The sequence below is a fragment of the Hemitrygon akajei genome, chromosome 15 (genome assembly GCF_048418815.1).
Source record: "Hemitrygon akajei chromosome 15, sHemAka1.3, whole genome shotgun sequence".
Taxonomy (NCBI): domain Eukaryota; kingdom Metazoa; phylum Chordata; class Chondrichthyes; order Myliobatiformes; family Dasyatidae; genus Hemitrygon; species Hemitrygon akajei.
In genome coordinates, this window is record NC_133138.1 from 81,180,679 (window position 1) to 81,469,036 (window position 288,358).

The window sequence follows — 288,358 nt, forward strand, 5'->3', positions numbered from 1 at the left end:
AGGGCTGAATGGTCTACTTCTGCACCTATTGTCTATTGTCTATTGTCACTCTGTCAGAATATCTTCTCCAAAGCCCTCACGTATAATTTCCATACTGACTAGTCCCTTTGCTACCATGCACCTGTATCCTGGGAATTAAGCACCAAAACTGGGAATGCCATTGACCTCAGAAGCTCAAGAACCTGGCAAAGGCCACAGGATCAGGGCTATGAAAACAGCTTTATTTGAGTCACTTCTGGATCAGAAGGAATTCTTGAATAGAGAAACTGTACAGAATATCAAAATATCACATAGAGAATATCTTGAGATAGAGTATGACTAAAAGAGTTCTGTTTCATTTCTGAAGATGTATTCCCCCTATGATAAAACTATTTGTTGGAATCTTTCGGTGTTTGGGGCAAATTATTAGACATTAAGGAATGAAAGGATATGGAGTTAGTGGAGCAAAGTGGTACTGAGTTTATAGATCAGTCAATCTTATTGAATGTCAGACCTAGCTGAATGGCCAACACTGTTTCTCTTCTTTGTGTTCTAATGTTCATATTTTATTGCTAATTGTCTTGTAGGTTGTCAGTCTTAATGCAGGCATATACGGTGCTTTCTTCTCCAACAACTCCTGGCTTCTTTCTATTGGTCTTAAACATTGCCATATTTTCATACACGCCACAATCAGAAGATGGAGTCACCTGCTAAGAGAATGACGAAATTAATCAGAAAGCAATGTATTACATTTTAAGGTGAAAAGCTGACTAAAGATGCCCTTTCTTCAGTTCATCTGCTGTTGGAACATTGTACCACACCTTCAGATTCAACTATACCACTCTTCTCCTGACTGGCCTCCCCTGATTGATTTACTGTGAATTTAAGATATAGGAGCAGTATTCGGCCATTTGGCCAATCAAGTCTGCTCCACCAATTCATCATGGCTGATCTATTTTCCTCTCAGACCAAACCTCCTGAGTTACCCCCGTATGCCTTCATACCCTAACCAATCAACAATCTATCAAGCTCTGCCTTAAAAACACTTTAACACTTGGCCTCCACAGCTGTCTGTGGCAACGAATTCCACAGATTCACCACTCTCTGGTTAAAGAAATTCCTCCTCATCTCAGTTCTCAAAGGGTGCCTTCTCTACTTTGAGGCTGTGTCCTCTGGTCTTAAACATTCCCACCATAGGAAACATCTTTTCCACTCCCATCAATTACTCTGCTCTCTTCATCTGACTCACAATGCCTCCATCCGTACCCAGTGTCATCATTAGCTCCAATTGGTACTGAGCTTCAGCTTTTAAATTGCTACCTTTATGGTCAGGCTGAGTCATGACTTATTCCTTCCTATCTCTATAAAGGTTTACAGCCCTACAAACTTCCAACTCCCTTCCTGACTTGCTTCATTTGCCTTACCCCTTCCTTCACCTTGGCATTTAGGGTAGTGATAGAATTCTGGAATCCAGCCTCTCTGTCTCCCAGCTTTAACCTGCTTTGCTTCCTTCTTATTGCCCATATATCTGGTCTGATTTTGCTCACCTATTGAAGAGATTACATCAAATAAGATAAAGCCCAGCTTCATTTACCTCCTTTTTTTTCCTAGATCCTGACAATCAAGGTTGAATTTTGGTGTGTTGGTTTGTCTCTCAGGAAGACAATGAAGAACACCAACAACGACAGCTCTTGTGTCTGCAGTAAGGGACACTTATCCACAGGCTTGGAAGCTGAGGACCAGCCATGGGCTACTTTTGACAACATGGATAAGACATAATATGAAGCAAAATTACCAAACCCCATCTGGCTTCAAGTTCAGACACAAAGAGCTCATACCACAAAATGGGCAAGATTCTTACCTTCAGAAGTGACTTGATTTTTGAATATATGGTTAATTTCAACACTATACTTTTGTTGTATTTTTATTATATATACAAAAAGCGGATAAAATATATCTGAGCATTTGCACACCATTCCCTCCCCTGCAGGACAAGATGCCCACATTCCTGACATGGAAAATTCAAAATCCCAAAGAAAGAGATGCATTCAGTGACTTTGGCCAAAATGAATTAATACAACACACACAAAATGCTGGAGGAACTCAATAGGTCAGTAGCATCTATGGATATGAATATGGGTATAGTTGATGTTTTGGGCCAAGACTTTTCTTCAGGATTGGAAATGAAGGGGAGGGGGATGCCAAAATAAAAAGGTGGTGGGAGGGGAAGGATGATAACTGGAAGGTGAATCCAGGTGGGTAGGAAAGATAAAGGGCTGGAGAGGAAGGAATCTGATAGGAGAGGAGAGTGGATCATAGGAGAAAGGAAGGAGGCAAGGCACCGGGGGAAGTGATAGGCAGATGAGAAGAGGTAAGGGGTCAGAGAGGGGAAAATAAGAAAAGGGGAGATGAGGTGAAGGAGATTTTTTAACCAGAAGGAGAAACTGATATTTATGCTGTCAGGTTAAAAAGTACCCAGATGGAATATGAGGTGTTGCTCCATCACCCTGTGGGTGGCCTCAACATGTCAGAATAGGAATGGGAATTGGAATTAAAATGGTTGGCCACCAGGAAGTCCTGCTTGTGGCATATGGTGCAGAGGTGCTGAAGAAGTAGTCTCCAGTTTACAATGGGTCTCACCAATGTAGAGGAGGCCACATCAGGAGCATCAGATGCAGTATACGGTCCCAGCAAATTTGTAGGTGAAGTTTTGCCTCACCGGGAAGGACTGCCTGCAGCCCGGAATGGAGGTTAGTGAGGAGGTGAATGGAATGGGCAGATGTAGCATTTTATCCACCTGCAGGCATAAGTGCCGGGAGGGAGATTAATCGGGACAGATGAAGGGACAAGGGAATCATGGAGGGAATGATCCCTGTGGAAAGTGGAGAAGGTGGGGGGATGTTGCGGAACTACAGATAAGTTTGATGGTAGGATCACCTTGGAGATGGTGGAAGTTGTGGAGAATAATGTGTTGGATGCAGAGGCTTGTGGAGTGGTAGGTTAGGACAAGAGGAACTCTTATCACTGCTAAGGTGGCAGGAGTATGGGGTGAGTGCCAATGTATAGGAAGTGGAGGAGATGTGGGTGAGGGCAGCATCAATGGTGGAGGAAGAGAAACACTGTTCTTTGAAAAGGAGGACTTCGCTGATGTCCAGGAATGGAAAGCTGCATCCTGGGAACAGATGTGGCAGAGGTGAAGGAACTGAGAAAAGGGAATGGCATTTTTGAGGAGACAGGGTGAGAAAATGTACAGTGAAGATAACCGTGTGAATCGGTAGGTTTATAGAAGATGTTGATCAACGGTTTGTCTCCAGATACGGAGTCAGAGACATTGAGAAAGGGGAGGGATGTGTCAGAAATAGACCAAGTGAATTTAAGGGCAGGGTAGAAGTTAGAGGCAAAGTTGATGAAATTTACAAGCTCAGCATGGGTGCATGAAGCAGCACCAATGCAGTCATCAATAAGGAGGAAGTTTTGGGGAGCATTTGGGGAAGTCTTGGAACATAGCCTATCCACTTAGCCAATGAAGATGCAGGCATAGCTGGTGCCCATGGCTACCGCTTGAGTCTGGAGAACGAGGGAGGAGCCAAAGTAAAGATTGTTAAAGACAAGGACCAGTTCTGTCAGATGGAGGAGGGTGGTGGTAGAGTGGAGCTGGTTAGTTGTTTTATTGAGAAAGAAGGGTAGAGCTTTAAGGCTTTCTTGATGGGGGACAGAAGTGTATAAGGACTTGGCATGAATGGTGTGAAATGAGATGGAAAAGGCCAGGGAATTGAAAGTAATTGAAGAGTTCAGGAGCATGAGAAGTGTTGTGTTTGTTAGGTTGGAAGAGATGAACCAAGTGGGATAGAATGGAGTTGAAGTATGAGGACACGAGTTCAGTGGGTCAAAAGCAGACAGAGACAATAGGTCTACCCGGACAGTCAGGTTTGTAGACCTGGTGTAGGAGGCAGAAGCAAGCAGTGCGGGTTAAGGGGAGCGTATGTTTGGTGGCAGTGGATGGGAGTTCTCTAGAGTCAATGAAGTCAGTGTTGGTGTTGGGGCCAGTTTTCTGATAGCCTGGAGTGGAGTCCTCTTCAAGGGGTAGGTATGAGGAGGTGTCTGAGAGTTGCTGACTAGCCTCAGCAAGGTAGAGGTCTGTCCACCACACTACAACTGCACCTCCTTTGTCTGCGGGTTTGATGGCAAAGTTGGGATTTGCAGTGAGAGTGGAGGGAAATGCGTTGAGAGGGAATAAAGTTTGAGGAGAAAGGAGTGCTGAAATCAATATGGTTGTTGTCCAGTCAGCTATTTGAGATGAAAAGAACCAGAGCAGAGGAGGTTTGGAGATGGGAGAAGGGGTCTGAAGTGCATGATGGGGAAACCTTCCCAACGAAGAGGGCTAGGAGACAGAGGTGCCAGAAGAAGAGCTCAGGGGAAGATCGGAGGGAATAGTGAAGACATGGTGAGGAGTAGAGCTGGGGTCAGAAGGAGGAAGAGAGTTGGTGGTGCCAGATGGAAGAGGAGGGTTGGGGTGTTCAGTGAAGTGGGGTGAGATAGAGATGGAGGCTCCAAAGAGCAAAGGATGGTGGAATCTGAGAGACTTGGAGTTGGAGAGTGATGATGGGGGAAGGGGATCCTGGGGACCCAGCAGCAGCAAGTAACGTCTCATCCTGGAAGTGCTGACAGTTGAGGTCCAGGTTGGAACTGGAGATAGAGGCCACACAATTTGCAGTCTGGAGACATCCAGATCATCGGAACCATCACTGGTGGTGGTGGAACCTGGGGTCTCGGTATGTTCGCGTTGTTGAAACCAGGGTTGGTGATAATTGTATCACCAACCTGGAAGCGTCCAGAGCCATTGGAGCTGGGATTGCAAGAGGCAACAGGGACAGCGGTCTGGTGGCATCTAGGGCCATCAGAATTGGAGTTGGAGGTGGTGGGATCTGCGGTCTGGAGATGGGCGAACTTCCGAACCAGGGGTCCCCAACCTTTCTTATCCCACACCCCATCCTTACTAGACCCGAGAAGGCAAAGAACCAGCAGTTCAAGGTATGGATCTGGTGGAGGATGAAATGTTGGAGAGGTCCATAACATATGGAGGAGTGGGAGGCCAGGAACTGTGGCCAAATATAAGGCAGGGCTACCAGGTACCTCCACATAGAATTCGGAGAGAAGCCATGGAAGAAGTAATCAATTGAATGCAAAATGAATTAGCATTGCCTCTATAGTCAAAAGGTATATACTTAAAATGTGACCAATAGTTCTTAAGAAATTACTTCTGTTTAAAAAACCTAATAAATAATGAAATAACAGAAATAAAGAAAGAAGGAAAAGTAACAGAAATGTGATGTTGGGTTTCTTTTAAGAGCATTTAGGATAAGTCTCCAGGGCCTGATTGAATATACCACAGGTTATTGAGAGAGGCAAGAAATGAGATTACTGGGTCCTTTCTAGGCACAGGTGAGGTCCCAGAGGACTGGTAAGTAGCTATATATGTCAGTGGTAGGAAGGTTACTGGAGAGAATTGTTAGGGATAGGATTTATGAGCATTTGGAAAACTGGCCTAATTAGGCCATCGTGGCTTTGTGCGGGACAAGTTGCGATGATGATTGATGAAAGTAGAGCTGTAGATGTTGTCTACATGGATTTTAGTAAAGTGTTTGACAAGGTCCCTCATGGGAGGCTCATCCAGAAGGTTAAGATGCATGGGCTGTTTGGATTCAGAACTGGCTTGACCGTAGAAGACAGAGGTGGCACATTAAATTAGTAATCAAATAGCCAACTAAGCTAATCACTTCTGCCTACACAATGTCCATATCCTTCTATTCTCCTCACATTCATGTACTTAGCTAAATTTCTCTTAAAAATCCCTAATATATTGGCCTCTATCACAATCCCAGGCAGCATATTCCAGACTGCCACCATTCTCTGTAAAAAATCTTGCCCCTCACATCTCTTTTGAATTTATCTCCTCTCACCTTAAATGCATGTGCTCTGGCTTTAGACATTTTAACCCTGGGGAAAAGATACCATCTGTCCACTTTATCTATGCCTCTCATAGTACCTCTGTCAGATCTCCCCTCAGACTCTGCCACATCAGAGAAAATGACCCAAGTTTGACCAATGCCTTATTATAGCATATGCCTTCTAATCTAGACAGTATCCTGGTAAGCCTCTTCTGTACCTCCACAGCCTCAACGTCAGAAACCAGAACTTCATGCAATATTCCAGATGGGGCCTAACTAGAGCTATATAAAGCTGCAAAATAAATTCCTGACTTTTGAACTCAGTGCCTTGACTAATAAAGGCAAGCATGCCATATGCTTTTTTAACCACCTTATCAACCTAGACAGCCACTTTCAGGGAGTTATTGTAGCTATTGAGCTAATATAAGTTGTTCAGCAGAACACTGTAGCCAACGTTCCTGTTCCTGTGCTGTAGTGTTCTATGCGAAGGACTATGTCATAATTTCACACGCTAACAGCACTCAGGAATTGAAATACACTAAAATTTTGCACATGACATCAGATTGAAACTGTGAAGAACTAGAAAGGAATGGAAGATGGTGCAAACAAATGCAGATATCAAATAACACACACAAAATGCTGGTGGAACGCAGCAGGCCAAGCAGCATCTATAGGAAGAAGTACAGTCGATGTTTCGGGCCGAGATCCTTCGTCAGGACTAACTGAAAGAAGAGATAGTAAGAGATTTGAAAGTGGGTGAGGGAGGGGAAATTTTGACATAAGTGAGTTATTCATCTGAAAAGTATGAATCTGAATGTGATAGATATGTCCAGAATTGTGGATACAATTAATTAAATGTAACAAAGTTGACAAACGAAACCATAAAATGCGATAAAAAGTGCCACCACATTTCAAATGTAATGCAATACAGTCTAATCCAGAACTTTGAAGGGAAAATATATAGGGCACTAAGCACTATTACTATTCATGTGATACAAAAGTAGATGCACAAAAAATTATTTTAAAGATGAAACCGGTTTTCAATGATAAGAAAATTAAAAAAAAATCCATATGGATGACCTCAAGGAAAGATTTAATAAAGAAGCTGCCCAGAAGAAGTTCTCAGCTACGCTGAAGTCCATATTTTGCAATGATATATTTGAGGCGGCCATTACAAAAATCAATGAGGAATTCAGGAGAATCTATTTTTCCTTGATTGGTCAAGATATTTTATCCACCATCACATCAAGCATTTGAAGCAAGTGTCATGGATACTTATAAGATAACAACATAAATCAGAGAGTCTGGAATAAAAGGAGGTGATGATGGCTTGAGGTGGAGAGAACCCATAGCCTTATGTCCTATAGTAGACTTGACAGCCTCAATGGTATGATTCTAGTGAGGTATTCCTTGAGATACATAGAAAGGAAGTTACCTGTGCATCACCAACTTCGGCTTGTTCTGTGTTGGGTCTTGCTGCTTTTCCGCCCTTATGTTTATAGACAAATTGTAGGGAAGCATAGTGCAAGGAATTTCCTGAGCTTCTCCTAGAAAATTTCCATTTCCTTTCCCCTCTTTTCGACGTAAACAAGTTGTCGTACACACTGCTGATGACAGAATTACTTGTTGGTGTGATCTGCAAATGAGACAAGGTCAAAATTTTAAAGCACTCATGCAGTTTTCAAAGCAAGGTCCTGTACTTTTCTGAGAGGGTCTTGCCACATCCAGCTACCATCTGTTTTCCCTATTCTCCTCAAACTTTCCATCTCTATGCCCCTGTTGGTTCTGAAGACAGCAGGAAACTAATGGCAGCAACATGACCTCAATCAATGTAATGATGTGACACAGTGAGTTAAGAGACAAACCCTTTCCATGAAACTCTGGAAATCTTTGACAACCAAACAAACCCTTCTCCATTTTTCTCAACTGTCAAAGGCTTGTATAGTCTTCATTGTCATTAAAATGGACAATTACCAGAGCTTTTAAGCTATTAAGCAATTGAAAAAAATAGGAAATAAAATTAGCATAAAACATGCCAACTTAACTAAAACATTAAAAACACAAGTAATTAAAAAGTTTATTTTATCAATTTTTTCCATATAACCCTACACTTACTATTCAATATGAATAGGTTCAGGAAAGCCTGATGAACGGTCCAACAAAAGATTTCCCCATTGTAAATTATGGGAGACATAACTGGCATTGTGGGATATAAATTCAGGACTCCGGACTGCTGGTGGAGTCCTCTAGATTACCAACCTGGTTATTTGATTAACCACCACACCCACCTTTGACAAGGTACCTTGGCTACTCTGGAAGGTTAGATTGCATAGGACCCAGGGTGATATAGCAGATCGAATTCATATTTGGCTCAGAGGTAGGAAGCAGAGAGTGATGGCTGAGGGTTGTTTCTCAGACTGGAGGCCTGTATCTAGTAGTGTGCTACAAAGGACGGTGGTCTAATTTTTATATGTATATGTGGTGTGTTGTTTCTAATTTTTATACATGGCTTGGATGTGAGTGTATAAAGCATAATAATTTTGTGGTTGGTACTAAAATAGGTGGTGTTGTAGAAAGTGTGGAAGGTTATGGAGAAATAAATGAGGATCTTGATTAACTAGTTAAGTGGTCTGAGGACTAGCAAATCACTTTCAATCCAGGTAAATGGACATTGGGATATAAAACCAGGGTAGAATGGGAGGACCCAGGGGAGTATTATGGAAGAGAGGAACATAAAAGTTAAACTCATAGTTTGCCAAAAGTTGTATCATAATTAGATAGGGTGGTGAAGAAGTTATTTGATATGCTGGCCTTCATCTTTCAGAACAATGAATATAGAAATTGGGGAGTAATGTTGCAGCTATATAAGACATTGGTATTGGAGTACACAGTACAGATTTTGTCATCATGTTATATGAAAGAAGTTATTAAACTAGAAAGGGTGCAAAAGAGATTTACCAGGATGTTGCCTGGACTTGGGGCTCTGAGTCAGAAGGAGAGATTGTGTAGCTTTATTCCCTGGATTGTAGAAGATTGAGGGGTGATTTGATAGAGGTATATAAGACGATGAGGGACAAAGACAGGGTGAAAGCACATAGTATTTTTTACCCCAGAGAGGGAATGCTAAAAACTGGAGGGCATAGCTTAAGATCAGAGATGAGATATTTAAGAAGGCCATCAGGTACAGCTTCTTCACATAAAGTGCCGAGTGTCAGACGCCCTGAGCCAATAGGCTGGTCCTGGACTTATTTCCACTTGGCATGATTAACTTATTATTATTTAATTATTTATGGTTTTATATTGTTATATTTCTTCACTATTCTTGGTTGGTGCGGCTGTAATGAAACCCAATTTCCCTCGGGATCAATAAAGTATGTCTTGATTGTCTGTCTGTCTGTATTTGGAATAATCTGCCAGAAATATTGTAGTGGGTGAGGTGTGCACATTAGTAACAGTTAAAAGCCAATTAGATCAGTACATGGATAGGAGAGATGTAGAGGGCTATGGGCCAAATGGAGGCAGATGGACAAGCTCACTAGACAACACAGTCAGCATAAATGAGTAGAGCCAAAGAGCCTGTTTTCATGATGTATGACTATGACTTTATGATACTTGTTCAGCACAGTGTAGCAATCCCACTTGTCTTACTCTCGCTCTGCTAATTCCCTGGATCCCTTCATCTTACTCTCTTGCTCACATACGCATCAACTCCCTTTAGATTCTTTTTACTATTAACCTACACAGAAGCCATCGTTGGGATGTGGTTGAAGATCCGCACAATCACACAAAGAATGCACAGATGACACATGAGGCCAGGACTGAACACAGGGCCCTAGACCTGCGAGGAGGCAACTCTATCTGCTGTCTTTATTTGATGGAAAGGATTAAAATTCCAGCTTTTGAATCAGGTGACAGTACTGTTTAAACAGGAACAAAGGCTGTTGGGAAGACCAAGTACAAGTGGGCTCCTCATGATTCATTCTACAGAGAATTAAATGCGACATAACTTCCATTACTGGATTCATTGTTCCGAATGATGAAGGTCAACATGTCAAATACCTTCTTCACCGCCCTAACTCTGAGGTTCCTCTCTTCCATAATACTCCCCAGGGCCCTACTATTCTATAAACCCTCCCCTGGTTTTATATCCCAATGTGCATTTACCTGGACTGAAAGCCATTTGCTAGTCAGTTTAGCCCATCTCCCGCAAGAACGCATTTTGTCAGAGCAACAACAACTTCACTAACCTCTGTCAGATCCTGCATCTCTGTTTGGATGACGGGTTGAGAATCAGATTCCATGTTTTTACCTGGGGATGAAAACAGAGGAAGATCTGTAAGCCGTAGCAAACTGCAGTACTTTAATTTTTTGACTGAAAGTCAGGGGGTCAAGTCTCGTGCCAGGGACTTGAGCACAAGTTTGAGGTGGTAACTCCAATGCTTAGTAAGAAGGCTCTGAGGTCACTGGGTGTAGTTATCAGATACAGCTTAAATCAAAACTCTGTATGATGTCTCAGTGAAGCAAATGGTTCCATGGAAGTGAATTTCTCCCTAGTCTCTTGCACACTTATTCCACAGCCAACATTGAAATGATCTGACCTTGAATAATTAATTAAATCTTGCTTTGCATAATTGTTTGTCTTACATTGTAATGGCAACATTTTAAAATTAGAGTAAAACTCTGATAATTCATTTTGGAATTTCCAGTTGTTTGGCATCTGGCTCACTAGGTGATGTTGGACTCTATCCCCTCCCACTCACTGGTATACTGTTCTCTCTTTTTATTTATCCAGTTTGTTGGTACAATTATTACCCTACCCTTGCAGATAATACAACACATTTTGCCACATAATATAACTCTATATAATCTTAATGTTCCTGGGGAGTTAACAGATTACATAGAGGGAGAGAGAGTTTAAAAGAAGCGAGTGGGGACAGTCACATATTTTGCAATCAACAATTCCGAAGGAGACTTTGGATTGTTTATAATTAGATGGTTGGCAAGAAGCAATGTAAAGAAGTTAGGTTTACATAGAGTGGCCATTGTGTGCATGGGCCTGTGTTGGAGTGGGAAGTTGACGCTTTGGCTCATTGAGGCTGGAGTGAGAAGAGGCAGAGGCAGTAGGTAGATTTTTTTTTGTTATTTAGTCTTTCATTCTTTCTTGTTACACATTTAGGGCAGTGGGAATGCCGGACAGGATGCTGCAATGCTTCTCCTGAGGAATGTGGGAAGGCAGTGAGACGTCCAGTGTCCCTGACTACACCTGCAAGAAGTGCGTCCGGCTTCAGTTTCTAACAGACCTGCATGAGTCACAGCTGGAACTGAATGAACTCTGCATCATTCAGGGGGCAGAGGGGTTGATAGACAGGGCATACAGGGAGGTAATTACATCCAAGGTACAGGGCACAGGAAACTGAGTGACCCCTCAGGGGGCAGAAAGAGGATAGGCACACAGTGCAGAGTAGTCCTATGGCTATTCCCCTCAACCATAGGTATACTGTTTTGGAGGGGGAATGACCTAGCAGAGGAAAGCCACAGCAGTCAGATGTCTGACACTAAATCTGGCTCTGTGGCGCAGAAAGAAAGGGGGAAGATAGCCAAGCTAAAACGATAGGGGATTCATTAGGTAGAGGAAGGGAAAGGAGGTTCAGTGGACAAGAATGACATCTTCAGATAGTTTGTTACTTCCCCTGTGACAGGACCCCCAAGGTTGTGATCTCAGGATTGCTGCATGTGCCATATGCTAGTTAGGCCATAAATAGGAAGATCATACAATTTTACACATGCATGAGGGAGAACTTCATATCTTTCGATCATTGGACTCCCTTCCACAAAAGTTGGTACCTGTACAGAAAGGACTGTTTGCACTTATGCAGGAAGGGGACCAATACCTTGGCGGGAAGGTTTGCTAGTGCTGTTTAAACTAGAATTGCAGGGCATTGGGAACCAGAGCGCTAGAGTAGATTGTGGAGTGGTTGTAGAGAAAGATATTCTTAAACCTACATACAAGGTTAGGAATCAAAAGGTTGAGCATGGTGGGAATAATGTTCTGAGCTGCATACATTTCAGTGCAAAGAGTACTGCAGGAAAGATGGATGATTTAGGGCATGGATCACAATGTGGAGTTATGACGTTGTAGCCATTAGTGAGACTTGGTTGCAGGAGGAATGTACTAGGGTTCTGTTGTTTTAGGCATGATAGAGCAGAAGGGCTTAAAGTGGGACAGGTGGAATTACTAGTCAGGGAAAATATCCTGGCAGTGCTCAGTCAGGGCAGAATGGAGAGCTCATCTAGTGAGGCTTGATGGGTAGAACTGAGGAATAAGAAAGGTATGACCATAATGATAGGACTATACTAAAGATCACACAACAGCCTGCAGAATTTAGAAAAGCAAATTTGTAGAGGGGTCATAGACTGTTGCAAGAAACTTTGAACTTTGAAATATAAGGTTGTGAGAGTAGGTGATGTTAACTTTCCACATATTGACAGAGACTCCTATACTATAAAAGAGCTCAATGGGAAAGAGTTTGACAAATGTGTTTTCAGGAAAGTTTCCTTCATCATTACATAGAAGTCCCAACTAGACAGGGTGCAATTCTAGAACTCCCATTAAGGAAAAAGACAGGGCAGGTGACAGAAGTTTGTGTAGGAGAATGCTTTGCAACTAATGATCGCAATGATATTAGTTTCAAGAAAATCTTGGAAAAGGATAGATCTGGTCCTTGGATCTAAATTGGAGAAAGGCCAATTTTCATGGTACCAGAAGGAACCTAACAAGTGTAGTTTGGGACAGGTTGTTTTCTGGCAAAGGTGTACTGGATAAGTGGGGGGCCTTCAACAGTGCAACTTTGAGAGTACAAATATTGTGTTCCTGTAAGAATAAAAGGCAAGGGTAACAGGTTTAGGGAACCTTTGTTTGCAAGAGATATTGATACCCTGGTCAAGAAAAAGAAGGAGGTACAGAGCAGGCAGGTATAGGCAGGCAGGAACAAATGAGGTACTCAGGGTGCATAAGAAATGCAAGAGAACACTTAAGAAAGAAATGAGGAGGGGTAAAAGAAGACATGAGGTTGCTCAAGCACATAGGTGAAGGAGAATCCTAAGGGCTTCTACAGAGATATTAACAGCAAAAGGATAGCAAGGGACAAAATTGTCCTCTGGAAACCAGAGAATACTTGTAGACAATTGCTTCTCTGACTGGAGGCCTGTGACTAGTCGTGTGCCTCAGGGATTGATGCTGAGTCCATTGTTATTTGTCATCTATTTCAATGATCAGGATGATAATATGGAAAACTGGATCAGCAAATCTGCAGATGACACCAAGACTGAGGATATAGTGGATAGTGATGAAGACTTTCAAAACTTGCAGCGAGATCTGGACTAGCTGATCTAGAATTAGTCCCATCAAGGTGTGAGAAAGAAATACCTGGAGAAAAAGATAAATTGTAGTGGAATAAATTAACTAAAATTGAATTAGATTGATTAGGGCACCAAGATCTGAGTTGATAAGAAAGAAGGAGGTGAATGGACAACAACAGAGAAAGGTGAAAGGATAACTCTTTCATGGGGCAAGTATAGACCTAATAGACTCATTGGCTTCCTCCTGTGGTGAATTGTTCCAATAATTAGCAAATGGTAGCAGGGAACTTACCTCTGAACAAATCTTTCTTTTGTGTCCAGAGCCAAATGGCAAAGAGGAGAAGTGTAGCGATAATGGCTCCTGCAATGACTGTTGCTAAGATGACACCTGCATCAGCCGATGAAACAGACTTCAATATTTGTTACCATAATAGTGCAGAAAATCTGCTGTTGCATTTGCTTCTCTTCCTTACTGAATGTTAAGTGATTCAGTAACTTTGTGTTCACATTGAATTCATAAACATGACTGTGCAGTAATAGGACTTTAGGTTCAAACTATGCATGTTGCTACTTCTCCTCCATATAAGCAACTGTCTTTAACTCTACTGAAGCTGCCTTCTCCCTCTCACTAATCGCATATCCTTTCTGCTCCCCATTCCTACCTTGCTGAATGTAGACTGCTCTTAATTCTATCCCCTACATTATTGCATATATTGAATGAGTATTCCAAAGGGAGGATAAAGCAACCATGGCTGATAAGGGAAGTCCAAGGGAGTATAAAAGGAAAGAGACAGCATATACATGCTGGAGGAACTCAGCAGGTTGGGGAGCATCAATGGAAACAAATAAACACTTGCTGTTTCGGTCTGAGACTGTCAAGGTCTGGTCCGTGAAGTTCACGTTCTGGTTCACGGTCCGGTCTGTGGACTCCGGACTCCGGACTCCGGGTCTTCCAGCTGTCCCTTGTTTCAGTTGGGGTTAATCATAAACACCTGATGCTTGTCTTAGGGCTGGGAATATAAGTGGCCCTGGAATTGAGTGCGGGTGCTGGGTCATCTTGTCAGTATCTTGTCCTTGCCTCTGTGGGGTAAGCCAGGCCGTCTTTGCTGTTACCCCCTGAGGCTGGACTGTTCCCTTCCCTTCCCCTTCTTTCTGTAGCCCACCTGCTACCCTCTCACCTGGGGCTCTCGCCTACCTTTTGCCTGGAGCCCCGCCTGTGTCCTCGCCTATTCTCGCTGTCAAGTTCTATCGCTGAAGCAAGACCGGAGCCTTGCTGTGTCCAGATAAGGAATTGTCTTTTGTTGTTTGGAACTATCTCTTTGTGTCCTCGCCTTCGTTAGATAGGTCCAGCCATTTGCCGCTACCTTGAGTTGGAATTGTGTCTCTGTCCATGCCTTCGCTAGATAGGTCCGGCTGTTTGCTGCTACTTAGTGTTGGGAACTGTCTCGTCGTATTCAGCTTTCTGTGTATGAGTCCCGGCCCTACGTCCTGTTCCCAAGGAGGGGTCCCCGCTCTGTGTTCTGCGTTCCTGTCTCCCAAGACCAAGGCTCTGTGTTCTCCGTTCCTGTCTCCCAAGGCCAAGGCTCTGTGTTCCTGTCTCCAAAAACAAGTCTGAGCTTCACGTCCTCATCCAGCCCAGGAGTCCAGCGTCCTGCCCCCACATCCAGTCCTGTTGTCTTGCCATGTCTTGTCCTTGCTTAGATCCGGAGTCCGAGCCCGTGTCAAGACCCAGGTTCCGGGTCCCTGTCCAGTCTCTGGCTCAGAGTCCTCGTCAAGGTTCCAAGTTCCAGGTTCCTCGTCCAGGTCCCTAGCCCTAGTCTAGGCCCTGTATCCTAGTCTCATCCAGGGCCTGTGTCTAGTCCAGTGTTGTTTCTCCCCCACTTCCCTTGCTTTCTTGACAAACCTAGTCCTCTCACTAATACTTCAGTGTCTGTGTCTGCATTTGGGTTCACTCTCAATGCCCACCGTATGACAGAGACCCTTCTTCAGGACTGGAAATGAAGGAGGAAGATGCCAGAGTAAGAAGATGGGAGTAGGGGAAGAAGGATAGCTGGAAGGTACTAGGTGAAGCAAGGTGGATAGGAAAGTTAAAGGGCTGGAAAAGAAGGAATCTGATAGGAGAGGAGAGTGGACCATGGGAGAAAGGGAAGGAGGTGGGGACCCAGGGATAGGTGATAGAAGGAGGGGACCTGGGAACAGGTGAGAAGAGGTAAGTGGCCAGAGTGGGGAATAGAAGAAGAAGATGATGGGAGAGCAAGGGAAATTTATTTGCTGGAAGGAGAAATTGATATGCATGCCATCAGGTTGGAAGCATACCCAGTCAGAATATAAGGTGTTTCTGTTCCACCCTGAGGGCAACCCTATAGTGGCAAAAGAGGAGGCCATGGACTGACATGTTGGAATGGGAATTAAATGTCTGGTGTTACGAATGTGCCACAACTCTGAGGGGCCGAAGGGTACAAAGTCGCCCCCTCCTTCTTGAGAATCGCAAGATCGCTATTAATTTGGGTCTGGGACCCAGGAAATGAGAGAGAATCCTCAAGGTTTTGGAATGTGTCCTGGCCTCAGCAAGACAAAGCCACGGATAACGGCCATTGTCTCTTGGAGACGGAATTGTGTATTGAGTACTGTACTATTCATTGAAGCCCTCAGGGGGTGACCAGAGTGGGCTGGTTGAGGGATTGCATTATCCCAACCTGATTGACATCTGAGACCCCGTGAGTAAGGATAAAAGAGGGTCTGGGGAACAACCCCTTTAGACGCACCAGGAGAAACGTATGAGACTGGTGGAGGCTTGTGTGTGTGTCCATCCTTGCCTGGATGACAAATCCTCCACGGAACGGCCTCGCTAAAGGACGAATACGGATCAAGAGCGGATAAAGGAAAGCCGGCAAGTTTCTGTTCTCAAAATCTCTCTCTCTCTCCAACAATTGAAAACCCAGCGGTCTCCAAAGGCTGAAGCCTGTATGAACTGAACAAACTTTATATTTCCATCGGACAATTCATTATCCCCTAGACAACGATAGAGCTTATTTCTTATTGATTATTACTATACCCACACTTTTAGATTTAGTATTGATGACGTGTATTATCTGTATGTTTGCATTGATATTATTTTTGTGCCTTTTTACTAATAAATACTGTTAAAAACAGTATCATCAGACTTCAACGGACCTCTCTATCTTTGCTGGTAAGTGACCCAGTTACGGGGTTCATAACACTGGCCACTGGGAAGTTCCACTTATGGCTGATAGAGTGGAGGTGCTCGATGATGTGTCCCCCAATTTATAACAGGTTGCAGTAATGTCCCAATGTCCTGCATTGGGAGCACAGGACACAATAAGCGACCCCAGCAGATTCACAGGTGAAATGCTGCTTCACCTGGAAGGACTGTTTGGGGCCCTGAATGGAGGTGAGGAAGGAAGTGAATGGCCAGGAGTAGCTGCTTGCAGAGATATGTACTAGGAGGGAGATAAGTGGGGAGGGATGAATGGACAAGGGAATGGTGGAGAGAGAGATCCCTGCAGAAAGCAGGGTTGTGTGTGTGTTCAGGTAAAGATGTATTTGGGGGTGGCAGAAATTATGGAGAATGATATGTTGGATTTGGAAGCTCATGGGGTGGTAGGTAAGGACAAGACGAACTCTATCACTGTTAAGGCTGCAGGATTATGGGGTGAGCTTGGATATCCAGGATATGCAGGAGGGCAGCATCAATTTTGGAGGAATGGAAAGCCCAAACTTTAAAGAAGGAGGACATCTCTGACATCCTGGAAAGGAAAACCTCATCCTGGGAACAGATGCAGTGGAGAAGGAACAGAGAAAAGGCATTTTTACAGGAGACACGTTGGGAAGAGGTATAGTCGAAATAACCATGGGAATCTATAGGCTTATAAAAGATGTTGGTTGACTCCAGAGATAGAGACAGGGAGATTGAGAAAATGGAGGGTATGGTCAGAAATGAACCAAGTGAATTTAAGGGCAGGGTGGAAGTTGGAGGCAAAGTTGATGAAATTGATGAGCTCAGTGTGGGTGCATGAAGCGGCTCCAATACAATCATCAATGTAGCAGAGGAAGGTTGGAGAGCATTACCAGGGAAAGCTTGGAACATGGACTATTCTATGTAGCCAACAAAATAAAGCGTAGCTGGGGCCCATGCGAGTGCCCATTGGCACTCTTTGCGTTGGGAGAACGTGGAAGATGCCAAAGGAAAAAATGTTGAGTGTGAGGACTTCTGCCAGACAGTGGTGGTGGAGGGGAACTGTTTGGGTCTTTTATTGAGAAAGAAGTGGAGAGTGTTAAGGCCTTCTTGATGGGGGTGTTACGTACCCCGTAACTGGGTATCTGACCAGCAGAGAAAGAAGAATCCGTTGGACTCTGGTGGTACCAAACTAAAGGTGTTTATTAGTAAACTACACAATACAATATCAAAAATGCAAATATACATATAAAACAAGTTAGCAGTAATAAACCTAAAAGTGTAGGAATAATAATAATCAATAATAAACAAGCTCTATCGATGTCTAGGGTAAATGAATTGTCATAGGAAAGTATAGAGTTCAGTTCATAAATGCTGAAGTAGTTATGGTTGTTGTATTGAAATCATTGGAGAGAGAGAGAGTGAGCGAGATGTAACAGCAACAGTTGCGGCAGGCAAACCTTTTAATGGCTTTCTTAATCCGTCGTGTCATTGTGGTCATTCAGTTATGACCCCTCCGGTCTTCAGCTAGACCGTTCTTCTGTGGTGGACTCGTCACTCTGGCATGAGTGGACACACACACAAGTCCCCACCGGCCCTGCTGTAACACTGTGAGCTTTACTGACCGATCTCCTGGTTCGGTCTCCGAAGCCCCCACCTTTCTGTGGGTTCCCAACACTCAGTCAGTGTCCACTGGTGTGTCTGAAGGGTGTCTCCCCAGACCTGTCTTTTATCCCCACTCACGGGGTCTCAGCTATCCATCAACTCTGAATGACTGTGTCCATCAAATCAGGCCACTCCTGCTATCTCCTGAGGAATGTTAATGAGCAAAGTAAAGTCCTTGTAGTGGAAGCTAAATAATTCAGGAAGAGTCATAATACAGTAAATCAACAGTCTCTCTCCCCCTCTTATCTGTAGCAGATGTTCTTGCCTGGGTTTTATCTCTCTCTCTCATGAGCAGCATAGCAACAGCAATAGTTCGTAGTTCTCAGGAGAGGGGTTTGGAATGGTTAACTCTTCACCCCATTGTCCATCAGGTCTGTCCATCACTCATAACAGGGGATAGAAGTGTATATGGACTGGACATCCATGGTGAAAATGAGGTGGTCAGGATCAGGAAATTGAAAGTTAGTGAGAAGACTGAGAGCATGAGAAACGTTGTGGATGTAGATGGGATCAGACTGAACCATGGGGGATAGAATGAAGTTGAGGTATGAGGACATGGGTTCAGTGGGGCAGGAGCAGGCAGAGACAATAGGATGGAATAGAAGATTGGATAGAAGCATGGACAGAAGATTGGCTGACTGGCACAAAGCAAAGTGGGAATTAAGGGGTATTCTCTGGTTGGGTGCCAGTTCCACAGGGGTTGGTGTTTGGACCACTCTTTTATGTCAGTGATTTGGTTGACAGAATTGATGGCTTTGTGGCTAAATTTGTAGACAATATGAAGATAGGTAGAAGGACAGGTAGTGTTGAGGAAGCAGGGAGTCTGCAGGTGGACCTAGACAGATTGTGAGAATGGGCAAAAAAGTGGCAGATGAAATATAATATACGGAAGTGTATAGTCAAGCACTTTGGTAGAAGGAATGAAGGCATAGACTTTTTTCTAAATGGAGAGAAAGCTCAAAATTCAGGGTTGCCAAAGGACTTGGGTGTCCTTGTTCAGGATCCCTTAGAGGTTAACTTGCAGGTTGAGTTGGTGGTGAGGAAGGCAAATGCAATGTCAGCATTCATTTTGAGAGGACTAAACTATAAAAGCAAGGATGTAATGCTGAGGCCTTATAAGGTGTTGGTCATACCACACTTGGACTGTTGTGAACAGTTTTGGGCTGCATATCTAAGGAAAGAACTCCTGGCTTTGGAGAAGGTCCAGAGGAGGTTCACCAGAATGATTCTGGGAATGAAAGGGTTAATGTACGAGGAGTGTTTGATGGCCCTGGACCTGTACTCACTGGAACTTAGAAAACTGGGGGAATGGGGGGGGGGGGGGGATCTCATTGAAACCCATCGAATATTGAAAGGCCTAGACAGAGTGGATGTGGAGAGGATGTTTCCCATAGTGGGTGAATCTTGGTTCAGAATAGAGGGAGGTCCATCTGGAACAGAAATGAGGAGGAATTTCTTGAGTATATCTATAAATGGAGGTTAATAGGTTGTTGATTAGTCAGGCCATCTAAGGTTACTGGGAGAAGGCAGGAAAATAGGGTTGAGAGGGTTAATAAATCAGTCAAGATGGAGTTGTGGAGCAGACTCAATGAGCCAGATTCTGCTCCTATGATTTATGGTCTTATGGCATATGTAAAAACATATCACCCTGTTTATAAAAATGTAGTTCCTGCTCTCTCACCTAAAATTCACACTTTTAACCTTTCATCATTGCAGAAGTGTAAGAGACAGGCCCAAAAGTCTTCTGACAATATCAGTGTAAATGACACCCTGTAGTTCCACTCTGATCCTTCACCTCTAAATACTTCAGTGCACAGTTTCATAAATTAATATCAAACCACTGAAGGAAACTTAACAGGTTGAGCACCAGCTGTGAGAGGATGAAATTATAAATTTCATCCCTTAAAAAGGTGGCATCCATCATTACGGACCACCCCCACCACCCCCCCCCCCACCATTACCCAGGGCATGCCTTGTTCTCATTGTTACCATCAGAAAGGAAGTGCAGAAGCCTAAAGTAAAACGCTCAACAATTCAGGAACAACTTCTTCCCCTCTGCTATCTGATTTCTGAATATGCATTGCACCCAGGAACAATACCTCACTACTTTTTATTTCTATTTTTGCACTACTTATATAATTTAATAATTTTATATGTTTACTGTAATTCAACATTTTTTCTATTATTATATGTTGCATTGTACTGCTGCTGAAAAGACAACAAATTTCATGCCCCATGCCAGTGATATTAAACCTGATTCTGATTCTGATATTTCACATCAATGTCCACAATTCCCTTTCACCCACAGATGTTGCTCACCTTTCTGAATGCTTCCAGCAGATTTTTTTCTCTAGATTCCAGTGTCTGTAATGTTTTGTGTCTACATAAATTAATATCACTACAAACTGAAGGACCTCTGTGAAATATTACTGTGATACAACTCAAATTGCTCAAAGCTGATGCTGAAGAATGTGATATCTGACAAATTTCATGATTTGTTCCATCATTAAAATGTTAATTATTGATATATGAAAATAATTTAGAAGCATGGAATAATCACGAACTTTAAGAAATCAAGAACTAAGTAGACAAAATGCAACAGAAGGAAGTATTAGCATTCTGTGACAAAATCGTTGCTCTCTTGACCATCTCCTATTGAAAACAATCTGAAGAACTCTGTTCAATGGAAGCCATCAGATGGACTTCCTATTCACAGGAAAATCTAAAATACATTCCCTTAAAATACCTTCCAAGTTGCAAAAATGTTTTTTTTTTTGTTAGACAGGGGTACTAATAGTTATGGAAATAAAGTTAATTAATTGCATTCTTCCATGGTCTAGTTGTCTTTAGAATTTTGTTGGTAGACTTTTGTCCCTCCCATTGACTTAGCCTTATCTATAATTTCACTTATAGCTACATACCCAGTGATGACTTGAAACAGTGTTCCTCTGAGCGTATAAAGCCAAGCTTATTCTGAGCTTGGCAGGAAACACAACCACTTGTCATTGTTTGCAGAGTCAGAATGCTGATGGTCCAAGTGCCATTCTGCACTTCCACAGCAGTGTCTGTGTTGTTCCAGGAAATTCTTGCTGGAGGATTGGCTTCAGTTTTACAGTGAAAACTCATCCCAACTTGGGTCAAGTTTATTTGAGTAGGTTTGTCTGCAAGAAGAATATAGGTGGCCGGTTCATTTTCGTACAGCCTGTTAAACTCAAAGTCACAAGATTTTAGTTCATTATATCCTCATATAGCTGATCCGACTGATATATATGTGTCTCTGTCACATATATAGAGACATATATATGAGAATGTCATATATTCAGATATGTCAAATAATGCAGATTATTTGATAAAATTAGATGAGTTCATTATCATGCACACTAGTGTTCAATTCCTTGTTTGCATAAAGCTATAAGAGTGAATAGTATACTTGATATTCATAAACCCAACAATAAATGTCATGATATGTACAAAATAGCAGGATGGTACAATGAATGTAGTGCATTCTGAGGTAGTGTAAAAACAAACAAGAGAAAATCTGCAGATGCTGGAAATCAAAGTAATACACAAAAAAATGGAGGAACTCCGCAGGCCAGACAGTGTCCATAGAAATGAGTAAACAGTTGAAGTTTCAGAGTGAGACCCTTCATCAGGAAGGGTATGTCAGGAGCAATGCCTTTTATTGAAAAAACTGAGCGGCAAAGTTGGTGCAACTTCAACAGGATGTCATGTGTGCTAAACAGCGGGAAAAAGCCTGCAATGTATTGTGCAGATAATTTCAGACTCCAAACTACATCATCAAATTTGATTCTAACATCATTTTACGAAGTGAGGGGGCCCACTTTCTGCACAGTCCTATGAAGATATGCCTGATCTCCTGTCCCTTTGGTTGAAGGCTGCAACATTAGGTTAGATCGAATGGCTTCTCAGGCACCATTTTTGAGCAAACTGTCAGCTGGTGGCAGTGCATGGTTTAGCCAGTTTGGATTTCCACATCTGTGCTTTACAATGCATCAGGTAGGTGTGATGCCACTGCTGATTTCAGAGGGGCTGGGGCATAGCCTGTGTACGAAGCACAAAAGCACTCATTTTAATTGGACACTGAACTTGAGTGTAAATGTGAGCACAGAAAAGTATTTATTTTACTTAATGTTTTAAGTTCATTTCTAGTGATTAAAAGAAGCAACTTTACCTATTAAATACCTTCAACAATTTTTATTTTAATTACTTTATCATATTGGACATTTATAAGGAGCTTGAAGACCAGCAACAGCTGTCATGGCCCTGATGGCTATTGGGGCTCTGGGACCTCTGGTCCCACAGCCTTGGTGGAGTCATGGCAAGGGCTCTGTGGAGGAAAGGGTTCTTCCACTACTCGACTGCGAGGAGCAGGGTTGGATGTGAAGCCCCTCAATTATTGTAGTAGAGTACTACCCAGGGGGACACATGAATGGCAACAGTGCTACCAGTTTTAAGAAATGTAATAGAGCACTACTTAGTGCATTATCTTTGAGTGTAAGAATGAAAGGGCTTTGCACTGTTTATTTTTGTAAATATTTTTACTATGAAGTTTATCTTGATATATAAAAAGATCTGATGCTGAGCTGCCACTCACAGAGGCCCAGTTCACGCAGCCATGACAATGAGTTTGATTCATGCAGTCATAAACTAACACTAGCTCTGTAATGTATTGTTAATGCACAGATATTTACAATTAAAAGCACTTATCTGTGTTGGCTGGAAAAACATTCAGAACATTTTTTGCATGCCTATAGCTAATGCCAAGGTATTTCTGATAGGATTAAGTGATTGAGTCAAAACTTCTGCCCTCGTGCTAACTCTACCTAGAATAGCTGTATACCACTGCTACTTATACATATTTCCTCACTTCTTCCTATTTTCATCGAATGGTTCTAGTATTAGAGCAGTTAACAGTAGGAAATGTTTTGCCAATAACTGACATCCTATATAGAACATTATGAATGGTTTAGCAAGTATTATGTGCATGGCTCCTTTTGTTTCCTCACAGAATTTCTGATAAATGATGACCTGTCATATGGGGGTTGGAGCAAGTGGGGGGAAGGGGAGAGGAGAAAGATTAATATTTTAGCAGCTGCTTGTGCGTGGGAGGGTGAGACAGGTTCTGGGTGTTCTAACGTTTTCTGTTGTTCATTCTTTGTTTTTTTTTCTGTTTTGTGGATGTCTGTGACGAATAAGAATTTCAGGTTGTATGCTGTATACAGTCTCTGATATTAAATTGAACAATTCAAACATTGAAACGTGTGAGGGAAGTTAGTAAAAGAATACATGGATAAGGATGTATATTGAACAGATGTTAGAAAATAAGAGTATCTTTATCTTATACAGTGACGTGCAACAGGTTAAGGGAAAAAAATTAACATAAAATCCAAAGGATTACCTACATTGAACAGAAATCTTCCAGTCCTCTGAAGTCTGCTTTCCCAAATAATTTGAGGCGGTGCAGGAATACAATCCAGAATTGCTTCTTGAAATACTGTGAAAGACCAGGGTCCCTCTTGTGCTATTAAGATTTATTGTTTGCCTATTATTTTCAGTTCTCCTGTACCAGGTGTAAGTAGCTTCAGGATAGCTGCGACTGGAGCATAGCAAAGAGATGTTGTCACCCTCTTTAATATCCATTTCTGATCTGTCTTTTACATAGATGGTTGTGTTTCTGGGTGCATCTGTAAGTAAACAGTATATTATGAGTTATAACTATGATACAGAGAACCCGAGTCTCTAGTTCATCTGTTATATAGGGCAATTAACAATGATCACATGCCTAACTCCCAAGTTAAAGCACTTTATACTGAGTCCTATCACGGAATAGTTTTCCGAAAGCATAAGAGAAAAGTATATTCTCAAAATCTCTTGAAAAATAAATGCAACTTTCCCACTGACTCCCGGAATTTCTGACAATTCAAAGTGGAGAAGGACTACTTGGGATGGTATTGAGGTTAGTGAGGCCATTGATCAGGTGCACACCGAAGTCCTGTGTAATTGATGGAAGGAGTGCGCCAACAATGTTGGAAACCTGAAATAAAATTCAAAATTGAGAAAAATACACTCAGCAAGTCAGGAAACACCTGCGGTAGGGAAACAGCACAATTAGAGACTCACTTCGCTAGCATGTGCTTTTGTGTTTGGTGATGTTGATCTGGGGAGATGCTGAAGTCATTCTGCTGCACGTTCTGAAGGTTGGACAAATGCTCAACATCAGTATTATCCAACAATCACTCTCTAAGATACTCAAGGATACCTGCCTACTTAAGCTAACAAACAAAGGTGCTTAATTAAACAAGCAAACTAACAGATATTCTTTATCTGTTCTTGACTCTGTCCTGACTCCGTCCTGACTCCATGGTGACAGACGGATTCTAGCAAGTGAATGCAAAGGTGGGTTGCAACCTGTTAAGGGTGCATCCATCAGCCCAGTAGTAGAATGATCCTGAAGGAAAGGAAATCAGTGCTTCTGTAATCTCACCTCTACAGTCAGCAAGGACTCCATGGCTGGAGCAGATCTCAGGGATAACTTCCAGTTGAAATATGTCAGCCTTGAACATTTCAAGCAAGGAGATTTAATTGTGAAATGGACTTTGCCCTTGGACACTCTGCTGTCAGTTGTGGTTATAGTGGAGGTCTGATGGGAATAAACCACCTTTGTTTTATGATATAGAATTCACCTCCATGAGAGTAAGTCACAGTTGTAATTGTAGCTACACCATTAAGTCCTTCTCAGTTCCATAAGACCTTCCATAACACTGATCCCAACAAACTGAAAGTAACTATGAATTCCACTAATGTGCGTTTGTGCAAAGTCTCAACGTGTGACAGCAACTTGAATTTCTCTCTGTTATGTTGATATCACTAACACTGTTGATGTGAGAGTAAATTATACTAGAAATCTGAAATAAAGACATAGAGAAACTGTGTGAAATATACACAAAATGCTGAAGGAACTCTGCAGGCCTGGCAGCACATATGAAAAAACAGTACAGTTGCCGTTTCAGACAGAGACTGTTCATTAGAACTGGAGGAAAAAAAGATGAGGAGTCAGAGTAAGAAGGGGAGGGGGGGAGGAAGAACCACAAGAACCAGGAGTGGAGGGGGGTGGTGATGGTGAAGTAAAGAGCTGGAAAGTTGATTGGTGAAAGAGATACAGGGCTGGAGAAGGGGGAGTCTGATAGGACAGGACAGAAGACCATGGAAGAAAGAAAAGGGGGAGGAGCACCAGAGGGAGGTGGATAGACAGGCAAGGAGATAAGGTGAGAGAGGGAAATGAGAATGGAGAATGGTGAAGGAGAAGGGGGGCTTTACTGGAAGTTTGAGAAATTATTGTTCATGCCATCAGTTTGGAGGCTACCCAGACAGAATATAAGGTGTTGCTCCTCAAATCCTGAGTGTAGCCTCATTGCGACAGTAGAAGAGGCCACAGGTTGACATGCCAGAATGAGAATGGGGAGTGGAATTAAAATGGGTGGCCACGGGAGATCCTGCTTTTTACTTCAGGTGAAGTGTAGATGTTTGATGAAGCGGTCTTCCAATCTATGTCGGGTCTCAAGGGTGAAGTGTCGCCTCACCTGGAAGGATTGTTTGAGGTCCTGAATGGTAGTGAGGGAGGAAGAGTGGGGGCAGGTGTAGCACTTGTAGGGGCAGAAGTAACAGGACCATCCACTTTACACTTTACTTCAGCCCCCTCCCACCCACCAGTTTCACTAATCACCTTGTATTTCTTCCTCTCCTCCCACCACCTTCTTACTCTGACTCCCCATCTATTTTTCTCCAGTCCGGATGAAGGGCTCGGCCCAACTGTACTCTTTTCCATAAATGCTGCTTGGTCCATTGAGTTCCTCCAGCATTTTGTGTGTGTTCCTTGGACATCCAGCGTCTGCAGATTTTCTCTTGTTTGTTATCTGAGTACACAGACCAAAATGTCAGCTGTTTCTATTTCCACTGACACTGCTGATCTGCTGAGTGTTTCCAGCATTTCCTATTCTGTTGCCGATTTAATCGATATGTTGTGATCACTTTGGCCACTCTCCTATCTGTACACTGTACAGTTCTAGGATTTTGGATATTCCGTTTGTCTATCTCTGTCATTCACTCTGTCTCACTCTTTCTCTCTCTGTTTCTCTGTATTTCTCTCACCATTATCATTCCCCTGTTTCCTTTGTCTTTCTCTCTCTCTCTTTCTCACTTTCTTTCTCCTGCAGTGATCTGTGGAATATAGAATGGAAAGTAAGGAGAATAGGTAGTTGAGATCAAAGCCTTCCGGAATGTTTTAGTCAGCTTATACTATGAAGTAGGATGAACTTAGATGCAGAAAATGCTCAAAAGCAATAATTTCTTACATTGAACAGAGATCTCCACAGCCTCTGAGCTCTGGCTTCCAAGGTGGTTTGTTGCTACGCAAGTGTACAATCCAGAATCAATTTGAGAAATACTTTGGAAGAGTAGAGTGGCATCTTTGGAATTATAATCCTGAACTTGACCTTTGTCCCTCTTGAACCAGCTGTAAATGGCTTCAGGGTTACTGTTACTGGCACACGACAAAGAGACCTCATCACCCTCTTTGATCTCTGTTCTGTTCTCCACTTTAATGTTTACATTTTTGGGTGCATCTGAAAGTGAATAAATTTCATGTTTGAGGATGTGATACAGACAGAGTACATCCTTTGAGAGCCTAACCTAACTTCATTCAATCAGATATAATGGACAGACCGTGTTGACCACATGCCAAACATGTCTGAGCCCAGCCATGAGAGGAGTTTATGAAATGGATAGAAAATCAAGAATTTTTATAGACTTTCTCAGACTCTAGCTGAAACAAATCACCATTGACATCTGAAGGCTCTGGTCCATGAGCATTCAAAGTAGAAAAAGAACTTTAGTGATGATACTGAGAACATTAGGAGCACATGGGTTAGAAGATGTGCACCACGTCACAAACTGAAATGAAGCCCCAGGTACTAGAACCTTTCGGCAAGTTGGGTGACATCAATGGAGAGAGAAAACCACAATTAACAATTTGGCTCGGTGATGAGAACTTCTGAGTACATGGACAAGGATGACAAGTAGCTTTGCAGATAATAATTGGGAACTCCTGGACTTGGAACTCCCTCGCAGGATCTGAGTCACATAGGTTAGCTGTGTCACACAGGAAGTTTCAATCACAGATCTGACATCAGAGACCTGACACTCTTCCTCAGGTTCTGCCACTGGAAGTGATCACTAGGCTGACAACAAAAAGATTCAAGGGCATTCTCCCCACTGACTGCCAGGAATGACAAGTCTATGAACAGAAAGGATGGAATGCAGCGGGGATGATATTGAAAATATTTGGCCCTGCATCATTGCAGAAAGCGTGGGAGGAGTGCAGCATCTCATAAACTACTGATGGTACACTCTACAAGCTCAAAAGGCCCGGACCTTTCTTCAGAGAATTGAAGCAAGGTTTCTTGCGTCCAAAATATACAAAGAGATATCAGAGTTAACCAATGTGCATTACCCTACACCGATTGTGTATTACCCTACACCGATTGTGCATTACCCTACACCGATTGTGTATTACCCTACACCGACTGTGTATTACCCTATACCGATTGTGTATTACCCTACACCGATTGTGTATTACCCTACACCAATTGTGTATTACCCTACACCAATTGTGTATTGCCCTACACTGATTGTGTATTACCCTACACTGATTGTTCATTACACTATACCGATTGTGTATTACCCTACACCAATTGTATATTGCCCTACACCGATTGTGCATTACCCTATACCGATTGTGTATTACCCTACACTGACTGTGTATTACCCTATACTGATTGTGTGAAGATCCATTTGCCATTGTTATAGGTATCTTTCTCTCTCTCTCTCTTTGTCTTTCTGTCTCCTCCTCTGGCTGCCTGTCTCTCTCTCCCTTTCTGTCTCTCTGTCTCTCACTCACTCTTCCTCTTTCTTCTGAAATAGTCTAACTGTCTCAGTTGTAGAATAGCAATGTGGGTAGAATGGATTTAGGACAAGAAAATTCTGAAGAATAACCTTGCTAACTTATACAGTAACAACACAACTGAGCGTGTCGTCAGATGAAAATAATAACAAAATTTTCTCACATTGCACAGAGATCTCCACAGCCTCTGAGCTCTGGTTTCCAAGGTAGTTTGTTGCTACACAAGTGTACAATCCAGAATCACTTTGTGAAATACTTTGGAAGTGTAGAGTGGCATCTTTGGAATTATAATCCTGAACTTGACCTTTGTCCCTCTTGAACCAGCTGTAAATGGCTTCAGGGTTACTGTTACTGGCACACGACAAAGAGACCTCGTCACCCTCTTTGATCTCTGTTCTGTTCTCCACTTTAATGTTTACATTTTTGGGTGCATCTGAAAGTGAATAAATTTCATGTTTGAGGACTTGTGATACAGACAGAGTACATCCTTTGAGAGCCTAACCTAACTTCATTCAATCAGATATAATGGACAGACCGTGTTGACCACATGCCAAACATGTCTGAGCCCAGCCATGAGATGAGTTTATGAAATGGATAGAAAATCAAGAATTTTTATAGACTTTCTCAGACTCTAGCTGAAACAAATCACCATTGACATCTGAAGGCTCTGGTCCATGAGCATTCAAAGTAGAAAAAGAACTTTAGGGATGATACTGAGAACATTAGGAGCACATGGGTTAGAAGATGTGCACCACGTCACAAACTGAAATGAAGCCCCAGATACTAGAACCTTTCGGCAAGTTGAGTGACATCAGTGGAGAGAGAAAACCACAATTAACAATTTGGCTCGGTGATGAGAACTTCTGAGTACATGGACAAGGCTGACAAGTAGCTTTGCAGATAATAATTGGGAACTCCTGGACTTTGTAAAAAAAAATAATTTTCTAATGGTGTTTTAGCTTTAACAGTGCAACTCTCAATGCTGCTGAATAATGAATTTAAATGGATTTTAAAGTATTTTACTCATTATCTTCTTGATTTATTATATTGTTAGCCTCTATCTCTATCTATATCTCGATGTCTATCTCGATCTCTATCTCTCGGCCTATTCCCTCCTTGGAGCGACGGAGGATGAGAAGCGACCTGATAGAGGTGTACAAGATGATGAAAGGCATTGATCGTGTGGATAGTCAGAGGCGTTTCCCCATGGCTGAAATTGTTGCCACAAGAGGACACAGGTTTAAGGTGCTGGGGAGAAGGTACAGAGGAGATGTCAGGGGTAAGTTTTTTATTCAGAGTGGTGAGTGCGTGGAATGGGCTGCCGGTGGCGGTGGTGGAGGCGGATATGATAGGGTCTTTTAAGAGACGTTTGGATAAGTACATGGAGCTTAGAAAAATAGAGGGCTATAGGTAAGCTTAGTAATTTCTAAGGTAGGGACATGTTTGCAGGGACTTTGTGGGCCGAAGGGTCTGTATAGTGCTGAAGGTTTTCTATGTTTCTATTTAACCATTTGGGCTGTGATGGATCATTCTGCATGACAATCATTACATGAGAAGAAAGGTTACAAGAAGGTTCTAGTCAATTTCTGTAAAGCAACACAACTGAATTTGTCTAGCAATGAAATTGATAACAGAAACCCCTCCAGAGCAATAATTTCTTACATTGAACAGATATCTCCACTGCCTCCGAGCTTTGGTTTCCCAGATAGTTTGATGCCGTGCAGCTATAGAACCCGGAATCACTTTGTGAAATATTTTGGAAGAGCAGAATCCCATCCTTGGAATTATAATCCTGAACTTGAACTTTGTCTCTCTTGTACCATTTGTAGGAGGCTTCAGGGTTACTGCTACTGGCACATGACAATGAGACAGTGTCACCTTCTGTGATTTCCGATCTCCCTTCCACTTGAATGGTTACATTTTTGGGTGCATCTAAAAGTAAAAGATTTTATCTCTTATGACTAAGAAATGGGAGAGCACTACATCCCTAGCGGGACCTGAGTCACATACAGATGGCTGAGTCACATGGGAAATACAGATCGCACAACAGACATCAGACACTCGACACTCTTCTCCAAGTCCTGCCACTGGAAGATATCAAAAAGATTCAAGGACATTCTCAGAACTCCTTGTAGAAATGCAATATTCCCAATGACACACAGGAATCACAAGTCCATGGATATTCATAAAAGATAGGGTGCAGCTGGGATGATATTGAGAATATTGGGTCGTGCATCAGTGCAGAAAGTGTGGGAAGACAGCAGCATCTCACAAACGACCGTTAGTACACTTTTCAAGCTCAAAAGTCCTGGACGTTTCCTCAGTGAATTGAAGCCAGGTTTCCGGATCAAAGTAGTCCAGAAGACCCAGGAAGAGATTAGACTTAATTACTGCGGTTGGATATCTCAGATAAATCCCATCCTTGCTGGGAATACTCGGCAAGTCAGTGGAGAGAAAAAAAATCACGGTTATCAACTAAGCCCAGAGACTTGAGTTACTGAGCAGTTGCCTGGCTTTGTGATAAACAGAGTCGGAGGGAATCGTGTGCTGTTCTGTGGAGGTGTTTGGAATCTCTCTGTTGCATGTTGTGCAGGTTGGGTAAAGAGCTTACTGAGGGCCAGGCAGCAGCTCTCGTCATGTACTGGCTCCTTGCAGCCAGATCCCAGCAAGTGAACACCAGGCTGGGCTGCAACGTGTGACGGGTGGCATCCATTAACCAACAGTGACTGGAATGATCATGAAGGAATGGAAGTTAGTGGCTCTGTGACCTCTCCTCTGTAGCTAACACACCCGAGCAATGACTCCAAGCGTGAAGCGCGGACTGTATCAGTTATCGGATTTCAATGAGACTTCTTGATGGAAGTCAGCATTGGGAATGTATTGTAAACACAAAGTACACTGCAGATGCTGTGGTCAAATCAAGACGTATAAAAAAGCTGGATGAACTCAGCAGGTCGGGAAGCTTCCGAGATGCTGCCCGACCTGCTGAGTTCATCCAACTTTTTTGTACGTCTTGGGAATGTATTGTTCCTTGATCTGTTTGAGAGGAGAGGTTTGCTCTCAGAAATTATCCTTAAGGAGGATCTACTCTCAATTCTGTTCATACTGGACTGAAGTGACCACATTTTACAAATCAGGCAGCGTCCACCTTCACTTAGAGCAAGTGACAGCAGTAACGAGAACTGCACGTGCGGTCCCAGCTCTTTTACCCAGAGCCTAAAACCATGACAGTAAACACCCTGATTGCCTTCTTCACTGATCTGTCCGCCTGTAATACCATTTTCTGGGAGCTATGAAACTTCACCTTGAGGGTCTTTCTGTACATCAACACTGCTGCATGTATTTACTGTCTCTGTTAGAATTAAGGTTCCTTGCTTTGTTAAAGACGGGGAGCAGTAATGGGGACAAGGTATAGGAATAGAACGAGGTGGAGAATAAATGCATGGCTGAGGGATTGGAGCAGAGGGTTAGGGATTCAGACTGGGACCTCTTATTGGGCAGGTGTGACCTGTACAAAAAGGACGGGTTGCACTTGAATCCCAGGGGGACCCATACCCTGGTGTTGAGGTTTACAAAGTCTGTTGGGGAGAGTTTTAACTAGAATTGCTGAAGGGTGGGAACCAACCTGAAGTGACCGAGGAAAGGGAGGTTGGCTCACAAATAGAGAAAGCTTGGAGACAGTGCGAAAGGGAGGAGAGGCAGGTGATAGAGAAGGGGCGCACTCAGGCCAATCATTTGAGATGTGTCCTGGTCTTCCTGTGGGCTTAGCTACTGAGCTCAGCGGAACCATTTCTACTGACAGGAGAAGGGGCAAAGGTGGGTTACTGGGACGTTAAAACCAGTCGCTTTCGCCTGATGGGGCTCAGCAGCTGTGTTTGGTTGCTCATCTAGGAAGGGAAATATCTGAGATCAAACCTCTGCTGCCTTGAGGCTGTACCCAGTCATGGGGAAGGCTTTGGGAGTAAATCCCAGGGGGAAAATCCAGAGCTGGAGTCCCTAAGCCAGTCCTACAATGAGTTCAATGTTGACTGGCAAGTCTCGCCATGCTGCTGGTGTCAAACAAAATCTTTTGCTGCCGTTCTTTTGGGTTCATCAGATGCATAGAGAAGGGGAGCACGGGTAACAGCTTGCTCTCCATATCGTACTTCCCAGGCTTGCGTATCTGGACAGCTAGGATGCAATATCCAGAAGCAGTACCTTCAACCCATCTAACCTGTTTAGAACCCTTTAAACTACCTACTCCAACTGATTTGCATAAGGACCATAGCCCTCCATAACCCCACCATTCATGTACTTATCCAGATTACTTACAAACTTCCAAATCGAGCTTACGTGCACCACTTGTGCTGGCAGCTCATTCCGCACAAGGTTGTAGCAGATGCTGTGGAATAACAATGTGGGGCAGATAGGTTTAGGCAATAAAACTTCTGAGGAATAATCTTGCTAACTTACCATATAACAACACAACTGAGCTTGTCACTGGATGATATTAGTAGCAAAATACACTCAGAAACAACAATTTCTTACATTGAACAGATATCCCTACAGCCTCTGAGCTTTGGCTGCCCAGATAGTTTGTTGCCGTGTAGTTATAGAACCCAGGATCACTTAGTGAAATATTTTGGAAGAGCAGAATGCCATCCTTGGAAGTAAAATCCTGAACAACCATAGTCTCTCTTATACCAGTTGTAGGTGGCTTCAGGGTTACTGTTACTGTCACCCTCTTCGATTTTCAGCTGTGATCTCGCTTCCCGTTGAATGGTTACATTTTTGGGTGCTTCTAAAAGGAGAAGATTTTATGTCTCATGACTAAATACCGAGAGCAGTACATCCCTCGCAGGATCTGAATCACATAGGTTAGTTGTGTCACACAGGAAGTTTCAATCACAGATCTGACATCAGAGACCTGACACTCTTCCTCAGGTTCTGCCACTGGAAGTGATCACTAGGCTGACAACAAAAAGATTCAAGGGCATTCTCCCCACTGACTGCCAGGAATGACAAGTCTATGAACAGAAAGGATGGAATGCAGCGGGGATGATATTGAAAATATTTGGCCCTGCATCATTGCAGAAGGCGTGGGAGGAGTGCAGCATCTCATAAACTACTGATGGTACACTCTACAAGCTCAAAAGGCCCGGACCTTTCTTCAGAGAATTGAAGCAAAGTTTCTTGGGTCCAAAATATACAAAGAGATATCAGAGTTAACCAATGTGCATTACCCTACACCGATTGTGTATTACCCTACACTGATTGTGTATTACCCTACACCGACTGTGTATTACCCTATACCGATTGTGTATTACCCTACACTGATTGTGTATTACCCTATACCGATTGTGTATTACCCTATACCGATTGTGTATTACCCTACACTGATTGTGCATTACCCTATACTGATTGTGTATTACCCTACACTGATTGTGTATTACCCTACACTGATTGTGTGAAGATCCATTTGCCATTGTTATAAGTATCTTTCTCTCTCTCTCTTTGTCTTTCTGTCTCCTCCTCTGGCTGCCCATCTCTCTCTCCCTTACTGTCTCTCTGTCTCTCACTCACTCTTCCTCTTTCTTCTGAAATAGTCTAACTGTCTCAGTTGTAGAATAGCAATGTGGGTAGAATGGATTTAGGACAAGAAAATTCTGAAGAATAACCTTGCTAACTTATACAATAACAACACAACTGAGCGTGTCATCAGATGAAAATAATAACAAAATTTTCTCACATTGCACAGAGATCTCCACAGCCTCTGAGCTCTGGTTTCCAAGGTAGTTTGTTGCTACACAAGTGTACAATCCAGAATCACTTTGTGAAATACTTTGGAAGAGTAGAGTGGCATCTTTGGAATTATAATCCTGAACTTGACCTTTGTCCCTCTTGAACCAGCTGTAAATGGCTTCAGGGTTACTGTTACTGGCACACGACAAAGAGACCTCGTCACCCTCTTTGATCTCTGTTCTGTTCTCCACTTTAATGTTTACATTTTTGGGTGCATCTGAAAGTGAATAAATTTCATGTTTGAGGACTTGTGATACAGACAGAGTACATCCTTTGAGAGCCTAACCTAACTTCATTCAATCAGATATAATGGACAGACCGTGTTGACCACATGCCAAACATGTCTGAGCCCAGCCATGAGAGGAGTTTATGAAATGGATAGAAAATCAAGAATTTTTATAGACTTTCTCAGACTCTAGCTGAAACAAATCACCATTGACATCTGAAGGCTCTGGTCCATGAGCATTCAAAGTAGAAAAAGAACTTTAGGGATGATACTGAGAACATTAGGAGCACATGGGTTAGAAGATGTGCACCATGTCACAAACTGAAATGAAGCCCCAGATACTAGAACCTTTCGGCAAGTTGGGTGACATCAGTGGAGAGAGAAAACCACAATTAACAATTTGGCTCGGTGATGAGAACTTCTGAGTACATGGACAAGGATGACAAGTAGCTTTGCAGATAATAATTGGGAACTCCTGGACTTTGTAAAAAAAAAATAATTTTCTAATGGTGTTTTAGCTTTAACAGTGCAACTCTCAATGCTGCTGAATAATGAATTTAAATGGATTTTAAAGTATTTTACTCATTATCTTCTTGATTTATTATATTGTTAGCCTCTATCTCTATCTATATCTCGATGTCTATCTCGATCTCTATCTCTCGGCCTTTTCCCTCCTTGGAGCGATGGAGGATGAGAAGCGACCTGATAGAGGTGTACAAGATGATGAAAGGCATTGATCGTGTGGATAGTCAGAGGCTTTTCCCCATGGCTGAAATTGTTGCCACAAGAGGACACAGGTTTAAGGTGCTGGGGAGAAGGTACAGAGGAGATGTCAGGGGTAAGTTTTTTATTCAGAGTGGTGAGTGCGTGGAATGGGCTGCCGGTGGCGGTGGTGGAGGCGGATATGATAGGGTCTTTTAAGAGACGTTTGGATAAGTACATGGAGCTTAGAAAAATAGAGGGCTATAGGTAAGCTTAGTAATTTCTAAGGTAGGGACATGTTTGCAGGGACTTTGTGGGCCGAAGGGTCTGTATGGTGCTGTAGGTTTTCTATGTTTCTATTTAACCATTTGGGCTGTGATGGATCATGCTGCATGACAATCATTACATGAGAAGAAAGGTTACAAGAAGGTTCTAGTCAATTTCTGTAAAGCAACACAACTGAATTTGTCTAGCAATGAAATTGATAACAGAAACCCCTCCAGAGCAATAATTTCTTACATTGAACAGATATCTCCACTGCCTCCGAGCTTCGGTTTCCCAGATAGTTTGATGCCGTGCAGCTATAGAACCCGGAATCACTTTGTGAAATATTTTGGAAGAGCAGAATCCCATCCTTGGAATTATAATCCTGAACTTGAACTTTGTCTCTCTTGTACCATTTGTAGGTGGCTTCAGGGTTACTGCTACTGGCACATGACAATGAGACAGTGTCACCTTCTGTGATTTCCGATCTCCCTTCCACTTGAATGGTTACATTTTTGGGTGCATCTAAAAGTAAAAGATTTTATCTCTTATGACTAAGAAATGGGAGAGCACTACATCCCTAGCGGGACCTGAGTCACATACAGATGGCTGAGTCACATGGGAAATACAGATCGCACAACAGACATCAGACAATCGACACTCTTCTCCAAGTCCTGCCACTGGAAGATATCAAAAAGATTCAAGGACATTCTCAAAACTCCTTGTAGAAATGCAATATTCCCAATGACACACAGGAATCACAAGTCCATGGATATTCATAAAAGATAGGGTGCAGCTGGGATGATATTGAGAATATTGGGTCGTGCATCAGTGCAGAAAGTGTGGGAAGACAGCAGCATCTCACAAACGACCGTTAGTACACTTTTCAAGCTCAAAAGTCCTGGACGTTTCCTCAGTGAATTGAAGCCAGGTTTCCGGATCAAAGTAGTCCAGAAGACCCAGGAAGAGATTAGACTTAATTACTGAGGTTGGATATCTCAGATAAATCCCATCCTTGCTGGGAATACTCGGCAAGTCAGTGGAGAGAAAAAAAATCACGGTTATCAACTAAGCCCAGAGACTCGAGTTACTGAGCAGTTGCCTGGCTTTGTGATAAACAGAGTCGGAGGGAATAGTGTGCTGTTCTGTGGAGGTGTTTGGAATCTCTCTGTTGCATGTTGTGCAGGTTGGGTAAAGAGCTTACTGAGGGCCAGGCAGCAGCTCTCGTCATGTACTGGCTCCTTGCAGCCAGATCCCAGCAAGTGAACACCAGGCTGGGCTGCAACGTGAGACGGGTGGCATCCATTAACCAACAGTGACTGGAATGATCATGAAGGAATGGAAGTTAGTGGCTCTGTGACCTCTCCTCTGTAGCTAACACACCCGAGCAATGACTCCAAGCGTGAAGCGCGGACTGTATCAGTTATCGGATTTCAATGAGACTTCTTGATGGAAGTCAGCATTGGGAATGTATTGTAAACACAAAGTACACAGCAGATGCTGTGGTCAAATCAAGACGTACAAAAAAGCTGGATGAACTCAGCAGGTCGGGAAGCTTCCGAGATGCTGCCCGACCTGCTGAGTTCATCCAACTTTTTTGTACGTCTTGGGAATGTATTGTTCCTTGATCTGTTTGAGAGGAGAGGTTTGCTCTCAGAAATTATCCTTAAGGAGGATCTACTCTCAATTCTGTTCATACTGGACTGAAGTGACCACATTTTACAAATCAGGCAGCGTCCACCTTCACTTAGAGCAAGTGACAGCAGTAACGAGAACTGCACATGCGGCCCAGCTCTTTTACCCAGAGCCTAAAACCATGACAGTAAACACCCTGATTGCCTTCTTCACTGATCTGTCCGCCTGTAATACCATTTTCTGGGAGCTATGAAACTTCACCTGAGGGTCTTTCTGTACATCAACACTGCTGCATGTATTTACTGTCTCTGTTAGAATTAAGGTTCCTTGCTTTGTTAAAGACGGGGAGCAGTAATGGGGACAAGGTATAGGAATAGAACGAGGTGGAGGATAAATGCGTGGCTGAGGGATTGGAGCAGAGGGTAGGGATTCAGACTGGGACCTCTTATTGGGCAGGTGTGACCTGTACAAAAAGGACGGGTTGCACTTGAATCCCAGGGGGACCCATACCCTGGTGTTGAGGTTTACAAAGTCTGTTGGGGAGAGTTTTAACTAGAATTGCTGAGGGGTGGGAACCAACCTGAAGTGACCGAGGAAAGGGAGGTTGGCTCACAAATAGAGAAAGCTTGGAGACAGTGCGAAAGGGAGGAGAGACAGGTGATAGAGAAGGGGCGCACTCAGGCCAATCATTTGAGATGTGTCCTGGTCTTCCTGTGGGCTTAGCTACTGAGCTCAGCGGAACCATTTCTACTGACAGGAGAAGGGGCAAAGGTGGGTTACGAGGACGTTAAAACCAGTCGCTTTCGCCTGATGGGGCTCAGCAGCTGTGTTTGGTTGCTCATCTAGGAAAGGAAATATCTGAGATCAAACCTCTGCTGCCTTGAGGCTGTACCCAGTCATGGGGAAGGCTTTGGGAGTAAATCCCAGGGGGAAAATCCAGAGCTGGAGTCCCTAAGCCAGTCCTACAATGAGTTCAATGTTGACTGGCAAGTCTCGCCATGCTGCTGGTGTCAAACAAAATCTTTTGCTGCCGTTCCTTTGGGTTCATCAGATACATAGAGAAGGGGAGCACGGGTAACAGCTTGCTCTCCATATCGTACTTCCCAGGCTTGCGTATCTGGACAGCTAGGATGCAATATCCAGAAGCAGTACCTTCAACCCATCTAACCTGTTTAGAACCCTTTAAGCTACCTACTCCAACTGACCTGCATAAGGACCATAGCCCTCCATAACCCCACCATTCATGTACCTATCCAAATTACTTACAAACTTCCAAATCGAGCTTACGTGCACCACTTGTGCTGGCAGCTCATTCCGCACAAGGTTGTAGCAGATGCTGTGGAATAACAATGTGGGGCAGATAGGTTCAGGCAATAAAACTTCTGAGGAATAATCTTGCTAACTTACCATATAACAACACAACTGAGCTTGTCACTGGATGATATTAGTAGCAAAATACACTCAGAAAGAACAATTTCTTACATTGAACAGATATCTCTGCAGCCTCTGAGCTTTGGCTGCCCAGATAGTTTGTTGCCGTGCAGTTATAGAACCCAGAATCACTTAGTGAAATATTTTGGAAGAGCAGAATGCCATCCTTGGAAGTAAAATCCTGAACAACCATAGTCTCTCTTATACCAGTTGTAGGTGGCTTCAGGGTTACTGTTACTGGCACATGACAAAGAGACCTTGTCACCCTCTTCGATTTTCAGCTGTGATCTCGCTTCCCGTTGAATGGTTACATTTTTGGGTGCTTCTAAAAGGAGAAGATTTTATGTCTCATGACTAAATACCGAGAGCAGTACATCCCTCGCAGGATCTGAATCACATAGGTTAGTTGTGTCACACAGGAAGTTTCAATCACAGATCTGACATCAGAGACCTGACACTCTTCCTCAGGTTCTGCCACTGGAAGTGATCACTAGGCTGACAACAAAAAGATTCAAGGGCATTCTCCCCACTGACTTCCAGGAATGACAAGTCTATGAACAGAAAGTATGGAATGCAGCGGGGATGATATTGAAAATATTTGGCCCTGCATCATTGCAGAAGGCGTGGGAGGAGTGCAGCATCTCATAAACTACTGATGGTACACTCTACAAGCATAAAAGGCCCGGACCTTTCTTCAGAGAATTGAAGCAAGGTTTCTTGGGTCCAAAATATACAAAGAGATATCAGAGTTAACCAATGTGCATTACCCTACACCGATTGTGTATTACCCTATACCGATTATGTATTACCCTACACCGATTGTTCATTGCCCTAAACCGATTGTGTATTACCCTACACTGATTGTGTATTACCCTACACCGATTGTGTATTACCCTACACCTATTGTTCATTACCCTACACCGATTGTGTATTACCCTACACCGATTGTGTATTACCCTACACCGATTGTTCATTACACTATACCGATTGTGTATTACCCTACACCGACTGTGTATTACCCTATACCGATTATGTATTACCCTACACTGATTGTGTATTACCCTACACTGATTGTGTGAAGATCCATTTGCCATTGTTTTAGGTATCTTTCTCTCTCTCTCTTTGTCTTTCTGTCTCCTCCTCTGGCTGCCTGTCTCTCTCTCCCTTACTGTCTCTCTGTCGCTCACTCACTCTTCCTCTTTCTTCTGAAATAGTCTAACTGTCTCAGTTGTAGAATAGCAATGTGGGTAGAATGGATTTAGGACAAGAAAATTCTGAAGAATAACCTTGCTAACTTATACAATAACAACACAACTGAGCGTGTCGTCAGATGAAAATAATAACAAAGTTTTCTCACATTGCACGGAGATCTCCACAGCCTCTGAGCTCTGGTTTCCAAGGTAGTTTGTTGCTACACAAGTGTACAATCCAGAATCACTTTGTGAAATACTTTGGAAGAGTAGAGTGGCATCTTTGGAATTATAATCCTGAACTTGACCTTTGTCCCTCTTGAACCAGCTGTAAATGGCTTCAGGGTTACTATTACTGGCACACGACAAAGAGACCTCGTCACCCTCTTTGATCTCTGTTCTGTTCTCCACTTTAATGTTTACATTTTTGGGTGCATCTGAAAGTGAATAAATTTCATGTTTGAGGACTTGTGATACAGACAGAGTACATCCTTTGAGAGCCTAACCTAACTTCATTCAATCAGATATAATGGACAGACCGTGTTGACCACATGCCAAACATGTCTGAGCCCAGCCATGAGAGGAGTTTATGAAATGGATAGAAAATCAAGAATTTTTATAGACTTTCTCAGACTCTAGCTGAAACAAATCACCATTGACATCTGAAGGCTCTGGTCCATGAGCATTCAAAGTAGAAAAAGAACTTTAGGGATGATACTGAGAACATTAGGAGCACATGGGTTAGAAGATGTGCACCACGTCACAAACTGAAATGAAGCCCCAGATACTAGAACCTTTCGGCAAGTTGGGTGACATCAGTGGAGAGAGAAAACCACAATTAACAATTTGGCTCGGTGATGAGAACTTCTGAGTACATGGACAAGGATGACAAGTAGCTTTGCAGATAATAATTGGGAACTCCTGGACTTTGTAAAAAAAAAATAATTTTCTAATGGTGTTTTAGCTTTAACAGTGCAACTCTCAATGCAGCTGAATAATGAATTTAAATGGATTTTAAAGTGTTTTACTCATTATCTTCTTGATTTATTATATTGTTAGCCTCTATCTCTATCTATATCTCGATGTCTATCTCGATCTCTATCTCTCGGCCTTTTCCCTCCTTGGAGCGACGGAGGATGAGAAGCGACCTGATAGAGGTGTACAAGATGATGAAAGGCATTGATCGTGTGGATAGTCAGAGGCTTTTCCCCATGGCTGAAATTGTTGCCACAAGAGGACACAGTTTTAAGGTGCTGGGGAGAAGGTACAGAGGAGATGTCAGGGGTAAGTTTTTTATTCAGAGTGGTGAGTGCGTGGAATGGGCTGCCGGCAGCGGTGGTGGAGGCGGATATGTTAGGGTCTTTTAAGAGACGTTTGGATAAGTACATGGAGCTTAGAAAAATAGAGGGCTATAGGTAAGCTTAGTAATTTCTAAGGTAGGGACATGTTTGCAGGGACTTTGTGGGCCGAAGGGTCTGTATGGTGCTGTAGGTTTTCTATGTTTCTATTTAACCATTTGGGCTGTGATGGATCATGCTGCATGACAATCATTACATGAGAAGAAAGGTTACAAGAAGGTTCTAGTCAATTTCTGTAAAGCAACACAAATGAATTTGTCTAGCAATGAAATTGATAACAGAAACCCCTCCAGAGCAATAATTTCTTACATTGAACAGATATCTCCACTGCCTCCGAGCTTCGGTTTCCCAGATAGTTTGATGCCGTGCAGCTATAGAACCCGGAATCACTTTGTGAAATATTTTGGAAGAGCAGAATCCCATCCTTGGAATTATAATCCTGAACTTGAACTTTGTCTCTCTTGTACCATTTGTAGGTGGCTTCAGGGTTACTGCTACTGGCACATGACAATGAGACAGTGTCACCTTCTGTGATTTCCGATCTCCCTTCCACTTGAATGGTTACATTTTTGGGTGCATCTAAAAGTAAAAGATTTTATCTCTTATGACTAAGAAATGGGAGAGCACTACATCCCTAGCGGGACCTGAGTCACATACAGATGGCTGAGTCACATGGGAAATACAGATCGCACAACAGACATCAGACAATCGACACTCTTCTCCAAGTCCTGCCACTGGAAGATATCAAAAAGATTCAAGGACATTCTCAAAACTCCTTGTAGAAATGCAATATTCCCAATGACACACAGGAATCACAAGTCCATGGATATTCATAAAAGATAGGGTGCAGCTGGGATGATATTGAGAATATTGGGTCGTGCATCAGTGCAGAAAGTGTGGGAAGACAGCAGCATCTCACAAACGACCGTTAGTACACTTTTCAAGCTCAAAAGTCCTGGACGTTTCCTCAGTGAATTGAAGCCAGGTTTCCGGATCAAAGTAGTCCAGAAGACCCAGGAAGAGATTAGACTTAATTACTGAGGTTGGATATCTCAGATAAATCCCATCCTTGCTGGGAATACTCGGCAAGTCAGTGGAGAGAAAAAAAATCACGGTTATCAACTAAGCCCAGAGACTCGAGTTACTGAGCAGTTGCCTGGCTTTGTGATAAACAGAGTCGGAGGGAATAGTGTGCTGTTCTGTGGAGGTGTTTGGAATCTCTCTGTTGCATGTTGTGCAGGTTGGGTAAAGAGCTTACTGAGGGCCAGGCAGCAGCTCTCGTCATGTACTGGCTCCTTGCAGCCAGATCCCAGCAAGTGAACACCAGGCTGGGCTGCAACGTGTGACGGGTGGCATCCATTAACCAACAGTGACTGGAATGATCATGAAGGAATGGAAGTTAGTGGCTCTGTGACCTCTCCTCTGTAGCTAACACACCCGAGCAATGACTCCAAGCGTGAAGCGCGGTCTGTATCAGTTATCGGGTTTCAATGAGACTTCTTGATGGAAGTCAGCATTGGGAATGTATTGTAAACACAAAGTACACTGCAGATGCTGTGGTCAAATCAAGACGTACAAAAAAGCTGGATGAACTCAGCAGGTCGGATGCCCGACCTGCTGAGTTCATCCAGCTTTTTTGTACGTCTTGGGAATGTATTGTTCCTTGATCTTTTTGAGAGGAGAGATTTGCTCTCAGAAATTATCCTTAAGGAGGATCTACTCTCAATTCTGTTCATACTGGACTGAAGTGACCACATTTTACAAATCAGGCAGCGTCCACCTTCACTTAGAGCAAGTGACAGCAGTAACGAGAACTGCACATGCGGCCCAGCTCTTTTACCCAGAGCCTAAAACCATGACAGTAAACACCCTGATTGCCTTCTTCACTGATCTGTCCGCCTGTAATACCATTTTCTGGGAGCTATGAAACTTCACCTGAGGGTCTTTCTGTACATCAACACTGCTGCATGCATTTACTGTCTCTGTTAGAATTAAGGTTCCTTGCTTTGTTAAACATGGGGAGCAGTAATGGGAACAAGGTATAGGAATAGAACGAGGTGGAGAATAAATGCATGGCTGAGGGATTGGAGCCGAGGGTTAGGGATTCAGACTGGGACCTCTTATTGGGCAGGTGTGACCTGTACAAAAAGGACGGGTTGCACTTGAATCCCAGGGGGACCCATACCCTGGTGTTGAGGTTTACAAAGTCTGTTGGGGAGAGTTTTAACTAGAATTGCTGAGGGGTGGGAACCAACCTGAAGTGACCGAGGAAAGGGAAGTTGGCTCACAAATAGAGAAAGCTTGGAGACAGTGTGAAAGGGAAGATAGACAGGTGATAGAGAAAGGGCGCACTCAGGCCAATCATTTGAGATGTGTCCTGGTCTTCTTGTGAGCTTAGCTACTGAGCTCAGCGGAACCATTTCTACTGACAGGAGAAGGGGCAAAGGTGGGTTACGAGGACGTTAAAACCAGTCGCTTTCGCCTGATGGGGCTCAGCAGCTGTGTTTGGTTGCTCATCTAGGAAAGGAAATATCTGAGATCAAACCTCTGCTGCCTTGAGGCTGTACCCAATCATGGGGAAGGCATTGGGAGTAAATCCCAGGGGGAAAATCCAGAGCTGGAGTCCCTAAGCCAGTCCTACAATGAGTTCAATGTTGACTGGCAAGTCTCGCCATGCTGCTGGGGTCAAACAAAATCTTTTGCTGCCGTTCCTTTGGGTTCATCAGATACATAGAGAGGGGAAGCACGGGTAACAGCTTGCTCTCCATATCGTACTTCCCAGGCTTGCGTATCTGGACAGCTAGGATGCAATATCCAGAAGCAGTACCTTCAACCCATCTAACCTATTTAGAACCCTTTAAACTACCTACTCCATCTGATTTGCATAAGGACCATAGCCCTCCATAACCCCACCATTCATGTACCTATCCAAATTACTTACAAACTTCCAAATCGAGCTTACGTGCACCACTTGTGCTGGCAGCTCATTCCGCACAAGATTGTAGCAGATGCTGTGGAATAACAATGTGGGGCAGATAGGTTCAGGCAATAAAACTTCTGAGGAATAATCCTGCTAACTTACCATATAACAACACAACTGAGCTTGTCACTGGATGATATTAGTAGCAAAATACACTCAGAAACAACAATTTCTTATATTGAACAGATATCCCTACAGCCTCTGAGCTTTGGCTGCCCAGATAGTTTGTTGCCGTGCAGTTATAGAACCCAGAATCACTTTGTGAAATATTTTGGAAGAGCAGAATGCCATCCTTGGAAGTAAAATCCTGAACAACCATAGTCTCTCTTATACCAGTTGTAGGTGGCTTCAGGGTTACTGTTACTGGCAGACAACAAAGGGACCTCGTCACCCTCTTTGATTTTCAGCTGTGATCTTGCTTCCCGTTGAATGGTTACATTTTTGGGTGCTTCTAAAAGGAGAAGATTTTATGTCTCATGACTAAATACCGAGAGCAGTACATCCCTCGCAGGATCTGAGTCACATAGGTTAGCTGTGTCACACAGGAAGTTTCAATCACAGATCTGACATCAGAGACCTGACACTCTTCCTCAGGTTCTGCCACTGGAAGTGATCACTAGGCTGACAACAAAAAGATTCAAGGGCATTCTCCCTACTGACTGCCAGGAATGACAAGTCTATGAACAGAAAGGATGGAATGCAGCGGGGATGATATTGAAAATATTTGGCCCTGCATTATTGCAGAAGGCGTGAGAGGAGTGCAGCATCTCATAAACTACTGATGGTACACTCTACAAGCTCAAAAGGCCCGGACCTTTCTTCAGAGAATTGAAGCAAAGTTTCTTGGGTCCAAAATATACAAAGAGATATCAGAGTTAACCAATGTGCATTACCCTACACCGATTGTGTATTACCCTACACCGATTGTGCATTACCCTACACCGATTGTGTATTACCCTACACCGATTGTGTATTACCCTACACCTATTGTTCATTACACTATACCGATTGTGTATTACCCTACACCGACTGTGTATTATTATACCGATTATGTATTACCCTATACTGATTGTGTATTACCCTACACTGATTGTGTATTACCCTACACTGATTGTGTGAAGATCCATTTGCCATTGTTATAGGTATCTTTCTCTCTCTCTCTCTTTGTCTTTCTGTCTCCTCCTCTGGCTGCCTGTCTCTCTCTCCCTTACTGTCTCTCTGTCTCTCACTCACTCTTCCTCTTTCTTCTGAAATAGTCTAACTGTCTCAGTTGTAGAATAGCAATGTGGGTAGAATGGATTTAGGACAAGAAAATTCTGAAGAATAACCTTGCTAACTTATACAATAACAACACAACTGAGCGTGTCATCAGATGAAAATAATAACAAAGTTTTCTCACATTGCACGGAGATCTCCACAGCCTCTGAGCTCTGGTTTCCAAGGTAGTTTGTTGCTACACAAGTGTACAATCCAGAATCACTTTGTGAAATACTTTGGAAGTGTAGAGTGGCATCTTTGGAATTATAATCCTGAACTTGACCTTTGTCCCTCTTGAACCAGCTGTAAATGGCTTCAGGGTTACTGTTACTGACACACGACAAAGAGACCTCGTCACCCTCTTTGATCTCTGTTCTGTTCTCCACTTTAATGTTTACATTTTTGGGTGCATCTGAAAGTGAATAAATTTCATGTTTGAGGACTTGTGATACAGACAGAGTACATCCTTTGAGAGCCTAACCTAACTTCATTCAATCAGATATAATGGACAGACCGTGTTGACCACATGCCAAACATGTCTGAGCCCAGCCATGAGAGGAGTTTATGAAATGGATAGAACATCAAGAATTTTTATAGACTTTCTCAGACTCTAGCTGAAACAAATCACCATTGACATCTGAAGGCTCTGGTCCATGAGCATTCAAAGTAGAAAAAGAACTTTAGGGATGATACTGAGAACATTAGGAGCACATGGGTTAGAAGATGTGCACCACGTCACAAACTGAAATGAAGCCCCAGATACTAGAACCTTTCGGCAAGTTGGGTGACATCAGTGGAGAGAGAAAACCACAATTAACAATTTGGCTCGGTGATGAGAACTTCTGAGTACATGGACAAGGATGACAAGTAGCTTTGCAGATAATAATTGGGAACTCCTGGACTTTGTAAAAAAAAAAATAATTTTCTAATGGTGTTTTAGCTTTAACAGTGCAACTCTCAATGCTGCTGAATAATGAATTTAAATGGATTTTAAAGTGTTTTACTCATTATCTTCTTGATTTATTATATTGTTAGCCTCTATCTCTATCTATATCTCGATGTCTATCTCGATCTCTATCTCTCGGCCTTTTCCCTCCTTGGAGCGACGGAGGATGAGAAGCGACCTGATAGAGGTGTACAAGATGATGAAAGGCATTGATCGTGTGGATAGTCAGAGGCTTTTCCCCATGGCTGAAATTGTTGCCACAAGAGGACACAGGTTTAAGGTGCTGGGGAGAAGGTACAGAGGAGATGTCAGGGGTAAGTTTTTTATTCAGAGTGGTGAGTGCGTGGAATGGGTGCCGGTGGCGGTGGTGGAGGCGGATATGATAGGGTCTTTTAAGAGACGTTTGGATAAGTACATGGAGCTTAGAAAAATAGAGGGCTATAGGTAAGCTTAGTAATTTCTAAGGTAGGGACATGTTTGCAGGGACTTTGTGGGCCGAAGGGTCTGTATGGTGCTGTAGGTTTTCTATGTTTCTATTTAACCATTTGGGCTGTGATGGATCATGCTGCATGACAATCATTACATGAGAAGAAAGGTTACAAGAAGGTTCTAGTCAATTTCTGTAAAGCAACACAACTGAATTTGTCTAGCAATGAAATTGATAACAGAAACCCCTCCAGTAATTTCTTACATTGAACAGATATCTCCACTGCCTCCGAGCTTCGGTTTCCCAGATAGTTTGATGCCGTGCAGCTATAGAACCCGGAATCACTTTGTGAAATATTTTGGAAGAGCAGAATCCCATCCTTGGAATTATAATCCTGAACTTGAACTTTGTCTCTCTTGTACCATTTGTAGGTGGCTTCAGGGTTACTGCTACTGGCACATGACAATGAGACAGTGTCACCTTCTGTGATTTCCGATCTCCCTTCCACTTGAATGGTTACATTTTTGGGTGCATCTAAAAGTAAAAGATTTTATCTCTTATGACTAAGAAATGGGAGAGCACTACATCCCTAGCGGGACCTGAGTCACATACAGATAGCTGAGTCACATGGGAAATACAGATCGCACAACAGACATCAGACAATCGACACTCTTCTCCAAGTCCTGCCACTGGAAGATATCAAAAAGATTCAAGGACATTCTCAAAACTCCTTGTAGAAATGCAATATTCCCAATGACACACAGGAATCACAAGTCCATGGATATTCATAAAAGATAGGGTACAGCTGGGATGATATTGAGAATATTGGGTCATGCATCAGTGCAGAAAGTGTGGGAAGACAGCAGCATCTCACAAACGACCGTTAGTACACTTTTCAAGCTCAAAAGTCCTGGATGTTTCCTCAGTGAATTGAAGCCAGGTTTCCGGATCAAAGTAGTCCAGAAGACCCAGGAAGAGATTAGACTTAATTACTGAGGTTGGATATCTCAGATAAATCCCATCCTTGCTGGGAATACTCGGCAAGTCAGTGGAGAGAAAAAAAATCACGGTTATCAACTAAGCCCAGAGACTCGAGTTACTGAGCAGTTGCCTGGCTTTGTGATAAACAGAGTCGGAGGGAATAGTGTACTGTTCTGTGGAGGTGTTTGGAATCTCTCTGTTGCATGTTGTGCAGGTTGGGTAAAGAGCTTACTGAGGGCCAGGCAGCAGCTCTCGTCATGTACTGGCTCCATGCAGCCAGATCCCAGCAAGTGAACACCAGGCTGGGCTGCAACGTGAGACGGGTGGCATCCATTAACCAACAGTGACTGGAATGATCATGAAGGAATGGAAGTTAGTGGCTCTGTGACCTCTCCTCTGTAGCTAACACACCCGAGCAATGACTCCAAGCGTGAAGCGCGGTCTGTATCAGTTATCGGATTTCAATGAGACTTCTTGATGGAAGTCAGCATTGGGAATGTATTGTAAACACAAAGTACACTGCAGATGCTGAGGTCAAATCAAGACGTACAAAAAAGCTGGATGAACTCAGCAGGTCGGATGCCCGACCTGCTGAGTTCATCCAGCTTTTTTGTACGTCTTGGGAATGTATTGTTCCTTGATCTTTTTGAGAGGAGAGATTTGCTCTCAGAAATTATCCTTAAGGAGGATCTACTCTCAATTCTGTTCATACTGGACTGAAGTGACCACATTTTACAAATCAGGCAGCGTCCACCTTCACTTAGAGCAAGTGACAGCAGTAACGAGAACTGCACATGCGGCCCAGCTCTTTTACCCAGAGCCTAAAACCATGACAGTAAACACCCTGATTGCCTTCTTCACTGATCTGTCCGCCTGTAATACCATTTTCTGGGAGCTATGAAACTTCACCTGAGGGTCTTTCTGTACATCAACACTGCTGCATGTATTTACTGTCTCTGTTAGAATTAAGGTTCCTTGCTTTGTTAAAGACGGGGAGCAGTAATGGGGACAAGGTATAGGAATAGAACGAGGTGGAGGATAAATGCGTGGCTGAGGGATTGGAGCAGAGGGTAGGGATTCAGACTGGGACCTCTTATTGGGCAGGTGTGACCTGTACAAAAAGGACGGGTTGCACTTGAATCCCAGGGGGACCCATACCCTGGTGTTGAGGTTTACAAAGTCTGTTGGGGAGAGTTTTAACTAGAATTGCTGAAGGGTGGGAACCAACCTGAAGTGACCGAGGAAAGGGAGGTTGGCTCACAAATAGAGAAAGCTTGGAGACAGTGCGAAAGGGAGGAGAGACAGGTGATAGAGAAGGGGCGCACTCAGGCCAATCATTTGAGATGTGTCCTGGTCTTCCTGTGGGCTTAGCTACTGAGCTCAGCGGAACCATTTCTACTGACAGGAGAAGGGGCAAAGGTGGGTTACGAGGACGTTAAAACCAGTCGCTTTCGCCTGATGGGCCTCAGCAGCTGTGTTTGGTTGCTCATCTAGGAAAGGAAATATCTGAGATCAAACCTCTGCTGCCTTGAGGCTGTACCCAGTCATGGGGAAGGCTTTGGGAGTAAATCCCAGGGGGAAAATCCAGAGCTGGAGTCCCTAAGCCAGTCCTACAATGAGTTCAATGTTGACTGGCAAGTCTCGCCATGCTGCTGGTGTCAAACAAAATCTTTTGCTGCCGTTCCTTTGGGTTCATCAGATACATAGAGAAGGGGAGCACGGGTAACAGCTTGCTCTCCATATCGTACTTCCCAGGCTTGCGTATCTGGACAGCTAGGATGCAATATCCAGAAGCAGTACCTTCAACCCATCTAACCTGTTTAGAACCCTTTAAGCTACCTACTCCAACTGACCTGCATAAGGACCATAGCCCTCCATAACCCCACCATTCATGTACTTATCCAAATTACTTACAAACTTCCAAATCGAGCTTACGTGCACCACTTGTGCTGGCAGCTCATTCCGCACAAGGTTGTAGCAGATGCTGTGGAATAACAATGTGGGGCAGATAGGTTTAGGAAATAAAACTTCTGAGGAATAACCTTGCTAACTTACCATATAACAACACAACTGAGCTTGTCACTGGATGATATTAGTAGCAAAATACACTCAGAAACAACAATTTCTTACATTGAACAGATATCCCTACAGCCTCTGAGCTTTGGCTGCCCAGATAGTTTGTTGCCGTGTAGTTATAGAACCCAGGATCACTTAGTGAAATATTTTGGAAGAGCAGAATGCCATCCTTGGAAGTAAAATCCTGAACAACCATAGTCTCTCTTATACCAGTTGTAGGTGGCTTCAGGGTTACTGTTACTGGCACACGACAAAGAGACCTTGTCACCCTCTTCGATTTTCAGCTGTGATCTCGCTTCCCGTTGAATGGTTACATTTTTGGGTGCTTCTAAAAGGAGAAGATTTTATGTCTCATGACTAAATACCGAGAGCAGTACATTCCTCGCAGGATCTGAATCTCATAGGTTAGTTGTGTCACACAGGAAGTTTCAATCACAGATCTGACATCAGAGACCTGACACTCTTCCTCAGGTTCTGCCACTGGAAGTGATCACTAGGCTGACAACAAAAAGATTCAAGGGCATTCTCCCCACTGACTGCCAGGAATGACAAGTCTATGAACAGAAAGGATGGAATGCAACGGGGATGATATTGAAAATATTTGGCCCTGCATCATTGCAGAAGGCGTGGGAGGAGTGCAGCATCTCATAAACTACTGATGGTACACTCTACAAGCTCAAAAGGCCCGGACCTTTCTTCAGAGAATTGAAGCATGGTTTCTTGCGTCCAAAATATACAAAGAGATATCAGAGTTAACCAATGTGCATTACCCTACACCGATTGTGTATTACCCTACACCGATTGTGCATTACCCTACACCGATTGTGTATTACCCTACACCGATTGTGTATTACCCTACACCTATTGTTCATTACACTATACCGATTGTGTATTACCCTACACCGACTGTGTATTATTATACCGATTATGTATTACCCTATACTGATTGTGTATTACCCTACACTGATTGTGTATTACCCTACACTGATTGTGTGAAGATCCATTTGCCATTGTTATAGGTATCTTTCTCTCTCTCTCTCTTTGTCTTTCTGTCTCCTCCTCTGGCTGCCTGTCTCTCTCTCCCTTACTGTCTCTCTGTCTCTCACTCACTCTTCCTCTTTCTTCTGAAATAGTCTAACTGTCTCAGTTGTAGAATAGCAATGTGGGTAGAATGGATTTAGGACAAGAAAATTCTGAAGAATAACCTTGCTAACTTATACAATAACAACACAACTGAGCGTGTCATCAGATGAAAATAATAACAAAGTTTTCTCACATTGCACGGAGATCTCCACAGCCTCTGAGCTCTGGTTTCCAAGGTAGTTTGTTGCTACACAAGTGTACAATCCAGAATCACTTTGTGAAATACTTTGGAAGTGTAGAGTGGCATCTTTGGAATTATAATCCTGAACTTGACCTTTGTCCCTCTTGAACCAGCTGTAAATGGCTTCAGGGTTACTGTTACTGACACACGACAAAGAGACCTCGTCACCCTCTTTGATCTCTGTTCTGTTCTCCACTTTAATGTTTACATTTTTGGGTGCATCTGAAAGTGAATAAATTTCATGTTTGAGGACTTGTGATACAGACAGAGTACATCCTTTGAGAGCCTAACCTAACTTCATTCAATCAGATATAATGGACAGACCGTGTTGACCACATGCCAAACATGTCTGAGCCCAGCCATGAGAGGAGTTTATGAAATGGATAGAACATCAAGAATTTTTATAGACTTTCTCAGACTCTAGCTGAAACAAATCACCATTGACATCTGAAGGCTCTGGTCCATGAGCATTCAAAGTAGAAAAAGAACTTTAGGGATGATACTGAGAACATTAGGAGCACATGGGTTAGAAGATGTGCACCACGTCACAAACTGAAATGAAGCCCCAGATACTAGAACCTTTCGGCAAGTTGGGTGACATCAGTGGAGAGAGAAAACCACAATTAACAATTTGGCTCGGTGATGAGAACTTCTGAGTACATGGACAAGGATGACAAGTAGCTTTGCAGATAATAATTGGGAACTCCTGGACTTTGTAAAAAAAAAATAATTTTCTAATGGTGTTTTAGCTTTAACAGTGCAACTCTCAATGCTGCTGAATAATGAATTTAAATGGATTTTAAAGTGTTTTACTCATTATCTTCTTGATTTATTATATTGTTAGCCTCTATCTCTATCTATATCTCGATGTCTATCTCGATCTCTATCTCTCGGCCTTTTCCCTCCTTGGAGCGACGGAGGATGAGAAGCGACCTGATAGAGGTGTACAAGATGATGAAAGGCATTGATCGTGTGGATAGTCAGAGGCTTTTCCCCATGGCTGAAATTGTTGCCACAAGAGGACACAGGTTTAAGGTGCTGGGGAGAAGGTACAGAGGAGATGTCAGGGGTAAGTTTTTTATTCAGAGTGGTGAGTGCGTGGAATGGGTGCCGGTGGCGGTGGTGGAGGCGGATATGATAGGGTCTTTTAAGAGACGTTTGGATAAGTACATGGAGCTTAGAAAAATAGAGGGCTATAGGTAAGCTTAGTAATTTCTAAGGTAGGGACATGTTTGCAGGGACTTTGTGGGCCGAAGGGTCTGTATGGTGCTGTAGGTTTTCTATGTTTCTATTTAACCATTTGGGCTGTGATGGATCATGCTGCATGACAATCATTACATGAGAAGAAAGGTTACAAGAAGGTTCTAGTCAATTTCTGTAAAGCAACACAACTGAATTTGTCTAGCAATGAAATTGATAACAGAAACCCCTCCAGTAATTTCTTACATTGAACAGATATCTCCACTGCCTCCGAGCTTCGGTTTCCCAGATAGTTTGATGCCGTGCAGCTATAGAACCCGGAATCACTTTGTGAAATATTTTGGAAGAGCAGAATCCCATCCTTGGAATTATAATCCTGAACTTGAACTTTGTCTCTCTTGTACCATTTGTAGGTGGCTTCAGGGTTACTGCTACTGGCACATGACAATGAGACAGTGTCACCTTCTGTGATTTCCGATCTCCCTTCCACTTGAATGGTTACATTTTTGGGTGCATCTAAAAGTAAAAGATTTTATCTCTTATGACTAAGAAATGGGAGAGCACTACATCCCTAGCGGGACCTGAGTCACATACAGATAGCTGAGTCACATGGGAAATACAGATCGCACAACAGACATCAGACAATCGACACTCTTCTCCAAGTCCTGCCACTGGAAGATATCAAAAAGATTCAAGGACATTCTCAAAACTCCTTGTAGAAATGCAATATTCCCAATGACACACAGGAATCACAAGTCCATGGATATTCATAAAAGATAGGGTACAGCTGGGATGATATTGAGAATATTGGGTCATGCATCAGTGCAGAAAGTGTGGGAAGACAGCAGCATCTCACAAACGACCGTTAGTACACTTTTCAAGCTCAAAAGTCCTGGATGTTTCCTCAGTGAATTGAAGCCAGGTTTCCGGATCAAAGTAGTCCAGAAGACCCAGGAAGAGATTAGACTTAATTACTGAGGTTGGATATCTCAGATAAATCCCATCCTTGCTGGGAATACTCGGCAAGTCAGTGGAGAGAAAAAAAATCACGGTTATCAACTAAGCCCAGAGACTCGAGTTACTGAGCAGTTGCCTGGCTTTGTGATAAACAGAGTCGGAGGGAATAGTGTACTGTTCTGTGGAGGTGTTTGGAATCTCTCTGTTGCATGTTGTGCAGGTTGGGTAAAGAGCTTACTGAGGGCCAGGCAGCAGCTCTCGTCATGTACTGGCTCCATGCAGCCAGATCCCAGCAAGTGAACACCAGGCTGGGCTGCAACGTGAGACGGGTGGCATCCATTAACCAACAGTGACTGGAATGATCATGAAGGAATGGAAGTTAGTGGCTCTGTGACCTCTCCTCTGTAGCTAACACACCCGAGCAATGACTCCAAGCGTGAAGCGCGGTCTGTATCAGTTATCGGATTTCAATGAGACTTCTTGATGGAAGTCAGCATTGGGAATGTATTGTAAACACAAAGTACACTGCAGATGCTGAGGTCAAATCAAGACGTACAAAAAAGCTGGATGAACTCAGCAGGTCGGATGCCCGACCTGCTGAGTTCATCCAGCTTTTTTGTACGTCTTGGGAATGTATTGTTCCTTGATCTTTTTGAGAGGAGAGATTTGCTCTCAGAAATTATCCTTAAGGAGGATCTACTCTCAATTCTGTTCATACTGGACTGAAGTGACCACATTTTACAAATCAGGCAGCGTCCACCTTCACTTAGAGCAAGTGACAGCAGTAACGAGAACTGCACATGCGGCCCAGCTCTTTTACCCAGAGCCTAAAACCATGACAGTAAACACCCTGATTGCCTTCTTCACTGATCTGTCCGCCTGTAATACCATTTTCTGGGAGCTATGAAACTTCACCTGAGGGTCTTTCTGTACATCAACACTGCTGCATGTATTTACTGTCTCTGTTAGAATTAAGGTTCCTTGCTTTGTTAAAGACGGGGAGCAGTAATGGGGACAAGGTATAGGAATAGAACGAGGTGGAGGATAAATGCGTGGCTGAGGGATTGGAGCAGAGGGTAGGAATTCAGACTGGGACCTCTTATTGGGCAGGTGTGACCTGTACAAAAAGGACGGGTTGCACTTGAATCCCAGGGGGACCCATACCCTGGTGTTGAGGTTTACAAAGTCTGTTGGGGAGAGTTTTAACTAGAATTGCTGAGGGGTGGGAACCAACCTGAAGTGACCGAGGAAAGGGAGGTTGGCTCACAAATAGAGAAAGCTTGGAGACAGTGCGAAAGGGAGGAGAGACAGGTGATAGAGAAGGGGCGCACTCAGGCCAATCATTTGAGATGTGTCCTGGTCTTCCTGTGGGCTTAGCTACTGAGCTCAGCGGAACCATTTCTACTGACAGGAGAAGGGGCAAAGGTGGGTTACGAGGACGTTAAAACCAGTCGCTTTCGCCTGATGGGGCTCAGCAGCTGTGTTTGGTTGCTCATCTAGGAAAGGAAATATCTGAGATCAAACCTCTGCTGCCTTGAGGCTGTACCCAGTCATGGGGAAGGCTTTGGGAGTAAATCCCAGGGGGAAAATCCAGAGCTGGAGTCCCTAAGCCAGTCCTACAATGAGTTCAATGTTGACTGGCAAGTCTCGCCATGCTGCTGGTGTCAAACAAAATCTTTTGCTGCCGTTCCTTTGGGTTCATCAGATACATAGAGAAGGGGAGCACGGGTAACAGCTTGCTCTCCATATCGTACTTCCCAGGCTTGCGTATCTGGACAGCTAGGATGCAATATCCAGAAGCAGTACCTTCAACCCATCTAACCTGTTTAGAACCCTTTAAGCTACCTACTCCAACTGACCTGCATAAGGACCATAGCCCTCCATAACCCCACCATTCATGTACTTATCCAAATTACTTACAAACTTCCAAATCGAGCTTACGTGCACCACTTGTGCTGGCAGCTCATTCCGCACAAGGTTGTAGCAGATGCTGTGGAATAACAATGTGGGGCAGATAGGTTTAGGCAATAAAACTTCTGAGGAATAACCTTGCTAACTTACCATATAACAACACAACTGAGCTTGTCACTGGATGATATTAGTAGCAAAATACACTCAGAAACAACAATTTCTTACATTGAACAGATATCCCTACAGCCTCTGAGCTTTGGCTGCCCAGATAGTTTGTTGCCGTGTAGTTATAGAACCCAGGATCACTTAGTGAAATATTTTGGAAGAGCAGAATGCCATCCTTGGAAGTAAAATCCTGAACAACCATAGTCTCTCTTATACCAGTTGTAGGTGGCTTCAGGGTTACTGTTACTGTCACCCTCTTCGATTTTCAGCTGTGATCTCGCTTCCCGTTGAATGGTTACATTTTTGGGTGCTTCTAAAAGGAGAAGATTTTATGTCTCATGACTAAATACCGAGAGCAGTACATCCCTCGCAGGATCTGAATCACATAGGTTAGTTGTGTCACACAGGAAGTTTCAATCACAGATCTGACATCAGAGACCTGACACTCTTCCTCAGGTTCTGCCACTGGAAGTGATCACTAGGCTGACAACAAAAAGATTCAAGGGCATTCTCCCCACTGACTTCCAGGAATGACAAGTCTATGAACAGAAAGGATGGAATGCAGCGGGGATGATATTGAAAATATTTGGCCCTGCATCATTGCAGAAGGCATGGGAGGAGTGCAGCATCTCATAAACTACTGATGGTACACTCTACAAGCTCAAAAGGCCCGGACCTTTCTTCAGAGAATTGAAGCAAGGTTTCTTGGGTCCAAAATATACAAAGAGATATCAGAGTTAACCAATGTGCATTACCGTACACCGATTGTGTATTACCCTACACCGATTGTGTATTACCCTACACCGATTGTGTATTACCCTACACTGATTGTGTATTACCCTACACCTATTGTTCATTACACTATACCGATTGTGTATTACCCTACACCGATTGTGTATTACCCTACACCGATTGTTCATTACACTATACCGATTGTGTATTACCCTACACCGACTGTGTATTACCCTACACCGATTGTGTATTACCCTACACCGATTGTTCATTACACTATACCGATTGTGTATTACCCTACACCGACTGTGTATTACCCTACACCGATTGTGCATTACCCTACACCGATTGTGTATTACCCTACACCGATTGTTCATTACACTATACCGATTGTGTATTACCCTACACCGACTGTGTATTACCCTACACCGATTGTGTATTACCCTACACCGATTGTGTATTACCCTACACCTATTGTTCATTACACTATACCGATTGTGTATTACCCTACACCGACTGTGTATTATTATACCGATTATGTATTACCCTATACTGATTGTGTATTACCCTACACTGATTGTGTATTACCCTACACTGATTGTGTGAAGATCCATTTGCCATTGTTATAGGTATCTTTCTCTCTCTCTCTTTGTCTTTCTGTCTCCTCCTCTGGCTGCCTGTCTCTCTCTCCCTTACTGTCTCTCTGTCTCTCACTCACTCTTCCTCTTTCTTCTGAAATAGTCTAACTGTCTCAGTTGTAGAATAGCAATGCGGGTAGAATGGATTTAGGACAAGAAAATTCTGAAGAATAACCTTGCTAACTTATACAATAACAACACAACTGAGCGTGTCGTCAGATGAAAATAATAACAAAGTTTTCTCACATTGCACGGAGATCTCCACAGCCTCTGAGCTCTGGTTTCCAAGGTAGTTTGTTGCTACACAAGTGTACAATCCAGAATCACTTTGTGAAATACTTTGGAAGTGTAGAGTGGCATCTTTGGAATTATAATCCTGAACTTGACCTTTGTCCCTCTTGAACCAGCTGTAAATGGCTTCAGGGTTACTGTTACTGACACACGACAAAGAGACCTCGTCACCCTCTTTGATCTCTGTTCTGTTCTCCACTTTAATGTTTACATTTTTGGGTGCATCTGAAAGTGAATAAATTTCATGTTTGAGGACTTGTGATACAGACAGAGTACATCCTTTGAGAGCCTAACCTAACTTCATTCAATCAGATATAATGGACAGACCGTGTTGACCACATGCCAAACATGTCTGAGCCCAGCCATGAGAGGAGTTTATGAAATGGATAGAAAATCAAGAATTTTTATAGACTTTCTCAGACTCTAGCTGAAACAAATCACCATTGACATCTGAAGGCTCTGGTCCATGAGCATTCAAAGTAGAAAAAGAACTTTAGGGATGATACTGAGAACATTAGGAGCACATGGGTTAGAAGATGTGCACCACGTCACAAACTGAAATGAAGCCCCAGGTACTAGAACCTTTCGGCAAGTTGGGTGACATCAGTGGAGAGAGAAAACCACAATTAACAATTTGGCTCGGTGATGAGAACTTCTGAGTACATGGACAAGGATGACAAGTAGCTTTGCAGATAATAATTGGGAACTCCTGGACTTTGTAAAAAAAAATAATTTTCTAATGGTGTTTTAGCTTTAACAGTGCAACTCTCAATGCTGCTGAATAATGAATTTAAATGGATTTTAAAGTGTTTTACTCATTATCTTCTTGATTTATTATATTGTTAGCCTCTATCTCTATCTATATCTCGATGTCTATCTCGATCTCTATCTCTCGGCCTTTTCCCTCCTTGGAGCGACGGAGGATGAGAAGCGACCTGATAGAGGTGTACAAGATGATGAAAGGCATTGATCGTGTGGATAGTCAGAGGCTTTTCCCCAAGAGGACACAGGTTTAAGGTGCTGGGGAGAAGGTACAGAGGAGATGTCAGGGGTAAGTTTTTTATTCAGAGTGGTGAGTGCGTGGAATGGGTGCCGGTGGCGGTGGTGGAGGCGGATATGATAGGGTCTTTTAAGAGACGTTTGGATAAGTACATGGAGCTTAGAAAAATAGAGGGCTATAGGTAAGCTTAGTAATTTCTAAGGTAGGGACATGTTTGCAGGGACTTTGTGGGCCGAAGGGTCTGTATGGTGCTGTAGGTTTTCTATGTTTCTATTTAACCATTTGGGCTGTGATGGATCATGCTGCATGACAATCATTACATGAGAAGAAAGGTTACAAGAAGGTTCTAGTCAATTTCTGTAAAGCAACACAACTGAATTTGTCTAGCAATGAAATTGATAACAGAAACCCCTCCAGAGCAATAATTTCTTACATTGAACAGATATCTCCACTGCCTCCGAGCTTCGGTTTCCCAGATAGTTTGATGCCGTGCAGCTATAGAACCCGGAATCACTTTGTGAAATATTTTGGAAGAGCAGAATCCCATCCTTGGAATTATAATCCTGAACTTGAACTTTGTCTCTCTTGTACCATTTGTAGGTGGCTTCAGGGTTACTGCTACTGGCACATGACAATGAGACAGTGTCACCTTCTGTGATTTCCGATCTCCCTTCCACTTGAATGGTTACATTTTTGGGTGCATCTAAAAGTAAAAGATTTTATCTCTTATGACTAAGAAATGGGAGAGCACTACATCCCTAGCGGGACCTGAGTCACATACAGATGGCTGAGTCACATGGGAAATACAGATCGCACAACAGACATCAGACAATCGACACTCTTCTCCAAGTCCTGCCACTGGAAGATATCAAAAAGATTCAAGGACATTCTCAAAACTCCTTGTAGAAATGCAATATTCCCAATGACACACAGGAATCACAAGTCCATGGATATTCATAAAAGATAGGGTGCAGCTGGGATGATATTGAGAATATTGGGTCATGCATCAGTGCAGAAAGTGTGGGAAGACAGCAGCATCTCACAAACTACCGTTAGTACACTTTTCAAGCTCAAAAGTCCTGGATGTTTCCTCAGTGAATTGAAGCCAGGTTTCCGGATCAAAGTAGTCCAGAAGACCCAGGAAGAGATTAGACTTAATTACTGAGGTTGGATATCTCAGATAAATCCCATCCTTGCTGGGAATACTCGGCAAGTCAGTGGAGAGAAAAAAAATCACGGTTATCAACTAAGCCCAGAGACTCGAGTTACAGAGCAGTTGCCTGGCTTTGTGATAAACAGAGTCGGAGGGAATAGTGTGCTGTTCTGTGGAGGTGTTTGGAATCTCTCTGTTGCATGTTGTGCAGGTTGGGTAAAGAGCTTACTGAGGGCCAGGCAGCAGCTCTCGTCATGTACTGGCTCCATGCAGCCAGATCCCAGCAAGTGAACACCAGGCTGGGCTGCAACGTGAGACGGGTGGCATCCATTAACCAACAGTGACTGGAATGATCATGAAGGAATGGAAGTTAGTGGCTCTGTGACCTCTCCTCTGTAGCTAACACACCCGAGCAATGACTCCAAGCGTGAAGCGCGGTCTGTATCAGTTATCGGATTTCAATGAGACTTCTTGATGGAAGTCAGCATTGGGAATGTATTGTAAACACAAAGTACACTGCAGATGCTGAGGTCAAATCAAGACGTACAAAAAAGCTGGATGAACTCAGCAGGTCGGATGCCCGACCTGCTGAGTTCATCCAGCTTTTTTGTACGTCTTGGGAATGTATTGTTCCTTGATCTTTTTGAGAGGAGAGATTTGCTCTCAGAAATTATCCTTAAGGAGGATCTACTCTCAATTCTGTTCATACTGGACTGAAGTGACCACATTTTACAAATCAGGCAGCGTCCACCTTCACTTAGAGCAAGTGACAGCAGTAACGAGAACTGCACATGCGGCCCAGCTCTTTTACCCAGAGCCTAAAACCATGACAGTAAACACCCTGATTGCCTTCTTCACTGATCTGTCCGCCTGTAATACCATTTTCTGGGAGCTATGAAACTTCACCTGAGGGTCTTTCTGTACATCAACACTGCTGCATGTATTTACTGTCTCTGTTAGAATTAAGGTTCCTTGCTTTGTTAAAGACGGGGAGCAGTAATGGGGACAAGGTATAGGAATAGAACGAGGTGGAGGATAAATGCGTGGCTGAGGGATTGGAGCAGAGGGTAGGGATTCAGACTGGGACCTCTTATTGGGCAGGTGTGACCTGTACAAAAAGGACGGGTTGCACTTGAATCCCAGGGGGACCCATACCCTGGTGTTGAGGTTTACAAAGTCTGTTGGGGAGAGTTTTAACTAGAATTGCTGAGGGGTGGGAACCAACCTGAAGTGACCGAGGAAAGGGAGGTTGGCTCACAAATAGAGAAAGCTTGGAGACAGTGTGAAAGGGAGGAGAGACAGGTGATAGAGAAGGGGCGCACTCAGGCCAATCATTTGAGATGTGTCCTGGTCTTCCTGTGGGCTTAGCTACTGAGCTCAGCGGAACCATTTCTACTGACAGGAGAAGGGGCAAAGGTGGGTTACGAGGACGTTAAAACCAGTCGCTTTCGCCTGATGGGGCTCAGCAGCTGTGTTTGGTTGCTCATCTAGGAAAGGAAATATCTGAGATCAAACCTCTGCTGCCTTGAGGCTGTACCCAGTCATGGGGAAGGCTTTGGGAGTAAATCCCAGGGGGAAAATCCAGAGCTGGAGTCCCTAAGCCAGTCCTACAATGAGTTCAATGTTGACTGGCAAGTCTCGCCATGCTGCTGGTGTCAAACAAAATCTTTTGCTGCCGTTCCTTTGGGTTCATCAGATACATAGAGAAGGGGAGCACGGGTAACAGCTTGCTCTCCATATCGTACTTCCCAGGCTTGCGTATCTGGACAGCTAGGATGCAATATCCAGAAGTAGTACCTTCAACCCATCTAACCTGTTTAGAACCCTTTAAGCTACCTACTCCAACTGACCTGCATAAGGACCATAGCCCTCCATAACCCCACCATTCATGTACTTATCCAAATTACTTACAAACTTCCAAATCGAGCTTACGTGCACCACTTGTGCTGGCAGCTCATTCCGCACAAGGTTGTAGCAGATGCTGTGGAATAACAATGTGGGGCAGATAGGTTTAGGCAATAAAACTTCTGAGGAATAACCTTGCTAACTTACCATATAACAACACAACTGAGCTTGTCACTGGATGATATTAGTAGCAAAATACACTCAGAAACAACAATTTCTTACATTGAACAGATATCCCTACAGCCTCTGAGCTTTGGCTGCCCAGATAGTTTGTTGCCGTGTAGTTATAGAACCCAGGATCACTTAGTGAAATATTTTGGAAGAGCAGAATGCCATCCTTGGAAGTAAAATCCTGAACAACCATAGTCTCTCTTATACCAGTTGTAGGTGGCTTCAGGGTTACTGTTACTGTCACCCTCTTCGATTTTCAGCTGTGATCTCGCTTCCCGTTGAATGGTTACATTTTTGGGTGCTTCTAAAAGGAGAAGATTTTATGTCTCATGACTAAATACCGAGAGCAGTACATCCCTCGCAGGATCTGAATCACATAGGTTAGTTGTGTCACACAGGAAGTTTCAATCACAGATCTGACATCAGAGACCTGACACTCTTCCTCAGGTTCTGCCACTGGAAGTGATCACTAGGCTGACAACAAAAAGATTCAAGGGCATTCTCCCCACTGACTGCCAGGAATGACAAGTCTATGAACAGAAAGGATGGAATGCAGCGGGGATGATATTGAAAATATTTGGCCCTGCATCATTGCAGAAGGCGTGGGAGGAGTGCAGCATCTCATAAACTACTGATGGTACACTCTACAAGCTCAAAAGGCCCGGACCTTTCTTCAGAGAATTGAAGCAAGGTTTCTTGGGTCCAAAATATACAAAGAGATATCAGAGTTAACCAATGTGCATTACCGTACACCGATTGTGTATTACCCTACACCGATTGTGTATTACCCTACACCGATTGTGTATTACCCTACACCTATTGTGCATTACCCTACACCGATTGTTCATTACACTATACCGATTGTGTATTACCCTACACCGACTGTGTATTACCCTACACCGATTGTTCATTACACTATACCGATTGTGTATTACCCTACACCGATTGTGTATTACCCTACACTGATTGTGTATTACCCTACACTGATTGTGTATTACCCTACACTGATTGTTCATTACACTATACCGATTGTGTATTACCCTACACCGATTGTGTATTACCCTACACTGATTGTGTATTACCCTACACCGATTGTGTATTACCCTATACTGATTGTGTATTACCCTACACTGATTGTGTATTACCCTACACTGATTGTTCATTACACTATACCGATTGTGTATTACCCTACACCGATTGTGTATTACCCTACACTGATTGTGTATTACCCTACACCGATTGTGTATTACCCTATACTGATTGTGTATTACCCTACACTGATTGTGTATTACCCTACACCGATTGTGCATTACCCTACACCGACTGTGTATTACCCTACACCTATTGTTCATTACACTATACCGATTATGTATTACCCTATACTGATTGTGTATTACCCTACACTGATTGTGTATTACCCTACACTGATTGTGTGAAGATCCATTTGCCATTGTTATAGGTATCTTTCTCTCTCTCTCTTTGTCTTTCTGTCTCCTCCTCTGGCTGCCTGTCTCTCTCTCCCTTACTGTCTCTCTGTCTCTCACTCACTCTTCCTCTTTCTTCTGAAATAGTCTAACTGTCTCAGTTGTAGAATAGCAATGTGGGTAGAATGGATTTAGGACAAGAAAATTCTGAAGAATAACCTTGCTAACTTATACAATAACAACACAACTGAGCGTGTCGTCAGATGAAAATAATAACAAAGTTTTCTCACATTGCACGGAGATCTCCACAGCCTCTGAGCTCTGGTTTCCAAGGTAGTTTGTTGCTACACAAGTGTACAATCCAGAATCACTTTGTGAAATACTTTGGAAGAGTAGAGTGGTATCTTTGGAATTATAATCCTGAACTTGACCTTTGTCCCTCTTGAACCAGCTGTAAATGGCTTCAGGGTTACTATTACTGGCACATGACAAAGAGACCTCGTCACCCTCTTTGATCTCTGTTCTGTTCTCCACTTTAATGTTTACATTTTTGGGTGCATCTGAAAGTGAATAAATTTCATGTTTGAGGACTTGTGATACAGACAGAGTACATCCTTTGAGAGCCTAACCTAACTTCATTCAATCAGATATAATGGACAGACCGTGTTGACCACATGCCAAACATGTCTGAGCCCAGCCATGAGAGGAGTTTATGAAATGGATAGAAAATCAAGAATTTTTATAGACTTTCTCAGACTCTAGCTGAAACAAATCACCATTGACATCTGAAGGCTCTGGTCCATGAGCATTCAAAGTAGAAAAAGAACTTTAGGGATGATACTGAGAACATTAGGAGCACATGGGTTAGAAGATGTGCACCACGTCACAAACTGAAATGAAGCCCCAGATACTAGAACCTTTCGGCAAGTTGGGTGACATCAGTGGAGAGAGAAAACCACAATTAACAATTCGGATCGGTGATGAGAACTTCTGAGTACATGGACAAGGATGACAAGTAGCTTTGCAGATAATAATTGGGAACTCCTGGACTTTGTAAAAAAAAAATAATTTTCTAATGGTGTTTTAGCTTTAACAGTGCAACTCTCAATGCTGCTGAATAATGAATTTAAATGGATTTTAAAGTGTTTTACTCATTATCTTGATTTATTATATTGTTAGCCTCTATCTCTATCTATATCTCGATGTCTATCTCGATCTCTATCTCTCGGCCTTTTCCCTCCTTGGAGCGACGGAGGATGAGAAGCGACCTGATAGAGGTGTACAAGATGATGAAAGGCATTGATCGTGTGGATAGTCAGAGGCTTTTCCCCATGGCTGAAATTGTTGCCACAAGAGGACACAGGTTTAAGGTGCTGGGGAGAAGGTACAGAGGAGATGTCAGGGGTAAGTTTTTTATTCAGAGTGGTGAGTGCGTGGAATGGGCTGCCGGCAGCGGTGGTGGAGGCGGATATGTTAGGGTCTTTTAAGAGACGTTTGGATAAGTACCTGGAGCTTAGAAAAATAGAGGGCTATAGGTAAGCTTAGTAATTTCTAAGGTAGGGACATGTTTGCAGGGACTTTGTGGGCCGAAGGGTCTGTATGGTGCTGTAGGTTTTCTATGTTTCTATTTAACCATTTGGGCTGTGATGGATCATGCTGCATGACAATCATTACATGAGAAGAAAGGTTACAAGAAGGTTCTAGTCAATTTCTGTAAAGCAACACAAATGAATTTGTCTAGCAATGAAATTGATAACAGAAACCCCTCCAGAGCAATAATTTCTTACATTGAACAGATATCTCCACTGCCTCCGAGCTTCGGTTTCCCAGATAGTTTGATGCCGTGCAGCTATAGAACCCGGAATCACTTTGTGAAATATTTTGGAAGAGCAGAATCCCATCCTTGGAATTATAATCCTGAACTTGAACTTTGTCTCTCTTGTACCATTTGTAGGTGGCTTCAGGGTTACTGCTACTGGCACATGACAATGAGACAGTGTCACCTTCTGTGATTTCCGATCTCCCTTCCACTTGAATGGTTACATTTTTGGGTGCATCTAAAAGTAAAAGATTTTATCTCTTATGACTAAGAAATGGGAGAGCACTACATCCCTAGCGGGACCTAAGTCACATACAGATGGCTGAGTCACATGGGAAATACAGATCGCACAACAGACATCAGACAATCGACACTCTTCTCCAAGTCCTGCCACTGGAAGATATCAAAAAGATTCAAGGACATTCTCAAAACTCCTTGTAGAAATGCAATATTCCCAATGACACACAGGAATCACAAGTCCATGGATATTCATAAAAGATAGGGTGCAGCTGGGATGATATTGAGAATATTGGGTCATGCATCAGTGCAGAAAGTGTGGGAAGACAGCAGCATCTCACAAACGACCGTTAGTACACTTTTCAAGCTCAAAAGTCCTGGACGTTTCCTCAGTGAATTGAAGCCAGGTTTCCGGATCAAAGTAGTCCAGAAGACCCAGGAAGAGATTAGACTTAATTACTGAGGTTGGATATCTCAGATAAATCCCATCCTTGCTGGGAATACTCGGCAAGTCAGTGGAGAGAAAAAAAATCACGGTTATCAACTAAGCCCAGAGACTCGAGTTACTGAGCAGTTGCCTGGCTTTGTGATAAACAGAGTCGGAGGGAATAGTGTGCTGTTCTGTGGAGGTGTTTGGAATCTCTCTGTTGCATGTTGTGCAGGTTGGGTAAAGAGCTTACTGAGGGCCAGGCAGCAGCTCTCGTCATGTACTGGCTCCTTGCAGCCAGATCCCAGCAAGAGAAAACCAGGCTGGGCTGCAATGTGTGACAGGTGGCATCCATTAACCAACAGTGACTGGAATGATCATGAAGGAATGGAAGTTAGTGGCTCTGTGACCTCTCCTCTGTAGCTAATACACCCGAGCAATGACTCCAAGCGTGAAGCGCGGTCTGTATCAGTTATCGGATTTCAATGAGACTTCTTGATGGAAGTCAGCATTGGGAATGTATTGTAAACACAAAGTACACAGCAGATGCTGTGGTCAAATCAAGACGTACAAAAAAGCTGGATGAACTCAGCAGGTCAGCAGGTCGGGAAGCATCCGAGATGCTACCCGACCTGCTGAGTTCATCCAACTTTTTTGTACGTCTTGGGAATGTATTGTTCCTTGATCTTTTTGAAAGGAGAGGTTTGCTCTCAGAAATTATCCTTAAGGAGGATCTACTCTCAATTCTGTTCATACTGGACTGAAGTGACCACATTTTACAAATCAGGCAGCGTCCACCTTCACTTAGAGCAAGTGACAGCAGTAACGAGAACTGCACGTGCGGTCCCAGCTCTTTTACCCAGAGCCTAAAACCATGACGGTAAACACCCTGATTGCCTTCTTCACTGATCTGTCCGCCTGTAATACCATTTTCTGGGAGCTATGAAACTTCACCTTGAGGGTCTTTCTGTACATCAACACTGCTGCATGTATTTACTGTCTCTGTTAGAATTAAGGTTCCTTGCTTTGTTAAACATGGGGAGCAGTAATGGGAACAAGGTATAGGAATAGAACGAGGTGGAGAATAAATGCATGGCTGAGGGATTGGAGCAGAGGGTTAGGGATTCAGACTGGGACCTCTTATTGGGCAGGTGTGACCTGTACAAAAAGGACGGGTTGCACTTGAATCCCAGGGGGACCCATACCCTGGTGTTGAGGTTTACAAAGTCTGTTGGGGAGAGTTTTAACTAGAATTGCTGAAGGGTGGGAACCAACCTGAAGTGACCGAGGAAAGGAAGGTTGGCTCACAAATAGAGAAAGCTTGGAGACAGTGTGAAAGGGAGGAGAGGCAGGTGATAGAGAAGGGGCGCACTCAGGCCAATCATTTGAGATGTGTCCTGGTCTTCCTGTGGGCTTAGCTACTGAGCTCAGCGGAACCATTTCTACTGACAGGAGAAGGGGCAAAGGTGGGTTACGAGGACGTTAAAACCAGTCGCTTTCGCCTGATGGGGCTCAGCAGCTGTGTTTGGTTGCTCATCTAGGAAAGGAAATATCTGAGATCAAACCTCTGCTGCCTTGAGGCTGTACCCAATCATGGGGAAGGCTTTGGGAGTAAATCCCAGGGGGAAAATCCAGAGCTGGAGTCCCTAAGCCAGTCCTACAATGAGTTCAATGTTGACTGGCAAGTCTCGCCATGCTGCTGGTGTCAAACAAAATCTTTTGCTGCCGTTCCTTTGGGTTCATCAGATACATAGAGAAGGGGAGCACGGGTAACAGCTTGCTCTCCATATCGTACTTCCCAGGCTTGCGTATCTGGACAGCTAGGATGCAATATCCAGAAGCAGTACCTTCAACCCATCTAACCTGTTTAGAACCCTTTAAGCTACCTACTCCAACTGACCTGCATAAGGACCATAGCCCTCCATAACCCCACCATTCATGTACTTATCCAAATTACTTACAAACTTCCAAATCGAGCTTACGTGCACCACTTGTGCTGGCAGCTCATTCCGCACAAGGTTGTAGCAGATGCTGTGGAATAACAATGTGGGGCAGATAGGTTCAGGCAATAAAACTTCTGAGGAATAATCTTGCTAACTTACCATATAACAACACAACTGAGCTTGTCACTGGATGATATTAGTAGCAAAATACACTCAGAAAGAACAATTTCTTACATTGAACAGATATCTCTGCAGCCTCTGAGCTTTGGCTGCCCAGATAGTTTGTTGCCGTGCAGTTATAGAACCCAGAATCACTTAGTGAAATATTTTGGAAGAGCAGAATGCCATCCTTGGAAGTAAAATCCTGAACAACCATAGTCTCTCTTATACCAGTTGTAGGTGGCTTCAGGGTTACTGTTACTGGCACATGACAAAGAGACCTTGTCACCCTCTGTGATTTTCAGCTGTGATCTCGCTTCCCGTTGAATGGTTACATTTTTGGGTGCTTCTAAAAGGAGAAGATTTTATGTCTCATGACTAAATACCGAGAGCAGTACATCCCTCGCAGGATCTGAATCACATAGGTTAGTTGTGTCACACAGGAAGTTTCAATCACAGATCTGACATCAGAGACCTGACACTCTTCCTCAGGTTCTGCCACTGGAAGTGATCACTAGGCTGACAACAAAAAGATTCAAGGGCATTCTCCCCACTGACTTCCAGGAATGACAAGTCTATGAACAGAAAGGATGGAATGCAGCGGGGATGATATTGAAAATATTTGGCCCTGCATCATTGCAGAAGGCGTGGGAGGAGTGCAGCATCTCATAAACTACTGATGGTACACTCTACAAGCTCAAAAGGCCCGGACCTTTCTTCAGAGAATTGAAGCAAGGTTTCTTGGGTCCAAAATATACAAAGAGATATCAGAGTTAACCAATGTGCATTACCCTACACCGATTGTGTATTACCCTACACCGATTGTGTATTACCCTGCACCGATTGTGTATTACCCTACACCGATTGTGCATTACCCTATACCGATTGTGTATTACCCTACACCGATTGTGTATTACCCTACACCGGTTGTGTGAAGATCCATTTGCCATTGTTATAGGTATCTTTCTCTCTCTCTCTTTGTCTTTCTGTCTCCTCCTCTGGCTGCCCATCTCTCTCTCCCTTACTGTCTCTCTGTCTCTCACTCACTCTTCCTCTTTCTTCTGAAATAGTCTAACTGTCTCAGTTGTAGAATAGCAATGTGGGTAGGATGGATTTAGGACAAGAAAATTCTGAAGAATAACCTTGCTAACTTATACAATAACAACACAACTGAGCGTGTCATCAGATGAAAATAATAACAAAATTTTCTCACATTGCACGGAGATCTCCACAGCCTCTGAGCTCTGGTTTCCAAGGTAGTTTGTTGCTACACAAGTGTACAATCCAGAATCACTTTGTGAAATACTTTGGAAGAGTAGAGTGGCATCTTTGGAATTATAATCCTGAACTTGACCTTTGTCCCTCTTGAACCAGCTGTAAATGGCTTCAGGGTTACTGTTACTGGCACACGACAAAGAGACCTTGTCACCCTCTTTAATCTCTGTTCTGTTCTCCACTTTAATGTTTACATTTTTGGGTGCATCTGAAAGTGAATAAATTTCATGTTTGAGGATGTGATACAGACAGAGTACATCCTTTGAGAGCCTAACCTAACTTCATTCAATCAGATATAATGGACAGACCATGTTGACCACATGCCAAACATGTCTGAGCCCAGCCATGAGAGGAGTTTATGAAATGGATAGAAAATCAAGAATTTTTATAGACTTTCTCAGAGTCTAGCTGAAACAAATGATCATCGACATCTGAGGGCTCTGGTCCATGAGCATTCAAAGTGGAAAAAGAACTTTAGGGATGATACTGAGAACATTAGGAGCACATGGTTTAGAAGATGTGCACCACGTCACAAACTGAAATGAAGCCCCAGGTACTAGAACCTTTCGGCAAGTTGAGTGACATCAGTGGAGAGAGAAAACCACAATTAACAATTTGACTCAGTGATGAGAACTTCTGACTACCCAGACAGAGAGACTTAGATAGTATAGGGGAATGGGCAAAGAAGTGGCAAATGAAATACAATGTTAGAAGGTGTTGATCATGGACTTTTCAGTGGAAGAAATAAAACTGCATAGTTATTATGATGGCGAGAGAATTCAAAATGCAAAAAATGCAAAGGGACTTGGGATCTTTGTACAGGATATCTGGAAGGTTGAGTTGGTGGCGAAGAGGGTGAATGCAATGTTGGCATCCATTTCTAGAGGTATAGAATATAAGAGCAGGGATGTGATGTTGAGGCACTATAAGGCAATAGTGAAACCACACTTTGAATATTGTTCGCAGCTTTGGGCTCCTTATTTTAGAAAGGATATACTGACATTGGAGAGGGTTCAGAGAAGATTCACAAGAATGATTCCCGGCATGAAAGGTTTACTGTATGAGGAATATCTGGCAGCTCTTTGGGCTGTATTCACTGGAGTTCAGGAGAATGAGGGGAATCTCATAGAAATATTCCAAATGTTAAAAAGCCTGAACAGATTAGATATGGCAAGTTATTTCCCATGGTAGGGGATTCTAGGACAGGAGGGCATGACTTCAGGATTGAATGACGCCCATTTAGAACAGTGTTGCAGAGAAATTACTTTAGTCAGAGGGTGGTAAATCTGTGGAATTTGTTGCTGCAAGTGGCTGTGGAGGCCAGGACATTGGGTGTATTTAAGGCAGAGATAGATAGGTTCTTGATGAGCCAGGGCATCAAAGGGTATGGGGTGAAGGCAGGGAAGTGGGGATGACTGGAAGAATTGGATCAGCCCATGATTGAATGATGGAGCAGACTCGATGTGACGAATGCCCTTCTTCAGCTCCTATATCTTATGGTCTTATTGACACAGGTAAGCTCTACAGTTGCCACCTGTGACAGGTGTCATCCAATAGCTGGAAATGACTGGAATAATCCTGAAGGAACAGGTCAGGGTCTCTGTAGTCGACACACCCCAGCAATAACATCATGTCCAGATCCCTGCCTGATGCAGGGGTCAGATCTCAATGACAATTTCCTGTGGATGCCAGCATTGGAAATATTTTGTCCTTTGAACATCTCAAGAATGGAGATTTGCTCTCAAAAACTACCCCCAAGAAAGCATCGACCTCAGTGACTCTGCTGTGTCTGCTGGTGTAACCATACTGTATAAATAAATAGCCGTTCACCTCCGTGGGAAGCAGTAATTCAAGCTCCACTGCTCAGCCCTCCCCAGTAAACTTAGCACTTGGCAGTTCTGCTCCCTACAAGCTGTTAACAATTATGTATCCTATTGAACAACATGAGAGCAGAGTCTTCAGGGCTAGCAGTAACTTGCATTCTTCCTGTTTTGGTCATATCCCTCACATCACTGATGTAAAATCAATGAAATTTTAAAACAGCAGATGCTGGAAATTGACAATAATAACAGAAATTGCTGGTAACATTCAGCAGGTCCGGTAGCTTCAGTGGAGAAAGGGAGTGTGTAAATGTTTCAAGTCTGGGATATTCTATCGCTACTCAATGATCTGATGAAATGTTGAGGATCTGAAATATAAACTCTTGTTGGCCAGTTGCTCATGTGTACATTGTACCGGTTGACTTGGTTTACTTGCAGCTCTGGAAAGTATTTTTTCCCCAGGCTTAACAGATCATTTTTCCTTCTGAGGCTGAGATTCTTTCTAGTGTCTTTAAGTGATTTCATAAACTAATCATTCCAGTTTGTTCTTCATCTTTCATGGATTTGGGGCCTTGGAACAGCATTACTGCCATTGCATTGTCCTCACTAACTCTCTGTATACTTTTGAAGAGGAAATGGGCTTGACAGGGATGATGTGGGTAAGCAGGACCTGCAAAAGGATGGCAAGCAGCTTTGCAGGTAAAAATTGGGAACCCTGAACTTTGTGAAAAATTAACTTTCTAATTGTGCTTTGACTTTATTTTGAGTGCAACTCTCAATGCTGCTGAATAATGAACTTAAATGGATTTTTAAAAGTTTTACTCATTATCTTCTTGATTTATTATATTGTTTCTCTCTCTCTCTCTCTCTCTCTCTCTCTATGCCTAACTCTATCTCGATCTCTATCTATCCATTTGAACTGTGATGGATAATGCAGAATGACAATCTGTATGTGAGAAGAAAGGTTACAAGAAGGTTCTAGCCAATTTATGTAAAAGCAACCCAACTGAATTTGTCAAGCAATGAAATTGATAATGGAAACCCCTCTAAAGCTATAACTCTGTCTGTCTGTCTGTCTGTCTGTCTCTCTCTCTCTTCCAGGTCTCCTGAATTAATCAAATTCTTTAGAATCATACAATCATACAAAAGTACAGAACAGAAGCAGTCACTTCAACCTGTCTAACATGTACAGAACCATTTATACTGCCTACTCTAATTGACCTGCATGCCGACCATAGCCCTCCATAACCCCACCATTCACGTAGCTATCCAAATTTTCAAATTGAGTTTACATGCACCACTTGTGCTGGCAGTTCATTCCGCACGAGGTTATGGCAGATGTGGTAGAATAACAATGTGGGCCAGATGGGTTTAGGATATAAATTCTGAGGAATAATCTTGTTAACTTATATAATAACAACACAATTGAACTTGTCACCGGATCATATTAATAGCAAAATATATTCTAAAGCAACAATTTCTTACATTGAACGGATATCTCTACAGCCTCTGAGCTTTGGCTGCCCAGATAGTTTGTTGCTGTGCAGTTATAGAACCCGGAATCACTTTGTGTAATACTTTGGAAGAGCAGAATGCCATCTTTGGAATTATAATCCTGAACTTGACCTTTGTCTCTCTTGAACCAGCTGTAGGTGGCTTCAGGGTTACTGTTACTGGCACACGACAAAGAGACCTCGTCACCCTCTTTGATCTCTGATCTGTTCGCCACTTGAATTGTTATATTTTGGGGTGCATCTGGAAAATAATATAGAATGCAAATAGTATCATATGTAAGGAATGAGGGGTGCTTAGTGTATGTAGCAATAAATAATTTTTTGGAAGAACTCAATGGGTTAAGCAGCTTCTGTGTGAGGACAGGAATGGCAGACATTTTGTGTCAAACATCTGCATCTGGTCAACATCTGCATTAGTCCTGATGCAGGGTTTGAACCCAAAACATCAACAATTCTTTTCCTCATACTGATGCTGCCCAACCTGCTGAGTTTCTCCAGTAAATTGTTTGTTGCTCCAAAATACAGCATCTGCCATCTATTGTGCATTGTTGTATTAAATCACCTTAAGTTTACAGCTCCCCGGAAATGGAACATATTAGATTTAACAAGTAGAAAGTCATGCAAATATACAGAACACTACTCTGCTCCATTATTGGTCATGGAATTTTTCCTGTATTTCAGTCTGTTTTCATAACTTTGTAATCATTTTCCCTCAACTGTATGCTTATTTCTCCATTAAATGTTAGTTTTGCATTCTCCTTTACAGACAATGCGTTCCAGACCACATTTTGCTCCATTAAAAATAATGCCTCATTTTTCCTTTAAATCTTTCTGCTATACACCCTAGATTTTCTTCATATAATGAAATATAGATCTGTACATCACAGGAACAGACCTTTCTATCCATGATGTCTGTGCTAAACATAATTTCAAGTTTTATCACTCTATTTAACTATGTTGCCATTTTCAGAGAGCAATAACCCTGTATGTCAATATTGCTAACAGTTTTGGTCATCAACAGTACACTTTCCCCTTTTATCTGATGTCCTACCTGATGGTAACAGTGAGAAAAGGGCATGCCCTGGGTGCTGGAGGTCCTTAATAATGGACGCTGCCTTTCTGAGACACCGCTCCCTAAAGATGTCCTGGGTACTTTGTAGGCTAGTACCCAAGACGGAGCTGACTAGAATTACAACCTTCTGCAGCTTCTTTCAGTCTTGTGCAGTAGTCCCTTCATACCAGACAGTGATGCAGCCTGTCAGAATGCTCTCCATGGTACAACTATAGAAGTTTTTGAGTGTACTTGTTGACATGCCAAATCTTTTCAAACTCCTAATAAAGTAGCCATGGCCTTACCCCAATCAATCACCTTCATCATTTCTTCAAAAATGTCACTTAGTTTTTGAGACCTGGCCAGGTCTGCACAAAATCATGCTGATGGCTCTATTTAGCCCATGCTTTTTCAAATGTAATTACATCCCATCCGTAAGTTTTAAGTGGAGATTTAAGCACATGGTAGACTCAGAAATGTCAGTTACAGACTGAATGAGGTGGTGAGGTCTTGGCCCCACAGTGTTTTGAGGCGATTGAACCCGATGTTTGGATGTCGACTATGGCACGGGTCAGGTTGAAAAGGTCATGGTATTGGGGCCTGAGGCATGGGACAGGCCAGTTCAGATTGCTACACCCTGACACAGCTCTGCGCTGAACTATGGGACTCTCTTTGTGGACCACTTCAGAATGCTAATTGCTTGTGTTTATTGTTTTGCATTATTTGTTTTTTTTTCTCTCTGCTAACTGAGCGATCAACGGTCTTTTTTTATGGGTTCTTTTGGGTTTCTTTTTTCATGGCTGTTTATTAGGAGACAAATCTCAAGGTTGCATTATGTATACATACTTTGATAATAAATGTGCTTTGAACTTTGAACTAAGTATCTTCCCCAACAGCTTGCTGTTACTGATGAGACATTCACTAGTCTATAATTTCCTGGAGTTTTCCTATTTCACTTCTTAAACAAGGAAGTAATATTGGTAATTTTCCAGTCATCCAGGTCCTCACCTGTAGCTAGAGAGGATGCAGAGATTTTTGATAAGGTCACAGTAATCTCTTCTCTTACCTCTTTCAATAACCCTGGATAGATTCCATCAGGCCCTGGTGTTTAGTAGCTCATCTACATCCTCTCATTCCAAACAGAAAGTGTCTCTTTTACCCTTGAGTGGTCCAACGCTCTTCCTAGTTATCCTCTTGTTTTTAGTGAATGTATAGAATGTCTTACGATTCTCATTAATCCCCCTTGACAAGGTCATTGTGTTCCTTCTAACTGCCTGTTTGTTTATTTTTCTGCTTTGTCTATATTCCTAAATGGCCCTATTTTACATATGCTTCCTTTGCCTTTTTGACTAAATTTACAACTTCTCTTGTCATCCAAGCTTCCCTTATATTGCTATCCTTGTTCTTATCCTTCCTCCTTGCTGGAATAAGCCGGTCCTGAATGCTGATCAGCTGATCTTTATGTAACTTCCATTTGCCAGATGCCAAACAAGAGGACCACAACGTTGTCATTGGTTATGGAGGCTTGCGTGCCTCAATGACCCAGAGAATAATGTTGGTTGGAGTCAGAGCTTTATGCTTTGGCTCTTGGTAGGGTCACCCATGCCAAACAGGTCAAAGGTTAGAGGCCACACTAAGAGTGGTCCACCATCCTCTAGGTTCAGGAGTTCCATTCAAGGCTAACAACCCTGACTGGTAAAAACAAAATTGTTATGGAAGCAGCAATGAAGAATCCTTCTACATCTGAGTGCAACAGTATTCCTGAGTCTCCAACCAGGACTTGCATGACTGATAGTAGTGAAAACCGAGAGGCAGCTGTTGACATGAGGAAGGAAGCTCTGAACACCTCCATTCATGGAGGACCTTCATTGCTGCCCAATGGCATAATGACATAACTACAGTCCAGCATTCAACACCATAGTCCCATCCAGGCTTGACAAGCAGCTCAGAGACCTCGGTCTTCACCCTGCCTTGTGCAGATGGATCCTGCACTTCCTGTCAGATCACCAGCAAGTTGTAAGATTTGGCTCCCTCACCTTCAACCCGCTGACTCTCAATACAGAGCTGTGTACTGAGTCCCCTTTTTCACTCCCTGTATACCCATGACTGTATCACCACCCACAGCTCCAATTTGTTAATTAAATTTTCTAAGACACTACCTTATCTCAAACAATAGTGAGGTGGCCTACAGGGAAGAAGTCATCTCTCTGACACAGTGGTGTTAAGAAAACAACCTCTCCCTCAATGTTGCAAAAACAAAGGAGCTGGTTGTGGATTACAGGAGGAATGGAGACTTAGCCCCTATTGACATCAATGGATCTGTGGTTGAGAGGGTAAACAGCTTCAAGTTCCTCGGCATCCACATCACTGAGGACCTCACGTGGTCTGTACACACCGACTGTGTGGCGAAAAAGGCACAACAGCGCCTCTTTCACATTAGACGGTTGAGGCAGTTTGGTATGGGCCCCCTAGTCCTAAGAACTTCCTACAGGGGCACAACTGAAAGCATCCTGATGGGCTGCATCACTGCCTGGTATAGGAACTGTACCTCCCTTGATTGCAGGACTTTGCAGAGAGTGATGCTGACAGACTAGTGCATCTGTAGTTGCGAACTTTCCAGGATTTGGTACATTTACAAGGACAGGTGTGTAAAAAAGGGCCTGTAGGATCATTGGGGAACAAGCCATCCCAACCACAATTTATTTCAGCTGCTACCATCTGGGAAGTGGTACCACAGTATAAAAGCCAAGACCACCAGGCTCTGGGACAGCTTTTTCCACCAGGCCATCAGAATGATGAACTCACGGTGACTTGAGCCTACTCTATATTACATTGACTGTTCTATTTATTATAGTTACTATGATTGCACATTTAGATGGAGATGTAACGTAAAGATTTCTAATCCTCATGTATGTGAAGGATGTAAGAAATAAAGTCAATTCAATTCAACCATCTGCTTTCTGTCCCGTAGCCAAAAGCATCATATTCACTTTGCAACCACCTCTTTCATCCTATGAGCTTCACTTTGCTCACAGGTCTATTTTGTGATATTTCACCAAGTGCCTTTAATTGCTCCTGTGACACAACATCAGCTGCACAGACTCTTATCACCTTACCTGGAATTTCTTCAAAGATTTCAATCAATTTTGCCAATTTTTTTTTTGCTTTAACCAATTTTCACTTATAACTTATTGAAATGTTTGCCTTTTCTCAAATATTTCCACTGGGCTAAATGGTGGTAGATTTGGTGATTTTTTTTGTTTCCATTTTCCAAGTAAGATTACCACATCAGTGATCATCTGGATCAGCTCGTCACTGTTATTTATGGAAGAATTTGCGGCTACTTTCTGAATTGCCAGAAATCATATGTTTGCTTCCTTTGTTAATGTGGAAATCATCTTATCTTGAACATATGACATTTGAAATTTGCACTCTTCATATACTATATTTTCTGCTACTAAATCAATGTTATTTCCTCTTTCACTGCTGCCCTAATAGATGGTAACTGCAAGCCACTCATTTATGACCACATCCTCCATACAAACATTCCCTTTTTGTCCCCTAATTAGTCACATTCTTCTTCTGACTAGCCTCTGATCACAGACATTTGTGTTTCCAATGATGATTCTCATATTCTCTCACAGCCCTTCTCTGCCATACTTGCAGAACTGTGATATGTCTTCACATGCATTATCTCCACATTGAAGACCTTCTGTTCAGACACATGTTAAACACATGCCTTTGCACGGAGAATAAGTCTTGTTTTAGGGAATGTCAAACTATATGGCTTACCTACCAAAGCTGATTTTGGAAAAACTTGGTAAGGATTTCGGAAACACCACCACCGCCTTCAAGTTGCATACTATCTTAATATGGAAGTATATCTTCACTGGGTTTAAATTCTGGGACACCATGGACAACTGTACAATGGGAGATACCTTCACCTGAAATGGATCAAGGAAACAGCCCAGCACTACCTTCTCAAGGACAATTAGTGCTGACCAATAAAAGCTACTTTGCCAGTGATGCTTAGATTCTGAAAATAAGTTACAAAAGTGGTGGAAGTTAAGTTAAGTTAAAAGTGGTTAAGTTTGTGTTGTGCTATTTCCATTTATGCCACACAAGTCTGACCTTTGCCAAATCTGGATCCTGGAATTAAAAGTGACTTTGAGGATCTCCCAGCCTTACAACAATCTCCCCTCCAACAGATTACTCAAACTGCCAAGGTTATATTCTGGGGAAGTGAAGCAACACCATAAAGAAATAAAATGCCTGCTCTCCCTTGGACTCACTGCAAGTGAATTTCTCTAGAAAATTCACTCTAAGTTGCCACATGCCAGAGTCATAAGGTCATGATCTCATACAGTCCAAAAACCGGCTCTTCAACCCACAATGTCTATGCCAACTGTGGCATCCATCAATACTCATCCTGTTTACCCACAATTAGATCTGGCTTTCTGTGCTTTTCAGATGATAAAGAGAAAGTAATCAGCCAGAAACCCTGCTCATTTTGCATGACACACAGGTGAGTGTTGAGAACAGGGATATGAATATTAAAAAAGTTTCACAAATATTGTCAACATCAGCAGTCACTGAATATCTAGAGATACTGTAAATTCTAAGAGGAATATAATTGATGTAAGAATTGGATAGTATGTCCATTGAAGGATCTTCTACTTAGATAAATTAAAGAATACAGATGAGCTTCCAAATGACTGCTTTGAGTTAGAACCATAGAACCATAGAACATTACAGCACAGAAACAGGCCTTTTGGCCCTTCTTGGCTGTGCTGAACCATTTTTCTGCCTAGACCCACTGACCTGCACCTGGACCATATCCCTCCATACACCTCTCATCCATGTACCTGTCCGAGTTTTTCTTAAATGTTCAAAGTGAGTCTGCATTCACCACTTCTTCTGGCAGCTCATTCCACACTCCCACCACTCTCTGTGTGAAAAAACTCCCCCCAATGTTCCCTTTAAACTTTTCCCCCTTCACCCTTAACCCATGACCTCTAGTTTTTTTCTCCCTTAGCCTCAGTGGAAAAAGCCTGCTTGCATTCACTCTATCTATACTCATCATAATTTTATATACCTCTATCAAATCTCCCCTCATTCTTCTACACTCCAGGGAATTAAGTCCTAACTTATTAAACCTTTCTCTGTAACTCAGTTATTCAAGTCCCAGCAACTTCCTTGTAAACTTTCTCTGCAATCTTTCAACCTTATCAATATCCTTCCTGTAATTAGGTGACCAAAACTGCACACAATCCTCCAAATTCGGTCTCACCAATGTCTTATACAACCTCACCATAACATTCCAACTCATATACTCAATACTTTGATTTATAAAGGCCAACATACCAAAAGCTCTCTTTACGACCCTATCTACCTGTGACGCCACTTTTAAGGAATTATGTATCTGTATTCCCCGATCCCTTTGTTCTACTGCACTTTTTTTGTTCGACTGGTCCATGTTCTGTCTCAGTAAAGCAAGCATAATATCAATACCAATAAAGAGATACAAGTGGAGGAAAATCTGCAGATGCTGGAAATCAAAGTAACACACAAAAATCTGGGGCAACTCAGCAGGCCAGGCAGCATCTATGAAAAAGAGTAATCAGTCAACATTTCAGGCCAAGACCCTTCATCAGGACTGGAGAAAAGAGATGAGAAATCAGAGTAAGAAGTGAGGGGAGGGGAGGGGAGGAAGAAATACAAGATAGTAGGTGATAGGTGAAACCATAAGAAAGGGAGAGGTGAAGTAAAGAGCTGGAAAGTCAATTGCTGAAAGAGATATAGGGCTGAAGAAGGGGGAATCTGATAGGAGAAGACAGAAGGCCATGGAGGAAAGGAAAGGGGGAGGAGCTGGGCAGATAAGGAGAAAGGTGAGAGAAAGAAATGGGAATGGAGAGCGGTGAAGCAGAGTGGGGGGTGGCAATTACCGGAAGTTTGAGAAATTGCCAACCAGTTTGGTGCTACTCAGAAAGAATATAAGATGTTGCTCCTCCAACCTGAGTGTAGACTCATAGCAGTGCTAGAGGAGGCCATGTCAGAATGGAAATGGGAAGAAGAATTGAAATGGGTGGCCACAGAGAAATCCTGCATTTTTGGCAGATGGAGTGTCGGTGCTCAACAAAGTGGTCTCCCAATCTGCTTTGGGTCTCACCGATATATGGGAGGCCACACCAGGAGCACCAGCTACAGTAGGTGACCCCGACAGATTTACGAGTGAATTGTCGTTTCAGCTGGAAGGACTATTTGGGGTAGTGAGAGAGGAGGTATAATGGCTGAAGTGGTACTTGTTCCACTTGAAAGTACCAGGAAGGAGATCAGTGGGGAGGGACGAATGGACAAAGAAGTTGCATAGGGAGCGATCTCTGCGGAAAGTGGAAAGATGTGGTTGGTGGTGGGATCTCATTGGAGATGGTAAAAGTTTCGGTTTATTATGTGCTGGTTGCGGAGGGTGATTGGGTGGTGGGTGAGGACAAGAGGAACCTTATCGCTGGTGGGGTGTTGGGTGGATGGGGTGAGGGCAGACAAGTGTGAAATGGAAGAGACGCAGGTGAAGGCAATAGTGCTTCTCCCCCTTCCCTTTCTTCCTTGGCCTTCTGACCTCTTCTATCAGATTCCTCCTTCACCAGCTCTTTATCTCTTTCACCAATCGACTTTCCAGCTCTTTGCATCACCTCTCCCACTCTCCTGGTTTTACCTATCACCATTACCTTGTACCTCTTCCTTCCCTCTGCCAATCTTCCTGCTCTGACTTCTCATCTCCTTTTTTCTAGTCGTGATGAAGGGTGTTGGCCTGAAACATTGACTGTATGCTCTTTTCCATAGATACTACCTGGTCTTCTGTGTTTCACCAGTATCTTGTGTGTGTTACCAAGAGACAGAGCCGGGGGTGAGTAATACTGGGCTTGTAATACACAGGTGTAGTGCAGAGAGAGAGGAACTAGTTCTTGTTTGGGAGAGCATTATGTATTATAGAAGGTCATGAATCTGCAGCCATGCTGAGCACGGGAAAAGGTGGATGGATCAAGTTCTGATTAAAAACTATTGACCTAAAGCATTAAATCTGCTTTGCACTCCACAGATGCTGCTTCACTTACTCTCTCTATAGTTGTACTCAAAAATACTGATTTATTTCTGGAATTACTGGAACCTTCTGCAATCTTCCTGTACATAATTAGATTGCTTTGATTCCTAAGTTATAACTGTCTCTGAATTTTCAATGAAGTATACTGAAGTACATTTATGAAAAGCTAAATAAAGCTCTGTGACATTGGTTTAAAACCATCCCAAAAGCTAAACAATTTTTAACCAGTCATGTACTCCCTCTAGGTCTTCCTGTGGCACAGACTGATGCTGAAATGCAAGATGTTAGTAAGTTTCAAAGTAGTTAAAATTGAAATGTAAGAGCCTTACATTTAACTTCCAGAGTCATTTGAACTTCATCCTTGAATGAATATTCACTGGAAATGACTGAGCACTTGATGACTTTGTTGTGATCTCTGTGTGATAGGGTGACGGTAACTGTGCTCTGAAGTGTTCTAGATTCAAGGATCCTTTTGCTATTTTCAGATATTATCTTATCACCGAGCCCATACCACTCGAGTTTCGGTTGAACTTGTTCATCAATTTCAGATGAGGAACAAGTCAATGTGGTCTTGTTCCCTTCAACTAATTCTGGGGGGGCCGAGAGAATTGGTTTTGTTGGACGAGCTGCAAAAGAAAAGAAATGGGAAAAGATTTTGGTTAAACAATACTTTACATATTCTAACTAAAATTGTTTGTAAATATCAGTTGTGTTGATGGAATATAAAGTTTTTTTAAGAGTAAAGTATATATCATGAAGGAACAATTACCATAAACTATAAGGTTCACACCACGTCTTCCTGTCCAGCTGTCTCTGCCTTGTATTTTGAATCTGAAGCAATAATTCTTGTTGTTTCTCTTAACATCATGTAACTGAAGAGAGCAGTTTTTTCTGCCCAAATCTCCTATGAAACTCACACCTTCGTTGTTAGCTTCATTACTGTTGTACAGTTTTTCAGATGATTCTGCACATGGATCTTCTAACCACAAGGCTGTTATGGCAGATGAAGGGATGTTTTCATAAGGGTATTGGAAGGAACAGTTAAAGATTACAGACATCCCCTGCAGTGCTTGAACAGGAGATGCAACTGAGACACCCCAACCGGCTGGAGCCGTATATGCTGGATAGGAAAGGGAAAAAAACAAAAGAGAATATAAATACATTGTTAATTATACAATGTAATCTCTGGTTATGAAGCATTTGCAGTCATAATGATAAATTGGTACTTGGGGACAGCTTCCCAATTCAGAGTGAAAATAAAAATCCTGCTTTTGCTGGAAATTTGAAATAAACACAGACAATGCTGGAAACACTCAGCAGGTCAGGCAGCATCTGGAGAAAGATAACCTGTTAGTATTTAGGTTGAAGATCAGAAGAATCTACAATTGGAAACATTATTTGTGCAGAGTGTTTCCAGCATTACAATAACAAAATATGTGCTGGAGCAGCTCAGCTGGTCAAGCAGCATCTGTGGGGGAAAGGGTTAGCTCAGGTGGAAACTGTGTATCAGAACTGCACAGCAACTTCCACAGATTCTGTCTAACTTGCTGAGTTCCTCCTGCAGATTGTTGCTCCAGATGCCAGTACCTGCATTCTCTTGTGTCACTGTTACCTGTCTTTACTTGGGCATTCCAAGAACAGAATCAAACACCAGTCCAGTGATGTGAGCAGACAATGCAGGTTGATGTTCAAGGCCGAGAAAGTTCGACATGAGGGAGACTTTTATCTGTTGGTTGAGATCTTTACTAGGTTCTATCTGAGGGCAGATATCAAACCTCCAGCAATGCAGAAGATCAACGAGGGAAACAAGTAAGGAAATTACAAAGGTAAAATGGGTGCATGATAGAGAATGGTAAATTTAATTTATAAAACCTCAAAATGTTGAAGTTCAAAAAGGGAAAGAGGATTGTAGACATAATTTATTTATTTTATTGAGATACAGGGTAGAATAGGCCTTTAAGACCTATTGAGCCACACCGCACAGCAACCACCAATTTAACCCTAGCCCAATCATGGGACAGTTTACAATGACCAATTAACCTACCAAGCGGTACGTCTTTGGACTGTGGGAGGAAACCAGAGCACCTGGAGGAAACCCACCAAGTCAAATTGAGAACATACAAATTCCGTACAGGCAGTAGTGGCAATTGAAGCCAGGTTGCCTGTACTGTACTGTTGTGCTCACCATTACGTTACTTTGCCATCCCCAGCCAGTGTCTTTAAAAAAAACAATCGAGAGAAAACTTATGTATTGAGGCAGGAGCATCTGCATGGCTCCAGCAGAAGTCTTCAATGGAAGAATGGAGTTGTGGTGCATGACTGATAACTAGTAGGGGAACAACAACCTTAAAGTTGATGATTTCGTTTCTGGATTAACAGAATATGTGCCATAACTATCTATTAGAACCTGATCATAACAGGCATGCAGTTCAATTGAATATTGATCATCACAATGAGCAGGTGTGTTGATTTGATGCTCTTTGTCTATGTGTATATACATGTCAGTAGATTAGGTTATTGTCATATATATCAGAGAGCAATGAAATTCTTTGTTTGCATGAAGCTCACAGAATGGATATTATATATATTAACAATAAATCCAATGGTGAATACACCAGGTAGAGTGATGCAAAGGTTAGTAGTGAGGTCTAAGATAATGCAAAAAAAACCCTGAGGTGATAAGAACAGCATAACCGAGATGGGTGGAATTAATATACCAGCAACCACTAGAAAGGGGTGTGAAAGAGGTGATTGGTTCAGAAGTCTAACAGCAATTGGGAAGAAGCTGCTCTTGAGTCTGGTTGTGTGGGCTTTTAACCTCCTGTATCGGATGTGTGGACATTCCTGTCTGTCAGAGTTAAGATTGAATGAGTTTACAACTCCGCAAAGCTTAAAACAGAAGGTGTTTTCAAAACTAAAATAAGATTAACATGTGCCAAAAGAGACGCTGACATGAGAGAGCAGGAATAGTGTAAGTCCAATAATTTTTGAAAGCTTGGATAAATGATAAGGTTTAATATTTGCTTGGAACATATGAACTTTACAGCTAATTACAGTACAAACATCACAAACAAAATGCAAAAGACTTGGATGGCTCAGGGGCAGGAATGGTTACTTTGAGTGCCAGGCTTTAGATGTTTTAGAAAGGACAGGGAGGGAGGCAAAAGAGGTGGGGGGCATGGCAATGTTGATCAGAGATAATGTCACAGCTACAGAAAAGGAGGAAGACTTGGAGGTGGAAGTTAGAAACTAGAAGGGGTCAATAACTCCATTTAGTGTTTTTTATAGACAACCCAATAGCAACAGGGACATTGAGGAGCAGATAGGGAGACAGATTCTGGAAAGGTGTAACAATAACAGTGTTACTGTGGTGGGAAATTTTAATTTCCCAAGTATCGATTGGCATCTCCCTAGAGCAAGGGGTTTAGATGGGGTGAAGTTTGTTAGGTGGATTCAAGAAGGTTTCTTGACACAACATGTAGATAAGCCTACAAGAGGAGAGGCTGTACTTGATCTGGTATTAGGAAAGGAACCTGGTCAGGTGTCAGGTATCTCAGTGGGAGAGCATTTTGGAGACAGTGATCACAATTCTATCTCCTTTACCATAGCATTGGAGAGGGATAGGAACAGACAAGTTAGGAAAGCATTTAATTGGAGTAAGGGGAAATATAAAGCTATCAGGCAAGAACTTGGAAGCATCTTACGGTCCCAGGCTAAACTACAGGGGATCTCGGAGCAGCAGTGGACCCCAGAGACGTGACGTGTGGGCCCACTACTGTGTGGACATGCCCTGGCGCCTGTCAACCACTGCCCCAGCTATGGGTAAATAGCCCCACTGCTTTGTGGTAAGCTATGTTGAGACAAGGCTAGGGAGAGCACCCTGACAAAAAAGCAATATGATGGCGGCGTGCAATAGGCAGGCCTTAACAAACCAAGGACCCGGCAGCCTCCTGCAGCCAAGATGTGAGACCGGTTGTCCTGGGTCCACCCTTGCCACCGGGATTTACCTCATCATGGTGAAGATAGTGCTACTGGAGATGGTGCACCCCCTGTGGCACTTTAATATCTTCCTTGCGCAGGTCTCCACCTCTGACCACGGTGAGCAATACCTGGACCTTACATTTGGTTGAAGTCTGACGGCGACGGGTCATCTGGCAACGGGAGCAGGTACGAATGGACTGGGAGCTCCTAGTGAGAACCCTGCATGGCAACGGCACAGGGTATTTGGTCGCTAGCAGCTGGGACTGAGTGGCAGCTGTTTTCGACCGACCCCTGTGTGACTGAGCAGCCCTATTTAGGGACCACACTGCTCACCCCAATTGGGGAAGGGCCTAGAAAAGGTGGCCTACAAATTGCCCATTCAATCACTCACCTGGATAGGTTACCACCTCTATCGGGCTATTCCACTACTGCAGTCGAAATAAGAAACAATACAACTTAAAACTGGCAAAAGGTCGCTGTATACCAAGCGGTCTGTGTCACCACCCTCCTTCACAGCTGTGAAGCTTGGGTAACCGACAGCTGTCACATCAAGTCTTTGGAGCACTTCCACATAAGCTGCCTTCAGCGCATCCTGGGAATTACCTGGCGTGAGCGTGTGCTTCCCACTGGTCAGTTGCAGTGGCTGGGGCATGTGATAAGGATGCCCTCATGTCGGCTACCCCACAGAGTGTTTTACGGCCAGCTACATCATGGTCGATGTTCAGCTGGAGGGCTGAAGAAACGCTATAAGGATCAGATGAAGAATGCTTTAAGGAAGTGCATGATCAGACCTGAGGACCTAGAGGATGTTGCTGCTGACCATATCACTTGGCGACAGCTGTATAGGGATGGGGTTCATCTTCTGGAGATGGAAAGAACAACCAGAAGACAGCAGAAGAGAGCCAGGAGAAATGCAGCCATGGATGCCATCACTAGCACCACCACTACCACATATACATGTCCCACCTGCAATTGAGCTTGTTGGTCCAGGATAGGACTGTATAGTCATCAAAGATCTCACTGCTAAAGGAGTGGACATCATCATTGGATTCTGATGGACAACCGAAGAAGATAAGGCTAGCAGGAAGGAGCTTAAGAAAGAAATTAAGAGAGCCAGAAGGTGCCATGAAAAGGCCTTGGCAGACAGGATTAAGGAAAACCCCAAGGCATTCTACAAGTATGTGAAGAGCAAGAGGATAAGACATGAGAGAATAGGACCAATCAAGTGTGACAGTGGAAAAGTGAGTATGGAACAGCAGGAGATAGCAGAGGTACTTAATGAGTACTTTGTTTCAATATTCATTACGGAAGAAGATCTTAGCAATTATAGGGATGACCTACAGTGGACTGAAAAGCTTGAGCATGTAGATATTGAGAAAGAGGATGTGCTGAAGCTTTTGGAAAGCATCAAGTTGGATAAGTCAACACGTACAAACAAGCTGGATGAACTCAGCAGGTCGGGCAGCATCCATTGATAGGAGCAGTCAACGTTTCGGGACGATACCCCTCGTCAGGACAAGGGGTCCTGACGAAGGGTCTTGGCCTGAAACATTGACTGCTCCTTTCAACGGATGCTGCCTGACCTGCTGAGTTCATCCAGCTTGTTTGTACGTGTTGATTTGACCCCAGCATCTAAAGTGTACTTTGTGTTTAAAGCTGTATAAGTCACTGGGATCTGATGAGATATACCCCAGGCTACTGTGGGAAGCGAGGGAAGAGATTGCTGAGTCTCTGGCGATGATCCTTGCATCATAAATGGGGACAGGAGAAGTTACGGAAGATTGGAGGGTTGCGGATGTTGTTCCATTAAACAAGACCCAGGAAATTATAGACCAGAGTCTTACATCAGTGGTTGGCATGTTGATAGAGAAAATCCTGAGAGGCAGGATTTATGAACATTTGGAGAGGAATATGATTAGGAATAGTCAGCATGGCTTTGTCAAAGGCAGGTTGTGCCTTACAAGCCTGATTGGATTTTTTGAGGATGTGACTAAACACATTGATGAAGGTAGAGCAGTAGATGTAGTGTACCAGGATTTCAGAAAGGCATTTGATAAGGTACCTCATGCAAGGCTTATTGAGAAAGTAACGAGGCATGTGATCGAAGGAGACATTTGTGGATCAGGAACTGGCTTGCCCACAGAAGGCAAAGAGTGGTTCTAGACGGGTCATATTCTACATAGAGTTTAGTTGGGCATTTGATAACCAATTTAACTAAGTTGGGCCTGTTCTTGTGCTGAGTTGCTCTATGGATTTGTAAAAACTTCTTCCAGACCTCCAGTAAGGATTTGTTCTTAAGACAAGGACTCTGCTGAATTAGTTAGACTAACAAAATCATACTACTGACAATTACAACAAGTAATCCTGAAGTTCCTAAGCATTGATGTGTTACATTAAAAATACAAAACCCATTGGTGTTGGGAGCATATGAATGAAATAACCTCAAGGAAAAGGTTGGAAGAAGACACTAATGGAAGGGATAGATAGTCTTCTAATGGAATCATCTGAAACCTCAAATCCTGGATCACTAGGTACACAAACCATGAAATAGACATCAACACACTTAAAATCCTATCTATTTGCTAGTGGCTGCTCTATTCGAAAGATGGTAAGAATTATATTTATGAGTCTTAACTAAAGGGTTAGTAAAGAATAACAAAAATAAATGTTCCATTCTAATTAAAGAGCCAAATATGCACAAGTTGGAGCTCATCTTGAACTTCTCTGTCACTCATGTGCTGGGCCCTTGGTCAATGTGAAAGCACACACCACCTTCCGAATGTCACTCACAATCCATCTCGAACAAACGGGTCTCCTACTGGATCGTATGCTACGACCGGTTCTCCCCAGCATCCTCTCTTCATCTTCTCTTGAACAAATGCTCCAATCCCAACCTTAGTGTACCTCACCAGAGAGACCTCCCCTTATTCCAACCATCCTAATTGGATGGCAGACATTTCTCCTCATCTCTTGTGTTCAACAGTAACCCAAACATAAGCTGAAAACAAGTAGCTCTCACAGAACTGCCAAAATGAAATACATACAGCACGACATGAAATACATATAGCACAAAATGAAATACATACAGCATGACATGAAATACATATCGCACAAAATGAAACACATACAGCATGACATGAAATACATACAGCATGATATGAAATACATACAGCATGACATGAAATACATACAGCACAAAATGAAATACAAAACGGCACAAAATAAAATGCATACAGCATAACAGTAAAAATACGAACCAGGGCATTGCAGAAGGGAAGTAGAAAGAATAAAAAGAAGTTAACACAAACTGTCTAACAGAAGGGGTCATGACTTTCTTGGCTATAGGTTGACTCATTATAGACCCTAATGGCCAAGGGTAAGAATGACCTGATAGAGTGCTCTTTGGAACAGCGCAGTTGTCTTAGTCTATTACTAAAAGAGCTCCTCTGTTCAGCCAAGGTGGTATGCAGCGGGTGAGAAGCATTGTCCAGAATTGCCAGGGTTTTCCACAGATAAAGTTTAGGTATCAAGACTCTGACATGATTACGGTTGAAAAGAAAGCTTACAGTCTGTAATGGGACAAAGGTGATATCCTACAAACAGAATCACTATTATGAACTCCCCTTATGAACCTGTACCACCAGAACTAATTTTCCTTTGAGAAAATGCATGCAATATCCCTCTCGTGCAAAATCAGGGCTCATTGTAGTGCTGAGAGAAGGAAATAGAGAGACCAGAGCAAGGCTCAACTACTATTTTACATATTGGAAGGCAAAGTATTCCTTGCGTCTAGATACATTACTGAATTGATTGAAAATTAGAGCAGCTACATATTCCTGACAGGGACCCTTTCCATTTCAGGCAAAGCAATCATGACCACTTAGCTTATTCTGAATGTGAAAGAAGAAAGGGGGGTCCACTCAAAGTAACCAAAGAACTGTAGGTCAAAGTTCCCTCAAACACAATATAGAGATACTGCAATAAGAACATTGCGTTTGACAGGTAAAGGAGCCTCAGAGAAGAGGCTATATAAGTTCTATCAGTAAGTGTTGATTGCAATGCATCTTGTGTGAACCACAGAGCATTAGGAAGTGGTCTCTTTGTATGAGAGATGAAATAGATCCTTACACAATTTAACCACACACCATTTTCCTTATGGAACCTAATGAGAGTCATATTACAGTAACAACACACTGTCAAGCAGAGTACTGCAACAGATTCCTGTAAGACAGACAGCAAATACTTTTGAGTGATTATCATTTGGGAAAAGATGAAGGACACTGAGAGTGGAAATCTGGGGCTGAGGTGAAATGATCGCTCAGATTAACATCTGAACGAGACTCGCCAGTGATTGATGAATGAGAGCTGATGTGTATGTGGCTCTTATTTGATGGATACAGTAAGGATATTATTCCTGTTTACAATGGATGTGGGATTACAGGGGTCTCAGTCGTCTGTGGAAGATTTTCTTGCGGTAACTGGTATTACTGTGACTAAGTGCTGTATCTGTAGCATGGTACAGGGAAAGCTGCAGAATAACTTGCTGACTTACATATTCAATGCCTCAGCTGATGAAAGCAAGTGGACTATATGCCTTTTTTTCCAACCCCATCTACTAATGTTGTCATTTTCTCTGAGCTATGGTCTTGGATCCCAATGTCACTTTGTACCTCAATATTTTAAAGAGTTCTTCATTAACTTTCCCCATATATTTGAATTCCAAAGTACAGCACTTTACACTTGCCAAAGTTAAACTCCGTCAGACATTTCTCCACTCCTATTTCCAACTGATCTATATCTTGCTGTATCCCTTGTCAATCTTCCTCACTATCCACAGCTCCACCTATTTATGTGTCATCTGCAAGGCCCATTGTGTTTCAATCCAACATGCATGTAGTCAGACTAGCTCTCTAGCTCCACTCCAGACCAAGCCAATTCAAGTCCTACACATGAGCTTTTTGCTATCTCCATGGACACAGTCTTTCCTAACTATTATTTTCCTGTAACCATTTTAGTCTTATGGAGTCTAATGACTCAAGTGATGTATGTAGAGAAAGGTAAGACACCACATAGCCATATTACAGCTCATAGCTGTCCTTGCTTCCAAGGTATACAGTTAATAGCAATGCTGAGGGATAATATTGACTAGTGGGGTACCCCAAGGCTCAGTGCTGGGACCCCAGTTGTTTACAATATATATTAATGATTTAGACGAGGGAATTAAATGCAGCATCTCCAAGTTTGTAGATGACACGAAGCTGGGCGGCAGTGTTAGCTGTGAGGAGGATGCTAAGAGGATGCAGGGTGACTTGGATAGGTTAGGTGAGTGGGCAGAATCATGGCAGATGCAATTTAATGTGGATAAATGTGAGGTTATCCACTTTGGTTGCAAGAACAGGATAACAGATTATTATCTGGTTAGTCTGACATCGGTGGTGGGAAAATGCTAGAGTCGGTTATCAAAGATGTGATAACAGCACATTTGGAAAGAGGTGAAATCATCGGACAAAGTCAGCATGGATTTGTGAAAGGAAAATCATGTCTGACGAATCTTATAGAATTTTTTGAAGATGTAACTAGTAGAGTGGATAGGGGAGAGCCAGTGGATGTGGTATATTTAGATTTTCAAAAGGCTTTTGACAAGGTCCCACACAGGAGATTAGTGTGTAAACTTAAAGCACACGGTATTGGGGGTATGGTATTGATGTGGATAGAGAATTGGTTGGCAGACAGGAAGCAAAGAGTGGGAGTAAACGGGACCTTTTCAGAATGGCAGGCAGTGACTAGTGGGGTACCGCAAGGCTCAGTGCTGGGACCCCAGTTGTTTACAATATATATTAATGATTTAGAGGAGGGAATTAAATGCAGCATCTCCAAGTTTGCGGATGATACGAAGCTGGGGTGTTAGCTGTGAGGAGGATGCTAAGAGGATGTAGGGTGACTTGGATAGGTTAGGTGAGTGGGCAGATTCATGGCAGATGCAATTTAATGTGGATAAATGTGAGGTTATCCACTTTGGTTGCAAGAACAGGAAAACAGATTATTATCTGAAAAGTGGCCGATTAGGAAAAGGGGAGATGCAACGAGACCTGGGTATCATTGTACACCAGTCATTGAAGGTAGGCATGCAGGTAAAGCAGGCGGTGAAAAAGGCAAATGGTATGTTGGCATTCATAGCAAAAGGATTTGAGTACAGGAGCAGGGAGGTTCTACTGCAGTTGTACAAGGCCTTGGTGAGACTGCACCTAGAGTATTGCGTGCAGTTTTGGTCCCCTAATCTGAGGAAAGACATTCTTGCCATAGAGAGAGTACAAAGAAGGTTCACCAGATGGATTCCTGGGATGGTAGGACTTTCATATGAAGAAAGACTGGATTGACTAGGCTTATACTCGCTGAAATTTAGAAGATTGAGGGGGTATCTTATTGAAACGTACAAAATTCTAAAGGGATTGGATAGGCTAGATGCAGGAAGTTTGTTTCCGATGTTGGGGAAGTCCAGAACGAGGGGTCACAGTTTAAGGATAAAGGGGAAGCCTTTTAGGACTGAGATGAGGAAAAACTTCTTCACACAGAGAGTGGTGAATCTGTGGAATTCTGTGCCACAGGAAACAGTTGAGGCTGGTTCATTGGCTATATTTAAGAGGGAGTTAGATATGGCCCTTGTGGCTAAAGGATCAGGGCGTATGAAGAGAAAGCAGGTACAGGTTGTGAGTTGGATGATCAGCCATGATCATACTGAAAGGCGGTGCAGGCTCGAAGGTCCGAATGGCCTACTCCTGCACCTATTTTCTATGTTTCTATGTTTCTATATTACACTTATAGTCCAGTACCCTCTGCTCCCTTGACTCACTACTTTGCCAAAGTTAGGAAGAAGGACTGAGGGTTGATTTATATTGGAATATTGGCAGGTAAAGTAGATATGGCTATGGATCACAGACTAGGAACAGAGACCTCTGCTGACAGTCTAACACAACAGGCAGTTCTACGGGGCACAGGAAAAATATAGAAAGTGATCCTGGAAAAAGTGGTGGACACCCATGTCAATATCCTAGACCTGAAGTGGACAACTAAGCAAATAATACATATTATTAGCACCTTCAAGAGGAGACAGAGAGCAAGGATTACAGAGCACACTGGTCTTGGATGATAACACATGCAATGCCTCAGGAAGACAGAGCTGTTGGATGGAGAATGAAGACTTAGGGAGCTGAGACATGGAGCATTAACCTCAGCTTGATAGGTTGACCAAGATGACTTTAGTTCTCTTCAAGATGCATTTACTGCCTCATACACAAAGCAAGTAAATTAATAAAGGAGTGATTTCTCAGGTTGCACATCATTAAACCAATAACAGCAAATACTGTTTTTGAAATGTGTAGGTGGGGATTTGAATGCTGTCACCTGGTTTTAATAAGATGAAAATTATGAGGGCATTAGCAGACAGGAGCACTCTAACATTGGTCAATGTCAGAACATTTCCTCCCAAAATAAGGATTTACCACAGATATGAGGGAAACATTTGGGGCAGCGTGTAGATGGCAAGGATGACTTTTTAAAATATATGGTTCGGACTAAAAACACTCGCAACTGAAAAGATAACTTGAGATCTTCTGTGGCATGAATGTGGTTATACACTTGATTAAGTCAGACAGCTGCTGGTATTCTGTATCTGGTTTTGGTCTCTCCAGAGGGCAAATATGAATGAAGCTGAGGAGAACCACACAAGTGACTTTAACCTACATGGTACAGTTTAAAAAAGTAGTAGTTTAAAAAGATCCTACATTTGGATTTGAGGCAACTTAATCAACATTTAGAAAATGAAGTGGATGTATAAGTGGTTTCTCTTAACTGAAAAGTATACAGTATCACCATTCATAACTTCAAATCATGCACATGCAGAACTCAATTACATATTAGGTATTGGTCCCTCCCAGGAAATACTGGGCTACTAGAGTAGGTTACTGCTCGGGCAATGAATGCTGATTTGCTGAATTCAATAGACAATAGACAATAGGTGCAGAAGTAGACCATTTGGCCCTTCGAGCCTGCACCACCATTTTGAGATCATGGCTGATCAACTACTATCAATACCCGGTTCCTGCCTTGTCCCCATATCCCTTGATTCCCCTATCCATAAGATACCTATCTAGCTCCTTCTTGAAAGCATCCAGAGAATTGGCCTCCACTACCTTCCGAGGCAGTGCATTCCAGACCCCCACAACTCTCTGGGAGAAGAGGTTTTTCCTTAACTCTGTCCTAAATGAGCTACCCCTTATTCTCAAACCATGCCCTCTGGTACTGGACTCTCCCAGCATCTGGAACATATTTCCTGCCTCTATCTTGTCCAATCCCTTAATAATCTTATATGTTGCAATCAGATCCCCTCTCAATCTCCTTAATTCCAGCGTGTACAAGCCCAGTCTGTCTAACCTCTCTGCGTAAGACAGTCCAGACATCCCAGGAATTAACCTCGTGAATCTACGCTGCACTTCCTCTACAGCCAGGATGTCCTTCCTTAACCCTGGAGACCTTCCTTCGACTAAGAGCTGAATCGGTTTTTTGGTTGGAGCACCAATGATCTCCCTCAAATCATGGCATTAATCAGTCTGAGGTGGTTCGCTGGACTAACTCATTACCTTAAGGGGTCAGTAAGCAACTAACAAAGTCCTTTTTTAATGTAGCTGTGATGGTTGCCTCTACTCCCAAGAGACGAGGCTTCTGTGTGGTATTTATTGTGGTGCATGTGCAGAGCACGCAGCTGCCAAGTTGGCAAGCATACATAAGAACATAATAATTAGAATCTGCAGTGAGCCGTTTTGCCCATCTACGGCTTATCTCTTTATCTCCCCATCACTTTCAATTACTAATCCCATATCCCTTGATTCCCATCTACCTAAATATCAATGGTTTTCTATCTTGTATTTATTCAGCAAGTTCCTCTTAGAAACTGATTTTTTTTCATCTCTGTAGTCTCTTGTCCTGTTTCCCTTTGCTAGCTAACACAACATCAATACATCCAATCTGCCTGTCCCAGTAAGAATTGTATATATTTTGATGTGGTCATCACTGAATCTGGCCCATAACCTTAGAATATTGATTTATTTATGGCAAGTGGATTATCTGATAATGTTCCATTTTGTAACTCAGAGGAGTTCCCAAACGCAGAGCCAACTGAGAGGAACTGATCTCAACTGCAGATGTGGATGGAGAGCTTGTCTTGAACAATACCTGTCTTATCATAAGCTGAAACCAAACAGTTACACAGCACCAGTATCATCTGATTTAAGTGTAAATACAATGGAAAGGCTCCTAAAGACCAGGAAACATTACAAAACAATTTCTCTTACAGATGCAAAACTGAAGTTTAAGAGTCACTTAGACAGACAAATGGAGGGATACAGACCATGCGTGGCCAAGCTGGGTTAGTTCAGGCTGGCACTGTGCTTTGCATGATGTGTTAGGCCCAACAGCCTGTCCCCATGCTGCATGGGCCAGTGCTCCGAGCACTTTCAGGGACCAGGAAGAGCTCAGAGTTTTCAAAGCAAAGCTGCCAGGGGGAGTGAGGTGTAAGACAAAATTAAACTACATGGAGACAGGTTAAGACAAATTTGATAATAAGGAACACAAATGCTGACTGTTAGCAAGATATTTTACGCCAATGCGGTGAAGACAGTATAGAAGCATTACAATGAAAAGTGATGAGAGAGCAAACTATATTAAGAATTTTGTTTACAATCTTTTAAAGTCACCCACATGTGCTCTGAACAGGTTTGAGTCCATCCCATTGAAGCTCTCAGAAGCTCCTGTGAAACTGATTCAGAGATATTTAACTGGCTCTCAGGTAGGCTGCGATCAAGGAGACAAATCTCAATTGTGGGATAAGTTCCGTGCTTGTTCTTTCCATCAGGATCAAGCAGCATCGTTTTCTGGGGATGCAGAGATATTGTGAAATGTCAGTTGGGAGCCAAGAACATTGTGTGAGAAGTCAGGTCGAGCACTTTTATCCAATGTCAGTTAGGAAGGTGACTGTTTTCACTCTGGTTTTGACGGACATATGGCATAAACAACACCAAACATAAATGAGCTGTAGCCAAGCTATTCTCGCCAGTGGAGTCTGAAGGATGTAGATTGTGGGATGTGAAGTAGAGCAGGAGGCAATCTTCCTCAGGAGTCATGTGTCTTGACTTCAGCTCCATGAGCAACAACATTTCCAGTCCCTGGATATTTCCAAGTTGGAAACAGAAATTTGTTGACTCTTGCCCGTTGGATTTGTTTACTATTGTTACTATTGTCACATGTACTGAGATCAAGTGAAATGCTTACGTAGCTTTCTGTTCATGCAGTTCAAATCATTGCACAGTACAATGAGGTAGAACAAGGTCAGACAGAATAAAGTGTAACAGCTACAGAGAAAGTGCAGTACAGGTAGACAATAAGGTGCAAGGTCATATTGGGGTAAATTGTGAGCACACGAGTCCATCTTAGCATTCTAGGGAAACACTCAAGAGTCATATGGAATTGTTTGGGTCTATACAGATAGATCATGGTCACTTTAAACTTCTTTATAATATCTAGACATAGGGACTTTCAGCAAGTGCTTAATCTATGATAAACCAATATTGACTAAAAATAATGGTAAATTTGATAGCAGAACCAGAGAGCTCTGAAGTGAACTTTTCAAACAAGCTGTCTGTTGGGAGGAAATGCTGAAGAAGCTGTTCATGTAAGCATGAACAGTTGGAAGTTAATTATCTGTGGTTTATGACAAACCTCTGGTCTGACTATTAAAAAGGTTTAGAAGCAAGACTTAAACACATGAAACTACAGACTGGATTTGACACTAATAGTATTTAAAATTGAAACGATCAGAATCATAACCAAGTTTTCACAATACCACTGAGAATAAATGTTTTCCCATTGCCATTGTACTAATGGTTGAGCATCAAACAGAACGACTTTTCTGAAGTTGCCAGTTCAGGGACTTAAAAGTAAACACATAGGATGTTCAAAAAAGGAGGCGTTGCTCACAAAGTCCCACACAGCTGGGGACAGACTCCTACAAGCTAACACCGGCAGGAGTCCTAATTACAATCAATTAGAGAGAAATATGAGAAATGTATGTTTGAATCACAATTATGGTTAGGATTTAAGTTGTTGTCTCTGGGGTTTTATTTTCTATGAACACCTTGTTTTGCACTGTTCTTATTACTGTTGTATAATTTAATTATAATTTATATTCTGAGTGTAGCCTGATCCTACATGCACTTGTGCATATGATAATGAACTTGACTTGACTTGAGAATGCAGAACTCACAGGTGAGTGATGGGTTAGTGTTCAGCTCACTGTTCCATGAGGCTTACTCTGTGCTGAACTGAAGCTGTGTCTGCAACAAACAAGCTCCTGGATTGACTGCAACTGGTTTCATGGCTGCAGACTCACTTCCGTGAACTTCAATTCTGAATGTTGTTAGCTTACTTTTTATTGTTTGCATTTATTTTTTCCTGCACATTAGGTGTTCAATGGTGTTCTTTCTAAAATGGGTTCGATTGGGTTTCTTTGTTCTGTGGCTGCCTGTAAGGAGACAAATTTCAAGTTTGCATGGTATACATACTTTGATAATAAATGTACCTTCAACATTAACATACAATGTTTTATAGTAGTTTACTGCATATAATCTTCAGTAGTTTCTTGTAAGGCATCTTGTTATACTAATTGTGTAAATCATATTTATTTTCAGTGTGTATATGGACGTCTCAGTTTGTGCTGGATCCACAGCAGCAGGACAGGAAGAAAGAAGAGCGTTAGAAAGTATCATCCTGTCTAGATATGTGATTACAGTACGACTCATACAATCTGGAGAATCGCTCCAAATGACTCCTTCTGCAACAAGTGGGGCACTCTGCATCTCATTCCACTACACATTGATTTGAAACGTCATGTGTGATGTATGGCCACACATCAGATTCTGTTAGCGAGATGTAGACATATAATTCCTCCAAGGATTAATGGAACTATTGTTGCCCATTCTATGCCAGGTAAATCTAGTGCCAGCTTATTACACAAGATTTGGAATGAACATTAACTTGGTATTGAATGACTAACACACCAGAGATGAAGTGACTTTTGACTTGGCAAAGCCATTGAGGTTAAGGAATGATCTGCGGGGGGGGGTTGCTTTCAAAGTTTGAAGACACTGATGAAAGCTATCCACTTTGGATAGATTATGTATGGATTGTTGTATGGATTATGATCAGAGATTAAGGGAGCTAGGGCTTTACTCTTTGGAGAGAAGGAGGGTGAGAGGAGACATGATAGAGGTGTACAAGATATTAAGAGGAATAGACAGAGTGGACAGCCAGCGCCTCGTCCCCAGGGCAGCACTGCTCAGTACAACAGGACATGGCTTTAAGGTAAGGGGAGGGAAGTTCAAGGGGGATATTAGAGGAAGGTTTTTCATTCAGAGAGTGGTTGGTGCGTGGAATGCACTGCCTGAGTCAGTGGTGGAGGCAGATACACTGGTGAAGTTTAAGAGACTACAAGACAGGTATATGGAGGAAATTAAGGAAATTATGGAAGGCAGGGTTTGAGGGTCGGCACAACATTGTGGGCCGAAGGGCCTGTACTGTGCTGCACTGTTCTATGTTTTATGCTCTATGTTCACTTACCCCAGTACAGTCTCAAAGGAATGGGGAATTTATGCACTGGAATTATGGATGCAGACCCAGCCTGCAGAACTGAAGTTACCAATACTCTTCTGTGAATGCTGGGGAGATTATATTGTGCTCTTCCTCATCCAGGATTATGGTTATGATTCCATTGGCAACTCTGATCCTCCCTGACCTATCACATCTAACTACAGTATCATACATCAAGGAAATTGAATATTTGGTCCTAGATAGGATGGATTAGTAAGAGAGCTTATTAGTTTCCACTAGTAGGAAAGTCCAGGATCCAAGGGCACAGCCTCAGAATAGAGCGAAATCCATTTTAAAATGGAGATAAAAGGAATTTTTTTCAGCCAGCGGGTGATGAATCTGTGGAATTTATTGCCATGGGCGTCTGTAGAGCCCAAGACATTGCTGTATTTAAGGTAGAGATTTATAAATTGTTGATTGGTAGGAGGTTGTGGATTACAGGGAGAAGGTCAGAGAATAGGGTTGAAAATAGTCAGCTATGATTGAATAGCAGAGTAGACACAATGTGCCAAATGGCCTATTTCTACTCCCATACCTATTGTTATTTTTTCCAACTGAGTCCATGCCAACCATTGGACATCCATCCATATTAATCCCCGCTTCCATTAGTTTGACTGTAGCCTGTAGACTTCAGCAATTTGAGGGTTATGGAGAAACTTTTAAAATGTTATTCAAAATGATGGCCGCACTGTGTGCTATTTTCCAATTAGGCTGAACCGAAAGATGGAAAAGTTTCGATTTTATTGAAATGGGAAGCTGTATCATGTCCCAGCTTCAATGACAATGCCAGCTGCAAACATTAGCACCTGCATACTGAGCCCCCAGTTCACTCAGACTTGTCACTTGACACAGTTACTTCCCTTGCTGTTTACTACCTCAGTTCCTAATTTGCAGCTGACTCCGTAGAAACCACTATCTGAGTTCCTTCAGCACCAGCAGGTTCTGGAAGGGGCTCCTCTCTACTGTGGAGAGATGCCGGAGTCAGCAAGTGCTGACATCATGATAGCGAACAGTGGCCAGTGTCAATGAGTGGAGAAAAACACTAACTTAACTCACCCATCTGCAGCCCCATCTCCTTCCTGCTACCATCCACACACTGCACAAACAGTTTCTTCCCCAACTCCAAGCTATCCGATTCTGCTTCAAATGTCTTTCTCTCCCCTAATGTTCCCTTCTCTTTTCCTTTTCTTATCAGAATTCAGCACTAGCAGCTCTTTGTGACCCTGCTTATCTCCACCCAGCAGCTGCCTCCAACAGTCATACCGTTGTCCCCTCACCTTGCTCTATCTGCTCCTCAACATCTTCTCCCCAGGCTTTCTGCCTGCCTCCTTTTATCGTTCACCTGCCACAGTTATATCATTCCACCTCCCTTACCTGGCACAATGTGCCTGTCTTCGTGAACTGTTGTTCAGTTCAATCACCGTTGACTCCTGTGTCACCACTGCCCTTCTCCTCATTCTATTGGTCATCTGGCCTCCTTGTTCTTAGTCCAGGGTTTTGGTCTGAAATACTGACAGTTCCTTTCCTCTGACCCACTGAGTTCCTCCAGCAGAATGTTCATTGGCTCAATTCCTGCGTTGGGTGTCCTCAATATTTTAGGGACTCTTCCAAAGTCAGCCACATAAACAACTCATCAGTAACAGCTGCTGTATATATCCACCCCCTCCTGTTTAGTAGTCACCTGTAGGGCGCTCTCTGTCACCCAAAGCTGCTCTCTCACATGAGAAGACGTAACAGTTGACAGCAGGCCTCAGTGGCCTGACTTTCACAGTATGCCTTGAGCCACTGCAGTGCTCTGGGATGGCTGACTATCCAGCAGCTCTGGGGCTGGGAGGAGTAGTGATTCTCAGGGTGGCAGTGTTTGGATCACACATGCTGGTACCCTGAAAAAAGTCGGCGGTTTCACAATCTATGGAGCTACTTTCTCACCCAGGCAAGACAGCTGATGCTGGGAGACAGACTGTAGATACACACTCACAGCATGAACAGTAAAGCAATAATACACTTGGTCTGTCCGGCTTTAGGTGGAGGAAGAATGGCTAGGTATTTGTCCTTCAAGACAAGGCTGAGGCATCCGTGCTGCTAACTGATCTGCAATAGAATCACAGCCATTGATCACAGAAAAATTCTTAATCTACACCAACTATACGGCACAAATCTGTACTAATTTTATACTAATCCCACATTGTTCTCATCTACATTCCCAGCAACTGCCCCCGGATTCAACCACGGGCCCACACACCAGGTAGTTTAAATGCAACAATGGCTCTGTAATCTGAACAGCCACGGCTCTGTAATCTGAACAACAATGGCTCTGTAATCTGAACAGCCACGGCTCTGTAATCTGAACAACAATGGCTCTGTAATCTGAACAACCACGGCTCTGTAATCTGAACAACAATGGCTCTGTAATCTGAACAGCCACGGCTTTGTAATCTGAACAACAATGGCTCTGTAATCTGAACAACAATGGCTGTAATCTGAACAACCACGGCTCTGTAATCTGAACAGCCATGGCTCTGTAATCTGAACAACAATGGCTCTGTAATCTGAACAGCCATGGCTCTGTAATCTGAACAACAATGGCTCTGTAATCTGAACAACCACGGCTCTGTAATCTGAACAACAATGGCTCTGTAATCTGAACAACCACAGCTCTGTAATCTGAACAGCCACGGCTCTGTAATCTGAACAACAATGGCTCTGTAATCTGAACAGCCACGGCTCTGTAATCTGAACAACAATGGCTCTGTAATCTGAACAGCCACGGCTCTGTAATCTGAACAACAATGGCTCTGTAATCTGAACAACAATAGCTCTGTAATCTGAACAACAATGGCTCTGTAATCTGAACAACAATGGCTCTGTAATCTGAACAACCATGGCCCGGTAATCTGAACAACAATGGCTCTGTAATCTGAACAACCACGGCTCTGTAATCTGAACAGCCACAGCTCTGTAATCTGAACAACAATGGCTCTGTAATCTGAACAGCCACGGCTCTGTAATCTGAACAACCACAGCTCTGTAATCTGAACAACAATGGCTCTGTAATCTGAACAACCACGGCTCTGTAATCTGAACAACAATGGCTCTGTAATCTGAACAGCCACGGCTCTGTAATCTGAACAACAATGGCTCTGTAATCTGAACAACAATGGCCCTGTAATCTGAACAGCCACGGCTCTGTAATCTGAACAACCACGGCTCTGTAATCTGAACAACCACGGCTCTGTAATCTGAACAACAATGGCTCTGTAATCTGAACAACCACGGCTCTGTAATCTGAACAACAATGGCTCTATAATCTGAACAACAATGGCTCTGTAATCTGAACAACCACGGCTCTGTAATCTGAACAGCCACGGCTCTGTAATCTGAACAACAATGGCTCTGTAATCTGAACAGCCACGGCTCTGTAATCTGAACAACAATGGCTCTGTAATCTGAACAACAATGGCTCTGTAATCTGAACAGCCATGGCTCTGTAATCTGAACAACAATGGCTCTGTAATCCGAACAGCCACATCCCTGTAATCCGAACAGCCACATCCCTGTAATCCGAACAACAATGGCTCTGTAATCTGAACAGCCACGGCTCTGTAATCTGAACAACAATGGCTCTGTAATCTGAACAACAATGGCTCTGTAATCCGAACAGCCACGGCCCTGTAATCTGAACAACAATGGCTCTGTAATCTGAACAACAATGGCTCTGTAATCTGAACAGCCACAGCTCTGTAATCTGAACAACAATGTCTCTGTAATCTGAACAGCCACGGCTCTGTAATCTGAACAACAATGGCTCTGTAATCTGAACCAGGGTGCCTCCCAAATAGTGTTGGGGTTCATAAACGTTGATGGAACTGCATTCATGCAGGTAAGTGTCCAGCATTTGATCAAACTCCTGATTTGTAGATAGAGGAAAGGCTTGGTGATGTGTCAGGAGGAGAATCACTCACCACAGAACTTGAGTTCCTGGTCAGTGGTGCATCCCTGCGTGTTAATTGTGATATAATCACTGAGTCAGTGAATTGAATGTCATCCATAAGCAGATCGTCTCCTGTCTGAGATGCTCATCCTCTGACATTTTAGTAGTGCCAGTGTACCTATTTGTCACTTACCACTTTATGCCTGAGGGTTGTCTAGATCTTGCTGCAATATAATGAGAAAGTTGTCCATATCAGAGAGCATCTGCTATGATATTTGATTTATTCACTGAGGCAATCTGAATGGAATTGAACATTGAACAACTCCATTTCTTACCCTGGAACAAAAGAATGTTTCCTTGTTTAAAAAATCCTCTGCAGTGCTTGACCAGCTGCCACTATCGTCTAGCAGCAATTGGTATCAAAGGGTAGTTCACCTTTAAGAGATGGAGTTAAGATATCAGTTAATACTGGACGATTTCATGTGACTGGGAAGTGAAAGGTGTTCATGATTCAAACACATGCATGTGCTTGCAAGAGGTGGGTGCAGCAAAACACAACCGCACCAATGGGTTACACAAATAAGGATCTATCGTTACTCTGGTGTGCATTTATATGAATATTCAATATCTAATATAAATAGTTAAAGTTTAAAATATTTCTGAGTAAATGTTAGTAATCCTACAAACTTGTATCACTCCTCTCTCAAATTTCTTCACAGTGGCTATCTTCCCTCTATGTTCTTAGTCCTGATGCAGGGACTCGACACAGAGCTTTGATGTTCTCTCTGGTTCTACAGAGGCAGCTTGACCCACTGAGTTCCTCCAGTGACTTGATTTTTGATACAAAGTGAAATGATTGCAAAACAATTATGCTCCATCCAGTGCAGTGTAATCTGTCAGAACCTGTCACATCGGCTCTATGTTCAGGAAAGATTACTCTCATGCTTAGTAGAGATGCTTGGGGTATAAGATGTCACAATCGTCAATATCTGAGCAAGGTCTCAAATCACTTGCAGTAGGTACCCTACCCACTTCTGGTCCAGACCAGGAGTTCCCAACCTTTTTTTCTGCCATAGACCAAGAGCATCAAGTAGTGGATCCATGGAATCCAGGTTGGAAACCTCTGGTCTAGACAAAACAAACCTCTTTAGTTCCTTCCTTCCTGCCAACACTAGTGTTACACTTCCAAAATAGAAACAGACTTCATTATCTTATTTGGAAGATTTTCAGGCTAATTACTGCATGAAAATAGGAGTTAATGTACTCCAAGCAATTTTCAGATTAAAGCACCTTAACTATCTACCAATAATTTCAAATATAAATGCAAACATATTACAGCAATGTGTAATTATCTTTGATCTGTTCCTGATATTTATCCAACTATTTCCACATGCTATTCTGTTGGTGAGGTTTAAAACTACAAAGTCTAATTAGTTTGAAGTCATTTTTAGGCAATTTTGCTCACTTAAATTTCTGCATGAAAGACTGGCTTTCTTTATTTTGTTTACAAATGAAATAGATTGTGATTCCAAGATAATAAGCATCTCATTATGGGTGAACATGCTTGTATTGTAAATATAATTATGTTCATGTTTGCATGAGCTAAGCATGAACTTAAAATAAATAAAAATTATATTGACATTATCAGCATGTTCATTCATAACAATTGGAATTCTAGCATGCACTTCTAAATTCAGACAAAATAACATCAAAACCTCTGTCCAATTCAGTTAAAGATTTTTCTGTTAACAATGGTATTTGCAAGAGAGTATCTACTTAATTATATTAAAAAATGAGGCAGGGAGATATTTTCAGTATGATCCTTGAAGTGTAACAGAGGGAAACAGGTGCTCAATGTTTTTTTTTAACAGTACTACAACTAAAAATACATGGGGACAATAAAGCATTAAACACAAATGACCCAAGAACAGAATAATAATTTTTACAGGCTTGCATAATGGAGCAATGCTTTGTTTAACTTTTGCATATATGTTCATAAATGCAAGGAACAGAATTCTGCTTTGAATCCTCGGCAGGGCGGTAATCAAACCACCTGAACCTGTATTCCTTTTCCTAATGCAGAAATGGTGGCAGAGAATGTCCTTTGATTTGATTTACTCATGTCAGAAATAGTTTTTTGGTATCCATTTACAATAATTCAGTACAGATCCTCTGTACTCAAGGAAATACAAATTGGCCCTTTGATTTTCAAAACTTTGAGCCCTGGAATTATTCTGGTAAATCAGCATTTATTTCCCTCCCAAGGTCGGGATATCATTCCTGAAATCCATTGGAGTTCTGACTAAGCAGTTGCACATCTTAAGCACATGGAGGGAAGTAAGGAGTCAGCATTTCAGAAAGAGACGCTTCAGACTTTATAGATGCTGCCTGACCTGCTGAGTTCCTTCCTCAGCATTTTGTGTGTGTTGCTCAAGACTTCCAGCATCTGCAGAATCTCTTGTAGCGTTGGCGCGTGGCCAAGCGGTTAAGGCATTTCTCTAGTGATCTGAAGGTTGCTAGTTCGAGCCTTGGCTCAGGCTGCGTGTGTGTCCTTGAGCAAGGCACTTAACCATACATTGCTCTGCGACGACACCGGTGCCAAGCTGAATGGGTCCTAATGCCCTTCCCTTGGACAACATTGGTGGCATGGAGAGGGGAGACTTGCAGCTTGGGCAACTGCTGGTCTTCCATAAAAAAAAACCCTGCCCAGGCTTGCACCCTGAAAACTTTCTAAGGCGCAAATCCATGGTCTATCGAGACTAACAGAGGCCTACATTCCATGCAGATACAAGGTTAACAGCTGGAGATTCATTTCATTTTAAAATATAAATCAATAACTTCTAGATTTGTATCCAAATCCTTCTTAGCATTCTATAATAAAATATTCTGATTCAACTTTCTTATACGTATATGCAGTACTCAACACAGACTTCCTCACAGTGAATTCTACTTGTTGTAGCTTTTCCCACTCCAGTTTCACTGCACTCTGTACATTTTTGTTATAACATAACAACTAAAATCATGTTGGGCTAGGGTATTTCACACCATAATAACATTTCTCTACACCGTGTGGCAGAGAAAAGGTTTGGTCAATAAATTCGGAAGTACTTGAGGCCTTAGTGAATGAGGAGAGATGGAGAAACAAACGGAACAAAGATGCAAATATTATCAAACCAAGCATTGCTTGAGAAACCGAGAGGCCAAAGAGATTAGATCAAAGGAAAGAGAATAGTAGAAAAAAAATAGGAAAAATGAAAAGATTTAAAAAAAAGCTTCGGAGGGACTTCCGGTGAGGCACGAGGCAAGATAGCAGCACAGCACTGAGTGTTGACATATAACCCTCCATTTTCACATCCTTTAGGGCTCATAGATGGTCTTAGTACAAGGTTGAGTTGGAGAAAAACGTAACTAAACACATGACCTCAAAATAAATCCAAATTCAACCAGGAAACAAGATACCAGCAGATGACACCAAGCTAGCAATTCATCCAAGGAAATAGCTATGCTAATTAAGCAAACAATGGCAACGGAGATGGAATCGCTGCAAGAAGCAGTAGCCCACTTGCTAAAGAAATTGCTGGAAAAGGCTCTCAGCCCCATACAGAAGCATACGGCAGAGAATAGCAACATTCTCTGGTCATTAAAGGAGCAAGCAGACATTCATGCTAAAAAATTTAGCACGGTCTTCAACAAAATAGACAACATTCAGGTTAGCTTATGCAAGAATGAGAAAGATATTAGCTCCTGACTTGTGGAGGTGACTAAGATATGGAAGAAGTTAAACGACTTGGAGGATAAATCTAGAAGAAACAACGTGTGGCTGGTCAACTTGCCGACAGGCGCTGAGGGTGACGATCCGAGAGGCTGCCTCCAGGGGGCGCTGCCTAATTGGGTTCCAGCGCTCAAGAACTCCCACAGCACTCCATTGGAGATCGATAGAGCACACAGGATCTTTTCCAACAACACCTCAAGACCGCGGACCATGGTCTTTCGGCTTCTACGGTACACCGACCGGCAGGCTTTCCTGGAGGGCACAAGGAAAGCCAAAGCTACTCTCCCTGATAACTGACTCTCACTTATAGGGGTGTATTATAGACCACTTAATGGGGAGTGAGAATTGGAGGAGCTAATTTGCAGGGAGGTAGCAGATATTTGTAGTAAGCACAGGGTTGTGATTGTGGGAGATTTTAATTTTCCACACATAGACTGGGAAGCCCATACTGTAAAAGGGCTGGATGGGTTGGAGTTTGTAAAATGTGTGCAGGATAGTTTTTTGCAGCAATACATAGAGGTACCAACTAGAGAAGGGGCAGTGTTGGATCTTCTGTTAGGAAATGAAATAGGTCAGGTGACGGAGGTATGTGTTGGGGAGCACTTCGGGTCCAGTGATCACAATATCATTAATTTCAATATAATTATGGAGAAGGATAGGACTGGACCCAGGGTTGAGATTTTTGATTGGAGAAAGGCTAACTTTGAGGAGATGCGAAAGGATTTAGAAGGAGTGGATTGGGACAATTTGTTTTATGGGAAGGATATAATAGAGAAATGAAGGTCATTTAAAGGTGAAATTTTGAGAGTACAGAATCTTTATGTTCCTGTTAGGTTGAAAGGAAAGGTTATAAGTCTGAGAGAGCCATGGTTTTCAAGGGATATTGGAAACTTGGTTAGAAAAAAGAGAGATATCTACAATAAATATAGGCAGCATGGAGTAAATGAGGTGCTTGAGGAATATAAAGAATGTAAGAAGAATCTTAAGGAAGAAATTAGAAAAGCTAAAAGAAGATACCAGGTTGCTTTGGCAAGTAAGGGGAAAGTAAATCCAAAGGGTTTCTACAGTTATATTAATAGCAAAAGGATAGTGAGGGATAAAATTGGTCCCTTAGAGAATCAGAGTGGAAAGCTATGTGTGGAGCTGAAAGAGATGGGGGAGATTTTGAACAATTTTTTCTCCGGTATTCACTAAACATAGAAACATAGAAAATAGGTGCAGGAGTAGGCCATTCGGCCCTTTGAGCCTGCACCGCCTTTCAGTATGATCATGGCTGATCATCCAACTCACAACCTGTACCTGCTTTCTCTTCATACGCCCTGATCCTTTAGCCACAAGGGCCATATCTAACTCCCTCTTAAATATAGCCAATGAACCAGCCTCAACTGTTTCCTGTGGCACACAATTCCACAGATTCACCACTCTCTGTGTGAAGAAGTTTTTCCTCATCTCAGTCCTAAAAGGCTTCCCCTTTATCCTTAAACTGTGACCCCTCGTTCTGGACTTCCCCAACATCAGAAACAATCTTCCTGCATCTAGCTGGTCCAATCCCTTTAGAATTTTATACGTTTCAATAAGATCCCCCCTCAATCTTCTAAATTCCAGTGAGTATAAGCCTAGTCGATCCAGTCTTTCTTCATATGAAAGCCCTGCCATCCCAGGAATCAATCTAGTGAACCTTCTCTGTACTCCCTCTATGGCAAGAATGTCTTTCCTCAGATTAGGGGACCAAAACTGCACACAATATTCTAGGTGCAGTCTCACCAAGGCCTTGTACAACTGCAGTAGAACCTCCCTGCTCCTGTACTCAAATCCGTTTGCAATGAATGCCAACATACCATTTGCCTTTTTCACCGCCTGCTGTACCTGCATGCTCACCTTCAATGACTGGTGTACAATGATACCCAGGTCTCGTTGCATCTCCCCTTTTCCTAATCGGCCACTGTTCAGATAATAATCTGTTTTCCTGTTCTTGCAACCAAAGTGGATAACCTCACATTTATCCACATTAAATTGCATCTGCCATGAATCTGCCCACTCACCTAACCTATCCAAGTGACCCTGCATCCTCTTAGCATCCTCCTCACAGCTAACACCGCCGCCCAGCTTCGTGTCATCCGCAAACTTGGAGATACTGCATTTAATTCCCTCCTCTAAATCATTAATATATATTGTAAACAACTGAGGTCCCAGCACTGAGCCTTGCGGTACCCCACTAGTCACTGCCTGCCATTCTGAAAAGGTCTCATTTACTCCCACTCTTTGCTTCCTGTCTGCCAACCAATTCTCTATCCACATCAATACCATACCCCCAATACCGTGTGCTTTAAGTTTACACACTAATCTCCTGTGTGGGACCTTGTCAAAAGCCTTTTGAAAATCTAAATATACCACATCCACTGGCTCTCCCCTATCCACTCTACTAGTTACATCTTCAAAAAATTCTATAAGATTCGTCAGACATGATTTTCCTTTCACAAATCCATGCTGACTTTGTCCAATGATTTCACCTCTTTCCAAATGTGCTGTTATCACATCTTTGATAACTGACTCTAGCATTTTCCCCACCACCGATGTCAGACTAACCGGTCTATAATTCCCTGGTTTCTCTCTGCCTCCTTTTTTTAAAAGTGGGGTTACATTAGCCACCCTCCAATCCTCAGGAACTAATCCAGAATCTAAGGAGTTTTGAAAAAATTATCACTAATGCATTCACTATTTCTTGGGCTACTTCCTTAAGCACTCTGGGATGCAGACCATCTGGCCCTGGAGATTTATCTGCCTTTAATCCCTTCAATTTACCTAACACCACTTCCCTACTAACATGTATTTCCCTCAGTTCCTCCATCTCACTAGACCCTCGGTCCCTTACTATTTCCAGAAGATTATTTATGTCCTCCTTAGTGAAGACAAAACCAAAGTAGTTATTCAATTGGTCTGCCATGTCTTTGTTCCCTATGATCAATTCACCTATTTCTGACTGTAAAGGACCTACATTTGTCTTGACCAATCTTTTTCTTTTCACGTATCTATAAAAGCTTTTACAGTCAGATTTTATGTTCCCTGCCAGCTTTCTCTCATAATCTTTTTTCCCTTTCCTAATTATGCCCTTTGTCCTCCTCTGCTGGTCTCTGAATTCCTCCCAGTCCTCAGGTGTGCCACTTTTTTTTGCTAATTTATATGTTTCTTCGTTGGACTTGATACTATCCCTAATTTTCCTAGTCAGCCATGGGTGCACTACCTTCCCTGGTTTATTCTTTTGCCAAACTGAGATGAACAATTGTTGTAGTTCATCTATGTGATCTTTAAATGCTTGCCATTGCATATCCACCGTCAACCCTTTAAGTATCATTTGCCAGTCTATCTTAGCTAATTCACGTCTCATACCTTCAAAGTTACCCTTCTTTAAGTTCAGAACCTTTGTTTCTGATTTAACTATGTCACCCTCCATCTTAATGAAGAATTCCACCATATTATGGTCACTCTTACCCAAGGGGCCTCGCACGACAAGATTGCTAACTAACCCTTCTTCATTGCTCAATACCCAATCTAGAATGCCCTGCTCTCTAGTTGGTTCCTCTACATGTTGGTTCAGAAAACCATCCCGCATACATTCCAAGAAATCCTCTTCCTCAGCACCCTTACCAATTTGGTTCACCCAATCTATATGTAGATTGAAGTCACCCATTATAACTACTGTTCCTTTATTGCACACATTTCTAATTTCCTGTTTAATGCCATCCCCAACCTCACTACTACTGTTAGGTGGCCTGTACACAACTCCCACCAGCGTTTTCTGCCCCTTAGTGTTATGCAGCTCTACTCATATCGATTCCACATCCTCCAGGCTAATGTCCTTCCTTTCTATTGCGTTAATCACCTCTCTAACCAGCAATGCTACCCCACCTCCTTTTCTTTCCTGTCTATCCCTCCTGAATATTGAATATCCCTGGATGTTGAGCTCCCATACTTGGTCACCCTGGAGTCATGTCTCTGTGATCCCAACTATATCATATTCATTAATAACTATCTGCACATTCAATATCCACCTTGTTATGAATGCTCCTCGCATTGACACACAAAGCCTTCAGGCTTGTTTTTACAACACTCTTAGCCCTTATACAATTATGTTGAAAAATGGCCCTTTTTGCTTTTTGCCCTGGATTTGCCTGCTTGCCACTTTTATTTTTCACCTTACTACTTTTTGCTTCTACCCTCATTTTACACCCCTCTGTCTCTCTGCACTTGTTCCCATCCCCCTGCCACATTAGTTTAAAGCCTCCTGAACAGCAGTAGCAAAGAGAAGGATATTGAATTGTGTAAGGTAAGGGAAATAAGTAGGGAAGTTATGGAAACTATGGCGATTAAAGAGGATGAAGTACTGGCGCTTTTAAGGAACATAGAAGTGGATAAATCTCTGGGTCCTGACAGGATATTCCCTTGGACCTTGAGGGAAGTTAGTGTAGAAATAGCAGGGGGTTTGACAGAAATATTTCAAATGTCATTAGAAACAGGGATGATGCCAGAGGATTGGTGTATTGCTCATGTGGTTCTATTGTTTAAAAAGGGTTCCAAGAGTAAACCTAGCAATTATAGGCCTGCCAGTTTGACGTCAGTGTTGGGTAAATTAATGGAAAGTATTCTTAGAGATGGTATATATAATTATCTTGATAGACAGGGTCTGATTAGGAACAGTCAGCATGGATTTGTGCGTGGAAGGTCATGTTTGACAAATCTTATTGAATTTTTTGAGGAGGTTATGAGGAAAGTTGACGAGGGTAAAGCAGTGGATGTTGTCCTTGACAAGGTTCTGCACGGAAGGTTAGTTAGGAATGTTCAATCGTTAGGTATTAGTATTGAAGTAGTAAAATGGATTCAACAGTGGCTGGATGGGAGATGCCAGAGAGTAGTGGTGGATAACTGTTTGTCAGGTTGGAGGCCAGTGACTAGTAGTGTGCCTCAGGGATTTGTACTGGGTCCAATGTTGTTTGTCATATACATTAATGATCTGGATGATGGGGTGGTAAATTGGATTAGTAAGTATGCAGATGATACTAAGGTAGGTGGCGTTGTGGATCATGAAGTAGGTTTTCAAAACTTGCAGAGAGATTTAGTCCAGTTAGAAGAGTGGGCTGAACGATGGCAGACGGAGTTTAATGCTAATAAGTGTGAGGCGCTACATTTTGGTAGGAATAATCCAAATAGGACATACATGGTAAATGGTAGGACATTGAAAAATGCAGTAGAACAGAGTGATATAGGAATAATGGTGCATAGTTCCCTGAAGGTGGAATCTCATGTGGATAGGGTGGTGAAGAAAGCCTTTGGTATGCTGGCCTTTATAAATCAGAGCATTGAGTACAGAAGTTGGGATGTAATGTTAAAATTGTACAAGGCATTGATAAGGCCAAATTTGGAGTATTGTGTACAGTTCTGGTCACCGAATTATAGGAAAAATGTCAAAAAATAGGGAGAGTACAAAGAAGATTTACTAGACTGTTACCTGGGTTTCAGCACCTAAGTTACAGGGAAAGGTTGAACAAGTTAGGTCTTTATCCTTTGGAGCGTAGAAGGTTGAGGGGGGACTTGATAGAGGTATTTAAAATTATGAGGGGGATAGATAGATTTGATGTGGATAGGCTTTTTCCATTGAGAGTAGGGGAGATTCAAACAAGAGGACATGAGTTGAGAGTTAGGGGGCAAAAGTTTAAGGGTAACACGAGGGGGATTTCTTTACTCAGAGAGTGGTAGCTGTGTGGAATGAGCTGCCAGTAGAAGTGGTAGAGGCAGGTTCGATATTGTCATTTAAAGTAAAATTGGATGGGTATATGGATAGGAAAGGAATGGAGGGTTATGGGCTGAGTACGGGTCAGTGGGACTAGGTGAGAGTAAGCATTCGGCATGGACTAGAAGGGCTGAGATGGCCTGTTTCCGTGCTGTAATTGTTATATGGTTATAGGTTATGTGCAATCTAACAGGCATGGGCAAGTTAACGTCCTAGGTGTGAAGTTTTCTGGTTATTCTTTTATTGGAAAGTCATTTGATGCACTCTTGTATTTAGTTAATTAAGGGGCCAGTTAGTTTCTGAGTATTGCAGGTCAGAGTTTCAAGGTAATGGCTCAGTTAGCTTGTTAGTACAAGGATAACATGGTAATGTGATATAAATCTGCCTAGAATATACATTTTATCTTTTACTTTCTGAGGTGATATTCAACACATCCAAATGTCATACTTCATCAAGAATGAAGCTGAAAAACAGCAGTTTGTTCTGAAACACTTTAGTTGTACATTTTCATTTCAGGTTATGTCTCCAGTAGACTTGTTTACGTTCATGGGCGCCAGATAAGACATCACTGGTGTCATCGCTAAGTGACAGTCTATTAAAGCAACACTCTCCTGCAAGAGAGCTGCTGGGTTCTTGATTATGTGTTATACTATGTCTGAGACGGGAATGGTTTTAATTGTATGGGTTAATGGGTTTGACCAGGATTTTTTTTCTTGTCTCTTTGCTTTGATTGTCTATGAGAACCGGTTGGCCTTTCTGATTTGTTGGTGCTAGAGGTGGGCGGTTAATGTTCAGTGTCTGACATTGCTAAGTGACACTCACAGATGTTACAAAGTAAAGGTTTGAATGGGAGGGGTGATGGGAAGTGGGGTGGAAAGGGGGTAACTCAGGGCTCCACCACCAACTTAGAACAACAGATCCAGGGGAAGATGAGCAACACAGATAAATTAGAAAATCTTACTATCGTATCACTTAATGTTAGAGGATTAAACTCTCCCTACAAGCGCTCAAAGGTTTTGGATTTCTTACGCAGGAAGAAAATAGATATCGCACTGTTACAGGAAACACATTCCAAACCTAATGACATTCGCAGGGTTCAAAACCGCTTTTAAAAAACCGTTGTGGCATCAGCTGATGGTACTCATATGAAAGGAGTTATGATATTAATGAGACATAGTATTGATGTATCAATTGAAAGGACAGGCTCCAATGATGAAGGACATCTTGCTTTTTGCTGTACATCCATTCAGAGTAATATAGTTACACTCATTAGCCTATATGCCTCAAGTATATTCGAGGCTGAATTTTATCCCTCAATTACTGAAGTTAAGTGACTACCAACTATATGTTGGCTCGGACATGAATGCTTTGTTAAACAATAACCTTGATAAATCTTCCTCAACTGTATCAAGCTCTCAAGAATCTGCTTCCAAAGCACTTAACCTCTTTCTAATGGATTTAAATGTAACTGATGTGTGGAGGGTGCATAATCCATCTGCTAAAAACTATACCTTTTCTCCACAAGACTTAAAGCTTTCTCTCCGATAGATTACATTCTTATATCCTCTGGTTTGCTGCCTTTGGTACACTCAAAAGAATTTTTGCCCAGACATCTATCTGATCACAGCCGTTATATTTACTTTTAATTATGGCAAAATCAAAAATAAGGCTACTATTTAAAACTAGAGGTTTAACTCCACACTTCTAAAAAAAACGACAATTTTCTAACACAACTGAGAACAAAACTGATGGAATTTATGAATTTAAATAAATTCCATTTATTTAAATGAATTTAAATGGTTGCAGGAAGGGTGTGATTGGCAACTAAATATTCCTGGATTTAGTTGCTTCAAGTGTGATAGAGTAGGAGGGGCCAGAGGAGGAGGTGTTGCATTGCTTGTCCGAGAAAATCTTATGGCGGTGCTTTGGAAGGATAGATTACAGAGCTCCTCTAGGGAGGCTATTTGGGTGGAATTGAGGAATGGGAAAGGTGTAGTAACACTGATAGGAGTGTATTATAGGCCACCTAATGGGGAGCGTGAGTTGGAAGAGCAAATGTGTAAGGAGATAGCAGATATTTGTAGTAAACACAAGGTGGTGATTGTGGGAGATTTTAATTTTCCACACATAGATTGGGAAGCTCATTCTGTAAAAGGGCTGGATGGTTTAGAGTTTGTGAAATGTGTGCAGGATAGCTTTTTGCAACAATACATAGAAGTACCGACTAGAGATGGGGCAGTGTTGGATCTCCTGTTAGGGAATGCGATAGGTCAGCTGACAGATGTATGTGTTGGGGAGCACTTCGGGTCCAGTGATCACAATAGCATTAGCTTCAATATAATTATGGAGAAGGACAGGACTGGACCTAGAGTTGAGATTTTTGATTGGAGAAAGGCTAACTTTGAGGAGATGCGCAGGGATTTAGAGAGAGTGGATTGGGTCAAGTTGTTTTATGGGAAGGATGTAATAGAGAAATGGAGGTCATTTAAGGGTGAAATTATGAGGGTATAGAATCTTTATGTTCCTGTTCGGTTGAAAGGAAAGGTTAAAGGTTTGAAAGTGCCATGGTTTTCAAGGGATATTAGAAACTTGGTTCGAAAAAAGAGGGATGTCTACAATAGATATAGGCAGCATGGAGTAAAGGAATTGCTCGAGGAATATAAAGAATGTAAAAGGAAACTTAAGAAAGAGATTAGAAAAGCTAAAAGAAGTTACGAGTTTGGTTTGGCAAATAAGGTGGAAGCAAATCCGAAAGGCTTCTACAGTTATATTAAAAGCAAGAGGATAGTGAGGGATAAAATTGGTCCCTTAGAGAATCAGGGTGGTCAGCTATGTGTGGAGCCGAGGGAGATGGGAGAGATTTTGAACGATTTCTTCTCTTCGGTATTCACTAAGGAGAAGGATATTGAATGGTGTAAGGTGTGGGAAACAAGTAAGGAAGTTATGGAACCTATGCCAATTAAAGAGGTGGAAGTACTGGCACTTTTAAGAAATTTAAAAATGGATAAATCTCCGGGTCCTGACCGGATATTCCCCAGGACCTTGAGGGAAGTTTGTGTAGAGATAGCAGGAGCTCTGATGGCGATCTTTCAGATGTCATTAGAAACGGGGATTGTGCCGGAGGATTGGCGTATTGCTCATGTGGTTCCATTGTTTAAAAAGGGTTCTAGAAGTAAGCCTGGCAATTATAGACCTGTCAGTTTGACATCAGTGGTGGGTAAATTAATGGAAAGTATTCTTAGAGATAGTATTTATAATTATCTGGATAGACAGGATCTGATTAGGAGTAGCCAGCATGGATTTGTGCATGGAAGGTCATGTTTGACAAACCTTATTGAATTTTTTGAAGTAGTTACTAGGAATGTTGACGAGGGTAAGGCAGTGGATGTAGTCTATATGGACTTCAGCAAGGCCTTTGACAAAGTTCCACATGGAAGGTTAGTTAAGAAGGTTCAGTCGTTAGGTATTAATGCTGGAGTAATAAAATGGATTCAACAGTGGCTAGATGGGAGATGCCAGAGAGTAGTGGTGGATAATTGTTTATCGGGATGGAGGCCGGTGACTAGCGGGGTGCCTCAGGGATCTGTTTTGGGCCCAATGTTGTTTGTAATATACATAAATGATCTGGATGATGGGGTGGTAAATTGGATTAGTAAGTATGCTGATGATACTAAGGTAGGAGGTGTTGTGGATAATGAGGTGGATTTTCAAAGCTTGCAGGGAGATTTATGCCGGATAGAAGAATGGGCTGAACGTTGGCAGATGGAGTTTAATGCTGAGAAGTGTGAGGTTCTACATTTTGGCAGGAATAATCCAAATAGAACATACAGGGTAAATGGTAGGGCATTGAGGAATGCAGTGGAACAGAGAGATCTAGGAATAACAGTGCATAGTTCCCTGAAGGTGGAGTCTCATGTAGATAGGGTGGTGAAGAAGGCGTTTGGAACGCTGGCCTTTATAAATCAGAGCATTGAGTACAGAAGTTGGGATGTAGTACAGAAGTTGGGATGTAATGTTAAAATTGTACAAGGCATTGGTAAGGCCAAATTTGGAATATTGTGTACAGTTCTGGTCACCGAATTATAGGAAAGATATCAATAAATTAGAGAAAGTGCAGAGACGATTTACTAGGATGTTACCTGGGTTTCAGCAGTTAAGTTACAGAGAAAGGTTGAACAAGTTAGGTCTCTATTCATTGGAGCGTAGAAGGTTGAGGGGGGATTTGATCGAGGTATTTAAAATGTTGAGAGGGATAGATAGAGTTGACGTGAATAGGCTGTTTCCATTGAGAGTAGGGGAGATTCAAACGAGAGGACATGATTTGAGAGTTAGGGGGCAAAAGTTTAAGGGAAACACGAGGAGGTATTTCTTTACTCAGAGAGTGATAGCTGTGTGGAATGAGCTTCCTGTAGAAGTAGTAGAGGCCAGTTCAGTTGTGTCATTTAAGGTAAAATTGGATAGGTATATGGACAGGAAAGGAGTGGAGGGTTATGGGCTGAGTGCGGGTAGGTGGGACTAGGTGAGATTAAGAGTTCGGCACGGACTAGGAGGGCCGGAATGGCCTGTTTCCGTGCTGTGATTGTTATATGGTTATATGGTTATATGGTTAAATAAAAATAGTGTCTCGGATATGACAGTGATTTGGGCCTCCATCAAGGGTTTCTTATGAAATAATGCTGTATGGTTCAGTTCCCACCTACATAAAAGCCGGCCTCAAAAGATTTCCACCCCAGAAAGTTTTGGAGAATGATCTCAAAAGGAGATAACACCGTAACAAAAGAAAATGAGCTCATAACAAAACAAGTAGAATTAAATGATTTATTAAGAAGCAGGGCAGTATATATGATCCATATACCCATACATAAGTATTATGCAGAAGACAGCAGACTGAGCCATCTTTTGGTACTAACGGTCAAACAAAAGGAAGCTAAAAGGTCTATACCAGCGATTAGATGTGCTAAACTTGGAGCAGTATCTTCAAAAGAGGAAATAAATAAGACATTCAAGAACTACTTTAAAGAACAAGTGCCTCAGTTCTTTCTGAGAATGATTTCACCAATATTTTAAGTGGATTAGACCTAAAAGAGGACACCAAAACTCTAGACTCTCCTATTTCACTGGATGAGCTACTCAAAGCAGTCAAAGCTACAAATAAGAGCCATACGCCAGGTACAGATGGCATACCTGTGGAACATTACCTAGCACTTTGGGATATTCTTGGACCAATATGGTTAGAAACATTAAATTATGCTATTGGAAATGGCGCTTTCCATACAGATCTAAACACCACCCAGATCACAGTTATACCTAAGCCCCGGTAAGGTCCCCTTAGAGTGTGCCAATCACTGTCCAATCTCCTTGATAAATGCCAACCTCAAGATATTTTCCAAAGTCTTAGCCAGTAGTCTCGAGACAGTAGTTGGGAAAATAATTAACCCAGATCAAACGGGCTTTATCAAGGGACATCTCATATCTGATAATATTTGCCGGCTCTTACACATACTGAGTGCGACACATAAAATCCCACCTGCCTGTGACCTGCTATTTCTAGATGCTGAAAAAGCGTTCAATCGCCTTGAATGGCCATATCTCTGGAGAGTTCTAAAAGAATTTAAGTTTGGCGATAAATTTATCAATATGATTCAAACACTGTATGCTAATCCTTCAGCCCAGGTCAGTGTGGGAGGAGGTTTCTCAGAGTTATTTGACATAGGACAGGGCACACGACAAGGGGACCCTCTGTCTCCTTTAATTTTTATTACGGTATATCTATTGAACCGCTCGCGCATTTAATTAGAAACTCTCTTCTGATCTCCCCTATTACAATAGGTACAACAACACATTCAATATCACTTTACCCAGATGACACATTAGTTTATATGGCAAATATTCAACAAACTCTCCCCTATGTTTTAAAAACACTGGAGCAATTTGTATTTCTTTCAGGATACAAAGTTAATCTGTCAAAATCAGCACTGATGCTGATTAATACAGATAAACGTTACTACTTGGGTATTAAAGTTAATACTTCCATATTGTCTGTGGCTAAAACAAATTAATCTTTAATTTTGAATAAAATAGAAGAAGATTTAATAGATGGAGACACCTGCCAGCATCAGTCCCAGCCCGTATATCGGTCATTAAAATGAACAACTTACCCTGCATTAATTTAATCAGCTCAATGATCCCACTTGCACCTCCAGCAGGATATTGGCAAAAACTGACTCCTTACTACGATGCTATGTTTGGAACGGTAAATGACCCAATATAAAGTGATCAGCTCTACAATTCAAAAAGTTGGATGGGGGATTGACATGTCCAAATTTTAAACTGTATCACTGAGCATTTGTATTAAAAAGTGTTAGCTATTGGATGGAGGAGGATAAAGTTTTGTCATGTAAAAATATAGAACAAGAGCTAATAGCGCCAGTAAGGTTGAAGGACTTTCCCATTATAGGTATGTCTACCAAAAAATGCGATTTGTATTACGGTCCATTTTTAACCCATATGCTACAAGTGCAGAAAAGTTCCTAAAATTTAAAAGCCTATGGTGCAAATCATCTCCATTATGGAACAGTAATCATTTTCTATCTGGGGAGAAACCATTCACTAACAGAACTTGGGAGGATAAAGGTAATACTACTTTTCAAGATATTAATGGGGCAAGTACTATCCTTAGCTTTCAAGAACTGGTATCTCGATATAATATTGATAAACACTATCTTTTCTTCTACTTTAGAGTAAGATCAGCTTGTAAAGCCAACGGGGTTCCCTGGGGGTCAGATTTAAAGGACCGTCCATTTTAAGTTGGATACAGGGTGCTCCAAGACAGATAGTGTCATATAAGTATGATAAATTAAATTTCCAGAAGTACATGCCCACATCAGGAATGAAAGTCTGGGATAGGGACATATCTGAATTGGGACAAGACTTGGACTGGGATTCGATTTGGGATAATGCTACTGGTGTTTCAAAAAACCCAAATCATCGGTATATACACTTAAGATTTTGTCATAGAGCATATCTAACACCAAGAATTAGACATCAAGTGGGACTGGTTCTTGACCCATATTGCTTATTTTGACCTCACGGAACTGTTGGCTCTTTTATACATCTTGTATAGGAATGTTCAGGGGTTTTTGGTTTGTGGGGGAAGGTTATCAGTACTCTTACAGAACTAACGGGGGTACAATTACCAATGGACCCCACTGTACATCTTCTAAATGATGACTCCCACCTTTCCCGTAGGGAAAAAACACGCAAAGTCTGGCTGCAGGCCTGACTGCAGCTAAGAAGATTGTAGTCCAGCGTTGGAAACCTCCCCATGATATTTCAAATACTCTCTGGCTTCGGAGCTTTTTGGACATTTCTTACCTGGAATTATCATCAGCGAGAGTAAATGATGCACGACCAAACACAATCGTAATGTGGTCAAGTTTGATACCTAACTTAAAAGATCTTCTGTTAAAATAGAGAATGCTCTGTCTGTGTATGCACTACTATTCAGTTGGTTGGTGGAGGGGAGGGGGTGGGGGGGAGAGAGAGAGGGGGTGCAGAGGGGGATGGGGATGAGGGTTGGGGTGGCTGGGTTAAACAGTCAAAATGTAATCGGCAACTGGTTGTATTGAATGTAATCTGTTGGTGTTGCAATAAAAATAAGTGATTAAAAAAAAAGCTTCTAGGCAGAACTTTTGATATTTGATGTTGGTAATCATGGAATCATGTAGCATAGGAACTTCACCACATCCATCCCAAACATCAGCTCCCCATCTATTCTAATAACGTTTACAAGCACTTGGTCCACAGCTATCTACGCCTTAGCAATTCAAGTGCTTGTGCAAATATGTTTTTAAAAAGTCATTCGCTTTCTCAATATTGGAATCAGGAACCTCTGCTGATAAATATAAGGTGGAACTCTTGCAGTAAAGTTACAACGCAAATCCATGAAATTTTACCTGCGTGAAAGAAAATGATAACAGACTTAAATCAACCACCATTCCCTAATGATTTAAAAGCCATGGGACATGACTTAACTAGATATTACTGCTAAATTTGTTCATTAATAATTATTATCTTAACACAGCATAGATCCCTATAGAGAATTACACTGCCATTCATCACCAATGGACTCAACATGCAACTTTTGATAGTATATAAATGCATTCAAGTGTGGAAAATATTTAGAAGGATTTGGGCTTGGTCAACCACCAGGAGAATTGGATGATAAGAATACTTCTGATAAAAGATCTATGGTTCTATAGGTGCAGGTCAGTGGGACTAGGCAGAAAAATGGTTTTGGCACAGCCAAGAAGGGCCAAAAGGCCTGTTTCTGTGCTGTAATGTTCTATGGTTCTATGGTTCAAAATTATGCATAACAAATGTTGAAATTAGAGACTTACCGTGGTTAAGACACATGGCTATTAGTGCCAGGGTGTATTGCGATATGCTCATTGTTTTAAACACAGCAGCTGAGAAATACATAATAGATCACTGTCAGTAAAGATCTTTAGGACATTGTGCAATCCCCCACATTGAACCAGCCAAACAATACACTTCTATTGTGTTCCTGAAGTCTCACTGCTTTCCCCCATCCTGTTCTAGATGTTACAGCAACCTCTCTGAAACCAAGCAGTTTGTCTTTAGAAAGTGTTGACTTTCAGACTGTCCAATTAATCCTTTTGTTCATTTTTCTGAACTCTACAGTATTCTCCTTTTTAAAGATAGATGCAAAACATTCTGAAAGTCATGATTCAATTTAAATCTTTCAGTGAAAGCATTCAGATCATACCAAATCTCAGTGGAGAAAAATAACTTTTTCTTCCTCCTCCACAAGATTTCCTGTTGCAATTATGCATTCCTTACTTAACAAGCTATTAAACTACTTGTCATGAAGAATGATGTTCTACAGTTGTTTGACTGATGAAATAAATGTTATTCATAATGTGATAGATCCATTGCCCTTTTTAATTACTGATTGTAAACTTTCCTTTCACGCAAATACAAAATTAAAGGAACTAGTGCATTATCTTAATGTATGGTAGGATACAAGACCTTAAGATCCAGGAGCGGAAAGGTGGCTCTGCCATTCCATCATGGCTGATTTATTATCCTACTCAGCCCCGTTCTCCTGCCTTCTCCTCACACCCTTTGATGTTTTTTCTAATCAAGAACCTATCAACCTCTGCTCTAAATATACCCAATGATTTGGCCTCCAAAGTCACCTGTGACAGATTCACCACACACTGTCTAAAGAAAATCCTCATCACTTCGGTTCTAAAGGGATACCTTTGTATTCTGAGGATGTGCTTTCTGGTCCTAGACTCTCACAACATTGGAGCATCCTCTCTAAGTCCACTTTATCCAGACCTTTCAATACTCCCCTCCACCATTCTTCTAAACTCCAGCGAATAACAAGCTGAAAGCCATTAAAAGCTCGTCATACACATGTAAACTTTTTCATTCCCAATACCATTCCTGTGAAACTCCTCTAGACTAGCTTCAATCCCAGCATATCTTTTCTTAGATAAGGGGCCCAAAACTGCTTATTTTCCTCAAAGTGTGGTCTAGCAAATGCGTTATAAAGCTTTTATATTCTATCTTCTCGAGATTAATGCTAACATTGCATTTGCCTTCCTGACTACCAACTCAGTCTGCAAGTCAACCTTTAGGGAATCTTGCAAAGAACTTCCAAGCCCCTTTGCACCTCTGATTTCTGAATTTGCTCTGTTTTAGAAAATAGTCCATGTCTTTATTCCTTCTACCAACTTGCACTTGTCCATTTTCTTCAACTGTCCAAGTCATTTTGCAGACCCACTGCTTCCTCAACACTATCTTCCCCTCCACCTATTTTTGTATCATGTACAAACTTGCCCAGAAAGCCATTAATTCCATGATCCAGATCATTGACATATAATGTAAAAAAAAACAATCCAAACACCAACCCACTAGTCACTGGCAGCCAACCAGCAAAGGCCCCCAATGCTTTTCATTCTTTGTGTCCAGCCAGAAAGCCAAGCCTTCTGTTCATGCTGGTATCTTTCCTACATGGGATCTTAATTTATTTAGTAGCATCATATGCAATACCTTGTCAAAAGCTTTCTGAAAATCCAAGTAAACAACATTCCACCGAGGCTCGTCTATCAATCCTGCCTGTTATTTCCTCAGAGAATTTGAACAGATTTGTCAGGCAAGATTTCTCCTTAAGGAAAACATGCTGACTTCGGCCTATTTTATCATGTGCCTCCAAGTACCCTGAGACCTCAAAGGACTCTAACGTCTTTCCAGCCACTGAGATTAAGGTAATTTTCTGCCTTTTGCCTCCCTCCTTCCTTAAAGAGTGGATTTAGCAATTTTCCAGTTCTCAGAAACCAGGCCAAAACGTACTGATTCTTGAAAGGTCACATTTAATGCCTCCACAATCTCTTCAGCTACCTCCTTAACCTGGGGCGTAGTCCATCCAGTCCAGGTGACCTATCTATCTTCAGATGTTTCAACTCCCAAGCACTTCTCCTTAGTAATAGTGACTACACTCACTTCTGCTCCCTGACACTCTTGAATTTCTGGCATAGTGCTGATGTCTTCCACAGTAAAGACAGATGCAAAATACTATTAAGTTCAACTACCATTTCTTTATCCCCAATTACTACTTCTCTGGCATTATTTTCCAATTGCCCCATATCCCCTTTCACCTATCTTATACTCTTTATATATCTGAAAATATGTTTGGTATACTCTTTTACATTTTTGGCTAGTTTACCTTCATATTTCATCCTTCACTCTTTATTTTTTTTTAGTTGCATTCTGTTGGTTTTAATAGCTTTGAGTCTTCTAGATTCTAACTAATATTTCTGTATTCTATGCCCTCTCTTTTGCTTTTATGTTGTCTTTGACTCTCTTTAGAATGCTTCTTTATCTCTGGGATGAACTGATCCTGTGCCTTCCAAACTGCAACCAGAAACTCCAGCCATTGCTGTTCTATCATTGCGGCCAGTGTCCCCTTCCGATCAACTTTGGCCAGTACCTCTCGCATGCCTTTATAGTTTCCTTTAGCCAGATATAATGCAAATACCTTTGATTTTATCTTCTTCCCCTCAAACTACAGGGTGAATTCTATCAAATTATGATCATTGTCTCCTATGGGTTAGTTTAGCTTAAACTCCCTAATCAAATCTGGTTTGTTACACAACACCCAATCCAGAATTACAACTTCTCCAGTGGGATTCACAAACTACTCTAGAAAACCATCTCATAGGCATTCTACAAATTCTGTCTATTTGGATCCAGTACCTACCTTATTTCCCTAATCTACCTAAATATGGAAATCTCCCATGACCATCATAACTTTGCTCTTTTTATATACCTCTACCCAAAGGGATTCTACATCTTCGGATCCTATATCTTCTCTTTCTAAGGATTTGATTTCATTTTTTTACCAACAGAGCAACCCCAGTCCCTCTGCCACCTGGCTGTCCTTTTGATACAATATGTATCCTTGGATGTTAAGCTCCTAACTGTAAGCCTCTTTCAGGCACGACTCATTGAAGCCTACTAAGTCATACCCGACTATTTCTAGTTGTGTTGCAAGATCATCTACTTTTCTGTATTCTGTGTGCATCTAAATATAACACTTTCAGTCCTGTACTCATCACTCTTTAAAACTTTTTTTTAGTAGAAATTAAATTCTAATCCCTTTCTAAACTTTATGTCTTTTTTTCATTCTGGCGACTCCCTTAACCTCTCCTGAATTCTCCTTCTACTTTACTTTATCCTTACTTTTCCAAGCAGTTGATCCAATCCCCCTACTACTTTTCCCTCTTTTAAAACCCCTTCTGCTGTTTCAGTTCAATTACTGCAGCAAGTTCCATAACTATTATTACTATAAAATGATATTCCTCTCATCTCTTGTTTCTTTTCTCATACCCGTAAATCTAAGTCACTGGTTTTTGCATAGGAACAGTTTCCCTCTCTCTATACCAGTCCTGATCTAGCCAATTCAATCAAATCTTCTTTCAACCTGTCTGCTCTAAGGATCCGGTATAATCCTGGAGCTGAAATCCCCTATCCCCAGACATAATCCTGTAACTTCACATCCTTCCTAAATCAGGGTGACCAGAATTGGACAGTGCCCTCCATTAAGTGATTCACAAATTAACTGATTCTCCCACTGTTCATTTTCCATTTAATTTCCCTAAGTGCACTGAGACTGCAGATTTAAAATATGCCTGATGTGGAATGATTAAAAATTATCTACAGTAACTTGACGCCACCAGATGTTAAGGCCGCAACCCAGTTGCTGTTTCAGTCAGAGCTTTTTGAAAAGTTAATGTAAAAGTTATTGAGATTATCTTACCTTTTTACTTTATAACTTTTATTGACACACTGCTCCCTTGAGGAAGAGTAATCTCCTTCAATCAAGCTACGTTATACTTATATCTACCGATGCAGCAAGAACTGGAAACACCAACATTTTGTGACAGGATGCAGCTGCTAAAAATCAACCTGAAGCAAATGCAGCGACATTTCTCACTTATCAGCAATTCCTACCCCCTCAAAAAGGGAAGTAATTGATTTAGCAAAGATGAAAAGTGATGAATATTCAAAAACAATCTGTTTACGCATTGCATCAAGGCACACCCATAATCAGCACAGATGCCTTATATTTAACAAGCAGAACACGTGTCAGGGGTTAACAGAAAGACTTCCAAAATCAAAGGAATTATTGAAAGGTAGATTGGAAAGATAAACACAAGATAGTCTGCAGATGCTGGCAATCCAAAGCAACACACACAAAGTGCTGGAGGAATTCAGCAGGTCAGGCAGCATCTATGGAAAAGAGTAAAGAGTCAACATTTTGGGACAAGATCCTTCTTCAGGACTGGAAAGGAAGGAGGAGGATGCCTGGAAAGGAAGGGGAGGGGAAAGAGGCCAGCTAGAAACTGATAGGTGAAGCCAGGTGGATGGGAAAGGTCAATGGCTGGAGAATGATAGGTGAAGCTCACGGACATAAAATGAGATTAGGAGGAATTCCAAAATCTACAAATAGAATGAAGCATCATTATTATACAGATGGTTGGAATTATAGAAGCACAGAGAGGTTGTATCATTGCAGAAGATTACTTTAACAAGGTGGTCTGATTAAAATTGGAATTATTATGACATAATGGGAGTTATGGAACTGTAGAGACATATAACACTGAAAAAAAGTTCTTTGGCACATTGATTTCATGCTAATAATCCTGGTCTCTGGGGCTTTGTTATTGTTTGAATGGTGGGTAGTGGGGGTTGATGCTTTTACTGGAGCAAGTGGGAGGAGGGGAGCATTGATGATTTCACTGCAGTTTATGTTTGGGAGGATGAGGGAGGGCTTTGGGGTTCTAAAATTCTTCTCCCATTCATTCTCCCATTCAAGGTTTATCTTCTTTATCTTCCGTTTGGTGCATGTTTGTGAAGAGTAAGAATTTCAGGTTGCATGGTATACTGTACAGTCTCTGATATTAATTGAAACATTGAACTATTTTTGTTGTAATTTTAACTTAATCCATTTTATTCTCCCATATTCGTGAACTTCACTCGGATTTCACCACTCATCTACAAGCTAGGGTCATTTTAGCATTATCAATTAGACCTCTAGCCTTCAGGTTTTGGATATAGAGAAGGTGAGACCATGACTTGGAAACACATCTGATCAAAAAAGAACGTGAACACTCCACACAGACAGCACCTGGAGCAGTAACTGGAGCAGATGACCAACGGCAGCATGTTGCACCACCATATGATATAGGTAGCTGTGGTTAGTGAGAGGGCAGTGGCCCGAAAGCAATGTTAAGCCAGGATTGATTTGGGGGCATTGAGGTAGCAACTCTACCATCTGCACTAGTGTGCTACTGACAAGACTAACAAAGGCTATAGATTAGAAGTTCTGCCAAAGAAACTTCTGTTCAGTAGAAAATTCCTGAAGAAATAAATAACATTGTGTTTGTGTTAAAGATAGAGCAATGCAATAGGCACTTTCAATTATAATAATAATAATCAAATCTTCTTGTGTAGAAGATCTAGATTCCATATTCACAAGGCAGTATGACTGAAGTTATGATACCAATTATTATCCAAATGTCCTGCAGGATGTACAAACGTATTTTTAATGCTTATCTGCCTGAGATAAGGACTAATAGAGAAGCTGATTCCTTTCTTGTTAGGACAGTTCTGAAGCATGGATTAAAGACAGTTCCTCAAGGGGTGTTGTGGTTGATGCACCATCAATAACTCTCGGAGACGGGAGGCAAACAATAGGCTTTTATTAGCTGCAAGAGACCACGATTAGCAGCAAGAGACCACCACACAACATCCTGGAGACTGAGGGAGGAGCAGTGCCTCCAACCGCCTTTATACAGGGGTCTGTGGGAGGAGCCACAGGAGCAGTCAGCAGAGGGGCGTGTCCAGACAGGTATATGTAGTTCACCACAGTGGTACCAAAGTATTACTCAAAGAAACAGTACACAACTTCCTTAAGAAATTCCTGTGATTACTCTCCTCCTGAGAGTGATATGGCTAGTCAACACTAGCTACTTTTAACTGTTAAAATTTAGTATACAGTAGGATTTACGGTTTCTGTTCTACCCTCCAACTTACACCAGCCATATCCATTCACAAGTTCCCTACATATCTCAGTTTGAATGGACAGTCAGTGTTATTGCCATGTTCTTGAATCCTTAATTTTACCTCTTCTATTACTGTCACCTCATCATTTCTTTATACACTTCTTCAGTTTGTACTTTGCACCATACTGTGGTTTTGTGCTTATTATACTATTTAATATTGCCTTTGTTATTACCATGTATTTTCTTTACTCTGCGAGCTTTACATAAAGAATTCTGTTACACCCTGGAGTATGTTTGAAGAGGAAACCTGTGCTAGAGACGTACAACAGATTCCCTACAGAGGTTGCCACAACTGGAGCAGATGACCAACAACAGCACCACCATATGATATAGGTGAGAGGCCAGTGCCCGAAAGCAACGTTAATAATATTCCTCAAATCTTAGGGTGGACAGGAGCAATGATTGCTGTTCCTTAAAATGTTCAGTGAGCAAGAGGGAGAAATTCATGTAATTTCAGCTCCCTGGTTTGTTTAAATGTTATTAATATTTTAGATTTTGATCCTTACAGTGGAGCTTTCCCGACTTTCTAATATGTGAATAAAGGCCTATTTTTTAAAACCCCAAAATAAGAAAATGCCTATATTTTTAAATATCTCTAGCGTCCGCACTGTTTTACATTACTGCCCTGCAAACCGTTGAGAGCCCATCTATACCGATCCCATTTGCCAGTTGCTCTCCCTCTTTGTTTTGACTACTTAAGCCAGTTACTTTGGCTATATAAGTATGCATCTATAAACCCAAATCCTGCTAGAGTATTTGCTTCCACAACCCCTTCAGGTAGTGTTCCAGATTTCACACCCTGATTCATCTGATTTCCCTTCCAGGTTGTTAAATTGTTGCAGGATACTGAACCTGGACTGAGTTAAACAACCTTCAGAGATTAGTTTCAGCAGACAAATGCTCATTGTGAATGGGTTTCAATATTTTATTGATTTACAAGCAAGCAGCAGGATAACCTGTCATATTGAACAAGTTAAAAATTGAACACAACAGTTGTTAATAATCCACAGGTTTAATTTATTTCTCATCTTGAGTTAGTGGTTAATTTGCAATTATAAGATACAAACTTTTTACATCATCTTAATGAACAGTGTAATTGATAGACAAAGCCCACAGTTGTACAGTCATAAGACTACTCTCACTAAATATATAAAAAAGACATTGTAATATACCATATGTCCTCAGGCAACTGAGTACTGTTTGTCAGTGGATTGAGTAAAGTCTGGTTATTTTATCTGTGGTTTATCACTATGTGAAATTGGCTGCTCAGTCTCTTCAATGGAAGGAAGAAGCTGATGGGACACATACTACTGGCCAATTTGATATCAGCACTGTCCCAGGTTAAGATAACCCCACAGAATTGTGCTGTATGTTTGACTCTACTACAGAGCCATTTGTAGTCCTGCATTTCATTGTATGACACTCTAACTAGGTACATCTGAATGAATGTACCACTTTCTTTCTGCAGACTTGTGCATCGTAATGAACAGTGTAATATTATTTAAATTCAGAATATTACAACAACCTCTTTATGAAATGCAAAACTCTTTTCCACTGAAATGGTGGCATGTTTCATTCCTGAGATTCAGTGCCTGGAGATTCAGGGCATTTCTAGTAACAGGAATCAGCTTTTGTATATAAAGAATAGTGAAAAAAAAAACACAAAATTATTAGTTTTGATTTGATAAAGTTTTGATTAATTATTGAAATATTATTTACTGATTTAAGTCACTGTATTTTTAATATTAATTTGTAATTAAAAACTCCTCCTATACGTGTATTGACAGACCATATTTTAATTACAATTATTCTACCAGATGCCAAATTTAGTTCCATTTAAGTTCTACAATGGAATGTTAGACTACATGCTAATGCAGTTTAAAGAGACTAAGGGAACTCAGAGTAAGAACATGAGAAATAGCTACAGAGATTAAAAAAGAATAAAATATCTCGGTGGATATATAAGGGAAAAGAAAAGAAGAGAAAGATAAGGATACATACTATATACGTAGGAATAACAGTAAAAGTGTGAGAAACATACACAAAGAGAATAAGAGAGAAGAATATTAAAAAATGTATATATGGATAGATCAGCAGACACAGTGATACATTTAGAGGTAGAGATAGAAAGAAATATGTGGATAACTAGTGAACAATATAGGTAGATAGGGATATTTGGACAACACAATGAGATGGATGTCAAAACAGATCATTAACAATATATTGAGATAGACGGATGTGGGTCCATGCAAACCAACATATAAGGGGTGTCAACCCACCTGGAAATTTTCCTGGATTCTTCAGGAATAAAGATTAATAATCCAGGGTATTGCTGACAATAACCAAAGGTAAAATTAGCAGAGAGAAAAATTAGTGTTGGGAATTGATGAAGGAAGACTTCCCAACAGTGCCTTAATGAATGTGGCCTTGCAGTTGTCGTGGAACGCTAGTGTTTGCAAAGATGACCTGGACACAGCGATATTGGTGGGTGATAAAAAGTGGGTCAATTGATGAAATTATTGGGAATATATTCCAGCAGAGTTTGGAACCCAAGGGGGAACCAGTTGATTGAAAGAGAGGCAGTAGAGATAAAAACAAGAATAGTAATAGTGAGATGAAGGCATGTTAGCCTGAAGATTTGGGAGTGATTAATGACATAACGAACATATACCAACATACACATTATGAATATTTGTATAGGATATGGAAAGAAACCAACACAGTGAATCACATTTAAGGTTGTGGCATTTACGAGAATCATTGACTGTTCATGGTTTAGAAGGGTTTATAATTATTTACATATGTTGCAAAAATGAGAAGAAATTGTAGCAAAAATAACCATTGTTGAACCCCTCATGTATGTGAGTAATGAGGCAGGGTTGACATATCTTCATCTTGTAAAGTCACTTACATTATACCAGCTATTTTCTGCTGTAAATCATTACGTTCCAATGATTTTTGCTCTTAATCCATGATTTTATTCATTAGTTAGTACACTTCATATTTACTTCTCTGCATTAGATATTTTGCTGGCTCATGTCAGAAGAAATGAGCAATAGGTAGATGACAAAAGGTTAATTTTATTATCATAGTTTGCATACAGGACAAGCACTTGCTGATGTTGTTACAGGGTCCTACGTCTATTCCAATGTACCCGCTGATTTCTGGGTAAATGTTAATGATAAGCAGGTTCTCTGGAACATTGTACATTAAGCAATCAGGAATCGGATGCTTAAATACAAAGTAAACCTCCCATTAAGCTGTTGTAACCGTGATAGCCTAGCCCACCCATGTGAGACAAAACCTTTGAGCAAGACTGTCATGTAGTGAACAGGACTTGGTGTAAGTTGGGATATGGGCTGTACACCTTTTCAGCATCTGGAATTGTTTCACTTATTCTGCGTTCACAGTCTATTTAAATCTGATCGGTCAGTCTTGTGCTGCAGTCCCATGATAAGTAAAATTTGAATACAACATTTCACATCATTCAGAATGCAGCATTCAGCAAGAAGACTGAGATGATTCTCATCACAGTGAAGAGAGAATGAATTTATGCTCAAGAGCTCAAGATAATAAACTAATAATTTACCCACGGTTCTGGCCATAACTGCAGTAGGCACAAATTTGCAGTACTTTAACTTTCTGAATGTAAAAGCAAGGTTAATACCAAAATAGTGACAACCCTTTAGCTGGGTACAACACAAGTGGTGGAGTAAGTCTTCCATCAGTCAAGTTTGATGGCCAAATAGCTATGGTAGCCAGGGTGATTATAGGTACAGAATTTATATGTGACATTGCTTCACACATTGCACTGTTCTGGAGAAATTATTTATTTATTTGTTTATTGAGAAACAGTATGGAATAGGTCCTTCTGGCCCTTCGAACCATGCTGGTTAGCAATCCCCAATTTAATGCTAGCCTAGTCACGGGACAATTTACAATGACTAATTAACCGACCAACCAGTATGCCTTTGGACTGTGGGAGGAAACTGGAGCCCCTGGAGGGAACCCACGCTTGTGCTTTCATTGGGAGAAGCCACTGTAGTTTGCTTTTACTACTTTTTGAGTAGAAACAGAGTAAATTTACTGAGTTAGTTGATCTTGTTTGCTGTTCAACACAATTTGTACATTCCACTCCTCCTTCGGTTCATTGGCTGATATAGTTTTGGAAAAACTACTTTGCATATCTTAGTTTGAATGTGTTTATAAGCATTTACAGTGCCCAAGTGTACATCAAGATTTGTTCACCGATTTATGGGGCATTAGCAGATGATCCTTGGCAATACTCACATGAATGAGAGCAAACATGGGTTTAAAGTTGGTAGAGAAAAGATGTAATGAGCAAACGGGGATGAGATGGGAGAAGCAAGGTAAATAAATTAGTGGTGTGCAAATTCTGTACAAAGAGAAAAGTAAGGTGAAAAATGATTGAAAGAACCTAAATGGGTAAAGCATTAAGGGGAGTGTTTAACAGCAGGAAACGTGCCACAAAATGTGACAGGGAATAAACTGCAGAAGGACACAAAATCTGCAAGGTTTTTGATAAATTATATAGATAATAGTCTGTGCCTATTTTATTTCCATTGCACAAATGTTCAGTCAGGGTTTACCCGTAAAAGTTACCACGCACCACTTTATTCAATTTCAGTATCAGGTTTTGCTGACTTTCTGCGGTCTCTCGTGTAAATGAACAGATTGCAGGCATTGCTTCCATTTTCTTTCACACAGCTCCCAAGAACTCCACTCGGTCGCCCTGGCCTTTTGCTTGCTTGCCGTTTGATTCATGCTGCAGGTTGGCATAGGCAAATTCCTTTTCCCGTCTGCCGCTGGTCTCAGACTGAGTCCCCTGAGTCTGCAGAGAGAGGGACAGTTTGAGATGCTGCCAACGTTCCATACTCATTCATGCTTTTCCCTATTCACTTGCCTACCCCATCCCCCATCCAGCTCACTGACTCATCATTGATTTTACTGTATCTTTGTACCTTATTCCTCTCGATTTCCATCTCCTCCAGTCCTACACACCTCCAGTATTTCTCCATTCATCCATTTCTGGTCCAATGTTTCTTCATTGGCAGTTCTGACTTGAACTATTAAAACTGATGTTAGAAATTCCTAGGTTAAGTCTCTCAGCTTATTCCAACTCTTCTCCTTTAAGACACTTCATCAAATCTACTTCTTTGACAATCTGCCTGCAATATCATCATAGGTGACTTATGTGTAAAATTTTGCCTGATCTAACATCTGAGCACCACAGGGAAAATAAGACCAATATGTCCTAACAGAAATGATTCTTGGGACAACTAGGTTGTCAGGATTGCAGACCCTGTGTAGCATGTAATGTTGCTTCCTTTCACCTACTGGGCATACAATCTTCTCCCATTACCTGGCCTCATCATCTCCTTTCCCTGCACTATCAAGGACCAGGCAATGACTCCTCCCCAACCTGACTCCTAACCCTAGCTCTTCCTGAAAAGTGACACCTGGGTCCTCAATCTCTCTCTGACTCATGCCGCCTACACCCTAATTCTAGATTTTGCTCCTTTTTGTCCTGCCAGCAGGCCAAGGCTAAAACATACTGATCTTGTGCCTATTCACTTTAATCATTTGTTCAAGCCTTCAGAAAAAGCACTGACCTCCCCCAATTCACTCAGATACATGAATCTTCTCAGTCACATGCTGAATTTTCTTTTTGGCAGAATGCAATCAATGCAAGCAGTCACTTTCTTGGTGAGGTATAAACAGAGCTTGGGGCCTTTTGGGACTTTTCGGTGGGATGCAATCATAACTATCTATTAGACACTTGGCAAAGGTCAATATAAACAAGTGAGGTGTAAACAGAGTGGCCATTGTAGGAGCGGAAATTGTTGGAGTGTACAGTGTTAGAGTTGTCAGGCTTTGGCTCAACGCAACTGGGCAAGAACATGCAAAGTGTCTAAGTTTCTTGTAAGTCATTTTCTTTCTTTGTCTATAAGCATATAGTTGGTGCGGTGAGAATGGATCCAGGGTTAGTGGTATGTTCTTCATGTGAGATGTGAGAACTCCAGGAGACCTCCAGTCTCCCTGATAACCACATCTACATGAAATACATCGAACTGCAGCTCCTTAGAGACCACGTTAGGGAACTGGGGCACAGGAGGATGGTCTCCAGCTCATACAGAAGAATGAGCAGGTGACAGATAGGAACTACAGGGAGGTAGTTACCCCTAAGTTGCAGAAGGAAGGTAGCAGGATGACTGTCAGAAAAGGAAAAGGGAATCGACAGCCAGTGTTGTGGCCATTCCTGTCAATAATAAGTATACCGCTTTGGATACTACTGGGAGGGTCTGCTTATCGGGGGAAGCCACAGACACCAGATCTCTGGCACTGAGTCAGGGTCTGTGGCTCAGAAGGGAAAGGGGAGAAGAGGGGTGCAGTACTGATAGGTGATTCTATAGTAGGAGGAGCAAACAGGAGTTTCCGTGGACATGAAGGAAGCACCCAGATAGTCCGTTGCCTCCCAAGTGCTGGGGTCACTGATGTTCTCAGGTCAGGTTCACAGTATTATAAAGGGGAAGAGTGAGCGGCTGGAACTCATGGTACGTATTGGAACAAACAACTTAAGTAGGAAAAGGGTGGAGGACCTGAAGAGAGTTATAAGGAGTTAGGTTGCAAGCTGAAAAGTAGGACCTCTAGTGTAGTAATTGTTGGACTGATGCCTGTGCAATGTGCTGCCAGTGAGGGTAAGAATAGGATGATTTGGCAGATGAATGTGTGGCTGAGGAATTGGTTCAGGGGGCAGTGTTTCAAATTTCTGGATCACTGGGATCTCTTCAGTGAAAGGGATCACCTATACAAAAAGTATGGGCTCATTTGCTAGAGCTAGAGCTGTTGGGGAGGGTTTCAACTAATTTGGCAGGTGGATGGGAAAGGGACTGGTAGGGCTGAGGATGGGGCAGTTAGTACAGAACCAGGTACTGTGTGTAGTGACATTGTGAGGAAAATCAGACAGATAATAGAACAAAATTTCAGTTAGTAGGATGAATTGAAGCGTAACATGGGGGCAAAATTGAAAAGGAATGCAGGACTGAAGGTGTTATATTTGAGTGTGTTATACTGAGTATTCAGAACAAGGTAGATACCCTTGTAGTGCAGTTAGTGATTGGCAGGTATGACATTAATGGTATTACCTAGTCATGGCTGAAAGAAGATCAGCATTGGGAGTTTAATAGCCAAGGTAGGTATTGTATTGAAAGGACTGTCATGTAGGTAGAGGGGGTTGTGTGGCTCCGTTGGTGAAAAGTGAAATCAAAGGGATGAAAGAGATTAAATATGATGGAAAGATATATAATCCTTGTGGGTAGAGTTAAGAAACTGTAAGGGTAAAAAGACCCTGATGGGAGTTATATACTGATCACTGAACAGTAGCAAGAATGAGGGATACAAATTACAACAAGAGATCGAAAAGGCACATAAAAGGACGATGTTACAATACTCATGGGGAATTAAATATTCAGGTAGTTTGGGTAACTCTGATTGGTGCTGGATCACAGGAGAGGAAATTTATAGAATGCTTACGGATGTTTTTTTTTAGATTAGCTTGTGGTTGAGCTCACATTAGCGAGCTTGAGGTAAAGGAACACTTAGGAGAGAGTGATGATAATATGATAGAATTCACCCTGCATTTTGAGAGGGAAAAGCTAAAGTCAGAAGTATCAGCATTACAGAAGAGTAAAGGGAACTGCAGAAGCATGAGAGAAGAGCTGGTTAAAGTTGATTTGAAGGGAACACTAGCAGGGGTTGTAGCAGAACAGCAATGGTTGGAGTTTCTTGGAGCAATTTAGATTAGGCACAGATTAGAGATATCTCAAAGAAGCAGTGTTCTGAAGGGAGGATGATGCAACCATTACTGACCAGGGAAGTCAAAGATAGGATAAAAGGAAAAAAAAGAAGCCATATAACATAGTGCCAATCTTCACCGTGGAAGACGCTTAACATTCTGCCAGAAATTCAAGAGTGCCAGGGGACAGAAGTGAGTGTACTTGCTATTAGTAAGGAGAAGGTGCTTGGGAAGCTGAAGTATCTGAAGGTAGATAAGTCATTTGCTCCAGGTGGACTACACGCCACAGTTCTGAAAGTGGTAGCTGAAGTGATTGTGGAGACATTAGTAATAATCTTTCAAGAATCGCTAGATTCTGGAATGGTTCCAAAGGACTGGAAAATTGTTAATTTCGCTCCACTCTTTAAGAGAGGAGGGAGACAGAGGGAAAGAAATTATAGGCCAGTTAGCTCTCTTCAGTGTTTCAGAATGTTGGATTCCATTACTGACGATGAGGTTTCGGGGTACTTGGAGGAACATGATAAAAGAAACTAATGTTAGCATGGTTTCCTTCAAAGGAAATCTTGCCTAACAAATCTGTTGAAATTCTTTGAGGAAATAACAGGCATGATAGACTAAGGAGAGTCAGTGACTGTAATGTACTTGGAATTTCAGAAGGCCTTTGACAAGGTGCCACACATGAGGCTGCTCAACAAGGTAAGAGCCCATGGTATCACAGGAAAGCTACTAGCATGAATAGAAAATTGGCTGAATAACAGGAGGCAAAGAGTAGAAAAAAAATGAGGCCTTTTGATTTGGCTACCAGTGACTGGTGGTGTTTGGCATGTGCAAAGAAACTGTAATACATGGGGGAACTCTATGCAGGGGCAGGTAGAAAATGCAGCCTGGGTCCTGGCTGCACCAAAGGTCAGGGTGAAACCTGGATGCCTGTAGCTGTGAGGCAGCAGCAAGCTTTTGTTTAATTGATTATGATTATTGATAGTGATTATAAATCAACAAGGTACTCAGGCTGTCAGAAGATAGGTAACCCGAGTATTCATTTCCATCTTAATCCCTACATGATCTCAAAACCTACTGCAATTCTTTGAGGAAATTACAAGCAGGGTAGAAAAAGGAGATGCAATAGATGTGGTGTACTTTGATTGTCAGAAGGCCTTTGACAAGGTGCCGCACATGAGGCTGCTTAGCAAGATAAGAGCCCACGGTATTACAGGGAGGTTACTAGCATGGTTGGAGCATTGGCTGGTTGTCTGAAAACAGAGAGTGGGAATAAAGGGATCCTATTCTGTCTGGCTGCTGGTTACCAGTGGAGTTCCACAGGGGTCAGTTTTGGGACTGCTGCTTTTAATGATGTATGTCAATGATTTGGACTACAATATTAATGGGTTTTTGGCTAAATTTGCCGATGATACAAGATAGGTGGAGGAGCGGGTGGTGTTGAGGAAACAGAGAGCCTGCAGAGAGATTTAGGGGTTAGGACTCAATGTATTTAAGTAAACTACTTAAGAACTTTTTAAAAGCTATTATTAATGCTTTTTGAGAGGGTGATTTTAGATGCATATCATATTTTTACTGAGTTAAGTATTGTATGTAATTAGTTTTGCTACAATAAGTGTATGGGACATTGGAAAAAATGTTGAATTTCCCCATGGGGATGAATAAAGTATCTATCTATCTATCTATCTATCTAGATGGTTTAGGGGAATGGGCAAAGAAGTGGCAAATGAAATACAATGCTGGAAAGTGTATGGTCATGCACTTTGGTGGAAGGAATAAACAGACAGACTATTATTTAGATAGGGAGAGAATTCAAAATGCAGAGATGCAAAGGGACCTTTTAGAACTGAGATGTGGAGAAATTACTTTAGTCAGAGGGTGGTAAATCTGTGGAATTTGTTGCCACGAGCGGCTGTGGAGGCCAAGTCATTGGGTGTATTTAAGGGAGAGATAGATAGGTTCTTGATTAGCTAGGAGTGAGGATGACTGGAAGAATTGGATCAGCCCATGATGGAATGGTGGAGCAGACTTGATGGGCTGAATGGCCTACTTCTGCTCCTATATCTTATCATCTTATGGTCTTACAATGCAAATAATATCAACGCATTGCCTCAGGAAAGCAGCATCTGTCAGCAAGGATCTGCACTACCTGGCCCATGCTTTCTTCTAACTTAAATTTGTAGAGGCCCAAATTAGTCACAAGGCCTGAAGGAATCATGAGGTTACATGTCAGTGGGGTTAGAGGTCCATGCACATCTGTAAGATGAGGCTTGAAGGTCAAACCCATGACTGGAAAGTGCAGCTGTGAGTCTGAGAGCTTGTGGCCAAGGCTATAGGCTGGAGGTCTGCCTGTGTCTGTGAATGGGAAAAGGGCTTGCTTTGCTGCTGTTGTTATTGCTGCTGCTTATATTGTTCTGCAGAACTATGTTGGTGCCAGAATGTCTGATGAAGCATGCTGCCCCCAGCATATCTTTCAGTACACTAGTTGTTAACACAAGCAACAGATTTCTCTATACGTTTTAATGTACCTGTGATAAATAAATCTGAATCTGAATTTTTTTGAACCAGCCTGCTCTACTCTAACTCTACCTCAACAACACTACAGTCCACCTCATACCACTGTGGACTTATCTCTGATTGTAAATACAAGAGAATCTTCAGATTCCAGGAAATCCAGCGGAACACACACAAAGTACTGGAGGAAATCAGCAGGTCAGGAAGCATCTATGGAAAGGAGTAAACAATCAATGTTTTTGGCTGACACCTTTCATCAGGACGATCTCTGACTGTTTTTTTCCCACTTATCTCATGTCTTGCACAGTCTTTTCTTCACTGTCTTGTATAACTTATGCTGTGTGTGTTGTCAGCACCTCTGAGCCTGTGATGCTGATGCGAGTGAGCTTTGCATTGTACCTGCAGCTCACCTGCCGCACTTTGCCTCTTTCCAGCTTAGGTTTTCACATCTGCCTCTTGCTGCACCAACTTCCCTAAACCCCTGAGTTTCTCAACACTATTCTCACCTTCTCAAAATCAACCTTGCTGACTCTATCAGCCTAAGCCCAGTGGCTTTTCCTTGCCACCCCTCTCTGTGACATGTCAGTGGACAATTTTCTCCCTTAATTAATGCAGGAAGAAGCTGAGTCAGTTTTACAAACCTTTTTTGGTGTCTGTACTTCAGTGTAGATTACTGGCTGTGACTCACTCTCCAACTCTTGCCCTGAGTCCATAAAGAGAAAGAGATAAATAAAGATCAAATGTGAGTTCAGATGTTCCTTAAGCCCCAGGAAAACCCAGACTGAAATAGGAACATACACAGAGTGAACCAACATTCTTAGCCAATCATCCAGCCTCCGCCTGCTGCAGGTTTGTTTACGGCTGGAGATGGGGAATGCACATTAGCAGTAAAACTTCTGACTAACACAGAACTGCTCAATGCCGTCTGAGAGACTGGTTTATAGGAAGATGGTACAGCTGGACGATTAACTTGAATTTTATCTTTAACTTTTTGTGTGAACACCTGCTCAATGCTGACGTTTCCTGGTTTCACTTCACTCTCTTCATAAGGAACCAGAAAATATTGCTAAGTTAAGGATAACTCAGTTCAACATAAGGAGACACAGATTTAGCAATGAAACATTCTGTAAAATCAGACTGATTTCCCTTTAACACTCCATGCTGATAAAGGTGAAGGGATCTAATACCAAACATGGATTGCTATAATTCCATCTGCGCAGACTAATTCAAAACTCTAAGGGTAGCTGACCTTATGGTGCGATGGCTTTTCATTTTTCACACTTGTTTGGATAGAAAATCTAAAGAAACACTATTGCCTGCAATTGATTTTCGAACTACCGACGATTATCTCACAACCACAAATAAAAATTGGGGCCGAGCACCTCCGCTCTAGCCACCGAAAGTGGAATTTCCATTTTAATTCCTATCCCCGTTCCCGTTCTGACATGTTGGTCGGTGACCTCCTCTTTTGGCATGATGAGGCCAGTCTCACTCCTATTCCATCAGGGTAACGTTCAACATCGATTTCTCTTTTTGGTAATTTTCCCCTCTCCCTTCCTTTTTCTTCTATTCCCCACTATAGCCTCTTACACCTTCTCTTGGATCGGTACATGGAGCTTAGAAGAATAGAGGGCTACGGGTGACCCTAGGTAATTTCTAAAGTAAGTACATGTTCGGCACAGTTTTGTGGGCTGAAGGGCCTGTATTGTGCTGTAGGTTTTCTGTGTTTCCCCTCACTTGCCTATCACCTCCCCCTGATGTCCCTCCTTCTTCCCTTTCTCCTGTGGTCCACTGTTCTCTCCAATCAGATTCCTTCTTCACCAAGCCCTTTACCTTTCCACCATCCTGGCTTCACATATTACCTTCCATCTAGTCCTCCTTGTTCTCTCCCCAATTATTTATTCTGACATCTTCCCCCTTCCTTTCCAGTCCCAAAGAAGGGTCTCAATCTGAAATGTTGACTGGTTATTCATTTCCATAGATGCTGTCTGACTTGTTGAGTTTCTCCAGTATTTTGTGTGTGTCACTCCGGATTTTCAGCATCTGCAGAATCTCTTGTGTAAATATTTAGAGTGTGGGTGTCCCCCAGTAATTTGAATTGGAACTGGTATATTATTTTCAATTGTACCAAGATACAGTTATTAAGCTTGTTATGCATGCTATCATATGAATCAAATCAATGCATTGAGATAGTACAAGGTAAAACAATAATAGAACACAGAAAAAATGCAACATCTACAAAGAAACTGCAGTGTAGGTTGGGAATAAGCTGGAATATCTTATCTATAAGACAAAAGAACATAACTAGGCCATTTAGCCCATCGAGTCATGGCTGATACTACTTTTCTCAACCCCATTTTACTGCCGTATCCCCATCTTAATGAGGTAGATAGTAAGCTCAAGTGTCCATCATATTCTACTAGAGCAGCATGCAATATGTGGGGGTATAAGTTGTCCTTGAGACTGGTGGTACATGTTTTCAGGCTTCTGTATCTTCTGCCTGTGAGGGAGGGTAGAAGAGAGAATGTCCAGTGTGGATGGGATCTTTAATTAAGCTAGCTGCTTAATTAAGACAACAAGAAGAATAATGTGCTGATCTGTGTCCACAACTCTGCAGTTTCTTCAGTCATGCATAACACAATAGCCATACCAAGCTATGCTGCATCCAGATAGTATATTGTATACTATAGGAATTTGAAGCATAGTCAATTTGTCTGTGCTATCAAGTCTTTTTAATTAAAAAAGAGTTTTCAGTTTTTGTTTTACCAACACAGTTTATAAGACATTCTGAGCCTAGGCTCTATTATATTACTGATAGAACCTCCTGAGTTCCTTGGGTCTGTGCGGGCACCAGACAGCATTGGGCTCCAAGGGTTTTACAGCACCTGAATTGGCTAATTGTTGTTTAATGACAGTTACTAATTGTTTATAGTTCCTTCTGTTTTTCTCGAGCATCTTACTCTTTGTAACGTGGTCTTCTGGTGCCTTCTGGTTAACCTCATTAAGTTTATTGACGTTACTTGACGTTACTTCTGCTCTCTGAATTTATAGCAAACAAGCACTCTGCTGGAAGAACCTAGCAGGTTAAGCAGCATCTGTGAGGGACATGGAATTGTCAATACTTTGGGTCAAAACCCTGCAAATGGACTGGTGTACAAGTTATTGCTCCAGATTCTAGCATCTGCAGTCTCTTCTCTCTCCTTTCATCTCATTGCCTGTATCTGTTCAGTGTTCCAATCATCTTGTAACCTGTTTGGAATTCTACTTTGGTAGATCTACATTTTGTTCAGGAGGATGCAATGGGTGATCGTGAGTTGCTTAGCTCCCCATTTGATCATTTGTTTCATGTAGTTATTAACTTTTGATGCCATTTCAATGAATATAAGGATGATATAAAGTATCAAAGTTCAAATAAATTTACTTTGAAGTTTGATATTTGAAGTAAGATGTAGGGCCTAGTAGGTTTTCATTTCCCCGGCAACTGGTTCAATCCTGACCACCAGTGTTGCTTATATGTTGCTTGTGTACTTACCCTTTGACCCTGTTGCTTTCCCCCGGTACTCTGGTTTCATCCCACATCTCATAGATGTGCTTGTTGGTATGTTAATTGGCGACTGGAAATAGTGCCTAGTTAGGGGAATCTGGCGGTGGAGTGAGGAATGATGATGGGCATTCAGATGAAAAGAGAAATAGATGGGTACTGTTGATTCCCCAGAGAAAACTTAGATTCTTTAACATTCCACAAGGAGTCTTTTATGGGGAAGGATATCACCCCATACATTCACGAGATCACATCAGATGTGAAACACACAGTGGTGAACCATTCTGAGAGAACAGGAGTTGTATCATTTGGACAGACAGGAAAAGACTAGGAATTGAAATTATTACACTTTATTCTTACTGCAGTTAACTTACATTGCAAAATGATAATCAAATCACAAAGCAAGTGTGTGAGGAATGGGTATTTACTACAGTGACCATGGATATCCTTGGGATTCCCAGCTTGTGGAGCTCAACAGCTCTTAAAGCAGATGGGTTTCACAATATTTTAGGAACATCATCTCCAGGAGATCATTTGGGCCTCAGGAGCTCAAGTGGCATATCCACCTTCCTAGATTATCTAGGATATCCATTCCCTGGGGAATATATGGGAACCCCACCACCTAAAGGTTATTTAGGATGACATGATATTACCTCACAATTTCAAGAAGTTGAAGAGATCATGGTCAGAATATGTATTCAGGCTGAACCCAATAGACCCAATTTGAAATTATAATCACAGTTTAAATAGCATATACTGTAAATGTATTGAAATAATAAACAATAAATATTTGAACGCAAAATAGAACACTATGTGAAAAGGTTGCATTCCCCTTGTTAATTAGTTATATATCTTGCATATTTTTATTTGAAAAGTTGTAAATAGATAATCACTTGATGTGACATTATGCTATGAATTTCCATTGCGACCATTAATTGGGTTTTAGTTTAAACCTGCAGCCTCAGCAGTAATGTCCAGATAAGAAAATTCAGAAGGCAGAGGCAAGAACCATCATCAAATCTAAACATAAATTAAAGGAATCATCATCACAATAATGAAAAAATATTCATATATTTATCGTATTTCAGATACCCGCTTTGCCCATGAATTATTTAACTAACACTAAGAAAATAGTTCATTTGCTTAGACGATGAGCACAAAATAGCTAGCATTTGAATGATCGAGATGGTGACCCTGGCATGATGGTTATCACTGGCCACAACAGAGCTCCTTCCCTGTTTGGAATAGCCGTTTGAGAGAAGTCCTTGGATCATGCAACGCTCACGGATTGTTTTGCTGAAATGAAGTGGGCTCATCATCTGTCGAAGTGGCCTCTCTGCCTAATGAACCCGACAACAGGAATGGATCGGCATGAAGCTTACCTTCAATCACTTCCTTCTTGCGCTTCCAAGCCACAATTATGAATATAATGATGACAACAGCACCGCTGGCAATGATCCCAACAACCAGCAGCAACAGTTTTGTAAATGAACCTACCAATCAGAATGGCAGAGTTAAAGACAGATCAGACTCATTCAAACAGACCACCTTATGTATGAATACAATGATCAAGGGAGTGGAAGAGGTCACAAATACTGTATTTATGTGGATAAAAACTTATTCAAGTTAGTCTTGCCCCATAAATTATTTTTCAGCCTTGCTTGCTGGTAATATGGTAACGGCGTTCTGTTTTAGGCTGTGTTTTTCATTATCTTAAGGTTATAGAGAGATACAATGTAAAAACTAGTCCTTTGGCCCACTAAGTCTGAACCAACCCAATCCTATCCTAATACATTTTATTCTCTCCCACATTCCAATCAACTCCCTTATGATTCTCCAACCAGCTAGAAACTAGGGACAATTTACTGTTGCCATTTTACCTGCCAGCTCTCTTTGAGATGTAAGAGGGAAATTGGAACACCTGGAATCCACATTTCAGGGAAAGCATGTTTAACTGGAAAGGTTGGGTACAGGCTGAACTGAGGCGGTGGGAACCAGGCCCCAGAACACATTGAAGCATCAGAATCTGAAGTTTGAATGACAATTTAAGTGCTGGGCTGAATCGGAAAGGTCAGGTGGTGGGGTCGAGGCCCCAGAACATATCAAAGTGACTGAACCCTATGTTTGGGTGATGATTTAGGCTCTGGACTAGATTGAAAAGGCCAGGGTGTCAGGGCCTGAGGTGAGAGATGGGCTGGTTCAGCTCTCTGCTCCATGCTGTTTACCCGGTTCTGCTCTGAACTGGGGGTCTCCGACTTCCTTTGTGCATTTCAATTTAGAACACTATTTGCTCGCCGTTACTGTTTGCATGATTTGATTGTTTTTTCTTTTCTCTGCACATTGGGGTGTTTGACTGTCTTTTTATTATGGGTTCTTTTCGGGTTCTTTGTTTTGTTGCTGCCTGTTAGGAGATGAAACTCAAGGTTGTATAATGTATACATACTTTGATAATAGTGTACTTTGAGGTTTGAACATGGAAACTCCACACAAACAGCACCTGAGGTCAGAATTGAACCTGAGCCACTGGAGCTGAGGCAGCAGTCCTACCAGCTCCACCATCATGCTATCCTGTGGGTGAAATAAGATTGCGGTGACCTATCTCATGCCTTTTTCCAATATTTAATGGGTTTGGGGGGGCCAGAAGCCGCATTATATCAGATGGGAAAACCAGTTCCAGGTAACCTTAGCTGTTTTTAAAAAGCAAACACGAGGAAATCTGCAGATGCTGGAAATCCAAGCAACACACACAAAATGCTGGTGGAACGCAGCGGGCCAGGCAGCATCTATAGGAAGAAGCACTGTCGACGTTTCGGGCCAAGACCCTTCGTCAGGACTAACTGAAAGGAAAGATAGTAAGAGATTTGAAAGTAGGAGGGGGAGGGGGAAAATGCGAAATGATAGGAGAAGACCGAAGGGGGTGGAGTGAAGCTGAAAGCTGGAAAGGTGATTGTCAAAAGGGTTACAGAGCTGGAGAAGGGAAAGGATCATGGGATGGGAGGCCTAGGGAGAAAGAAAGGGGGAGTGGAGCACCAGAGGGAGATGGAGAACAGGCAGAGTGATGGGCAGAGAGAGAGGGAAAAAAAGGGGGAACTAATTATATCAGGGATGGGGTAAGAAGGGGAGGGGGAGCATTAACGGAAGTTAGAGAAGTCAATGTTCATACCATCAGGTTGGAGGCTACCCAGCTGGTATATAAGGTGTTGTTCCTCCAACCTGAGTGTGGCTTCATCTTGACAGTAGAGGAGGCCATGGAACAAGTGCTACACCTGCCCTTACACTTCTTCCCTCACCACCATTTAGGGCCCCAGACAGTCCTTCCAGGTGAGCCGACACTTCACCTGTGAGTCGGCTGATGTGGTATACTGTGTACAGTGCTCCCGGTATGGTTATATATTGGTGAGACCCGACGCAGACTGGGAGACTGTTTCACTGAACACCTACGCTCAGTCCGCCAGAGAAAGCAGGATCTCCCAGTGGCCACACATTTTAATTCCACGTCCCATTCCCATTCTGATATGTCTATCCATGGCCTCCTCTACTGTCAAGATGAAGCCACACTCAGGTTGGAGGAACAACACCTTATATACCGTCCGGGTAGCCTCCAACCTGATGGCATGAACATTGACTTGTTTAATTTCCGTTAATGCCCCTCCTCCCCTCCTTACCCCATCCCTGATATATTTAGTTTTTATTCACCTTTTTTTTCTCTCTTTCTGCCTATCACTGTGCCTGTTCTCCATCTCCCTCTGGTGATGCCCTCCCCCTTTCTTTCTCCCTAGGCCTCCCGTCCCATGATCCTTTCCCTTCTCCAACTCTGTATCCCATTTGCCAATCACCTTTCCAGCTCTCAGCTTCACTCTACCCCCTCCGGTCTTCTCCTATCATTTCACATTTCCCCCTCCCCCTCCTACTTTCAAATCTCTTACTATCTTTCCTTTCAGTTAGTCCTGACGAAGGGTCTTGGCTTCTTCCTATAGATGCTGCCTGGCCTGCTGCGTTCCACCAGCATTTTGTGTGTGAACCTTAGCTGTTTGCTCTGTTAATAATAGGAGTTTGATAAAGCTGTAGCACAGAGATCTGTCTGAATATCATAAAAATTACATTCCAGATTAGGAAGATCTCCTTGGAAGAACAATTTTGGACATTTAAGGATTGTACAGGTAGTGAGAACCTTTATGCAGGAAGCTGAGTTCAAAGGGAGCAATGGTCAGAGAACTGGTGCAACAAAGTTCTTCCTTAAATAAATGACCTGATTCTAGAAACTTGATTTGAGAGGCAGCTCTTTCAGTATGACCGGTATCTACCTTTTAAGTTTCCTCCCAGTCAAATAAACTCATTCAGCTCTCCTCATCTATATCTCTTTACCTTTCCCTGACCTGCAGAGATTCAACATTTCCTCGGATACATCAATAAAAAAGCTTAATGGTATGGAGAAGCCAAAGTTGTTCCAAGAGCATGAAGAGTTATGAAGAGTGTTAACTAGGAATGTTTGATGAATTATAGAATGAGACGCGGTTCCCAGTAACAGTAATCAGAAATGCAGATTTAAGGTGATTGGGTAAAGAAGCTGAGCCTGCAAGACAAATCTGTTGGTTGCATCCTGCTGACATGATCTGGAATGCAGTGACTGAATGAGTGATTGAAGCTGACTTGGAACATATTTCAAACAAATTGAGTGTAACTTTCCAGAGACAAGATTTGAAAGACCATGGCATAAGATCAAGTTCTGGGTCCAATTGAAGAACTGTACAAAAGTGCAGGCATGGATATCATGAGTTGTAACACCCAATGATTCCACAATACTCGTGCCTGCCATCTTGTTCAACTGCATCACCTCCATAAGGTTCCCCATCCCTATCACTGCCAATGTGAAAGGATTTCTGTAAAATTGTTTATCCGATCTCGAATCATTATAGGTTTTCCCACATTGATTTTTTTCCAGATTCATCATATCAAAATTCTTTAATATTTTTTCTTTTCGCCTTTCTTTTCCAATGAAAAATATCTAAAGCTTCTCAACCTCCAAGCTGCATCTTTCCAATTTGTGTAATATATTATCAATTATAAAAAAAGAAAATTAACAGTGCAGTATTTGTTTTCTGTAAGGTAACCACAATAGAACACAATGCTCCAATTGTAGTCTAATCAATGTAAATCCTGTAATACTGATGATTCAGACCAGCATATTGTTCTATAACTACTTCTTTAAGTGCTCAACATATCAGTGCTAAAGCAGTTCCCAATGACTGAGTCAATATATTATTGTACTGTTAGTGTCTACTAATGTTATGTGAAACTATTATTACTAACAGGATGAAGATTAATTAAATGAAATGTATTAAAATACTTACTCTTTGTTAACCAAGTGAACTTGTTTTACACTTACCAGGTGGACACCTCTCTGTTACCGACACTCCATGCTTATTCTGAGCTAGGCACGAAACACAAAAGCTTGCTGTTGTTTCCAGTTTCAGTGTACTAACTGTATGAGTGCCATTGAATTCTGACTTTATACTGACCCTGGGATCAGTGAGATTTATACTGTCGTCACTGATCTTCCATGTGATGACTGCGGGCGGACTCGCCTCAGCAATGCACTTGTATAGAAGTTCCTGGCTGATTGTGACTTTGTCTGGTTTGTCTACAAAACAAAATTAAAGCCATTGCTTAGAAAGATTGAAGTGTTGCCTTACTGTGCTTATACTCTAAGTTTAGTCCTGACTGTGCAGGTATGAATCTCATTATAATTTTGAATGTTTATTGCAAATTAACTAATCTCATTCGGGACTTGCTGATGTTCCCTTCAAAGCTTCTGGGTTAAATAAGCAATCAAAATGCAGATAAGGTTTTATTTCTGATTATGCTTATTTATCTGCATAGATACATACAGCATTTGTTTGCTTATCTGGACTGCATCTGTCAGTGTGTCTGAGTGAAATGCATATGTGTGTAATATACTCACTTTCTTAGTGTCAGCCTGAACGGGTCAGATGTAAATGACTGAAACTGGCATAAGATGGGACATTCCCCAGTCGTATCTATATGATTTTCCTTTCCAAATACTTTTCTTCAACATGGAGATCAGAAAAACCCAAATACTCACATTGCACATTAATTTCTACTTCTGAAGACAAACTGCCTCCTAAGTAATTTGTAGCCATGCAGTTGTAGAATCCAGAATTCTTCCTTGTAATTTTTTGGAATAATATGTTGTTGCTTTCAATATTCAATATCTCCGTTTTGTTTCTGGAATGGTCCTTTTTGTACCAGGTATAGTTAGCTTCAGGAAAACTGTTCCCAACACACACAAGTGTAACACAGTCACCTTCTTTAATTTCCTCATGTGTTGCATTCACGAGAAGGACAGTGTCTTTTGGAGGATCTGAATGTATGAGAAACAATTGTGGTCAATGACTTTTGAATGACATGCAACATTTCAGGACAGTAAATACAAGGTACCTGCTGATGAATTCTAATTTTGAAACAAAAATAGAAGATACTGGAAATATTCAGCGGGCCAAAGTATTCTCTGGAGGGAGAAATAAAGTTGATGTTTCAGACTGATGAAACTTTATTTATTCATTTATTGACAGAATGTGCAGAATAGGCCCTTTGAGCCTCACGCACTCAGCCATCTCCCCGATTTAACTCCAGTCTAAGCCAGGGACAAGTTACAATGACCAATTTACCTACCAAATGGAACGTTTTGGATTATGGGAGGAAACTGGGGCACCAAGAGGAAACCCACGCAGTCACAGGGAGAACGCACAACTCCTGAGAGGCAACGATAAGAATTGAACCCGGGTCGGGTGGCCTGCGTTGTGCTAGCCACTGTACTACCGTGCTGCCCATCAGAACAGAATGTCCACCCAAGACTAATGTAATGACTCTCTCTACTAAAGCCGTCTGATCCATAGAGCATTTCCAACACTTTATTTACCTGGTAGCTATTGGATGACAACGTAATGGGGAATGCGAGAAGTCGGTTCCTTTACAGTTAATCTCCACAACTGTAATAGATGCCAGGTGTCTTCTTTCTCTAGATTCCACTGATTCAACTATCTTTAGGAGCAGCAATCTAAGTATGTGTACTGTGCAAGGAATACACCGTAAGGAATACATTGTGTGTCTATAGTGCAAGGGATATGCTGTATTTATACAGTGCAAAGATACACTGGATGCATCTATTGCAAGGTATATATACTATAGGTGTATTTATGCATAACATTAGTATCAGTTTTAGAAAAAAAAATCGCAATTATACTTTTAATCCATTCACTTGCTTAAATTACCAGAGGTAGCACAGTATGTTGAACACGTGACACCACCTGTGGGTTTACCATTACAGTTATATCACCTACAGCTGGAAGGTAAATTGTTGCTAATAAATACCATCTGTAGAGGAAAAAAAATCTACTGCACATTTATGCACATAATAACAATTTTTGTACAACAAGATTACAACTGCGTTTGGACATAACACACTCTCTGAAGAGAACTAAGCTTGTTTTATGGGAAACACAGTACCTATAGATGCTGAGCTAAGAATTGTCTGTTCATAGACAAAACGATGTGGAGTCACGGTGCCATAATGAACAGAAATAGTCTCATAGGCCCATTGAGTTCACAATAAAAATCAAACACCCATTTACACTCATCCAACACCAATCCCTTTTACTCTCTCTCCATTCCCCGTGATTCCTCACAAAGATTTTGCCACTCCTCTGCAGTCTAGGAGGAATTTACCGTGACCAAGCCCGGAACTACAGCTCCAGACCCAAACTCGTTGAGCTGTGGGAGGAAGCCGGAGCATGTCAGAGAAGCAGAGGCACTCACTCCATCCAAGGAGCATCAGAGCTCGTGCCTGATCACAGTCCGTAGAGCTGTGAGGCAGCGGCTCAACTAGTTGTGCTGCTGTGCTCTTATTGCTATTGTTGTCTATTGCGATTAAAGCTAACTCGTCTATACACTCCAGATTAGTGTCCTCCCTGCTTATCTATTGCCTTTCAGCCTCTAGACAGATTACGCCATTCTGTTACAACAAAAATATCTGCTGCAGGAAATCAGAGGGCTGAACAGTATCTGCACGTGAGAGGGGGTAGGGAAATTCTCTTTATCCTCCCCACAACCCCACAGTTCCCACAGATGCTGACCAACTCGTTGACTTCCTCCAGCAGATTTTTATTTCAACAGAATAGTCCAAGTTCTAGCATCTGCAGCCATTCTGTTTTCTCTTGTGTAATTCATTGGCTTCCCTCAGTCCATCTAGACAAGCATCTGCATTTCTTTAGGCATGCTCGCTTTTTTCTTATTTATCTCCAAATTCTTTGAATGCTTTCATCTATGCAACTTACCTATGAATCCCATCTCCTGCTGGATCTTAAAACCTTTTCTATTTTCACCTTCCTGAATCTGTGGCACTTGATATTAGAAAAGGTTTGCTGTCCTCTTCTTTGATAGTGACATCCTCATCTCTCTCCCCATAAGAGTATTGATCCCTCAATCATTGTAAACTGTTACTACTTACATTACCTTCCCCATCCTCCAAATTCCAACAATTCCTTCAAAGTCCTATCCTCATGACCATAATGCCAAAACCTCCAAAAATCACTCTCTGCAAAAGAGTTTCTGCCTTTGATGAAAACACAGTCTTTGACAACAGTCCTAATTTTGTGATTCATTTTCCAGTTTGATTTGATAATGCTCCTGTGAGGTACTGTGTGATGTCCTGCTATATCAAGACGGTAGTTCCTGGGATTGGATATTTGTGCAAGCAGGAGACACAAAGAGGACTGAGAGCCAGTGAATCAGCAGACCCGGATTTTGACCTTGGCGTTTGGAGTTGCATCATCTGGGGGTCAATGCCAATAACAAAAGCCCAAAGGTTGATCAGAAGTTGAAGCCTGATGGCCAAAGCCTGGGGACTAAAGACTGAAGCCCTGCGCTGGAGTTAGAGGACTGTCTGCATGTGTGCGTAGGAAGGAGGGAGGGAGTGAGGGAGGAATGGGCTTGTTTTGCTGCTGTTTTTTTTCCTTGTTGTGTTCTGTTTTGTTGTGCCAAGCACGGTGGGCGCCAGAAAGTGCAGGGACACTTGCCGTCTGCCCCAGCACATCTTTAGGTGTGTTGGTTGTAAGCACAAATGACACATTTCATTGTATGTTAACATGTACATTTGATAAATAAATTTGAATGTGGAGTGTCGGCATACATGAGCATGCCTAGATCGACTCTGATCACTCCAGTCTCTTCGCTGTACCAGAGGGGCATGATGATGGATTTTATTCTCTCTTGTTTTGGTAAATTTTTAATTAGCATTTCCTGTTTGTGTCAAAATACCACAATATTTTTAAACGGACTTTCAGTTACATATCTACTTTGACCCTTTTTTCAGTGATAACGTGGCTGAAGTAGTTATTTCATATCTGTACAACAGGAGCAAATGGTTCACAGACTGGTAATTCGCATGTTACTTTGGAGACATAAGAGACTGGAATCTGGAGCAAAGCGTGAACTACTGGAAGAACTCAGAGAGTCAAGCAGCATATGCTGAGGCTACGGGATGCTGAATTTTTGGGTTGCGGCTGTTGTGACTGTGATCTAGGTCAGCGGAGAGATACTAAAACTGGTGATATAGAGGTCTTTATTCAGCACAACAAACAGATATAATTCTGAAGATGCTCTCTATAGAGGCTCACAAACCCAAAAGTACATCACAATTTTATACCCTTCAGATCAAAGGTAAGAGTAGCTGATATAATACATTTTTAACAGAGTTCAATGCAATGACATTGTTTCCTTCAATACTAGGGGTTGACAATGCTTCCTTTGAATTGCTTATTTACAGTGACAGTCACCTGTTCAAACACCTTTGTCACGAAGTAATTCAGATAAATAGTGGAAAAGCTTCTTGGGGGCAGAATACCAGACACCCAACATTAATGGTCAGGGCAGTCTCTGAGGACACAAATATCATAAGTACTCAAGTATAGACGTATTAGAATCACAATATAACCTAAACATCAACATTATCTGGAGTTCATTTACCCTTTCTAGCTGTTCCCACATTCAATTTGAGAAAGGCAAATCCTATATCATCTCCTTCATATTCTTGCTCTCTCCCTGTACAACATTTTCTGTATGGTATTTGTAGACACAAGAACTTCTATTGAAATGAATAGATAGTTGATATTTCTGGCCGAGACAATTCTTCAGGACTCTTCTGACTTGAAGAAGAGACTTGGCCCGAAACATCAACTATTTATTCATTTCCATAGATGCTGCCTGACCTCCCGAGTTCCTCCAGCATTTTAAGTGTGTTGCTTTGGATTTCTAGCATCTACAGACTTTCTCATGTTTAAGAATTACTATTGTATGGTTGTAAAAGACAAATCATGTGAGTTATATCATGCAGAATGCTTATTATAGGCAGAAGTGAAATTCCACGTAGGCACCCAATGCATACCATATGTAGGTGTTGCCTTCTGAAGGTAACATAAACCATCTGATTGCTTAAACAGAAACTACCCGGTGCTGCCCGTAACACTGTGCACTTTAATTCAACATCCTTCCTGTATTTACAAGGGAAACAACTGCATGTGAGTATAAAATAAACCACCAGCATGCACAAGGTCAGTCTTTCGATATATAATTCATTCCTTCTATATTTAAGGAAGTTATAAAAACACACATAAGGCACTCTGCAATTTTAGCGTAAACTACAGTGAGCTCAACAGAGCACAACTATTACACTTCATGTTGTTACAAAATTGGTACTAGATAAGGATATTGCCATTTGTCCAGCTGATGTTAATTTTTTCTATTGATTAAGATTGATCTGTAATTCTCAGTCAGAAAGTATAAAGTCTACACTGGGAAATTACAAACAAGAGAAAATCTGTACATGCTGGGAAATTACAGTCGCTTACCTTGGGTGAGAGAAAATCTTAAATAATACATTAAGGCATTTACTGAAGTTACTTAAATCTAAGTTAAAACCATTGAACTACAAAGAAAAGCTGATGAAGGGTTTCGGCCTGAAATGTCACCTGTTCACTCTTTTCCATAGATACTGCCAGGCCTGCTGAGTTCCACCAGTGTTTTGTGTGTTACATGGAAAAACTGGTATGTCTAAAATATAAAGAATTGCAACACCCTTGAAATTTTTAGCCAAGCTATATTTGATGTTGCAACCACAGAAAAATGCCAGCAAACTGAAATAATTTACATTAAAGCAACCACGCAGCAGGAGACGCTTGTAAAATTGTGAATTCAGAAGCAGGTGTGATAAATCACAATATGTATAACTGCTGGAAATGTGTTTTCCCAGAGCTGGAGACAGAAACAAAGAGGATCTATGTACTGTAAATACCTGTATATTATATACACATTCTCGTCCGACTGGACAAGAGAGGTGGCTTGAATTAACTTTGTGATTGATGGGGAACTTGATACAAAACCGTACAGTCTAGCAAAGTACTTTGTGTCTTAGACATAGGGAAGTGAAACACTGAGAAAGATTGGCAAGAGATGACCTATAAACAAAAAATATATGCCTATCTACAACAACAAACAAGAGAAAATCTGCAGATGCTGGAAATCCAAGCAACACACACAAAATGCTGGAGGAACTCAGCAGGCCAGGCAGCACCTAGGAAAAATAGTAAACAGTCAACGTTTCAGGCATCAGGACTGAAGAAGAAAAAAAAGATGAGGAGTCAAAGTTAGAAGGTGGGGGAGGGGAGGAAGAAACACAAAGTGATGTCTACAACATCTAAAAAGTTATCTGAAACGTAAGTTTCCATACCACTGAATTTCTAGGCTGCTACCTACATGTTCAGGATAAAACATTTCATTTTTATATTCAACACAATACCACACTTAGAGAACAGAAACAACAACACGGCCATACATAACCCCCCAGTAAAGCTCAAGGTACAGCATTGAGGTTCAAACGCAACACTCTCACTGCACCTGTCAGAGTTACACCTGCAAAATGGTATTAACTATGCCACTAAGGAACATCAAGGAGATGACCACCAGCTCATATTCAATGCACCGCATGTGGGTACTAAAGGTATCAAGATAGATTTTGAATAAAAAATAACGATCAACTGAATAAAATAAAGATACCATGTCTAGTCACACACGTCGATGCATATATATGTACAACAACCTTCAAGGGTCACAATTTAGGGTCTGAGTACAATACTTGTTCTGCACTACAGGTGATGCTATTTCATTCAATCTATGCTACATGGATACTACTGCATGTACGTGCAGAGTGCCAATGCCAACAGGTACCCGTGGTACCTGTATGTTAAAAGACATCACTCAGGTTAAAGTGTACTGTTGCATGCTTATTCGTAGAACACCACCTGTAACTAAAGGGAAAGCCATTGAACTCAACGCCTTCTCTGCACGCTTTGAAAGGGAGAACACAACTACAGCTGTGAAGATCCTTGCTGCGCCTGATGACCGTGTGATCTCCGTCTCAGAGGCCGATGTTAGACTGTCTTTAAAGAGAGAGAACCCTCACAAGGTGGAAGGTCCCAACGGAGTACCTGGTTAGGCTCTGAAACCCTGTGCCAACCAACTAGTGGGAGTATTCAAGGATATTTTCAACCTCTCACTGCTACAGGCAGAAGTTCTCACTTGCTTCAAAAAGGCAACAATTATACCAGTGCCAAAAAGGAATAATGTGGGCTGCCTTAATGACTATCGCCCAGTAGCACTCACATTAACAGTGATGAAATGCTTTGAGAGGTTGGTTATGACTAGACTGAACTCCTGCCTCAGCAAGGACCTGGACCCATTGCAGTTTGCCTATCGTCACAATAGGTTAACGACAGATGCAATCTCCATGGCTCTTCACACAGCTTTAGACCACCTAGACAACACGAACATCAGGATGCTGTTCATCGACTATACCTCAGCATTTAATACCATAATTCCTCCTATAATCCTGATTGAGAGGTTGCAGAACGTGGGCTTCTGTACCTCCCTCTGTAAATGGATTCTCGACTTCCTAACTGGAAGACCACAGTCCGTGCGGATTGGTGATAACATATCCTTAGGGGTGTGTGCTTAGCCCACTGCTCTATTCTCCTTATGCACATGACTGTGTGACCAGTCATAGCTCAAATACCATCGACAAATTTGCTGACGATACAACCATTGTTGGTAGAATCTCAGGTAGTGATGAGAGAGCGTACAGGAGTGAGATATGCCAACTAGTGGAATGATGCCACAGCAACAACCTGGCACACATCAGTAAGACAAAAGAGCTGATTGTGGACTTCAGGAAGGGTAAGACGGAGGTACATGTGCCAATCCTCATAGAGGGATCAGAAGTGGAGAGAGTGAGCAGCTTCAAGTTCCTGTGTGTCAAGATCTCTGAGGATCTAACCTGGTCCCAACACATTGATGTAGTTATAAAGAAGGCAAGACAATGGCTATGTCTGGTATAGTGGGGGGGGGGGGGTGGGGGGGGGGGCTACTGCACAGGACCAGAAGAAGCTGCAGAGGGTTGTAAATCTGGTCAACTCCATAACTCCATCTGGGGCACAAGCCTACAAAGTACCCAGGACATCTTTAGGAAGCAGTGTCTCAGTAAGGCAGCATCCATTATTAAGGACCTCCAGCACCCAGGGCATGCCCTTTTCTCACTGTTACCATCAGGTAGGAGGTACAGAAGCTTGAAGGCACACACTCAGTGATTCAGGAACGGCTTCTTCCCCTCTGCCATCCGATTCTTGAATGGACATTGAATCTTTGGACACTAACTCACTTTATTAATATACAGTATTTCTGTTTTTGCTCATTTAAATATAATCTATTCAATATAATTAATTTACTTGTTTATTTATTACGTTTTATTTTATTTATTATTATTATTCTTTCTCTCTCTGCTATATTATGTATTGCATTGAACTGCTGCTGCTAAGTTAACAAATTTCATGTCACATGCCAGTGATAATAAACCTGATTCTGATTCTGGTTCTGTATGTAGATCACTCTGTGTAACCCGGCTCTAAAGCTTTAGACTCTATTTCCTCTGGGATCTTCTACATTTAACCCATTAATTCCTTTAATAGTCTTAAGCACAATGAGTCTGTCTCTTACTCTTCCAATATTAATATGAAGGATAGTAGGCCTAGTTGTTGTGACTTGTCCCGATATTTAAACATTTTTAGTTTGCTATCAATGTGATGAATCTGTCACAATTGCCCTTCAAGTCATAATTTACCCCAGTAGTGGAGCTCTAGGTGCAGATGAAGACAGGCCAGATGCATTTTATGACCTGGCCCTTCCCAGCTTAATACTGGGATGAGACTAGAGTGTGATCCCATTCAATTGTAAAGAAAGATAGCCCTATGGAAAAACATTGCCTGAGTTAATTTCATATTATTGATTAATTGTCAGTTTTAACCTTTAAGATCACTCAAATACCGGAATGCACAAAATTGCTTGCACTTCATAAATAATGGAGTGACTCTGACAATTTTCCAACTCAGATGGTGAAATCTGGGCGAGTATTTGGAAAGATAATGTCCTGTTGGCAGTATTACACTCCTCACCTGCTTCTTTTAGCACTATGGATGGGTAACAAGAAGCTCTCTCCACTCAATATGGACCTATTGCCTTCTGCTCAACTTCCTTTACTCTTGCTTTCCTTGCCTTCTTCTCTCCATTGACTTCTGTCTGCACTTTGTCTAATTTCTTTCCTTCTCCATTAACTCTGACGATCTCACCACCCACAACAATACTGTCTGATGGTTAGTGGTCCCCAAAGTGGGGAATATTACCCCCATGGGAGTTTCTAAAGGGGAGCTAAAGATAAAGGGGGGTGCTCAGTATCAGGGGCAGGAGAAGGTAAGGGGTTACAGGCTTAATTTATGAAATTAATTACTTATTATTAGCATTTGATCCTCAATGCCTCATAACTGATTACAACGATCACATAGTCACCACATCTCTTACTAACCCACCTCCCTCCTAGACTTTGCTTGAAGCATGTTAAAGTTGTTGAAAAGCAATGTGACACTTCTGCATTTGGCAAATCCTGAGAAATCTGGACTGAAGAAATCCATTCACTACTGTAGCACAGTGTCCGCTACGACGATTCCCATACTCTAATCATGCTGTGATGCAAGTCCTGAGAACTAGGGTATGACGCTCAATGGGGTCAAGTTCAGAATCTTCTCTTTTGAATGCTCCTGATCACATTTCTCAAGCTCACAGCCCAACCAAGATATTGCTGTCCCAATTTATGTCCCTCCAGGGAGAGGGTCAGATTTTGCCTGATCTATGATGACATCACAACGTTTCCCATTATTGTTCGCAGTGCTTGAACAGTAAGCAATTAACCGTGGTTATTAATCCATAACAAAAATGGCAGAAGCAGACCAAACAAAATAGAAATAGAGACAGTATAGAGTGGAGCATCTGAAAAATGGATTTATAGCAGCACCAAGCAACCAATGGCAGCCAATATGTTTGTGGTTTGAAAAAGGTTTTTTTTTTAAATGAGGTAATGAAACCATCTGGGCTCCTTGAATATTTGAAGAGAATACACTCTGATAAAGCAAACAAGAACTTGGCCTACTTTCAGTCACTTTGTGAAAACTTTCAGAAATGAGAGATATCTCAAGGCATGTTTGCCAGCACTTTACAACAAAACAGTGATGGCTTGCCTGCTTCATACATTTCAGTGTTCATTGCTAAATGTGCAAAGCCCCATAGAATTAGAGAAGAAGTTATTCTACCAGTAGTAAGGGAGGTTCTGAGTGCAGCTTGGCATAAGTAATCAAAACAAATAATTAAAAAAATCCCGCTCAGCAACAATTCTGTTCAAAGATGAATAGATGAAATATCTGAGAATGTGGAAGTCACATTGTGCAACAAACTTAGGACAACAGAATTTGCTTTGCAGTTGGATGAGTCAACTTTGCAGGTAACAAATCTTTGCTCCTCCATTGAGATTGTTAAGAGCACCAAATTTCTTAGTGTTCACTTGGTGGAGAATCTCACCTGGTCCCTCAATACCAGCTCCATAGCCAAGAAAGCCCAGCAGCGTCTCTACTTTCTGCAAAGGCTGAGAAAAGTCCATCTCCTACACCCCCCCCCCCCCCATCCTCACCACATTCTACAGAGGATGTATTGAGAGCATCCTGAGCAGCTGCATCACTGCCTGGTTCAGGAATTGCACCGTCTCGGATCGCAAGACCCTGAAGCGGATAGTGAGGTCATCTGTGAAGATCATCGGGGTCTCTCTTCCCGCTATTACAGATGTTTACACCACACGCTGCACCCGCAAAGCTAACAGCATTGTGAAGGACCCCACGCACCCCTCACACAAACTCTTCTCCCTCCTGCCATCTGGCAAAAGGTACTGAAGCATTCGGGCTCTCACGACCAGATTGTGCAACAGTTTCTTCCCCCAAGCCATGAGACTCCTCAATACTCAGAGTCTAGACTGACATCTACATCATTTATTATTATATTGTAATTTGTGCTCTACTGTGCCTATTGACTTGTTTATTAATTATTGTACTGCCCTGCACTGTTTTGTACACTTTATGTAGTCCTGTGCAGGTCTGTAGTCTAGTGCAGTTTTTATGTTGTTTTACGTAGTCTAGTGTAGCCTTGTGCTGTCTCACATAGTCTAGTGTAGTTTTGCGTTGTTTCATGTAGCACCAGGGCCCTGGAGGAACGTTGTTTCGTTTTTACTGTGTACTGTACCAGTAGTTTATGGTCGAAATGACAATAAACTTGACTTGACTTGATTTGACTTCTTGGTTATGTTTGCTTCATAAAAGATGAAAGCATGGCTCAAGAGTTGCTATTTGCAAGGGGACTAGAAAGAGATATGAAGGGGGAAACAATATTTTGGATTGTTGAACAATTTTTCAAAGAGAAGGATATTCTGCTCACCAACATTCTTACTTATGCAACAGATGGGGCATCATCAATGATGGGCTTATTACTTTCTTAAAAAAAGCTGTACCTAACATATCTACCATTCACTGTGTAACTCACCGACAACATCTTGTCACAAATAAAAAACCTGGTGATCAGCTGCACATATCATTAAATACTGTTATTACCGTGGTAAATAAACTCAAATTTCAATTCTTGACTATTTTGAGAGCATGGTTTTGCCAACAATGAATAATTTGAACTCCTGTTGTTGCACACAGAAGTCAGATAGTTCTTAAAAGGAAACCACCTGGGACACTTTTATGCACTTCTTGAAACTGATAACATTCTTAGAAGACTCGAATGCTCGAATTCAATAATCAACTTCAGAATATTAGGCATGTCTTTGCTTATTTGTAAGAATTATTTGCAAAGTTCAGTTGCAAATTTTCAGTTGCAAAGAAATGATGCGAACCTTATCAAAGTCAAATCAGTCATCTCCGCTTTCCTGTCCAAGTTAACCCTAATTAAATGCAACATTGGCCATCATGACCATTTCCAATTTCTGAGTTTCTCTGAGTTGGAAGAGAAAGGAAGAATACCAGATGATGATACAGTGTCCACCTGGCTGAGCTGCATAAAGACATGTCAGAGAAACTTTAGGATCTTCTCTTGATCCAAATTCCAGATTGAGTAATAAATCCATTCCTGAATACTTGAAAAGAGGAACCAACAGGAAGGATCAAGAAATGGTTGATCTCTGTATAAAATGACTTTGAGGTGAAGTTGAGGATAAAAAAAAATCATATCAAGACTTTTGGTTACAGAAAACTATCTCTGAATGTAATCCTGCATTGTGGAAAAAGGTCAAAGTGTTCTTTATTGACTTTCCAACATCGTATTTAGTGCAGTGAAGTTTCTGTGCAGACCAATTATTTCAAAGCCATGAAACAGACTGGAAATTACTGAATGTAGGGATCTGAGACTTTTTCTGAGTGACATCCAGCCTGACGTTGAGAAGCTGGTATCACTGCACCATGTCCATCCACCTCATTTAAAGGTGTATAAGCAACAAAATAATTACTGGTCAGAGTACTAATGTATGTTTTAAAATTGTTGATTGTTTTTACTATAATTAAATAAAGAAATCATTCATAAGTAGCTTTAAATAGTTTTGAATAATTTTTTCAATTTTTCGTTGCTGCTTTGAATTTTCAGTTCCTATTTTCTATCACTGTGCATCATAAGCCAAAATTCTTTATAGTATTTATGTAATGGACAGAAAGGAAGAAGGGTAGTGGGGGTGTGGCACTGGGGGTAGGTCAGGGAGCCAAGGGGGTAGTAACACCAAAAGGTCTGTGACTCATTGGTCTAACCTAATGATAACAAATGAAAATAATCACAGATTTTCTTCTTTGCAGATATCAGCAGACATAGATATCAATCTATCAAAAATTATCAATCATTTTCATAATATTTCCTTTGTTTACTCAAACCATTAACTGTGAAAATCTTTCAGCTCTTACATTCATGCAACCCAAAGCTTAATTGAAATTGAGAATAATTTGAACTTACATCTTATTTGCAGTGTTATGGAGCTTTCATCAGAGTATGGGTATGGTGTGTAGTTGACAATGCATTTGATGAGCTGGTTGTGATGCCGGTAAGATGGGATGAATGCGAAGTTACTGTGGAGTGACCAGGAGTAACCAGCCCATTTTTCTTCAGTCCTGGGGACCCAATCCGTCAGGTCAGAGATACCTTCCCAGCTCAGAGAAGCTTTTCCTCTTTGGTCAATATTGTTGGATGTACAGGACAAAGTTACCATTTCATCACCTTCAATAACTTCCTCTGGGACGGATATGTGTGGTTTTGCCGGGCGAGCTGTATAGGTAGAAGAAAAAGCAAACATGTTAAATGTAAACTTGACAGAATCTTTAAGTCAGACAACAAATAAAAGATTGTGCTGTTTTATCTATTGTCCTGAGTCGGTGTGCAATGGATGAATCTACGCTGGATCAAGTAGTGCACTGGTTGCTTTCAAGACAAATACTTCAGCAGATATCTCAACATTCGCCATCTTTGACCCTGCCTCAGTCTGCCTGCTCCTGAGATCCTAGTGCATGTGACTAACTCTTATTCCCCTTTTTAGTGACCTAACTGCTCACAATTCACAGCAATATAAACAACACCCACATTTACAAAAGTACTGTGCATCAACTGAAACTGAGTGCTAGAAATGACAATGGAAGTGATAGGTTGTGGTCACTCAAACCAACAAACTTGACATGAAATGGCAGGTAGTGTGGCTGCCTTTCAGCTTCAGTGACTAAGGTTCAACTCTGACCTTGACTGCCAGCCGCGTGGAGGTTGCAATCACTTTCTGTGAGCACATGGGTTTCTTCTGGGATAAGTTTTCTCCCACATCCTGAAGGTGTGCTGGTTGCAGGGTTAATTGGCAAACTGTAAGTTACCCCTGGAGTAGGTGGTGGGAGGGAGAACACTTCATACTTCAAAAAGGTCACAGCCTGGGTGGTGTAGGAAGTGGAAGAATGTCACTTATGTCGGAGGGACATGGGATGTGCCTCCAAGCATAACAGAACTAAAGGAAGTCCTCACTGTAATTTAGATAGCAGATTGGGTACCAATATTGGTGAGTAGTTCAAACTGGCTCATGGCAAATTTGACAATATGTGTGAATACAATAGCTGCACATCTCATTTGAAAGGAGTAGAGGGAGAAATAATGTTCAATGCATTTTGTACATCCTGCATGACAATCTCGCAGTTCATTCTGCACCACGCACACAAAATGCTGGAGGAATTTAGCAAGTCAGGCAGCATCTATGGAGAGGAATGAACAGTCAACGTTTTGGACTGAGCATCTTCATCCAAAGCTGATGAAGCTCCTCGGGCTATAATGTCGACTGTTTATTTCCCCCTATAGGAGCTGCCTGACCTGCTGAGTTGCTCCAGGATTTTGTGTGTGATGCTCAAGATTTCCAGCATCTGCAGGATTGCTTTTGCTCATAATTTATTAAAAGTGCTTTCGCAAGCTGTTGCAGTAACGCCATACATGGTTTCAAAAGATACAATTGTGGTTAGGTAAAACTTCTCTTCCCAGAAGAATCTCACAAAATGTCATCTCCAGTAAATCCAAAAGACTCAGCTACCCCTGACAGTGAAGGAAGTATCCTGATCACAGTGCACTGTGCTTTTGAATGGAAGTAGAGATGGCCAAGATGACCACAAAAGGAGGAATACTGATGAGTCACAGCTGTTGATATAAACTGACTATGATGAGCTATCTTCAGAGAATGATGGTTAACCCAGACTTGAAAACAGTACTGGGCCAACTAACTAGTGGGGCAGGGGCTCCTGAAGCTGGGCCATACGCCATGCTAACATGTTAGCACAGCCAAACAGAGTACAGTACTAGTTGGTTGCATGCATAAACCATTCTCAGTCTCCTTGTACGGTACACACATTTAAATTCTGAGCTGGAGAGCTAGGTCATTAGCTGGTAAGGATATCTGCCCATCTCTCATTTACGCCATCTCCTATCACAGCTGCCCCCTTTGAGCAGCAGCTAACTTTGACCAAGCACCACGTTCTCTCTTGTGATATGAGTACAGTCTGTGGCTGGCGTTTCCTCCCCTCCACTTTACAGTAACTTCTTAACATGCACAAACATTTTTTCAAAGGGCACTAGAAATTTTGGTACATAACATGCAATTTTCATTCAACTGTTCCCATCATTTAAAATTTGACTCTCACAGGAAGTCCTATGCCTGTAACTTTTGTACTTCCTATAGCTCCCTACAAATGAAATGTACTGCAGTGTGAATAAGCTGAGCAAAGAAAATGGATGATACTCTCCCAATTGATTTATCATTCTGAACTTGACTCTGCCCACACTGGAAAATCTGGGCTTGCATCCAGTCCTTGGGTGCATAAAATTTAATCCTCCAGCAACACCAGCCCACACTTACATGTCTCTGTGTTAAAGGGGTAGGAGTAATAATTTCTACGTACTTGAGAAACTTCACCTTAAAATGTAGCACCTTAGTATGATACAGATGGAATGTGGCATTGGCAAGCATACTCTCCTCTGATTGAGTGCTAAAAACAAGGCCTATCTATCTTCTCCAGAGCTCACATATCTATCCTAACTTAGTTTTCTGAGGGACAGTTGTTAGGACTTAACCCCGTATCCTAGTCAATATATAAAGTACTGCTCATTATTTGGTATCTAGCAAGTATCATATTTCTGTCAGTACAATGGCACATATATTATGAGCATGAATAGATTTCAAAAACACTTTGTAAATTCAAGAATATCTTGAGGAAAGTGGAACTAGATTTTAGAGTCTCTGAAAGTAGATGTGGGGTTTAGGATCTGTGTTTTTGCTTCTGTATGGTGATTATTATGAATGGTGTCTAGCCAGCATTAACTGGTTGTGGTATGCCTGTATGGTACTCAACAGGGGGCTCAATACTGTGAAAGGTACCACCAATCATTCCATCCCAGGCATTCTCTTTTTTTCCCACCCCCATCCCATTAGGCAGAAGATACAAAAGCAGAAAGAATTTACCACCAGGTTCAGGGACAGTTTCTATCCCACTATTGAATGGGTGTCTTGTACCATGAGAGAGACTGGAGCTCACAATTTACCTAGTCACCTTGTTGTCTGCCTGCACTGCACTTTGCCACTTTAACACTTTATTCTGCATTCTGCTATTGCTTTCCCTTGGTACTGTCTGAATGTATTAAAGTGATGGAATGATCTGCATGGAAGACATACAAAACATTTTTTTACTATACCTCAATACATGTGATAATAAAACAATTATCCAATTGTCCAGCTTGCTTTAATATGTGCCAGCTGGCACTTCCTATATAGGAGGGGATTGTAGCTGGACAATGATGTTGTTTATACTGCAGCACCAATATCTCACAGAATGTTGGTTACTGAGCTTGATTTAGTGGAATTACTCCCTGAACTCCTAAATGGAAGCAGCCAGTCACTGAAGGCTTATGTTTCTCTCCTCATTCTCCCTCTACGGTATGACTGGAAAAATAAACAGAGGGCAGTTGTTCCTGACTTCTGCTCATTTGCCCTGTAACATTGTATGGCAAGAGGATGGCTACTATGGCACCTACAGTGCCTTGAAAAGGTATTCAGACCCCACAACTATATTCACCTTTCACTGTCTCATTTTGAGGTAGGGATCTTGAGCCAATCTACAAAACATTGTGCATCATGTCAAATCAAAAGAAAAATTCCAAAACCTGTCAATAATTTACTAAACATCAAAAGCCAAATTTTGAGGCAGAGAAAGTTTTCATCCCCTTTGTAATTATTATGTTAACTTTCCTCAGGTGCAATATATTACCGTAACAATTCACCCAATAAGTTGATGTAGAAAAATGGAGGATCATTTGATTTCAATGAATTCATAACAATAAGTGCCCCCTTGCTCTGTAGGATCCAAGAGTATAGTAGATTTTCAACAAGCCAAACCAAATGAAGACAGCAGAGCATTCAAGTCTGAGAAGCACAAATCTGGGGAATGATACAAGACTGTCTCAAAGGTACCAAACATATCTTGGAGCTCCATCATGAAAAAGTGAAAAAGTTAAGAAACCACAACCACATTGCCTAGGTTAGGCTGTCCCTCTAAACTTCATCAAATAGCACTTGTAAGAGAGGCAACAGTGACACCAGTAATCACTCTGAGAAGAAACTGTAGTGGAAAAAGATGAGACTGAAGTGGAACTTCTTGGCCTCAACACTAAGCTGTACATGTGGCGTTAACCTAATAATGTGCATCAGCCAGGTAACACCATCCCTAATCTGAAGTATGGTGAATGTAGAATCATGCTATGGGGATGCTTTTCACAAGCAGGGATCAGAAGTCTAGTCAGGATTGATGGAAAGGTGAACGCTGCTAAATACAGAGAGATCCTGGAAGAAAACCTGCTAGCCTCTGCCAGAAAGTGTAAACTGGGGAGGAAGTTTGTCTTTCAGCAGGGCAACAACCTAAAGCATACTGCCAGACCAATATGGAGTGGCTTCAAAAGAAAAAAATTGATGTCCTTGAGTAGCCCAGTTAGTGTCCAAAAGAGGGTTAAGAGGAGATTGAGCAGAACATTGTCTGAGAGGGAGCATTGAAGGGTCATGATAGATGAAACAAATGGGTTTGTTCCTCTTAGAGCAGAGAATGTGAGTGGTAGACCTGTTAGATGTACACAGAACTATAAGGGGCATTGACAGAGTAGACAATGAGAAACTTCTCCCTATATTAGTCTGCTACTAGGAGGCATAAGTTTAAGGTAACTATTAAGAAGTTTAGAGGGGAATCTGAGAAAGTATTTTAGAATCTGGAACCAACTGTCTAAGGGGGTGATGGAGGGTAGTGCTCTCACAACATTTACGAAATATCTACAGAAGTATTTAAACCACCAACTCATTGAAAGTCATGGACCATATGCTGGTAAACAGGATTAGTTGAGGTGTTTACTTGATAGTAGCCATGGAAAGGCCTGCTTCTGTTTTCCATGACTCTACTTCTCCATAGAAATTTCAGCTTACCATATACATTGACACTGATTCCACCTTCTCCTGACCAGTTGTTGCCCTGACCCAGTTCAAATCGGAAGTAGTAAGTCCCAGTATCCGCTTTGTGGATGTTGTCAATCTGGAGTGTACAGTTTCTCTCATTCAGATCGCCGATCAGTTGTACGTCAGGTGACACTCCCTCCAGGTTCATGTTGTTGTATATTTCAGCAGCCTGGTTGTTATTGGGAAAGGGTGAATTCTTCAGCCACCTGGCAGTTACAGTGGATGGGTCTCGGACTGGGTCAGGGTATTGAAAAGAACAGTTCAGTATCACAGTTTCGCCTTCCCAAGCAGAAACGGAACTATCGACCCAGACGGACCACTGGCAGAGAGATCCTAGGAAGGTGAACACAGGAAGTCTGTTATGACTTGTTGTCACTCTACAGTGATTCAGCCTGACTCTACACATTCTGCAATGTGAAATATTCAATTTTAAGTCCCAATGTGACTGTCAATATTCTCATAGATGTAAAGGCTTCCAGAATCCTTTTCTTTAATGAGTTCCTGTCCTGAGTTTTCTAAACAGCAAGACTAATTTGGAATGATCTATTGCATTTGATTTGATGCTTTCGGCCACTAACCTTTCTATAGTTGATTCCTGTATGGTGATGTCATTATGCTGTTTTACCGCAGAAGGTATTTCATCAGCAGCCAGCATCCATGCAAAGTGTGGTTTTGAAAGGTGTGATGTAAATATAAATTGTCCCTGCTTGTCCCTGCTGTATGTTACAGATGAAGGAACAGCTGGTGTCCATACTGTTCACACTATGACATTACAACTGTTCTTCAGGGACAAATCTAATCTCAGGTGAATAACCAATCTTCTGGCTGACACACCTCCACATCAGTTTGATTTAGCTTCACATGTACGTAAGGCCAGAAAGAAATGTGGAACAAACTTAATTAAAAAGAGCATGACTAATTAACGTAACAGATACTTTGGGATTCTCTTGGGATCAATAAAGTATCTATCTATGTATCTAATAGTTAATTATAAATACACATATACAATTAAGTAAAATTTAAAAGGTGGACAAAATAAATCATATAATCAGTTTTATCCCCTAACATTCTCTTTTAAGGAATTGTCTTAATCAGAATGTTGACCCTCTGACAGCAACATTCTGCCCTGTTCTTTTGAGTCTAGTTCACGTGCAACGGTATCCAGGAAGCATCATAGTAATGCCTGATCTGGTACTTATTTGATGTTCCAGACACACTGAAGAATTCCAGCGAGACTTCCCTGGGTGGTTATTGGGATTAGAGGGGCCTCACACTCTTGTCTTGTTTCCCCATTCAAATTGCAGTTCAAGGCATTGCCAGGAGGCTTGGAATGTGCATGCACTCTGTATGTGGCCAAGCTGCGAATTTTGGATGAACTCTCCCTGAACATTAGCTCAGTGTGAATTCACACATAGAGACTGTGAGTGTAATCATCACTCATAGTTCTGTAACTGTCAGAAGAGATAGGGGAGGGGAGGGGAAGTTGAAAAGATTTAGAGGAAGGAAATCCAATAAGCTTTTCCAGAAAATGAAATCTAGCATTATTCTTCTAAGAGTGGAGAAGGTTAAGACTAGGTTTCATAGAAATCTATATTGTGTCACAGAATGGAATCATACTATCATGGAGCCTTCATGTATAACAAGCTTGCGCTAACTTTGTCTGTCTTGCAGCCCACTCCCCATTCTCCCTCATCACCCTGTAGTTGCTTTACATTTTCAAGTGTGTATCTAATTCATATTTGAAATGCTCCAATTTTCACCAAGTATTCTATCACTGTCACATAATCTGGAGAGCAACTAAGGGTGTAAACCGTGCCTGTTTGGGTGCTGGCCAGAAGTAGGAGGGGAGAAATTTAGGATAATTGGCCCAAGAACCAGAAGGATTGATGAGTTGACTTTTTTTTTTATTCAGAGAAGCAAAACTAAGTTTTAAGTTACAATTGCATCCAAGAAATAGGTCTCTATGGAAAATGCAATGCTTAGCAAATGCGCCATTCAAGAAGACAGCATAGGCTTTATGGCTCGAATGGACACCTTCTCAGCTGTACCATCCTATGATCCCTTAAGATGATGCATAGTGGTTGGTGGGCACTTACCCTGGATGAGACACATGGCTATAAGCGCCAGTGTGCAATGCGATGATGTGTTCATTGTGTCAATCTCAGCCTCGATGGGATGCGTACACACAGCAGCCAGGCACAATCAGACACATTGATACCTGCACAATGGACAATGGAGTAGAGTCAACAAAGGGATGATTTAAGTCATGTTTAGCAATGGCTGTTGCATAAACCCCCACATCTGTCAAACCGGGCACTGAACCCTCATTGTACTTGTACTACTCTCCCTTCTCTCCTTTGCTTCTTTTGCAGAAATTGAAAATATGGAATTGCAGGGCTGAAATAATAACAGCTTTGGACAAAAGAGATTTAGACTTGAGGAAATAAAAACCTTCTTGTGCTCTTCTAACACTCCATTCTCTTCTCTGCCCTCAGTTTTTGCGGTGATTCAAACAGGGAAGTTTCTTTAGTATCTTAATCCAAATAGTCACACGCAGCGCATGACAGGAAATCCAGCTGTGTGGTGACTTTCCCCAACCCACCTTTCAATTTCTTTTCAGATAGCAAATCTTGTTGATGCAACAATCCCTCCATACGAAAAAAAATCTACCAGAGGAACTCCATGGATCAAGTAGCTTGTGTGTACGGTACCTCAAATTTCAAACTAACAGAAGAAAAAAAATAAGGCATCTAAGGGATAATACACACATTCTAGTAGTCCCATCCAAATTTCTCCAAGAATGCCCAGGAAGAGCTAGAATACTGAATTAACTCTGCCAAAGATGCTTTTGTTAACTCACCACAGTAAACACACTCCCCAAACCTAGTCAATTCCCCCATACCATCGTCCAACAAACCCCACGATGTCAACTTTATGTTCATCCCCATGGAGAAAGTTGGAATTTCCCAAACCCATAATTGGTTTTAGCTCCTTCTGACTGTTCCATACCCCCATGGCCTCTTTCAATGGCATTCCTGTCAACCCGGTCCAATTATTCCCTTTGTTTCCTGAACTCACTGTTCATTACCCACACCTGAAACTGATAGCCTTCATTCATTTATTGACTCTTTTAAAGTCTTCACCAAAGCTCACTCCATTGCCGCACTCTTCCCTTCCCTTCTAGTAGACTGTTATAATCTACCCCTTAATCCTATCTAATCTCTTATCCCAAAATTCAGAAACAGAACCAGAATCAGATATCAGGTTTAATATCACTGGATTATAAGACCATAAGACTATAATACATAGGAGAAGAATTAGGCCATTTGGCCCATCAATTCTGCTCTGCCATTTCATCATGGCTGATCCATTTTTCCTCTCAGTCCCACCCTCCTGCCTTCCTCCCATATCCCTTCATGCCCTGACCAATCAAGACTCTATCAACCTGCCTTAAATATACATTCAGACTTGCTTTCCACAGCTGCCTGTGACAATAAATTCCAGAGATTCATTACTTTCTGGGTAAAGAAATTCCTCCTCACCTCAGTTCTAAAAGGACTTCCCTCTATTCTGAGTTTGTGTCCTCTGGTCTTAGACTCTCTCACTGTAGGAATCATCTCCTCCACATCCACTCTATCAAGGCCATTCACCATTTGATAGGTTTCAAGGAGGTCACCACTCATTCTTCTGAATTCTAGTGAATACAGGCCCAGAGCCATCAAATGCTTTTTATATGACAAGCCATTCAAATCTGAAATCATTTTGTGAACCTCCTCTGAACCCTCTCCAGTTTTAACACGTCCTTTTTAAAATAAGGGGCCCAAAACTGCTCACAGTACTCTGAGTGAGGCCTCACCAGTGCTTTATAAAATCTCAACATTACATCCTTGCTTTTATATTCCAGCCTTCTTGAAATGAATGCTAACATCACATTTGCCTTCCTCACCACAGACTCCACCTATAAATTTAACTTTAGGGAATCCTGCACAAACACCCTTTGCACCTCAGTTTTTTTCGTATTTTCCCTCCATTTAGAAAACAGTCAACCCTTTTATTTCTTCTGCCAAAGTACATGACCATACACTTCCCAACACTGTATTCCATCTGCGGTGAAATTAGTTGTCTTTTCAGCAGCAGTACAATGCAATACATAATAATAGCAAAAATGTATGTGTATGTGTGTACATATATATGTTTATCTATTTATTAAATAGTTAAATAAGTAGTGCAAAAATAGAAATAAAGAAGTCTTGAGATACTGTTCATGGGTTCGATGTCCATTCAGAAATCTGGTGGCAGAGGGGAAGAAGCTGTTCCTGAATCATTGACTGTTTGCCTTCAGTCTAATCATGGGTAAGGAGAATTCACTCCAGTTCACTCAAATATGCGTTCTCCCATTTATAGCCCGCTCTGACTCCATGTTTCACTCCAATCCTCATTCCTGATAACCCACTACAATTGCCTACTCCAAGCCCTTCCTAATCTCCAATGCCCATTCCTTCTTCCATTCCCTGTCCCCTGTGGTCCTACATCATTGGCCACACCAATGCCCTCCTTGACAATTCATTTCAATCCCTTTTCCGGATATCTCACCACATTTCACTTCCACATTCCTGGGACTTATATATGGCTTCTGAAAGTGTGCTTTAATATGAATCTTCTTATTTGGGTGGGCTGCCTTTGGAAATGTGACGACCGACAATAGTAGAAGCACCAAAGAAGCCACTGATTTAGAAGCCCCTCAGTTTGCTGCTCACTGTTTGCTCTGCGGTCTGACCAAAGTCCATCTCATTGTCAGGCCATCTGCAGTCCAGTCAGTATTTACCATCTCACAGTATTTCCTAATTCTTATCAGAGATCAAGACTCTTTTTCTGGTTTGTAGTTTACATGTCCCTCTTCAGGGCTCAGTGAAAACCAAAGGCTGCCCTAGCCAACATGCTGGATCATACTGAGCTGAAATCCACTCCCCTTAGCCCAGGAGAGGAGATGATACCTGAAACATCTGATCACTGAGCTGGTAAATGTAACTTCAGGTATTTTCTCTGTATGAGTTATATTACACCCAGCAACATTCGCTTGCACACTTGCCTCTCTGAGTCAGGAGCTTGAAAGTTTGTGACCACTGTATGTACTGATATTTGAGTGTTGGTCCAATAGCATTGCAATAACATTAAGTATTGCTTTATGCAAGAATAGATATTCTGAGGCTCTTTTTATCCCTCCCAATCTGAGCCAATTCTACCCACATTTTAGTTAGTGCCTAGCACTGAAAAATAACAGCGTGTTCTTTAGACCCTGAACAATTTTTAACACTCAGCTAAAATAAACCCTATTTTCTGATTGCTAATACATTTTTGCAATCTACATATGTGTAATTTTGTTGAGTTCAGCAGAAATTTATTTTCCTCTCTACATCAGTGACTGTATTTCAAAGACAACTGTATTTCATTGTTTATAATCTTTTTGAACATCCCAAGGTCTCGACACACACTTTCTAAATATCAGCTCACTGACAACATTCTTTAAACTTAGCAAAGCAAAGTACAACAGTTGTAAGCTCACACAGTAATTTTAATGATTTTTTTTTTCTGAAACAAGCTGATCTTGCGAGCTTAAGGCTGGAGGTAGGTTCAGAACAAGAACTAACCTTGCACAAAGGAGGAAAGGTAACCGACAATCATGTTACATAAAATATATTTAAGTAAAATCACAATGAATACTGCCTCAACAAATCTAAATAGTACTTACAGTTGAATCCATGCTCCTTTGAAATGGTGCAAGATGTAAAACCTTTTGCTGTGTATAAACTGAGCAATGATGAGAGAAATGAAGAAATTGAACCGTTGTTCCAAAACAGAGGCCCAAGAGGTTAAATAGCCTTTCCCTCACCTATAGTGCAACTGATTATAAATTTAAAGGTCACAAGGCTGCATAATTCCTACCATATTTTAAAATAATAATAATCATACATAATATCTTCACTTCCAAATGTCTTTGTCAATAGAACTATTCATGGCAAATTGACATTTATATTGTTAAACAGGCAACTCCAGACACATAGGCATCTTTGTTAGCTCAGCCACAGTTTTCTCTAAACAAGTACATGGAACAGAAACATTAAATCATTCTTACTTTTTCATCAAGACATGTTTGAATAAATTTCTTTCCCAGTTAACCACACAATAAGAGATATCATTAACTCTTCCGACTGCAATCACAAGCTCCATTGTTGCCCAAAGGTTGTCACTCATCATATTCGTACTTTTTCCAGTTACATTCCTTATGAGAATTTTTTTCAGGTAACACAATGCAAAGACAAGCTGATGAGAATTCCTAACCTGCAGAAGATGCTTAGGAGAATGTCCACTTCAATGGTGCAGATTGCAGAGCATCATAAGGGATTGTTAGAATTTTTGGGTGTGCATGGTACAATGCAGACTCAGAATCACACCACTGGCTCCTCACCACTCACAAAGAAAGGCTTCTGAAATGCGAGAAGAAGCCACAATAGAGGCACAGTTTACATTATGGGCGCAGTCCAGCATGCAGGGGAGAGTGTGTCCAAGAGTGCGACACTCTCAATCAACTATTTGTACTGCCCATTGCAGACACAGCCTCTGTAGCTTCAACACAATGCAGTGCCTGGTCTGAGTCAATCCTCCCCCAGTTCTTCCTTTGACCCTGACATCGCCCGCTCTGGTGAAGTCAGTCTGTTGTTTGAAAACTAACTTCTTTTTGCTCAGTGCTCTAGCTGTTAGGTTGCTTTCATTATGTTTGGTCTTTTCTGAAGGATAAATTTGGATTTTGTACAATTGTGTAAAAACCGACAATATCTGATCATCAATTATTCTATGTCCTAGTCCAAATCTCTTACTATCTTTTCTTTCAGTTAGTTCTGACAAAGGATCTGGGCTCAAAACGTCGACTGTACTTCTTCCTATAGATGCTGCCTGGCCTGCTGTGTTCCACCAATATCTGATCATCAATCATTCTATATCCTAGTCCAGTTTATAGTTGGATTTGTCTAAAAACCTCCAGAGATGTGAAATGAACCATCACTTCTCCCTCATCAATCATACATTGTTGCACTACCTCAGACTAATGGCCACTGAGACAGCCTTTGCCAATGTACATAGTTCTAAGAAATTATCCTGCAGTACTCATCTGAGGTCTCTGGAAACCAGCTGCAGTTCGGGGAAAGTTTATTCGCCTGACACCTGCTGTAGGTAGGTTGTCTTCTCAGCATAGGTTGGACCAAGCCCTGGATTGCATTGTGAACGGAGAGAAGACCTGGAACACCCCTCCTATACTATACTTGGAATGGAGATGAGAAGGAATTTCTTTAGCCAGAGAGTGGTGAATCTGTGGAATTCGTTGCCACAGGCTGTTGTGGAGGCCAAGTCATTGGGTGTATTTAAGGCAGAGGTTGATAAATTCTTGTTTAGTCAGGGCATGGAGGGATATGGGGAGAAAGCAGGAGATTGGGGCTAAGAGGGAAAATGGGTCAGCCATGATGAAATGTTAGAGCTGACTCGATGGGCCAAATCGCCTGATTCTGCTCCTATATCCTGTGGTGTTATGGTCTTGTAGTCTTTTGGGTATGCCTACACCTCAAGGACTGCAGTTGTTTAAGTAAACAGTTCACAACCACCTTCTCAAAAACAATTAGAGAAGGGCAATTAAATGTTGGCTTGGCCTGCAAAGACCACATGAATGAATGATATTAAAACACTCTAAGCTTATATCTGCTGAAGTTCAGAAGAGTGCGAGTGCACTTGATTGAGATGTAGAAGATCCTGAGAGATCTTTACAGGGTGGATGTGAACGGTTTATTCCATATGCATTGAAATCTACGCTCAGTGTCTTCTTTATTAGGTACACCTGTACACCTGCTCACTAATGCACTTACCTGGCCAGCTAACCATACGGCAGCAACTCCATACACACACACATGGTTGAGTTCATTTGTTGTTCAGACCAAACACCAGAATGTGGAAGAAATATGATCTAAGTGACATTTTCCACAGAATGATTGTTGGTGCCACATGGTGTGGTTTGAATATCTCAAAAGCTACCAAACTCCGGGAATTTTCATACACAACAGTCTCTAGAGCTTATAGAGAATGGTAGGAAAAACAAAATAAAAATATGCTATGTGCTGCAGTTCTGTGGGCAAAAATGCTTTGTTATTGAATGAGTTCAGAGGACAATGGCCAGACTGCTTCAAGCTGATGAGAAACATAGAAACATAGAAAATAGGTGCAGGAGTAGGCCATTCGGCCCTTCGAGCCTGCACAGTCATTCAGTATGATCATGGCTGATCATCCAACTCAGAACCCTGTACCTGCTTTCTCTCCATACCCCCTGATCCCTTTAGCCACAAGGGCCATATCTAACTTCCTCTTAAATATAGCCAATGAACTGGCCTCAACTGTTTCCTGTGGCAGAGAATTCCACAGATTCACCACTCTCTGTGTGAAGAAGTTTTTCCTCATCTCGGTCCTAAAAGGCTTCCCCTTTATCCTTAAACTGTGACACCTCGTTCTGGACTTCCCCAACATCGGAAACAATCTTCCTGCATCTAGCCTGTCCAATCCCTTTAGAATTTTATATGTTTCAATAAGATCCCTCCTCAATCTTCTGAATTCCAGTGAGTATAAGCCTAGTCGATCCAGTCGTTCTTCATATGAAAGTACTGCCATCCCAGGAATCAATCTGGTGAACCTTCCCTGTACTCCCTCTATGGCAAGAATGTCTTCCCTCAGATTAGGAAAGAATGTGACAGTAACTCAAATAACCATATGCTATAATAGTCCTGTGCGTAATAACATCTGTGAATGCACACCTCATTGAACGTTGAAGTGGATGGGCTACAGCAGCGGAAGACCACACCCTGTTGCACACCTTTACTTAACAAAATGGCCATTGGGTGTATAATGAGGAGTCACCATTTAACAGACAGGTGAAAACAAATATTCTCCTGGAGGGTGATGAGTCTTTGGAACTCTATCCCTCATATGGTGATGGAAGCATTTTCTGAATATTTTTAAGGCAAAGTTAAATGGATCTAATGTGAGAAAGGTTTACCACTGATTGAGCATGCAGTCAGATCAATTGTAATCATTTTGAATATCTGAGCACGATCAAAGTTCTGAATAATTTATTTCTGCTTCTTGTTTTTCTGTTTCGGGTGAAGGAAAAAGTTACTTTGACCTAATGTTGAAGTTTGAAGTTAACTGATGGACAAAAGTTAAAGAGATGTCAATGAGTGCTAGTTGTTGATCAGTCAAGAACAAGAGGGCAAGTTTAAATGGAAAAAAATTGAATAGATAGCAGGAAATTTTGTTCATTGTTGGCGAGAAGTTGTAAGTTTTCCTGCTAGGGTAGTTAATGTAGACAGAAATTATGTCAGCAGGCAAGAGTGGATAGATGTGTGAATCAATGGAAAATAGAAGAAAGGATTAGGGAGTATTGTCTACAGAATTCCGTACCTATCAACACCATGTAAGCACCAGTAGCCTAACACTTACATAGAAAATAAAATCTAGAGCATTGAACATAGAACATAAACACCTACATCACGTTACAGGCCCTTCTGCCCACAATGTTGTGCCGACCATGTAGCCTACTCTAAAAACTACCTAGAATTTCCCTACCGCACAGCCCTCTATTTTTCTAAGCTCTGTGTACCTATCTAAGAGTCTCTTAAAAGACCCTATTGAATCTGCCTCCACTACCATTGCTGTGAGTGCATTCCACACACCCACACTCCATCTGCCACTACTCAGCCCAGTTCCGCATCTTATCAATGTCCTGCTGTAACCTCTGACAACCCTCCAGATTGTCCACAACACCCCCTACCTTTGTGCTATCAGCAAAATTACTAACACACCCTCTACTTCTTCATCCAGGTCATTTATAAAAATCTTGTATTTTTTACAAGATCCCTGTGGAACACCACTGGTCACCGATCTTCCTGCAGAATATGACCCATCTACAACCACCCTTTGCCTTCTGTGGGCAAGCCAATTCTGGATCCACAAAGCAAGGTCTCCTTGGATTCCATGCCTCCTTACTTTCTGAATGAGCCTTGCATGGGGAACTTTATTAAATGCTTTACTGAAATCCACTGCTCTACCTTCATCAAAATGAAATGTTACATCCTCAGAGAATTCAGACACGACCAGCCCTTGAAAAAGACATGCTAACTATCCCTAATCAGATTATGTCCCTCCAAATGCTCATAAATCCAGCCTCTCAGGATCTTCTCCAACAATTTGCCCACTACTGAAATAAGACTCACTGGTCTATAATTTTCTGGGTTATTCCTACTCCCTTTCTTGAACAAGGGAACAACATTTGCAACCCTCTGATCCTCTGGTGTATCTCCTGTCCTTATTGATGATGCAAAGATCATCACCAGAGGCTCTGTAATCTCTTCCCTCGCTTCCCACAGTAGCCTGGGGTATATCTCATCTGGTCCCAGTGACTTATCTAACTTAATGCTTTCTAAAAGCTCCAGCACATCCTTTTTCTTAATGTCTATATGCTTAAGCATTTCAGTCCACTGTAAGTCATCCCCACAATTGCCAAGGTCCTTTTCCTTGGTGAATACTGAAGCAAAGTATTCATTTAAGTACCTCTGCTATCTCCTCCAACTCCATGCAGACATCTCCATTATCACACCTGATTGGTCCTATTCTCACCTGGCTCATCCTCTTGCTCTTCACATACTTGTAGAACACCTTGGGGCTTTCCTTAAGCCTGCTCAGCAAACCCAGATCAACTACAGCCTCTTCTCTGCTTAACTTATCTACATATTGCATCAGGAAACCTTCCTGAGCACACCTAACAACCTCTACCCCATCTGAACCCCTTGAGTTAAGGAGATGCCAGTCAATATTAAGAAAGTTAAAATCTCCCATCACAACAGCCCTATTATTATTGCATTGTTCCAGAATCTGCTTCCCTCTCTGCTCCTCGATGTCTCTGATACTACTGGGGTGCTATAAAAAATACCCAGCAGAGTTATTACCCCTTTCCTGTTTCTGACTTCCACCCACACTGACTCACTAGATAATCCCTCCATGACATCCTCCCTTTCTGCAGCAATGACACTACCCCTGATTAGCAATGTCAAGTCCCCAGCTCTTTTGCCTCCGTCCCTGTCCTTTTTGACAATATCTAAAGCCTGACACACTCAGCAGCCACTCCTGCTCCTGAGACATCCAAGTCTCTGTCTACGTCACAGTTCCACGTATTGATCCACACTCTAAGTTCATCCATCTTGTTTAAGATATTCCTTGCATTAAAATAGATGCATTTCAAACCATCAGGCTGAGTGCATCTTTGCTCTAACATCTGCCTATCCTTCCTCACAAACTCCCTACAAGCTGTCTCTATTTGTGCGCCAACTGCCCAGTCCTCTGCCTCTTCATTTCAGGTCCCACGCCCCTGCATATCTAGTTGAAACCCTCCCTAATAGCCTTAGCAAACCTTTCCACCAGGATATTGGTCCCCCTCGGATTCAAGCGTAACCTGTCCTTTTTGTACAGGTCACACTTGCCCCATAAGATGTCCCAATGATCCAGGAACTTGAATCCCTGCCCCCTGCTCCAATCTCTCAGCCACGCATTTATCTGCCACATCATTCTATTCCTATCCTCAATGTTGCATGGCACAGGCAGTAACCCCGAGATTACTACCTTTGAGGTCCTGCTTCTCAGCTTCCTCCCTAACTCCCTGTATTCTGCTTTCAGTACCTCCTCCCTTTTCCTACCTATGTCATTGGTACCAATATGTACCACAACCTCTGGCTGCTCACCCTCCCATTTCAGGATATTGTGGATTCATTCAGAAACATCACAAACCCTGGCACCTGGGAGGCAAACTACCATCCTTGTTTCTTTTTCGCATGCACAGAATCGCCTATCTGTTCCCCTAACTATAGAGTTCCCTATTACTGCTGCCCTCCTCTTCCTTTCCCTACCCTTCTGAGCCACAGGACCAGACTCAGTGCAGAGGCACGGCCACTGTACCTTCCCCAGCAGTACTCAAAATAGAAAACATTGTTCAGAGGGATGGCCACAGGGGTGCTCTCCACTACCTGACACTCTCCCTCTCCTGACAGTCACCCACTTATCTGTCTCCTGTGGCCCCGGGGTGACTACCCGCCTGACGCTCCTATCGATCACTTCTTCACTTTCCCTAACAAGCCGAAGGTCATGGAGCTGAGCTGCAGCTCCAGGTTCCTAACTCGGTCTCTAAGGAGCGGCAGCTCGATGCACCTGGTGCAGACGTGGCTGTCAGGTAGGCTGGAAGTCTCCCAGATGTCCCACATCTGATACCCAGCCCATTTCAGTACAGTGCAGGCCCTATGGCCTGCTACGTTGCTCTGACCTTTTAACCTACTCCAAGATCAATCTAACCTTTCTCTCCTACATACTTCACTTGGCAGCCTTCCATTTTTCTGTCATCCACATGCTTATCTGAAAAATTCTTACATGGGCTTGATCCTAACTTCAGGTGCTGTTTGTGCAGAGCTTGCACCTTCTCTCTGAGATTGTGTGGGATTCCTCTAGGTGATCCAGTTTCCTCTTGCATCTAGATGGGAAATCAATTAGCTTCTGTAAATTAGCCCTGGTTCAGTTGCGTAGGAAGATACTGGGCTAGAATCGATTGGTATCTAAAGAGTACAGATTACAGGGTAATAAGAACATAAGAACATAAGAAATAGGAGCAGGAGTAGGCCATCTGGATCATTGAACCAGCCCCGCCATTCAATAAGTTCATGGCTGATCTGTCCGTAAACTCAGCTCCATCTACCTGCCTTTTCCCCATAACCGTTAATTCCCCTACCAGGTAACAATCTATCTAACTGTAGCTTAAATATATTTAGTGAAGAAATAATAAGTGGGTGAATGGGATCGGTGGCTTGTTTTGAGAACTGGCATACACTCCTAAAGCCAAATGGCCTTTTTGTACATCGCAGAGAAATTGTTAGGGAGTGTGCATTGTTTCTGTCACAGCTGACAATGTGAATAAGCTGCAGTGTGTGCCTTTGATTTTGAAGTGATGATACCAATACAGTGTAATTTCCTCCCCATGTTACAATTGAGGTTCCAAAATGCTGTCCAATCAGCTGATTGAAAAGTATATAAAGGCCAAGCATTCGGAGGACGCATCATAATCAACAGTGCACTAATGATGTCTCCTGGCAAATAGACTGCTAAGATCGAAGAACGTCTCAGCTCACTCGTACAATATACATGTCTGCTGGGCATGTGAATGTCTGTCCGCGACAGTCGATGACAGAGATTTTTATTAGGACAATTCTGAGGTGTTGACAACACGACACATAATGATGGTGGTGTACGATGTGTACGTGTCGTTGCACCGATGCAGATAGGTCAAACTTGTTATTAGCTTCAATTACCTGAAGAAAGAACAGTACAACAGAGGAAAAGGTCCTTTAACCTATAATGTCTGTGATGACAGTGATGCCAAAGTAAACCAAACCTTCCTGTCCATTCTCTACAATTATGTGTCAGTACTTCACTTGGCAGCAGTGCTGAGTTGATTTACTAGGATGATGTGTTCATCCAGTGAGGAGCAACAGAGGACGTTGGAATTTAGAAGTACCAGAAATTATCCCCTTGATACCTGGAACAATCAGAAAGGGGAATTCAGGGCAGCTGTTGGAGCTGGGGAATCCAGTCTTGGAAGGATAGTTTTAGGATGAGAGCTTAGCAAGATAGGACCAAGAGGAGAAAAAAAAATGCATTGCCCAGAGGGTTGTTGATTATACTCAAATTTGAGACTGGTAGTTTGATTTATGTTGGGAAATCAAAGATTTTGCTATTGGGGGAAAATGCTAAGAACAGTCATCATTTTTTGAATGAGGGAACAGGCTGCTCAATCCAGGTTACATTTGGTTGGTGCTGAAAATTCCTGTAATTGCTGTTGGTCACTGGCTAGATCATAAAAGCAAGGATGTAATGTTGAGGCTTTATAAAGCACTGGTGAGGCCTCAGTTGGAGTATTGTGAGAAGTTTTGTGCCCCTTATCGAAGAAAATATGTGCTGAAATTGGAGAGTTTTCAAAAGGAGTTCATGAAAATGATTCCAGAATTGAGAGGCTTGTAATATGAGGAATGTTTGATGGGTTTGGGCCTGTACTCACTGGAATTCAGAGGACTGTGGAATGACCTCTTTGAAAACTATCAAATGTTGGAAGTCCTCGATAGAGTGGATGTGGAGAGGTTGCTTCCTATGATGTGTGAGTCTAAGACCAGAGGACACAGCCTCAGAATGGAGGGGCGTCCTTTTAGAACGGAAATGAGGAGGAATTTCTTTAGCCAGGGAGTGGTAAATCTGTGGAATTTATTGCCGCAGGCAGCTGTGGAAGTATATTTATGTATATTTAGGGCAGAAGTTGATAGATTCTAGATTGGTCAGGCATGAAGGGATACAGGGAGAAGGCAGGAGATTGGGGCTGAGAGTGAAATGGATCAGCCATGATGAAATGGCGGAGCAGACTTGATGGGCCAAATGGCCTAGTTCTGCTTCTATATCTTATGGTCTAATGGTCATGGTGCTCGTTGCTACTTCAGTGTACAATCAGTGTACACCAGTTGTACGCAACATCAGGTGCGGGTTCTGTACCCACCACTTCAGTACTGTACTCGAATTTCCAGCCTTCACAGTCATCTGCACAAATGTTAACAGTTTCATTGTGAACAACATTCAAAAACTAAGGATAAATATCATCTTTAAGAGTGAAATCCAACACAAAGTACTCATTTAATATTCCCACCATTGGGTACTTGCGCTTTGTAACCTGTTCATAAGCACTCTAAAATTCCATGAAACAGCACTTGACAGTACACTGAATTCTAAGTCAGTTTCACCTTTCTCCTCTCTTCTGTGGAATCTTATACGCATTGTTTTTTATTCTTTAAACAAAGTTTAGTAAACAGTAAGAGTGTGCCCTGGGCCAAAGTATAATTACAACAAAAGAATAGAAGTCCGCTCACCAAGTCAGCCCCAGTTCTATATAAGAGCAATATAGTTACCTGAACACTAATCCCACCACTTTCTCAATAGAATTGCAAACACTTTCCCTCAGATACCTCTCCAGCTGTTTGATCACTACAAATGTATCCACCTTCACTACTACGCACGGCAGAACAACCTACTTGCCTCACAAGGTCACTGGTTCTTTGGCCTGTCACCTTCACTTTATAACCTCCTATACTTAAGCACTTAATTAATAGGAAAAATTTCCCTTTACCTCCTCTATTGTTATTTTAAGTAGCCCCTTCAGATTTCCTCATAATTTTTCTGTTCCAAAAATGAACAATCCCAAATTAACTATTCTAAATACAAAATGTATGTCTCTGGATTCTGTATATTTTTGTAAATTTCACCTGTTCACTTTCCAAAACCTTTATACTTTGTTTCTAAAGTGTAGCAACCAAAACTGAACACAATACCCCAATTGTGGCCAAACTAATGTTTTATAAAGATTCATTCCTTGCCTCAGCATTCTGTGCCTCCCTTTATAAAGCCCATTGAGGATGTAACAATTGCGAACAAATTAAAACAAGTACTTTGTGTCAAGTTGTGATCCATAGTTCTTAGTTTCCCAGCGACTATAAATTTATTCATCTAATTGGGACATCGGTTAAACCAATTCAAATTTTTTGCCTTACCAAAGAGAAATGAGGCAGTCGATGATGGTAATTTATAATGTTTCAATAATCAAGACAATGTGCAGCAAATATTGGAGGAAGGATCTCTTAAGATAATGGTTTAATGAATGGAAATGCTGGTTACGTGCTTCATCAATTTGTGCTGTTAGAAATTTGTGTCACACCCATTGTCAAATGATTGGATCCTTTGTGGTTCCGTCCATTTCCTGACTGATTATTTCTTCCTAAATAAATGCTTTGCTTTTGGCTGTTTCCAGTACTTCTGGACATTTTGTGAAAGTCAGAGCACAAAACACAATCGTTCTGTTGTATCCATCACACTCCTTTCTCCATGACATTCGTTGAACTGGATCCTATCTTGACTTCAATACTGAATCATTGAACAGAAGCACCGTTTCTGTGAGCATATGTATAAGGATCGGATTAAAAGCATAAAAACATTACAAGTTTACAAATGTGCCTATTTCATATTGTTTTATCACTTACAAAGTTATTTATTTTTCCTAAAAATACTGTCATCTATAACGTGAAGTAAATGTAATGTAATGTCCATATCGCGTATTACATCTTCTTATCAGAATAAGGATTACATGTTAAATATCAAATCTTTCCTATCCTCTTATGCATAAAGATAAATGACAAGGCACTTATATCCAACCTGAATTGTCTTATTAGAGCAGATAGTAAATGTATATATGATTCCAAAAATTAACTGATGTATTAGTGGGGGAAATTGTTTTTGTAGTGTAAAATGATTGCAAGGTGTGCTGTAATGTCAAAACCTTACCTTAACTTATCATGTTAAATGGAAGCAAAGCCTGTGAATAGTCTGTCCCCACCCCCCAAGGTCTATTAAACAACTCCTGGGAAATGTAAGCTCCTCTATACTGCAAAGTATCAGTGACCAGCAATGGTGAATAACAGATAAATATTGTTCATGTTTAGCACAAGAAAAGTTGTACAAAATCTTTTGTATCTGCTTGAGGGGGTTTTGATGATCAGGAATGTATCATTTTTCGCTAATGTACAGATGCCAGAAGGAGGACTTGAGTCCGTAGCTTTTCTTATTCACCATTAAGAGTTACTACTAAATAAGCTGCTGTTACAAATCTAAATCCAGATACTTCAAATTTGTCAGTAAGTTATTTTCTTTCTATTTTGATGTTGAGGTCTGCACCTCATGTGTAAGATTGGTATTTATTGCTCATAAAATCATAGAAAGTACAGCACAGAAACAGGCCCTTCAGCCCATCTATTCCATGCCAAACCATGTAAACCACTTACTCCTATTGACCTGCAGCCAGACCAGAGCCCTCCATACCCCTACCCATACCTATTCAAACTTCTCTTAAACATTGAAATCAAACTCACAGAATTAGAATCAGAATCAGAATCAGGTTTATTATCACCGACATGTGTCATGAAATTTGTTAATTTAGCAGCAGCAGTTCAAAGAAATACATAATATAGAGGAAGAAGAAAAAAATATATAATAGTAAATAAATAAGTAAATCAATTACAGTATACATATATTGAATAGATTAAAAATTGTGCAAAAACAGAAATAATACATATTAAAAAAGTGAGATAGTGTTCATGAAGTAAAGTCCATTTAGGAATCGGATGGCAGAGGGGAAGAAGCTGTTCCTGAATCACTGAGTGTGTGCCTTCAGGTTTCTGTACCTCCTGTCTGATGGTAACAGTGAGAAAAGGGCATGCCCTGGGTGCTGGAGGTCCTTAGTAATGAACACTGGCTTTCTAAGACAATGCTCCTTGAAAATGTTCTGGGTACTTTGTAGGCTAGTACCCAAGATGGAGCCGACTAAATTTACAGCCCTCTGCAGCTTCTTTCAGTCCTGTGCACTAACCTTGCGCCCCCTCCCATACCAGACAGTGATGCAGCCAGTCAGAATGCTCTAAACGGTACATCTATAGAAGCTGCACCAGTTGTGCTGGCAGCTCGTTCACACTCTCATGACCCTATGAGTGAAGATGTTTCCCATCATGTTCACCTTAAAGTTTTCACCTTTCACCCTTAACTTATGACCTCTAATTGTCGTCCCTCCCAACCTCAGTGGAAAAAGCCTGCTTGCATTTACCCTATCTATAATTTGGTATACTGCTGATCAAATCTCACCTCAATTTTCTACATTTCAAGGAATAAAATTCTAACCTATTCATTTCTTCCTTATAACTCAGGTCCTCCAGTCACAACAATATCCTTATAAATTTTCTCTGTCCATCTTTCCTGTAGATAGGTGACCAAAACTTCACACAATTCTTCAAATTAGGCCTCACCAACATCTTATATTGAATTGAATTGAATTGAATTGACTTTATCTCTTACATCCTTCACATACATGAAGAGTAAAAATCTTTACGCCGCGTCTCCGTCTAAATGTGCAATGTGCAATCAGAATAATTAAAAATAATTAATAATAAATAAAACAATCAATGTAACATAGAGTACACTCAAGTCAGCGTGAGTTAATCAGTCTGATGGCCTGGTGGAAGAAGTTGTCCACAGCCTGTTGGTCCTGGCTTTTATGCTGTGGTACCGTTTCCTGGAGGGTAGTAGCTAGAATAGATTCTGGCTGGAGTGACTCGGGGCCCCAATGATCCTATGAGTCCTTTTTATGCACCTGTCCTTGTAAATGTCCTGAATAATGAGAAGTTCACAACTACAGATGCGTAGGGCTGTCCACACCACTCTCTGCAGAGTCCTGTGATTAAGGCAGTGATGCAGCCAGTCAGGATGCTCTCAATTGTGGCCCAGTAGAAAGTTCTTAGGATCTGGGGGCCCATACCAAACTTTCTCAACCGTCTGAGGTGAAAGAGGTGCTGTTGTGCCTTTTTCACCACACAGCTGATGTATACAGACCACGTGAGGTCCTTGGTGATGTGGATGCCCAGGGACTTAAAGCTGTTCACCCTCTCAGCCCCAGATCCATTGATGTCAATAGGGGTTAGCCTGTATCCATTCCTCCTGTAATCCACAACCAGCTCCTTTGTTTTTGCAACATTGCGGGAGAGGTTGTTTTCTTGACACCACTGTGTCAGAGAGATGACTTCTTCCCTGTAGGTCACCTCGTTATTGTTTGAGATAAGGCCAATCAATGTAGTGTCATTGGCAAATTTTATTAGCAGATTAGAGCTGTGGGTGGTGACACAGTCATGGCTACACAGGGAATAAAGAAGGGGACCTAGTACACAGCCCTGAGGGGCTCCTGTATTGAGAGTCAGAGGGGTGGAGGTGAGGGAGCCCACTCTTACCTCCTGCTGGCGATCTGACAGGATGTCCAGGATCCAGATGCACAAGGCTGAGGTCTCTGAGCTTCTTGTCGAGCCTGGATGGAACTATGGTGTTGAATGCTGAACTGTAGTCCAAGAACAGCATTCTCACATCAGCATCCTTCTTCTCCAGATGTGTAAGGACGGTGTGTAGAGCAATGGCTATTGTGTCATCTGTCGATCAGTTGTGTTGGTAGGTGAATTGTAGGGGTTCCTCTTTGGGTGGTAGTAAGCTGCAGATGTAATCCTTGACCAGCCTCTCAAAGCATTTGCTTATTATTGAGGTGAGTGCGACAGGACACCAGTCGTTCAGGCATGTTACCTTGGTCTTTTTTGGTACAGGGACAATGGTGGATAATTTGAAGCAGGAGGGCACTCTACACTGGGAGAGGGAGAGATTAAAAATATCTGTAAACGCACCTGCCAATTGTGCTGCGCACATCCTGAGTACTCGCCCTGGGATGCCGTCCAGTCCCGCTGCCTTGCGACTGTCCGCTCTGGAAACATCTGCATACCTCAGCCTCAGAGATGAGCAGGTTGCAGGTTGTAGTGGTGGCTTCCTTGGAGGCTCAGAGTTAGTGACATCGAACCGAGCGTAAACATAGAAACATAGGAAATAGGTGCAGGAGTAGGCCATTCGGCCCTTCAAACCTGCACCGCCATTCAGTATGATCGTGGCTGATCATTCAACTCAGAACCCTGTACCTGCTTTCTCTCCATACCCCCTGATCCCTTTAGCCACAAGGGCCATATCTAACTTAAAAGCGATTGAACTCATCTGGGAGACAGGCCGCGATGTTGGTAGCATCATAACATTTGGCTTTGGAGTCTGTGATGGTATGTAGCCCTCGCCACAAGTCACGTGTGCTATTCATTGCTTCAGCGTAACACCCCTTCTCTGTGAGGAGAGGTGAGCACACTTTATTGGAATATTGTGTATTGCTGTGAAGAATGAGTGTTGATTTAACATTAATGGGATCATTATTACTTTAATTCACCATGTCATAGATTCACAGAACAATACAGCATAGATACAAGCCCTTTGGCCTAACAAATCCATACCAACATGACGATATGGTAGTGTAGTAGCACGATGCTTTACCTGGGTTCAATTCTACTGCTGCCTGAAAGGAGTTTTACGTTCCTTGTGACTGTGTGAGTTTCCTCCAGGTGTTACGGTTTTCTCCCACAGTCCAAAAACATACCGGTTGGTAGATTAATTAGTAATTGTAAATTGTCCTGTGATTAGGTTTGAATTAAATTGAGGGATTGCTGAGCAGAACAACTCAAAGGGCGAGGAGGTCCTATTCCACGCAGTATATCAATAAATAATCAAATGACATCCAACCAGCTAGTCACAACTTCCTGCATTCAGCCTATATCTCTCTAAGCTCCACCCTTTAATGTATCTATCCAAGTGCTTCTTAAAATGATAATATTGTGCCTGCTACAACCACTTCTTCTGGCAGCTTATTCCAAAATCTCACCATCCTCTTGGTGAAAAAGTTGTCTTCCAGTTGCTTTTAAATCTTTTCCCACTCACTCTAAATGTATGCCCCCTACTTTTGTACTCCCCTCACCCTGGAGTAAATATTTTCACCATTCATGATACCCATGTCTCCTATAACTTTTAAACTCTTCTATAGAGTCACCCCTTATTCTCCTATATTCCAAATGATAAAGACCCAGCCTGGCCAACTTCTCCCTACAACTCAAGGCCTTTAGTCCTGGTAAAATCCATAATCTTTTCTAGTTCAATCACTTCTTTCCTATAATAGGGTGACCAAAACTATACACAGGTCTCCAAGTTTGGTCTCACCAATAACTTATACAATTGTAACATAGTGTCCCATCTACTACACTCAGCGCTCTGACTGGTGGAGGTCAGTGTGCTAAATCAAATCAACTCAAGTTTTGTTGTCATTCAAACCATACATGGATACAACTGAACAAGACACAGCGTTCCTTTGGGGCCAAGGTGCAAAAACATACACGCGCATTCAAAATAACGAGAAAAGGGAAAAAAGAGCATAGTCATGTAAGAAGACGCATTTTTAATCCAAGACCCTGAGCAGCAAGACCTGGCAGTCCAACCTGTAATTCCACCAATCCAACACTGGAGGGCAGCACCAACAGGAGCGGCCACCCCACCCCCCTCATCTGCGCCCAATGCCACGCAACAATACAAACCTATGGCTCGAGGCCTAGTTCTCGCTACAACCAAGGCAACACTCCTGCCTTGCTGCGTGTCTTCCCACCAAACAAGGGAAGCAGGCCTGTGACAGTCAATATCCAACAGGGTCTTGCAATCACAAAAGAAATGTCCAAGACAATCAGTTATAACTTCACTGTACACCACCTTCGTGTCATCTCACAAGGCACCAACTCTGGTGCCTCTGAGTAGCAGACGACATCAGCATGGACTGCATCCATTTCGGCTCCTCTGATCCCAACCCGGCTTTGCCTGCAGCCCAACGGCCTGACTCAAATCCTACGGCCCAACTGCCCAACGGTCCGATGGCCATTATGAATATCAGCCAGACAGGATGCACGGTGGAAACAAGCATCAAGGAGCATAGGAAGTGTATCTGTTTGGGTTACCTGGAGAAATTGGCGATAGCAGAACATTTGCAATGGCAATAGGATTGACTTCAATGGCACAAAGCTACTGTGCCACGCCAATGGCTTTTGGGACTGCCTGGTAAAGGAAACCATTGAAATAAAACTAGAAGAAAAACATTTTAACAAAGATGGCGGACTCACTCTAAGTAAGAACTGGAATTCCATTGTAAACAAAGTTTGAAAGTGGAAACCTAATTGGATGAGGACTAACTAATCAGAAGGGATGGGCTATGGGTTGGCGGATGAAATTGGACGAGATTGTTATTGAAATGTTGGTTATAATATATACCTGTATCTGACTGGAAGCCCATGAAGAGTTTATTCTATGATAACCTTCTTCACTACAGGAATAATAAGGCTCCCAACACTATTCCCTGCAACACAGCTAGCCACCAGCCTCCATTCTGAGAAACAATCTTCAACCACCACACTCTGCTTCCTACCTTGGAGCCAATTTTGAATTCACCTAATTAGCTCTCCCCAGATTCCATAGAACCTAGCCTTCCAGACCAGCCTATCATGCAGGACCTTGTCAAAAGCCTTGATAAGGTTCAAATAGACAACATCCACTGCCCTACCCTCATCTTTTTAGTTACTTCATCAACAAACTTCAAAAGATTTGTCAAGCATAAGTTCCTAACAATGTAAATCCTTAGTAGGTATATTAAATTCAGGGAAGAAAACTTCAGTCCAAAGTTCAAAGTAAATTTATTATCAAATTCCATACATGTCACCATATACAACCCTGAGATTCCTGTGATATTATGTGATTACATCACATAATATCAGCCCAAAATTGCCTTTGAGTGTGAAGTCTGCAAAGATTGACAGGGCCTGAATTTGCAAGATAAGAAGTCAGCTAAATGCTTGCCTGAGGAATGGGGCAGTGTGAGGGCAGCACTGGGAAGGGTCTTGTGAACAGGAATCAAGGGGCAGAACATGGGTTCTCATGAATTTTATTTGTGAGATCTAGCTATGTTTATCTGGATTCAGTGATTGTGTTATTGTCTGACCCTTCCATGCCTCCTAAATTTCCTCCTCCAAATACCTTAGCTCCCCCAACCTTACTCTCATAGTTTTTGTAAAGCACAAACCAATGTTTTAGGTGAAGACACTAAAAGGTGCTCAGATGATAATTGCAAATGTGCTTTGGAGATGAATGGTGTAATATTATGACGGCTAAGTGGATTTAAAGAAGTTGAGGCAGAAATAGGGTACTTGCAAGGTATGTCTGATATAAAGAGAAAATGGGAAAGTACATTGGTGACACAGTGGGCTTGAGTGGCTCAATGAAATTGTAAATGGTAGTGCGGGACATGGTGGGACATCAGTTGGATAGGCTTGAGGAATATTGTGAGAATGTGGGTAGGTGGTCTTGAAGAGCACTGTGGTCTGTGGTGAGGATACTGGTGGGGTTGAGCAATGTGATGTGAAAGTGTGTGGATGTGATTTCTCTCTATTTCTTGGTTCCTTCCATTGAAAACTCTCCTGGTTCTACATACTTCATTTACATTTATGACACCCTGTGACAGTAATGAGACTGAGGTCATTTATGGATTTGTACTCAGTGTGCTGATTTGTTCAAGGTACTCTTGGGATACATAAACATCTTTGACAATATCTGATTTGGGTCTTGCGCACTAAGGTTTAAAGCCTTCAACGGATCTGGCAAAAAGAATCGTGCCTTTGTTCAATCTCTAGCTTTAAACAAAGGGTCGATTGTGGACTGTGGTTTGCTGCACAGCGTTCACAATAAAGGCCAAGCTCCCAAAAGCACCATTTACAGTTGTATTATGATAGATCAATGGTTGAGTTTTTCCAATTGAATCTTAATTTGCATTCAGATCTAGATATTTGTCAACATTAGCATATTGCTTCAAAATACAAGGAGAAAGCAAGACAACACTCAAGCTTCTCTCTCTACCAGACTTTCCTAGAAGAAGATCCATTTATCTCCAATCCAAATAATAACCCTTTCCCTTGGAAAAACTTGACTACTGCTGTAGATAGTGGTGCACAACTCTGAGACAGAGCAACACGATTTCTTGCCAGGACCTCAGTCTGCTTCTGAGGATTTGATTTGCATAAAATTAAAGAATGCTATAAAACTAAGAGGTGCAGACCATACGAAACTATAAACGTCAGACATTTAGACACAGAACAACAGAAAATCTACGGCAGGAAGTCTGTGGGCCAACCTGCATCAGTGAGGGAAAGGAATTATTGACATTTTGGTTTGAAAACCTGCATTAGCACTAAGAGAAGGGAGGAGATATAGGCTGTACAAAGAGGAGATGGAGAAGTGCTGATACCGAGAAATGATAGCTGGCTGTAGTAATGAGTCTTGGTAAGAACACAGTTGATGAGCTGGACAGCAGTGAAAACCACAGAGGGAAGAAGTGAGAAAGGCTCTCACAGAACTGCTGTTGAAGAAAGGCCTACTTGGAATAAACTTTGCTTTGGAGAAGTACAGGGAGGTAGAATAGACTGAGATGTTGGAAATTGTGGCAGCAAGCAATTGCTAGTTGAATCCAATGGGTGGAGCTCCCCTTCTCCACTCTCTATTGGGATATGGATCTTGATTTCAATTGTCAACAATTTAGGCTTGAACCTGTTCAAGTTTAGAAGACTGAGACGTGATTTTATTGAAATATGTGAGATTCAGAAGGATGTTTAAAAATTGGATGCAGAGACAAGGTTTCCTTATGTGGGAGAATCTGGAACTAGAGGTCACTGTTTAAAAACCACAGGATCAACCATTTAACACAAAGATGAAAAATCTTTTTCACCCAGAGTCATCTGTCTTTGAAACACCATTCTTAGAAGCATTGGAAGTATTTGACTTTCTTTAAGGCAGAGGTAGACAGATCTTTGATTAACAAGGGAGTGAAAAGTTACTGTAGGTAGGCAGGAGTGTAGCGTTGAGGTTGCAACGATAAACTCAGGCTAGTGAACCCACTGGCAGGGTAACTGTAGACTCGAGCATAAAACACCAACAAGTGTTTATTTACAGAAGAATCAATGAAGATACAGAGGTCACTCAGAACTAACATCACTATGGAACAGCTAGTTCAAGACTGAACGACGAGTGTTCAGCACGCGTAAATTAAGTAGTACATAGTCACACAAGGAACCCATGGTTACCACTGATCCAAAGGGTTTATGACAGCTCCTATGACCAGCACCTGACAGCCCAGGACAATCAGAATGGTGGCTATGAACTTCTGTTATCAATTCATGATCCAAAATTTCCCAAGAAGGAACCCATACCGCTCCTCTGGTCCATATCCTTACCAGTCAACCAAATATTGCATCTTGCCACATACCATGTGGGAGTTCAGCAGTCGTCAAACTGTATACATTGGTTGTCCATCAATAAAAGGGGAGATGGAAGAGGCCTGGAGACAGAAGCCAAAGGGCTAGGAAGTACAGGTTTATGACAGGACACATGAAAAGTAGGGTGGATACACATGGTGCATGGTAGTTGCAAACGATGAGTAACAAAGTTGATCTGGCAAAGGATCTTAAATGGATTGATATAATGGGAAGCCAACTGATATAACGGGAAGATCTTTGGTTGATAGTCACACTCACTCTCTGGAATAAGAGGATAGACCTTGCCATCTCTGGTGGTTAGCATGACGTTGATGTTGTTGAGAACTGGCCAGCAGGGTTTTCCTGGCCTTTGACCATTTCTGCCTGAATTAATTGCTCAGTTGATGGAACAGCCACCTAAGATTTCTGCTCCAGAAATAATGGAAGATTATAGCTGAATTGGCATTTGAAAGGTGACATTCCTATGGAAGGAATTTGTAGAGTATTATGGGCAAACTCAGCCCAGATCAAATGGTCACTCCATGTTGTAGGTTTCCTTGAAACCAAGCACATCAGAGTCCTCTCCAAATCCTGGTTAACCCTCTCAAATTGTCCATTGATCTGCAGGTGAAAGCCAGAGGAATGACTAGCAGAGTCTCCAATGAGATGACAAAAAACCTAACAGAATCTAGATGTGAACTGGGGACCACGATACAAGCTGATATCCTAGGGAAAACTATGTATTTGAAAGATGTCTGTAGCACAAGGTTTGTTGTCTCAGATGTTGTTGGAAGTTTAGGAAAGGTACAAAGTGACAGGCTTTAGAAAAATGATCCACCACGATGAAGATGACCGAATTTCCTTGAGATGAAGGGAGACCAGTAATGAAATCCATGGAAATGTGCGACCTAGGACGAGATGGGATAGGAAGAGGCTGAAATAATCCTTGGGGCTCTGATCCTGGTTCTTTGTTCCTAGCTCACATCTCACAAGCCAACACATTAGACTTGATATCCTTGTTCATAATTGGCCGCCAGAATCGTCCCTTAGCAAACTCCATAGTGTGAGTAACCTCTGGGTGTCCAGCAAGATTAGAGGCATGTCCCCAGTTAACTACCTCTGACCAAACTGCCTCAGGCAGAAAGATATTACTGCCAGGATCATTGTCCGGCTCAGCCTCATGCCGCTCCTGAGCTCTCTTTACTATGGAGTCAATATTCCATCTTACTGGAGCAACAGGTTCACAGCAGATGCTATCTCACTTTGATTTTCACTCAAACCTAGAACATCTAGACAACCAATATGCATATGTCAGAATACTCTTTATTGGCTACAGCTCAGCATTCAATACCATCATCCTCTCAAAACTAACCGATAAGCTTCAACCCTTCCTTATGCAATTGGATCCTCAGTTTCTTCACTTGCAGACCCCAGTCCATTTGGATTGGCAATAACATCTCCTCTACGGTCTCTATCAGCACAGGTAACCCACTGTCCTTCTTGGATACAAAAAAAGAAACCAGCACCAGCGGGAGATGTGGATAGTTAAATAAATCCAGGCTCTAGTGCTTCCTGAATGTGCCCCTCCATAATTTTCTCATAGTGGCGGAAAGAATAAGTTCTCCCCTGAGGAGAGTAAGTGTCAGGTAGCAAATCAAAATCATAATCATAATCCCAATGAGGTGGAAGTCCAGAGGCCTTCTTTTTGTGAAGTACCTCAGCGAGTCACAATAATCAGTAAGCACTCAAGACAATTCAGATGAAATAGAATCTGGCTCAGAGATATCTGGAGAGGAATCAGCTGAAATAGGAAGTGACTTAAAAGATCTTGTAGGCAACTCAGAAGGTAAATTAATTGGTCAGGCATGAGGCTGACCAACCTTGGATAGCACCAGTGGACTAATTGATCAGAGGGTTGTGGAAAGCCAGCCAAGGATGACCCAGAATGAGTGGAATCTCAGGGGAATGGATAAGAAAAAATTGAACAGATTCCACATGCAGTTTAACGGTAAATTTGAGAGGAGAGGTAACAAGACAAATTTGCCTTGAGACCAGTGGTCTCCCATCCACAGCCGTGGTGAAGACTGGCTGGTCTAGATGTGAAAAGAGAACATTAATGCATCTGGCCAGCCCAAGATCTAGGAAATGACCCATAACACCGGAGTCAATAAAGGCTCCAAGGATGTGCTGATGTTCCTCCCACAATAAAAGAGAAGGTAGCGCCATTCTAGAAGCAACAAGGCAGAGGGAGAATAATTAGAGACCTTCACAGTCCTCCTCTTCCTGGACAGTCTTGGGAGTTTCCTGATAATTCAGGACAAGAAGAGTGATAGTGGCCAGCCTTTCCGCAATGAACACAGCATTTCTCTCTTGTTCATCTCTCCTGCTTAGATGGAGAGAACCTGGTTCTTGTCTGCTTGCATTGGCTCCTCAGGTAGAGGAGTTGGTGGAGTGCTTTTGTGTTTTTTTCTTGAATGTGGGGTCAAAGCAGATATTGATCAGGCATGAAGACAAGTCTTTTGGGAAAAATTCTCATCTCCTCTCAAGGATTTATCTCTCTGGATAGTCAGGTATATGAGAATCTCCAGATCTTTAACTAGTCGCTGGCTGCTAACCATCGTTAAGGTCGTTATTAAGACCCTAATAAAAAAAAACTGGTTAGTGCCTTCATGTGCCATCTGCTCTCTCGAGCCAAAGTGTGGAATTCTATAGTTTAATCCAGTACAGACAGGCCGCCCTGACATAGATGGAGGAACCTGTTGGTTGTACCCTGACCACTGGTGGTTGGTTCAACACTCTCCTTATTGTTTGAGTAAAGTGGTCTACATCAAAGCAGCTAGGTAAATCCTTCTCCCATGGCACCATTGAAATTGGAAGGCTGCAACTCAAATGCTAAGGAGCATTGTATCAAAAATCACTGGCAAGACTCAACATTGCCATCAAGCCACTCAGGGGGCAATAGGTTTAATGATCCTTTACATGAGTTAAGGAAATCCATGGCAAGATACACAAGCAAGTGCTCAGAACTAGAGCCAATCTCAGACAAACTTCTGCAGTGAGGTTAGGATTTCCTGGAGCACATGTTTGTTCATGTCACTCAACAACTTCTCCTTGACAGGCCAATGCCATACACAGCTGTAATGACGAACTCAGCCTAGTGAAACCATGCTTGGAGTAACTGAAGGCTCAAGTATAAAACACCAATAAGAGTTTATTTACAGAAGAATCAATGCAGTTACACAAGTCACTAGAATGAATATCATTATGGAAAGGCTTGTTCAAGACTTCAGGGAGCAATAAACAGTAAAAAAAAAGCCACAATTAGGTAAATTAACGATATTCAGGTGAAGTAGAGTGCTGAGGTCTGGCACTTTAGGGTCTCCCTCTGATCCAAAGGGTTCATAACAGAGGTCACACTGAAATGAATGATGATGTTACTGAAGGATTGAGCAGGTTTGTGGACCTGAATGGCTTATGCTTGTTCTGAACTTGTATGTTTGTATTTTCCATCACATGCCCCTAGACAACTGAGGTCAGTTTTTGCTTCAGTACACAGTTCTGGAGGAATTTGGCAGGTCAGGCAGCAACAATGGGGAGAAATGGACAGGCAATGAGACCTTCCATCTGGACAAATTTCCTCCATAGACGCTGCCTGACCCTTTGAGTTCCTCCAGTGTTTTCTTTCTTGTGTTGCTTCAGCACCACAAGATCACGGGCCAGTTTTTGTTTTGCCATCCATGGCTCTGATTTGTGGCTGGCCTTCAATGGTGATACACAGGAGTTTGGTATGAATGGACAAATTATCTGCCTGTACAAGACCTTGCCAACTTGGAATCATCTGGGAACACCAGGAAGGTTGTTCAAAGTAAGACCTCAGGGTTAGCCATGTGCTTGTTAAAATAAGTGGGGTTTAGGTTTCACAGGTATCATTGATCTTCCAATATCACAATGACAATATGCTCTGTCTCTAGCATATCAACGCTCTTATCAGTAAGTGCAAAAACCCACAGATGTGAGAAATCTAAAATAAAAGCAGAAAGTGCTGGAATCACTCAGCAGCTCAGGCAGCACCCATAAGACCTTAAGACCTAGGAGCAGAATGAGGCCATTTGGCCCATTGAATCTGCTCTGCCATTTTATCATGGCTGATCCGTTTTCCCTGTCAGCCCCAATCTCCCCATATCCCTTCATGCCCTGCCTAATCAAGAACCTATCAAACTCTGCCTTAATTATACCCAATGACTTGGCCTCCACTGCCACACATGACAACAAATTCCACAGATTCAGCACTCTCTGGGTGAAGAAATTTCTCCTCATGTCTGTTCTAAAAGGACATCCCTCTATTCTGAGGCTGTGTCCTCTGGTTTTGGACTCCCCCACCAAAGGAAACATCTTCTCCACATTGATTCTACTGAGTCTTTTCAACATTCAACATTTCAATGAGATCACCCTTCATTCTAAATTCCAGTGAGTACAGGCCCAGAGCCATCAAACACTCCTCATATCACAAGCCTTTCAATCCTGGAATCATTTTTGTGAACCTTCTTTGACCGCTCTGCAGTGTTAGCATATGCTTTCTTAGATAAGCGGCCCAAAGCAGCTCACAATACTCCAAGCATCAGTAGAAGCTTGAAACGTTAACTTTGCTTCCCTTTCTACGGATGCTCCCTGACATCACTCCAGCATGGGTGTTCCCCATCCCGTTTCATGGATTGGGAGCCTGGAAGATTTTAACCACCAGTTCACAAATGGCAGAAGGCTTTCCTTTATATGAGATGCAAGGACTGATGTAATCAATAACTATTAGTCACAAATGTAACAGTAGGTCAGAGCGGCTGGTTTTAATTCCCACTGCTGGGTGTATGGAATCTGGAGCTCTGTTGATTTAAAGTTGATGATAAATGGGATCTGAATGTATAGTTCCTCTCTTGCCACCAGCTGTGTCCTTCTGAACTGTTGAAGTTATGAAAACGCTTTCCTAGTGTAGTACCTGTGACATTTTATGTTGGATTGAGGGAAGTTGCATACGAGAAAGAGTATTGTTCTCCAGTCTTCAAGTTACTCAACCATTGTACATGGGAAGGTATGAAAGAATGACTATAACAAGTTGCATTGACATCAGCAACAATGTTTGATCACAATTCACAACATGAGTCATTTCAGAGGAGTTTGGATCTTGCAAAAATGAAACTATGATGTAGTCTCTTGGCAGTATTTAATAGCAGTCTGTTTAACCTATCATATCAGTAAATGTCAAGCTAGAAAATCGCTTTCCAACAATTGTTTTAAAATAGGAGAAGAGGTTGCTGGAAAGTAGAGTTAAAATGGCTCACCACCTGGAGATCTGATAGGTAAGATTGACAGAGTAAAGTGCAGAAGTCAAGTCTGGTTCAGGTCTCATTGATGAAGATGAGGCAGAACCAGGAAAACTGGATCCAACAAGTGACACCGATGGATTAACATATGAAGTATCACCGCACTTTGGGTCCAGAATGGTGATGAAGTTAGAGGCGCAGGGACATGTGTAACACTGAGAATTGTTCCAAGAATAAGTGCCGGGAGGGGGTTAGTGAAAGGAACGAGCAGACAAGGGAGACATTGAGAGAGCGATCTTGTGGAAAGGGAAGGGAGAGGAAGATGCGACTGGGAGGGAGATCTCATTGAAGATGGCAGAAGTTGCAGAAAATGATACATTGGCTGCATAGGCTCTTGGGGTGGTAGGTGAGGACTAGGAGAGTGCCATCCTGGGGGGTCGGGGTGGATTGGCCGAGTGAAGGCATACAGGAAGTAGAAGAGATGTGAGTGAAACTGCATCAATAGCAACGGGAGGTAGGGAATTCTGCTTTCCAAAAAAAGGAGGCTAGTTCAGATGTCCTAGAATAGAAAGCCTCATCACAAGAACAAATACAGTGGAAACTTAGGAACTGAGAAAAGGGATTGAATCCTTGCAAGCAAGAGGGTGGTACTTGATCATTCAGAGTTATCATCATAATCTCAGTTGAGAATCAGTGGGCTTTACTAATCATTTGAAGTTGCTTAATCCTGATGAAGGGTCTTGGTCTGAAAAGTTGGCACTTTATTTCTCTCCATACATGCTGCCTGATCTGCTGAGTTCCTCCAGCATTATGTGTGTGTTGCTCTTGATTTCCAACATTTGCACTCTCTTGTGTTAATAATCCAACAGGCTTTTGTTTTACTGAGATCAGTATCAGTTATTGATAGGAAAAAACAACTGGAAGCTGAGAGTGAGCGCAGTGTTGACAATAAATATCACACCCAACACGTTCACAAATGCACATGAAAGCAAAGAGACACAAAACATGCATGCAAAGGGAAAAGACTGAAAATCTTTATCAAAAGCTCCTTTACAACCTCACCAACACAAGCTCCTTCAGGAAGCACGTCAGCCCTCCCACAGAAAGCGTGGAAGAAATCTGAAATATGCGACTTCGGCATGAAAAACAAGTGATGGATTTTGGCTCTGATTGTGGTCATTCTTTTTAAAAACCTTACAATCTCTGCTAATGAGACCAAATGAAGCAGAGAAGATGAACTTAATAGACAATAGGTTTTAAAGCGCAAGCTCAGAGAGATACTTCTTTCTGTAATTCTTTGAAACTTTGAAATATTTGGATTAGACTGTGGATTAGGTTGATACAGGGCTGATGGCTATCTCTGAATTAGTATCCAGAGATTAGTGGACTCTGTCTCCATCATGGGCACAAGCCTCCATAGAATTCAGGACATCTTCAAGGAGCAAGACCTCAAAAAGGTGACATCCATCGTTAAGCATCCCCATTAGCCAGGTCATGCCTTGTTTTCATTGCTAGCATCAGGAAGGAGGTACAGAACCTCGAAGGAACAGCTTCCTGCCCTTTGCCATCCAACTTCTGAACCCATGAACATTGTCTTGATGAGAGACTTTGACGAGGATAGGTTGGACCTAAGTGCTGGAGTATTCAAGGCTGGAATCGAGAACGGTATCAAGCTAGAACACGAACAGAGTATAAACAAAACTTTATAATATCTCTGGTTAGGCTTATGGTTGATCACTGAACTTCAGTTCAGGTGCTCCTTAAACACTCAATTCTTGGTGCCCAAAACATGATTGCCAATTAGCAGTACTGTCCTGAACCCTTAAAGGGTCTGCGCTAGCTAGCCACACTCCAGGGAGTTAGAGCATCTGAATCCCAGAGGCTGGCACATTTGGAAGCATCCCATAACATACTCACTACTTTATTATTTCTATTTTTACACTACTTACTTAATTTAACCATTTAATATATATCTACTTACTGAAATTCTTGTTTTTTTCTGTCATATATTGCATTCTACCATTGCTGCAAAGACAACAATTTTTACTTCATATGCTGGTGATATTAAACCTGATTCTGATTAATCAGAGCTGCAAATTTCACCAATGACCACTAACTGTTTTTGTTTCCACTATTATCCCTTCCAGCTGTATTTTAATCTCTTTTCCCTTGACTAATGTCCATTTCTGACCAAGTTTATTTAAAACTTTCTCTCACATTCACATCTACTGTTTACACATGTTAAAATTCTTCATCTTTCCCTACATAATTTAGGTTAGCTGTGCTTCAATACTAAACAAAATCCAACTGAAAAGTCTATCCAGCCAGTGCCATATAGAGGGGAAGTTTACATATAGGGGTATAAGGTAATAGACCAGTTCATGCTTGATCCAGACCACAATTTGCAGTTACCTCTCAAACTATCTCTGCACCCCAGCCAGAGGATTCATAATCTCTGCATCTGCCCTGTTACATCCTGTAAGAGTTCTGGAGACACATGCATGGACCTTTCAATTTCCGGTAGCCCACATCCCTTTAGTTCCTACCAGACTATCTAGTTTCTCTGTTTACATTTTTTATTCTCCCTCCTCCTCTCCAGATCTTTAGAAGTCCCTCAGCCGAAACATTGACTCATTTCATTAGATGCTACCTGACCTGCTCAGTTCCTCTAGCACTTTGTGTGTGATCCTATCATCTGATTGTGATTGACTGTGTTTTCCATAGTTAAAGCAAGAGATGGATCAGGAAGTTCTGACTGTGGACACAATGGTTAGCGCTGAGAATGGGAATGGGGAGCAGAGCATGATCTCCTGGCAATACCAGATGAAGGACCATACCTGACAGCATACAAAGGGTGCTCTTTATCAGTACTTGACAAGTGGAATCAGATTGCAGAAATGATATTTGAAAAGGCAACTAACACTGAAACGTTTGATATAATGAAAGGGCCACATTCAATTTGTGTGTTGGAATGTTTACTTGTGCATTTTTTGCACATAAATCAAAGTTCAGTGTACATTTATTATCAAAGTATGAATGCTATATACAGCCTTGAGATTCATCTCCTTACAGGCAACCACCGAACAAAGAAACCCCTGCCCACACCAAGTGTGATATAGTTCTGAGAACACAAAGTGGATGCTTATTACTGCAGGTGCCAAAGTCTTAACTAAAGACTTAATCACTGGAGATACTTAAAGGAGAGATAAATAACTTTTTGAAAGATCAAAGAATGAAAGATTGCATGGATTTCAGACAGAAGCAGCTTGGGCAGATCCACCGTGAAATATAGTTTGAAGTTGAATTTGGGTTTTTCAGGTCAATTCAAGAAAAGAAGTTCTAAGTTTAAAGTAAATTTTATTATCAATGTGCATAAATGCCACCATATATAACCTTGAGATCCATTTCCTTATGGACAGACTCAGCAAATCTATAGAATAGTAGCTATAACAGAATCAATGGAAGACTGTTCAACCAGGGCATTCAACCTGAGTGGAGAAGACAACAAACTGTGCAAATGCAAATTTAAATAGATAGCAATAAATATTGAGAACATGAGATGAAGAGTCCTTGAAAATGAATCCATTGGTTGTGGAAACTTTTCAATGATGAGGGAAGTGAAGTTGAGTGAAGCTATCTGCTCTGGTTCAAGAGCTTGATGGTTGAGGGGTAGTAACTGTTCCTGAACATGGTGGTGCGAGTCCTGAGGCTCTTGTACCTGATAGCTGTGGAGAAGAAGCTTTTGTTGCACCTTGAGGTGCAGGCCTTCAGGCTCCTGTCCCTCCTGACTCATGGCAGCATTGAGAAATCAGGGGCAGAGCTAAATGGCGACTCCTTTGCTTGCGTCTTCGGAAACAGCTCTGTTCCTATCTTTGATTTCTCTTTTTTTCCTTTTCGTGTTTCTTTTGAAGACTCTGACCTGGAATTACACTCTGATTTTGGTTCTCTGTGGGAATGGGACCCGCTCTCAGGGCCTTACAACCAGCCGCTTTTTGATATCCCTAGGACACGACCTGGAAGAGAAGCGCACCTTCAGGGTGCTGGATTTTTGTGGCTCTGGAGATGGGCTGATTCAAGGCCAGTACCCCTGACTGAGGCGTCACAGGAGAACATGGAACATTGGAAGCAGTGAGTTAGCTGCTGTGGGCTGTGTGTCCATAGACCTGAGCTCTCTGGGCGCAGAGCTTGGAAAACAATGCAACGGTCTTCTAATATCATAGATCAATGAATAGTTTGTTATGTCTCCCCTCTCGCTGTGAAAGAGGGACACCTCTTTTTCCCTTATTAGGGAGGAGAGAGAGAGAGAGAGAGAGAGAGAGAGAGAGAGAGAGAGAGAGAGAGAGAGAGAGAGAGAGAGAGAGAGAGAGAGAGAGAGAGAGAGAGAGAGAGAGAGAGAGAGAGAGAGAGAGAGAGAGAGAGAGAGAGAGAGAGAGAGAGAGAGACAGCGAGAGAGAGAGAGAGAGAGAGAGAGAGAGAGAGAGACAGCGAGAGAGAGAGAGAGAGAGAGAGAGAGAGAGAGAGAGAGCCTGTGATATGTCGAATTATCCAGTGAACAAGTAGTCTTTGGGGTACTGCAAGTTGTGTCTTTATTGATGCTTTGCTGCATGATTGAGTGCTCAGTGGGGGGCACTGATGGTTCTTTTGCTGCTGGTGGTGGGGGGGTGGTCGTTGCTTGCTGCTGCTTGTGCGTGCGAGGGAGGAGCTGGGGGGATTTGTAGTTCTAACATTTAACTGTCATTCCTTCCTTGGAGCACTCCTCTGTTTTCGTAGATGTTTGCGAAGAAAAAGAATTTCAGGATGTATATTGTATACATTTCCCTGACATTAAATGTACCTATTGAACCTATTGAAATTCATGCTACCTTGGCTCAAGAAAACCATACAAATTATCATCATACAAATAATCCAGGTAGAATTTATCAATACCCTGCATAAAGAAAGATACCATTATTATTTTATTATTATTACATGGGGTTACCCCTTCCCATCATTCATAGCATCTACAGGAGATGCTGCCTCAAAAAGACAACAGTTTTCTCCAGCAGGGTGTGAGTTATAGACAAAGGTTGAACAGTTGTCACTCCCACAAGTCCTTTTTGCCAGTTTACATACTCGTGAGTCCTCTCTGCATCCTCCAAGCTGCGGATCATTAACAAAATTTTATGTATTAAACCCAGGATCCTTATTCAAGTTATCAATGCAGATTGTGAGCCACACTCTGCTGATCATGGCCTCCAAAACCGAAAATTACATTTTATCACTGCCTTCTGTTTTCATACTTTTAAATAAAAATCTTCAGTTCACACATATGTTGTTTCTAATCCTACATATAATAATTTTGTTCAATAGTGTTTTGTGTGACACCTTTCAAAGTCCTCCTGCAGGTCTAGGTTCACCACATCCACAGGTTCCCTTTAACTATGTTGCTGGTTAGAACCTTGAGAAATGTTAGAAGCATTGAGAAACAAAATTTTCTAAGTGTCCCGTGACCACTTCAAATAAAAATAAACCAGCAATTTCCTATTATCAATGTCTGGTTAAGTAATCTGTAGTTGTCTATTACAAACGCGCTAAAATCTGTAGATGCTGGAAATCCAAAGCAACACACACAAAACGATTCAGGAGCTCAGCAGGCCAGGCAGCAGCTATAGAAAAGAGCAAACAGTCGATGCTGCAGGCCGGGATCCTTCATCAGTAGCTCCCTATTTTCTATTTCCTTTCCTTTGTAAACAATTGGAAAGATATAAGAGTCATTGGTGACATAATAATCCTCCTCAAACTCCTAATTAAATATAGCAGTTGTCTTACCTTCTTTGTAATTGTAAATACTAGGCCAAGGATAGGTCTTCAGAGATGTTGACACCCAGGTACTTGAAATTGCTCACCCTTTACACTGCTGATCCCTCAAAGAGGACTGGTGTGTGCTCCCTCGACTTCCCCTTCCTGAAGTCCACAATCAATTCCTTTGTCTTGCTGACATTGAGAAGGTTGTTGCTGTGACACCACTCGACCAGCTGATCTACCTCACTCCTATACGTCTCCTCGTCACCATCTGAGATTCTGCCAACAATAGTTGTGTCATCTGCACATTTATAGATGGTGTTTGAGCTGTGCCTGGCCACACAGTCGTGAGCGTAGAAAGAGTAGAGCATGCGACCTTAAGGTGCACCAGAGCCGATTAGCAGCAAAGTGATTTTGAGGAATATAGGCTAAACACAGGCAAATTAGACAAGTTGAGATGGAAATTTTGTTGACATGGATCAGTTGGGCCAAAGTAGCTGATTCCATGTTGTGTGATTCTGTAATTCTATGACCTACACACAATATACCCTTATGTTGTTGGGATATGTGAGGATACCATAGCATCCCAAGGAAACCCACATAGTTACAGCAAGAACCCACAAACACTAGAGGTCAGGACAGGACCCACGGTGCTAAAGCTGTGTGCCAGCTGCCACAGTTAGGAAAACAAAACTCTTCCATCTCTACTTGCTTAGCCCAAGGGTGCAAGAAGAGAAGACTTTAACTGCACACCTCCTCCAGAACAAATGCTATGTTCTCGAGAAGATGTAGAATAATACTGAGGAACATCCATTGTTGTGGATCATGCTGCAAGGGCGGGATTGTTAAGGCTGAGTCATTACTTGCCCTTTCTCAGAGGTCTGATTGAACGCTGAAACGCTCAGTAAGGCCTTTGTATAATGGGAACTGCTCCTTGCAGCTGTGAGAATGACCATTGTACAGATCCTCTCAGCTGTTTGTGCTTGTGTTCTTACATTGCTAATGTATAGTTCATGACCAATTACCTTGCAGGGATCTGGCAAGGATTCAATAGCTTTTTGCTTCATAAAACGGGAGATGTCAAATGCCACCGAAAGTTTGCTGCAAAACTGCTGTTTGAGAATGGTATTGGAGCAAATACACTCAGATCTGTCACACGATTGTTGCCAAGGAGCCAATCCTTCAAGAGAGGAGGAGTAGTAAATCCCCATGACAAACGTTTTCTGTTGAATCCTCATGGCACCGGAACATATTACACAATTAGTCCCAGACAGAAGTGAAAACAATGTCAGAATGAATGGTGAGTGATCACTTCAACTTTGAAAGAAAAGGCCATGAAAAAAATGAACAACTGTTATGTTAGCATTTGGATACATAGTTCACTGGTGCCATTGTTATAGTTCTTCTGACGTAAACTTTGCCTGGTATTTGATTCTTTAAGGCCAATAGGACTCAACATAATGCAGGGAGTATAATAGAGGGGTTTCCACCAATTTCAAGGCAAATTTCTACATCAAAATGTTTCAGAGGAGGTATAGGAGTATTTTGATAACGTTGCTTCAACCTGCAGTCATATTGTGGTAAAATCCAGGGACACATGGAGAATTCACAATCTAACCATTCAGATAAACAGATAAAGTCACAAACTCAAGAAAATCTGCAGATGCTGGAAATCCAGTCAACACACACAAAATACGGAGCAATTCCGCAGGTTGGGCAGTATCCATGGAAGAGAGTAAGCAGTTGACATTTCGGCCTGAGATAAAGGGTCTCGGCCCGAAATGATGATTGTTTATCTTTTCCATTGATGCTGCCTGTCTTGCTAGGTTCCTCCAATATTTTGTGAGTGTTGCAATAGATGTAGTATCTGCACACCATGCAATGGCAGTCAGGTGGGAGTAGCACTGCTGACTCAAGGCCCATTTCAGAAATCGGAACACACTTTTCCATTCAGCGCTGAAGGAGTTCTATTTTTTAGAGGTGCTGTGGTTCAGATCAGACATTTAGTCTGAACACGGAGTGTATTCTTAGAACCACATGACACCCTCATGACATTATTTAGAGAAAAATCAGAAGTGTTCTTGTAATTGCCTACCACGTATTCGTTATGTATGCCCAGATTATGTACTGCATTGTTTCTAAACTCTCCAATGCACTATCATGGAAATGCTTTGCAGTACTTCAGAAGTACTTCGCTAGCTGTAAAAACATTTGACATACTAATAATTGTGAAGATGACTTTTCACATGCTTTCTTTTATCTCTACAATTTTTTGACAGCAGCAAAGGATTATCCCCTGCTCTTCCTCTGCCTAAAAATACCCTGAGGTAAATGCCAAGAGTTAGTGGACCAGAGTCATTTGAGATCCTGACTAAAATTAGAATTATCTTCAAATGTGAAAATGAGAAGCAAAACCCCCCAGTGACAAGTAATGAATTGTACAGGAACTTCTAGGTTCCCACGAGTCTTTAAATCCCCTGATGATTGCAAGGGGAACATTTTTTTTTTACCATATTTAACTGTAGTCAAGTTTTAAGCTGTCCTGTGGTTCCTTTACTGTACTAGGAACTGCCTCCTTTCCGTAAATATATTTGGAAACATATTCAACTTTATTGCTATGTGCATCACACAGTGAGGTACAGGTACGATCAAAGACTCATCTGCAGCAAGTTTGGACAAATACGTATAAAGTATATATAAACTATGCAAGACACGGAAGAGAGGGAAAAAAGATCTTGGGCATAAAAAAGCAAAATCCAAGGCAAGCCTATAGCAGTGCAAGTAGTGGTCTGTGATGTTCTATTGTAGTTTAGGGTTGTGTTAGTCCATTCCTGAACCTGATAGTGTGGGACTTTAGTCTTCTGTACATCCTGTTTGACAATGTCAGTGAAAAAAACACATGGGCATAACAGTGGGCATCCATGATGGTGGACAGCACTTTCTTGAGGATTCTGTTAATGGTGGAGATGGCTGTGCCACTCATGGACTGGGCTATGTTCACTACTCTCTATAGCCTCTTGCATTCCTGAATGTTAGAATTGCTAAGGCTAGCTTTTCCTAAGACATGAAAATGGTTATTACCATTTAAATTATTTGCATAATTTCTATCTGAGTCACTCTCACTGACTGACAGTGGAATTAGCAGTTCATTCACATATCAGAGGATCAAAGAGTTGTCAATGTAAGACAACTTACAGAAGTTGGCTATTGGGTTCTTCAAAACTGCTCCATCATTTATCACAATCATGACTGATCTGCTACCTCGGCACCATCTTCCAGCACTTTCCCCCATATTTCCCAATTCTATTAATAGCCAGAAATCTATCAACACCACTTTTCATTTTTCACATACTTCATTTTTCCTTATGATAGGAAAGAAGCTGATAGACCTATTGAATATATGCTGGCTATCAGAGCAATCCCATTAATTTTCTAATCCTCCTATTTCCCAGTAATTTATTCTCTCACATCATCTCCACTTTGATTGCCTTGCGACCTCCATCACTGGCAATTAAAGTTAATCCGCATGTCTCTGGCATGTAAGAGAAAACTGTGTTGCCTGGGGGAAACCCATATGTAATACAGGAAATCATGCAGAATTGACGCGGGCATTGCCTGAGATCAAGAGTAAAACTGGGTCATGGAGCTTTGCGGAAGCAACAATACCTACTGTGTAACAATGAACTGAGTACTTTGGATAAGTTATTCCTAAAGATTCATCACCCTCGGAGTGAAGAAGTTCCTCTTCATTTCAGTCTTAATTGGTCTATCCTTTATTTTGTCACTGTGATCCTGGGTTCTAGAAATTATGTCCAGGTAAAATATCTTTCCTGTATAAAGTACTAGCAACCCTTTATGAATTATGTAAACTTCAATGGGATCTCCCCTTATTCTTCAAATCTTGGCTCAGTCTTCTCAATTTGTCCTCATGTGATAAACCTTCCATCTCAGAAGTATGCCAGGACTTGAGGGCGTGAGTTAGAGAGAAAGGTTGAATAGGTTAGGACTTTATTTTCTGGAGTGTAGGAGAATGAGGGGAGACTTGATAGAATACAAAATTATGAATGGTGTAGGTAGGGTAAATGCAGGCATTCTGAGATCCTCCAGCAGATTGTGTGCTGCTCCAGTGGGAATGTGGAGCTTGTCACATTCTGATGAGAATGCAGATTATTTTCAAGGGAAGCTACTGTGCCCAGCATATCCACTCATGTCTATAATATATTTGAGTTTCTAATCATACTTCATTTAACCCAATCACAATATTATTCTTTTCTCCCTCAAATATATTATAGACATGAGTGAATATGCTGGGCACAGTAGCTTGCTGTTTCTATTGTAACATTCTATTGCGAGGTGTGGTGTGCCTGTGAATGAATGGTTTAGAAATTAGAAAACAAAGTTCATTCGTGCTTTCAAGCAGTAAGTGGAATGATAGGCATGTGTTCAGAGAGAATGTTGGTTGAAGGAAGACAGTTCCTCCTTTCTTTCTTGCAAAGTTCTTGTACCATTTGTTTTGCCAACAGACGTTCACTTGGATTGCTTTAGGCCTTTGTTTTTGATCAGCGGTGTCCTCATAGTACACATTCTTTAGGCTCCCACATGAAGCAAGTGTTTGAAACAGAGACTTCTACAACCAAATCAACCTGAGGGTTTGAAATAAACTAACTTAATATCAGTGGGAAGAACCTTATGCAAGAAGGTTGGAATGCCAATATCACATAATCACTTTGAAATTACACTCACTAATGAGGTTGCATTAGACTCCTGCTACTTTGCTTGGGACCTGGGTATTGTTGGCAAGAGTAGTAACCATTGCAAGCTAAGCCATTTCATACAGACAGCTTTATGGAATGTGTCTGGAGTTATCCATCCTCCTGAGCAGGTTAGGTCAGCAGATTTCCTCCCCCAAAAGGATGTTAGCTGAACAGACTGGAATTTACAAAAATCTGGTAGTTTACATGCTTTTGTTGGTTGTTATAGTCTTGGTAGTCTCCAACCTTATGGTATGAACAGTGATTTCTCTCACTTCTGGTAATTATTCCCTTATGTTTCCACCACTCACTCCCCTTTATTTTTCCTTTATCCTTGTTGTCCCATTAGCCTTTATCTTTCCGCCCCCTTCCCTCACTATCTGCAATAACCTTCACTTTCCTCCCTCTGGTTCCCAACAACACCTCCCCCCCCCCCCCAATGCTTTATTCCATGCTCTATTGTCATCTCCTACCAGATTCTTTCTTCTTCAGCCATATACCTTCCCCATCTATTACTTCCCATCTCCTAGCATCATTCCCCCCCACCCCAATCACACAACACCTTCCAGCTCCTGCTCCTCTGCCTCCCCCTATTTTTTTCTGGTATCTGTCCCATTCCTTTCCAGTCCTGATGAAGGGTCTCAGCCCAACTGTTAACTTACATCCATCAAGGCTGCCTGACCTGCTTAATTCTTCCAGAACTTGTTTGTATTGATCTAATCCAATTATATTCAGCTCACACTCACATCAGATAAGTGTGAGGTGGTTCATTTTGGTAGGTCGAATATGATGGCAGAATATAGTATTAATGGTAAGACTCTTGGCAGTGTGGAGGATCAGAGGGATCTTGGGATCCGAGTCCATAGAACACTCAAAGCTGCTACGCAGGTTGATTCTGTGGTTAAGAAGGCATACAGTGCATTGACCTTCATCAGTCGTGGGATTGAGTTGAAGAACCGAGACGTAATGTTGCAGCTACATAGGACCCTGGTCAGACCCCACTTGGAGTGCTGTGCTCAGTTCTGGTCACCTCTCTACAGGAAGGATGTGGAAACTATAGAAAGGGTGCAGAGGAGATTTACAAGGATGTTGCCTGGGTTGGGGAGCATGCCTTATGAGAATACGTTGAGTAAACTCGGTTAAGCCTAGGTAGTTCTAAGGTAAGGACATGTTCGGCACAGCTTTGTGGGCCGAAGGGCCTGTATTGTGCTGTAGGTTTTCTATGTTTCTATCAACTCTACCCTGGATTCAAACAATTATCTACAGATTAACAGCAAAACTACAGAGGCCAATTAACCTATCGACACAAGACCATAAGACTTAGGCTACATCCACACTAGACCGGATAAATCCGTAACTGAAGCTTTTTCACTTTGTTTTGACCCTCCATCCACACTGAAACAATGTTTTCCTACCCCAAAAACAGAGCTTTTCTAAAACGCCCTCCAGAGTGTTTAAATTTGAAAATGCCGCTTGGGCAAGAGTAGTGTGGATGGAGTAACCGGAGATTTCTAGAAACGCTGTCATGACGTGCCGAAACAAATGGCAGCATTTCATTGTTTTCCTGAGCGCAACCCCCATTCAACTTAACAATTTCAGAACAGACAGCAATGAGACTGAAGCCAGAAGAGTTAGAAATGTATTCACCAAATACTTTGACCCATAACTTACTGAATAAATAAGTATACTCACTTTGCCCTGTTTTCTGTCCTTGCTTGTATGAAGGTGGTTTACCTATTTATGCAAGTGCTTCTCTGACAATAGATGTGTAACAGCCTAATGTAACATTGTATGGAAATACAAGATAACACTAATGCAGACATGTTTTATACATTTAACAAGGTGCTTTATTAATGCATCAGAGTTAGTCAGTTTTTCAATGTTCGTCATCAGCCAGGTCAATCTGTCTGTGAACTGCCTGTCAGTTGCCTCCGAATGCGCCAGTATTTATTTATTTTAGTTTTAAATCCCCCTGTGCAGGAGCCAACAGCTATCCATTGTTTGGCAATTTCCTTTTAAGTTTTTCTAGTCTGTAACTGCATAAACGTGCACTTTCACTGTGAGATTCAACACCAAACATGTCACTTGTTTTCTGTAAGTATGTCCTGCACATGCCCAGTAGGAGGAGATTCACCCAAATACCCGTTTTAATGTGGGTGGAAGTATTCTCAAAAACGCTTTGTGTGGGTACCTATCATTTTTACGCGAAACCGGCATTTTCAAAATTATCCAGTCTAGTGTGGACGTAGCCTTTAGGCGCAGAATTATGCCATTCGCCCTGTCAAGTCCACTCTGCCATTCCATTATGGCTGATTTCCTATCCCTCTCAACCCCATTCTCCTGTCTTCTCCATGCAACTTTTGACACCCTGACTAATCTCGAACCTATGAACCTCCAGTTTTATTATACCCAATGACGGTGCCCACCGCCATCTGTGGCAATGAATTCCACTGATTCAACACTCTCTGCCTAAAGAAATTTATCCCAAATTCTGTTCTAAATGGATGTCCCTCTATTCTGAGGCTCTGCCCTCTGGTTTTAGACTGCCTCACTATAGGAAACACTCACTCCACGCCCACACCTTTCAAAGAGATCCCTACTCATTCATCCAGGCCGTAGTTCCATCAAACACTCCTCATACATTAACGCTTCTTTTCATTCCTAGAATAATTTCTGTGAACCTCTTCTGGACCTTCTCCAATGCCAACACATCTTAGATAAGGGGTTCAAAACTGCTCACAGTACTCCAAGTGTGGTCCGACCAATGACTTACAAAGCTTCAGCATCACATCCTTGTCTTATAATCTAATCCTCTCAAAATGGTTATATGTAAAAATAACATAGGTAGACAAGGTGAGGAGGTCCTGAAGAGAGATTTTAGGGAGCTAGGTAGAAAGCTGAAAAATAAGACCTCCAGGGTAATAACCTCTGGAACCCTGTCACCCGTGCCAGTGAGGCTGAGAATAGGATGATTTGGCAGGTGAATGTGTGGCTGAGGAACAGGTGCAGGGAGAAGGGGTTCAGATCATTAGGATATCTTCTGGGGAAGGTATGACCTATACAAAAGGGACAAGTTACACTTGAACCCAAGGGGGACAATATTCTTGCGGGCAGGTTTGCAAGAGTTGCTTGGGAGGGTTTAATCTAAATTGGTGGGGGGATGGAAACCAGAGTGATAGTACTGAGCATGAGGTAGTTGGTTTACAAACAGAGGCAATGTGTTGTGAAACTCACAGCAGTGAAGCTGATGATAGGGCAAAATTGTGGTCAACAAGTTGAGGTGCAATATAACAGGTGGACAGAGTGGAAAAAGGGTAAATACAGGACTGAAGGTGTTATATTTGAATTCACATAGTATACGGAATGAGGTAGATAAACTTTTAGCATAGTTCTAGATTGGCATGTATGATGTTGTAGCCATCAATGAATCATGGCTCAAACAAGATTATGGCTGGGAGCTTAACATCCAAGGATACATATTGTATTGAAAGGATAGGCAGGTAGGTAGAGGGGGTGGTGTGGCTCAGTTGGTAAGAAATTAAATCAAGTCATTAGAAAGAGGTGACATAGGATTGGAAAGTGTTGAATCACTGTAGGTAGAGCTAAGGAACTGTAAGGTTAAAAAGACCCTGATGGGAGTTATATACAGACCCCCAAACAGTAGTAACGATGTGGTCTACAATTACAATGGGAGACAGAAAATGCATGCCAAAGGCTAATGTTACAATAGTCATGGGGGATTTCAATATGCAGTTAAGTTGGGAAAATCAGGTTGGTGTTGGATCCCAAGAGGGGGAGTTTCCAGAATGCCTACCAGATGGCTTTTTAGGGCAGCCCATGGTTGAGCCCACTAGGGGATGAGCTCTTTTGGACTGGGTGTTGCGCAATCAGAATTGATTAGAGAGCTTAAGGTAAAATAACCCTTCAGATTAAGTGATCATAATATGATCAAACTCACCCTGAAATTTGAGAAGGAGAAGCTAAAGTCAGATGTATCAGTATTAACATGGAGTAAAGGGAATTACAGAGGCATGAGAGAGAAGTTGGCCAAAATTGATTAGAAAAGAACACTGGCAGGGATGACAGCAGAGCAGTAATGCTGGAAATTCTGGAAACAATTCAGAAGGCATAGGATATATACATCCCAAAGAGGAAGAAGTATTCTAAAGGCAAGATGACACAACATGACTAACAAAAGAAGTCAAGACCAACAAAAATACCTAAGAGAGGGCATATATTAGAGCAAAAGTTAGTGGGAAGTTAGAGGATTGGGAGGCTTTTAAAAGCCAACAGAAGACAACTAAAAGTCATTAAGAAGGAAAAGATGGAATTCAAAAGTAAGCTAGCCGATAATATTAAAGGTACTTCAAATACAGGAAGTGTAAAAGAGAGGTGAGAGTGGATATCAGACCACCAGAAAATGATGCTGGAGAGGTGGTAATGGAGGAGAAGCAAATGGTGGATGAACTGAATAAGTATTTTGCATCAGTCTTCACTGTGGAATACATGAGCAGTATGGCAGAAGTTCCAGAGTGTCGGTGGTCAGAAGTGTGTGAAGTTAACATCACTGGGGAGAAGGTTCACAAGATCATAAAACAAAGGAGCAGAAGTAGGCCATTTGGCCCATCGAGTCTGCTCTGCCACTCCACCATGAGCTAAACTATTCTCCCATCTAGTTCCAATTTCCGGTTTTTTCCCCATATCCCTTGATACCCTGACTAATTAGATATCCATCAATCTCCTCCTTAAACACCCTCAATGATCGGGCCTCCACAGCTGTATGTGGCAACGAATTCCATAAATCTATGACACTCTGGCTAAAAAAAATTCTCCTTATCTCTGTTTTAAATGGGTACCCTCGAATTCTAAGACTGTGGCCTCTTGTCCTGGACTCAGCCATCAAGAGAAACAGCCTTTCCACATCTACTCTGTCCAACCCTTTCAATACTCAAAATGTTTCTGTGAGATCCCCTCTCATTCTTCTATACTCTAATGAATATAGTCCAAGAGCTGACAAACACTCTTCATATGTTAGCCCCTGCATTTCAGAAATCATCCTCATAAATCTTCTCTGAACCCTCTCCAACATCAGTACATCCGTTCTAAGATAGGGGGCCCAAAACTACACACTGTATTCCAAATGAGGTCTCACCAGTGCCCCACAGAGCCTCATCAACACCTCCTTACTCTTATTCCTCTTGAAATGAATGCCAACATAGCATTTGCTTTCCTTACTGCCGATCCAAATTGGTGGTTACCCTTTAGAGTATCCTGCATGAGGACCCCCAGTCCCTTTGCACTCCCGATTTTTGAATTTTCTCCCCATCTGAATAATAGTCTGCCTGATCAGTTCTTCTTCCAAAATGTACAACCGTACATTTCTCAACATTGTATCTCATCTTCCATTTCTTTGCCCACTCTCCTAAACTGACCAAGTCTCTCTGCAGCCTTTCCATTTCTTCAACACTTCTTGCTCCTCCTCCTTTCTTGGTGTCATCCGCAAACTTAGCCACAAAACCATGTAATCCATAATCTAAATCATCGATATACAGTGTAAAAAGAAGTGGCCCCAACACCGACCCCTGCGGAACACCACTAGTAAATGGCAACCAACCAGAATAGGATTCCTTTATTCCCACCCTTTGCTTTCTGCCTATCAGCCAATGCTCCACCCATTCCAATATCCTTCCTGTAATTCCATGGGCTCTCATCTTATTAAGCAGCCTCTTATGTGGCACCTTATCAAAGGCCTTTTGGAAATCCAAATACACAACATCCACAGCCTCTCCCTTGTCAATCTTATTTGAGATTACCTCAAAAAATTCCAATAGGCTGGTGAGGCAGGATCTTCCCTTCATGAAACCATGCTGGCTTGGGCTTATGTTGTCATGCACCTCGAGGTATTTCATAACCTCGTCCTTGAGGATCGACTCCAATAACTTTCCAACTACCGATGTCAGACTAATAGGTCTGTAATTTTCTTTTTGCTACCTTCCTCCTTTCTTAAACAGCGGAACTATATTTGCGACCTTCCAGTCCTCCGGAACCATGCCAGAGTCTATTGATTCCTGGAAGATCATCTCCAATGCCTCCACAATCTCCAAAGCCACCTCCTTCAGAACCCGTGGGTGCACTTCATCTGGTCCGGGCGACTTATTTATCCTTAGTTCATTTAGCTTCCCAAGCACTTTCTCTCTAGTAATCTTGACTGTACCTAATTCTATTCCCTGAGACCTCTGGCTATCAGGTATGTTGCTAATTCTTCCACTGTGAAGACTGATGCAAAATACTCATTTAGTTCCTCTGCCATCTCTTTGTTACCCATTATAATTTCTCCAGCATCATTTTCAATCGGGTCCTGTATCTACCCGTGTCACTTTTTTACTCTTCATATATTAAAAAAAACTCTTAGTATCCTTTTTTATGTTAATTGCCAACTTCCTTTCATAATTCACCTTTTCTTTCCTAATGACTTTCTTAGTTTCCTTCTGTAAGTTTTTAAAAGTTGTCCAGTCCTCAGTTTTCCCACTAATTTTTGCTTCCTTGTACGCCATCTCTTTTGCTTTTATTTTAGCCTTAACCTCTCTATTTAGCACATTTGTGCCATTTTTCCATTCATGATTTTCTTTTTTCTTGGAATATATTTTTCCTGCACTTTCCTTATTTCTTGTAGGAATTTCATCCAATTTTGCTCTACCGTCCCTCCATCTAGCTTACTTTTCCAATCAACTTGGGCCAGTTCCTCTCTCATATCACTGTAATTTCCTTTGTTCCACTGAAATATCAGTACACCTGATACCAGCTTCTCCTTTTCAAATTTGAAACTGAACACAATCATATTATGATCACTACTTCTAAGGGGTTCTATCACCTCTAGCTCCCTAATTGCCTCAGGTTCATTACACAGCACCCAATCCAAAACAGCCAATCCCCTGGTGGGCTCATGGACAATCTGTTCCAAAAAGCCATCCCGTAGGCATTCTACAAACTCCCTCTCCTGAGATCCAGTACCTTCCCGACTTCCCCAATCCACTTTCATATTAAAATCCCCCATAATTATCTTGACATTTTCCTTCTGACGTGCTTTTTCCATTTCCAGCTGTAACTTGTAGTCCACATCCCGGCTGCTGTTTGGAGGCCTGTATATTTCTGCTATTAGTGTCTTTTTACCCTTGCCATTTCTTAACTCGACCCATAAGGATTCTAACTCTTCTGACCCTATGTACTTTCTTTCTAGTGATTTGATATTGTTGCTTACCATCAGGGCCACGCCACCCCCTCTAACTACCTTCCTATCTTTCCTATACACGGTGTATCCTTGGACATCCATCATTTAGCCATGACTCGGTGATGGCCACAATGTCCTATCTTTTAACCTGTAGTTGTACAACAAGGTCATCCACTATATTTCTAATGCTGCGGGCATTTAAGTACAGTACATTTAGATCAGTATCTGTTACTGATTTTGCTATATTTCTATCACACAGCAGATTATTCTGTCTATTCACCTGCCTGTCCTTCTTGCCGTCTTTGCTGCACAGTATCTTTGACTTATTTCTATTTTCCTCTTCCTCGACCCTAACACCCTGGTTTCCTTCCCCCTGCCAACTCAGTTTAAACCCTCCCTAACAGCAATATCAAACAATCCCGCCAGGATATTAGTACCATTTGGGTTCAGGTGTAACCCATCGTTTTTGTATAAGTCATACCTCCCCCAAAATAGATCCCAGTGATCCAAGAATTTGAAGCCCTGCCCCCTGCACCAGTTACTTAGCCACACATTCATCTGCTTAATTCCACTGTTCTTACCTTCATTAGCACGTGGCTCAGGCAGTAATCCTGAGATTATTACTCTGGAGGTCTGTGTTTTCAATTTTCTTCCTAGCTCACATTAATCTTCCTTCAGGACCTCCTCTCTTTTTCTGTCTATGTCATTGGTACCAACATGTACCAAGACTTCTGGCTGCTTGCCCTCTCTCCTCAGAATACTCTGGACCCGATCTGAGACACCCTGTACCCTGGCACCAGGGAGGCAACACACCATCCGGGTATCCTTGTCCGGCTCGCAGAATCTCTTATCTGTTCCCCTCACTATGGAATCCCCTATAACTACCGCATTTCTGCTTGCTCTCTTGATCACAGCACTGGGCAGAGTGCCAGAGTCCTGTTCGCTGTGATCTTCCTCTGTCAGGTCAACCTCTCCAACAGTATCTAAAACGATATATCGATTTCTGAGGGGACTGTCACCGAGGTGCTGTCCACTATCTCTCTATAGATATTATCAATCACCTCCTCACTTTCCCTAATTAGCTGAAGGTCATCAAGTTGCAGCTCCAGATCCCGAACACGGTCCTTAAGGAGCCTCATCTCAATGCACCTGGTGCAGATGTAATCCCTGGGGAGGCTGGGAGTCTCCCAGGGTCCCCACATCTGGCTCTCCGAGCACAACCCTAAACCTAGATACATACCTCTAATGCTACTGTTATTACTAAATGAATAAACCTGTAACTTATCCCTTTACTATAAGACTCAACGGTCGCAGGAAGCCTCTTCCCGTTTAGTCTGTTGAGCCAAAGCCCTCTCACTCTGCTGCCCTCTCCGACGCTGCCCGCTGGATATGGCGGTGTTCTTTTTAAGCCTTCCGCGCTCTGAGGTCATGTGACTGCGCAGTCGTGCCTCTTTTATCCCAAGTAATTAAAAAAAATCTGAATTTTGTCCCGCAAAATGGCGACTTACTCCACTGCCTGCTTGCTGTGAATCAATGAAGGAGAGGGGGTGGCTGTTACTGGAAGTTTGAGAAACCGATGTTCAAGGTTGGAGGCTACCCAGACGGAATATAAGATGTCGTTCATCCAACATGAGTGAGGGCTCATCACAGTAGTAGAGGAGGTCACGGACTGACAATAGACATCCCTACACTATATTCCATCCGCTTCTTTTTTGCCAATATTCAGTCTACCGTAGATTCCGGACTACAGAGCGCACCTGATTAAAAGCCGCTGGCTCTAATTTTAGAAATAAAATCAATTTTTTACTTGTAAAGGCCGCACCGGATTTTAGGCCGCACCGGATTTTCGGCCGCAGGTGTCCCACGTTGTAATATGAGATATTTACACAGAAAGATATTACACGTGAGGATTTTTTAACTTTTAATTAAATCCATATGGTAACAAAAACAAATACATATTACAAATGCTTTTTTTCGAACCGTGCCCGTAACACGGCTACTTTTAAATATACGTTGCGTATACTTCTTTACTGAACAACATTCCAATATCTCCTAACGACTGGTAAAAAATATATATACTGCAGCCTACCAGGAAAAGTTATTGATCGCCTTTAACTTAAAAGCAGCGTTTTGGCTCCGCCGCTCCCCCCCTCCTTTCCGTTTATCGCAAACTGGTATCCCACAAGACGCGGCGAAACCGGGTGTGACGTCATAGCATCCCGCGATGTAGTACAGAAAACAAATATAGTTAAAACTCTTTTAACTTTAACTAGAAAATGAATTACTAAGCGAAAATATTATAAACTAAATAACTGCCATAAAGGCAGCACAATGCTTTTCTTCGAGTGTTTTCCATGTTGATGAGGGTGAGTACAAATGACTGATTTACAATAATTTAATTGTGAAAGTGCGCTTGATTTATCGTACAATTTCATTGGACCTCTGTGAACTACTCATCAATTTTATTGGTCTACTGTTACGAGGCAAAATGTTTACGAGGCGGCATGAAAAAAAATAATGCATTAGCCGCTCCGTATTAAAGGCCGCAAAGTTCAAAGCAGTTCAAAATGTGGGAAAAAAGTAGCGGCTTAAAATCCGGAATCTACGGTAAGTCCTCCTGCTGACTCCCTGCTTCCTCAACATCTGCCTCTCCACCTATCGTAGTATGGTCTGCAAACTTGGCCACAAAGCCATCAACTCTTTCATCCAAATCATTCGCATATAAAGTGAGAAGCAGCAGTCATAATACTGACCCCTGCAGACCATCACTAGTCACCAGCAGCCAACTAGAATAGACACCCTTTATTCCTACTCTGCCAGTCAGCCAAACTTCCAGCCATACTAATACCATGGGCTCTTATCTTGTTAAGCAGCCTCATGTGCAGCACCTCTTCAAAGGCCTTCTGAAAATCCAAGCAGACAACATGAACTGACTCTCCAAGTCTACACTGCCTGTCATTTCCTTAAAGAATTGTAACAGACTTGTCAGGAAAGATTTTCGTTTAAGGAAACCATGCCAGCTCTGGCCTACCTTATCATGGGCCTCCAAGTACCTAAAACCTCATCCTTAGTAATGAACTCCAATAATCTTCCCAACCATTGAAGTCAGGCTAACTAGTATATAATTTCCTTATTTTTAATTTAATATAATTTAATTTAATTTAATATAATTTCCTAATCAGCCCCCAGCGCGCCATGGACTCACCCGCTTCTGATTCAGACTTCAGTTCTGGCGCCCTGCAGGCCACAGACTCCGACACCCATAGCTCTAGATCCAGCTCGAACTGATATCCAGACCGGGACCACTCTTACTGCCGCTGGGTCCTACCGCTCGTCTTATTCCTCTACAACCCCCTATCCTCCCCGCGACTCCCAACCCTCCCTCCACCCCTCATCTCCCCTCCATTCCTATGATCCCTCATCCTCCCCTCAGCCCGCTCTCCCTGAACATCCCAACCCCACTCTCCCTCCTGAGACCTCCCACTCTTTACCTTCCTGTGACCTCAGCCCCAACCCTTGCCATGTCTTCACCATCCCCTCTCTGAGGCAGAGCGTTCTGTGCTCAGCAAGGGCCTCACTTTTGTCCCCCTCTGCACTAATCCTAACCTCACCATCAAACCCGCAGACAAAGGTGGTCTGGCGGACGGACCTCTACTTCACTGAGGCCAAATGGCAGCTCTCTGACACCTCCTCTTACTTACCCCTGGAACAGGACCCAACCAAAAAACATCAAACCATTGTCACTGCCCTTATCAACTCCAGAGACCTTCCATCCTCAGCCAAAAAACTCATAATTCCCACACCCTGCACTGCTCGCTTTTACCTCCTCCCCAAGATCCATAAGCCTGACTGTCCTGGTAGGCCTATAGTTTCGGCCTGCTCCTGTCTCGCCGAACTTGTATCTGCCTACCTCGACTCCATTTTGTCACCCATAATTCAGTCCGTCCCTACCTACATCTGGGATACATCCCATGCCCTCCTCCTCTTCAATAACTTCTGGTTCTCCAGTCCCAACCGCTTCATTTTCACCATGGATGTCCAATCCTTATACACTTCAATTCCCCATCCAGAAGGTCTCAAAGCCCTCCTCTACTTTCTGGACAATAGACCTCACCAGTTCCCCAACACACCCACACTCCTCAGGTTGGCAGAACTGGTACTCACACTTAATAACTTCTCTTTCGGCTCTTCCCACTTTCTCTAGATCAAGGGTGTAGCTATGGGCACTCACATGGGCCCTAGCTATGCCTGCCTCTTCGTGTGTTATGTGGAACAGTCTATGCTCCATATCTATACTGGTACTGCTCCCCAACTTTTCCTTCGATACATTGATGACTACATTGGTGCTGCTTCCTGCACCCATGCTGAGCTCATCAATTTCGTTGACTTTGCCTCTAACTTTCATCCAGCCCTCAAATTCACTTGGTCCATCTCGGACACTTCTCTCCCCTTTCTCGATCTCTCAGTCTCCATCTCTGGAGATAGACTGTCCACTGACATCTTCTATAAACCCACTGACTCCCATAACTACCTTGATATAGCTCTTCCCACCCTACCAAATGCAAAAATTCTATTCCCTATTCCCAGTTCCTCCATCTCTGCCACATCTGCTTCAAGGATGAGGCTTTCCATTCCAGGACATCCCAAATGTCCTCTTTCTTTAAGAATCGTGGTTTCCCATCTGCCGTCATCAATGATGCCCTCACCCGCATCTCCTCCATTTCCCGCACTTCGGCCCTCACCCCATCCTCCCGTCACCACAACAGGGACCGTGTTCCCCTTGTCCTCTCCTATCACCCCACCAGTCACCGGATCCAGCATATTATCCTCCGCAATTTCCACCACCTTCAACAGGACCCCACCACTAAGGACATCTTTCCCTCTCTACCCCTCTCTGCTTTTCGCAGGGATCGTTCCCTCCGCAACTGCCTGGTCCACACGTCGCTCCCCACAGATCTCCCACCTGGCACTTATCCCTGCAAGCGTAAGTGCTACACCTGTCCCTACTCCTCCTCTCTTACCACCATGCAGGGCCCCAAACAGTCCTTTCAGGTGAGGCAACACTTCACTTGTGAGTCTGTTGGGGTAATCTATTGCATCCAGTGCTCCCGGTGTGGCCTCCTCTACATCGGCGAGACCCGACGCAGATTGGGGGACCATTTCGCCGAGCACCTATGCTCCGTCTGCCACAACAGACAGGATCTCCCAGTTGCCACTCACTTCAATTCTCCCTCTCATTCCTATTCGGATATGTCCATACATGGCCTCCTCTACTGCCATGATGAGGCCAAACTTCGATTGGAGGAATAACATCTCATATACCGTCTGGGTAGTCTCCAGCCCCTTGGTATGAACATCAAATTCTCCAACTTCCAGTAATTCCCTCCCTCTCCCTTCCCAACCCACCTCTACTCTGTCTCCTCTTCTAGCTGCCTATCATCTCTCATGAATCTGCCTTCTTCTACTACCCATAGTGCTTTCCCTTTAGATTCCTTCTTCACCTCTCCTGCCTATCCCCTCCCTGCTTCCCCTCCCCCATCCCTTGATCTTTCCTCTGATTGGTTTTCAACCCTCTCTCCACCTTCTTTATAGTGCCCCTGCCCCCTCCTTCTTTAGTCCTGATGAAGGGTTTCAACCCGAAACGTTGACTGCTTCTTTCAACGGTTGCTGCCCGACCTGCTGAGTTCATCCAGCTTTTTGTATGTCTTGATTTGACCACAGTATCTGCAGTGCACTTTATGTTTATACAATTTCCTTTCTTCTGCGTCCCTCCCTTCTTAAAAAGTATAGTTATATTTGCAATTTCCAGTCCTCTGGAACCATTCCAGAATCTAACGATTCTTGAAAAATAAATACTAATGCCTTCACAATCACTTCAGCTCCCTATTTCAGAACCCTGGACAAAATGCAAAATACTTATTATGTATTATTGCCATTTCTTTGTCCATTACTACCTCTCCAGCATCATTTTCTGATGGTCTAATATCCACTCTCACCTCTATTTTACTTTGTATACATCTGAAAAACATTTTTGGTATCCTCTTTCATATTATTGGATAACTTACCTTTGTAATTTATCTTTCCTCTTCTTATGATTATTTTAGTTGCCTTCTTTGGTTTTCAGAAGCTTCCCAAACCTCCAACTTCCCATTATTTTTTTTGCTATATTAAGTGTCCTCTCTTTTGCTTTGATGCTCTCTTTATTTCCCTTATCAGCAACAGTTGCCTCATCCTCCCTTTAGGATAATTCCTCATCTTTGGAATGTATCCTGCACCTTCCAAATTAGCCCCAGAAACTGCAGCCATTGATGTTCTGTTGTCACCCCTGCTAATGTCCCCTTTCAATCAATTTTGGCCAGCTCCTTTCTCATGCCTCTGTAACTCCCTTTACTCCACTGCAGTACTGATACACCCTCTCAACCTGCGGGCTGGGTTCTACCATATTAGGATCACTACCTCCCAAGAGTTCTTTTACCTTAAACTTCCTAATCAAACCTTGTTCATTTCTCAACACCCAATCCAGAATTGCCTTTCCTCTGATGGACTCAACCACAAACTGCTCTAAAAAGCTATCTTGTATGCATTCTACAAATTCTCTCTCTTGGGATCCAGCACCAACCTAATTTTCTCAATCTACCTGCATATTGAAATCCCACATGACTATCATAGCCTTGACTTTATTACCTGTCTTTTCTATCTCCCGTTGTAATTAATAGCAAAAGGATAGTGAGGGATAAAATTTAATAGCAAAAAGATAGTGAGGGATAAAATTGGTCCCTTAGAAAATTAGAGTTGACAGCTATGTGTGGAGCCGAAAGAGATGGGGGAGATTTTGAACAATTTATTTTCTTCTGTATTCATTATTCGGATATTGAATTGTGTAAGGTAGGGGAAACAAGTAGGGAAGTTATGGAAACTATGATGATTAAAGAGGAGGAAGTACTGGCGCTTTTAAGGAATATAAAAGTGGATAAATCTCCAGGTCCTGACAGGATATTTCCTAGGACCTTGAGGGATGTTAGTGTAGAAATAGCAGGGGCTCTGACAGAAAGATTTCAAATGTCATTAGAAACAGGGATGGTACTGGGGGATTGGCATATTGCTCATGTGGTTCCATTGTTTAAAAAGGGTTCTAAGAGTAAACCTAGCAATTATAGGCCTGTTAGTTTGACGTCAGTGGTGGGTAAATTAATAGAAAATATTCTTAGAGATGGTATATATAATTATCTGGATAGACAGGGTCTGATTAGGACAGTCAACATGGATTTCTGCATGGAAGGTCATGTTTGACAAATCTTATTGAATTTTTTGAAGCGGTTACTAGGAAAGTTGATGAGGGTGAAGCAGTGGATGTTGTCTATATGGACTTCAGTAAGGCCTTTGACAAGGTTCCACATGGAAGGTTAGTTAGTAAGGTTCAATTGTTAGGTATTAATATTGAAGTAGTAAAATGGATTCAACAGTGGCTGGATGGGAGATGCCAGAGAGTAGTGGTGGATAACTGTTTGTCAGGTTGGAGGCCGGTGACTAGTGGTGTGCCTCAGGGATCTGTACTGGGTCCAATGTTGTTTGTCGTATACATTAATGATCTGGATGATGGGGTGGTAAATTGGATTAGTAAGTATGCAGATGATACTAAGATAGGTGGTGTTGTGGATAATGAAGTAGGTTTTCAAAGCTTGCAGAGAGATTTAGGCCAGTTAGAAGAATGGGCTGAAAGATGGCAGATAGAGTTTAATGCTAATAAGTGTAAGGTGCTACATTTTGGTAGGACTAATCAAAATAGGACATACATGGTAAATGATAGGGCATTGAGGAATGCAGTAGAACAGAGTGATCTAGGAATAATGGTGCATAGTTCCCGGAAGGTGGAATCTCATATGGATAGGGTGGTGAAGAAAGCTTTTGGTAAGCTGGCATTTATAAATCAGAGCATTGAGCATAGGAGTTGGGATGTAATGTTAAAATTGTACAAGGCATTGGTGAGGCCAAATTTGAAGTATTGTGTACAGTTCTGTTCAACGAATTATAGGAAAGATGTCAACAAAATAGAGAGAGTACAGAGAAGATTTACTAGAATGTTACCTGGGTTTCAGCACCTAAGTTACAGAGAAAGGTTGAACAAGTTAGGTCTTTATTCTTTGGAGCATAGAGGGTTGAGGGGGGACTTGATAGAGGTTATTTAAAATTATGAGGGGTTAGATAGAGTTGACGTGGATAGGCTTTTTCCATTGAGAGTAGGGCAGATTCAAACAAGAGGACATGAGTTAGGAGTTAAGGGGCAAAAGTTTAGGGGTAACACGAGGGGGAACTTCTTTATTCAGAGAGTGGTAGCTGTGTGGAATGAGTAGAAGTGGTAGAAGCAGTTTCGATATTGTCATTAAAAAAAAATTGGATAGGTATACAGACAGGAAAGGAATGGAGCGTTATGGGTTGAGTGCAGGTAGGTGGGATTAGGTGAGAGTAAGCATTTGGCATGGACTAGAAGGGCTGAGATGGCCTGTTTCTGGGCTGTAATTGTTATATGCTCCATAACCTAATTACTGTTCTTGGGCCCGTATATAACTCCCTTCAGAGTCTTTTTCCTCTTGCATTTTCTTATCTCTGCCCACTAGGGTTCTACATCTTCCGATCCTATGTCACCTCTTTCTAAGGATTTGGTTTAATTTTTTGCCAACAGAGCCCCTTTCCTTACCTGCCAAAAAGGGCCGATCTGTGTTGTGATGGGCCGTTGCATCTTTTTCCAGCACAGACAAAGGACAATGAAATGTACTTCAGCTATCTTATCTCATCTCTGTTGGATATGTCCTTTCCATAATGAATATCCAGTTAAATTAGACTGATATTTAATGGCTCAAATATCTGTACCGCATAGTGTTTTCCCTTGTATATCTGAATACTTTTACAACTGCAAAGGCTCATAGTTAATCAGCTGAAGCAAAAAGTATTCCATGTTCCTATTGTGAAGATAATTTTTTTAAATCTGCTGGAAATATTCTGAAACCAAACAGCATATAGTCAACCATGTGCAAAATGAGTCTATATAGAGACAAATTAAAATGTAAATGGATTAGCGCAAAGTGATGATGAAAAGGATAATGTTTTCAGAGTGAATTAAGCATGAGCCTGTATCTAGCTCAATTGGAAACAGTATAGAATGATGAAGCTTGAAATCAAGAAATAATAGCAACATTAGAAAATATCAACGCCTGGGGAGAAATATATCATTGTCAATATTGGAGGAGGTGGACTTTGTGGAACATGCTGCCTGCTACAGAAAGGTGGATCCAATGCATAGTCTAACAGGGAGTGATTCTTCTGCAGGTTTTTCTCCTGCTGGAATTTGGTCATGTAGAATACTTCAAGTCCAGTTCACTGGTTTATTGGCGAGATTGATAGCAGGGAAACTGTGTGGCCTCAGATGTAGTACAGACTAGGTCACACGCGTGTGGTCATCTGTTTCAGCCACCTAGGACAGGAGACATGGTGGCCTCCATGCTGGGTTGTGGGTTGGGCCTCACATTGCTGGTGTCCCTAAGTGTTCTCTTGGTGGAGACAAGCTGGACTGCATTTGTCTGCAGACTGATGTAGGCTTGTTCTTGCTGACAATGTCCCATGCACCATCAATCTACATGACATGACACTCAGGGACTTGCACTACATTATATATATCCTTTTGTGTGGCTGTATGCTTATGTGTATGTGTCTTGTAATCTATATGACTGTTTGTACTGCTGCGACTGTGATTGAAGTCACCAGACAGACACTGAAGCTGGTGATCTAGATATCTTTATTCAGCACAACAAGCAGACATCTTTCTGGAGACACTCTTGAGAGGCTCACAAACTCAATGGTACATCACATTTTATACTCTTAAGAGAAAGTTAACAGTAGAATTTCAATAGTTACAATGACATTGTTTAATACTTTGCATTGATAAGTCGTTCCTTTGAGATACACAGTGGAAGCACATTGTAATTAATATGACGCCTCTCAAGGTCCAGACACCTTTGGGAGAATCTATATTTGCACAAATATCCTAAAACCTTTTGACAACAGAGCCTGACACCCAAAATTGATGTTGTTAGGCTTGTCTCTGAGTACACAGATATAGTAAGTACACAAAAAACTACTTGATTGCCTCTACCTGTGACCATGTTTGATATGCTAAGTGGCAACATTCATCTGGTCTGCCAGCTTGAACTCAAGTCACAATGGTCCAAGTAACTTAGCCATCTTGCCTGGTTTAATGACAGCCGATTAACACAGCCCCATTGTTTTAATGTTTGGCTCTTGCATGTGCAATCTCTTAGTCTGTGGAGCAGTCTGAGCTTTTAACTTCAATTTACTGCTTGCAATTTACAAAAAAAAAAGGCTAATTGCAAACTTCCTGAACTTATATATATTTACAATAAGAACTGAAGCCTGATTCTTGTTTAATATCTGATATACTCATATAACTGTAGAATACAGTACTGTATTTTGCACTGATGCCCTGGAGTGGCTGTTTCGTTTGACTGTATTCATGGGTATTCATGTATGGTTGAATGACAACTGAACTTGAACTTAAAGACATCAATAGGGGCCAGTCGGGTCATCAAAATGAATGGTATCAAAGAATGAATAAATAATTATCTTCGCTCAGCCTGTGATATATTCTGTGGGTAAATGTTAATAGCATAATCACATAAAATAATGGTCAGATCTCTGAGAACATATCAGGTGTTGTTGAATAATTTAACAATTTGTCTATAATACTGATATCCAAACACCAAAATATTATATTAATTCCACACTCATCTGATCATCATTTCAAAGACCAATCTACAACTGTTGTTAAGACATTGATTCGTATTGACAATATCAATACATATTGTGATAATATATATATTTTCCAAATGGCAGCAGGATTTTCAATGAATGTTGCTGTGGCACAATGTAGAAAATGTTGAATCACAGTTTCACCAGACGGGGGCTCCAAATATCCATCATTTCAGACAAAAACTTACTTTGCTAGGAGGTTAATGAACACGACATTGCAGCCATCAGCAACCAAGGCCAGGTTTCATACCACCAGCATCCCCCACCCTCCAACCTGACTTAATTTTACCTGACCAGGTGTAGTGGGGAGAACAAATATATTGTTAAAGCTATGATCAAGGCTGCTCCACAATCAAAGTTACTATTTCAGTTCCATGACTTATCATTAGAAATCAGTCTGAAATATTGACACTCTTTCTCTCTCCATAGATGCTGCCTGACCTACTCCAATATTACTGTTTTATCTCAGATTTCTAGCATCAGCAGTACTTTGCTTTTCTCAGTTAGTGGCTCTTTCACTCAATTGTTTCAGGTCAACCATTAGGAGGCTAATGGTGATCTACTTATTGTTAACTGGAAAACAAGTGGAGACAGTAATTCATTAAAATATTTGCTCCAGAGAAAGAAGACGTCAGTTTTTTTTTCCCAACACATCATTGGAAGGTCTGTAGGAAATTTAAGCAAAGGCAAGCTAACCCATCTGCTTTACACTCTCCTGTCTCAGGAATATCAGAAGAAATATGATAAATAATGGGTAGATATTACCAAATAATAACTATTGCACTACTGATAAATAATCCAGGTGAATCCTAGGCACTGAATTTAAAGGATAAGCCATCTGTTGTTGTTCTCCATACCATGAACATCATCAAAGTTGAAGGAGAGAATGTGTATCATCCTAATGTTTTTGAATCCAGGACAATCTTGTTATACTCAGTGAGTTGCCCTAAAGGCACACACTCAGCGATTTAGGAACAGCTTCTTCCCCTCTGCCATCCGATTCCTAAATGGCCATTGAATCCTTGGACACTTCCTCACATTTTTTTAATATACAGTATTTCTAGTTTTTGCACATTTTTAAATCTATTCAATATATGTATACTGTAATTGATTTACTTATTTATTATTATTATTTTTATTTTATTTATTATTTATTTTATTTTCTATATTATGTACTGCATTGAACTGCTGCTGCTAAGTTAACAAATTTCACGTTACATGTCAGTGATAATAAATCGGATTTTGATATATTCTGCTTCTCTGATTGGCAAACTGAATTATCTGGGATGGTGCTGGATCCTGTCACAAATTAACCATCCAGGCAAATGGAGAGAATTCCTTCAGACGTGATTTGTATCTTCTTGGTGGCATGAAGGACTTTGGGAGTCAGGAACATCTAGTCACATTCTGTTCAATTAGTCATGGCAATGATGTAACTAAATAGTTAACTGGTGGTAAGGAGTTTCATGGTTTGCTGGATTTGGCATAAGTTAAACTAATTTCAAAATGGAAACACCACCAAGGAACTTGAAGTCCCGCTGACATTTCATCTCAAATTGTTGCACTCTTTGCATTTTCCATAATTTCTTTAGTTTTGGGAGGTAACTTGATGTAAGCATTCCAGACACGCAGTGTGCGATCCCAGGATGCAGTAATATACTGAAAAATGAGCATGGTGCTGTTAGCATGGAGCATTCCTCAAGGTGCTGACAATTGCAAACCATTTTGATGGAGTGAATTGGACTAAATGCCAATTGGTCGATAACTAAATGTCTCCAATTTATGCTAATTACTAATCAAAAAGAGAAATTAATTTGTTTTTACACAACAGATGTTATGATCTGGGATATATCACCTGCTAAGATGCTGACTGCCTAAACATATTTTCAAAATTACACCAAGTCCTTTTTTGTCCATAAATGCCCTGTAATTATGTTCTTTCCAATTATACATCTAATTCCATTTTGGGAGTTATCTCTAAATTTGATATCACCATATTTTCAAAAAATATATCCAGATCATAACAAGCTGGCCTTTCCTCTAGCTTTATACTGACCATGTTGCTCTGTCCAACGGCTATTGATGCTCCGATCAGTGAAAATAATTTTTTCCATCCTATTGTCAATAACACTCGTAATTGAAAAAAGCGCTATTAAATTACCCCTATAACTGAAGCTGTGACATTCTAGTAAATCTCCTTACCCTTAGCGCCCTCCAGAACGTGTGGTACTTTGAACATTCCAGCTCTAGCCTAACAGGTCCTGCATAATATGGGTGCTTTGTATTCTATGCCTCTGTTTATAATACCAAGGATTTCGTAACATTTTCATCAACCTGTTTTACTTCTAAATATACATGTCAGTTTAATTGTACAATACCTCTAAAATTATTCCTTCATTGTTCAATCCATTTACAAATCTTAGGTCATCTGAAACTTTAAAAATCAGACTTTTAATTTTATCAAAAATGGTCAGCCTAGTCATAAATGTTTTTAAAAAATGTAATAACAACTTTACATTATTTTTTGTTTTTCATCTTTCAGCCACAATGAAAATGTCTTTTAAATTCTAATGGGTTTCGGTTTGTTACATCTGAAAGGAAACATGGACAACACTGCTCACCAACACTGCACATTAACCAAAACTGGATAGGAAATGCCATTTACTAACGCAAGTTACTTTAGATGACAATTTATTATATTTTGGATTACTACCTCTACATGTTTCCCCTGCACCAATGTTGTCAGCTGATTTCTAGTCATACAGTGTGGAAGTAGGACATTCAGACCACCATATCCATACTGACCAGTTCGCACCAATCCACACTAGTGCTAGGCCTGTACTCTTCTATGCCTCAGTGATTCAAGTGCTCATCTAAAGGTTTCTTAAATACTGTCAAGTACTCTGCTTCCACCATTCTCTTGGACAGTGCATTCAAGGTATTTGCCACTCTCTGTATGACAAAGGTTTCCTAATTTCCATCTGAATTTTTTTCCCCTTAAACTAAATCTGTCTTCAAGGTTTATACAGTATACTTTTGACAGAGGAAAAGTTTTTGCAATCTACTGTATCTATATCCCTCTTAACCTCCTCTGCGATAGTGATAACAGATCCATTTTCTCCAATTTCTCCAATCTCTCCTCAAAAGTGAAGCACTTCATTCCAGGCAACATCCTGGTTAATCTTTGTAGTATTTTTGGCACCAATAGAGCTTTCCTAACATGTGGTGTCTAGAATTGCATTCAGTACTCCAACTGATGTCAAACCAAAGTTTTATAAAATTTGAGCATAATATTGCTGTTTTTCATTTTTTAAATTTGTGACTTGAATAATGGCCAATATGCCTTCCTTGATTTTGAATGATTATTACAATTCACCATAGCACTACTCAGGAATATTTAATTAAACAGTGCAGAGGAAGTTTATTAAACTTTGTCAAAATCATATTGCAGCTAGATAGCTCCAACAGTAAAAGTACTTCATTCCCAATGCTAACATACTCTACTGATGAGAAGAAAATGCTCTAGAAGACAAAAAGATTCATAGTATTGTTGCAGAAGGAACTGAGTTACCTGGGTTCTTTCAGGGATGTGGATGATGGAACAGATTGAATCAGTGTGTCCAATATTTCTCTGCACTTCTATAAATGTTTCAGGGTCATAAACACTGAGGAGATAATTAAGAAATTTATTAAACAGAGTGGAGAAACTACAAGTAAATCAAAAGGATTGTTTTCAATAAGCTTGTTAAAAAGCTACTTTTTTTAAAAAATCCATCTGATTCACCAATACCACTAATTCTTTCCTGGTCTGGCTGCAGACCTAGACCTAGTCTCTAGAGCAGTAACTGTTAGCCTGGCTAAAAGAAAATACTTTGGGTGTCACATGCAGGAACAGCTACTAATGGGAGAGAGATGAATATGAGAAGAATGCCACTAGCCGGAAATAGAGAAACATTGTCAAAAGGACTATATTGTAGTCTGAAAGGAGGGAGGGATGAGGCAACGGAGAGATCCAAAATCAATAATAAGAATTTTAAACATCATCAGGTCAAGAGCCGATTTATCCTATGCGAAGATATACTTTATTTCGTGCTTTTGTTCATCTGGGAATTTAAAAATTCTTACCAGATTCTAACTTGGTAATGTGTACGTTCAGGTAAACATGACCTGTCCAAGCCAGAGAGAAAAAAAAAAAGGGCCAGAAGACACAGGGGAAAATAAAGCCATCAGTAAGTTGCAGGCTGAGAAGAAATGGACAAATCGAAATGAGCTGAAGTTTTAAAACTTGTTATATCTCCCCCGCTGCTTGATATTAGCAAATATAGACACACTTCATAATCACATCTACAGGTTTGTTAGGAAACATTAAAAATGGCATACAACCATTTGCAATACCCCATTCAGGCATTGGTTTTTCATGCCAGACAGGTACCACCCTCAGCAACCCCATCAGTCCATCCATCCTCCCACACTGTCAAGACTCACCTCATTCTTTCCTGAATCCCAGCTATAATACAGCCATTGACCTGATCAATGCAAAGACAATTAACTGCTCGGTGTGTGACCAAGAGTTGCTCACACTGGGTTCCATCTTCACTCTGTTACAAATAAAGATTCCACTAAATGTTGGAAACACTCAACTGCTGTACAGAATGTTAATAATGCTATTGCAGTTCAGTAGAGTTTTATCAGGGTGCTGCCCAGATTAGAGGTCATGACTTACGAGCAGTTGCTTGCTTCTGGAGCAATGAAGGCTGATGGGAGACCCAATAGAAGTTTAGAAAATTACAGGCAGCATAGAATGAAGTTAGTTCCTAAAGGTTGTCACAGCTGCAGTGGTAGTAGGGACAAGCTCCCTCTATCTTTTAAATGCTCCCAATGGCATGCGCCACAGATAGCCTTTGACAACCAAGTCCAACTCCAGGACTTCACGTGTGGCTTAGCTATTAAGCCCAGTGGAACGGTTTCTACTGACAGGCGAAGGGGCAAAGGGGGGTTATTGGTACCTTAAAACCAGCCGCTTCGGGCAGACGGGGCTCACCGGCCATGGTTAACAGCTCATCTAGGAGAAGCAATACACTGATCTCAAACCTCTACTGTCTTGTGACTATACACACTCATGGGGTAGGCTTCGGGAGTAAACTGTGAGGAAATATCCAGGGCTGGAGTCCCTGAGGCAGTACTACGTTGAGTTCAGCAATGACTGACAACTCCTGCAACGCTGATGGTGCTAAACTGTATTGGTCTCTGCAGTTCCTCTGTATTTATCAGCTGCATGGACAGGAGGTGCCTGCTGCATAGGCAACTGCATGTTTTCAATATTGAATTGCCCTGGCTTACTTGTGAACTAGTTTTCATATCACAACATCCACGGTGGACCCAGACCTATTACAGGCTTCAGAGAATGAGCAGACAGCTGGTATCTTTTCCCCAGGGTCGAAATATCTAATACTAAAAGGCAAGCATCTAAGGTGAGAAAGTGAACGTTTAAAGGGTTTTACACAGAAAGTGACCGGTGTCTGGAATCTACCACCAGTGGTGATTATGAAGGCAGATACTCCAGAGGTGTTTTAAATGGCTCTTGAATAGACCATGATTATGTGGAGAATGGAGGGATACGGACAGTCTATTGGCATCATTAGATTAATTAGTTTAGCATAGCATGGTGGACTGAGGGCCTCTTCCTGTGCTGTGGTTTTATATGTTCCAGACATACATTTCACTGGCAGCCCACAGTAGTTTGCCCATGTAGTGCCTGTGTATTGCACAGCAATGTGCTCTGCCTATTTGCTCATTCTGATGTGTCAGCTGACAGTGGTTTTGACCTCCAGTCCAGTGTGTAATTCCTGCCTGACATTTCACTGCAGTACTGAGAGAGTGTTAAATTACAGAAATCACTTCGATGAGGTGGATGTAGAACTATGGCAGTTTAGAAATAGCACCGGACTTCTCTTTCTGTTGTATTTACCCAAAAAGCCACATTATTACAACAGATAATAAAATATAGAACATAGAGCAGTACAGCACAGTGCAGGTCCTTCAATCCAAAATGTAGTGCTAGCATTTGAACCTACTCAAAAAATCAATCTAGCAATTGAATAATCTGGATAATCACCCATTTAGTGTTTTTGGGACCTAACTGCATGCAAATTGGTTATATTTTCTCTACAGAATGGTAATTATTCTTCTAATACACATCATCATCTGTAAAGTTCTTTGTATTGTGCTGAGGGAATGCTTACATAAAATGCAGTTTTCTACCTCAGTAACAGAACATCTCTGGCAAAACTATGGCCTTATCTCTGACTGATATGCATTTTTTTTCTCTTCACTGTCTGGTATAACTTACCTGTTGTATTCTGTCTGAAACTACCTGTCTGTGATACTGCTGAAAGCACATTTTTCATTCTACCTGTCCCTCACTGTATTTGACATGACACGACAACAAGCTTGACTCCCTTTTTGTCTATACACAACCAGTTTCTTCAGCTGGTTCGGGCATAGCATTGTCCCCTGTGAGGCACTTACCCAGATCCGGATGGTCCCATCCTCTGAGCCACTCAGCCACTTATTGAAGAGGGAATGCCACAAGATGGAAGTGATGTCAGCCTCGTGACCTTGAAGAACACTCACCAGTTTCATCTCACTTGTGATGGGGCTGAAGTGGCGAATGTAGACCATCCCATCACTTGAAGAATAGGCAAATTCATTCCTAACAAACAGTAAGGGATTCTGAATGAATCCTGTTTCCAACAGCTAACATATGTTTTGTTCATCATTATTAATCAAATTATGGAAAACCCTGAACATCCTCTACATAGCACCATTCAGAGACAGAGAAGCAGTTTCAGCGACAGGTTGCTATCAATGCAATGCTCCTCAGACAGGAAGAAGAGATCAATACTCCCCAATGCCATTCGGCTTTACAATTCAACCGCCAGGAGTAAGATATGTTAAAGTGCCGGGGTTAGGACTCAATGTATTTAAGTAAACTACTTAAGAACTTTTTAAAAGCTATTATTAATGCTTTTTGAGAGGGTGATTTTAGATGCATATCATATTTTTACTGAGTTAAGTATTGTATGTAATTAGTTTTGCTACAATAAGTGTATGGGACATTGGAAAAAATGTTGAATTTCCCCATGGGGATGAATAAAGTATCTATCTATCTATCTATCTATCTATCTATCTAATAATCAATAGCCACAAGAATAAATCAGGTTACTTTGTGAGGGGCCTTGGTATAAATTACTTGGCAAAGAAAAATTTAGTGAACTCAGAAGCTTCGACATATTGGCGGTACACTTGTGGGTCAACTGGATTACCAGGGCCAATATCTAGTAAGCCAAGTTCAATCCCAACATCAGGTGCTGTATGTGTGGAGTTCTGCACCCTCTTTCCGTGACCGTGTGAGTCTCCTTTGGATACACTTGTTTCCCTTTACATGCCAATGATATGTAGGATGGTTTGTAAATTGGAACAATCCGAACCAGGTCTAATATCACCGGCATGGGTCATGATATTTGTGTTTTGCAGCAGCAGTGCATTGCAAAACATAATAAAAACTGTAAATTAAATATATATTTATAAAAGTTAAATTAAATAAGCAGTCCAAAAAGAAGAAAAAAGGTAGTAAGGTAGTGGGTTCATTGTCAATTCTGAAGTCTGATGGCAGAGGGGAGGAAGCTGTTCCTGAATTGTTGACTGTGTGCCTTCAGGCTCCTGTAACTCTTCCCTGATGGTAGCACTGCGAAGAGGGCATGTGCTGGGTGTTGGGGGGTCCTTATTGATGGATGCCGCCTTTTTGAGGCATCACTCCTTGAAGATGCCTTGGGTTGCTGAGCAGCTTGAGCTATTTTGTTTTTATTTTATACTGGGGAACCGAATACCGACAGCTTTGTGGTTGTTTTTGCTGAAACTATTTATTTATTTAAATGTTGATGAATTCTAAAATTCATCCACATTACCATTATGGTATCGATGCGTATAATGTGTCTTCATAATCTATTCTTGAACTAGCAACACACAAGCAGTGCTGAAACTTACTGTATTGGAAATGGTTTCAGATTTCGGGCCCAGACCAAGCCTTGACTGATGAAGGTCTCTGTTCTGATAACTTTAAGGAACCTGCAGCATGATGCATTTATTTACAGGTGTCCCCCCGCTTTGCGAATGTTCGCTTTATGCCACTTTGCTTTTATGAAAGACCTACATTAGTAACCTGTTTTTGCATTACAAAGAGGATTTTTGCTTTTATGAGAATTTTTCCCATATAAATTAATGGTTATTCGCTTTACACCATTTTGGCTTAAGAAGGGTTTCTACCTTTGTAAAGGGGAGGGATACCTGTATTTATTGAGATACAGAGCAAAAAAAGCCCTTCAGCAATCCTAGTCTAATCACGGGACAATTTACAGCGACCAATTAACCTACCAACTGGTAAGTTTTTGCACTGTGGGAGGAAACTGGAGCACCCAGATGATATCCATATGGTCATGTTGAGATCGTACAAACTCCTTACAGGCATTGGTGGGAATTGAACCTGGGTTGTTGGCACTGTTAAGCGATGTGCCAAACATTATTCTATCATGCTGCCCCAAGTATTATAAATGAAAGATTCATGATGAAAAGGCACTCAAGGCTTCTCACTGCAGAAGGGCAGCCAAAGCACCAGGATTTTTAGGATTTAATTAAAAATACAACCTATATTTATCCATGAGGCAGAAGGAGAAAATCTAGAGGCAAGTGTAAATTTGATCTGCAAGGTGATTGGAGAGGAATGAGCATAGGTGACAATGTAGTCTTAATGTTGTTGAAGATGTGGGACTGCAACACTAATTTTAAATTGAAGCAAGACCTTTGTTTTTCAGTCAGGTAGTTCCATCGTGGATAATAGAGATGGATGAGGTTTGGTAGCCAATGAACGGAGGCCAAAATCAATGTTTTGAGACCTTCTAAGGTTTAACTGAAGGAAATTTCTGTTCAAAGTCAGATATATTGTGAGAGAATATATAGGACCATGTTGAAGGGACAGTTTGGCATAGACTCAGTGGGCTGAAGAGCTTGTTTCTGTGCTATAGAGCTCCATGACTCAATGAAAAATTAAACATACATTTATGTTTGACAGGGTCTTTGCAAGACTAATGAGAAATTGCTTGCAGACTCCAAGAAGCGTTGTGCTGCTACCACTAAATAACAAATTTCACAACATATGTCAGTGATAATCAGCCTGATTCCAAACTAAAGATTAAACAATTTATAATTGAGCCATAAATCTGCTTTTAATTTTCTTTGAATATTTTCACTTATTAATTGCATAAATGGTGGTGAAATTGTTTGTTTGGATAGCTGTGGTCCATGGAAGTCGATATTGAGTGACCATTGGGGGAAATGTGGAGACTGGGCAACTCGCCGAGGGTTGTCCAATGATGAAATTGCATTTGGAAAGGCTTCAGTCAGTGCAATGCCTGAGCAGGGAGTCTGGCAACAGGAGTAAAGAATAAAAAGATTGCTCAGTATCCAGCTTAAGAGTGTTTTTTTTTCAAACCAATTTTGTTGTGTATGCACAGTGAAATTGGTTGCAATAAATCCTTTATCACTTTTTGACAGGCTTTGCTCATTTATTGGAGTCTGTCATGTGAATCCCATTACCTGTTAATCATTTGTTTGCTAATAACACAACCTGCAACTTGGAATCCACAGCAACCAGATGAGTTCTGTGTATACTCTGGGATCCAAGCAGTGGCCTGGCAATAGACAGGTTTCTGGTTTCAAATTGCTTTTCAATATGTAAGGTATCTACTATTTTAATTTTTGTTTACCCAATATTAGTTGTTTATATACCTCCAGTCTTAGTCAAAGTTTAGTTCGCAAGATGTTAGTCCCTGACCTTCATGTTTCCCTTTGAGAGGCTGGGATGGAAAGAGGGATAGAGTGAGGGAGGTGGATGGATAAAATTCAGGAAAAGGGGTTGAGATCAAGACCTGAATGAGGAGGTGATTGCAACCTTTCGAAAGGTCCTATGTTTTATGACCATTGTTACTTACAGAGAAATATAAAGAGATTACAATAGGGGGATGAGTATATTATGCCCATCTCTCAGGTCTAAGTTTAATAACATATTTAGCCCTTACACTTATAGAGTCATACACACAGAAACAGGTTCATTGCACCCATGTTGACCGCCAAACACAACTTCTACATCAATCTCATGTTTAATCTTGCATCCCCATCAACTCCTTAATTCCCTAATATCCAAAGTTCAAAGTACAATTATATAACCTGGAGATTCATCTCCTAACAGGCATCCATAAAAAACAAACATACCCAAAAGATATGTATCTATTTATATATATATATATAAAGACTGTTGTACACTCAACGTGCAGAGAATAAAAAACACACCATGCCCATAAAAACACAGAAACATAGAAAACCTACAGCACAATATAAACACTTTGGCTCACAATGCTGTGTCGAACATGTTCTTACTTTAGATATTACCTAGGGTTACCCTTAGCCCTCAATTTTTCTAAGCTCCATGTACCTATCTGGGAGACTCTTAAAAGACCCGATCATATTGCCTCCACAACCATTGGTAGCAGCCCATTCCACGTACACACCACTCTGCGTAAAAAAAACTTAGCCCGACATCTCCTCTGTACCTACTTCCAAGCACCTTAGAACTGTGCCCTCTTGTGTTAGCCATTTCAGCCCTGGGAAAAAGCCTCTGACTATCCACATGGTCAATGCCTTTCATCATCTTATACACCTCTCATCCTCCGTCGCTCCAAGAAGAAAAGGTGAGTTCACTCAACCTATTCTCATAAGGCATGCTCCCCAATCCAGGCAACATCCTTGTACATCTCCTCTGCACCCTTTCAATGGTTTCCACATCCTTCCCGTAGTGAGGCGAACAGAATTGAGCACAGTACTCCAAGTCAGGTCTGACCAGGGTCCTATATAGCTGTAACATTACTTCTTGGCTCTTAAACTCAATCCCACGGTTGATGAAGGCCAATGCACCATATGCCTTCTTAACCACAGAGTCAACCTGTGCAGCAGCTTTGAGTGTCCTATGGACTTGGACCCCAAAATCCCTCTGATCCTCCACACTGCCAAGTGTCTTACCATTAATACTATATTCTGCCACCATATTTGACCTACCAAAATGAACCACTTCACACTTATCTGGGTTGAACTCCATCTGCCACTTCTCAGCCCAGTTTTGCATCCTAGCAATGTCCTGCTGTAACCTCTGACAGCCCTCCATACTAGCCACAACACCCCCAACCTTTGTTGCATGAGCAAATTTACTAACCCATCCCTCCACTTCCTCATCCAGGTCATTTATAAAAATCACGAAGAGAAGGGGTTGCAGAACAGATCCCTGAGGCACACCACTGATCAACGACCTCCATGCAGAATATGACCCGTCTACAACCACTCTTTGCCTTCTGTGAGCAAGCCAATTCTGGATCCACATAGCAAGGTTCCCTTGGATCCCATGCCTCCTTACTTTCTCAGTAAGCCTTGCATGGGGGTCAAAAAGAACGCATAAATAAAATATTAAAATATCCTTTAAAAAAGACCATCTAACACCCAAGCTGCACTGAAAAAAAATTATGCAATCAGTACCTGTAAGTATATAACATTTCTGAAGTTCGCAAGAGGGTCCCACAGTTCAGCACAGAGCCCAGTAAACGCTGTAGAGCAGTGATCTGAACCACACTACCTCCCCAACCACTCCTCGCCTCAGGCCTCAACACCATGATCTTTTCAATTTGGCACGGCGCTTAAATCTCCTTCTGAACAATAGGTTCATCCCTGCAAGATGACTTCTTTAGAGCCCAAAGATTAATTGGCCTCAGTATCGAATTTGGAGCACTGTATGTAGTTCTGGACACCTACCGACAGAAAGATTTCAATAAGTTTGAAAGAGTCCAAAGAAAATTTACAAGGATATTGCCAGGAATTGAGCACCCATTTTTTGGGGGGGAAGGTTGAATGGGTTAGGACTTCATTCCCTTGAGCATCAGAGACTCGGGATATTTTACAGAGATATACAAAATAATAAGCGGTATAGATAGGGTAAATAAAAATAGGCTTTTTCCACTGAGGTTGGGAGAGACTAGAAATAGGGATAATGGGTTAAGGGTGAAAGGTGAAAAGTTTATATGAGTATTACCCAATGATTGGGTACAAATACAGACAAAGAGTTAAATTGTACCACAAAGGCAAGATTCAAATGGGCGAAGAATGCAGGACTGAATGTGCTGTATTTAAATGCACACAGCACTCGGAATAAGGTGGATGAACTCGTGGTGCAATTAGAGATCGGTCAGTATGACGTTGTGGGCATCACTGAGTCATGACCGAAAGAAGGCCATCGTTGGGGAAATGCACGGCAGAGATATGGAAAATGTCCAGGGAACATCTGCATGGCCTTCTGCATTGGTATGTTCCAATGAGGCAGGGAAATGATGGTAGGGTAAAAGAACCAAGGTGTACAAACGATGTAGAAAATCTAGTTAAGAAGGAAAGAAAAGCTTACGAAAGGTTCAAAAAATTAGGTACTGATAGAGCTCTAGAAAATTACAAGGTTGAAAGAAGCTTACTTATGGAATTAAGAGAACTAGAAGGGATCATGAGACAGCTTTGGCAAGCAGTATTAAGGAAAACCCTAAGACATTCTACAAATATGTGAAGAGCAAGAGGATGAGCCGTGTGAGAATAGGACCAATCAGGTGCGACAGTGGAAAGACCATAAGGCCATAAGACATAAGAGCAGAATTAGGCCATCTGACCCATTGAATCTGCTCCACCATTCAATCACGGCTGATTTTTTTTTCCTCTCCACCTCAACCCCATTTCCTGGCCTTCTCCCCGTAACCTTTGATGCCCTGTCCAATGACGAACTTATCACTGTCAGCCTTAAATACACCCATGACCTGGCCTCCACAGCTGCACGTGGCAACAAATTCGACAAATTCACCACCCTTTGACTAAAGAAATCCCTCCACATCTCTGTTTTGAAAGGGTTCCCCTCTATCCCGAGGCTGACCTCTCTTGCCCTAGACTTTCCCACCATTGGAAACAACTTTTCCACATCTATTCTGTCTAGGCCTTCCAACATTCGAAAGTTTTCAATGAGATCCAGTGAGTATAGACCCAGAGCTATCAAACGTTCCTCGTACAATAACCCTTTCATTCCTGGAATCATCCTTGTGAATCTCATCTGGACCCTCTCCAATGCCAGCACATCTTTTCTAAGATGAGGGGCCCAAAAATGTTCACAATACTCAAGGTGAGGCCTCACCAGTGCCTTATAACACCTCAGCATCACATCCTTGCTCTTCTATTCTAGACCTCTTAAAATAAATGCTAACATGGCATTTGCCTTCCTCACTGCTGACTCGACCTGCAAGTTAACCTTTAGGGTGTTCTGCACAAGGACTCCCAAGTCCCTTTGCATCATCGACCATGCAAATGTATACATAGAATCGGAGGAGGTAGCAGAGGTACTTAATAAATACTTTGCTTCAGTATTTACCAGGGAAAAGGAGCTTGACAATTGTGGGGATGACTTACAGTGGTCTGAAACGCTTGTGCATATAGACATTAAGAAAGTGGATGCGCTGGAACTTTTAAAAAGCATTAAGTTAGATAAACTGAGTCCAGACGAGATATGCCCCAGGCCACTGTGGAAAGTGAGGGAGGAGATTGCCGAGCCTCTGGTGATGATCTTTGCATGGAGATGTACCGGAGGATCGAAGGGTTGCAAAGGTTGTTCCCTTGTTTAAGAAAGGGAGTAGAGATAACCCAGGAAATTATAGACCAGTAGGTCTTACTTCAGTAGTGGGCAAACTGCTGGAGAAGATCCTGAAGGGCAGGATTTATGAGCATTTGGAGAGACATAATCTGATTAGGGATTGTCAGCTTAGCTTTGTTAAGTGCAGGTTGTGCCTTATGAGCCTGAATGAATTCTTTGAGCATGTAACAAAACACATTGATGAAGGTGGAGGCTCATTCAGAAAGCAAGGACACATGGAATCCAAGGAGACCTTGCATTTTAGAACTAGAAATGGCTTGCCCACAGAAGGCAAAGGGTGGTTGTATATGGTTCATATTCTGCATGGAGGTCAATGACCAGTGGTATTCCACGGGGATCTGTTCTGGGATCCCTCCTCTTTATGATTTTTATAAATGACCTGGATGAGGAAGTAGAAGCACAAACACGAGGAAATCTGCAGATGCTGGAAATTCAAGCAACACACACAAAATGCTGGTGGAATGCAGCAGGCCAGGCAGCTTCTATAGAAAGAAGTACAGTCGATGTTTCGGGCCGAGACCCTTCGTCAGGACTAACTGAAAGGAAAGATAGTAAGAGATTTTAAAGTAGGAGGGGGAGGGGGAAATCCAAAATGATAGGAGAAGACGGGGGGTTGGGGGTGAAGCTAAGAGCTGGAAAGGTGATTGGCAAAAGGGATACAGAGCTGGAGAAGGGAAAGGATCATGGGACGGGAGGCCTAGGGAGAAAGATAGGGGGAGGGGAGCACCAGAGGGAGATGGAGAACAGGCAAGGCAGTGATTGTGCGAGGAGCAGAGAGAGAGAGAGAAAAAAGAAGGGGGGGAATAAATAAATAAAGGATGGGGTAAGAAAGGGAGGAGGGGCATTAACGGAAGTTAGAGAAATCAATGTTCATGCCATCAGGTTGGAGGCTACCCAGCAGGTATATAAGGTGTTGTTCCTCCAACCTGAGTGTGGCTTCATCTTGACAGTAGAGGAGCCCATGGATAGACATATCAGAATGGGAATGGGACATGGAATTAAAATGTGTGGCCACTGGGAGATCCTGCTTTCTTTGGCGAACAGAGCATAGGTGTTCAGCAAAACGGTCTCCCAGTCTGTGTCGGGTCTCACCAATATATAAAGGGCCACACTGGGAGCACCGGATGCAGTCGGTGGTGTGGTATACTGTGTCCGGTGCTCCCGGTGCAGCCTTTTGCATATTGGTGAGACCCGATGCAGACTGGGAGACAGGTTCTCTGAACTTCTTCCACCATCAACTTTGCTCTCAAACGCATCTCTCCCAGTTCCTGCACATCTTCTCTCACCCCATCCGCCCGCCACCCCACTTGGGATAGGGTTCCCCTTGTCCTCACCTACAACCCCACCAGCCTCTGGGTCCAACGTATAATTCTCCGTAACTTCCGCCACCTCCAATGGGATCCCACTACCAAGCACATCTTTCCCTCCCCCCCCTTTCTGCTTTCCGTAGGGATCGCTCCCTACGCAACTCCATTGTCCATTCGTTCTCCCCCCCCCCCCCCCCCCACATCCCTTCCCACTGATCTCCCTCCTGGCACATCCTTGTAAGGGGAACAAGTGCTACATCTGCCCTTACACTTCCTCCCTCACCACCATTCAGGGCCCCAGACAGTCCTTCCAGGTGAGGCGACACTTCACCTGTGAGTCGGCTGGTGAGGTATACTGCGTCCGGTGCTCCCGGTGTGGCCTTTTATATATTGGTGAGACCCAACGCAGACTGGGAGACCATTTCACTGAACACCTGCGCTCTGTCTGCCAGAGAAAGCAGGATCTCCCAGTGGCCACACATTTTAATTCCATGTCCCATTCGCATTTTGATGTGTCTATCCATGGCCTCCTCTACTGTCAAAATGAAGCCACACTCAGGTTGGAGGAACAACACCTTATATTCAGTCTGGGTAGCCTCCAACCTGATGGCATGAACATTGATTTCTCTAAGTTCCGTTAATGCCCCTCCTCCCCTTCCTACCCAATCCCTTAATTATTTATTCCCCCTTCTTTTTCTCTCTCTCTCTCTGCCCCTCTCACAATCACTCCTTGCCTGCTCTCCATCTCCCTCTGGTGCTCCCCTACCCCTATCTTTCTCCCTAGGCCTCCCGTCCCATGATCCTTTCCCTTCTCCAGCTGTGTATCCCTTTTGTCAATCACCTTTCCAGCTCTTAGCTTCATCCCCAACCCCCCATCTTCTCCTATCATTTTGGATTTCCCCCTCCCCCTCCTACTTTCAAATCTCTTACTATCTTTTCTTTCAGTTAGTCCTGACGAAGGGTCTCGGCCCGAAACATTGACTGTACTTCTTCCTATAGATGCTGCCTGGCCTGCTGTGTTCCACCAGCATTTTGTGTGTGTTGTGAGGAAGTAGAAGGGTGGGTTACTAAGTTTGCTGATCACACAAAAGTTGGGAGTGTTGTGGATAGGCTCAAGGGTTGTCAGAGGTTACAGCAGGATATCATTAAGATGCAGAACTAGGCTGAGAAGTGGCAGATGGGGTTCAACGCAGGTAATTGTGCAATGATAGTTCAAATTTGAAAACAGAATATAATATTAGTGGTAAGACTCTTGGCAGTGTGGAGGATCAGAGGGATCTTGGGGTCCGTGTCTACAGGACACTCAAAACTGCTGTGCATGTTGGTAGTGTTGCTAAGAAGGCATACGGTGTGTTGACATTCAGCAACTCTGGGATTGAGTTCAAAAGCTGTGAGGTAATGTTACAGCTATATAAGACGTCAGTAAGACCTCACTTAGAGTACTCTGTTCTGCTATGGTCACCTCGCTACTGGAAGGATGTGGATACTATAGACAGAGCACAGAGGAGATTTACAAGAATGTTGCCTGGATTGGAGAGTGTGCCTTATAAGAACAGATTGAGTGAACTTGGCCTTTTCTCCTTGAAGTGACGGAGGATGAGAGGTGACCTGATAGAGGTGTATAAGATGATGAGAGGCATTGATCGTGTGGATAGTCAGAGGCTTTTCCCCAGGGCTGAAATGGCTAGTACGATGGGGCGTAGTTTTAAGGTGCTTGGAGCAGGTAAGGGGGCGGGCGGGGGGGATGCCCAGAGGTAAGTTTTTCCACATAGAAAGTGGTGGGTGTGTGGAATACACTGCTAGCGACAGTGGTAGAGGCAGACACAATAGGATCTTTTACGACTCTTAGATAGGTATATGGAGCTTAGAAAAATAGAGAGCTATGCAGTAGGAAAATTCTAGCTGGCTTCTAGAGCAGGTTACATGGTCGGCACAACATTGTGGGCCGAGTGGCCTGTAATGTGCTGTAGATTTCTATGTTCCATGTGACCAATCACTAAAAAGACACATTTGCTGCACTATTGGGAGAGAAATCTGTTGTCTTTACCCACTATAACCTGTAGGTGACTCCAGAGTGACTGTCTATGGTTACTCAGCGACTTCCTCATTTTAAGGACATTAAAGATGGCTGAGTAACACTATCTTGCCAGTGACATCCACATCCTGTGACAGATACCCATGACTCTTCACCACAGACCAATGCATTTGCAGAAATAAAACAGAAATGGTGAAATACTCAGTAGGTCAGGACGACCTACCGCCATTAACTGTTTCTTTTGTTACAGATGACTGGCTGAGAACTTCCAAAATTATCTATTTTACTTTCAATTTCCTGCATTTGCATATTTTTCCACAATTGCAAAAAGATTTCCTTATTCTTGTTTTGCAAGCACTTGACAATATAATAACAAGTTTTTACCTTCCTAATTGTTTGTTGCATTCACACGTTTACTTTTTGGCTTTGTATGGTGATTGGATTCTTTGTGAATATTTTTTAAATGTGCTTGTGCTACATTCCTGCATATGCAGTTGCATAACCACATTGTTTAGCAGTGCGATTGTCCTTGGGGGCCAGCTGTTTAGGAAACTGACTGTGAATTCAGACAGATAAATGGAAATTTTTTGAAACTGACCATAACTCACCGCTTTGGGCTGTAGGCAAGATCTAAAATGGCACCATCACAGGCCAGCTCTTGTACATTGCCACCCTCACCTGGTGCAGTGTTGGAGAATGTGTTGTACAGCACACCTGTTTGCAGATCCCACACACATAGATGCCTGTCCCAACCACCAGAAATCTGTCAAACATCCAACAGCAGAATGAAGACAAAGGCAGTGAAAAGTCACATCTGAAAGACAAACTGATGCACCATCAATAACTCACTCTGAGACTTAAGAAGCGAGATATCGGCTTTTATTGACTGGAAGAATGAACATCACTACATCCTGGAGAATGAGGCCGGGCTCAGGCCTCAATCGCCTTTATACAGGGGTCTGTGGGAGGAGCCACAGGAGCAGTCCAGACAGGTATATGTAGTTCACCACACAAACTAACAATTTTCTTTTCATACAGGGCTTTGAAAACCAATGCTACTTCCTCTACACTGTCCCATCAGACCAAAACAAGTCAGGCACGTTATAACTTAAGATGACAGTGCCACCACACTGTCCTAAGGACTCTCTCAGGGCTAACACATTTGGGATAGATGAACAGGTTACTCCAAACTGTGCTTAAATTCCTGCAATTATTAACAGAGCACATTCATAGTAATATAGATGACAAACTTTTGAAGATTTGCATTAATTTCATACATGGAAGCTGTTACTCCCTTCAATCAGGCACAACAGGTGTGTCAATGGTCCATAATTATCCCCAGAATGGAAATGTCAGATATTAGAGGGCATACTTACTTACCGCCCACTAGACTGCTGGCATATAGAGCAGCAATGAAGGCCCTCTATCTCTGTCCGTCCTCGGCCATCTTCTCTATTGCTCCTCCGGTGTGGTTCAGGGTTCTCAGTCACACACAGATATAGAAAAATTGCTGTTTCCAACTTTACCAGTACTTAACAACAACTTTACCAGTCAGGGTTGTTAGCCCTGAGCTGAACCACCGAATCTGGAGGACTAGTGAACCTCTCTTTCTCTGGCCTCTACTCTTTGACTTGTTTGACATGGGTGACCCTACCAAGGGCCAAAGCACAGGCCCTGACTCCATATAGGTATGCGAGCCTGCAATCCTTTCAACAAGGCTGTGGACCTGCAGGTTAAGATTAATCAGCAGCATCTTAAAGGAGATTTAGTCCAAGTCATCTCCAAGTCCAAGTCAACTTTTATTGTCATTTTGACCATAACTGCTGGTACAGTGCATAGTAAAAATGAGCTGTGCCTCAGTATTATTTTCCTAAGTTGTTGTAGATTTTTCCTTGAGCCTGACTGTCTGTGACTAGAGGCAGTCTATGTCCCAAGTCCATGTTTGCTTGAGATTACATCACCCTCATTCGCTTCAGAGGCTCACCATCAACAGCAAGAAGATAATTCAGTTCCAACAATCTGGGCTAATTATAAATTCAAAGTTATTACATTAGTAACTAACCAACTGTGCACTTCCTTTTGGTTACAGAGATGTTGCATCATCAAGAACCAACCTATTGGCACCATCATCACCTACCCCAATGATACTCTTCATGTTTAGGCATCCGCACATCCAGTGCTGAAGAGTATTAAAGTTCATTGACCCTCTAAGGTCTTCTGTTAGAGGAGCAGAAAGGAGTGAACTCACCAGGTAGTCAGTGTTGTAGCCTTGATCTCTTCCAACCACAGCAATACCTCCAACAGGCTGAACATGATGAGACAACACCTTCTTACAGACAAACCCTGCATGAGCAAAGAATCCACTGAGTTTGTGCTATTAACTAAGAATTTACTTTAACTTTGTTTTATTCTCCCATAGCCTCAATGACTCCCTTCAAGTTCTATTAAGGAAACAAGACCAAAGTAAAATAAAACTCAGCAACAAACAGTTCTCCTTAAATCACAATGAAGGAGAAAAAATCTGTCGCATACGGCAATGAGCTGTAGCATCAGGAAAGTTAAAGTGGATCAGGAGGGACAAACAAACACCTAACTTCTCTGTCCCCATCTCTAACAAATATTCCTGTAAAACACAACAGAGAGGTTGGTGGTTGTATGGGGCAGTCTGGTCAGAAGTAGGGTCAGCAATTATATTGGGTTTCTATTCTGATTCCCAACCGGTGACCCCTGCTGGATTGTGCAAGTGCATGGCTGTATTAACTGTCAGGGTTGGCGAAACTAGCAAGCACTCCAATAGTCAAATCACCAACCAAAGGAATTATAAACTAGCATTTCCAGCCTTGTGTCATTCAGGAGAAGGGGAGAGTGAGTGGAACTGCAGCAATGCTGATGTGACACCAAGGACAGGGATTGTTGTTCATTCATTATAAGGTTGATTCATCTGTGTGACTATGATGGCCGAAGAAAAAAAGGAAGTTCAATCCTCCCTTAATCCCTCTGGACTGTGGAGTAAAGGAAATTATGGAGGCATGAGAGAGTAGCTAGCCAAAGTTGATGGGAAGGAAACACGAACAGAAATGACAGCAGAACAGCAAAGGCTGGTATTTCTGGGGGGGATCTCAGAAGGCTCAGGATTAATATATCCCAGAGATGAAGAAATATTCTAAAGGGAGGATGAGGCAAACGAGGCTGACCAAGGAAGTCAAAGAGAGCAATAAAGGGAAATGGGAGGGCATATAATATAGCAAAAATTAGTGGGAAGACAGAGGATTGAGAAGCTTTTAAAAACCAATAGAAAACAACATAAGGAGAGAAAAGATGAAATATGAAGGATAGTTAGCCAATAAAAGAGGATACCAAATTTTTTTCAGACATATAAAAAGTAAAAGTCAGGTGAGAGTGGATATCAGGCCACTAGAAAATGATGCTGGAGAGGGAGTAATGGGGGACAAGGAAACTGCAGTTGAACTTAAAAAAGTATTTTGCATCAGTTTTCACTGTGGAAGTGTTAGTGTATTGGTAAGTGTATGGATGAGATGTGTGGGCATGAAAAATGGATACGGCAAGGAAACGGTTAACGATTAGGAATTTGTGGGGTCTACCTGCGTGTTGGGCAAATTGGCCCTTGAAACTAGATAAAGGGAGAAACAATTTGACTCTGGTCTACCTGATTAAATGGCCTGAAAGCAAACCAAAAGTGCTGATTTGTGTAAAAGTAATTAATCACCTTGTCTCTAAAGAATGTTTTTTTCACATTGTTTGGTTGTAAGCTTAATAGAATGCATTGTCCCTGAGGCGGCAGAGGCCAATTACTGAAGGTCACCCGACCAAGAGGTTAGGATTGGATGCCTCGCCCCTTCCAGCTGGACTGGGAAGTGGTGATAGGGCTATAAAAGGTGGGCAAGTTCTTTCTTGGGCAGACCACTCGCCTGGGTCCCACCTTTGGACCTCCACCCTAGCCAGTCGACGGTCAATCGCCTGCCTCAGGGACCACGCAGATGTTGCTAAGTATACTCAGTGGTGTAGACTACTAGGGGTTGCTTAAGTTAACCCCACCTATTAGTGGTGTAGGTAGTGGATAATATAAAGCATTTCTCGCAACTCTCTATTTTTCTTCTCCGTATTAACAATAAAGTGAGTCTCGGAGGAACTACCAAGTCTGGGTCCGTTTGTTCGAGCGAAACCAAATAGTTGCACCATCCACTTGTTACGGTTATACTTATTTGGTATCAGTTTTTGTGGAACAATTGGCATAGTCTCGGTAGGATACGTGGATTGCTGCAATAATTTGCTGGAACAAAGAGGTTGCCCCGGAACAATATCGCACACCTGGGTGGATGGATAATACTGATGGGTTTGCTGCGCTCGCTACATTTGGACCTCCCATAAGAAAGATCGCCTAGATAACACTGGCCAGAAATTGGGAAGTAAGATGGCTAGATTGTTGCAAGAAATGAACTTTCCATCGAAACGAGGTTCTCATACTGATGGCTGATGGCCACAGCCTTGCACCAACAGTTGGAAAGGACCCGTGAAGTGGAACAGGAAAAGGATAAATTGAGGGATGAAGTGAATGCTATGAAGGAGAGGTGCTCTGTAATGACTGAAGTGGTAAGGACTAGTTAGAATAGGGCACAGGAAGCTGAGGAGAAGGGAATTAAGATGACATGTAGGTTAGTGCAAATTAAACATCAGCCAGAATTACACCCCCGTTCCCATGAAGATCGATGTTGTTATCCGAGGGAGATCCAGATATCTGGGATGGGGATATATTGTATAATGACAATGACAATGGGCTCTTCAGAACAACTGCAGGCTCGACCTGGTTGTGACTTCTCAAAAGAATGTACACGGGAAGCCGTGAGTACAGACTCGCCAGTACAAGGAGGATAAGTGGTAAGGAGCTATCTGAGATGGCTGCCCATTTTAAACAAAGGTCTGGGGAATCGCTGGCCGAATGGTTACTCCGCTTGTGGGATGATGGAGGTGCTAGCATAACATTTTACCCTGAAGAATTATCAAGGCTAGGGTCTTTAACCTCGAATCCCAGTATTAATACTGAGTTACGCCAATTTCCCTGTGCGGATAGGTTCTTTTTTCAAGTGTTGGAGGCTGTTAAGAAGGTATTCCCGCACCCCCTTGATTGGGATTCACAGGTACGGGGGACTGGGAGACTGCCACTGAAGGCATTCACCGCTTAAGACAACAGGCCAGTATGGGGACTGGGACGCACAGTGGCGACTGGGCCAGGGTCCCGACCAAGAGGAATTCACCGGAAGGATGTACACGAGATTGGTGCGGTCAGCCACCCCATCCATTCGGGGTGGGGTTCTTGCATTATTGGGACCCTTAGTTCAGGAAGATGTGGACGGCGTGACTAATGCCTTGGCCAACCTTTTGGATTTGCCGGTGGTTAAACCCCGAGTCCGTTCGACACGGCTAATGAATACTGGAGGGGAAGGTACTAATGGTACCAATGGGACTAGGAAAACTGCCCTGACGCGCAGGGAGGTGTTCACTACCCTTTTGAAATCAGGCGTCAGTAAGGACAAGATTGACGGTGTACCATATAGTGTATTGTATGCGATTTATCATGAGCACATGAAAGCTGGGAAGACGCTGGCTGCCCTTCCTGCTCCTCCTTGTACCCATCGTTAGCTGAATTGCAGGATGGCCATACAGGAGGAAAATGGCAGCCTCACAACCCCTCCCGGACCTAGGGGGATGGCTGGGTTCCCCAACATATAAGATCAATTCGATGTGGACCCGGGGGACCCTACACCTTATGTATCCACTGGGCTAAGGGAAATGATCAACGGTTTGTTGCTCTGGTGGATACGGGAACAGAACATACAGTGATCCCAGGCAATCCTGATAATTGGAGGGGACCTGAGTATAATATTGAAGGGATGGAGGGGGTGCCCTTTCTAGGGCCCGGGAAGTAACAGTGTGTGTGATGATCGACAAGAACATCCCATGTTGTGTATCTGTCCTAATTGCTGTAACCACCAAGCCTATTTTAGGAATGAATGTGTTATGGGGAATGCAATAAGGACCTTTAGTTTTGGGATCCGGAGCATGCGGGTGGTAGTCAGAAGGGCTAAGTGGGAGCCCCAGTTAATCCTTCCACCGACGCAGACAGTGTCGATTCTACAATACCGGATCCCGGGAGGTCACAAGGAAATAACTGATACTATTGCCTCCTTGGAGCAAGCTGGGGTTATTCGACCCGCTATGACCCATACGAGGAGAGTGTCGCAGAGGCACAGCGGTCCCTGTTACAGTGTGTGCGAGAGAGGGGATGGGCTGTGAATGAAGACAAGGTTCAAGGTCCCAGTCAATCCAGTCAAAGACGTTTTTGGGGATCCACTGGCATGCTGGGGAGAGGATTATACCAGAGAAGGTACAAAATAAAACACAATACACAGCTACCCCCACTAATAAGCAAGAAGCTCAGTGCTTTGCTGGGTTATTGGGATAATGGGGAAGACATATTCCCCATTTGACTGTCCTACTGAATCCATTGTATGCTGTCACTCGTAAGAACAGCAAATTTACATAGGGAGATGAGCAAAAGGAGGCATTTGAGCCGGCCAAAATGGCAGTTGAACAGGCTCTTCCCCTTTCACCTCTGGTCCTGGGAGCCCCGTATGAATTACAGGAGTCTGTTCAAGATAACGTGGCCGTATGGAGTCTGTGGCAACTACAGAATAGAAGGAGGGAGGATATTAGCCCTACGACGCTCTACAATAATCAAGTAGACACATTGGTTGCAGTATCTGCTATTACAGTGCCTCTAGTTAGATGGGCCCACGAACAGTCCGGCCATCTCGGGGAGAAGGGGACACGAGAGTGGAGACAAGACCATGGGATATCTTTGGTGATGGATGAATGTGTCAGAGTGTCCTATTTGCCAGCAAGTCAAGTCTCGCTCTGTCTCACGTGGACATTTTTCCCATATTGAGAGGCTCCGTACCAGCTAAAGTATGGCAGATTGATTACATTGGGCCTCTGCCCCCACATAACAATGATAAATATACATTGACAATGGTGGACACTTATTCTGGATTCCTGTTGGCCAGACCCTTTTCTAGTGCCAGTCAGGAGTCCACTATTTGGGGGGGGGGGGGGTGGAATACCTGATGTCACATTATGGCACACTTGAGGAAATAGGGTCAGATAATACAGTCCCATTTTACAGGGCAACAGATCCAAGATTGGGCGAAAGAGCAAGGTCCACTGTATACCTTATTACTCCCAGGCAGCTCTCTTGGTTGGACGACTAAATGGACTTTTCAAGCAGCAGATTCGATTGATGACCCCCACCCACACACTATGAAGTGTTGGCAGTCAGTGCCGCAACAAGTGGTGAACGTTCTGAACAATCGACCACAAACGGTGGGGGGGGTTCCCCTATTTCCCATTTGATTCAGACTTATCCTGTGGCTTTAGAGGGTATTTTAGAGGGGGCTCCCACGAGTGAGATCAGTGAGTAGCTAGTAAAATATGGGTGACAGGGCCAAGAGGGGAACAACTTAAGTGGAAAATAGTAGCCCGTGCACAGGGCAACACTCGGTGGGTCACTATAGAAGGACAGGAGGAAATACAATGTTTGAATTCCATTGTATTTGAAGGACAGCTCGGAACTAGATCTACTGTTTTCTTGTGTGTTACAGACCGATGGCTGGAATGCGGCTATGGTACTTTGCTTCGGGGAAGACCCTAGGGTCCGAGCTTGGAACCCCTCCCCAGCCAATCATAAAAGAAAGTGGAACCTTACGCGATCAGTATAGGCGATCTTCCAATTCAATGAGTGATACAGATGCTCTGCCTATGGCATGAAGAAAACACCCTCGGTCCATGGGTCACCATCTGAAGTCGTGGATTCCCTCTGCTGTTCCCCTCCGTTGAATGGTTTGAGATGTGGAAGTTTGGTCCGCGTCAAAGGATCAAGGGCATTGATGATAGTATCGAGCATCAAAATATGTTTTTGAGAATGAGTTATGAATATGCTGTACAATTGAATATATCAAATGTTTGGTGTGTTCAATGGGTAATATGGATTGTGATAATATTAGTCGTTATAGTAGTTATTGTGCATGTGCTTAAGTCAGTGTGTGCTGCTGTGATTGCTTTCAGGTGTCCGTGATTTGCTATACCAGAGTCAGGTGGTGGAGCGTATTGGTAAGTGTATGGGTGAGGTGTGTGGGTCTGAAAAATGGAGACAGCAAGGAAATGGTTAACAGTTAGGAATTTGTGGGTCTGTCCTGTTTTGAAGGTCTACCTGCGTGTTGGACAAATTGACCCTTGATACTAGATAAAGGGAGAAACAACGTGACTCTGGTCTACCTGATTAAATGGCCTGAAAGCAAACCAAAAGTGTTGAATTGTGTAAAAGTAATTAATCACCTTGTCTCTAAATTTTTTTAAATATTTTTTTTTGTAAGATTAATTGTATGCATTGTCCCTGAGGAGGCAGAGGCCGATTGTTGAAGGTCACCCGGCCAAAAGGTTAGGGTTGTGTAAACATTGGATTGGATGCCTCGCCCCTACCAGCTGGACTGGGAGGTGGTGATAGGGCTATAAAAGGTGGGCAAATTCTTTCTTGGGCAGACCACTCGCCTGGGTCCCACCTTCTGGCCGAGCAGCTGAACCGCCGCCAAGGACCTCCACCCTAGCCAGTCCACGGTCGATCGCCAGCTTCAGGGAACATGCAGATGTTGCTAAGTATTCTCAGCGGTGTAGACTACTAGGGGTTGCTTAAGTTAGCCCTACCTATTAGTGGTGTACGTAGTGTATAACTTAAAGCATTTCTCACAATTCTCTATTTTTCTTCTCTGTATTAACAATAAAGTGAATCTTGGAGGAACCACCGAGTCTGGGTCCATTTGTTCGAGCGAAACCAAATATCTGCAGCATCCACTTGTTACGGTTATACTTATTTGGGTATCAGTTTTTGTGGAACAGTTAGCGGTATGCCAGAAATTCAAGAGTATCGGGGGCAGAAGTGAGTGTAGTAGCTATTGCTAAGAAGGAGGTACTTGGGACTTAAGCTAGATAATGACCTGAACCAAATGGACTCCTTTCCAGCATTCAGAAAGGTAGCTAAAGAGATTGTGGAGGCATTAGTAATGATGCCTCAGGAATCACTAGATTCTGGAATGGTTCATGAGGATTGGAAAATTGCAAGTATCACTCCACTCTTTAAGAAGGGTGGAAGGTAAAATAAATAAAACTATAAGACAGTTAGCCTGACTTCAGTGATCGTAAAGATCTTGGAGTTTATTATTAAGGATGAGATTACAGGGTATTTTGAGGCACATAATAAATTTAGGCCAAAAGTAGCATGGTTTTCTTAAGGGGAAGTTTTTCCTGACAAATCTGTTGGAAATGTTAGAGGAAATAACAGGCAGGATAGACAAAGGAGTGTCATAGATGCTGTTTACTTGAATGTACAGAAGTTTTTGACAAAGTGCCGTACATGAGTCTGTTTAACACGATAGGAGCTCATGGTATTACAGGAAAGATAGAAGACTGGTTGACTGGCAGGAGGAAAAGAGTGGGAATAAAGAGGGTGTTTTCTGGTTGACAGCCAATGACTAGTGGTGTTCTGCAGTGATTGGGGTTGGGACCACTTCTTTTCACATTATATGTCTGTCCGTGGTTTGGATGATGGAACTGATGGCTTTGTGGCCAGATTTGCAGATGATATGTAGCAGGACAGGTAGCATTGAGGAAGTAGGAAGTTTGCAGACAGATTTAGACAGATTAGGATAATGTTCAAGGAAGTGATAGATGGAATATAGTTCAGGGAAGTCTATGGTCATGCACGTTAGTAGAAGGAATAAAGGCATAAACTATTTTATACATGGGGCAAAAATTCAAAAGCATGACTTGCAAAGGGATTTGAGAGACCTCGTGTAGGATTCCCTAAAGTTTAACTTATAGGCTGAGTGAGTGGTAAGGAGGCCAAATGCAATGTTGGCATTCATTTTGAGAGGACTAGAATGTAAGAGCAAATATGTTATGCTGAGTTTTTGTAAGGCATGGTCAGACCACACGGTGTATTGTGATCAGTTTTTGGGCCTCTTGTCTAAGAAATAATTTGCTGGCATTGAAAAGGGTCCAGAGGAGTTCAGGAGATTGATTCTGGGAATGAAAGAGTTAACATATGAGGAGTGTTTGATGGCCCTGGGCCTGTACTCGCTGGAGTTTAGAAGAGTGAGGGGTGAAACCTATCAAATATTGAAAGGCCTAGACAGAGTGGATGTAGAGAGGGTGTAAGGATTGAGAGGCATAATGAATCAGCCACAAATGAACAGCAGAGTATACTTGATGGGCCAAATGGCCTAATTCTGCTCCTATTTCTTATGGACAAATGCTATATCTGAACGTCTCTCAAATCTAATGAGTTGCCTCTCCAGCACTGTGTAATGGTTCGTCTTGACTCATTGAGAACATGACCTGTCGATGATTCATTGAACAAAACATTGACTGGGTTCAAAGGAAGCAAAGAAAGAGACTGAAAAGCTCAGCAACAAATAGTTCTCCTCAAAAACTCTTGAGGGGAAAGTGACTTCCTTTCTTACAACCAAGAGAAATGTTAACTTACATTTGATGATGTAATTTGTATAGTTATGCATCTTGACATTTTTCATAGGGCATCATCAGACATATTTGATAACAAGCTATGTCTGGGACATAAATGGATTAGGTAGGTAGTGGCTTTTTCCATATCACTGCATTAATTTAGAGAAGGGGCTAAGAGTTTAGAATGAATCAGATGAAGAACATTTTTCCCAGTGGGTGGTTGAAATCGACAACACGCTGCCTGAGAGGATGATGGAGGCAGGTCCTCCCACAATGTACGAACATTTGAATTGCTAAGCCATAGAGGTCTATGGACCTGCTACTGGTAAATTGGATTAGTACTTGATGATTGGCATTGACACATTAATCCAAAAGGCCTGCGATCTATAATAACATTTATTATGATACAGGATAAGAAGTCTGGTTAAAGATCTTGCTAAAAGTGGAAGGAGCGATGAGGATAAGATTTGTAAAGAAAATTCCAGGGCTTAGAACTGGGATAAGTATATGCGACTTTGACATTGTGGTGTTTGCTGAGCTTCGCAATTAGCTTGCAAAAATCTCATCACCAGTCGAGGTTACATCCTCAGTTCTCAGTTGTTGGTGTTTTGTTCTGGGAGCGCTTTTGTTTATATAGGCCCCCATTCAGTTGCCTTGTCCTGATTAGCTATCCCTTCAGTGCTATTTCAATTCTATTGGTTCATATTTCTTTGGCTCTGAGGGTTTTGTAGATGCCGCTTATTTTGATAGGTTTGTTTACAGAGTTATCAGAAGAGAATCACAAGAAAGTTCACGTGCCTGCTTTGTGTTTGCCTGTGCAGAAACTCCTCGATGTCCCAGTTAAAGTGGTGTCCTTCTCATTCTTCATTTACTGAGTTCAGCAACAGTGGATCATGTCTCTGTACCGCCAGATTGTGTTCCGTAAATGAGTTGAGAGTTTATGTCCTATCTGGCCAATATATTTCTTGTTGCAGTCTCCACAGGTGATCCTGTACGTACCCCGTAACTGGGTGTCTGACCAGCAGAGAAAGAAGAATCCGTTGGAGTCTGGTGGTACCGAACTAAAGGTGCTTATTAGCAAACTACACAATACAACATCAAAAATGCAAATATACATATAAAACAAGTTAGCAGTAATAAACCTAAAAGTGTAGGAATAATAATAAGCAATAATAAACAAGCTCTATCGATGTCTAGGGGTAAATGAATTGTCATAGGAAAATATAGAGTTCAGTTCATAAATGCTGAGGTAGTTATGGTTGTTGTATTGAAATCATTGGAGAGAGAGAAAGAGAGCGAGCGAGATGTAACAGCAACAGCTGCGGCAGGCAAACCTTTTGTGGCTTTCTTAATCCATCGTATCATTGTGGTCATTCAGTTATGACCCCTCTGTTCTTCAGCTAGACCGTTCTTCTGTGGTGGACTCGTCACTCTGGCATGAGTGGACACACATACAAATCCCCACCGGCCCTGATGTAACACTGTGAGCTTTACTGACCGATCTCCTGGTTCGGTCTCCAAAGCCCCCACCTTTCTGTGGGTTCCCAACACTCAGTCAGTGTCCACTGGTGTGTCTGAAGGGTGTCTCTCCAGACCTATCTTTTATCCCCACTCACGGGGTATCAGCTATCCATCAACTCTGAATGACCGTGTCCATCAAATCAGGCCACTCCTGCTGTCTCCTGAGCAATGTTAACAAGCAAAGTAAAGTCCTTGTAGTGGAAGGTAAATGATCCAGGAAGAGTCATAATACAGTAAATCAACAGTCTCTCTCCCCCTCTTATCTGTAGCAGATGTTCTTGCCTGGGCTTTATCTCTCTCTCATGAGCAGCATAGCAACAGCAATAGTTTGTGGTTCTCGGGGGGGGGGGGGGGGAATGGTTAATTCTGCACCCCATTGTCCATCAGGTCTGTCCATCACTCATAACAACACCACATTGCTTTTGTTGGTTGTCTTTATGGTACCTCGATTCTTGAGACAAGCTTCCTTAAAGTCACTGTTGGCTTGTGAGCGATTGTGATGCTGTGCGGTTCGAGTGGCCAAGCTGTCATTTCTGAGATATTATTGATGTAGGGCAAGGTGAAGCATTTCAACGCATGTTGAGAAAGGTTTGTGCAGACTTTCTCTCCTCAGTAAGCATCTCTTGAGTATCAACTGGAACACCACGGAGGTTCTGGCACAAGGAAACATGAAGCAGGCATGAGAATTTTTAGAAGCATGGTTCTCTTCTGAAAACTCCATAAACAAACATGTTGAAATAAACACCATCTACAAACCCCTAAGAGCTAAAGAAATGCGAGCCAAAAGAATTCAAAGGTCAACTGAAGGGATAGTCAATCAGGACCAAGGCAAGCGAATGGTGGCCTATAAACTCAAGCACTCCCAGAGAGAAAGTGCACGCTGAGGATGTCACCTCAACTGCTGATGAAAAGTCTGCAAGCTAATTGCCAAGCTCAGTGAACACCATAATGTCAAACGCCTCAACTCAAGCTACCAATATTCACCACCATCCTGTATTATTATAACACAGCATTGTGTAACCACGACAGAGCAATGTTGTGAAAAATTACAAGTAGTAATAATGAAAATTATTTGCAATATGGTTAAACCTAAAGTAGCAACTGTAAACAAGCCTCAGTTCTGGGAGATGAGTTTGATTAGGAACGGAGGGACTCAGATACACTGTACATGTCAACAATGTAGCTGCACAAGTTAATAAAATCATACATTAAACAAAACATTGTGGTTATTTTCAGAGGAATTACATTGACAAACTGAAGAGTAATGTCAAATTTTACAACTAAGACTTAGAGTGTTCTATACACCACTGGTCCCATTATCACAAACTAACATGAAATCACTGATAAAGGTGCCCTTCTACCTGAAACACGGTTAGAAACCAAAACGTTCTCCTCTTCAAGGGGACTGCATTGTCTCTCAACACTCTGCTTGGAAAAGTGTTCAAAAGTCTAGAAAAAAGTCAAAGGAATTGCGTGAGGTGAATTTGATTTTGCGCTTCAAACCCAAGTCCTATGTAATAAATAATTCCTTCTAATTTATAGTAGCAAATGCCTTGAAATCCTATTGCCAAGCTGAGCTTCTACACACAGTATGCCTAAACTAGGTGTCTAGGGTCACACTGGCCACCCTTCCATTTTATAAATAAGTCTGGATGGAAGACAAGTTTGAAAGCATTGCTTGACCCACTAAAGATCTGCTTGGAAGAAATGATTTTCTAACAATGGGCCTTGGCTTCCATTACATGGAAAACAATACAAGCGGAGAACCATTACACGGTGCATACTACAGCTTTCTTTTATTACTTCTCTTAACTTACGGCTTCTATGCCTTCTTTCATTTTTCTGTATTCATTCAGAAAAAGTACAGCTAGTTTAGAGGTTTCTTGTCTAATCCCTATTTCCACTTGAAGGACATTCAACAGTTAATCTTTCCCACTGCAAAACTCTCCCTGAAGCTTCTCAATCTTCAAGCATTGCTGTTTTACTCACCTTAACAGAAAGCATGTATCATTAATCAATCTTTACTATTTAAAACCCTCAGTACTGAAGCTGCATCTCTCAAAGTCCAACCCTATGTCCCCGTCATGAGAGGTGGAAATGGATAAGGCCAGCCAGCAGGGCTCTGGTGAAGCTGTATAAACCAATCCCTATACAGTGGATACAATGGAATACAGAAAGTTTGATGAACTCCAAACATACCTTCAACTTTGGACGATGGAAACAGAGGACATCAATAGCCTATGCTCCATTAGGAACTAGGGGCCCAAGAAGAAGACTGAAGGTGCACTCCTTCAAATGGATGAGTGTGCCATGAAATTGGAGCTTGATGTGATCATACTTATAACAGCACAGGAGGAGGTCACTTGGCTTATTAGTTCCACGCCATTTCCCAGAGAAGCAATCCCTTTAGTCTCCTCCCAATCTCCTTATTTACCTTACCCCATGCCATCCCCCAGCACATGCTGATCAACTTCCCTTGATCTTTCATCATAAACTAAGGTATAATTTACAGTCACTAATTAACCATTGGACATGCCTTTACAATGCTGGGGGAAAACGGAGCACCTAGAGGAATCCCATGTGGTCACATACAGAACATGCAAAATCTGCACTGACACTGCCTTAGATTGGGATTGAACCCAGAACCCTGGAGCTATGAAGCAACTGGACTGCTGTGCTACAGGGTTACTCAAAAGTTATTGGAGTCGCTTGGGTAGATAAAGACCCATCTACCACTGACCAGCTAATCAGTGCAAGCCCATTCTCAAAATATGTAATATGCCTTTGAATTGTCAGCTTTGTTAATCAGTGTTCAGAACTTAGGTCACAATTGTTCACTTGATACACTAGAGATGTCAAGCTATATCTGGTTCTCTCTTGCCTTTGTGTTATTCTGCTCTTGAGTCCTTTTTGAAGGCATCATCTTGAGAATACTACACAGAGAGTCATCGAAGCCCCAAAGATAAATATTGCCATTGTCAGCAGCAAGGACCAGCATATCCAGCTCTTCCACATAAACCGACCTGCAACATAAAAATTTGTGCTGAGATGCCAGGCTCCTACCAGCAATTAAGAAAACACTGACCAGCTCACTGCCTTCTTCATTCAGCTGCATTTTGTGTGCCTCCCATTCAATAATCTCGTTCATGAAACAGACCTTTTGGAAGCATCTGTAGAAAATGCTGAAAGAGGGAAAAGGTACCAATTTGAAATGTTAGTTGCCTCTCTCTCCACAGATGCTTCCTGACCGGTATGTGAACTTGCAAATATTGCACATTAAATATTTATTAATGACGCATGTTCCCTGTAAGTAAGGGAATCGTTGTCATTTCAGAGAATCTGTCCTGGGTCCAACATTTAAGTGTCATAATGAAGAAAGCACTGCAGTGCCTCCAAATTTCTCTGAATTTTGTAAGGATTCAGCGTGTCATCTGAAACTATGACAAACATCTATAGATGTGTGTTGGAGAGTATATTGACTAGTTCCATCACAGTCTGGTATGGAAATACCAATGTCCTTGAATGGAAAAGCCTCCAAAAAGTAGTGGATATAGCCCAGTCCATCACAGATAAAGCTGTCTCCACCACTGGGCACACCTACATGGAGCACTGTCATAGTAAAGCAGCAGTCATCATCAAGAGCTCCATCAAGGTAATGCTTTCTTCTCGCTGTTGCCATCAGGAAGAAGGTACAAGAGCTTCAGGACCTACACTGTCAGGTTCAGGAACAGTTGGAACAGTTGGAACAGCCTCAACCATCAGGCTCTTGAACCAGAGGGGATAACTTCACTCACTCCATCACTGAACTCTTTCCACAACCTTTGGACTCATTATCTCATGTTCTCAATATTTATTGCTTATTTATTATTATAGCTGTTTTTTTCTTTCTATATTTGCACAGTTTGTCGTCTTTTGCAAGTTGGTTGTATTTCAATCCTGTTGTGTACAATCTTTCATTGATTCCATAGCTCTTTGGTTTTGCTGACGTTGAGTGAGAATTTGTTGTTGTGATACCATTCAACCAGATTTTCAACCTTCATATTTGCTGATTCATCATCACCATTGATTTGGCCAGCAATAGTGGTGTCGTCAGCAAACTTAAATATGGCATTGGTGCCGTACTTGGCCTCATAGTCGTAAGTGTAAAGTCAGTAGAGTAGGGAGCTAAGCACACAGCCTTTTGGTGCACCTGGGATATGTTGATTGGGGAGGGGATGTTGTTGCCAGTCCTTACTGACTAGGGTCTACAAGTGAGGAAATAGAGGATTCAGTTGTACAAGGAGGTATTGAGGTCCAGTTCTTGGAGTTAACTGATACTGAGCTGTAGTAATAAAGAGCACCCTGATGCTTGCATCTTTATTGTCCAGATATTCCATGGCTGAGTGAAGAGCCAATAAAATGGCCTCTGCTGTTCACCTGTTGTGACAGTAAGCAGTACATGCCTGGGTCAGATGCGTACCGTGTGGTTACCCTCCCGATGGATACTTTCACGTCAGCCTCAGAGACTGAAATCACAGGGTTGTCAGCAGCTGTGAAAGTTCATGAATGTGCCCCCAAATTCAACATTAAATAGGACACATTTTCTGGAGTTAAGTTTACTAAGTTTTTTAAGCATCTTTCATGTTAGCCTGTTGAATGCAGCTAAATATCTGAAACATTTACAAACATTCAATGCTTCTGAGAGTTTTGGCAGCCCTTGGCCACCAATGGAAGTAGTTCCATGGGTGGGGCATTTGAGTTATAAATGGATCACCCTGCACGCCCAGGCCATTGCTGATTTGGTTTTATTTTATTTAGAGATATAGCACGGAATAGGCCCTTCCGGACCTTTGAGCCACACAGCCCAGCAACTCCTGATTGAACCCTCATCTAACCATGGGACAATTCCCAACGGCCAATTAACTTGGGCCAGTATTACTGAGGAAGTTCACACTAGGGACCTGATTCATTTAAAGGACAGGCTTCATGGGCAGGTTCAAGAAAGATTTAGGCTTGCATTATCATGTGGCCCATGATCTACCTCAGATTATTTTGTTTGAAAGCACTTTGGAACAGTATGCAAATGTAAATTGTGGTTCTTCACTTCAAGCATTGTCCTTGCTGAGGATCTGGGTATTCAGCTCACTTCGATCTGTAGTGCACTAGTGGAAGAGGGCTGTAAAGCTGCTGGTGTCGTCTTTCAGAAATGACTTTAACTCAAGAGCAAAAGTGCCCATTACTGGGTAAAACTGTTCTGTTCTTCCTTGAGTAAAGCCCTGGTGTCATGAACTACATTCCTTCCTCAAAGCAATTAACTGGTCATTCATTTATGTGCAGTTTGTGGAAGCCGGTTTTGTGAAAATCAGCCAATTTATCTATGTTGCAGCAGTGATAACATTTCAAATGTAACACTGAAGTCCTGAGGGTTCGACATCAATCTAAATACCTTCTTAGCTTATCTATCCTGGGTTTTCAAAATGACTAAAACATTTTACTGCTTGCTGCTTCAGTCTGTCACCAGCCCGTCCTATTAACATAGAGTATGGGGATGTGAAGTCATATGTATGATAGAAGCAGGTGACTTCCTTTGAGCAACTTGTTCCTCTGAGCTTTGGTTTGTAGAAACAATTTTCCTTCACTAAGTCTTGATGTGGCAGATGGGTAATTTTTGTCCAAAGAAAAAGACAATTACAAGAATAGCAATGAAATAAATGGTCAAATAATGTGCTTCAGAGATAGTTGCATCAAATGGTGCATTATATACACATTGGTGTGGAGACCAGGGAAAATTCCCACTATATTTTTGGAAGGTGTCATGGGACCATTTACTTACAAGGTTAAAGAGGGACTCAATTTTGTATCGCACCAGAAATTAGTTGCCCCACCTAACATAGAGCACAGGAACTGGGCCTTTAGCCCAGGAGGTTGTAGTGAACTGATCATATAGTAACGGATGGAAACTGTCAGCCTCAGGGCGTCAATCAAATGGGCTTAACCTTTTGACTCAGAGGCAAGAGGCATGAAGCAGAAACCCCATGAAGAGCACAGAGGACCCCTTTACCTGGTAAAGCTGGGTGGGATGGTGGGTTTGCACAGTTCCTTAACTCCAGATGATCCCTCTACTCTGCTTAGAGACGCACCTACAGGACGCAGGGCTGACAGGACTTTGTGGTGACTGGAGATCCTAGCCACTTTGCTGCTGCTGTGGCTGCTCTTTTCCATGGACTGTGTTTCAAACATATTGAACAACTCATGACTGAAGGGCGGGAAACAAGACAAACACATGGCAGTTAGTCAGTACCACTGCAAAGATTACAAGCTAAGCAGTAATCTAAGAACAGTTCGACTAAAATGTCAATGACAATGTCAAGTACTAGAAATCTCAGAGAACATGGGCTATAGTACTGAGAAATGATCTTTCAAAGGATTCAGAGGGATTATCTGCTGGCACTACGGCAGTCATTGAAAACTGATGCCCTCTGTCCACTAAACAGTGCTGGAAGTGCAGCATTCCTGGTCTAAGTAGGAGAAACTTATAGGTGAAATATCTAACTCATCTTCTTCCATTCTACTAATTATATGACTGCTATACTTGACAATAAGTTTCCATTGATTATTTTACAACAAATAGAAAAACAAAAAGAGGGAAATCCTATTAGAGGAATTTATCTGCTTCTTTTATACATGTTACATCACTATACTATATATTAAAATATTACTTTCTGGAAAATCAGTCCAAGTGGAATATCACCTAAAACCTTGAGAAACTTCTATAGATGCACAGTGGAGAGTATCCTGACTGGTTTAATCACAGCCTTGAATGGAAACACCAATGACCAGGAACAGAAGTGCCTACAAAAAGTAGTGGATGCAGCCTAGTCCATTACTGGAAAAGCGCTCCCCACCATTGAGCACATCTACAAGGCGAGATCATCCAGATCATCCCCACCATCTAGGCCATGCTCTCTTCACACTGCTATTATGAAGAAGGCACAGAAGCCTTGGGTTCAACAGCACTTGTTTCAGGAATAGTTATTACCCTTCAACCATCACGGTCCAGAATCAGCTAGATAACTTCACTCAACACTGAAGCAGTTCGACAACCAATTGACTCACTTTCAAGGACTCTATAACTCATGTTCCCTGTACTATTTATTTATCATTATTTTTCTCATTTTTAAAATATTCACACAGTTTGTCTTTTCCACATTGATTTTTTTTGTCAGTCTTTGTTGGGGTGTGTAGTTTGTCATTGATTCTGACGTATCCCTTTGTTCTACTGTGAATTCCTGCAAGAAAGTTATCTCTGAGTAGTATTTGGTAACCTATACATACTTTGATAATAAGTTTACTTTGAACTTTGAAGATCATTGTGTCTTCTGATTGTCTCAGTTGCAAGGTGGACAATTAATGAAGAAAAATTGGACAAAGTATTTGAAGGGATGCACCTGTCAACTCCTTAGGAAGCAATAAGCACAAAAGGAATATGTTTCAGTGTGAATCTGACCTGTAGAGAAAGTAAGATGACTGTTGTCGTTCCCATTTTATTATCGTTCCATCACTGTGTCCACTGAAAAGGAGTATTGGCTCCTTCTTGGCTGGGACAGAAGAGTAGATGGAATGATTAACAACAGCTTAATCAATTAAAATTCACAGTTGCCTGGGTCAACATCACCTACATACCAGCACTCACATAATATAGAGAAACACAACATCTAATTTAAGCATAGCAAGTTGCAAAAATCACAGAGAATGATAGTGACACTTCTGAAAAGGGTCTTTGATCTGAATTCTCATTTCTTCTCTGCTAATTCTGAGATTTTTATTTAGACCCTTCCGATCTTTTGAGCCACGCCACCCAGCAACCCCCAATTTAATCCAAGTCTAATCACGGGACAATTTATAATGACCAATTAACCTACCAACCATGGGAGGAAAGTGGAACACCTGAAGGAAACCTACACGGACACTGGGAGAACATGCAAACCCCTTACAGTTTGCCTGTACTGTAAAGTATTGTGCTAACCACTACATTACAGTGCCCATGTTCTGAAATATCGTTACAATATAAAATACTATGGTTCTGTGTTCATGGGAGGCACTACAGAGGAGCTCTCTTTCCTGTTAATTGCACATTTTGGTAAACAGCCTGCAGGATAACATTTCCTCAATCCATTCCATTGTCATCAAAGTCTTCCTGTAACAAATTAATTAGACATTGGAATTGGTTATTGTCATGATAACCTGTTGTATATAGGACAGAGAGGATGACACATGACAGTCTTTGGGTATTGTTCACGGCAGAATGTACTGGCTGGACTTCCTTCCCTTTAGCTGGAGGATGCTGGAGATCTTTCTTGCATAATCCATGTTGACATCTCTCTGCATTACTAACAGAATTGGATTATTGGAAGGGCATATATTGTATACAATGATGAACCAAGGTTCTAAGGATTTTATTGTACATGAGATATTAGCTGCTTCCTTAAGAGTCATGGCCAGGGTGTAGGCTAATGTAATTGGTGGAAATTTACATAATTCACAACCACCAACACTAAACTGGGGTTTCCCTTTGGGAGGCTGGTCTGACATGATAACGTAATAATGGAAAGTACTTTTACCATGCTTCTTGTTTAGTGTTTGGAATACAATAAATGAGGTGTTACAGTTTTTCTCAAACATAAAACACTTCACACTGTTTCATTTATGAAAACTTCCAAGAGTAACACCCTGACTGTTTGGTCCGACTATGTAAACAGACAAATGACTTGAAACTGTGGTACAGCCTCTGCTCCAGTTGTACTCACTGTAACTCAGACACTCCACTGGTTGCTTGCTACGTAACATTGTGATGGAACCCATCTTATTATACTTCCACACTGTCAAGTCTTTATGTTCCCTGCTGGCACCTGCCATGGAAAAACAAAGAAGGTTTAACAAGTCACTACCTAGTTTCCCTCTCCCATTATCGGGTGCTGACTCTGCCAAGGTACTTAACAGGACGGCCTATGTGGTGCCTTTCCAGAGCAGATTTTCACACATTTTTCAATTAGTATCAGCAAGCTATTCAACCATCAGGGAATCATTAATTAGAGCCTGCCCTGCTTTTACTTGTACAGAGGTTTCTTTATGGCATAGTCTCCCATAAATACTGCCAACAGGAAGCTTGGTGGATTTTCTCTTTTCAGTCACAATTCAGAGAATAACTGTAGTACCACAATATGACTCTGACACAAAATGGATTATGAAACTAGTACCTTTGATAGCTCCGTTGGCCAATCATTCATGGACCATGCAGAAACCAATCAAACACAGCGAGGAAAGGAAATAAGTTCATCTGCTTATTAATTATCCTAGCTTTTGAAGAAAACCTGTGCTTTTGCACACAATTATTGATATAAAGGATTGGATCACTGGTGAAATAATTACCTCTATGTCAGAAGATTCTGGGTTCAAGCACTGCACCTGAACTGAAGAACATAATCCAAGTTATTCCTCCCAGACTAGTAAACAAGCTGTATGGTTGGGGAATATTGCCCTTTGTTAAACCAAGCTCAACCCATCAAAAGCCCTTGTTTAGTTTTAAAAGATGCATTTGAACTATTTTGAAACAAAATCAATAAAGTTCTCCCTGATGCCTTGTTTAATACTTATTCTTCTAAAAAAAACAATAAAACCGACGTATTGGGACATTAATTTTATTTTCCATTAGTTCTGACAAATTGGCTGCTGAGTTTTTCAGTTAAGTTTAAATTATAATTCAATTGTTGAGATAATTTATTCTGACTAAACTTTAAAGTCATTTGTGTATTTGGTATCTTTAACATCAGATAATGAAATGAATAATGAAACTTCAGGGTTATTTGTGAGATGAGTTTACTCTACAGAAGGTGATATAAGGCTTTTTGTTGGATTCCAGACACTATGTTCAAGAAGGAAGACTGCTGGCATTGTGGATGTTACTGTATCATTTGAAGATAATAATGATTCTCATGGTGCCCCATAATATAAAAATACTGTTAAACATGCCTATTTGAAACTGGTTACACTATAAATATGAGAAAGTCTGCAAACGTTGGAAATCCATAGCAATGTGGGCAAAATGCTGTAGGAACTCAGCAGGTCCGGCAGAATCTATGAAAAGGAATAAACAATCTATGTTTTGGGCTGAGACCCTTCTTCAGGAGTGAAATGGAAGGGGGAAGTCACCGGAATAAAAAGGTGGGGTGAGGGGCAGAAGATGATAGGTGAAGCCAAGTGGGTGGGAAAGGTAGAGGGCTGGAGAAGAGGAAATCCAATAGGAGAGGAGAGTGGACATAGGAGATAGGGAAGGAGGAATAGATAAGCAAATGAGAAGAGGTAAAAGGCCACAATGGGGAAAAGAAGGGGAGGGGAAAAGTTTGCTGGAAGGAGAAATCAATATTCATGCCATCAGATTGGAGGCTACCCCGACGTGTTGCTCCTCTATCCTGAAGGTTGCTTCATATTGGCTTAACAGGAGGCCACGGACCAACATGTCATAACGGGAATGAGAATTAAAATGTTTGGCCACTGGGAAGGTCAATGGATGGAGTGGAGGTTCTCGATGAAGCAGTCCCTCAGTTTATGACGGGTCTCACCAATGTCGAGGAGGCCACATCGAGAGCACCGGACACATTAGATGACCCCAGCAGGTTCACAGGTGAAGTATTGCCTCACCTTGAATGACTGCATGGAGCCCTGAACGAAGATGAGGAAGCAGGTGAATGGGCAGGTTTAATACTTGGGCTGTATGCAGGGATAAGTGCTGGGAGAGAGATTAGTGTGGAGGGGTGAATGGACAAAGGAATTGTGAAGGGAGTGATCCCTGTAAAAAGTGGAGGTGGGGCCATGGTAAAGATATGTTTAGTGGTAGGATCTGTTTGGAGGATGATGTGTTGTATGTGGAGGCTCATGGTGTGGAGGAACTCTATCACAGTCAGGGCAACGGGAAGATAGGGTGAGTTCAGATGTTCAGTAAACATTGGATCACTTTGAACTAATGTATGTTGACTTCCAACGGATTGATAATAATGCAAAGGTAAACAGTTCTCAGTAAGTGTTTGTTTCACGAGTTTAAAATACCCAAGCAGGTGTCACGTTGTGATATTGCAAGCAAGAAGAAATTCTAAATAAATTTATGTCTTACAAGAAAACATATTTTGCTACCCTCAGGGGAAAGTGAAAGTGCTGATTGATTTGACAGTCAGCATAGCTGCAGATATTGTCAGCATAGCTCCTTACCTATTATGTGGTTGGTTTCAGGAATACAGACCAATTGATGCAGTGGTTGCCTATTCTCTTGATTTTGGAAAGTTTCAATGGACTCTGAAACCTTAGAAAGGAAAATGAGACAGCAGTCAGTCAACAGGTATATTCAAGGTAAACTATCCAGATTAAAAGCTAACGAATTCAAGGTGTAAAAGATATTTTTGTTGAATGTTGTGAACGAAGTAAGCTTGGAAAGTTATCAACAAAGTTTGCTAGGAACCTAACCTATGGGAAACAATTGGGATTTTCAGATCTGCCATGAAACAAGATGAGTGAAAGCTAAAAAATGCAAAAGCCAGATGTTGATCTTCTTGAAAATTGTTGGTGTTTCACTCAAAGATTCAAAGTACATTTATTATCAAAGTATATATGCAGTACTGTATATAACCCTGAGATTTGTCTTCCCACAGACAGCCATGGAACAAAGAAAACCCTGGAATCCATTCAAAGTAAAACATCAACCCCCACCCCCCAAGATGCAAAAAAAAAAGAAAAAGAAAACAAGTGAAAAACACAGAATATAAAACACAAAATCGAAAGAATCCAGGCATATTCAGTTCAGATCAGTTCAGTTCAATTGCACTCTGTGTTCTTCATTATCTTCTGTCTGCCCAAATTAAAATCATCTAAAATAGCAACAATTATAAAAGGAAGGCGTGTGGAGAGTATTACATTTCACTCCTAACTTAGACAATGGACATAGCTTTGGTGGTCAGAAGTAGACATGGTATTTCTTTGGTTAGCATATTTGAGTTTATGATAATGGTAACCTCTGTGTTGTTGGTAGAGGGGTAGTCAGGGATGGTAATGCCATTACATGTTTAGCATATGTGATTAGACTCTCCTTTGTTGGAGACAGCATTGCCTGAGACTTTTATTATGTGAGTGTTATTTATCAAATCAACCTATGCTTGTACATTCTCTAACCTTCACATGCCCAATAACTTCAGTTTTGTCAGGTTCCTTAATGTCAATTGTCAATGGCAGGCACACCCAACTCATGTCTGAAATTTATCTCATTGGTCTATGACTTATTCACTGCCCATTATGCTGCTGGCACTTAGGGCAGCAATGAAGGTCCTCCATCTCTGCCTGTATAGAGAGGTTCTTCATTGCTGTTTCTATAACAATTGTTTTTTTAACCAGTCAGGGCTGTTAGTCCTGAGCTGAACCCCTGAACCATGAGGACTGTGGACCACTGTAGTCTGGCCTCTACCCTTTGATCTACTTGGTGTGTGTGATCCTACCAAGAGCCAAAGCACAAGGCCTTGACTCCATGCAATGTAGCTCTCTGGGTCATTGAGGCACACAAGCCTCCAAACCCTACGAAAAGTATGTGGTTCTCTTGGAAGTGTTTGACCTATGTTTGAATGAAATTTGTAGCAGAACAGACCTAACTAAACCAAAACTGAGCATTAGTGAACAAGCTGTTGGTGAATAAATGCTGCTTGGTACCTTATATCACTTTTCTGACATTTAGAAAAGACTGATCGGGTGAAGCTTAGCTGAATTAGATCTGTCCTGTTCATTTTGTGGACAAGACACAGCTGGCCAGGTTTGCATTTTCTGTCGATTCCAGTGCTGTAACTTCATTATAGCAGTGTTGCTCTGGATAGTTCCCTTGTGCAAGTCTTCAAATTTACATTTGGGATGTTGTCTGACTCCAAGGCCTTTGGGCCTGTGAGTCGGCTGCTGTGGTGTACTGTGTCCGGTGTTCCTGGTGCGGCCTTCTATATATTGGTGAGACCCGACGCAGACTGGGAGACCCTTTCGCTGAGCACCTACGCTCAGTCTGCCAGAGAAAGCAGGATCTCCCAGTGGCCACACATTTTAACTCCACGTCCCATTCCTATTCTGATATGTCTATCCATGGCCTCCTCTACTGTCAAAATGAATCCACACTCGGGTTGGAGGAACAACACCTTATATACTGGCTAGGTAGCCTCCAACCTGATGGCATGAACACTGACTTCTCTAACTTCCGTTAATGCCCCTCCTCCCCTTCTTACCCTATCCCTGACATATTTAGTTGTTTGTTTTTTTTCTCTCTCTCTGCCCATCACCCTGCCTGTTCTCCATCTCCCTCTGGTGCTCCCTCCCCCTTTCTTTCTCCCGAGGCCTCCCGTCCCATGATCCTTTCCCTTCTCCAGCTCTGTATCACTTTCTCCAATCACCTTTCCAGCTCTTAGCTTCATCCCACCCCCTCCGGTCTTCTCCTATCATTTCGCATTTCCCCCTCCCCCCACTACTTTCAAATCTCTTGGTATCTCTCCTTTCAGTTAGTCCTGATGAAAGGTCTCGGCCCGAAACGTTGACAGTGCTTCTCCTTCTAGATGTTGCCTGGCCTGCTGTGTTCCACCAGTATTTTGTGTGTGTTGTTTGAATTTCCAGCATCTGCAGATCTCCTCGTGTTTCCCTTTGGGATCAATTCACTTTGCTAATCATCTTATACAAACTCAACATAGTGATGTAGTTAGGAAGAAGGTGCAACAGCGGATATACTTCAATGGGGGTACGTCACCAGAGACACTTGCAAATTTTGACTGATGTACAAAGACAGAGCATTCTAATTGGCTGAATCACCGAATGGTATTGGGGGGGTAGGTGTCACTGCACAGGATCAAAAGAATCTGCAGAAAGTTGTGTACTCAGTCAGTTCCATCATGGGCACTAGCCTCCATAGTATCCAGGACATCTTCAAGGAGTGATGCCTCAAAAAGATGGCATCCATCATTAAAGACCCCCATCACTCTGGACATGCCCTCATCTCATTGCTTCCATCAGGAAGGAGGTACAGGAGCTTGAAAACCCACAATCAATGATTCAGGAACAGCATCTTCCCCTCTACCATCAGATTTCTAAATGGACATTGAACCCATGAACACTACCTCACTACTTTCTTTGCACTGATTATCTAATTGAATATAAACTCTATATACACTGTAATTCACAGTTTTTTATTATTATGTATTACAATGCACTGCTGCTGCATAACAACAGGTTTCTTGACATATTCCAGTGATATTAAACCTGATTCTGAGAAGAGTCCTCTGGTTAGACACTGGAAGCAGTTTTGTTTATACATTCAACTATGGAGGGGCTAGACTGATCATGGATTAAGTTTATGCAGAGTGTGTGTGTGTGTGTGTGTGTGTGTGTGTGTGTGTGTGTGTGTGTGTGTGTGTGTGTGTGTGTGTGTGTGTGTGTGTGTGTGTGTGTGTGTGTGTGTGTGTGTGTGTGTGTGTGTGTGTGTGTGTGTGTGCGTGCGTGCACGCGCACACACACATGCCCTTAACTCCTGGTAGAGGAGTTGTGGTGCCATCGTGACAAGCTTTTGCACCGATCTCTTTGGTGATTGCTTATCATATGGTGTGTTTTGGGCACCTGAAACCTGGTGGAGCCCATCCCTCTCCGCCAGGATTTGGAGCCGGCTGGATTCGAACTCGTGAGCCTTTGCTCCAAAGTCCAGCACTGATGCCACTAAGCCACCAGCCGGCCTAAGTTCAAGTAGATCAGCAAATATTGTGTGCCAAAAGGCCTGCCCTGTGCAATAATGTTTTATGTTCTATGTTACCTACCAAAGCAACTTATTATTGAGAATATTGCTCTTAATATTCCTCCTCATTAAACCCCTCTTGTTATAGGAGAACAAGTCCATCTGTACAATGTCTTTATATATTTTAAGTCTCTCATCTTTCATCGGATTGTAGTAAATCTCTTTTCCACCTTCCCAAGATCCCTGAATAGTTATGCTAAGAATATTCCTGCAATGATTAATCAATGTTGTGCATAGACTTAGTATAAATCCTTCCCTTAAGAAGAGTACATCAGAATCCAACTCATCTTATCAAAGATTAGTGTATCTCCACACAGACCCCAATGCCTTGCACTCTAGGTAAAATGGTGTAAAACATTTCACAATATTTGCCTTCACTTCTTTTATCAAAATGTCTCATTTCGTAAATTTTTGCATTAAATTCAGTCTACCAACTACCTGTCTATTATTTATTTACTTATTGGGATGGAACACAGAACAGGATCTTATAGCCTTAACAGCCGTGCCACCCAGCACCCCCAATTGAACCCGAGCCTAATCATGGAAGAACTTACAATGACCAATTAATCTACCAACTGGTACATCTTTGGATTGTGGGGCAGAGGCAGGAATACCTTACAGGGAGCAGCAGGAATACAAGTGGCATTGTCTTCCAGAAATGGGCAACAGAATCTAGACTTCCAACAACACCCATTATTTCAAAACTTGAATAAATTAAAAGAACTATGTTGCCATTCACCCCACTTTTACTAAATTTGTTGAGGAAGTTAACCGCTAACTCCTTTCATGCAGTGACATCCTCTTCTTGCTTTCAGTCTCTTTATGAACTACACAGTTGCACTGTCACAGCCCCTTCAATCACAGTACTTACTCTTAATAAGATAAAAACAACACTCACAATTTCTCCAGAGCTTGGGTCAAAGATGGAAGGGGATGAGACGCCACTGCAGATCCAGACAGTGTTCACACAAGGTACAAAACAAAGGCTACTTATAAATCCAGAAAAGTAAGGGAGCTTCAAGATCAGCTGTCCATCCTGTGACCAGACTTTCACACTTTTATCAAAGGAGCCAGTCATTAGCCTGAAGGAATTGAGATTGAAAGTTCATTAAACGATGCCTCTGGGGACAAACATGAGTTAATGCTGAAAATGCCATCCTTTTTACTGTGCTCATGATGGTACATGACACTCATTCATGCTCTGTCAGAACTTTCTCATTCATTCTTCCAAAATGGATTCCTAGCATCATTGAGAAGATGATGACAGTGTGCATAGTGAAGCTGCTCTCACAATTTTTTCAGGAAGTCCTAGGTGCCAATGAAAAGCTAATGGTAAAAAGGAAAATCATTATTGCTATCTGATCATTGTCAGTCTCCTCCACACACATGATGAACGTTCCCCTTAAAGCAAAGGGATGGGGTGTTGCATTGTCTTTTGTTGGCTGGGAACAAAAGCATTTCCATATGCTCTCTCTCCCCACCACCCAGCACACACCCTGCAGTCCTGAGCCGCAACAATTGAACTCTGAGCAGACTCACTCACTATGTTCGTCAGGCCGGCTGGTATCCGTTCTTCTCATGCCTGCTTGATTTTCCATCACAGCTGTTCTTACTATCCTCTCCCACACACTGTTCATTTCTGATTTATTAAGTTTTCACAAATGAAAGTGCGGGTAGGTGGGACTAGGTGAGATTAAGAGTTCGGCACGGACTAGGAGGGCCGGAATGGCCTGTTTCCGTGCTGTGATTGTTATATGGTTATATGGTAATATGGAAACCCCTTTGTAACCCAGAGAATACCTGCGTTGTCATCACTGAATTTGTCAGAAGTACATTCCACTGTCATGTTGGGGATTTAAGGTTTATCTTGCAAAATAAAATCAGACATTGCTTGTTAAGTTTTAAGGTCCAAGGTTTTTTGTTTGGTAAGAAATTGCAGGCAGAATTTTGGCAAATAAAAGATTCATTATGCCTTGTCTGGGCAGAAGAGACAAGGTTAAAATCACACATTAGGCTCAAGGACAGATTCCACCTCACTGACATATGACAATTGAACAGAACTCTTGTATGATAATCGTAAACTCTTCATTTTCACATTCTACATTGCCATGGTCTTGTACCTTATTGCCTACATGCACTGCACTTTCTATGTAACCAAATCACTATACTCTACATTGTGCTATTGTTTTCCCCTTTGTACTAACTCAATGCACTATCGTTTTGAAATGATCTGTATGGATGAAAGTCAAAACAAAAGTTTTCCACGCATCTCGGTAAAAACTGATAATAATAACCTTATCACCAATTACCTAGCTGTGAGATGGACTGTGTTCCTTACCTTGTGCTCTCCATCTCTCGAACGACCATCAGATTTGTGATTCCCGCATCATGTGCAGTGGAGTTACAATGGACGACCTGCAGGGTTCTACTGTTTGGATATGAGCTGGTGTTGTAAATGATGAGTTTTTTGTCATATCTGCTCAAAGTATAAGAGTGGATATTTTTTCAGTCTGTGGGTGTAACAAGACACTTTAACTGCAATCATTGTCTCATTCTTAGCTCCAATCTTTACTCTGCTTCCCCCAACCCACAGTGAGCAGTGGAAGAACACAGGAAGATAAAAGCTGTACAGACTTTTGATCCCATTCTCTTTTTTCAATAGTTCACAGATTTTCTGCAGCTTTGCTTATATTTATTTCATATCCTTTAAGTCACTTACCTGCAACAATCTATTAACCCCAGTCTTTGAAGCTCCAGATTAAACCCTGAATTCACAGGGTTTTGAAATAAAGACCTCCATCAATTTATAACCCTTTGAATAATGAGCTACGTTTCTGATTTCAATCCTGAATGATCTAGAAATATAATTGATGTCCACCCCATTTCCCCTACACTCCAACTCCATTCCAGATTCTCCAAGCAAAAGAAATTGCTTCTTCCCATACATTACCAACATTTTATATTCCAAAAAAACTAATAAAATTCAATTTCTTTTCCTTAAATTATAAAGATGATTTTTAATTTTAGTAAAGACTAATAAAAGTATTGTTGACTTTAAACCATGCAGTTCACCTCCAAAATGTCAAAGGAACTTTATGCCTGTATTATGACTTCAGGAACATAATGGCGTTATTTCTTCCTCCTATACACTGTTGTACTTCTGGTCTGTTTACACTAATTTACTGTAGAGTATAGTTTGATGAAATCCAAGTTCACACTTTATAAGATTTTATGGTCAAATTCAGGGCTCAGCTAATGCTTGAAATACTTTATTTCAAAACGCAAAGAGGACACAAGTACATCTGATCTAAAATTATTTAAAAATAATTATGAATAAACTGTTTTTTAAATTATTAAAAAATAAAAAATAAATATAAATGACTTTTGTCCATTCAGCCTAACTGATTAAGTATACAAACATACTAGCTCTACTCCTCTCCAGAAAGATAAGGAAAATAAAACCCAGGCAAATTGAAGGAAAGGTTTGGTAAATGCTTCTCAGACATACAGTGTTAGAAGGTATGCCAAAGGTTCTCTCAGCACCAATAAATCTAAGCAGTGTTAATCTCTTGCAAGAGACAATATACGTCTAAATGGAAACAGGTCCAGCTTTTGCATGAAGGATTGTGAAGACCTGGAACCCATGGCTCCAGTGATCAAGTGTCATTGATAAAGAGGTACTTTGCAATTTCTCCTTCAGCTACAGCACAGAATTGTTGCCATGGACCTTGCAAACTTGGCACAAGTACGAACAAACCCATCTTCTCCTTATAAACCTTATTCAGATAATCTGTAAGTATATTAGCTTTCTGCTTTGTCTTATTATCAATGTTCCTGTTATTGCAGCTAATGCCTTGATGCCTCTCATCTTCATTACAAACTAAATTTACTTACTGATTTTTTTTGGAATGTGGGATCACTGGCAAGAGAGGCGTTTATTGTCCATCTCTAGTTGTACTAGAGTTGAGAGACTTATTGGGCAGATTCAGGAAGGCTTTTAGAGAATTACCCACATGGATGAGACTAGAATTGCTTTAGGCCAGAGCTTGCAAAGATGGCAGATTTTCTCCTCTGAAAGAATTTTGTAAACATGATGGGTTCTCACAACAACAGTATGATAGGTTTGTTGTAATTATTAATATTGACCTTTCTTTTTATATTTCACATTATTCACCTAGTTTAAATTCCACAGTTGCAGTATTGGGATTTGAACTCAAATTTCTGATTTGTTTATCCAAGTCTTTCTGTTGCAAGTCCAGTAATTTAACTGCTAATTATCGTCATAGGGATTATTCTGTTCAGTCATTGGAGCAACAATCTCCTGGGTTACCTGGAAACCATTTAAATAAATGGAGAGCAGTATTATGAGAACATTCTTCCCCCAGTTTCCCCCCAAGCCACAGCCCCATTCACCTCCCCTCTTCCTCAACTGTCTGTCACTCCCTCACCTGAACCTACCTATTCCTTGTCAACTCTTGCTCCAACCCTCTCACCCATATTATTTTATGCTGGCTATCTGCCCTCTTTCTTTCTGAACCCGAGGAAGGGTCCTGACTCAAAATGCAAAGGGTCCATTTCCCTCTGTGAATGCTGCCTGACCTGCTAAGTTCCTCCAGCTCCTTTGCATGTTACTTCAGATCTCCAGGATCTACAATTTCTTTTCCCTCCTTCCTGACTTGATATTTCTTTCATCAGCTTGAATTTTCTACTGAACAAAGCCACAGAAACACCATGACGACCGAGATTACTGCTATTCTATAGGTGTACTACAGCCAAGGTCACGGACAATGAATGTTGGAACTGACAGCGAGTACGGTCCTGTGAATCAGTTTTTGTATGGTACATGCCATTAAAAGCACTACATAAATGCATACTCTTGGTGGCATTGAACACTGCAAGGGTGAACCTATGTATTGAAAGCAAACAATGGTCCATGACTATTGGTGTGCTGAGTCTCACTTAGTTGCTAATAAATGCAGACTCTTCTTTCACAAATTTAACATAATGCAACTTCAAGGTTTTAAAGTTCAGTTCCTTTCCCCTCCCTTCCTACAAGTCAGAAGATACAAAAGCTTGAGAATACGTATGAGCAGGCTCAAGGACAACTTCAATCCCACCAGTATAAGACCCCTGAATGGACCTCCAGTACAAAAAAGTTGAACTCTTCATCTCTCAGCCTACCTTGTCATGGCCTAAGCATGGGAATTTTTTTGTAACTCCATACTCTGCACTGTTTTTGTTTTCACTTTTGTACTACCTTGATGTAGGTATGTATGGAAAGACCTGTCTGGTTTGCATGCAAACAACAGCTTTTCATTGTATCTCACTAAGTATAACAATAATAAACCAATTAAAATTATAGTTAAAACACTAGCTGAATCCCTAGTACTCACCCAGCAGAATATATCCGGGTGTCAAGACAAACCACAGCTGACACAATGTCTTTATGCCTGCAGTTAGTGAAACTCTTTCCCAGATCAAGCACATGTCCAGAGTCTTTCTTTTCATCCAAGGGATAAACTCTAAGCTGGTTTTTGAATCCACAAATGAGCTGATGTCTCCGGTGATTGATTGCCATGCAAAATACAGAGGCATTTAACTAGAAATGAGAAACAAAATAAATAGGTGCCATATTCTGAAACTAGTCATTCCTTTGTCGCTTGTGGGATCAAGTTCAGTTGAACTGGGCTCTCTCCAACATAAAATATATGAGATAGAAAACATAGGCCTAGCTAATCTTTTCAGTTGATACAAGGATCCCAACCAAAGGAATAGAAAAGCTCTTCTTGATGTTAATGCTCATAATTAAAATTGATGGAATGACATCACTGAAACTGACATCGTCACATGGCAATTTGTGGTTCTCATTTTCCACAAAATTAGGTATTTGTTACTTTGTTTCAGTCAAAAAATTTTCTTTATTCTTTATTTGTAACATCAGCTTTTGAAATTAGACGCCTTCTCTAGTACTCATCTGGGGTCAATTTAACCAAGCTTTTTGCGAAATTGGATTAAAAATTGAAACAAACAAAATTAAAATCCAAGGATAAACAGTGAAAGCAAAGGAGCAGATCATACCATAATACGGTCAAATACGGTGGCCCCGATAGTCCAGACCACAATAGTTCCATCGTTGGATGACGAGAAAAGGAGTTTATGTTCAGCCCAATAGAGTAACTGTGTGATCATGCCAGTGTGTTCAGAGACACAAAAAGTCGAATATCCAGTCTCTAAATCCCACCATTTAATGGCACCATCTGAAAGAGAGCAAGTATTCATTAAACAAACAAAGCACCACATTTACAGTCCATATTCAGAGTTCATCTCCCAATGCTTTACATAGAAAGACAAGTAGGAGTTTCAACCTCTCAAGCAGTTCCATCATATAAACCATCTGCCCAATTAACCTTATTAATCCATCTTCAATCCAAATCCCTTATTACACTTACACAAATTCATTTATTTTTATTGCAGTTATGAAATTTTCAAATATCCAACAATTATTTGGAGGATAGAGTTCCATATTTCAAAAACATCATAAATACCCATAAAAAGTGTTTCTTAATTTTCCTCTAAAAAGTCAACTCCAATATTAACCTTATCTTTGTTTGTTGGCTAAATGGGCAGACACAGAGGCACAAACCTTGCTGGCAGCCTATTTGAAGAAATCAACCTCAATTAATCTATTCCTCTCAGAGTTCTAGTAGTTGAGTAATAATGGTAACTGGAATAGGATGGTGAGAGCAACACAATATTGTCCACATCAAGGAGTGCCATTACTGTATGTACACATATTCCAGAGGGAGGAAGAGGTAGTGTCCTTCCACCTTTATACTTCAAAACCCTAGTGCTACTTACTGACATTGTGTAGCTAAGGAAAAGACTCCAGGAGTGAAAATTTAAAAAAAAACTGCAGATATATCTACCCAAAAATAAAAACAGAAATGCTGAGAATATCCATCAGGTCAGGCCATAGCTATTGCCTTGAAACATTAGCTCTTGTTCTCTTCTCAGAGAACTTTAAGCGATTGATTAGAGGGCTCTATTTAATTTCATTCCATAATAATTGCTGAACATTCTGCTTGCCCCCTCCCTGTTCTCCCTGTTTGCTCAGCAGTGAGAATATGCAGAAACTAGTTTCGACAGAATCTGAGACCAAAGAACATCATGAGTGAAATACACATTCAATTGGGCTTGTTTGATTGAGTTGAGAAGAGTTGCTCATGTTTACATTCACTATATTGACTGGAGTCCATAATGAATGGGAGAGGAAAAAACACTTAGAATGTATTTTCTTCCATAGAACATAGAAATTTACAGCATGTTACAGGCCCTTTGGCCCACAATGTCATGCCAACCAAGTAACCTACTCTAGAGACTGCCTAGAATTTCCCTAGCGCATAGCCCTCTATTTTCCTGAGCTCCATGTACCTATCTAAGAGACTCTTAAAAGACCTTATTACTGGAGTGATGAGGCAAGGATAGAATGAACCTAACTGAATCATATTAAAAAGTAACTAGAGCAGAGGAAAGTTAGAAATGTTACTTATTTCCAGAAAATTTACAATCAACTCTTTTATAAACAATTAGCACGTTAAGTAGAAGTACATAGAAAGGAGACAGATTATGGATCTGCTCTAGAAACCAACAGGTGACTGAGAGCAGGGTTAATCGTCCTGGAATTCAAATGGCAACGTGATCAGTGGGGTCCTCCAATGATCCAAGCTGGAATTACAACCATTTCTCAGGTGCATATTTGAGGTAGTAATGGGATGGAAGGTCAAGTTGGCTGATGTCACAAGAATAGGTGGCAATGTAACCATGGCATGAAGTTATAATGAAAATATTAATAGTTTAGTGAACAGCAAAATGGTGACATGTGTATTTCAGCATAATTAAACACGAGTTCTATCTAAACATAATAGAATCAAATACCTTGTGAATGGTAAGGAGCTAGCACAATTGGGATCCAAAAAGGCAGGATCTTCCGGATTGTTAATGTATATCATGAACAGCTGTGGGCCCAGCACCAGTCCCTGCGGCAAATTGCTCATCACTGATTGCCAACCAGAGTAACATCCATGTATCCCAACTCTCTGCTTTTAATCGATCTTCTATCCATGCTAATATATCACCCCTAACTCTATGTATCCTTATCTTATGGATAAGACTTTTATGCGGCACCTTATCAAATGCCTTCTGGAAATCCAAGTAAATAACGTCTATCTGTTTCTCTCTATCCACTGTGCACATTATATCTTCAAAGAACTCCAGTAAGTTTGTCAAACAGGACCTGCCTTTGCTGAACCCACGCTGAGTCTGCCTGATGGATCTATTTCTTTCCAGATACCTTGCTATTTACTTTTTAATGATAGCTTCAAGCATTTTCCCAACAACAGATGTTAAACTAACAGACCTATAGTTACCTGCCTTTTTCCTACATCTTCTTTTTCAACAGTGGCGTGACATTCAGCATCTTCCAAACTGCTGGGACCTGCCCAGAGTCCAGAGAAGTTTGGTAAACTATCACCAAAGCCTCTACTATAACTTCTGCCATTTCTTTCGATACTCTGGGATGCATTCCTTCAGGACCAGGGGACTTATCTATCTTCAGGCCCACAAGTTTGCTCAGCACGACGTCTTTAATGATAGCTTTTGTATCGAGGTCCTCACCTCCCATCACATCCATAGTATCTCTCTTTGGCATGTTAGATGTGCCCTCCACCATGAAGACTGAGAAAAAACAGTCATTTAAAGCCTCGGCCATTTCCTCATTACCCAATATCAATTTCTCCTTCTCGTCCTCCAAGGGGCCTACGTTCACTTTAGCCACCTTTTTCTGCTTTATATAACTATAAAAACTTATACTACCTATTTTTATATTTTGTGCTAGTGTATTTTCATATTCTGTCTTTCCTTTCTTTATTGCTCACTTAACGTTTCTTTGTTGGTTTTTAAAGTTTTCCCAATCTTCCAGTTTCCCACTATTCTTGGTGACTTTTTATGCACAAGCTTTTAGTTTGATGCCTTTTTTATTTCCTCAGTTATCCAAGGCTGGCTCTCCCCACCCTTACTGTCCTTGCTTTTAACTGGAATATACTTTTGTTGAGCACCATGAAAAAATCTCTTTGAAAGTCTTCCAATGTTCCTCAACTGTTCCACCAAATAGCCTGTGTTCCCAGTCTACACTAGCTAAATCCCCCCTCATCCCATTGTAGTCTCCATTGTATAGGCATTATACAGTGGTTTTAGATTGAACTGTTGCACCCTCCATTTGTATGAGAAACTCAATCATACTGTGATCACTCTTTCCAAGAGGATCCCTAACTACAAGATCACTAATTTTACCTGTGTCATTGCATAGGACCCTTGTAGGTCAGTACACGCTGTTCAAGAAAGCTGTCACGGATACATTCTGTGAAGTTTTCCTCAAGACTGCCTTGACCAACTTGATTCATGCAATCTATGCGCAAGTTAACATCCCCCATGATAACTGCTGTTCCATTCTTACATGCCTCAGACATTTCTCTGTTTATTGCCTGTGCCACTGAAATGGTATTATTCTGTGCCCAATAGACAATTCCCACCTGTGATCTTTTTCCTTTACTATCCCTAATCTCTACCTAGATGGATTCAGTATTCTGCTACTTATATTGTCTCTCACTATTGCCCTGATCTCATCTTTAATTAAGAGCACTAGCCTTACCTTCCTGCCTATCATTCCGCATTACCTGATATCCTTGGATATTTAATTTCCAGTCCTCTCCACCCTACAACCACGTTTCTGTAATCACCACTAAATCATATCGCTTTGTACTGATCATTGCCACAAGTTCACTGACCTTGTTTAGAATACTCTGGACTTTCAAATAAAGTGTTCTTACACTCATGTGCTTTTAAAATCTTGTAACCGTTTACTCTTTTGCTCTTGACTTTTCTTGACTCCACTCTTACTTTTCTCTTTTTTATCTTCTGCTTTTACTCTATCTTTATACACACTTTTCTTTTTTTACTTTATCCATACCTCTCCAATCTGTTGAACCCCCCCCCCCCCGCTATTTAGTTTAAAGCCCTATCCATAGGTCTAGTTATGTGAATAGATAGGATCTAGATTCCTCCACAGTCCAAGTGGAGCCCATCCCATCCCTCCTTCCCCAATACTGGTGCCAATTTCCCATGAATTCAAACCCACTTCTCCCACACCAGTCCTTGAGCCACACATTTAACTTTCTCATCTTCTTGACACTATGTCAGTTTGCACGTGGCTCAGGTAGTAAGCCAGAGATGACCACCTTTTTGGTTCTGCTTTTTAATTTAGTCCCTGGCTGCTGAAATTCCCTCAGCAGAACCTCTTTCCTCATTCTACCTTTGTTGTTGGAACCCACATGGACACGACAACTGGATCTTTCCCCTCCCAATGTAAATTCCTCTGCAAGTCAGATAAGATGTCCCAAACTCGGGCACCAGGCAGACAATAGAGCCTTTGGTACACTCTATCCTTGTGACAGAGAACTCTGTTTATTCCCCTGACTATACCATCCCCAATTACCACTATATTTCTCTTGTCTCCCCCCTCTTGAATGGCTCCCTGAACTACAGTGCCACAGTTAGGTTGCTCATCCTTCCTACAGCCCCCACTCTCATCCACACAGGGAACAAGAATCTCAGACTTGTTTGACAAGCACAAGGGCTGAGGCTCCTCCAGCACTGTCTCTACCCACCTCACTTGTCCCTGACCACAGACCGAATTTGAGGCAGCTAATCTAATGGGTGTGACTACCCCCTGAAACAGCGAATCCAGGTAACTCTCCCTCTGTCACAGTGTTTGAAGCTCAGATTCCAGGTCATCAACTTTGACCCTGAGTTCCTTGAGCAGCCAACACTTGCTGCAGATATGGTCACCAGGAACCACGATGGAGCCCACCAGCTCCCACATCATGTAGCTACAGCACATCGCCTGATCCTGCAGCATCCCACTGTATTTAATTCCTATTCCTACACAGGTCCACTCACACAATAGCCACTCTACTTTAACCCTGCTTCACTTTTATTTGCTCCTACTAATAAATCGTGAGTTGCTAATCCTGCTAATATGCTGAGCCCCGCGAAACACTCTTCTTTTAAACTCTTCTCCCCAACCTGTGCGAAGCTCGTGCTCTCTGTGAATCAATTGGTCTGCCGTGAATGCCAGTGTACAGAGTTAGAGAGAGCTGAGATAGTGAGAGAATGGGGGGGGGGGTGGGGAGGATTGGAGATGGGAGGTGGAGAGAGGGGGGTGTTGGACAGAGGGGGAGGTTGGAGAGAGGGGAAGAGAGGGTGGGGGAGAGGGTGGGAGAGAGAACACACGCTGAGGCAGGAAGACAGAGTAGTGGCAGGGAGAAAGAGCTGAGGCAGGGAGGCATAAAGAAAGAGAGTTGAAACAGAGTGAGATAGGGAACAGGTTGAGAGAGAGGGCTCAGGCAAGAAGGGAGAGAGCTGGGGCAGGGAGGGAGAGAGAGCGAGATGAGGCAGAGAGAGGTAGCAGAGGCTGAGAAAGAGGGAGAACTAAGGTAGTGAGAGAGAGAGAGAATAGAGGACAGATAAGAGGCAGGGAGACAGAGAGAGAACTGAGGCAGAGAGAGAGAGAGAGAGACAGAGAGAGAAAGTTGAGGCAGAGAGAGTATTTCCATAGTTTGGGCAGATAAGAAGAGTCAGTATTTTCTGAAAATGACAAACGTTCAGGACTGAATTAGAAAAGTGTTCTGGAGATAGAGAATGGTGAAGTTTGATATACTCTTTTCTATGCAAATGAAGCTGTCAGTTGTTAATTGCAAACTTGTGAATGACAAACATTTGGTCACCAAAATATTTCCGTGATATGAAGTCACAGATCATACACAATATCATGAATTGATAGAACAAGCTTGAGGAGATTATAAACCATTCTTGTTTCTCATACTGGTTTATCACTCAACAGGTTGCCTGTCACATCTAGATTATAAACGCCCATTGTATACTCAGATTGAAAAAGCTTCCTGTTAACCCATCATCTCTTTACATATTCATGTACAGTGGTTACATTGGGTTTTGACAAAGGATGCAGGGGGAACTTTAACATACAGGCTTCTTCCCCTACTTAAAATAACACTTACTTCATGTCACCCATTACAATTGGTAGCAGCAGTGGTTTCACACATATACTTCCACTTTAGTTTCTAGCCACTGTCCAGTGGCTGGTGATTTTCACAGAAGCTCAGGTCTCTCTGCACTTTACTCCTGAGCAGAGACCTGAATATCAAGAACTGATTTCAAACAAACTTGCCTGTTCCAACACAAGATAGAATCAGAATCTTTATCTGTCTTTATATCACTGTCATCTGTTGTGAAATTTGGTGTTTTGTGGCTATAGTACAGTGCTAGATATAAAAATTACCGTAACTTACAATAAATTTATATTTACGGTATATAGTGGAAGTGGTCACGGATTCATCAGCTGTTCAGAAGTCTGATGACAGAGGGGAAAAGAAGCATTGAGCCTATGTCTTCAGGCTCCTGTTCCACCTCCCTGATAGTAGTAGCAGAAAGCAGGCATATCCTGGATGGTGATGGTCCTTAATGATGGATGTCAACTTCATGAGCCAGTGCCTTTTGAAGATGTTCTTGAGGCTGGGGAGGCTTTTGCCCATGATGGAGCTGGCTGAGTTTAGAGTTTCAGTCAGATACATTGGAGCCTCCATACCAGCCAGTGATGCAACCAGTGCCAGTGCTCCCACAGTACACGTCTAGAAATTTGGTAGTCTTTGACGACATACCAAAACTCGAGCTCCTAATGATGTATGGCCATTGACATGCCTTCTTCAAGACTGCATCAATGCTGAAATATTAATGCTCAGGTATTTGAAGCTGCTCACCCTTTCTAATGCAGACTCCTCTATGAGGAATGGTGTATATTCTCCTGAATTACATTTTTTGAAATCTACATTCATTTCCGTAGTTTTAGTGACATTGAGTGCTAGGTTATTGCAGTGATACCACTCAACAAGCTGATCTTTCTCAGACCTGCATGCCTGCTTGTCACCATCTGATATTGTCTCAACAACAGTTGTGTCATGAGTGAATTTATAGATGGCATTTATGCTGTGCCTATCCAGAGTCAGGGGTGTGGAGAGACTACAGCACTGGACTAAAGGATGCATCCTTGTTTTGTACATGTGGCCACTGTCAGTGAGGAGTGATGTGATTTCCCATCTGTGCTGACTGATCTCCCAAAGAGGAAATCAAGGATCCAGCTGCAGAGTTAGATACAGTGGCAAAAGTTTTGAACTTTGTTGATTAATACTGAGGGGTTGATGGTGTTGAACACTGAAGCGTCATCAATAAGCAGCAGCCTGATCGAGGAGTTGCTATTGTGCAGGTGGTCCAGGGCCAAGTGGAGAGCCAGTCAGTTTGTATCCGCTGTAGACCCAGATCCTTGCCCAGGCAGGAGTTAATTCTAGCCAGGACCAGCTTCTCAATACACTTCATTATCGTAGATGCGAGTGTGAAGTCATTGAGGCAGCTCGCCCTGGGCATTAGTATGATTGAGGCCCTTTGAAGCAGGTGGGAACCTCCAACTGCAGCTGTGAGAGTTTGAAAACATCTTTGAAAACTTCAGCCAGCTGTGAACTAGTTGATTTTGTCCCATTAAAATTATTCCAAAACACAATTAAATCAATCAGCTGATAGATGGAATAAAACTCAAGATTAATACTGGTCCCACTGCCCTTCTGAGTTATTGTTTTTTCCCAGTCTTAGATCCTCTGAAGCTAAAAGTAACCTGAGTTTTAGATCAGTAAGGGAAGGCTTAGAAGCTGGACACAGAAGGGATTACAGATACTGGAACATCAAGTAAAAACAAGATGCTGGAGGAACTGAGCTGGTCAGTCAGTATCTGTGGAGGAAAATGGACCAGATCAAGGATCTCGACCTGAACTGTTCACTGCCCATTACCTTTTACAGATGCCGCCTAACCCACTCAGTTCCCCCAGCTTCTTGTTTGATGCTGAAGGCTTAGAGGCCCATCGTTGATTCAATTCTGTGATGTGGGCATCAGCATAACGTGATAGTGCAGGCAGGGAACTTCATGTATTGTTTGATTTTCAACCCATTTCAACTTTGCATACAAGAATTAAACTGACCCTCAGTGACACTTCTGGGGGGGGGGGGGGGGGGCAGGTGTCAGTATCTCCATGGACAGTGAAACTTTGATGTACTATCAGCATACATTGTAAACTTACGTTTTGAATTTTGAATACAATCCACAATTACCAAATGGCTGAACTAATACCATTCTCATCTCTATATTCTCCTTCATATCTTCATCTAGACATGGTACATTTCCACAGTGAGTGTTTGGCTAACCTAGGAATGAGCATTTCATGCTGTTTTTTACTGACCAACACAAGATTAGCAATCAGGAGAAGAGCTAACTAAAGCTGAAACGGGAACGAGGAGTAAACTGGGATGAGGTGGTTAATTTAGGGTTAGCAGATTAACTGGACGTTACCACTCCTGTGTCGACACCCATGAGTTGGTTTCCACTTCAGTGTCACGTTGTCCACTCAAATGCACCGAACTCTGAATCAGATGTTAACCCTCATGGGCTTACCGAATAAAATCTTTCGGCAGGGGAAGCGGCAATCTTTCCAATATATGAAAAAAAAGCTGGCAAGATTATTCTAGCAAATTAAAACAGGTTTATTACTATTTCAAGTGTCTTGATGCGTTTGCCTACATTACAGAGGTAATTAGACTTCATGTAAAACAAATATTGACTGTGAAGCACTCGAGGAAGGCGAAAGGCGGTAAATGCATGCAAGCACACCTTTCTTTTGAAGCAGTTTAGTTATATTTGAGAGTTGCAGGAGGAACATGGTCTGTACGTACCCTCGAAGCCGGTCAGAAGCTCCCTGCGTGCCAGGTGATAGCCCAGAGCGCTCACTGAACGGCGGTGGCAGACTGAAATAGTCCGGTGCTTTTGCATTGACATCTTGGGTTAGATCATGGAAGGGCGCTCAGAAAGGTAAGGGGAGAAGGGCAGCCTGTGTTTTATTTTATACTTCGTGTCGCAGCGTTGGAAGAGGCCTGTATTCTGCACAAGCTCACGGAGGAACACTTTCTATCTTTCTCTCCCTTTCACCCCTCCCCTTGTCGGCACCCAGAACATAGGGTGTCTGGACTCCATCCTCTCTGTACAACGTGCCGCTCTCTGAATAAGCCTTCCAAGCCAAACAAGAGTCCCAACGCCTCGGTTTCGCAGGGAATGACGCAAACACTTGCAGAGTTTTAAAAACTTGCTCTGCGACCATGGAAACAAGACGCCAGGATCAGGTGACTGAAAGTCAACAAACACCGGCTCTTCACTCCAGCTCCCGGAAAGCGAAGGATCATTTGTGGCAAGATATCTAGGCATACTTACCAAAGCAAAACGAAAATAAGCCTGGCCACTTTCAGTCTTTTCATCCTGATGTCTATTTATTGACATTGGAAAGTACCCAGTCACTTAACTTTCGATGTTAGCAATGTAAAGAAAGCGTCGAATGGATGAGTCGTGAATGCACCAAACCGTCATTATTATGTGCTTATAATTGAAGAATGTTATTCCAAGTTTTCCCTAACTTTAAAACAAAATGTGGACAGTTTACCTCCCTGCCCCCCCCCCCCCCGCACTCTCGTCAATAACCTCGGTTAGGGTAAAAGGGTATTTGGTTCAAAGTTCAATAGAGGTAACGTGAGAAAAGCATTCACGCAATATCCGAATCAGGAGAATGACATTATGATCGTGTTCATCCCTAATTCCCAAAACTGATTTTCCGAAAATCCGACTTAATCTCAGTTTTTCAGAGACACCTACCCCACCAACTGCACACGCACCTTTCTCCCGGCACCTTTTCTAATTAACACAAATGTCAAGCTTATCCAGCCATGTCATCCGTGATCATACTAAATTTCTTATGCTACATTAAATATAAAGAACAATACAAGAGCTATTGATCTGGGGAACTGTGCAAAAACTATACTCTGAAACAGTATCAAATTAAATCTAAACAAGGTATGTGCGCTGTATAGCACATAGCAAGGTTGGTACAAAACTAGAATACACTACTGGAGGAACTCGGTGAAATTCAAACTCAATATTAAGTCTTGAGGCAAGATCTCAATTATCCTTCTGCCTTTGCAGATGCTTCATGAACTGCTGAGTTCCTGCAACAGATTGTGTTGTGCTTCAGATTAGGAGTCCTCCTTGGGTAACTAATTTATGGACACCTGATACATGTGATTGAGTGACTGGGAAACGGGGCAGATTTTCCAGCTATGGGCCTGCAGGCATATTCTGATGGAGTGGGTGGGAACCGGGCATTTTTGCTTGCCTTCCTTGCCTCTCCAGCCTCTGTCCGCAAACTGGAATAATTAGGAGCTAGGTCAAGTTGAGCAGAGCTGGGACCCTGAGCAGACCCACTCGCCCACTCAGTAGTCAGTGAGACTAATTTGCGGTTATTCTTCCCGTGCCAATTCTCCCTCTCCCGTCACGACTGTTTCTGAAATCCTCTCTCACTCATTGATGATTTCTGACTGGCGACCAGACCAGGTCATGAACAATCTCAGGAACGGATCTCCATTGCTGCTTTGGGAACACTTGTACAGTGACATCCACAGTCTCTAGTCCCTGAACATTAAACACAATAAAAAGCAGCCCCTTCGTGCTGGCTTCCATTCACTACCCAGTGAAACTACCAAACATACATTTATTCTCCATTCATCAACAAAGCAGAGTCCGCCTTTTACTAATGAAGGCCTTATGAAACAGACTCATAAAGATCTACTCTATCTCGGAAAGGAAAACAAAATATATTAATACGTTAATTGATTGAAGTAAGCTTTGATCAACAAAGACCCAGATGATAGCTTCCTGGCCATTTGTTTGCCATTGACTTATTCTGACATTATTTTGCTGTAGATTTTCAGATCCTTGTAATCCTAAAATCCAAGAGCCTCCGGCAGTGCATATCCAGGCACCATTTTGTAGAAGCCATTAAGGTCATGGTGTCAAATTGCTTGGGAAAGTGCTTTGACTCAGGAAACACCTGTTTTCATCTATTGTGTTTCTATTATACTTTCCCTACCAATTCATCTCCTTATCTCTCCTAATCTCATTTTCTTCTTTCTTTCCTTTCTTGCTTTTCTCTCTTTTGACGTATCTTTCTCTCCCTTTCACCCCTTCCTCTCCTCCCAACCCCCATCTATTTTTTGTTTCTTTTCTCAAATTCCCTTTGTTTGTCATTTCTCTCAGTCTGGTGCTGTTGCGATGCGTTCTGGGTGAGAGTGACATTGGTGAGAGCTAAAATGTGAAGAAAAAACATGCTGGAAACCACTCAGCAAGCCCAGTAACACCTATCAGAAGGAGGAATGAAGTTAATGGTTTAGGCTGAAGACTCTTACGTAGAAATGGGGAAGAGAAAACAAGTTAATTTTAAATTCAGGTTAGGTGGAAACAGATGGGAGCCAATCTGATTGCTCAGGTATATGCACACCCTGTTTGTAATAAATGGAGGGAGTTATCACTACAGTTTGTTTGTTCTGTGCACTTTCTTCATTACACATACGTCTTCTGATAACGTCACTGCATTGTTTGCCCTGTGCTGTAAATCGAGATGCAGTTAATCCCCACCAAATCAACCCACTGCTGCTGCTCTGCATCCACAAGCCCTTCTGCCAACAGCTCCCATCTCCAGAAAGATGCTCTTCGAGTTCAGTGAAAATCTTGTGCAGGTAATAAACTAAATGATCAAATATGTCCTCTGTGTAGAGAATGTGCTGATAATTTAGTGACCTGTGTAGGATGAATGTTGTGGCTGTTTTGGCAGCACCTCATTTCTTAATAAGTGGGCTGTTGTTTAAATCTCCAGAGACCTAATGACGTCTTCAATGATGATGCTGCCATGGGTGCTATGCAGCCGCTATTTTAATGAAATGTGAACCTGATGTCGTGTCAGCTCTCTTAGGTGAATACAAAGTATTCTACACTGGCTGTTCTGGCCATTAAGTATCCCTCAAAAACAGAAGTGGAATGTGTACTATTATTTGCTGGAGCTTTCTGTCTATAACTTAGTTGTAATGTTTCAAATACAACAGCAATTGCACTACCAGAACATGTCAATGTGCAGCCATGGGTATGAAAGTCAATAATTTTTCTGACAGCACTCAACATCTATCTTGGCCAGCATTGCTTGACTACATGATCTCCATTGAGTCCTGACGAAGGGTCTCAGTCCGAAACGTCGACAGTGCTTCTCCTTATAGGTACTGCCTGGCCTGTTGTGTTCCACCAGCATTTTGTGTGTGTTGCTATGATCTCCATTGGACTTTTTTATTGAGTTGCAGAGTCATACAGCCTGGAAGCATGCCCTTCAGACCAACTGGTCCATGCCAGACAAGATGCCCATCTAAGCCTGTCCCATATCTTTCTAAACCTTTCCTATCCATGTATCTATCTAAATGTCTTTTAATGTTGTCCATGTGCCTGCTGCAATCACTTCATCTGGCAGCTTATTCCATATACTGACCATCCTCCAGGAGAAAACATTGCCTCTCAGGTACTTATGAAATCCTTCCTCTCTCACCTTGAACTTATGTTCTTGATTCCCCAACTCTGGAAAAGAGACTACTTGCACCGTTTGCTGGTGATTTCACCTTCAATGTTTTGGGCTGCAGAACTGCAATGTGTTGAATGCCTATGTGTGGCATAGCTCAGGATTTATCATGAAGTTGGTTTGGATCTGATACAAGGTTCCAAACCAAGGAGCCTGATTCAAACTTTGCCAAGATGATATGGCTTACCAAATACTGCCTGAACTACGCTGTTGAGAATCAGAATCAGATTTAACATCACTGGCATATGTTGCAAAATTTGTTGATATGCAATACACAATAATAAAAACTGTGAATTACAGTAAGATATATATACTGTAGATATATATATACAAACGATTGTAGTTAAATTAAATAAGTAGTACAAAAAACAGTGAAGTAGTGTTCATAGATTCACTGTCTATTCTGAAATCTGATGGCAGAGGGGAAGAAGCTGTTCCTGAATCATTACGTGGGTGCCTTCATGTTCCTGTACCTCCTCCCTGATTGTAGCAATGAGATGAGGCAGTGGTCCCCAGCCTCCGGGCCGCGGACCGATTCTGGGCCACGAAACATGCAGGGGTGCAGTGGTAGGCAGAACGCACCCAGCTCATCTTTAAGAAAAAAGCCGAAATAATTAGGTGCCGCCCAGCACATAAATGTCAGACCAGATCAGAGGCGATTGCCGATTTCACTTGCTCTACACAATCGACAATCGCCTCTGATCTGGTCCGACATTTACTCAGTGGGCAGCACCTAATTAATTAGCTTGTTTATTTCAGCTTTTTTCTTAAAGATGAGCTGGGTGCGTTCCGGCTACCGCTGCACCCCTGTATGCTTGGCGACCCGGTATCGGTCCGCAGCCCAGAGGTTGGGGACCACTGAGATGAGGGCATGTCCTGGGTGGTGAGGGATCCTTCATGATGCATGCCTAATTTTTGAAGCATTGCTCCTTGATGATGCCCTGGATGCTGCGGAGGCTAGTGTCTATGATGGAGATGACTTTCTGCAGCTCAGTGTCCAGCATACAGCAAGATTTTTCAAATGTGGCATTGATTTATGACTAATGGTGTGTGGTATTTCAGTGGGATTCACAGACTGATCAATTATAAATAAACTACATAGACTGGATTTATTTTCACTGGAGCTGAGGAGCTCAAGGGGAAACTGATACCTACAACTATGAAGGGCTTGGATTAGGTGGGTAGTAGGAGACATCCACATAGCAAAGATGTTAAAACTAGAGGGCATAAATATAGTGTAGGGAATATGGTACAGAGGGTATGCAGAGGAACCTTTTCCATCCAGGAGGTTGCAGTCTGGAATACACTGCCTGGAAGGTGATGGAAGCAGGAACTCTTACAAAATGTCAAAAAATTATTTAGGTGATCTCTTCAATCACCCATCTGTGAAACACTATTGACCAAATACCTGTAAATAATATTGAAAGATACCTAACAGTCAGCTTTGATGTGGTAATCCCAAGGGACTCCTTCAATGCTAATTGACTCTAGTTGTTTTATAATAAAGAGAGTGCTTTCATAGTGATTATTTCCTGTATTAATATCAGGTTAGTGAACTACATTTTACCAAATAAACTTGCTATATTGAAACTTCCTATTTTGAAACTTCCCAAATTTGATCTACGCTGAACACCAGCAACATGACCCCTAATGAATAAAGGATATTAATAGTTTGAAGAGTGCCATTTTGCAGGGCCACTCTCACTCCATTGTTGTGCAACAGCTATATTTTGCATATTCTGTTAGTTCTAATCTAATAGAGACTATCAGTCCAAGATCCTTGAGAGCACTTTTCACGAAGTTGAATTAGTTAACTTGCATTGGGGAGATACAACAGGCCTCAGTTTAGATGAGGAAAGGAATTACTTGGTGTGTGGCCTGAGCTTTAAATTGGATGATATAGTCTTAATAGAAGACTTTCTTTGTTAAATGAATGGTGGGATAAATTGCCCTCCATAAATACTTTTCTTGCAAAGCCAGTTAGGACAATTTAAACAGCACACACAAAATGCTGGTGGAACACAGCAGGCCAGGCAGCATCTATAAGGAGAAGCACTGTCAACGTTTTGGGCTGAGACCCTTCATCAGGACAATTTAATATTCCCAGAGATGTAGAGGCTGGACAGAATAACAGAGAATAAATCTTGAAAAACATGTTATAGAGACTACATCTAAATAACCAGGACTTCAAAGTTCTAGACTTTTCTTCCAAAACAAAATTAAAATTTGTCTCCTGGTTTAGCAGCGACCTATAATTCTGCTATAGAAATCAAGGAGTGGAACTCAGCCATCAGTATTATCACACTGGTGTCAAGGAAGGTAGAGGAGGCTTGACCCAAATGCAGAACAGTGGAGATATGTGATAACTTTAATAATAAACTGCAAAATAACAAGTGATAAGGGGCCACAAAACAAACACTTAACTCGTCAAGGCTACAATGTAACTGAAGACAAGGAGCAACTGGTTGAGGCTGGCTGGTATGAATGAGTAAACAAGGATTGTGGATAAGAGCTGGGTTTGAATAGGCTGCAGGTGACTTCTGTTATCTGGGTGAAGACTAGGAGGAGCTGACATGTGCAGGACCCCATCTCCAATGGCAGGCCCTCGACAGTGCAGGATGATCTGGATGGGTCCAGTGGAATTCCTTGAAGGGTGATGGATCCAAGATGTAACTGGACAGCACCTAGACTGCTCCGCTGCGCTGTACCCTCTCCAGTAAAACAGGTACTGGACATCACATCAACGATGATGTGAATCCATCAACTGGTGATCTGTGTACCCTAGACCATCTTCCACCATCCTTGGTTCTGGAAGTGCAGGCTCAGGTGGGTTGAGTGGACCATTGACAATGAACTGACATAGGACACGCAGAAGATAGGGTATGATCCTGAGGGGTGGTGGAACCTGGAGACGGTAAGTGACTGGATTGATGTGCTGGATAATCTTGAAGGGACCAATGAATCAGCGCGATAGGTTGCAGGAGTTGGTGCACAGAGACAGATCTCGGGTGGACAGACAGATATGGTTCCCAGGTTGGAATAGTCTGGCTGGGCACCACCAGCTGTTGGCCTGCAGGCAGTAGGTGTAGTTGGCAGCTAAGATGGCCCTCTGTGCTCCCTTCCAAGCATTCCAGCAGTGGGAAACCCTGGCCCTGGCAGACAGGAGTTCCACCGTTTGTTCCTCCACAGGGGAGAATGGGAGTTTGTAGCTATCAAGCACTTTGAAGAGTGACATACCCGTGGCAGAAAATGCATGTGGTTGTGGAACAGCTCAGCCCAGAGCAGATACTTCTTCCATGTGGAAGGGTTTGAGGCGGTGAAGCATTACAGAAATATCTCCACTTGCAGATAGGCTCTTTCTGACTCTCTATGGGTTGTTGATGATAGCCAGAGGGCAAACTGACTGAGGTGCGGAGGACGAAGCAGAAGGCTCACCAGAAGTGGGAGATGAATTATAGGTCCCAGTCCAACACAACGGCCTGAGGGAAACTGTGGGAGTCAATGTTGAAGAACCTAGTTTTCCACCTCAACACAGACAGAAGTTTGGGGAGGGAAATGAAGTGGATCACCTTGGAGAAGCGGTTCACCACTGTCATTGTGGCACCACTAGAAGGTGGAAAACCCATGATGATGTGGGACTAGGGGTGACAGGAGCCCAGAGGGCCACTGGTTGCAGGAATATATGCAGACACATTGAAGGCAGGCAGTGACAAATTGACATACATCTGTGATCATGGTGGGCTTCTACAAATGGCATTGCAGAAAATCCATGCACTTAGATGGCGAGAGAGGGGTGAAGAGTGGGCCTGCTGGAGTGCCTCAGAGCGCGTGAACACTGACATGTTCATGTGATTGCCAGGTGTGTCAGCTAGAGCAGGCTCTTGTTGTAGGGCTTGGCAGATCTGGTTCTCAAGATCCCAGGCGATTGGAGTATGGATGGAATGATGGGTTGAAGGACAATATCCATTTAAACTGGGTCAAACTGTCATGACAGGACATCTGCCTTAGTGTTCTTTGAGCCAGGTTGGTAGCATACTAACTTGTGCCTTCTACTCACCAAGTTCAACACTACACAGTTCCATTATGGAGTAGGAGACAGGGAGCTACTCTCCATCAAATGGCCCTGGGAGGAATGGAGATATTTGCTGATGGGGAACACCAAGCCCTTCCTGATCTGGACTGTCCGCCAGAACCTCATATCTGCCAGCAGACATGCCAGCTCAGCCCATGTCAGGCTCTTCAGTCCGTAACATACAGAGATGGCTGGAGCTTGAAGTGCAAGATGCACTGGGACAGGAAGGTGTGGCATTGGGTTAAGGCCCCATCAAAGTATTTTGGCACCTAAATCTTGGGCTCAGAGGGAGGAGCTTCACTGGCAGGGTTACTGTATTGAGAAGGGGAGTTGCTTGAGAAAGGCAAGCAGATGGTCAATGGTTCCCTGCTGTCTCTAGGTCATGTGCTCATGTCAATGGACGAGTTACCTTAGACAACAAAATTCTACTGGTCAGCCACTAGTTCAGTCATCCTGTTAGGGAATGTAGAGGAGGCTTGACCTAAATGCAGAGCAGTGGAGATAATTTAGCAGTTAGCAATTGCTTTAGTGATAAACTGCACATAACAAGTCAAGAGAGGCCACAAGACAAGAGAATAGCCACTTAACTCAACAAGACAACTTGGTACTGAAGGCTGGGTGCAATTGGTTGAGGCTGGCTAGTTCAATGAGTGATTGAGGTTTGTGCTTGAGAGCTGGGTTTAAATAGGCTGTAGGTGATAAGTTGGAAACAAGTGGCAGGTGACTCCTGTTAGCTGAGTGGAGAATGGGAGGAGCCTGCATGTGCACATCTGACAGTTGCTGCTCTGAAATCCTTATTTAATGAGCCTCTGCCATTATTCAGAGCATGTTTAACAATGCAGATCT

At 42.0% G+C, this 288,358-nt stretch overlaps 4 protein-coding genes across 9 annotated transcripts; all 4 read right to left on the minus strand.

Annotated features, from left to right (window-relative positions):
• Nucleotides 1-344: 344 nt before the first annotated feature.
• Nucleotides 345-49,265, minus strand: LOC140739086 (hemicentin-2-like). Its single transcript, XM_073067032.1, is given in 20 exon segments — nt 345-689; nt 7,363-7,563; nt 10,175-10,236; nt 13,579-13,674; nt 21,069-21,308; nt 23,571-23,852; nt 26,520-26,789; nt 28,290-28,559; nt 29,789-30,058; nt 32,654-32,790; nt 32,792-32,906; nt 33,813-34,124; nt 35,355-35,624; nt 38,217-38,353; nt 38,355-38,490; nt 39,523-39,792; nt 41,023-41,292; nt 45,093-45,362; nt 46,588-46,775; nt 49,240-49,265. Coding segments are annotated over 20 exon segments (3,960 nt in total). The 3' UTR covers nt 345-551.
• A 246-nt stretch (nt 49,266-49,511) lies between these two features.
• On the minus strand, nt 49,512-122,215 carry LOC140739087 (B-cell receptor CD22-like). Its single transcript, XM_073067033.1, is given in 18 exon segments — nt 49,512-49,708; nt 50,750-50,926; nt 52,151-52,420; nt 53,100-53,214; nt 54,803-54,851; nt 55,154-55,250; nt 56,647-56,823; nt 58,032-58,301; nt 62,542-62,811; nt 64,039-64,308; nt 66,912-67,048; nt 67,050-67,185; nt 68,050-68,319; nt 71,417-71,686; nt 79,925-80,221; nt 80,365-80,715; nt 118,160-118,228; nt 122,110-122,215. Coding segments are annotated over 17 exon segments (3,405 nt in total). The 5' UTR covers nt 118,212-118,228; nt 122,110-122,215.
• A 3,113-nt stretch (nt 122,216-125,328) lies between these two features.
• On the minus strand, nt 125,329-168,483 carry LOC140739504 (B-cell receptor CD22-like). Of its 6 annotated transcripts, none has more exons than XM_073067863.1 (10): nt 168,167-168,483; nt 163,924-164,045; nt 161,798-162,160; nt 156,778-157,086; nt 144,389-144,667; nt 143,805-143,926; nt 143,672-143,711; nt 139,668-139,778; nt 135,386-135,453; nt 125,329-129,269 (listed from the first exon to the last, which is right to left on the minus strand). In XM_073067863.1, the coding sequence occupies exons 2-10, from the start codon at nt 163,976-163,978 to the stop codon at nt 129,138-129,140; spliced, it is 1,479 nt and encodes a 492-aa protein (XP_072923964.1). In that variant the 5' UTR covers nt 163,979-164,045; nt 168,167-168,483; the 3' UTR covers nt 125,329-129,137. The 6 variants fall into 6 exon arrangements, with proteins under 6 accessions (XP_072923964.1, XP_072923961.1, XP_072923960.1 ...); XM_073067860.1 differs by adding an exon at nt 167,577-167,728 and having other exon boundaries at nt 143,672-143,926; nt 168,167-168,479; XM_073067859.1 differs by having other exon boundaries at nt 143,672-143,926; nt 168,167-168,479.
• A 51,133-nt stretch (nt 168,484-219,616) lies between these two features.
• On the minus strand, nt 219,617-280,019 carry LOC140739505 (uncharacterized). The gene is made up of 17 exons (XM_073067865.1): nt 279,677-280,019; nt 270,851-271,029; nt 270,166-270,371; nt 267,111-267,248; nt 265,671-265,854; nt 261,190-261,280; nt 258,735-258,836; nt 257,435-257,525; nt 255,989-256,183; nt 252,830-252,971; nt 251,310-251,397; nt 240,086-240,180; nt 238,446-238,600; nt 227,193-227,376; nt 225,150-225,262; nt 224,236-224,329; nt 219,617-222,323 (listed from the first exon to the last, which is right to left on the minus strand). Exons 1-17 carry the CDS (start codon nt 279,777-279,779, stop codon nt 222,216-222,218), a joined length of 2,268 nt encoding a protein of 755 aa, XP_072923966.1. The 5' UTR covers nt 279,780-280,019; the 3' UTR covers nt 219,617-222,215.
• Nucleotides 280,020-288,358: the final 8,339 nt, after the last annotated feature.

What these genes read in the sequence shown, in the direction of transcription:
- LOC140739505 (XM_073067865.1), bottom strand. Translation starts at nt 279,779, where the DNA reads ATGTCAATGCAAAAGCACCGGACTATTTCAGTCTGCCACCGCCGTTCA. An exon ending in AGTGGAGTGTCTGAGTTACA is followed by an intron (nt 257,526 to 258,734) that starts GTGAGTACAACT and finishes CTTCTGTCCCAG; the next exon opens with CCAAGAAGGAGCCAATACTC. An exon ending in CTTGCCTACAGCCCAAAGCG is followed by an intron (nt 227,377 to 238,445) that starts GTGAGTTATGGT and finishes ACTGTTTGTTAG; the next exon opens with GAATGAATTTGCCTATTCTT.
- LOC140739504 (XM_073067859.1), bottom strand. Translation starts at nt 163,978, where the DNA reads ATGAACACATCATCGCATTGCACACTGGCGCTTATAGCCATGTGTCTC. An exon ending in CATAACACTGCAAATAAGAT is followed by an intron (nt 144,668 to 156,777) that starts GTAAGTTCAAAT and finishes TCATACATTCAG; the next exon opens with ATCCTCCAAAAGACACTGTC. An exon ending in AAGTACAGACACCAAAAAAG is followed by an intron (nt 129,270 to 135,385) that starts GTTTGTAAAACT and finishes CTCTCTCTGCAG; the next exon opens with ACTCAGGGGACTCAGTCTGA.